Source organism: Pristiophorus japonicus, chromosome 2 (assembly GCF_044704955.1).
Source record: "Pristiophorus japonicus isolate sPriJap1 chromosome 2, sPriJap1.hap1, whole genome shotgun sequence".
Classification (NCBI taxonomy): domain Eukaryota; kingdom Metazoa; phylum Chordata; class Chondrichthyes; family Pristiophoridae; genus Pristiophorus; species Pristiophorus japonicus.
The window spans coordinates 54219004-54507361 of record NC_091978.1 but is presented as its reverse complement, the minus strand read 5'-3'; the positions used below and the strand labels follow the sequence as shown (position 1 = coordinate 54507361).

At 46.4% G+C, this 288358-nt stretch overlaps 3 protein-coding genes and 1 pseudogene across 5 annotated transcripts; 2 read left to right on the top strand and 2 right to left on the bottom strand.

Moving 5' to 3' along the window:
* The first annotated feature begins 13506 nt into the window (after positions 1 to 13506).
* On the top strand, positions 13507 to 14127 carry LOC139228720 (zinc finger protein 664-like). The gene is made up of 2 exons (XM_070860002.1): positions 13507 to 13851; positions 13933 to 14127. The coding sequence occupies exons 1-2, from the start codon at positions 13507 to 13509 to the stop codon at positions 14125 to 14127; spliced, it is 540 nt and encodes a 179-aa protein (XP_070716103.1).
* Positions 14128 to 163644: 149517 nt separating this feature from the next.
* On the bottom strand, positions 163645 to 240779 carry LOC139238301 (zinc finger protein 850-like; annotated as a pseudogene).
* Positions 164584 to 165186, bottom strand: LOC139228713 (zinc finger protein 239-like). Its single transcript, XM_070859989.1, has one exon. The coding sequence runs from the start codon at positions 165184 to 165186 to the stop codon at positions 164584 to 164586; it is 603 nt and encodes a 200-aa protein (XP_070716090.1).
* On the top strand, positions 240540 to 279429 carry LOC139238140 (zinc finger protein 239-like). Of its 3 annotated transcripts, XM_070867463.1 has the most exons (3): positions 240546 to 240627; positions 248690 to 249027; positions 257801 to 258955. In XM_070867463.1, exon 3 carries the CDS (start codon positions 258161 to 258163, stop codon positions 258833 to 258835), a length of 675 nt encoding a protein of 224 aa, XP_070723564.1. In that variant the 5' UTR covers positions 240546 to 240627; positions 248690 to 249027; positions 257801 to 258160; the 3' UTR covers positions 258836 to 258955. The 3 variants fall into 3 exon arrangements, 2 of the variants coding, with proteins under 2 accessions (XP_070723564.1, XP_070723563.1); XR_011588574.1 differs by lacking the exons at positions 248690 to 249027; positions 257801 to 258955 and adding an exon at positions 278211 to 279429 and having other exon boundaries at positions 240540 to 240627; XM_070867462.1 differs by lacking the exon at positions 248690 to 249027.
* Positions 279430 to 288358: the final 8929 nt, after the last annotated feature.

Here is a 288358-nt window from a genome sequence, read left to right as displayed (position 1 = left end):
CCACATGTACGCTGACCGCACCCAGCTCCATCTCTCCACCACTTCTCTCGACCCCTCCATGGTCTCTTAAATTGTCAGATTGCTTGTCCGCCGTCCAGTACTGGATGAGCAGAAATTTTCTCCAATTAAATATTGTGAAGACCGAAGCCATTATCTTTGGTCCCCGCCACAAGCTGCGTTCCCTAACCACTGACTCCATCCCTCTCCCTTGCATCTATCTGAGGCTAAACCAGACTGTTCGCAACCTAGGTGTCATATTTCGCCCTGAAATGAGCTTCTGGCCACTTATCCGCAACATAACTAAAACCAGCTGTTTCCATCTCCATAATATTGCCTGTCTCTGCCCCTGCCTCAGCTCTTCTGCTACTGAAACCCTCATCCATGCCTTTGTTACCTCTAGTCTTGACTACTCCAACGCACTCCTGGCTGGCCTCCTACATTCTACACTACCTAAACTTAAGATCATCTAAAACTCGGCAGCCCATGTCCTAACTCGCACCAAGACACGATCACCCATCACCCCTATGCTCGCTGACCTACATTGCCTCCCAGTTATGCAACGCCTCGATTTCAAAATTCTCATCCTTGTTTACAACTGCCTCCATGGCCTTGCCCCTTCCTATCTCTATAATCTATTTCAATCTCACAACCCCTCAAGATGTCTGCACTCTTCAAATTCTGCCCTATTGAACATTCCTGGTTATAACTCATCATAGGCAGTCCCTCAAAATTGAGGAAGACTTGCTTCCACTCTAAAAGTAACTGAACAGTCCAATATGGGAATGACAGTCTCTGTCACAGACAGTCATTGGAGAAAAGGGTGGCTGGGGAGTCTGGCTAGCCGCAAGCTCCTTCCGCTGCCTGCGCTTGTTTTCTGCATGCTCTCGGCGACGAAACTTGTGCTCAGCGCCCTCCCGGATGCTCTTCCTCCACTTAGGGCAGTCTTTGACCAGGGACTCCCAGGTGTCGGTGGGAATGTTGCACTTTATCAAGGAGGCTTTGAGGGTGTCCTTGGAACGTTTCCTCTGCCACCTGGGACTCCCTTGGCGTGTAAGAGTTCCGCGTAGAGTGCTTGCTTTGGGAGTCTTGTGTCGGGCATGTAGACAATGTGGCACGCCCAACGGAGCTGGTCGTGCGTGGTCAGTGCTTCGATGCTGGGGATGTTGGCCTGATCGAGGACGCTAACGTTGGTGCGTCTTTCCTCCCAAGGGATTGGCAGGATCTTGCAGAGAAATCGTTGATGCTATTTCTCCAGCAACTTGAGGTGTCTACTGTGCATGGTCCATGTCTCTGAGCCATACAGGAGGGCGGGTATTACTACAGCCCTGTAGACCATAAGCTTAGTGCCACATTTGAGGGCCTGATCTTCGAACACACTCTTCCTCAGGCGGCCGAAGGACCATCCATCGGGGGACGTGCCTTCAGCTACTTGGGCCCAAAGGTTAGGAACTCCTTTCCTAAACCTCTCCGCCTCTCTTTCCTCCTTTAAGATGCTCCTTAAAACCTACCGCTTTACCCAAGCTTTTGGTCATCTGCCGTAATTTCTTCTGTGTCAAATGTATCTATTTTGCCTTATAACACTACTGTGATGCGTCTTGGGACGTTTTACTACGTTAACGGCGCTATTTAAATAAAAGTTGTTGTGGTTTTATCTAAATCAAATTCTACTTGCTCTGTGATTGTTTGCTGGGACAGGGTAGAGAGAAATTACTCTGTATTTAATCCGTGCTATAGCTGACCTGTGATGATTTAATGAGACAATGTAGGGGGAACTTCACACTATATCTAACGTGTGCTGTACCTGCCCTGGGAGTGTTTGATAGGGCAGGGTAGAGGGAGATATGCTCTGCATCTAAACCGTGTTATACCTACCCTGGGAATGTTTGATGGGACAGTGTAGAGGCAGCTTTAATTTGTATCTAACCCGTGCTACACTGCGCTGGGAGTGTTTGAGGGGACAGAGTAGTGGGCGCTTTACTTTCTTTCTAACGTGTGCTGTATCAGCCCTCGGAGTGTTGATTGGGACAGGGTAGAGGCAGATTTACTCTGGATCTAACCCATGCTGTACTTGCCCTGGGACTGTTTGATGGGACAGTGTAGAGGGAGCTGCACTCTGTGTCTAACTTGTGCTATACCCGCCCTGGGGGTGTTTGAGGGGACAGGGTAGGGGAGATTTACTCTGTATCTAGCTTATGCTTCACGGTAGAAGACACTAAAAACATCCCAATAGTGGATAATCAAGGGGCTATAGGTAGGGAGGAATTTAATACAATGACTATCACTAATGATAGGTATCACTAGGTAAAATAATGGGACTAAAGGTGGACAAGTCCCCTGGACCCGTTGCTTTACATCCTAGGGTCTTAAGAGAAGTGGCTGCAGAGATATTGAATGCTGGCGGTCCCAGCAGATTGGAAAACTGCAAATGCAATGCCCCTATTTTAAAAAAAAAAGAGAGGCAGACAAAAAGCAGGAGGCTGTAGACCAGTTAGCCTAACATCTGTCGTTGGGAAAATGCTGGAGTCCATTATTAAGGAAGCAGTAGTGGGACATTTGGAAAAGCATAATTCAGTCAAGCAGAGTCAGCATGGATTTATGAAAGGGAAATAATGTTTGACAAATTTGCTGGAGTTCTTTGAGGATGTAATGAGCAGGGTGGATAAAGGGAAACCAGTGGAAGTGGTGTATTTGGATTTCCAGAAGGCATTCGATAAGGTGCCACATAGGTTACTGCACAAGATAAAAGCTCATGAGGTTGGGGGTGATGTATTAGCATGGATAGAGGATTGGCTAACTAACAGAAAACAGAGAGTCGGAATAAATGGGTCATTTTCTGTTTGGCAAACAGTTACTAGTGGGGTGCCGCAGAGATTGGTGCTGGGCCTTCAACTATTTACAATCTATATTAATGATTTGGATGAAGGGACCGAGTGTAACGTAGTCAAGTTTGATGATACAAAGATGGGTGGGAAAGCAAATTGTGAGGAGGACACAAAATCTGCAAAAGGATATAGACAGGCGAAGTGAGTTGGCAAAAATTTGGCAGATGGAGGATAATTTGGGAAAATGTGAGGTTATCCACTTTGGCAGAAATAATAGAAAAGCAAATTATAATTTTAAATGGCAGAAAATTGCAAAGTGCTGCAGTACAGAAGGACCTGGGGCTCCTTGTGCATGAAACACAAAAAGTCAGTATGCAGGTACAGCAAGTAATCAGGAAGGCAAATGGAATATTGGCCTTTATTGCAAAGGGGGATAGAGTATAAAAGCAGAGAAGTCCTGCTACAACTATACAGGGTATTGGTGAGGCCACACCTGGAGTACTGCGTACAGTTTTGGTGTCCTTATTTAAGGAAGAATATACTTGCATTGGAGGCTGTCCAGAGTCTGTTCGCTAGGTTGATTCTGGAGATGAGGGGTTGACTTACGAAGATAGGTTGGGCCTATACTCATTGGCGTTCAGAAGAATGAGAGGTGATCTTTTTGAAACATATAAGATAATGAGGGGGCTCAACAAGGTGGATGCAGAGAGGATATTTACACTCATTGGGGAAATTAAAACTAGGGGACATAGTCTCAGAATAAGGGGCCGCCCATTTAAAACTGATGAGGAGAAATTTCTTCTGAGGGTTGTAAATCTATGGAATTCTCTGCCCCAGAGCGCTGTGGAGGCTGGGTCATTGAATATATTTGAAGCGGAGATAAGATAGATTTTTGAGCGATAAGGGGTTATGTGGAGTGGGCAGGGAAGTGGAGCTGAATTCATGATCAGATCAGCCATAATCTTATTAAATGGCGGAGCAGGCTCGAGGGACCAGGTGGCCTTATCCTGTTCCTTTTTCTTATGTTCTTCTGTCAACCCAGGCTCCCCAACCCCCCCTTTCCTTTAACCACTGTCTGCCCCATCTGTGACAGAAACTGTAGGTCTCACATTGGACTCCTCAATCATCTGAGAACTCACTTTGAGTGGAAGCAAGTCTTCCTTCACTCCGAGGGAATGTCTATGATGATGATGATGGATTCTGGGAGTGGTTAGGTTGTTGAATTGACACTGGGCTCAATTTTCCCCAATGCCATTTTTTTTGGCCCCAACTACCCCAAAATAAGAACTTGCAAGTTTTCTTGTTCTAATTTTTGAAATTGGCGCCGCACTGCCTGTCCTTTAAGCTTCGGGGGTTGGAGCCTAATGTCTGTGCCGAGAAAACAAAGACACCCCTGCTGCGCATGCGCGGAAAAAAAATGATGTTTTTTTACGTGACTATTATGAGCGCGCATTCCCAGTACAGCTCCCAGTCGGCATTCGGCCATTTTTAAAGAACTAGTTGTGTGTGAGAACTTTAATTCTCATTGGAAAAATCGGAGCTGCAGTACAATATGCTATGTGGCTCAAGGACCAAGAATTTCTTACAGGATGAAGTGGAGGCACTGGTTACTGTAATTGAGGCCAGATGGCACAAGCTGGACACCAGCAGAGGTCACATAAAAGTTTCACCAAAAGAAATGAAGAAACGCTGGAAACAACTTTCAGAAGATTACTGTGCAATGGTGACTACCCCGAGGTTTGGAGGCCAGTGCAAAAAGAAGTGGCAGGACCTTGGTCAAGTAGTTAGTGTAAGTAATGTTTTAATTTTTCAATGGAATTGCAATTGGAAATGTGACCATCTGTAAATGTCCCACTCAGCAGAAAGATACCCACCCTAAAAAGTTATGTTTTCACTTTGTAGAGGAAGGTGGAACACAACAAAAGGAAAAGAACTCTGAACAGGAGGAGGCCCGGCAAATCTGCACCCACTGACACCCCATGAAAGACAGGGTCGCTGCTTTGATGGGTCCTGCTTGGACCATTGCACAAGCTGGGCCCACACTCGAGGGAGAGGGTAACGCGAAAGGATAATGTTGAAACATGCGGGGTCATGCACTTTGGCAGAAAAAAAATCAAAGAGCAAGTTATTATTTAAATGGAGAAAGATTGCAAAGTGCTGCAGTACAGCGGGACCTGGGGGTACTTGTGCATGAAACACAAAAGGATAGTATGCAGGTACAGCAAGTGATCAGGAAGGCCAATGGAATCATGTTGGCCTTTATTACAAAGGGAATGGAGTATAAAAGCAGGGAAGTCTTGCTACAGTTGTACAAGATATTGCATGCAGTTTTGGTTTCCATATTTACGAAAGGATATACTTGCTTTGGAGGCAGTTCAGAGAAGGTTAACAAGGTTGATTCCAGCGATGAGGGAGTTGACTTTTGAGGAAAGGTTGAGTAGGTTGGGCCTCTACTCATTGGAATTCAGAAGAATGAGAGGTGATCTTATCGAAATGTATAAGATTATGAGGGGGCTTGACAAGTTGGATGCAGAGAGGATGTTTCCACTGATAAGGGAGACTAGAACTAGAGGGCATAATCTTAGAATAAGGGGCCGCCCATTTAAAACTGAGATGAGGAGAAATTTCTTCTGTGAGGATTGTGAATTCGCTGCCTCGGAGAGCTGTGGAAGCTGGGACATTGAATAAATTTAAGACAGCAATAGACAGTTTCTTAAACAATAAGGGGTTATGGAGAGCAGGCAGAGAGGTGGACCTGAGTCCATGATTGGATCAGCAATGATCGTATAAATTGCGGAGCAGGCTCGAGGGGCCGTGTGGCCTTCTACTGCTCCTATTTCTTATGCTCTTATGTAAGTCGTGCAAATTCCAGTCTGGCTTTGCTAAATGTTAGCTACTGCGTGGGCTAGCCATGCTTCGGTTCATGGGGATGTTTCCGCCAGCTACGCTTTGGTTAATGCAATGTGCTATCATTCATCGTGGTCCTTCAAATGAGCCTGTTGCCTGCGCTGTGTGAGCCTACTCATGCCACCCTGCCCCTCCTCTGCTGCTAATCATTTGTCTGTTCTGTTATATTTTGCAGAACCTGAGGCCAACGCTGACTAGGCCGAAGCAGATGCAGAAGATTCAGATGTGGGCGAGCCTGAAGAGGAGAACATCTTCCAATCCCACCTTCCAGACCAAGAGCATGGGTGGGAGGGCAAGGATGGATGAAGCCCCCATTGTTGTACTCACTCTGGAGGCGGTGCAGGTGCCGCCCATTGAGGTGCCAGCCCCTTTCCTGAGTGGTATGAGTGTTGGGACATGGTATGAGTGTTGGGACATTCCATGGTTTCTCACAGTCCGAGGCTGGGGATTGCAGCGAGGCACGCCCAGGGCCCCACCGACCGAGGCTGCGGGTCCCAGTGGGATGTAGCGAGGCACACCCAGGGCCCCACTGTCCGAGGCTGCGGGTCCCAGTGGGATACAGCCCAGTGGGATGTAGCGAGGCACACCCAGGGCCCCACTGTCCGAGGCTGCGGGTCCCAGTGGGATACAGCCCAGTGGGATGTAGCGAGGCACACCCAGGGCCCCACTGTCCGAGGCTGCGGGTCCCAGTGGGATTCAGCCCAGTGGGATGTAGCGAGGCATACCCAGGGCCCCACCATCCGAGGCTGTGGGTCCCAGTGGGATATAGCCCAGTGGGATGCAGCGAAGCATAACCAGGGCCTCACCGTCCGATGCTGCGGGTCCCAGTAGGATGCAGTGAGGCACACCCAGGGCCTCACCGTCCGAGGCTGCAGGTCCCAGTGGGATGCAGCGAGCCACACCCAGGGTGAGGAGGGAAAGGAGAGCTCGACAGTGCTCTCCTGAGGTGCAGGATCTAACAGATGTGGTTCAGATGATGGCAATGATTGCGGAGAGCATTGACCTTACCCAATCACTCCTGGATGCCATCAGTGGGGTGGGTGATGAGGTATCGGGACTGTCGGGGGAAGTAATAACACTCATGAGAAATGGGAACACTGTCTGGGCACATGAAGGAGGGAGTGTTGCAGGTAGCTGATACACTGTCGGTGAACATGAGGGAGGGAATGTTGCAGGTAGTTGATAAACTGTCGATGAACATGAGGGAGGGAATGTTGCAGGTAGTTGATAAACTGTCGGTGAACATGAGGGAGGGAATGTTGCAGGTAGTTGATACACTGTCGGTGAACATGAGGGAGGGAATGTTGCAGGTAGCTGATACACTGTCGGTGAACATGAGGGAGGGAATGTTGCAGGTAGTTGATAAACTGTCGGTGGACATGAGGGAGGGAATGTTGCAGGTAGCTGATACACTATTGGCACACATGAGGGAGGGAATGTTGCAGGTAGTTGATAAACTGTCGGTGGACATGAGGGAGGGAATGTTGCAGGTAGCTGATACACTATTGGCACACATGAGGGAGGGAATGTTGGAATTAGTGGCTGCAATATGGGAACATGCTCAGACCCTGCGCCCATTGACAGAATCAACTGCCACTCCTACTCCAATCACCAGACCAGCCTCTGAAGAGGCCCAAGCCGGGCCTTCCACATTACCGCCTGTCCTTGTCCCCCCATCAAGAAGTGCACATTACCCGAGATGCTCGAAAGAATAAGCTTGGTACCAACCTGAGAAACGCTGCGCCACCGTCTTATGGACAGGCATTGAGTCACCAAGACCAAGCGCAGCGGACGGCCTTAGAATAAGGTGGAGGAGAGATGGGTGCATCTTTTCTTTGCTGCTGTTGTTATTATTGTTATGTTGTAACTGTTCTCAAATTAAAAGCTTTTTGTACGTTATGTAAATTTACAAGTTTAAAAGTTTGTAAGTGAAAACTTTAAAGTTTGATACAAGAATATTTTTATTTCAGTTAAGTACAAACAAATGTTTGTTAAACTTTTGAATAAAATATATTTAAAATTATAACTGAATCATTTCCATTATTAACACAACTTTTTGAACTAAAGAAGAATCATTTCCATTATTTGTTCCATTAACACAACACAACATTACGGAACAGGTCCAAACAGTAAACATGGTCCATTTGGAATAGTTGCCGCTGAGCCTTCAGGCAGCAAAGCGTTCACGGATGAGCTGCTGGTGCAAACGCTCGAGCAATCGTTAAAGGGGTACGACGGCCCGCCCTCCTCCGCTGTCGTGCTCCAGGTCCTTCACATCATCTGCACCTTCCTCCTTGTCATCAGCCACTCTCGCCTCAGGTGGGTCTTCTACGACTGCAACTGCTGCCTCATGATGGCTAAGTTATGTAGCATGCAGCACACAACAGTGAACTGACCGACAATCTCAGAGGACTATTGCAAATAGCCTCCGGAATGGTCCAGGCATCAGAAACGCGGTTTCAAGATGCCAATGGTCCTCTCTATTATGCTGTGCATCGCAATCGCAATGGATGACATGTTGTATTCCCGGTCAGCTTCCATCCGGGTTACGTGTAGGGGCGTCATGAGCCAGGTGGCGAGGTCGTACCCTTTGTCTCCCAGCAGCCAGCTCTGCCCTTCTGGCTGCTGCTGAAACATGGCAGATATAGCGCTCTCGCGTAGGATGAACGCAACATGCGTTCTCCCAGGAAATCTCGCATCAACTGACATGATATGATGCATGTCGCCACACACGAGTTGCACATTCACAGAGTGAAAGCCTTTTCTGTTCCTGTATATCTCTGAATCCTCCAAAGGTGCTCGCTAGATGATGTGGGGACAATCAATGCAGCCCTGTACCTTTGGGAAGCCAGCAATCCTGGAGAAGCCCACAGCCCTGTCACACATTGCCTGGGCGGCATGGGGAACTTTATGTAGTCATTCCTCCGGGCATATAGTGCAGCAGTCACCTGCCAAATGCAGATATGTGTTAGATGTTGAGAAATGGCACACACATTCCCAGTTGTGGCCTGAAATGATCCAGATGTATAAAATGAAAGTGTAGCTGTAACCTTCATTTCCTGATGCTTCTAGGTTGCAGGTCTGCTTTTACTAATTCTCAGATCTCGGTTACAACTTCTTTGCAGAAATGCAGCCTTCTGACACAGTCTGCATTACTCAGGTGCGGGTATGAATGCATGTTTCGATATACCCGATGTGGGTAAGGCCTCCTGCCCATCATCCTACGTGCTCGGAGGTTCCTCATGCGATGATGTCGAATCAATCGTCGTCTCCGCAGCACCATCATGCAGAAGGCTTGCAAGAGGTGTGGCATTGTCAATATTGCCCCCACAATTAAACTGTAGCTTTGCAAGAAGCTCAAAACAGCAGGGTAAAGGACTTAAAGCATCTTTCCTCTCTCTCTCTCCCCAAGGTCGATACCCTAATATGAACCACACCCTGGTCTGCGAGTCTGCAGTAGGCTTGCTTAGAACGGGAAGCTAGGAATTCAATGAAGAGATTTGGACCAATGAAGTCGAATGCAATTCTTTAATTTTTAATTTTTTTCAAAGTACCACTCCACAACCGACCGAACATCTCGTCACCGGGCTCGAGGGTCGGCCGGCAGAATCGCTCCCTCGCCCCAGACACAGGCTCGGTGTCCATCTCCTCCCCCGAGGCTTCTTTTGAAGCAGCTGTATAGTGTACGGGTTCTCATCCCTTCAGTTTGGCTTCCACCCCACCACACCCCCCGGGCTTCCTTTGAAGTTGCTGTATATATAAGGGTTCTCATCCCTTAAGTCTGCGGCAATTTTTTAATATGCGTTAGTTTTGCTTAATTGCCCAGCAGGTTTTTTGGGAGTGGTCACATGCGCCTTCCTAGGAAAACATAGAAACATAGAAAATAGGTGCAGGAGTAGGCCATTCAGCCCTTCTAGCCTGCACTGCCATTCAGTGAGTTCATGGCTGAACATGCAACTTCAGTACCCCATTCCTGCTTTCTCGCCATACCCCTTGATCCCCCGAGTAGTAAGGACTTCATCTAACTCCTTTTTGAATATATTTAGCGAATTGGCCTCAACAACTTTCTGTGGTAGAGAATTCCACAGGTTCACCACTCTGGGTGAAAAACGTTCTCCTCATCTCGGTCCTAAATGGTTTACCCCTTATCCTTAGACCGTAACCCCTGGTTCTGGACTTCCCCAACATTGGGAACATTCTTCCTGCATCTAACCTGTCTTAAACCCATCAGAATTTTAAACGTTTCTATGAGGTCCCCTCGCATTCTTCTGAACTCCAGTGAATACAAGCCCAGTTGATCCAGTCTTTCTTGATAGGTCAGTCCCGCCATCCCGGGAATCAGTCTGGTGAACCTTTGCTGCACTCCCTCAATAGCAAGAATGTCCTTCCTCAGGTTAGGAGACCAAAACTGTACACAATACTCCAGGTGTGGCCTCACCAAGGCCCTGTACAACTGTAGCAACACCTCACAGCCCCTGTACTCAAATCCCCTCGCTATGAAGGCCAACATGCCATTTGCTTTCTTAACCGCTTGCTGTACCTGCATGCCAACCTTCAATGACTGATGTACCATGACACCCAGGTCTCGTTGCACCTCCCCTTTTCCTAATCTGTCACCATTCAGATAATAGTCTGTCTCTCTGTTTTTACCACCAACGTGGATAACCTCACATTTATCCACATTATACTTCATCTGCCATGCATTTGCCCACTCACCTAACCTATCCAAGTCGCTCTGCAGCCTCATAGCATCCTCCTCGCAGCTCACACTGCCACCCAACTTAGTGTCATCCGCAAATTTGGAGATACTACATTTAATCCCCTCGTCTAAATCATTAATGGACAGTGTAAAGAGCTGGGGCCCCAGCACAGAACCTTGCAGTACCGCACTAGTCACTGCCTGCCATTCTGAAAAGTACCCATTTACTCCTACTCTTTGCTTCCTGTCTGACAACCAGTTCTCAATCCACGTCAGCCCACTACCTCCAATCCCATGTGCTTTAACTTTGCACATTAATCTCTTGTGTGGGACCTTGTCGAAAGCCTTCTGGAAGTCCAAATATACCACATCAACTGGTTCTCCCTTATCCACTCTACTGGAAACATCCTCAAAAAATCCAGAAGATTTGTCAAGCATGATTTCCCTTTCACAAATCCATGCTGACTTGGACCTATCATGTCACCTCTTTCCAAATGCGCTGCTATAACATCCTTAATAATTGATTCCATCATTTTACCCACTACCGATGTCAGGCTGACTGGTCTATAATTCCCTGTTTTCTCTCTCCCTCCTTTTTTAAAAAGTGGGGTTACATTGGCTACCCTCCACTCGATAGGAACTGATCCAGAGTCTATGGAATGTTGGAAAATGACTGTCAATGCATCCGTTATTTCCAAGGCTGCAGTCCATCAGGCCCTGGGGATTTATCGGCCTTCAATCCCATCAATTTCCCCAACACAATTTCCCGACTAATAAGGATTTCCCTCAGTTCCTCCTCCTTACTAGACCCTTTGACCCCTTTTATATCCGGAAGGTTGTTTGTGTCCTCCTCAGTGAATACCGAACCAAAGTACTTGTTCAATTGGTCTGCCATTTCTTTGTTCCCCGTTATGACTTCCCCTGATTCTGACTGCAGGGGACCTACGTTTGTCTTTACTAACCTTTTTCTCTTTTCATATCTATAGAAACTTTTGCAATCCGTCTTAATGTTCCCTACAAGCTTCTTCTCGTACTCCATTTTCCCTGCCCTAATCAAACCCTTTGTCCTCCTCTGCTGAGTTCTAAATTTCTCCCAGTCCCTGGGTTCGCTGCTATTTCTGGCCAATTTGTATGCCACTTCCTTGGCTTTAATACTATCCCTGATTTCCCTTGATAGCCACGGTTGAGCCACCTTCCCTTTTTTATTTTTACGCCAGACAGGAATGTACAATTGTTGTAGTTCATCCATGCGGTCTCTAAATGTCTGCCATTGCCCATCCACAGTCAACCCCTTAAGTATCATTCGCCAATCTACCCTAGCCAATTTATGCCTCATACCTTCAAAGTTACCCTTCTTTAAGTTCTGGACCATGGTCTCTAAATTAACTGTTTCATTCTCCATCTTAATGCAGAATTCCACCATATTATGGTCATTCTTCCCCAAGGGGCCTCGCACAACGAGATTGCTAATTAATCCTCTCTCATTACACAACATCCAGTCTAAGATGGCCTCCCCCCTAGTTGGTTCCTCGACATATTGGTCTAGAAAACCATCGCTTATGCACTCCAGGAAATCCTCCTCCACCGTATTGCTTCCAGTTTGGTTAGCCCAATCTATGTGCATATTAAAGTCACCCATTATAACTGCTGCACCCTTATTGCATGCACCCCTAATTTCCTGTTTGATGCCCTCCCCAACATCACTACTACTGTTTGGAGGTCTGTACACAACTCCCACTAATGTTTTTTGCCCTTTGGTGTTCTGCAGCTCTACCCATATAGATTCCACATCATCCAAGCTAATGTCCTTCCTAACTATTGCATTAATCTCCTCATTAACCAGCAATGCTACCCCACCTCCTTTTCGTTTTATTCTATCCTTCCTGAGTGTTGAATACCCCTGGATGTTGAGTTCCCAGCGCTGATCATCCTGGAGCCACGTCTCTGTAATCCCAATCACATCATATTTGTTAACATCTATTTGCACAGTTAATTCATCCACTTTATTACGGATACTCCTTGCATTAAGACACAAAGCCTTCAGGCTTGTTTTTTTAACACCCTTTGTCCTTTTAGAATTTTGCTGTACATTGGCCAAACTTGCTTAAGTGTGGAAAAACTGGCGCAGACATTAGGTTGCCTCTATGACTCAAAAAAATCCTAACCTAAAAAAATTGTAACCGAGTTATGCTGGCGCAGAAACTTTGGGGAAACCTGGACAATTTAATTTACGCTTAAAAAAAAGTGCTGCACGCCAAAAAAATGGCGCAGATAACTGGGGGAAATTGAGCCAACTGTCTATACAATGTAAAAGTGTATTGTTTTAGGAACAAGTATTTCTGTAGAGGCTTTTAATCCATTTGAAACATACAGATGTTTGTATTTCATTTTTGGAATGTTGGCATCGCTAGCAATGCCAACCTATATTCCAATTCCCAGCTTCCTGCTGAGAAGGTGATGGCGGGCCGCCTTCTTGAACCGCAGTTGTCTGTGTGGTGAAGGTACTCCCACAGTGCTGGTAGCTAAGGATTTTCACCCAGTGACAAAGTAGGAACAATGATCTATGTCCAAGTCAGGATAGTGTGAGACTTGGAGGGGAACTTAGAGGTGATGGTGTTCCTATACACCTGCTGTCTTTGTCCTTCAAGATGGTGGAGGCCATGGGTTTGTGAGGTGCTGTCAAAGTTCTGGTCGAGTTGCAGATGAATAAAGTCCTTCTCCATCACCATTCCCCCTCCCACTTCTATCTTTCACTCCTTCCACAGAGGCTAGAATCTTGAGTAGGCCCGGACCTGAAGGACATTAGTGAACAGTTGGGTTTTTATGACAATCCTGCTGCTTTCATGGTCACTTTTTTTTGCTGCCAACCCCACAAATTACCAGATTCACTAAGCTCAATTTCACAACCTACCTTTGTTTTTATGTGGCTTCTCTCACAATCCCCTTTTCCTGTTTTAAATTCATTTTGCAGGATATTAGAAGGGGAGGATTTGCAGTCGGGAAACTCAAACCAAACATCGCAACAAGATCTGACAGAGTCACTCATTTTTCGGACCTGAATATCATCGGCCTCTGAACATGGAAGCAAAAAGCACCATTCACAGCGGGGAGAAACAGTACATGTGTTCTGTGTGTGGACAAGGCTTCAGTCGATCAGCTGCCCTGTTGAGACACAAGCGCAGTCACACCCCGGAGAGGCCGTTAATGTGCGAGAAGGGTTTCGCTAATTCATCCCACGTACTGGCACACCAGCATGTTCACACTGATGAGTGTCCTTTTAAATGCTCTGACTGTGAGAAAAGATTTAAAAACAAAAAGAATTTGCTGAGACACCAGCGAGTTCACACTGGGGAGAAGCCGTTCATCTGCTGTAAATGTGGGCAGGGATTCACTAATTCATCCAACCTGCTGAGACACCGGCGAGTTCACACTGGGGAGAGGCCGTTCACCTGCTCCGTGTGTGGGAAGGGATTCGCTCAGTCATCCGATCTTCGGATACACCAGCGAGTACACAATGGGGAGAGGCCGTTCACCTGCTCCGTATGTGGGAAGGGATTTGCTCAGTCATCCGATCTTCGGATACACCAGCGAGTACACAATGGGGAGAGGCCGTTCACCTGCTCCGAATGTGGGAATGGATTCACTCGTTCAACCACCCTGCTGAATCATCAGCAAGTTCACACTGTTGAGAGACTTTAAATGCCTGGACTGTGTGAAGAGCTATACATGTTTTGGGGAGCTGACTTGCCATCAACGTGTTCACACCAACGAGGGACAGTTCAGGTGCTCTCACTGCGGGACTAGGTTCAGACGATCATCTGAACTCACTGTACACCAGCGCACTCACACTGGGGAGAGGCCGTTCACCTGCTCCGTGTGTGGGAAGAGATTCACCTGTTCATGTTACCTTCTGAGATATCAGCGAGTTCACAAGTGACTACAATTCTCTATCCATGCCAGTACATTACCCCCAATACCATGTGCCTTGATCTTGTACACCAATCTCTTATGTGGTACCTTGTCAAAGGACTTTTGAAAGTCTAAATACACCACATCCACTGGTTCTCCCTTGTCCACTCTACCAGTTACATCCTCAAAACATTCCAGAAGATTGGGGGTAATGTACTGGCGTGGATAGAGAATTGGTTGGCAGGCAGGAAGCAGAGTCGGGATAAACGCGTCCTTTTCGGAATGGGAGGCAGTAACTAGTGGAGTACTGCAGGGCTCAGTGCTGGGACCCCAGCTCTTCACAATATATATTAATGATTTGGATGAAGGAATTGAGGGTAATATCTCCAAGTTTGCAGATGACACTAAACTGGGTGGCGGTGTAAGCTGTGGGGAGGATGCTAAGAGGCTGCAGGGTGATTTGGACAGGTTAGGAGAGTGGGCAAATGCATGACAGATGCAGTATAATGTGGATAAATGTGAGGTTATCCACTTTGGTGGCAAAAACACGAAGGCAGAATATTATCTGAATGGCGGCAGATTAGGAAAAGGGGAGGTGCAACGAGACCTGGGTGTCATGGTTCATCAGTCATTGAAGGTTGGCATGCAGGTACAGCAGGCGGTGAAGAAGGCAAATGGCATGTTGGCCTTCATAATCCAGAAGATTGGTCAAGCATGATTTCCCTTTCATAAATCCATACTGACTTGGACCGATCCTGTCACTGCTTTCCAAAAGATCGTACGGCAGTAACAGAACTTCAGCCTGGATACAGACCTTCAGGGCCACACTGAGAGGGGCAAATGGCACTTTGGTCTTTCTCATGTCTGCACTGAAAGCAAAATCACCATGCGGATTAAGACGGTGACGGATTAGTGAAAGGGGAGGTGCGGCGAGACCTGGGTGTCATGGTACATCAGTCGTTGAAGGTAGGCATGCAGGTACAGCAGGCAGTAAAGAAAGCAAATGGCATGCTGGCCTTCATAGTGAGGGGATTTGGGTATAGGAGCAGGGAGGTCTTACTGCAGGGCCTTGGTGAATATTGTGTACAGTTTTGGTCTCCTAATCTGAGGAAGAACGTGTTTGCTATTGAGGGAGTGCAGCAAAGGTTCACCAGACTGATTTCAGGGATGGCAGGACTGACATATGAGGAAAGACTGGATTGGCTAGACTTATAGGGCCCAAGTTTCCACATGATTTGCGCCTGATTTTTAGGAGCAACTGGTGGAGAACGGACTATCTTAGAAATCGCAATTCTCCACATTTTTTTTTCTAGTCAGTTCTAGTCAGGTAGAACAGTTCCACTTTGGAACAGAATTTTCTCTTCAAAAGGGGGCGTGTCCGGCCACTGACGCCTGATTTGAAAGTTTCCACAGTGAAAACGTACTCCAAACTAACTTAGAATGGAGCAAGTGAAGATTTTTGTAGAACTGAAAAAACCTGTTCTACACATTAAAAAATCAGGCGCAGGTTACAAATTAGGCGTCCCAAACGAGGTGGGGGGGGGAAGGGAAGTCATTAAATTATATAATAAATCCTTATTTATACTTATACAAATATTATACAAATAAATCCAACCTGAATAAAAATTTATAAGCAAAGAAAAGATTAAATAAACCATCTTCCTACCTGTGTGAAAGTGCTTCAGCCAGGGAGAATGCTATGGGCGGGGGTGGGGGAAGGAGGCAGCCGTTCGTTCCTGCGGGGGGTGGGGTGGAGCAGCCATTCGTTCCCGCGGGGGGGGGGAGGAAGCCATTCGTTCCCACGGGGGGGGGGGAGGAGGAAGCCATTCGTTCCCGCGGAGGGGGGGGAGGAGGGAAACGGCTGCTTCAACTTTCTGAGGCTTCCTGCAGCCTTCTCACTGCTGCAAGAAGCCTCAGTGCTGATATGCTGATGGCAAGGTGCTTTTATTAAAAAATGTTCAAAAATTAAACAGCTACAAAGAACTACAAAAATGGCCGAGTGCCAATGTTTCCTTCACACTGCACGTGCGCGAACGCTCCAACGCGCACGCGCAGCGTTGCCGGCAGGAAAAAAACTAATTTAAATGGTACCCGCCCCCTCCCACTTACAAAATTGTCGCGAGTGTAGGCTCCGCCCCCCTGGGCGCCGCGCCAAGCAGATATGGAGCTGCAGGGTGCTCCAGAATCGCGAGTTTTTTTTCCGCCACCATTTTTGGCGCGAAAAACGGGCGCCCAGCTCGGAGGGGCGCCCGTTTTTTATCGTGTGGAAACTTGGGCCCATAGTCACTGGAATTTAGAAGAATGAGAGGGGATCTCATAGAAACATATAAAATTCTGATGGGACTGGACGGGTTAGATGTAGGAAGAATGTTCCCGATGTTGGGGAAGTCCAGAACCAGGGGACACAGTCTAAGGATAAGCGGTAAGCGATATAGGACCGAGATGAGGAGAAACTTTTTCACCCAGAGAGTTGTTAACCTGTGGAATTCTCTGCCACAGAAAGTTATTGAGTCCAGTTCACTGGACATATTCGAAAGGGAGTTAGATGTGGTCCTTACGGCCAAAGGGATCAGGGGGTATGGAGAGAAGGCTGGGGTGGGGTACTGAGGTTGAATGATCAGCCATGATCATATTGAATGGCTGTGCAGGCTTGAAGGGCCGAATGGCCTACTCCTGCACCTTGCACCTTGTTTCTATGTAAGCTTGAGGCATGTAAGAAATGTGTCCCAGCCACTCTCTTCCATGGTTCAGAGCTCTTAGGCATGGAACAGAAGACTCCTTCAGAAATGAACCCCAGGGGTTTGCTTGCTTTTTTAATGGCTGTATTAACCTGCGTCACCACTATTAGTGATTTGTGTATCTCTACCCCTAGATCCCTTTGCTCCTCTACCCCATTTAGACTCTTACTTTCCAAGCTGTGTATGGCCTCCTTATTCCACCTAACAAAACATACCACCGTATACCGATCTATCCTGGAATTCATTTGCCAGTTACATACCCATTCTGCAAATGGATTAATGTCTTCTTGCATTTTGTCACAGTTTTCTACCTCCCAATTTGGTGTCATCGACAAATTTAGAAATTTTACTTCCGATTCCTGAGTCCAAATTGTTTATGCAAATGGTGAACAACAGTGGTCCCAGCACCGATCCCTGTAGAACACCACTTCCCACCTTTTGCCAGTCTGAGTAGCTACTCTTATCCTTTACTCTCTGTTTCCTGTTTTATAACCAGCTTGCTTTCCTAACATTGTGTAAGATCTGCAAGATGACCAAGGTCAGGCCGTGTGGAGTGAAGGGCCAGGCAGCAGAATGGATGGAAAGATGGCTACAAAACCAAAATCAGAGGGTTGGAGTTAAGGGAAGTTTGTTGTCATCTTTCCATCCATTCTGCTATCTGACCCTTGACTCCACATGACCTGACCTTGGTCATCTTGTAGATCGTACAAACTGCAGCAGAGTGCACCAATGGTGGAGGGGGTTGATATTGAGACCTGTTGCAGGGGTGCTGATGAAGTGGATTTCTCTGACTCTGCATTTTGAAGCATTGCTAGTGGTGTTTTTCATCTCACCATTCATTCTCTTCCAGGAAGAAATGGCAGGACCTGACCGGGCGAGGTCAACCATGTCTGCAGGAGATCACTGACTAGAGGACGCAGTGCTGACCGTGATTGGGAGGGGAGTGGGAGAATTAATGGCCAGAGGCAAAGCAAGGGGTCCAGAGGTATATGGCCACTCCACCTTCCTTACAGATGCACAACTATTCCTGATCACTAATCATCCAACATTCCTTCGTGCCAAACCCCCCCCCGACAGCTTCTCTGATAGCCGGGACCATCCTCAGCTGCGGCCTTCTACCGCAGACTTTTCTATCTGGCTGCTGGGGGAGAAACGGAGTAATATAATTCTCGTAGGTCCTGCCATTAAATTCAGCACAACTTCTGCCTGCCCAGGTGTCCTGGTCACAAACACGTGCCATCCGCTCCGCCACCTCATAAATATCATCAGAGGCAGTCCCTCGAAATCTAGGAAGACTTGCTTCCACTCTAAAAGTGAGTTCTCAAGTGGCTGCATAGTCCAATACAGGAATTACAGTCTCTGTCACATGTGGGACAGACAGTGGTTGAAGGAAAGGGTGGGTGGGGAGCCTGGTTTGCCGCACGCTCCTTCTGTTGCCTGCGCTTGATTTCTGCATGCTCTCGGCAATGAGACTCGAGGTGCTCAGCGCCTTCCTCCACTTTGGACGGTCTTGGGCCAGGGACTCCCAGGTGTCGGTGGGGATGTTGCACTTTATCAAGGAGACTTTGAGAGTATCCTTGAAACGTTTCTTCTGCCCGGCTGAGGTCCGCTTGACGGGTAGGAGTTCAGAGTAGAGCGCTTGCTTAGGGAGTCTCGTGTCAGTCATACAAACAATATGGCCCGCCCAACGAAGCTGGTCGAATGTGGTCAGTGCTTCGATGCTGGGGATGTTGGCCTGAGCGAGAACACTGACGGTGCATCTATCCTCCCAGTGGATTTGCAGGATCTTGCGGAGGCAACGCTGGTGGTACTTCTCCAGCACTTTGAGGTATCTACCGTATATAGTCCACGTCTCTGAGCTATATACGAAGGCAGGTATCGCTATTGCCCTGTAGAGCATAAGCTTAGTGCCAGATTTGAGATCCTGGTCTTCAAACACTCTCTTCCTCAGGCGACCGAAGGCTGTGCTGGCACACTGGAGGCGGAGTTGGACCTCGTCATCGATGTCTGCTCTTGCTGACAGTAGGCTCCCGAGGTATGGAAAATGGTCCAGGTTGTCCAAGGCCACGCCGTGGACTTTAATGACCGGGGACAGTGCTGTGTGAAGGGGTCAGGTTGGTGGAGAATCTTTGTCTTATGGATGTTTAGGGTAGGTCCATGCTTTTGTACACCTCGGTGAAGATGTTGACGATGGCTTGGAGTTTGGCCTCTGAGTGTGCGCAGACGCAAGCGTCGTCCGCGTACTGTAGTTCGATGACAGAGGATGGGACGACCTTGGATCTAGCTTGGAGGCGAAGGTTGAACAGGTTCCCATTGGTTCTATTGTTTAGCTCCACTCCAGCGGGGAGCTTGTTGAGAGTGAGATGGAGCATTGCAGCAAGGAAGATCGAGAAGAGCGATGATGCAATGACTCGGCCCTGCTTGACACTGGTCCGGACGTGGATTGGGTCTGTGGTGAATCTGTTAGTCAGGATCACAGCTTGTATGTCATCGTGGAGCAGGCGGAGGATGGCAACAAACTTTTGGGGGGCAGCCGAAATGGAGGAGGACGCTCTATAGTCCCTCATGGTTGACAGTGTCAAAGGCCTTTGTGAGGTCAAAGAAGGCCATGTACAAGGTTAATACTGTTCCCTGCATTTCTCTTGTAGTTGTCGCACGGCGAAGATCATGTCCGTTGTACCCCTTAGTTCATGGAATCCGCATTGCAACTCTGGGAGGAGCTCTTCAGCCACAGGGAGAAGACAATTGAGAAGGATTCTTGCGATGACTTTCCCAGTGGCCGACAGCAGGAAGATTCCTCTGTAGTTACCGCAGTCGGACTTGACCCCTTCTTTGAAGATGGTCACAATCACGACATCTCTGAGATCTCCCGGCATGCTCTCCTCCTTCCAGATAAGAGAGATGAGGTCATGCATTCGTGCCAATAGTGCTTCTCCGCCATACTTCAGTGTTGCAGCGGGGATTCCATCTGCTCCTGATGCCATGTTGTTCTTGAGCTGATGGATGGCCTTTTCTACCTTGTGCAGGGCAGGGGTTTTGCTGAGATGGTGGTGGGTAGCATGTTGCGGGATGGAGTTGAGGACACTCGTGTCGAAGGCAGAGTCTCGGTTAAGGAGATCTTCGAAGTGCTCCTTCCAGCGGGCACTGACTGTCCTTAATGAGTGCCTCTCCACTCTTGGCCAGCAGTGGGGTGGAGCCTTGGGTGCTTGGCTATAAATATCAGGGCATCAATAACAAACTAAAAATCAGGACAGGGATAGGGCCACTGAGGGATGAACAAATATGGCAATAAATTAAATCATTATTTTGCCTTCGTATATACCAGGGATACTATATAACATATACCTTTTTCTGACTTCTGTCATTACCATTTCAAATCGGCCCATCATCCCTTTTGTGTGTCTCTAATCTCTCCTGCCTTCCATCCTATCACAGACCTTCCCTTTTGTTCTTTCTTCCCCTCCCCCTTTCAGTGCTTAAGAATGTGCTCTTTTCGAACATTTGGCAGTTCTGACAAAGGGTCATCGACCCATAGTGTTAACTCTGTTTTTCTCTCCATAGATGCTGCCTGACCTGCTTACATTTCCAGCATCCTCTGTTTTTATTTCAGATTCCAGCATCTGCAGTATTTTGCTTTTGTACTATATAACATGGTGGCCATGACATTAGAAGAGATCAAAAAAGATATAATGACATTTAAGATAGAAAGGGGGAGATAATTGATAAACTAATCAAACTTAGAGAAGATAAAACTTCTGGTTCAGATGGATTGCATCCACACATGTTAAGGAAGAGCTACCAAAGGCACTATATATAAAAATTAATTAGAATAGGGAATGGCACTAGAGGACTGGCAGACAGTGAATGTGATTCCTGTATATAAAAAGGGAAATAGAACAAGTCTGTGGAACTATAGACCAATTAGCTTAATGTCGGTGGCAGGAAAGATAATAGAATCTTTACTCAAAGATGTAATAGAAAATCATCTAGAAACCAAAAATATAATATAGTACAATTTCAAAATTAGCGGATGACACCAAATTGGGAGGCAGTTAATACTGAAGAAGATTGTGACAAAATACAAGAAGATGTTAATAAACTTGCAGAATGGGTGTTTAAATGGCAAATTAATTTCAATATAGATAAGTGTGAGGTGGTACATTTAGGGAGGAGGAATAAGGAGGCCACATACCAGAACTGAGAGGTTATCACGATCAGGAAAGACTGAACTAGTTGGGGCCCTTTTCTCTAGAAAGCTGGGTGGTGACCTGATCGAGGCCTTTAAAATTCTGAAGTTTGATAGGGTAGACGTAGGGACGTCCAAAACTAGAGGACACAAATATAAGATAGTCACTAATAAATGCAGTAGGGAATTCAGGAGAAACTTCTTCACCCAGAGAGTGGTGAGAATGTGGAACTCACTACCCTCGTGTCAAGACATTACATTTCTTGCGGCACTGTCGCCATGTCCTGGGGCCAGAGCTCCTGGCTGTGACCTCCTGGCCGATTTTGTCCCACATGCCATGCCTCAGGTGCCTCTGTAGCCCCCTGCGAGGAGAGGACATCCTCCTCCTTTCTACCTCCTCCACCAGGACCTCCAGTGCTGTGTCAGAGTAACTGGGCGCCCTCTCTCTAGCTCCACTTTCAGCTGTTGCACTCCATACTTTCAGTGGAAGTGGGTGAGTGCAGGCTACATAGATGTCTCCAGGAAAATGCCGCTTAATCAGCGCTTGTGTGCTAAACAGCAGTTGTCAGTTGCAGCGGCTGCAGACACGTTCAAATCATGATCATCGTCAATTAGCCCGAACATTGCGTGCTAAGTCCAGACTTTCAAACAGGTATTTCTTATTAGCACAACACCCATTTAGCACCTGTTTTCACCTTTTGGCTTAAATGACACCTACCTTGTGCTGGGGACGAGTAGGGGCTGTGCTTGTGGTCGAGAACTGCAAGTCCATTAAATTCTTTCATCTGGCTGCTGGTGGTAGATCAGCGTGTCAGCAGCCCATGAGACCAGTATGGTCAGAGTTAGAGTAAAGGTCTGACTAGCTTATCTGTAACACTACCAACTGAAACCATCACAGGCAATTTTGGTTCATTACCTGCTATTAATTCAAACACTGGTAAGGAAACTGATAGCAGAGCCTTAAATGAAGCTTCCCCTCCCGGCTATACCTTCTACCACTTGCCCCGCCCAGACCGCCATTGTGCCGGTGTGACTCTCATCACCAAATCACACCTTGGTCTGTCCCCCTACTCCTCTGCCACTACTCCTTTGAACATCTCACCTTATTCCACCCCTCTCATTTAAAATTCTCGTTCTCTGCTACCCACCCAAGTATGATAACATTTTTATCACTGAGATATCTTCGCTGTTGCCCTCCCTCAGCCTCTGCATCGAGCGACTTCCCATCCTCGGTGATTTCAACCTCCATCTCAATTCATCATGCTCTCTCTCCTCTGAGTTCACTACCCTCCTGTCCTCCCTTAATCTCTCCCACCATGTGAACTCCCCAACCCATAGTCACGGCCACCCCCTTTACCTTGCCATCTCTCGTGGTCTCGCTATTCCCACCGTATCAATTGCAGATAAGGCCATCTCTGACCACTTCCTTGTATCGCTCTCCACCCACATTACACTGCCCCCTATTTCCTTCTGTGTCCATCCCTGGAAAAAACTCAATCCAAACTCTCTTACAACTGCACTTATGAAATCCGAACTGTCCAGCCTTTAGCCCTCCTTTCACAATGACATTTCTGCAGCCACCGATCTGCTTAACCACACCCTCACCGCCACCTTCGATGCCCTAGTCCCTATGAAAACCATTACTCTCTCCCACCCTGGCCGTTCCCCTGGTACAGCTCTCATCTTCTCTCCCTCAAGTCCAAGGGCCGCAGACTTGAACGGATGTGGCGGACAACTAGTTTAGCCATTCACTGCTAGATCTGGCTGGACCACATAAAACACTATCGGTTCCTACTCTTGTCTACAAAAACTGCTCACTATTCCAGGATCATTCTGGAATGCAAAGTTAACACCTGGCTTATCTTTGCATTCCAGAATGATCCTGGAATGCAAAGAGAACGCCTGACTACTTTTCTCTACTGCTAACTGTCTTCTCAAACTCCTCACCCCTGTCTCCACCACACTCACCTCCAACAACAATTGTGAGGAGCTCATGAACTTCATTATCTCCAAGATTGAGACCATCTGATCAGCTGCCTCTGCCCCTTCCCTCGCACTAGCCCACCGGACCAAACTTCCTCTAAGGTTCCCCCTACCCTAACCCTGAACTTCCATCTTTCTCCAGTTTCTCTCCGATCTCCCCTCATGCCCTCTCCAAGCTCATCTTGTCCATGAGATCCACTTCCTGCTCCCTTGACCCTATTCCCACCAACTGCTGACCACCCAACTCCTTTTTCTGGCTCCCATGTTAGCTGACATTGTTAACGGTTCTCTCTCCTCAGGTACTGTCACCCTCTCCCTCAAATCTGCCGTCATCACCCCACTCCTCAAAAAACCAACTCTCGATCCCTCCGTCCTTGCAAACTACTGCCCCATCTCCAACCTCCCTTTCCTCTCCAAAGTCCTTGAACATGTTGTCACCTCCCAAATCCGTGCCCACCTTTCTCGCAACTCCATGTTTGAATCGCTCCAATCCGGTTTCCGCGCCTGCCACGGTACCGAAACGGCTCTCATCAAAGTCACAAATTACATCCTTTGTGACTGTGACAAAGGCAAACTATCCCTCCTCATCGTTCTTGACTTGTCTGCAGTCTTTGACATGGTTGACCACTCTATCCTTCTCTAACACCTCTCCACTGTCGTTCAGCTGGGTGGGACTGCACTCGCCTGGTTCCATTCTTATCTATCTAATCATAGCCAAAGAATCACCTGCAACGGCTTCTCTTCCTGCCCACCCATCGATACCTTTGGTATCCCCCAAGGATCTATCCTTGGCCCCCTCCTATTTCTCATCTACATGTCGCCCCTTAGCAACATCATTGGGAAACAAAGTGTCAGTTTACACATGTACGCTGATGACACCCAGCTCTACCTCACCACCATTTCTCTCGACCCCCTCCACGGTCTTTAAATTGTCAGACTGCTTGGGCTGGCTAGCTCTTTTTCGACCAGCATGGACACAATGGGCTGAATGGCCTCCTTCTGTGTCGTAATTTTTCTATGATTCTAAAAGTGCGAAGTAATATATTTTGGTAGGAACAAGGAAAGGCAATATAAACAAAAGGGTGCAATTCTATAGCGTGTGCCTGAACAGAGAGACCTGGGGTATATGTGCACAAATTGCTGAAGATAGCAGGGCAGGTTAAAATGCGGTTAATAAGGCATATGGAATCCTGGGCTTTATAAATAGAGGCATAGAGTATAACAGCAAGGCAGTTATGATGAATCTTTATAAAACACTGGTTCAGCCTCAAAAAAGAAAGAAAGACTTGGATTTATATCGTACCTTTCACGACCACAATTGTCTCAAAGCGCTTTATAGCCAATGAAGCACTATTGGAGTGTAGTCACTGTTATATTATGTCCAATTCTGGATGCCGCACTTTAGCAAGGATGTGAAGGCCTTAGAGAGGGTGCAGAAAAGATTTACCAGAATGGTTCCAGGGATGAGTGACTTCAGTAACATGGATAGACTGGAGAGCTGAAGTTGTTCCCCTTAGAACAGAGAAGGTTGAGCAGAGATTTGATAGGGGTGTTCAAAATCATGAGGCGCCCTAGACAGAGTAGATCGAGAAAAACTTCCCATTGAAAGAAGGCTCAAGAACCAGCGGATACAGGTTTAAGGTGATTGGCAAAAGAACCAAAGGCGACAATGAGGAAAAACCTTTTTACACAGTGAGTGGTTAGTATCTGGAATGCACTCCCTGAGAGGGAGGAGGCAGATTCAATTGTATCTTTCAAAAGGGAATTGGATAAGTGTTATGTCTCAAATAAAGCAATGTGACTGAGTACTGTAGACTTGAGTAAGTGTGACCTTAGTCTATTCTGACTCCAGCATGGGAGGCCTGCTTATATGCAGTGCTCCCAAGGGATGCTGGGATCCCTTGGGACTCCAACAGATGCGCCCTCTGGTGGCGGTAGAATGCTGGTTACAAGGTGTTGCATGCATAACAATAAGTACCTGAAGGAAAAAAATTTGCAGGGCTACGGTGAAAGGGCGGGGGATTGGGACTAGCTGAAATGCTGTTACAGAGAGCTGGCACCTGCTCGATGGGCCAAATGACCTCCTGTGCTGTAACTCACCAGCAGCAGCAGTAGTGAGAGCGGCCCTAGGAGGAGCCTGAGTGAGGACAGCGAGGAATATAAAGGAGTGGGAGAGCAAGCGAGGCCCAGACTCACCGGCAGCGGCAGCAGTGAGTGACATCACAGGATAGCTGGTAACTGATTGGTTGATAAAGGTCACATTGTTTTTCTTTGCTATTCAGATTCGAGGCCGGTGAGTATCACTTTTTTTGTCTTTTTTAGGGCTAGACTTTCCCGAGAGCCCCTCAATGCCCGATTGACCGACCAGAAAAACTGCTAACGTTTTGTAAGTAACGCTGGTGAAAATCTCCATTATTAAGTTAAAAATAATCGGCAGGTGAGAAAATGGATCTTGCACCATTTTTCTCGGCGGCTAAGTAAAATGGGCAGTTCTTAAAATATATTTTTAAATTTAGTCCGAGGCTGAAGTTGGACCTAGGGAGGGGGGGAAAACTTTTTAAAAAAAATTTCAGGAAAAGAAAAAGTTTAAAAACATTCCCAAGACACTTTTAAAGCTAATCACCATTTTACAATTAAAAAACAATAAATAAAGAACCTTTAACTTGCCTTTCTTTGCAGAGTACTCACCTACCGCCCTGTTTAAGCTGCTTTCACAGGGCGGTTCCTTTGGCGATCTGGACAGGCTTCCGTTGAGGCCAAACTTATACCCTGGCGATTTTCTCGGCGGTGCATGTCGGCGGTTTGGTCCTGGTGGGCATTTTGAGATTTGGGTGATACAATTGAAAAACTAAGGGGGACACTTTAGCCGAGCAGATTCTCTAGCAAAAACAACAGTACCACCGAGAAAATTGCCAAAAACCCGACGGAAATAAAAGGAAAGTTTAGCCCCAGTCTTTAACTCAGGCCAGAGTCGGAGTATAGCAGGAGAGGCGAGGTTGGGGCGAAGGAGCGGCGACTGATCATGGAGCGACGTGATCGGGGCCCAGGAGAGGCGTGAGTTCAGATCCCAGAAGAGTCGAGGGCCCAGGGGCAGCATGGGCCAGCTCACACTGCGATATGTCTGTGCACTAGGTCCATGCAGCAGAGCTGGACTCCAGTCAGCTTGGTTAATCCTTGCCACTGGACCAAGACCTAGCTCTGTCAAGCCCGTATGGTGGCTGGTGTGCAACGGCCACCACATGTTAAAAAAATCCACGCACAGGCATCTTCCACACTTCAACATGTAGTTCGGGACCTGGAATATTAGGTCCTTCATTGAAACACCTGTGAACTCATCCCCTTTTTGGCGTGGAAGCAAGATATCCTCGATACGAGGGACTGCCTATGATGATGATGATGATTTTCACCTCTTTCCAGCTTATTAAATTATGTATGCAAACCTCACCAATGGTAAGACTTGCCACCAGGGGGTACACCTGTGGGAGACCGAAGGGTCACCTGTGCACTCTCGGCAAGCAGGTATAAAAGGCAATCCACCATGCTGCTTCCTCACTTTGGAGTTACATTAAAGAGACCAAGGTCACAATGGTTTGAGCTTACAACATAGTCTTATGGAGTTATTCTGAACACAATAATTGGCGACAAGTTATAGATCACGAATTTTCATGGGGTAATGGCTGCCTTTGGTATTCTTGAGAGATTTGATGAAGGTGATGATTGGGAAGCCTTTGTTGAGTGTCTCAACCAGTACTTCGTGGCCAACGAGCTGGACACGGCTAAGAATGTGGTCAAGCACAAGGCGATTCTCTTCTCCGAATGTGGGTCTTCGATATATGGCCTCATCAAAAATCTGCTGGCACCGGTCAAACCAACGGACAAGACTTACACAGAGCTGTGTACGCTGGTTCGGGAACACCTCAAGCCAAAGGAGAGCATCCTAATGGCCAGGTATCGCTTTTATATGCACCATCACTCCGAGGACCAGAATGTGGCAAGCTTTGTCGCTGACCTAAGATGCCTTGCGGGACAGTGCGAATTTGGGGGAAATGTTGCGGAACTTTTTCATGCTTGGAATCGGCCACGAGGTCGTTCTTCGCAAACTGCTGTCTGCCAAATCCCTAAATCTGAACAAGGCCATCACAATAGCCCAGGCTTTCATATCCACGAGCGACAAAATGAAACATATCTTCACAGCATCGAAGCTCACCGGTCAAAGTACTGTGCATAAAATAATGCCTTCAGCAGGCAGAACTGTACATGATAGGGCTTACACGATTGCAGAGGCCAGGCCTAGGGTGACTCAGAGGCCACTGTGGGGTGTGAATGCGTATCCATTAACACCATGTTGGCGCTGCAGGGGCAGTCATAAAGCCCATCAATGTCGATTCAAGCACTGTGTGCAAGGGCTGTGGAACAATGGGGTACCTCCAGTGAATGTGCAAACGACCTCTGACTCACCACGTGGCAGAGTCAGCAGAGGACGACCGATCCAGCGCGGATCACGCTGAACGAGCAGGAGAGGCAACCCAAGCTGAGGATGAAGAGGAAGTGTATGGTGTACACACCTTCACCACCAAAAGCCCTCCAATAATGTTAAAAGTTTAACTTAATGGCATTCCAGTCTCCATAGAATTGGACACGGGTTGAGTCAATCAACCAAAGGAGCGAGAGAGAAAACAGGGAATTATAGACCGGTCAGCCTGACTTCAGTAGTGGGTAAAATGATGGAATCAATTATTAAGGATGTCATAGCAGTGCATTTGGAAAATGGTGACATGATAGGTCCAAGTCAGCATGGATTTGTGAAAGGGAAATCATGCTTGACAAATCTTCTGGAATTTTTTGAGGATGTTTCCAGTAAAGTGGACAAAGGAGAACCAGTTGATGTGGTATATTTGGACTTTCAGAAGGCTTTCGACAAGGTCCCACACAAGAGATTAATGTGCAAAGTTAAAGCACATGGGATTGGGGGTAGTGTGCTGACGTGGATTGAGAACTGGTTGTCAGACAGGAAGCAAAGAGTAGGAGTAAATGGGTACTTTTCAGAATGGCAGGTAGTGACTAGTGGGGTACCGCAAGGTTCTGTGCTGGGGCCCCAGCTGTTTACATTGTACATTAATGATTTAGACGAGGGGATTAAATGTAGTATCTCCAAATTTGCGGATGACACTAAGTTGGGTGGCAGTGTGAGTTGCGAGGAGGATGCTATGAGGCTGCAGAGTGACTTGGATAGGTTAGGTGAGTGGGCAAATGCATGGCAGATGAAGTATAATGTGAGGTTATCCACTTTGGTGGTAAAAACAGAGAGACAGACTATTATCTGAATGGTGACAGATTAGGAAAAGGGAAGGTGCAACGAGACCTGGGTGTCATGGTACATCAGTCATTGAAGGTTGGCATGCAGATACACAGGCGGTTAAGAAAGCAAATGGCATGTTGGCCTTCATAGCGAGGGGATTTGAGTACAGGGGCAGGGAGGTGTTGCTACAGTTGTACAGGGCCTTGGTGAGGCCACACCTGGAGTATTGTGTACAGTTTTGGTCTCCTAACTTGAGGAAGGACATTCTTGCTATTGAGGGAGTGCAGCGAAGGTTCACCAGACTGATTCCCGGGATAGTGGGACTGACCTATCAAGAAAGACTGGATCAACTGGGCTTGTATTCACTGGAGTTCAGAAGAATGAGAGGGGACCTCATAGAAACGTTTAAAATTCTGACGGGGTTAGACAGGTTAGATGCAGGAAGAATGTTCCCAATGTTGGGGAAGTCCAGAACCAGGGGTCACAATCTAAGGATAAGGGATAAGCCATTTAGGACCGAGATGAGGAGAAACTTCTTCACCCAGAGTGGTGAACCTATGGAATTCTCTACCACAGAAAGTAGTTGAGGCCAATTCACTAAATATATTCAAAAGGGAGTTAGATGAAGTCCTTACTACTCGGGGGATCAAGGGGTATGACGAGAAAGCAGGAAGGGGGTACTGAAGTTTCATGTTCAGCCATGAACTCATTGAATGGCGGTGCAGGCTAGAAGGGCTGAATGGCCTGCTCCTGCACCTATTTTCTATGTTTCTATCATGAGCCAGAAGGCTTTTGAGAAACTGGGACAACAAGGCACAGAGGCCAAAACTGAGCCCGATTCACACAACGCTATGCATTTACACCAAAGAACTCATACCTGTTATCTGCAGTGCGGCAGTGAAAGTATCATACAATGGAATGGTGCATGATTTACCACTATGGATTGTACCAGGCAATGGCCCAATGCTGTTCAGCAGAAGCTAGCTAGGAAAGATCCAATGGAACTGGGACAACATCAAAGCTCTGTCTTCGGTGGATAACGCTACGTGCGCCAGGTGCTAAACAAATTCCCGGCGTTATTTGAGTCAGGCATCGGCAACTTCACAGGCACCAAGGTGCAGATCCATCTTGTTCCTGGGGCATGGCCCGTTCATCACAAGGCCCGAGCACTCCCATATATGATGTGAGAGAAAGTCGAGATGGAGTTGGACAGACTTCAACGAGACAGAATCATATCGCCAGTCGAGTTCAACGAGTGGGCCAGTCCAATCGTGCCGGTGCTAAAGAGCGATTGGACAGTCAGAATCTGCGGGGGCTACAAGGTAACAATCAACTGAGTCTCATTACAGAATCAGTACCCACTACTTAAAGCGGAGGACCAATTCACAATGCTAGCAGGGGGAAAGTCATTCACCAAGCTAGATCTAACCTCTGCTTACATGACACAGGAGCTGGCTGAGCCGTCAAAGAAATTGACGTGCATCAACATGCACAAAGGGCTGCTCGTGTACCACAGATGCCCCTTTGGGATTTGCTCGGCGGTGGCCAGCTTCCAGAGGAACATGGAGAGTCTGCTGAAATCGGTTTCATGCATCGTGGTGTTCCAAGACAACATCTTGATCAATGGTCGCAACACCACTGAACACTTACACAACCTGGAAGAGGTTCTAAAGCGACTGAACAGAGTGGGACTCAGGCTGAAACACTCCAAGTGTGTTTTCCTATCACCAGAGATCGAATTTCTGGGGAGAAAGATTGCGACGGACGGCATCAGCCCCATGGACTCCAAGACGGAGGCCATCAAGAATGAAACCCAGACCACAGAATGTGATGGAGCTGCGTTCGTTCCTGGGACTCCTCAACTATTTTGGTACTTTCTACCGGGGTTAAGCACTTTGCTGGAACCTTTGCATTTATTGCTACTCAAGGGTGATGACTGGGTTTGGGTTAAATCACAAGAGGCAGCCTTTAAAAGGTCAGAAACCTGCTATGCTGTAACAAGTTACTTGTATTGTATGACCCATGTAAACGTTTAGTATTAGCTTGTGATGCTTTGTCGTACGGCGTCAGTTATGTGTTACAGCAAGCAGATGTGTCAGGCAGACTGCAACCGGTTGCATATGCATCCAGAAGTTTATCCAAGGCTGAAAGAGCCTATAGTATGGTTGAGAAAGAAGCGTTAGCTTGTGTATACAGGGTTAAGAAAATGCACCAATACCTATTTGGTCTCCGGTTCCAGCTCGAAACTGACCACAAACCACTCACATCACTGCTCTCAGAAAGCGAAGGTATCAACACCAATGTTTCGTCCCGCATCCATAGATGGGCACTAACATTGCCTGCGTATGACTATGTAATCCGCCACAGACCAGGCACTGAGAACTGCGCTGACGCCCTCAGTTGGCTGCCATTGCCCACCACCGGGGTGGAAATGGCGCAACCCGCAGACTCACTTCTGGTAATGGATGCTTTTGAGAGCGAGGGGTCACCCATCATGGCTCGCTAGATCAGGAACTGGACCAGCCAAGACCCCGTGCTATCACTAGTAAAAAGCTGCATCCTTAATGGCAGCTGGTCGGCGGTTCCCGGGGAAATGCAAGATGAAATTAAGCCATTTCATCGACGTAAGGATGAATTGTCCATCCAATTGGATTTTGCTCCTATGGGGGAATCGCGTGGTTTTGGCAAAAAAAGACAGGGAAATGTTTATACGCGACTTACACAGTACCCACCCAGGCATAGTCATGATGAAGGCTATCGCCAGGTCGCATGTTTGGTGGTCAGCATTAACTCCGAATTAGAGTCATGCATACACCAATGCAACACTTGCTCACAGTTGAGCAACGCACCCAGGGAGGCCCCACTGAGCCTGTGGTCATGGCCCTCCAAACTGTGGTCCAGGGTGCACGTAGATTTTGCTGGCCCTTTTCTAGAAAAGATGTTTCTAGTAGCAGTGGACGCTTACTCTAAATAGATTGAATGTATAATAATGTCATCATGTATGTCCACCGCCACCATTGAAAGCCTCAGGGCCATATTCGCCACCCATGGTTTGCCCGACGTCCTTGTTAGTGACAATGGACCATGTTTCACCAGCTTGGAATTCAACGAGTTCATGACCCGCAATGGCATTAAGCATGTCAGGTCTGCCCCATTTAAGCCCGCATCCAATGGTCAAGTGGAATGGGCAGAGCTTGAAAAGCATAACGGACGACTCCTTGCAGACTCTGTTATCTAGGGTCCTGCTCAGCTACCGGACGCGCCCCCACTCGCTCACCGGGGTTCCCCCTGCAGAATTGTTAATGAAGAGAGCACTCAAAACCAGGCTCTCCCTAGTCCACCCGGATCTCAATGATCACGTGGAAACCCGGCGGCACCGGCATAACGTGTAAAACAATCGCGCGACTGTATCGTGTGACATTGGGGTTAATGATCCTGTGTTTGTTCTCAACTACGGTCATAGTCCCAAATGGATTGCTGGCACTATTTTAGCCAAGGAGAGGAATAGAGTGTTTGTTGTTAAACTGTTGAATGGGCAAGCGTGCAGAAAGCACTTGGATCAGACCAAACTGTGATTCACTGACAACCAAGAACAATTTGAAGAAGATTTTACCATCTATGATCCACCAACACACACCCAACCAGCAATTAACCTCGCTGTCAACCACGAGGATGAACCCACCATGCCCGACAGTCCGATCAGACCAGCCACACCGCAGTGCAGCAATGATCCGACCAACTCACCCATGCCAGGACTTCAACTCAGGCAATCAACCCGGGAATGCAGGGCGCCAGATCGCCTCAACCTGTAAATAACTTGTACATAAGACTTTGACGGGGGAGTGATGTTATGTATGCAAACCTCACCAATGGTAAGACTTGCCACCAGGGGGCACACCTGTGGGAGACCTAAGGGTCACCTGTGCACCCTGGGCAAGCAAGTATAAAAAGCAATCCACCATGCTGCATTGTCACTCTGGAGTTACATTAAAGAGACGAAGGTCACAATGGTTTGAGCTTACAACATAGTCTTGTGGAGTTATTCTGAACACAATATAAAATAGAAAGCTTATTGCCAGCTTATTAAAACCATTAACAGCCTCTCCAGTGGGTCACACAAAAAAATGAGGCCTCATAAGTTTCTGTCAGAATGACAGGCCTGAACTTGAGGCCTGAGGTGTCAGTTATTGATGGAAAAGTGGCGGCCAGCGTACTTCGCACCATGGCTGAGGACCCAGGTTTCTATATAATTTACTGATTAATTTTGTTTATTGCCCAATCTCAAAGGTCTGAAGCATAATCTTGCCATCCAGCAGAGGCAGGAGTCCCCAATGGAGGCTCTACATGGGAATCCGTCCCTGCACCATTGGGGATCTGGGGTGGAGAGTGTTGCACAGAGCAGTCATGTGCAACAGTTTTTAAGTGCCTTTCTGGACTCCATGGCCAGGTGTAGTTTTTGTGGCCTTGAGGATTCCATGGGCCATGTATATATTCAGTGTGAGAGGTTGCATCACCTGTATAGTTTGCTGAACGGGCTGATCCTCAACTTTTGTTGACACTTTAGCCCCATGCTTCTAATCTTTGGCCGCCCAGTGCAGAGGGGGGTGCATAAGTTGGAGGATCTTCTCCTAGACCTGCTCATTGGCCTGGCTAAAACAGCAAGTTGTAGTTCCAGGATGGCTGGGTCCCATGGGGAGGGGGGTGGATGGGTCGCTCTGGGTATTTGCCTCTCTTCCGCAGTCTTGTCTGTGCCCGGGTGACCCTGGAGAGGGAGCATGCGGTGTCCACCGGTGCATTTGATAACGTCCGCAACCGGTGGGCATGGAAGGTATCAAGAGGCGTTAATTTCTCCTCACGATCACATCGTGATTTAATTATTAATTGTGTGTGTGTCACAAATAGATTGTTGCTCACACCTAAAGAGTGTTTATATCGTGTTGTAATTACATTTTTCTGTTGCCTGGTGTCAGAAATAGAAATAAAAGGGAGATGATGCCCCACTCTGTTAATGAATTCTTTGACACATTTCCATGTATCTCCTTTCTTCAAGATCACAAGACCATTAGTTAACAATGGATTGCCAGTCTGCCAGTTTTTAGTGAGGCTTAAAAGAATTCACTGTGAAGCTACACTTGTCCATCTGTCTGTGTGTCACTGTGTTTGGATTGTGTTAAACAACAGTCCTAATATCTCATTTACACTCATTACAATTATTGAGATGTTAGATTGTACTGGAAAAAGTTGAGTTTAAATCTGAACATTCTGAAATTAGGAGCTGTTAATGATTTTTGTTTTACACATAACTATATAGTCAAAGCAAATTAAAAGATGATGCCACTATTTACTTAATACAACTTAATAATTCTACAAGGGTGTTATTGCAGTCTTCCTCATTATTAACTACATTCCCAAGTCCAAATCATTCATGTAAATGGTGAACAGTGGTCCCAGCACCGATCCCTGTGGTACACCACCTCCCACCTTTCCGCCCATCTGAGTAAATACCTTTAACTCATCCCGTTACTTGACTGGACTTGTCTCCATTTCCGTGCCGAGGGAATTTCTGTACCAGACAATATTTGGGGACTCTCGATTCTCTACCAATTCCCATTCCCTACTTTCTGGTGGATAATGGAGATGCCTCTGTGTATAATGTGCAAGTCAGTGAGAAATGTCAGCGAGGATTAATCAGCACTTTCTCATTGGAGATGTTAATCAGTGGGACCTTTCAGACATTGAATTGTAGATTTTGTACCAAAGATCATTTCAGGATTGAAGTAAAAGTTCATAATTTTATTATAAAATAATTCAGGGACTCTCATCAGAAATTAAGGGGAAAGATCAGACAGCGGTTCTCTAATGAACAATGCAGCCCCGAGAACACAATCAGCTATATATCCAGAATATTAAACTCCAGACCAATTGTACATGTTAGTAACATCACAGAAACAAACCATAACTATCAGAATGAACATGGTTCAGTCTTGGATCTGATTAAGGGCAGAATCCAATCCCTGCAGTCACATGTGAACTCTCTGGTGTGTCAGCAGGGTGGTTGATCGATTAAATCCCCTCTCACACACGGAGCAGGTGAATGGCCTCTCTCCGGTGTGAACTTGTTGGTGTTTCAACAGGGTGGATGACCGAGTCAATCCCTTCTCACACAGGAGCAGATGAACGGCCTCTCTCCAGTGTGAACACTTTTTCAGAGCACAGAGTGATCTGCATAGAGAGGCCTTAAATGGAGTGGAGATAAACAGAGTGGTTTATTCGGGAATTTGGAAAGAGTGGGAATTTGGAGAAGAGGGGGAAGATTAAAATCATTTTTTTTTAAAGTAAAAATAGGTAATTGATATTTCACTACCTGCTGGGTTGGTCAGTTTTTCTCTCTTTTCTTGGGCATTGCTTTAAATTAGGAGCTGAGATTATAAACTAAATGTTCAAAACTTCAAATGTTAACTAATTGAATACATTAGAGATGGCAGGGCAGGTGGTGTGTTTCTGCTGTTGCATGTGGGAGCTGGTGGACACCATTGAGTCTGCAGTAAGTGTCTGCAGCTCGAGGAACTTCAGCTCCGCGTTAATGAGCTGGAATCCAAGCTGCAGACACTACGACACATCAGGGAGGGGGAGAGTTACCTGGACGTCGCGATCCAGGAGCTAGTCACACCAATTAGATTAATTAATTCAAATTCGATCCATGGTCAGGGACAGGATTGTTGTGACTATGAGTGAGGAGGGTATGGGAACTCAGGATGTAGTGATGGAGGAGCCTTGGCCCTTGCTCTTGTCCAACAGGTTCGAGGCCCTTACTCCCTGTGATGAGAGCAGGGACTACAGGGTTAGGGAGGATGAGCAAACTGACCACAGCACTATGGTGCAGGGGGCCAATCAAGTGGGGGGAGTAAAAAGAAACATTGTAGTGGTAGGGGTCAGGATCATTCGGGGGATAGATACTGTTCTCTGCAGCTGAGAGCATGAGTCCCGAAGGCTGTGTTGCCTACCCGGTGCCAGGGTTAAGGACGTCTCCTCTGGGCTGGAGAGGAACTTGGAGTGGGAGGGGGAAGATCCAGTTGTCGTGGTCTACCTGGGTACCAACGACATAGGTAGGACAAACAAAGAGGTTCTGCTGTGGGATTATGAGCAGCTAGGGGCCAAATTAAAAAGTAGAACCACAAAGGTAATAATCTCTGGATTACTACCTGAGCCACGAGCAAATTTACATAATGGAACTAAAGGTGGACAAGTGTCCTGGACCTGATGGCTTCATCCTCGGGTCTTAAAAGAAGTGGCTGCAGAGATAGTGGGTCCATTGGTTATAATCTACCAAAATTCCCTGGATTCTGTGTGGTCCCAGCGGATTTGAAATCCGCAAATGCCCCATTTAAAAAAAGGAGGCAGACGGAAAGCAGGAAACTATAGACCAGTTAGCCTAACATCTGTCACTGGGAAAATGTTGGAAGTCCATTATTAAAGAAGCAGTAGCAGGATATTTGGAAAAGCATGATACAATCAAGCATGGTTTTATGAAAGGGAAATCATGTTTGACAAATTTGCTGGAGTTGTTTGAGGATATAACGAGCAGGGTGGATAAGGGGGAACCAATGGATGTGGTATATTTGGATTTCCAGAAGGCATTCGATAAGGTGCCACATAAAAGGTTACTGCACATGATAAATGTTCACGGGGTTGGGGGTAATATGGATAGAGGATTGGCTAACTAACAAAACAGAGAGTCAGAATAAATGGGTCATTTTCCAGTTGGCAAACAGTAACTAGTGGGGTGCCGCAGGGATCGGTGCTGGGTCCTCAACTATTTACAATCTATACTAATGACTTTGATGAAGGGACCGTGTGTAATGTAGCCAAATTTGCTGATGATACAAAGATGGCTGGGAAAGTAAATTGTGAGGAGGCCACAAAAAATCTGCAAAGGGATATAGACAGGCTAAGTGAGTGGGCAAAAATTTGGCAGATGGAGTATAATGTGGGAAAATGTGAGGTTATCCACTTTGGTAGAAAAAATAGAAAAGCAAATTATAATTTAAATGGAAAAAAATTGCAAAGTGCCGCAGTACAGAGGGACCTGGGGGTCCCTGTGCATGAAACACAAAAAGTTAGTATGCCATACTAACATAGCAAGTAATCAGGAAGGCAAATGGAATGTTGGCCTTTATTGCAAGGCGGGATAGAGTATAAAAGCAGAGAAGTCCTGCTACAACTGTACAGGGTATTGGTAAGGCCACACCTAGAGTACTGCGTACAGTTTTGGTCTCCTTATTTAAGGAGGGATATACTTGCATTGGAGGCTGTTCAGAGAAGGTTCACTAGGTTGATTCCAGAGATGAAGGGGTTGACTTATGAAGATAGGTTGATTAGGTTGGGCCTATACTCATTGGAGTTCATTGGAGACTTCATATTCGCGGCGTAGGTGTAGTGGTGCGATGTTTGCAAGCACGGGAGCCAAGGTGTTGGTGTCGATAAAAGTGTACCGGTGATAATTCTCATGGTAGAATTCTGCTCACCAAGTGGATCCGACGTGTTTCTGGATCAAGTTGACCCTACTCTACAGTTTCATCCCAAGGTTGTGAAGATGTCTATATGACAGGGTTCAATCAAACGTGATTCCTAAATGGGAGGGGTTTTTGGTATGGTTTGCTTCTGCATCACAAAATGAGACTTTGAAAACTTGGTTTGCTTGATGGGTGTTGAGGTGGAATGTCGAGGTGACAATATTTTGTGGGTTTGGCCGGAGTTGTCATCAGTGGAAGTAGGCCTCCATCCTCTGTAAATCACTGGTCAGGATCTCTTTGGTGATGGACAGATTTGTGTTTTGCCTGGCCGAGGCAATGTCATCAGTACATACGAACTTGCGGGACTCTGTTTCAGGCAGATCATTGGTATAAATGTTGAATAACGGGTGCCAGGACAGAATCGTGTGAGAGTCCATTGTTCAATGTCCTATATCTGCTCTTCTGGGTGCTAGAGTATACACGGAAGTGTCGGTTGCTAATCATGGAGTTGAGAAGATGGATCGTTGTTCTGCAGGGTAAAATGGTGGAGAGCTTGAAGAGCAGTCCATGTTTCCATACTGTGCTTAACGCCAATGACAGGTCCACGAGTGCTACAGTGGTCTTGAGCTGGCGCTGGAAGCCTGATTCGATGTGCATTGTTCCAGCTACCATTTGGTCACAGCAGTTATGGCCTCTTCGGAAACCCGCTTTCTCTTTAGGGATGGTTGGCTTGATGATGGGGGCTAGTCTGCGGAGTAGTAGCCTCTCCAGCACTTTATAACAAGTGTAAAGTAAGGAGATCGGGCGGTTGCTGGTGGATTCACAAGAATTCTTCCCCTGCTTCAGGAGGGCAATTATTTTAGTCTCCCTCCAAATAGGTGGAATTTACCAGTTGCCAGTACCTCAGAGAAGGAGGTCAACCATCTCTTCACTTTGGGTCCCAGTGCTTTTAAGAATTCTGGGTAAACACCAGAGCAGTGTTTAATGGATGTTATTCAGACTGGAGGGATACAAACAGTGGTGTGCCCCAGGGTCAGTGTTTATCGTGCTGTTCTTAATGTCCTTTGCTGCTCCCACCTGCACCACTTTCTCTCCCTCCTAGTATAAAAACAGAAAAGGCTGGAAACACTCAGCAGGTCAGGCAGCATCTGTGGAGAGAGAGAAACAGAGTTAACGTTTCAGGTCGATGACCGTTCGTCAGAACTTTAAAAAGTTTGAGATGCAACAGATTTTGCAACCAGGTGCATAGACAGGGAAAGGGTTGGAGGAGGGGAGGAAAACACAAAAGGGACGGTCCGTGATAGGAGTGGTTAAATGCTCCAAATGGGGATGGCAGAATCATCAACAAGTGCCACCTGAAAAAATAGAGGTTGAGGTTATGATCTGAAATTGTTGAACTCGATGTGAAGTCCAGAGGGCTGTAAAGAGCCTCATCGAAAGATGAAGTGCTGTTCCTCGAGCTTGCATTCAGCTGCATTGGAACAGTGTAAGAGGCCAAGGACTGAGAGGTCAGAGTGGGATTGGAGCTGGAAATTAAAGTGACAGGCAACTGGAAACTCGGGGTCACCCTTACAGACAGGAGGCTGGTGGGGTGAAAGGTGAGGACAAGGGGAACCCTGTCGTGGTTCTGGGCGGGAGGGGAAGGGGTGAGAGCATAAGTACGGGAAATGGAACGGACACGGTTGAGAGTCATGTCAACCACGGTATATGGGAATCCTCGGTTGAAAAAAAGACATATCAGAGGCATTAGTATGGAAGGTGGCATCATCAGAACAGATGCGGCAGAAATGGAGAAATTAGGAGAATGGAATAGAGTCCTTACAGGAAGCAGGGTAGGAGGAAATCTAGTCCAGATAGCTGTGGGAGTCAGTGGACTTATAGTGGATGTTTGTCGATAGCCTATCCCCAGAAATGGAAACAAAGTCGAGGACGGGAAGGAAGGACTCAGAAATAGACCATGTGAAGGTGAGGGAAGGGTGGAAATTGGAAGCAAAGAGAATGAAATTGTCTAGTTCAGGGTGAGAGTAGGAAACAGCACCAATACAGTCATCAATGTGCTGGAAAAAAAAGGGAGGGAGGGTTCATGAGTAGGACTGGAACTGTCATGTATCTCACATTACTGTATATAACTGTATCTTACCATGCTATACATGACTGTAATTGGATATGACCTGTAACAATAAGCATACCTTACCACCAGGGGTGCACTTGCAGGAGACACTCCATACCTGTCCCACTGAGGTATATAAAGGGAGGTCTCAGGCAAGTGCAGCACTTGAGAGCTGGAATTAAAGGTGCAGGTCCTGAGTGACCTTGACTTCAGCATGTGTCTCATGTAAGTCAGTACATTAGAGTCAGGACTTAACAGGAACAAAGAATGTTCCACATATCTGACAAGAGGTGCTCTGACTGATAAATTGTTCCATTCCTCAGCACTGACATCCATCACCTCGATGAGCACAAAGATTCACCTAAAGAAGGTTAGATAAACCCATCAGCTTCTCCCCTGGACACAGATACTGAGGGACAGGGAGTATCAGGGGCAGTAACATTTCTCACCCAATAAGGTATAAATTGATCCTGTACATCTCCCCATTAATCCTGGGCTCCACACGGGTCGAATCCTGCTCCTGTTTCCCTTCCTATAACAGCATTGAGTTAAACCCAGCCCATAATGAGCAAGGCTCAGGGAGGTTGGTTGCTAGTCACTGCAGTGATGTCACAAAACAGGGCCATTCAACCCAGCTGGTCCTCTCCTTGTCCCTTTAAAGGTGGAGAGCTGGGACATCCTGTCTCAAAACACATCCCACCTGTTCATACTGAGAATCCCTGGGGAAGGCCCAAGGCCCAGAGTGTGGAAGATAACCAAGGGGGAAAAGAGGAGGAGAGATGGTGCACTGTGGGAATGAGGGAGGAGTCTGCTCATTCCCAGGGGCGGATCAGACAAAGTGCTTTGAGTGGTGGGTCCAGCAGTAAAACTGAAGCCAAACCAAAGGGAACAAATAAAGATCCAATCCAAGGGAACAAGAAATGGGACAATGGAGAAAAACTACACCCAGCCCAAAAGTGGGAACAATCTCTCCAAAAGGTCGGTCCGGACAGTTAGAAACTCCTCCTGGTGACAGTGTGCCTGCAGGACTCGGCTTCACTCCAGTGCCCAGAGCGCTGGCCTCATACCCAGGGGGCAATGTGTGGGAATTCCAGGGGCAGTGAGGACATACCAGGAAATACCCCGGAGCAGTGAAAACCCACTGGACCCCCGCACATCCTCATCATAAAAACCTGGGAAAAGTCAAATTGAAAACCAGATTTGCAGGCGTGATGCTCCATTCACACATCGAAGGTGAGAGAGATGCTGTGGGGCACATGCTAAGTCCTGTTGCTGAAAGTGATTAACAGACTGGGTTTTGTGTTTAGTGACCCCGGGCATGTTAATGATTCCTTCTCTGTATCCCAAGAATGGGAGAGGCACTCTGGAAAGTATGAGGAGTTGGGACTTGTCCACGAGAGTAACCAAAGGTATGTTGGTGTCTCAGCAGATGTGCTTTTAATGCTCTTCTCACAGTCAGAACATTTAAATGGCCTCTTATTAGAGTGAAAAGGTTGGTGTGAAGTGAGGCTGGAGGAGTGAATGAATCCCTTCCCACACACAGAGCAGGTGAAAGGCCTCTCCCCAATGTGACAGCGTCGATGAGTTTCCAGGTCAGGCGGGTAATTAAATCCGTTCCCACAATCCCCACATTTGCACAGTTTCTCCATGGTGCGGGTGTCCTTGTGTCTCTCCAGGTTGGATGATCAGTTGAAGCCTCGTCTACACACAGAACATGTGTACGGTTTCTCCCCACTGTGAACGGTGCGATGTTTTTCAGGCTGTGTAACTGGTTAAAGCTCTTTCCACAGTCAGTGCTCTGGAGCACTCTCACTCGGGTGTGTGTGTGTCTCGGTGCATTTACAGTCATACTGATGTTTGAAATCTTTTCCCACAGACAGAACAGAAAAACATTTCTCCTTCCACATTCAAAAGCGCATTAAAAAACATAGAAAAATAATCATGGGGGATTCCAACTACCCCGATATTAATTGGACAGAAGAGGGAGGTAAAGGGAATAAGGGAATGGAGTTCCTACAGTGTATATGTTATGTATGTATGTTGACCTTACCCAAATGTAAGACTTGCCACTAGGGGGCACATCTGTGGGAGACCCAAGGGTCACCTGTGCACCCTGGGACAAGCAGGTATAAAAGGTGATTCACCATGCTGCTTCCTCACTCTGGAGTCTGAATAAAGAGACCAAGGTCACAACAGTTTGAGCTTGCAATATAGTCCTGTGTTCTGAACATAACAGTATACAGGACTCCTTTCTAACTAATATGGCAGGGGGATGGGAACCAATGCAGGGAGACAGAGGGAAACAAAAAGGAGGCAAAAGCAAAAGACAGAAAGGAGATGAGGAAAAGTGGAGGGCAGAGAAATCCAAGGCAAAGAACAAAAAGGGCCATTGTACAGCAAAATTCTAAAAGGACAAAGGGTGTTAAAAAAACAAGCCTGAAGGCTTTGTGTCTTAATGCAAGGAGTATCCGCAATAAGGTGGATGAATTAACTGTGCAAATAGATGTTAACAAATATGATGTGATTGGGATTACGGAGACGTGGCTCCAGGATGATCAGGGCTGGGAACTCAACATTCAGGGGTATTCAACATTCAGGAAACATAGAATAAAAGGAAAAGGAGGTGGGGTAGCATTGCTGGTTAAGGAGGAAATTAAGGCAATAGTTCGGAAGGACATTAGCTTGGATGATGTGGAATCTATATGGGTAGAGCTGCAGAACACCAAAGGGCAAAAAACGTTAGTGGGAGTTGTGTACAGACCTCCAAACAGTAGTAGTGATGTTGGGGAGGGCATCAAACAGGAAATTAGGGGTGCGTGCAATAAAGGTGCAGCAGTTATAATGGGTGACTTTAATATGCACATAGATTGGGTTAACCAAACTGGAAGCAATACAGTGGGGGAGGATTTCCTGGAGTGCATAAGGGATGGTTTTTTAGACCAATATGTCGAGGAACCAACTAGCGGGGAGGCCATCTTAGGCTGGGTGTTGTGTAATGAGAGAGGATTAATTAGCAATCTCGTTGTGCGAGACCCCTTGGGGAAGAGTGACCATAATATGGTGGAATTCTGCATCAGGATGGAGAATGAAACAGTTAATTCAGAGACCATGGTCCAGAACTTAAAGAAGGGTAACTTTGAAGGTATGAGGCGTGAATTGGCTAGGATAGATTGGCGAATGATACTGAAGGGGTTGACTGTGGATGGGCAATGGCAGACATTTCGAGACCACATGGATGAACTACAACAATTGTACATTCCTGTCTGGCGTAAAAATAAAAAAGGGAAGGTGGCTCAACCGTGGCTATCAAGGGAAATCAGGGATAGTATTAAAGCCAAGGAAGTGGCATACAAATTGGCCAGAAATAGCAGCGAACCCGGGGACTGGGAGAAATTTAGAACTCAGCAGAGGAGGACAAAGGGTTTGATTAGGGCAGGGAAAATGGAGTACGAGAAGAAGCTTGCAGGGAACATTAAGACGGATTGCAAAAGTTTCTATAGATATATAAAGAGAAAAAGGTTAGTAAAGACAAACGTAGGTCCCCTGCAGTCAGAATCAGGGGAAGTCATAACGGGGAACAAAGAAATGGCGGACCAATTGAACAAGTACTTTGGTTCGGTATTCACTGAGGAGGACACAAACAACCTTCCGGATATAAAAGGGGCCGGAGGGTCTAGTAGGGAGGAGGAACTGAGGGAAATCCTTATTAGTCGGGAAATTGTGTTGGGGAAATTGATGGGATTGAAGGCCGATAAATCCCCAGGGCCTGATGGACTGCATCCCAGAGTACTTAAGGAGGTGGCCTTGGAAATAGTGGATGCATTGACAGTCATTTTCCAACATTCCATTGACTCTGGATCAGTTCCTATGGAGTGGAGGGTAGCCAATGTAACCCCACTTTTTAAAAAAGGAGGGAGAGAGATAACAGGGAATTATAGACCGGTCAGCCTGACATCGGTCGTGGGTAAAATGATGGAATCAATTATTAAGGATGTCATAGCAGTGCATTTGGAAAGAGGTGATATGATAGGTCCAAGTCAGCATGGATTTGTGAAAGGGAAATCATGCTTGACAAATCTTCTGGAATTTTTTGAGGATGTTTCCAGTAGAGTGGACAAGGGAGAACCAGTTGATGTGGTATATTTGGACTTTCAGAAGGCTTTTGACAAGGTCCCACACAAGAGATTAATGTGCAAAGTTAAAGCACATGGGATTGGGGGTAGTGTGCTGACATGGATTGAGAACTGGTTGTCAGACAGGAAGCAAAGAGTAGGAGTAAATGGGTACTTTTCAGAATGGCAGGCAGTGACTAGTGGGGTACCGCAAGGTTCTGTGCTGGGGCCCCAGCTGTTTACACTGTATATTAATGATTTAGATGAGGGGATTAAATGTAGTATCTCCAAATTTGCAGATGACACTAAGTTGGGTGACAGTGTGAGCTGCGAGGAGGATGCTGTGAGGCTGCAGAGCGACTTGGATAGGTTAGGTGAGTGGGCAAATGCATGGCAGATGAAGTATAATGTGGATAAATGTGAGGTTATCCACTTTGGTGGTAAAAACAGAGAGACAGACTATTATCTGAATGGTGACAGATTAGGAAAAGGGGAGGTGCAACGAGACCTGGGTGTCATGGTACATCAGTCATTGAAGGTTGGCATGCAGGTACAGCAGGCGGTTAAGAAAGCAAATGGCATATTGGCCTTCATAGCGAGGGGATTTGAGTACAGGGACAGGGAGGTGTTGCTACAGTTGTACAGGGCCTTGGTGAGGCCACACCTGGAGTATTGTGTACAGTTTTGGTCTCCTAACCTGAGGAAGGACATTCTTGCTATTGAGGGAGTGCAGCGAAGGTTCACCAGACTGATTCCCAGGATGGCGGGACTGACCTATCAAGAAAGACTGGATCAACTGGGCTTGTATTCACTGGAGTTCAGAAGAATGAGAGGGGACCTCATAGAAACGTTTAAAATTCTGACGGGGTTAGACAGGTTAGATGCAGGAAGAATGTTCCCAATGTTGGGGAAGTCCAGAACCAGGGGACACAGTCTAAGGATAAGGGGTAAGCCATTTAGGACCGAGATGAGGAGGAATTTCTTCACCCAGAGAGTGGTGAACCTGTGGAATTCTCTACCACAGAAAGTTGTTGAGGCCAATTCACTAAATATATTCAAAAAGGTGTTAGATGGAGTCCTTACTACTAGGAGAATCAAGGGGTATGGTGAGAAAGTAGGAATGGGGTACTGAAGTTGCATGTTCAGCCATGAACTCATTGAATGGCGGTGCAGGCTAGAAGGGCCGAATGGCCTACTCCTGCCCCTATTTTCGATGTTTCTATGTTTCTATGTTAACATATAAAAAGCCCAACACGGGAGGATTCGCTACTGGATCTCGTTATGGGGAATGAACCGGAGCAGATAAGAGAAGTAAATGTAGGGGTACATCTAATCAATAGTGACCATAATATATTATGCTTTTAATTGAGAAGGACAAAAACCAGGGTAATAGATTAAAGAGAAGCTGATTTTATGGGGCTGAGAATGGAACTTGGGAAAATAAAATGGGAAACAATATTGGCAAAAAATTATGTAGAACAGCAATGGGAAACATTTAAAATGGTGTTCAACCTGGAGTGCAGGAAAAATATATTCTGCTAAAAGGAAAGAACAAACTAAACATTAATGAGACTCCATGGATGAATAAATCCATAAGGGAACAATTGAGGGTAAGGAAAGAGGCACACATTAAGTACATAGCTAACAGGGGAGAGCATGATAAGGGAGAACATGAAAAGATTAGAGAAGTCAAAAAAAAGTTAGGAAGGCAAAGAGGAGCTATTAAATTATCATAGAGGAGGAGTTTGGGCAGTCGAGAGGCCTACAAAAGGCCCAGCGGATGCGTCGGAGGCGACGGCAGTCGAGGAGGAGTTCGGGCAGTCGAGAGATCTACCGGTGCAGCTGCAGCGGGGTGAGAAGGCAAAAAAGTAGAAAGAAATTGAAAGGTGATGTCACAGCCAAAGGGGTAAGTGATTGGCTGGTGATTGGTAAGTAGCTTTTCTTTTTTCTTTTCTTTGTCAGTAAGTAACATTTAGCATTGTTGTTGCCAAATTAAGATTATCTAAGGGTTAAGTCATGGCAGGACAGCTCGGACACATGTTATGCTCCTCCTGTACTATGTGGGAAGTCAGGGACGCTTCCGGTGTCCCTGACGACTACGTGTGCGGGAAGTGTATCCACCTCCAGCTCCTGACAGACCGCATTGTGGCACTGGAGCTGCAGGTGGATGAACTCTGGAGCATCCACGATGCTGAGAATGACGTGAATAGCACGTTTAGCGAGTTGGTGTTACCGCAGGAAAAGGGTACACAGTCAGATAGTAAATGGGTGACCAGCAGGAAGAGCAGTGCAAGGAAGGTAGTGCAGGGGTCCCCTGCAGTCATCCCCCTGCAAAACAGATACACCGCTTTGAGTACTGTTGGAGGGGATGACTCATCAGGGGGGAGAAGCAGCAGCCAACCTCATGGCACCATGGATGGCTCTGCTGCACAGGAGGGCAGGAAAAAGAATGGAAGAGCTATAGTGATAGGGGATTCGATTGTAAGGGGAATAGATAGGCGTTTCTGCAGCCGCAACCGAGACTCCAGGATGGTATGTTGCCTCTCTGGTGCAAGGGTCAAGGATGTCTCGGAGCGGATGCAGGACATTCTGAAAAGGGAGGGTGAACAGCCAGTTGTCGTGGTGCATATAGGTACCAACAATATAGGTAAAAAACAGGATGAGGTCCTACAAGACGAATTTAGGGAGCTAGGAGCTAAATTAAAAAGTAGGACCTCAAAAGTAGTAATCTCAGGATTGCAGTCAGAGTAGGAATCGCAGGATAGCTCAGATGAATACGTGGCTTGAGGAGTGGTGCAAAAGGGAGGGATTCAAATTCCTGGGACATTGGAACCGGTTCTGGGGGAGGTGGGACCAGTACAAACCCAACGGTCTGCACTTGGGCAGAACCAGAACCAATGTCCTAGGGGAGTGTTTGCTAGTGCTGTTGGGGAGCAGTTAAACTAACATGGCAGGGGGATGGGAACCTATGCAGGGAGACAGAGGGAAATAAAATGGAGGCAGAAGCAAAAGATAGAAAGGAGAATAGTAAAAGTGGAGGGCAGAGAAACTCAAGGCAAAAAACAAAAAAGGCCACATTACAGAAAAATTCTAAAGGAGCAAAGTGTGTTAAAAAGACAAGCCTGAAGGCTCTGTGCCTCAATGTGAGCAGTATTCGGAATAAGGCGGGCAAATTAACTGCGCAGATAGCAGTTAACGGATATGATGTAATTGGCATCACGGAGACATGGCTCCAGGATGATCAAGGCTGAGAACTCAACATCCAGGGGTATTCAACATTTAGGAAGGATAGGCAGAGAGAAAAGGAGGCGGGGTGGCATTGCTGGTTAAAGAGGAAATTAATGCAATAGTAAGGAGGGACATTAGCCTGGATGATGTGGAATCGGTATGGGTGGAGCTGCGGAATTCCAATGGGCAGAAAACGCTAGTGGGAGTTGTGTACAGACCACCAAACAGTAGTAGTGAGGTTGGAGACAGCATCAAACAAGAAATGAGGGATGTGTGCAATAAAGGTACAGCAGTTATCATGGTCGACTTCAATCTACATATTGACTGGGCTAACCAAACTGGTAGCAATGTGGTGGAGGAGAATTTCCTGGAGTGTATTAGGGATGGTTTTCTCGACCAATATGTCGAGGAACCAACTAGAGAGCTGGCCATCCTAGACTGGGTGATGTGTAATGAGAAGGGACTAATTAGCAATCTTGTTGTGCGAGGCCCCTTGGGGAAGAGTGACCATAATATGGTAGAATTCTTTATTAAGATGGAGAGTGACACAGTTAATTCGGAAACTAGGGTCCTGAACTTAAGGAAAGGTAACTTCGACGGTATGAGGCATGAATTGGCTAGAATGGACAAGCAAATGATACTTAAAGGGTTGACAGTGGATAGGCAATGGCAAACATTTAAAGGTCACATGGATGAACTTCAGCAATTGCACATCTCTGTCTGGAGTAAAGATAAAATGGGGAAGGTGGCTCAACCATGGTTAACAAGGGAAATTAAGGATACTTAAAGGGTTGATGGTAGATCGGCAATGGCAAACATTTAAAGATCACATGGATGAACTTCAGCAATTGCACATCTCTGTCTGGAGTAAAGATAAAACGGGGAAGGTGGCTCAACCATGGCTAACAAGGGAAATTAAGGATAGTGTTAAAGCCAAGGAAGAGGAAGAGGGGATCAAGGGTTATGGCGAGAAAGCAGGAAGGGGGTACTGAAGTTTCATGTTCAGCCATGAACTCATTGAATGGCGGTGCAGGCTAGAAGGGCTGAATGGCCTGCTCCTGCACCTATTTTCTATGTTTCTATGTTTCTATAATTTGGCTAGAAAAAGCAACAAACCTGAGGATTGGGAGAAATTTAGAATTCAACAGAGGAGGACTAAGGGTTTAATTAGGAGGGGGAAAATAGAGTATGAGAGGAAACTTGCAGGGAACATAAAAACTGACTGCAAAAGCTTCTATAAATATGTGAAGAGAAAGAAATTAGTGAAGACAAACGTAGGTCCCTTGCAGTCGGATTCAGGTGAATTTATAATGGGGAACAAAGAAATGGCAGACCAATTGAACAAATACTTTGGTTCTGTCTTCACGAAAAGACACAAATAGCCTTCCAAATGTACTTGGGGACAGTGGGTCGAGTGAGAAGGAGGAACTGAAGGATATCCTTATTAGGTGGGAAATTGTGTTAGGGAAATTGATGGGAATGAAGGCTGATAAATCCCCGGGGCCTGATAGTCTGCATCCCAGAATACTTAAGGAAGTGTCCCTACAAATAGTGTATGCATTGGTGATCATTTTCCAACAGTCTATCGACTTTGGATCAGTTCCTATGGACTGGAGGGTAGCTAATGTAACACCACTTTTTAAAAAAGGAGGGAGAGAGAAAACGGGTAATTATACACCGGTTAGCCTGACATCAGTAGTGGGGAAAATGTTGGAATCAATCATTAAGGATGAAATAGCAGCGCATTTGGAAAGCAGTGACAGAATTGGACCAAGTCAGCATGGATTTATGAAAGGGAAATCATGCTTGACGAATCTTCTGGAATTTTATGAGTGTTGTGTATCTGTAAAGCATGCACTCCCATGTTCCACCACCAGGGAGCTCATCCCCTGAAGTCCCAAGGGATCCCAGCATCCCTTGGGAGCACTATATAAGCCGTACCCTAAGGCCTGTTCCTCACTCTGGAGTGTCTTATTAAAGACTCAGGTCACTGTTACTTTAACCTCCCTGTGTGCAGCCTCATCTGTGTTAGGAACACAATAACTGGCGACGAGAATACGAATCCAACGCAAAGATGCAGCAAACTGTGGACATCCTGGAGAAGTTCTCAGAGGGTGAGGACTGGGAAGCTTATGTCGAACGGCTTGACCAGTACTTTGTAGCCAACGAGCTGGACGGAGTAGGAAACGCTGCAAAAAGGAGAGCGGTCCTCCTCACGGTCTGCGGGGCACTGACCTACTGCCTCATGAAGAATCTTCTGGCTCCGGTGAAACCCACAGATAAGTCGTTTGAGGAACTGTGTACACTGGTTCGGGAGCATCTTAACCCGAGGGAGAGCATGCTGATGGCGAGGTATTGGTTCTACATGTGCCAGCCATCTGAAGGTCAGGAAGTGGCGAGCTACATCGCCGAGTTAAGGCGACTTGCAGGACAATGTGACGATGGCTACCTGGAGCAAATGCTCAGAGACTTTTTTGTACGGGTGATTGGCCACGAGACCATCCTACGAAAACTTTTGACTGTAGAGACACCGACCCTCAGTAAGGCCATTGCGATAGCACAGGCGTTTATGTCCACCAGTGATAACACCAAACAAATCTCTCAGCACACATGTGCTAGCAATGTTCATAAATTAACTGGAACTGTGTTTGCGAGCAGAAATGTACAGGGCAGAACCCACGAGTCTGCAAAATGCCAGCAGGCCTCAGGTGACCCAGATGACTCAGAGTCCTGAACAAAGGATGAATGCAAGGCAATTCACACCTTGTTGGCATTGTGGAGTTCCATTCAGCCTATTCATGCCACTTCAAAGGGTATGTTGCAAAAGCTGTGGAACAATGGGGCACCTCCAACGAGCTTGCAAACGAGCTGCAAGCTCTGCAAAACCTGCTAACCACCACATGGCAGAGGAAGATCGGTCCATGGTGGATCAAAGCAATTTCGAGCCTCAGACAGAGGAGGCAGATGCTGAAGTATACGGGGTACACACATTTTCGACGAAATGTCCACCTATAATGCTAAACGTAAAATTGAATGGCTTACCCGTAGCCATGGAACTGGACACTGTCGCTAGCCAATCCATCATGAGTAAAAAGATGTTTGAGAGACTGTGGTACAACAAGGCTATTCAGACCAGCCCTGAGCCCCATCCACACGAAACTGAGAATGTACATCAAAGAGCTTATCACTGTCCTGGACAGCACCATGGTCAAGGTCACCTATGAGGGCACTTGTATGAACTGCCACTCTGGATTGTCCCAGTCGATGGCCCCACACTGCTTGGAAGGAGCTGGCTGGGCAAAATCCGCTATCACATGTCGATGAGGCCTCATGTACCCAGGTTCTTAACAAATTTCCGTCCCTTTTTGAGCCAGGCATTGGAAATTTTCCGGGGCGAAGGTGCGGATCGACTTGGTCCCAGAGGCACGACCCATTCACCACAAGGCGCGAGCGGTACCTCACATGAGGGAGAGAGTGGAAATCGAGCTGGATAGTCTGCAACGCGAGGGCATCATCATTTCTTCTCCCAGAGGGTTGTGAATCTGTGGAATTCTCTGCCCAAGGAAGCAGTTGAGGCTAGCTCATTGAATGTATTCAAATCACAGATTTTTAACCAATAAGGGAAGTAAGAGTTATGGGGAGTGGATGGGTAAGTGGAGCTGAGTCCACGGCCAGATCAGCCATGATCTTTTTGAATGGCGGAGCAGGCTCGAGGGGCTAGATGGCCTACTCCTGTTTCTAATTCTTATGTTCTTATGTTCTTATGAATTCAGCGAGTGGGCCAGCCCGATTGTTTCAGTACTCAAAAGTGATGGCACGGTCAGGATTCGCGACGATTATAAAGTAACTATTCATCGTTTCTCGCTACAGCACCAATACCCGCTACCTAAGGCAGACGACCTATTTGCGACGCTGGCAGGAGGCAAGACTTTCACCAAGCTCGACCTGACTTCGGCCTACATGACGCAGGAGCTGGAGGAGTCTTCGAAGGGGCTCACCTGCATCAACACGCACAAGGGACTGTTCATCTACAATAGATGCCCGTTTAGAATTCGGTCGGCTGCAGCGATCTTCCAGAGAAACATGGAGAGCCTACTCAAGTCGGTACCACATACGGTGGTCTTTCAGGATGACATGTTGGTCACGGGTCAGGGCACCACCGAGCACCTACAAAACCTGGAGGAGGTCCTCCAGCGACTGGATCATGTAGGGCTGCGGCTGAAGAGGTCGAAATGTGTCTTCCTGGCAACAGAAGTGGAGTTTTTGGGGAGAAAGATCACGGCGGATGGCATTCGGCCCACAGACGCCAAGACAGAGGCTATCAGGAATGCGCCCAGGACACAGAACGTCACGGAGCTGCGGTCGTTCCTGAGACTGCTCAACTATTTTGGTAACTTCCTACCGGGGTTAAGCATCCTTTTAGAGCCCCTACATGTGTTATTGCGCAAAGGTGAGAACTGGGTATGGGGAAAGAACCAAGTAATTGCTTTTGAGAAAGCCAGAAACATTTTATGCTCCAACAAGCTGCTTGTATTGTATATCCCGTGTAAAAGACTTGTGCTAGCATGTGACGTGTCGTCGTACGGAGTCGGGTGTGTATTACAGCAAGCTAACATTGCGGGGAGGTTGCAACCTGTCGCCTATGCTTCCAGGAGCTAGTTTAAGGCCGAGAGGGCCTACAGCATGATTAAGAAAGGGGCATTAGCGTGTGTGTTCGGGGTCAAGAAAATGCATCAGTACCTGTTTGGCCTCAAATTTGAGCTGGAAACCGATCACAAGCCCCTCACATCCCTGTTCGCTGAAAACAAGGGGATAAATACTAATGCCTCAGCCTGCATACAAAGGTGGGCACTCGCGCTACCAGCGTATAACTATACCATCCGCCACAGGCCAGGCACCGAGAACTGTGCGGATGCTCTCAGTCGACTACCATTGCCCACCACGGGGGTGGAAATGGCGCAGCCTGCAAACTTGTTGATGGTGGCGCAGCCCGCAGACTTGTTGATGGTCATGGAAGCATTTGAAAATGATAAATCACCTGTCACGGCCCGCCAGATTAGGACTTGGACCAGCCAAGATCCTCTGCTGTCCCGAGTAAAAAACTGTGTACTGCATGGGAGCTGGGCCAGCATCCCCATTCAAATGCAAAAGCCAATCAAGCCGTTCCAGCGACGAAAGGATGAGCTGTCCATTCAGGCAGACTGCCTATTGTGGGGTAACCACGTAGTGCTACCAAAAAAGGGCAGGGAGACATTCATCTCGGATCTCCACAGCACACACCTGGGTATAGTAATGATGAAAGCGATAGCCAGGTCCCACGTGTGATGGCCTGGTATCGACTCTGACTTAGAGTCCTGTGTATGGCAATGCAGCGTATGTGCTCAGTTGAGCAACGCGCCCAGAGAGGCACCACTAAGTTTGTGGTCCTGGCCCTCCAGACCATGGTCGAGGATCCATGTTGACTATGCGGGCCCGTTTGTCGATAAAATGTTCCTGGTGGTGGTGGATGCTTTTTCAAAATGGATTGAATGTGAAATAATGTCGGGAAGCACCGCCACCACCACCATTGAAAGCCTGAGGGCCATGTTTGCCATCCACGGCCTGCCTGAAATACTGGTCAGTGACAACGAGCCATGTTTCACCAGTGTCGACTTTAAAGAATTCATGACCTGCAATGGTATCAAACATGTCACTTTGGCCCCATTTAAACCAGCCTTCAATGGGCAGGCAGAATGGGTAGTACAAACCATCAAACAGAGCCTTAAACGAGTCACAGAAGGCTCACTCCAAACCCGCCTGTCCCGAGTACTGCTCAGCTACCGCACGGGACCCCACTCGCTCACAGGGGTGCCCCCGGCTGAGCTACTCATGAAAAGGACACTTAAAACCAGACTCTCGCTGGTTCACCCCAACCTGCATGATCAGGCAGAGAGCAGACAGCAGCAACAAAATGTAAACGATAGTCGCGCCACTGTGTCACGGGAAATTGATCTGAATGACCCTGTGTATGTGCTAAACTATGGACATGGTCCCAAGTGGATCGCGGGCACGGTGATAGCTAAAGAAGGGAATAGGGTGTTTGTAGTCAAACTAGACAATGGACAAATTTGCAGAAAGCACCTGGACCAAACGAGGCTGCGGTTCACAGACTGCCCTGAACAACCCACAGCAGACACCACCTTTTTCAAGCCCACAACACACACCCAAAGGATCAACGACACCACGCCGGACCAGGAAATCGAACCCATCATGCCCAATAGCCCAGCAAGGCAATGCTCACCTAGTAGCCCTGCAAGGCAACAACACTCCAGCCCAGCGAGGGCACAGCCAACACACCAGAACAGACATTTGTACCGAGGCAGTCCACCAGGGAAAGAAAGGCTCCCGACCGCCTCACCTTGTAAATAGTTTTCACTTTGACTTTGGGAGGGGCGTGATGTTGTGCATGCACTCCAATGTTCCACCACCAGGGAGCTCATCCCCTGAAGTCCCAAGGGATCCCAGCATCCCTTGGGAGCACTGTATATCAGCCGGCCCCGAAGGCCTGTTCCTCACTCTGGAGTGTCTTATTAAAGACTGAGGTCACTGTTACTTTAACCTCCCTGTGTGCAGTCTCATCTGTGTTAGGAACACAATATTGAGGATGTAACTAGTAGAGTGGACAAGGTAGAATCAGTGGATGTGGTGTATTTGGACTTTCAAAAGGCTTTTGACAAGATCCCACACAAGAGATTAGTGTGCAAAATCAAAGCGCATGGAATTGAGGGTAATGTACTGACGTAGATAGAGAACTGGTTAGCAGACAGGAAGCAGAGAGTCGGGATAAACGGGTCCTTTTCAGAATGGCAGGCAGTGACTAGTGGAGTGTCGCAGGGCTCAGTGCTGGGACCCCAGCTCTTTACAATATACGTTAACGATTTAGATGAAAAAATTGAGTGTAATATCTCCAAGTTTGCGGATGACACTAAACTGGGTGGCGGTGTGAGCTGTGAAGATGACGCTAAGAGGCTACAGGGTGACTTGGACAGGTTAGGTGAGTGGGCAAATGCATGGCAGATGCAGTATAATGTGGATAAATGCGAGGTTATCCATTTTGGGGGCAAAAACTCAAAGTCAGAATATTATCTCAATGGCGGCAGATTAGGAAAAGGGGAGGTGCAACGAGTCCTGGGTGTCATGGTTCATCAATCATTGAAAGTTGGCATGCAGGTATAGCAGGCGGTGAAGAAGGCAAATGGTATGTTGGCCTTCATAGTTAGGGGATTTGAGTATAGGAGCAGGGAGGTCTTGCTGCAATTGTATAGGGCTTTGGTGAGGCCCCACCTGGAATATTGTGTTCAGTTTTGGTCTCCTAATCTGAGGAAGGACATTCTTGCTATTGAGGGAGTGCAGCGGAGGTTCACAAGACTGATTCCAGGGATGGCTGGACTGACATATGAGGAGAGACTGGATCAACTGGGCCTTTATACACTGGAGTTTCGAAGAATGAGAGGGGATCTCACAGGAACGTAGAAGATTCTGACAGGACTGGACAGGTTAGATGCAGGAAGAACGTTCCCGATGTTGGGGACGTCCAGAACCAGGGGACATAGTCTTAGGATAAGGGGTAGGCCGTTTAGGACTGAGATGAGGAGAAACTTCTTCACTTAGAGAGTTGTTAACCTGTGGAATTCACTGCCGCAGAGAGTTGTTGATGCCAGTTCATTGGATATATTCAAGAAGGAGTTAGATATGGCCCTTACAGCTGAAGGGATCAAGGGGTATGGAGAGAAAGCAGGAAAGGCGAACTGAAGGAACGATCAGCCATGACACTGAATGGCCTACTCCTGCACCTATTTTCTATGTTTCTATGTTTCTATAGAAATTTACAGCACAGAAGGAGAGCATTTTGGCCCATCGTGTCCGTGCTGGCCAACAAAGTCTGTTGTTTTTAAGGTCATGGCACTTAAAGTGCACATCCAAGTACTTTTTAAAATTGGTGAGAGTTTCTGCCTCTACCACTCTTTCAAGCAGTGAGTTCCATACCCCCACCACCCTCTGAGTGAAAAAATTTCTCCTCAAATCCCCTCTAAACCTCCTACCAATTATTTTAAATCTGTGCCCCCGGTTGTTGACCCCACTGCTAAGGGAAATAGGTCCTTCCTATCCACTTTATCTAGGCCCCTCATAATTTTATTCACCTCAATACGGTCTCCCGTCAGCATCCTCTGTTTCAAAGGAGACAAACCCAGCATCTCCAATCTTTCCTCATAGCTAAAATTCATCAGTACAGGGAACATCCTCGTAAATCTCCTCTGTACCCTCTCTATTCAATTACATCTTTTCTGTAATGTGGTGACCAGAACTGCATGCAGTACTCTAGCTGTGGCCTAACTAGTGTTTTGTACAGTTCAATCAGTCCCTGCTCTTGTATTCTGTGCCTCAGCTTATAAAGGCAAGTTTTCCGTATGCCTTCTTAACCACCTTATCTACCTGGCTTGTTACCTTCAGGGATCTGTGGACATGCACTCCAAGGTCCCTTTGTTCCTCCACACATCTCAGTGTCCTATCGTTTAATGTGTATTCTTTTGCCTTGTTAGCCTTCCCCAAATGCCTTTCATTATCAATCACACGGCCAATTTTAGTATCATCTGCAAACTTCTTAATCATACCCTCTACATTTACGTCTAAATCATTGATTTCTACTGTAATGTATGTATGCCTGGGTTTATCTGTCACCAGGGGGAGCTACCGTCGGAGGTCATTGGACCACAGACACACATGTGCAGCCCTTGTATATAAAGAAAGCCTCCATGTTTAATCCTCACTTTGAGAGCTAATAAAGTAGAGTCAGGTTGCAACTGATTGAGTTCACGGTACTAAGCCTATTGAGTTATTGCATACGTAAAATTTGGCAATGAGGCACAATACGAACTTTCACATACAAAAAAAAAATGAGCACCATTGGAATCCTGGATGATTCGTGGAGGGAGAAGACTGGGAGGATTTTACAGATCGCCTCGACCAGTACTTCATGGCCAACAAGATGGATGAAGACGCTGACGCAGTTAGGCGCAGGGCGGTTTTCCTCATGGTTTGTGGTCCAAAAATCCTATACTCAAATCCCCTGGCTATGAAGGCCAACATACCATTTGCCTTCTTCACCGCCTGCTGAACCTGCATGCCAACTTTTAATGACACATGAACCATGACACCCAGATCTCGCTGCACCTCCCCTTTTCCTAATCTGCTGCCATTCAGATAACATTCTGCCTTCGTGTTTTTGCCACCAAAGTGTATAACCTCACATTTATCCACATTATACTGCATCTGCCACACGTTTGCCCACTCATCGAAGCTGTCCAAGTCACCCTGCAGCATTTCAATCCCCGACATGGACACTGCCACTCCCATTAGATCGGCTACCCAGCCTCAAGTGATGAATGACTCGGAGAGCTCACCCAGACCTGGAATTGAACTGAGGCGATCAACTAGGGAGCAGAAAGCCCCAGACTGTCTCAATTTGTAAATAGGACTGATACCAAGATCTTGGGGGTGAATGTATGCCTGGGTTTACTTGCTACCAGTGGGAGTAACCATCGAAGGTCATTGGGCCACAGATACACACGTGCAGCCTTTGTATATAAAGAAAGCCTCCATGTTTAATCCTCACTTTGAGAGCTAATAAAGTAGAGTCAGGTTGCAACTGATTGAGTTCACGGTACTAAGCCTATTGAGTTATTGCATACGTAAAATTTGGCAATGAGGCACAATACGAACTTTCACATACAAAAAAAAAATGAGCACCATTGGAATCCTGGATGATTCGTGGAGGGAGAAGACTGGGAGGATTTTACAGATCGCCTCGACCAGTACTTCATGGCCAACAAGATGGATGAAGACGCTGACGCAGTTAGGCGCAGGGCGGTTTTCCTCATGGTTTGTGGTCCAAAAATCCTATACTCAAATCCCCTGGCTATGAAGGCCAACATACCATTTGCCTTCTTCACCGCCTGCTGAACCTGCATGCCAACTTTTAATGACACATGAACCATGACACCCAGATCTCGCTGCACCTCCCCTTTTCCTAATCTGCTGCCATTCAGATAACATTCTGCCTTCGTGTTTTTGCCACCAAAGTGTATAACCTCACATTTATCCACATTATACTGCATCTGCCACACGTTTGCCCACTCATCGAAGCTGTCCAAGTCACCCTGCAGCATTTCAATCCCCGACATGGACACTGCCACTCCCATTAGATCGGCTACCCAGCCTCAAGTGATGAATGACTCGGAGAGCTCACCCAGACCTGGAATTGAACTGAGGCGATCAACTAGGGAGCAGAAAGCCCCAGACTGTCTCAATTTATAAATAGGACTGATACCAAGATCTTGGGGGTGAATGTATGCCTGGGTTTACTTGCCACCAGTGGGAGTAACCATCGAAGGTCATTGGGCCACAGATACACACGTGCAGCCTTTGTATATAAAGAAAGCCTCCATGTTTAATCCTCACTTTGAGAGCTAATAAAGTAGAGTCAGGTCGCACCTGATTGAGTTCACGGTACTAAGCCTACTGAGTTATTGTTTACCCAACATATACCACAAAAAACAAGGGACCTAGTACTGAGCCCTGCGGTACCCCATTGGAAACAAAAACACCCATCAACCATTACCCTTTGCTTCCTGCCTCTGAGCCAATTTTGGATCCAACTTGCCACTTTGCCTTGGATCCCATGGGTTTTTACTTTTGTGACATCAAAAGCCTTGCTAAAATCCATATACACTACATCAAATGCACTACCCTCATCGACCCTCCTTGTTACTGCCTCAGAAAATTCAATCAAGTTAGTCAGACATGACCTTCCCTTAACAAATCCATGCTGACTTTACCCGATTAATCCGTGTCTTTCTAAATGAAGATTTATCCTGTCCCTCAGAATTTTCTCCAATAATTTTCCCACCACCAAAGTTAGGCTGACTGGCTTATAATTACTTGGTCTATCCCTTTCTCCCTTTTTAAACAAAGGTACAATGTTTGAAGTCTTCTGGCACCACATCTGTAGCCAAAGAGGATTGGAAAATGATGGTCAGAGCCTCTGCTATTTCTTCTTTTGTTTCTCTTAACAGCCTGGGATACATTTAATCCGGGCCTGGGGATTTATCCTCTTTCAAAGCTGCTTAACCTCTTAATACTTCCCCTCTCACTATGTTTATTTCATCTAATATTTCACACTCCTCCTCCCTGATTGCAAAGTCTCCATCACTCCTCTCTTTTTTGAAAACAGACGTAAAATATTAATTAAGAACCATACCAACTTTTTCTGCCTCCACGCACAGATTATCAAGGAACATAAAACAAAATAGTAAAATCTTTTACAGGCACCTCAATCAAAAAGGAAGGATGGGATGGGAATAAGGCCATTAAGCGATAGGCTGGAGAATACACCAGGTAATGATAGAGAGATGGCAGAGATATTAAATCATTATTTTGCTTCAGTATTTACCAGGGAGATCAAACAGGTGGACATGACATTGGATGATGAGATAAGTGCATTTAAAATTTTTAAAGGGGCTATGTTAAATAAACGAATCAAACTCAAAGAGGCTAAAACCCCTGGTCCAGATAGATTGCATCCACGCATTTTAAAAGAATCTAGGGAAGAGATAGCAGAGGCATTACTACACATTTAATAATTTGTTGAAAAAGATGTAGTGCCAGAGGATTGGCGGAAAGCTAACATAATTCCTATATTTACGAAGGGGAATAGAACATGTCCAGGGAATTATAGACCAGTCAGCTTAATATCAGAGGAAAAATAATGGAATCCCTACTAAAGGAGAAAATATAATAATAATGAATAGTCAGCATGGATTTTAAAAGGGAGAGTCTTGTTTGACCAACTCATTGAATTTTTTGAAAAGGTAACAGAGAGAGTAGACAATAGTAATGCAATAGATGTAATTTATCTAGATTTTCAAAAGGCCTTCGATAGGATACCCCATAATAGACTGATGAACAAGGTCAGAGAATACGGAGTCAGGGAATGGATAGCTAGCTGGTCTCAAGACAGAAAGCACAGAGTAGGGTAAAGTGTAGCTATTCACATTGGCAGAAGGTGGGTTGTGGTGTTCCATAAGGATTAGTACTGGGACTACTGTTGTTCCCATTTTTATATTAATGATTTAGACTTTGGAATCAAAAACACAATTTCTCAATTTGTGGATGGTACCAAATTGTGTGTGTGGTGGGGGGGAGGGGGGGGAAATAGTCAATACTGAGGAGGACTACAACAAATTACAGGAGGATATTAATAAACTTGCAGAATGGGCATATAACTGGCAAATGAAATTCAACACAGATAAATGTGAGGTATTACATTTTGGTTGGAAGAATATTATTTGGAGGGTGCGAGTTTAGGTGGGGTAAAGGAACAAAGGAATCTCGGAGTACAAATACACAAATCACTAAAAGTTGCGACGCAGATTAGCAAGGCCAAAAAAATGCAAATGAAGCACCAGGGTTTATTTCTAGAGGGATAGAATTGAAAAGTAGGGACGTTATGTTAAACCTGAGTTTACAAAAGTCATCACGGTAAGTACATGACAGAAATTCAGAACAGACAATTCTAGTTTCTATGGAACATTTTTTCCTCTTTAGTTCCACACGTTCTCCCTCCTCTCTCTGCTGAAATCGAAACCAATTTCACTTACTCCAAACCTTTTCCCTCTATTCCCAGTTTTCTGAGTGCCACAACTTTGCAGTCAGTTCTATACTAATTGGTTCCCCACCCCCCTTTCCTGCCTGGAAGGTGATTATTCTGACTGGGTTCATTCCTGCATGAACTGGTTCCAATCCCTTCATTCAAGGTGCTGATTCTAGTCTGGGTTTAGTTCTACACTAACTGGTTCCTCTCCCTCCATTGAAGGTGCTGACTCTGGCTGCATTCAGTTCTACCATCGTTGGGTTCTCCACCAGAAGAGATGAGATCAGTGATGGCTTGAGAATTGATGGTGTGGTGTTCAGTAGTGGGGTCATGTTTGAAGGAAAGGGTTAATCCTATTAGCAACTATGTTTTGCAAACCGACTTGAGGTGAGCAGCTGAAGATATTAAAATAACACTGCTGTGTTTTATATTGTGGTTGTGTTGACTGTTAGTCTGTGTGTTAAATAGGTAAGAAGGAATTTTTACCGACGCTCCATGAACAGACTCCATTTCTCCTCATTTACAGACGCTCCTTGACCAGTCATCATTTCCCCCTCAATTACAGATGCTCTGTATCTAACCCGTGCTGTACCTGCCCTGGGAATGTCTGGTGGGACAGAGTAGAGGGATCCTTACTGTGGGATCAATTTTCCCCAATGCGTTTTTTTGGCGTACTTGAACAGTTACGCCCGTTTTTTGGGGGCCCAACTACGCCCCCCCCAAAAATCCAACGTTCCCCATTTGAATTGTTGATTTTGGCGCCGCATAGCCTGTCCTTTAGCTTTGGGGGTGGAGCCTAAGATCTGCACCAAAAAGATCGGGTTGCCAGGGTAACGAGGGATGCACTGAGGGCTGAGGCTGGAAAGTGAAACATTCAAGACATTCTGGCCAGCTCACAGCAACCTGCACAAGCACCTTGCACGTTGCAGCAGCTTACCAGCATGAAATTATTAAAGAGTTTATGCCAAATGTCTATCCCCTGCCCTCCTCCCGGTGCCGGGTGCCGCTCCTAATCCTGGCCAATAGGCCTCCCCCCCTCCCCCTCTCCCCTCTCTTCTCTCTCCCTCTCTGCTGTTGCTGTCCGGGCCGTGGAACTGGATCTTCTGCATTGATTCTCTTACCTGCGCCGATTTTGTAAACTATCCAGAAGGTTTTTCCAGAGCGGTCACATACGCTGCCCTAAGAAAAATTGGAGTGAATTGGAGCTGGCCAAATTTGCTTAAATGTTCAGAATTGGAGCGAGTGGCGGGGTACGCCCCAATCAGGTAAAAAAAAATGTAGCCTAAAAAAATCCTACCTAAGTGAATTATGCTAGTGCAGAAACTTGGGGGAACTTGCCGATTTTAATTTACTCCAAAAAAAATGGTGCACGCCAAAAAACGGTGTGGATAATTGGGGAAAATTCAGTCCTGTGTATTTAACCTGTGCTGTAGCTCTCCTGGGCATGTTTGACTGGACTGTTTGGAGAGAGGTTTACCCTGTAGCTCAATTATGCTGTACCTGCCCGAGGAGTGTTTGGTGGGACAAAGTAGAGGAGCTTTACTCCGTACCTAACCCATGCTGTACCTGCCCTGGGAGTGTTTGATGGGACAATGTAGAGCGAGCTTCACTCTGTACCTAACCCGTGCAGTACCTGCCCTGGATGTGTTTGATGGGACAATGTAGAGCGAGCTTCACTCTGTACCTAACCTGTGCAGTCCATGCCCTGGGAGTGTTTGTTGGGACAGTGGAGAGGGAACTTTACTCTGTATCTATCCCATGGTGTACCAACTCTGGGAGTGTTTGATCGGATAGTGTAGAGGGAGCTTTCATTTCTCTCTAACCTGTGCTGTACCTGCCCTGAGTGGGCACTAGAGGGAGCTTTATTCTGTATCTAACCCGTGCTGTACCTGCCCTGGGCATGTCCAGTGGGACAGTGTAAGGGGAGCTTTACTCTGTACGTAACCAATGCAGTATCTTCCCTGGGAGTGTTTGGGACAGGGTAGAGGAAGATATGTTCTTTGTCAAACTTGTTCTGTACCTGCCCTGGGCTTGTATGGTGGAACAGTGTAGAGCGATCATTAATGAGTATCTAATCTGTGCTGTACCTGTCCTGATGGTGTTTGACTGGGCTGTTTTTAAAAAGGTTTGCCCTGTATCTAAATTATGCTGTACTTGCCCTCGGAATGTTTGTTGGGACAGTGCAGAGGGAGATTTACTCTGTATCTACCCATGCTGTACCTGCCCTGGGAGTTTTTGATAGGACAGTGTAGTGGGAGATATATCCTGTATCTAACCAATGCAGTACCTGTCCTGGAAGTGTTTGGGACAGAGAAGAAGGAGCTTTACATTGTACCCAACCCGTGCTATACCTGTCCTATGAGTGTTTGATGGGACAATATAGAGGAAGATTTACCCTGTATTTAACCAATGCAGTACCTGGCCTGGGAATATCAGTGTAGAAGAGGGAGATATACTCCGTGCTTAAGCTGTGCTATATCTGCCCTGGGAGTGTTTGGGGCACTGTGAAGGGAGCTTTACTTTGTATCTAACCCATGCTGTACTGGCCCTGGGAGTTTTTGATGGGACAATATAGTGGGAGATATACCCTGTATCTAACCAATGCAGTACCTGCCCTTGGAGTGTTTGGGACAGGGTAGAGGGAGATTTAATCTGTATCAAACCTGTGTTATACCTGAGATATGAGTGTTTGATGGGACAGTGTAGAGGGAGATTTACCTTGTATCTAACCAATGCAGTATCTGGCCGGGGAATGTCCATTGGGACATTGTTGAGGGAGCATTATTCTGTATCTAGCCAATGCAGTATCTGCCCTGGGAGTGTTTAGTACAGCGTAGAGGGAGATACATTCTGTGTCTAACCTGTGCTGTACCTGACCTTTGAATGTCTGGTGGAATAATGTAGAGGGAACTTACTCTGAATCTAACCTGTGCTGTACCTGCCATGGCGGTCTTTGATGGGACAGTGTTGAGGGAGCTTTATTCTCTCGCTAACCCATGCTGTTTTACTTGCATTTATATAGCGCCTTTCACAACCATCAGAGGTATCAAAACGCTTTACAGCCAATGAAGTACTTTTTGGAGTGTAATCACTGTTGTAATGTGGGAAATGCGGCAGCCAATTTGTGCACAGCACGCTCCCACAAACAGCAATGTGATAATGACCAGATGATCTGTTTTTTTGTTATGTTGATTGAGGGATAAATATTGGCCAGGACGCCGAGGATAATTACTCCGCTGCTCCTTGAAATAATGTCATGGGATCCCCTGGTCAACCTGAAAGAGCAGACGGGGCCTTGGTTTAAAGTCTCATCCGAAAGATGGCTCATTGTGACATTCTATTACATTAAAGGCGCTATATAAAGACAAGTTGTTGTTGTTGTTGATCTTGCTGACAAGTAGTATATTATTAGGATTCACTACTTCACAGTAGTAACCATTTCCTGCAATCTGTAGACATGTTTTATGTTGACTTTTCAGTAGTAGGCTACGTCCCTGACATACCCTAAGTACTTTCCCTTTTCATCAGCTATCACTGAAAGCGCCATTGGTTTTTTTGATAAAATGCTGTACGATAACATGTAAAATGACAACATTACAAATAGGTGCAAGCCCTGAATGTAGAAACATTACATTTTCTGAAACTTGTTATTCCAATGAATTTTTATGTTGTATCAGTCAACTAAAGATTAAAGGTTTTATCCACAAACCGGTTGCTTTCTGAAAATACAATAGATTTCAGCTGTACAGCCTTCAAATCATGTTTTCTTCCCGTGTGAAAATAACTCATCAGTGTAATCTCTTGGAGCATATTTACACAATTCACTTAAAGTTCATTCATTGCAGCTGCTGTTATGTATTATTAACAGGTAACAATGCATGCTGTTGCTGGAATAAGCAGTGTCTCTACTGCTCCAGCTCATCAGTCAATTGGACTGAATGCCTCTCCTGCAAAATCGGTCTGACAGATCATTATTTTGATGTCACACCAGTATGGTATATTGGATCATAACATGCAAATTTTTGATTTCAATTGCTGTACCTGCACGAACATGTTGTGTAATTCTACAAAACATCTGAGTCACAATTTCTTTATTTCTGCTGCGCAGCTTATTACAGAAAACAATCGAGTGTTTCGCCGACCTGGTGCTAGGGTAAGAGACATCCCTAAACAACTGGAATGGAACCCGGAAAGGGAGAGTGAAGAACCAGGTGTCGTGGTTGTTATGTTCATAATAAAGCAATGTAACTGAGTACTGTAGACGTGAGTAAGTGTGACCTTATTCCTTTATTCTAACTCCAGAGTCCTCGTACAGCATGGGAGGCCTGCTTATATACAGTGCTCCCAAAGGATGCTGGGATCCCTTGGTACTCCAACAGGTACACCCTCTGGTATAATACTGGTTACATAGGGTTGCATACATAACATCACTCCCTCCCAAAGTCAATAGTACACTTATTTACAGGGTGAGACGATCTGGGGCCTTTCGTTCCCTAGTCGATCATCTCAGTACAAATGCAGGTGTAGGTGAGTTGGTTGGTTCTTCGCTGGGCTGCTGTGCAGCTGTGCAGCTGGCCTTACTGGGCTGCTGGGGATGGCGAGTTCAGCTTTGTGGTCAACGTGATGTCGGTTGCCACGTGTGTGTGTCGGAGGGTCGAAGTTGGTGGTGTCCTCTTCAGGTTGCTCGTGGCTGTTTGTGAATCGCAGTTTGGTTTAGTCCAAATGCTTTCTGCAAGTTAGTCCATTTGCGAGTTTGACCTGAAACACCCTACTCCCTTCTTTGGCTATGACAGTGCCAGCAAGCCATTTGGGACCAAGTCCATAGTTGAGTACAAATATAGAGTCATTGACTTTAATATCGCGTGACAAATTTGCGCAATCATGGTACATGCTTTGTTGATGCTGCCTGTCCTCGATATAATCATGGAGATCAGGGTGGACAAGAGAGAGCCTTGTTTTGAGCAGTTCAGCTGGGGGAACCCCAGTGAGCGAATGGGGTCTGGTGCGGTAGCTGAGCAGGACTCGGGACAGGCGAGTCTGCAGGGAGCTTTCCGACACGCGTTTCAAGCTTTGCTTGATGGTTTGGACTGTCCGTTCTGCCTGGCCGTTGGATGCGGGTTTGAACGGGGCTGATGTGACGTGCTTGATCCCATTGCGGGTCATGAATTCCTTGAATTCAGTGCTGGTGAAGCACGGCCCATTGACGCTGACAAGGACATCAGGCAGGTTGTGCGTGGCAAACATGGCTCGTAGGCTTTCGATGATGGCAGTGGATGTGCTTACAGACATTATTACACACTCAATCCATTTTGAATAAGCACCACAACCAAAAACATTTTGCCTAGAAACAGGCCCGCAAAGTCACCGTGGATCCTAGACCACGGTTTGGAGGGCCATGACCACAAACTTAGCGGTGCCTCCCTGGGTGCATTGCTCAGTTGAGAGCAAGTGTTCCATTGGCGCACGCAAGACTCCAAATCTGAGTCGATGCCTGGCCACCACACATGGGATCTGGCTATAGCTTTCATCATTACTATACGTGGGTGGGTACTGTGTAGGTTGCGTATGAACATTTCCCTGTCTTTCTTAGGCAAAATCATACGATTACCCCACAAAGACAGTCCGCCTGTATGGACATTTCGTCTTTGCGCCGCTGGAATGGCTTGATCTCTTCATGCATCTCCGCTGGGACGCTGGACCAGCTCCCATGGAGGACACAGTTTTTTACAAAGGACAGTAAAGGATCCTAGCTGGTCCAGGTCCTGATCTGGTGGGCCGTAACAGGTGACTTTTCGTTTTCAAATGCATGGTATCCGACTGAGAGCATCAGCACAGTTCTCTGTGCCTGGCCTGTGGCGAATTACATAGTTGTATGCAGACAGCGTGAGTGCCCATCTTTGGATGCGAGCAGAGGCATTGGTATTAATCCCTTTGCTTTCTGAGAATAGCGATATGAGCGGCTTGTGGTCAGTTTCTAACTCAAACTTAAGACCAAACAGATACTGGTGCATTTTTTTTACCCCGTAAACGCAGGCCAGAGCTGCTTTTACAATCATGCTGTAGGCCCTTTCGGCCTTGGACAAACTCCTGGACGCATAAACGACCGGTTGCAATGTTCCCGATTCGTTTGCTTGTTGTAACACACACCCGACCCCATACGAAGACGCATCGCAAGCTAGCACTAAACGTTTACATGGGTCATACAGAACAAGCAGTTTGTTGGAACATAACAAATTTCTGGCTTTCTCAAAAGCAGCCTCTTGTGATTTCCCTCATACCCAGTCATCTCCCTTGCATAGCAACACATGTAGAGGCTCTAGCAAGGTGCGTAACCCGGGTAGGGAATTACCAAAATAATTCAGGAGTTCCAGGAAGACCGCAGCTCCGTCACATCTGTGGTCTCGGCGCATTCTTGATGGCCTCCATCTTGGCGTCGGTGGGTCTGATGCTGTCTGCCGCGATTCTTCTCCCTAAGAACTCGACTTCTGGCGCTAGGAAAACACACTTCGAGCGTTTCAACCTGAGTCCCACACGATCTAACCGACTTAGAACCTCTTCCAGGTTCTTCAAGTGTTCGATGGTGTCCTGACCTGCGATCATTTTGTCGTCCTGGAAAACCGCGGTGCTGGAGACCGACTTTAGCAGGCTCTCCATGTTCCTTTGAAAAATAGCCGCGGCCGATCGAATCCCAAACGGGCATCTATTGTAGATGAACAGACCTTTGTGCATGTTGATGCAGGTGAGGCCTTTCGAAGATTCCTCCAGCTCCTGCGTCATGTAGGCCGATGTCAGATCCAACTTGGTGAATGTCTTCCCTCATGCCAGCATCGCAAATAGGTCGTCTGCCTTGGGTAGCGGGTACTGGTCCTGCAGCAAAAAACGGTTAATCGTTACTTTATAGTCCCCACAAATTCTGACCGTGCCATCACCCTTCAGGACCGGAACATTCGGACTGGCCCACTCGTTGAACTCCATCGGCGCAATGATGCCATCTCGTTGCAGCCTGTCCAGCTCGATCTACACTTTCTCTCACATCATATATGGCACCGCCCGTGCCTTGTGATGGATGGGTCATGTACTGGGAACAGGTGGATATGCACCTTCACCCCCGAGAAACTTCCGATGCCTGGCTCAATTAACGACGGAAACTTGCTCAGAACCTGGGCACATGAAGCATCGTCGACGGACGAGAGCGCTCGGATGTCATCCCAGTTCCAGCGGATTTTTCCCAGCCAGTTTCTGCCAAACAGTGTGGGGCCATCTCCTGGTATAATCCATAGTGGGAGTTCATGCACTGCTCCATCATAGGAGACTTTTACTGCTGCGGTGCCAATTACAGGGATCAGCTCTTTAGTGTAAGTTCTCAGCTTTGTTGAATAGGGCTCAGCTTGGGCCTGTGTGCCTTGTTGCACCACTGCCTGTTGAAGGCCTTTTTGCTGATGATAGACTGACTCGCACCTGTGTCCAGTTCCATGGATACTAGAATTCCATTCAGTTGGACTTTTAACATGATCGGTGGACATTTCATGGTGAAAGTATGTAGCCCATACACTTCTGCCTCCTTGGTTTGTGTTATATATGTAAACCTGTAAATACCTTGTTTAACCACCAGAGGACTCATCCCCTGGAGTCCCAAGGGATCCCACAATCCTTTGCGAGCACCTGTACATAAGGAGGCCTCACAGGCTGGAGAGGCACTCTGAGACCTGTAATAAAGGACTACGGTCACACATTACTTTGAGCTTACAGTATCTGGTCAGATTCTTTATTCGAGACATAACAGCTGGCGACGAGATAGAGACGATGAACTCCACCGCAACAATGCAGAGAACCGTGGGCATCCTAGAGAAATTTTCGGAGGGAGATGATTGGGAAACCTTCGTCGAGCGACTCGACCAATACTTCGTGGCCAACGAGCTGGATGGAGAAGCGAACGCTGCCAAACGAAGGGCGATCCTCCTCACCATTTGCAGGCACCAACATTTGGCCTCAAGAAAAATCTGCTCCCTCCAGCGAAACCCACAGAGAAGTCATACGATGATTTGTGCACACTGGTCCGGGAGCATCTAAACCCGAAGGAAAGTGTTCTGATGGCGAGATACCGGTTCGACACGTACAAGAGGTCTGAAGGCCAGGAAGTGGCGAGCTACGTCGCCGATCTAAGATGCCTTGTAGGACATTGCGAATTTGAAGGACACTTGGAGCACATGCTCAGGGTCTTCTTTGTACTTGGCTTTGGCCATGAAGTAATACTTCGCAAACTTTTGACTGTTGAGACCCCAACCTTGAGTAAAGCCATAATGATAGCCCGGGCGTTCATCACCACCAGTGCCAAACCAAACAAATCTCTCAGCACACGAGTGTTGCTGCAAGTACTGTGAACAAAGTAATGTTGTTTTCGAATCGTGACGTACAGGGCAGGACTCACATGCCTGTAGTTGCATGTCCGCAGATGTCTCAGAGTCTACCATCAAGGGTGGTGAATGCAAGATCATTAACACCTTGTTGGCACTGTGGAGGTGATCATCGTTTCCATTCATGCCGCTTCAAAGGATACGTTTGCAAGGGCTGTGGAACAATGGAACACCTCCAACGTATGTGCAGGCGAGCTGCAAATCCTGCCATTCCTGCAAATCACCATGTTGCAGAGGAGGACAGATCCACGGTGGATCACGACTAACCACAGCCTCAGACTGAGGAGGCAGAGGTATATGGGGTGCACACATTTACCACAAAGTGTTCCTGATAATGCTGTATGTTGAATTAAATGGACTCCCGGTGTCAATGGAGCTGGACACGGGCACGAGCTAGTCCATCATCAGCAAAAAGACTTTTGATAAATTGTGGTGCAGCAAGGCCTCAAGGCCAGTCCTGACTCCCATTCGTACTAAACTGAGAATGTATACAAAGGAACTGATTCCTGTAATCGACAGTGCTACCGTAAATGTCTCCTATGATGGAGCAATGCACAATTTATCACTCTGGGTGGTACCGGGCGATGGCCCCATGCTGTTCGGCAGGAACTGGCTGGGAAAGATACGCTGGAACTGGGACGACGTCCGAGCGCTCTCATCCATCAACGACATTTCATGTGCTCAGGTCCTAAACAAGTTCCCCTCGCTGTTCAAACCGGGAATCGGGAAGTTCCAAGGAGCAAAAGTGCAGATCCACTTGATTCCGGGGGCGCAACCCATCCATCACAAGGCGAGAGTGGTACCGTACATGATGAGAGAGAGGGTGGAGATTGAGCTGGACAGGCTGCAACGAGAGGGCATCATTTCGCCGATTGAATTCAACAAGTGGGCCAGTCCGATTGTTCCAGTCCTCAAGGGAGACGGCACCGTCAGAATCTGTGGTGATTACAAAGTAACTATCAATTGTTTCAATACCTGCTACCAAAGGCAGATTTGCGACACAGGCGGGAGGAAAAGCGTTCATGAAGCTGGATTTGACCTCGGCCTACATGATGCAGGAGCTAGAGGAATCATCGAAGGGCCTCAAATGCATCAACACGCACAAACGTTTCTTCATTTACAACAGATGCCCGTTTGGGATTCGATCAGCCGTGGCGATATTCCAGAGGAACATGGAAAGCTTGCTGAAGTCGGTCCCGCGCACCATGGTCTTCCAGGACAACATCTTGGTTACAGTTCGGGACACCGTCGAGCACCTGCAGAACCTGGAGGAGGTTCTTAGTCAGCTTAATCATGTGGGGCTCAGGTTAAAACGCTCGAAGTGCGTTTTCCTGGCGCCTGAAGTGGATTCCTGGGGAGAAGAATCGCGGCGGACGACATCAGGCCCACCGATTCGAAGACGGAGGCAATCAAGAACGCACCGAGACCACAGAACATGACGGAGCTGCGGTCATTTCTAGGAATCCTGAACTACTTTGGTAACTTATTACCGGGTCTCAGCACACTGTTAGAACCACTGCACTCTTTCCTGTGTAAAGGAGATGAATGGGTATGGGGTAAAAGCCAAGACAATGCCTTTGAGAAAGCTAGAAAACTGTTATGCTCAAACAAATTGCTTGTGTTGTATGATCCATGTAAGTGTTTGGTACTAGCATGTGATGCATCGTCAAACGGTGGCGGGTGTGTATTGCAACAAGCTAATGAATTTTGGAAATTGCAACCTGTTGCTTATGCATCCAGAAGTCTGTCTAAGGCTGAGAGAGCCTACTGCATGATTGAAAAAGAAGCATTAGCATGTGCTTATGGGGTAAAGAAAATGCATCAATATCTGTTCCGGCTCAAATTTGAATTGGAAACCGACCATAAGCCGCTTATATCCCTCTTTTCTGAAAGCAAGGGGATAAATACGAATGCATCGGCCCGCATCCAGAGATGGGCGCTCATGTTGTCCGCATACAGCTATGCCATCCGCCACAGGCCAGGCACAGAAAACGGTGCCGATGCTCTCAGTAGGCTACCATTGCCCACCACAGGGGTGGAGGTGGCACAGCCCGCAGATTTAGTTATGGTAATGGAAGCATTTGAAAGTGACCGATCACCTGTTACCACCCGACAGCTTAGAAGCTGGACGAGCCAGGACCTCTTACTGGTCCTTAGTAAAAAACTGTGTGCTTCACGGGAGCTGGTCCAGTGTCATAGAAACATAGAAACATAGAAAATAGGTGCAGGAGTAGGCCATTCGGCCCTTCTAGCCTGCACCGCCATTCAATGAGTTCATGGCTGAACATTCAACTTCAGTACCCCATTCCTGCTTTCTCGCCATACCCCTTGATCCCCCTAGTAGTAAGGACTTCATCTAACTCCTTTTTGAATATATTTAGTAAATTGGCCTCAACAACTTTCTGTGGTAGAGAATTCCACAGGTTCACCACTCTCTGGGTGAAGAAGTTCCTCCGCATCTCGGTCCTAAATGGCTTACCCCTTATCCTTAGACTGTGACCTCTGGTTCTGGACTTCCCCAACATTGGGAACATTCTTCCTGCATCTAACCTGTCTAACCCCGTCAGAATTTTAAATGTTTCTATGAGGTCCCCTCTCATTCTTCTGAACTCCAGTGAATACAAGCCCAGTTGATCCAGTCTTTCTTGATAGGTCAGTCCCGCCATCCCGGGAATCAGTCTGGTGAACCTTCGCTGCACTCCCTCAATAGCAAGAATGTCCTTCCTCAGGTTAGGAGACCAAAACTGTACACAATACTCCAGGTGTGGCCTCACCAAGGCCCTGTACAACTGTAGCAACACCTCCCTGCCCCTGTACTCAAATCCCCTTGCTATGAAGGCCAACATGCCATTTGCTTTCTTAACCGCCTGCTGCACCTGCATGTCAACCTTCAATGACTGATGTACCATGACACCCAGGTCTCTTTGCACCTCCCCTTTTCCTAATCTGTCACCATTCAGATAATAGTCTGTCTCTCTGTTTTTACCACCAAAGTGGATAACCTCACATTTATCCACATTATACTTCATCTGCCATGCATTTGCCCACTCACCTAACCTATCCAAGTCGCTCTGCAGCCTCACAGCATCCTCCTCGCAGCTCACACTGCCACCCAACTTAGTGTCATCCGCAAATTTGGAGATACTACATTTAATCCCCTCATCTAAATCATTAATGTACAGTGTAAACAGCTGGGGCCCCAGCACAGAACCTTGAGGTACCCCACTAGTCACTGCCTGCCATTCTGAAAAGTACCCATTTACTCCTACTCTTTGCTTCCTGTCTGACAACCAGTTCTCAATCCATGTCAGTACACTACCCCCAATCCCATGTGCTCTAACTTTGCACATCAATCTCTTGTGTGGGACCTTGTCGAACGCCTTCTGAAAGTCCAAATATACCACATCAACTGGTTCTCCCTTATCCACTCTACTGGAAACATCCTCAAAAAATTCCAGAAGATTTGTCAAGCATGATTTCCCTTTCACAAATCCATGCTGACTTGGACCTATCATGTCACCTCTTTCCAAATGCACTGCTATGACATCCTTAATAATTGATTCCATCATTTTACCCACTACCGATGTCAGGCTGACCGGTCTATAATTCCCTGTTTTCTCTCTCCCTCCTTTTTTAAAAAGTGGGGTTACATTGGCTACCCTCCACTCCATAGGAACTGATCCAGAGTCAATGGAATGTTGGAAAATGACTGTCAACGCATCCACTATTTCCAAGGCCACCTCCTTAAGTACTCTGGGATGCAGTCCATCAGGCCCTGGGGATTTATCGGCCTTCAATCCCATCAATTTCCCCAACACAATTTCCCGACTAATAAGGATTTCCCTCAGTTCCTCCTCCTTACTAGACCCTTTGACCCCTTTTATATCCGGAAGGTTGTTTGTGTCCTCCTCAGTGAATACCGAACCAAAGTACTTGTTCAATTGGTCTGCCATTTCTTTGTTCCCCGTTATGACTTCCCCTGATTCTGACTGCAGGGGACCTACGTTTGTCTTTACTAACCTTTTTCTCTTTACATATCTATAGAAACTTTTGCAATTCGTCTTAATGTTCCCTGCAAGCTTCTTCTCATACTCCATTTTCCCTGCCCTAATCAAACCCTTTGTCCTCCTCTGCTGAGTTCTAAATTTCTCCCAGTCCCCAGGTTCGCTGCTATTTCTGGCCAATTTGTATGCCACTTCCTTGGCTTTAATACTATCCCTGATTTCCCTTGATAGCCACGGTTGAGCCACCTTCCCTTTTTTATTTCTATGCCAGACAGGAATGTACAATTGTTGTAGTTTATCCATGCGGTCTCTAAATGTCTGCCATTGCCCATCCACAGTCAACCCCTTAAGTATCATTCGCCAATCCATCCCAGCCAATTCACGCCTCATACCTTCAAAGTTAGCCTTCTTTAAGTTCTGGACCATGGTCTCTGAATTAACTGTTTCATTCTCCATCCCAATGCAGAATTCCACCCAAGGGGCCTCGCACAACGAGATTGCTAATTAATCCTCTCTCATTACATAACACCCAGTCTAAGATGGCCTCCCCGCTAGTTGGTTCCTCGACATATTGGTCTAAAAAACCATCCCTTATGCACTCCAGAAAATCCTCCTCCACCGTATTGCTTCCAGTTTGGTTAGCCCAATCTATGTGCATATTAAAGTCACCCATTATAACTGCTGCACCTTTATTGCACGCACCCCTAATTTCATGTTTGATGCCCTCCCCAACATCACTACTACTGTTTGGAGGTCTGTACACAACTCCCACTAACATTTTTTGCCCTTTGGTGTTCTGCAGCTCTACCCATATAGATTCCACATCATCCAAGCTAATGTCCTTCCTAACTATTGCCTTAATCTCCTCCTTAACCAGCAATGCTACCCCACCTCCTTTTCCTTTTATTCTATCCTTCCTGAATGTTGAATACCCCTGGATGTTGAGTTCCCAGCCCTGCTCATCCTGGAGCCACGTCTCCGTAATCCCAATCACATCATATTTGTTAACACCTATTTGCACAGTTAATTCATCCACCTTATTGCGGATACTCCTTGCATTAAGACACAAAGCCTTTAGGCTTGTTTTTTTAACACCCTCTGTCCTTTTAGAATTTTGCTGTACAATGGCCCTTTTTGTTCTTTGCCTTGGGTTTCTCTGCCCTCCACTTTTCCTCATCTCCTTTCTGTCTTTTGTTTTTGCCTCCTTTTTGTTTCCCTCTATCTCCCTGCATTGGTTCCCATCCCCCTAGAGATGCAGGAAGAAATAAAGCCGTACCAGTGGCGCAGAGATGAAATGTCCATACAGGCAGACTGCCTCCTATGGGGTAATCAGGTAGTGGTGCCAAAAAAGGGCAGGGACACCTTCATTAGTGACCTCCACAGTATCCACCCAGACATTGTAATGATGAAAGCGATAGCCATATCCCACGTGTGGTGGCCCGGTATCGATGCAGAGTTTAGAGTTCTGCGTGCACAAATGTAACACATGTTCCCAGTTAAGCAATGCACCCAGGGAGGCGTCACTATGTTTATGGTCCTGGCCCTCCAAACCGTGGTCCAGGGTCCATGTCGACTATGCAGGCCCGTTCTTGGAAAAAATGTTCCTTGTGGTTGTGGATGCGTACTCCAAATGGATTGACTGTGAGATAATGTCAGCAAGCACGTCCGCTGCCTCCATTGAAAGGCTGCAGACCATGTTTGCCACGCACGGCCTTCCTGATGTCCTTGTGAGTAACAATAGGCCGTGCTTCACCAGTGCTGAGTTCAAAGAGTTCATGATCCGCAATGGGATCAAACATGTCACATCTGCCCCGTTTAAACCAGCGTCCAATGATCAGGCAGAGGAAGCAGTGCAAACCATCAAGCAGAGCTTGAAGAGGGTAACTTGACGGCTCACTGCAGACTCGCCTATCCTGAGTCCTGCTTAGTTACTGCACAAGACCCCACTCACTCACTGGGGTTCCCCCCGCTGAACTGCTTATGAAAAGGGCACGTGAGATAAAGCTCTCGTTAGTCCACCCTGATCTACACGAAAAGATAGAGAGTAGGGGCTGCAACAGAATACATATCATGATTGTGCAAATGTGTCATGCGGAATTGAGATTAATGATCCTGTATTTGTGTTGAATTATGGACAAGGTTCCAAGTGGCTTCCCGGCACTGTCGTGGCCAAAGAGGGGAGTAGGATGTTTCTGGTCAAACTTTCAAATGGACTCACCTGCAGAAAACACTTAGAAACATAGAAAATAGGTGTAGGAGTAGGCCATCTGGCCCTTGGGCCAAACCAAACTCAGATTCATGGACTATCCAGAACAACCCACAATAGACTCTACCTTTTTGACCATAACCCATCATCTGCAGCAGTCCAGCAAGGCCAGCTGTGCAGCAGCCCCACCAGGGCCGAACAAATGACTCACCAACACCAGCATTTGCACCGAGACGATCAACCATGGAAAGGAAGGTCCCAGATCGACTCACATTGTAAATAGTTACACTATTGACTTTGGCGGGAGGGGTGTTGTTATATATGTAAACCTGTAAATACCTTGTTTAACCACCAGAGGGCTCATCCCCTGGAGTCCCAAGGGATCCCACAATCCTTTGGGAGCACCTGTATATAAGGTGACCTCACAGGTGGGAGAGGCACTCTGGAGACTGTAATAAAGGACTATGGTTACACGTTACTTTGAGCTTACAGTATCTGGTCAGATTCTTTACTCGAGAGTTTGAGTCTCTAGTTCAGTTTGATCTGCTATGGATCGGTCTTCCTCTGCAACGTGGTGGTTTGCAACTTGTCTGCATACTCGCTGGAGGTGTCCCATTGTTCCACAGCCTTTGCACGCATAGTGTTTGGAGCAGCATTGATGGACTCGATGTTTGCCTCCACAGTGCCAACAAGGTGTCAATTGCTTCGCATTAACGCTTGATGATGGATGCTGGGTTATCTGAGGTCGTGCAGCTGCAGGCGTGCACGTTCTGCCATATGCATTCCTGCCTGAAAACAACGTACAGTACTTACCGAAACCTCTTTATGCTGCAAAATATGTTTGGTGTTATCGCTGGTGGACATAAATGCTGGGCTATCGTTATGGCTTTGCTCAGGTTCGGTGTTTCAACAGTCAATAGTTTGTGAAGGATAATCTCATGGCCAATGCCAAGCACGAAAAAGTCTCTTAGTATTTGCTCCAGGAATCTATCAAATTCGCAATGTCCTGCAAGGCGCCTTAGTTCGTCGATGTACCTCGCCACTTCCTGGCCTTCAGACGGTTGACATGTGTAAAATCGATACCTTGCCATCAGAACGCTCTCCTTCGGATTTAGGTGCTCCCGGACCAGCGTACACAGTTGTTCATATGATTTGGTTGTTGGTTTCACCGGAGCGAGAAGATTCTTCATGAGGCCATAGATTGTTACCTCGCAGACGGTGAGGAGGATCGCCCTTCATTTGGCTGCATTCTCGTCCTCTTCCAGCTCGTTGGCCACGAAGTATTGGTCGAGTCGCTCCACGAAGGCCTCCCAATCGTCCCCTTCTGAGAATTTCTCCAGCATACCAACAGTCCTTTGCATTTTCGTGTGATGATTCGTTATCTCGTCGCCAGTTGTTATGTTCATTCTAAAGTAATGTAACTGAGTACTGTAGACGTAAGTAAGTGTGACCTTAGTTCCTTTATTCTAACTCCAGAGTCCTTGTACAGCATGGGAGGCCTGCTTATATACAGTGCTCCCAAGAGATGCTGGGATCCCTTGGGACTCCAACAGGTACGCCCTCTGGTGGCAGTATAATACTGGTTACATAGGGTTGCATACATAACAGTGGTCTGTATTGGGACCAACAACATAGGAAAGATCATGGAATATGGAGGAGGTCCTGTTAAGAGAGTATTAGTAGACAAGACCTAAATTAAACTCAGGATCTCAAGAGTAGCAATCTCAGGATTATTGTACCATTTGTCATAGGGACAACCAGATGAGGACAGTGAATGCATGGCTGAATAACTGATGTGAAAAAGAGGGGTTCCATTCATGGGACTGAGCATCAGCAATGCGGCAAGAAGGATCTGTACAGTTGGTACAGACTGCAATTGAAGTGGGCTGTGACAAGGTCCGCGCTTAAAGGATAAAGAGGGCTGTAGAAAGGACTTAAACCGATAAGGAGGGGGGTACGGTTTGGCTACAAATTGTACAACTGATAATCAAAAGTTGAGAAAAAGGGATGAGAGCAATGGTATGAGTGCAAATATAAATCATTCAAGTTCAGATAATAGCATAAAAATTAGTAATATACCTGATATAAATAAAACAGGAAAGTTGCAAATTACATAAAAGTGTGATTTTTAAAAACTGAGAAAAACACCATCAGCACATATGGACATCCGAGTCTGTTAAATGTGCTCTCTACACAAATGTGCATAGCATAAGGAATGCAATAAGTGACTTAAAAATAAAAATTCAGCTCAAATCATATAACACAGTTGCCAATAGACCTGGTTACAAGCTGTCCTCATCATCATAGGCAGTCCCTCGAAGCGAGGATGACTTGCTTCCAGGCCAAAAAGGGATGAGTTCACAGGTGTTTCAATGTTTCAGATCCCGAACTAATATTCCAGATCCCAAACTACATCTTGAAGGGTGGAAGATGCCTGTGCGTGGATTTTTTTAACATGTGGTGGCCGTTGCACACCAGCCACCACACGGGCTTGACAGAACTAGGTCTTGGTCCAATGGCAAAGATTACCCAAGACGACTGGAGACCAGCTCTGCTGCACAGACCTAGTGCCCACTCATGACTGTACAAGACTGGACTTGCCCTGGTATTGGTTAGGACATTGTAGAGGCAGATTTACTCTGTATCTAACACGTGCTGTACATGCCCTGGGAGTATTTGACAGGATACTATAGGTGGAGCTTCACTTTGTATCTAACCCGAGCTATACCTGCCCTGGGAATGTCTAATGGGACAGTGTAGAGGGAGCTGTACACTGTATCTAACTCATGCTGTTCCTGCCCTGGGATTGTTTAGGACAACGTAGAGGGAGCTTTTCTCTGTATCTAACCCGTACAGTAGCTTCCTTGGGAGTGTTTGATGGGGCACTGTAGAGGGAGCTTTATTCTGTATCTAACCAATGCTGTACCTGCTCTGTTTGACGTGACAGCTTAGAAAGAGCTTTACTCTGTATCAAATCTGTGCTGCACCTGCCTTGGGAGTGTTTGATGGGTTAGTGTAGAGGGAGCTTTATTCTGTATCTAACTAATGCAGTACCTGCTTTGGGAGTGCTTGATGGGGCTGTGTAGAGGGAGATTTAATTTGCATTTAACCCATGCTGTGCCTGCTCTGGGAATGTCTGGTGGAACAGTGTAGAGGGATCCTTACTGTGTATCTAACCTGTGCTGTACCTATCCTGGGCATGTTTGACTAAGCTGTTTAGAGAGAGGTTTATCCTGTATTTAACCAATGCAGTGTCTTCCCTAGGAGTGTTTGGGACAGGGGAGAGGGAGATATACTCTGTGCCTAACCTGTGCTGTACTTGTCCTGGGAATATCCAGTGGGACAGTGTAGAGGCAGCCTTACTCTGTATATTACCCATGCTGTACCTGCCCTGGGAGTGTTTGATGGGACAGTGTAGAGGGAGCTTTATTCTGTATCTAACCCGTGCTGTACCTGCTCTGGGTGTGTTTGATGGGACAGTGTAGAGGGAGCTTTACACTGTATCTAATCCATTCTGTACCTGCCCTGGGACTGTTTAATCGGATAATGTATTGGGAGATGTACCCTGTATCTAACCAATGCAGTACCTGCCATGGGATTATTTGGGACAGGGTAGATCGCAAACCTGGCACCGAGCTAATGATCTACAGAGCAGTGTTGATACCTGCCCTCCTATATGGCTCAGAGACATGGACTATGTACAGTAGGCAGCTGAAAGCACTGGAGATGTAGCACCAATGCTACCTCCGTAAGATCCTACAAATCCATTGGCAGGATAGGCGCACCATCGTCAGTGTTCTTGCTCTGGCCAACATCGCCAGCATCGAAGCACTGACCACACTCAATCAGCTCCGATGGATGGGCCACATCGTCCGCATACCTGATACTGGACACCCAAAACAAGCACTCTACTCAGAGCTCCAACATGGCAAGCGAGCCCCAGGTGGGCAGAGGAAACGCTTCAAGGACACCCTCAAAGCTTCCTAGAAAAAGTGCAATCTCCACCGACACCTGGGAATCCCTGGCCCAAGACCACTCAGAGTGGAGGAGAAGCATCAGGAATGCGCTGAACACCTCGAGTCACTTCGCCGGGAGCAAGTGGAAGCCAAGCGCGACAGCAGAAGGAGCGCACGACAACCCAAGCACTTCACCCACCCGACTCTCCAAATACCGTCTGCCCGACCTGTGACAGAGACTCTAGGTCCCGCATTGCACTATCAGTCACCTGAGAACTCATATTGCTGTGGAAGGAAGTCATCCTCCAGTCCGAGGGACTGCCTAAGAAGAAGAGGGAGATTTAATCTGTATCTAACCTGTGCTGTAACTGCCCTGGGAATGTCCTGTGAGACAGTGTTAAGGGAGCATTATTCTGTATCTAACCAATGCAGTATCTGCCCTGGGAGTGTTTGGAACAATGTAGAGGGAGATGTACTCTGTGTTTAACCTGCCCTGGGAGTGTTTGATGTAACAGTGTAGAGAGAGCTTTACTCTGAATCTAACCCGTGCTGTTCCTGCACCAGGAATGTTTGATGGACTGGATAGAGGGAGATTTACCCTGTACTGAACCAATGCAGTACCTGCTGTTGGAGTGTTTTTGACCGGGTAGAGGGAGATTTAATCTACATTTAACCCCTGCTGTACCTGCCCTGGGAATTTCTGGTGGGACAGTATAGAGGGACGATTACTCTGTATCTAACCTGTGCTGTACCTGCCCTGGGAGTGTTTGATGGGATAGCATTGAGGGAGCTTTACTCTGTATCTAACCAATGCAGTACCTACCTTGAGAATGTTTGTTGCGACAGTGTCGAGGGAGCTTTACTTTGTATCTAACCCGTGCTGTGAAGAAGGCAGAAACTTGCATTTATATAGCGATTTTCCAGCCTTCAGTTCCTCTCAAAGTACTTTTGAACTGTAGTTACTATTGCAATGTAGAAAATGTGGTACACCTACCCTGGGTGTGTTTGATGGGATGAAGTACATAAGAACATAAGACATAGGAGCAGGAGTAGGCCATTTGGTCCCTCGAGCCTGCTCCGCCATTCAATAAGATCATGGCTGATCTGATCATGGACTCAGCTCCACTTCCCTGCCCGCTCCCTTTTACTCCCTTATCGCTGAAAAATCTGTCTATCTCCACCTTAAATATATTCAATGACCCAGCCTCCACAGCTCTCTGGGGCAGAGAATTCCTGAGAGAAGAAATTCCTCCTCATCTCAGTTTTAAATGGGCGGCCCCTTATTCTAAGACTATGGGCTAGATTTTCCATTTTTTTTGCATGCTTAACGCCTACTTAACGTCCATTTTACCGCTGAAATGACGTATAACGCCCATATATTGCCCATTTAGCCACAAAATGGAAACTGATGGGCATTTTTCAGAAACTTATCGGCGAGCGTTACTTTCCCCATGTGCGTAACGCCAGGAAAAAATAATACCGCCTGCCCAATTATTTTGGGCGGAATCATCAGAATGGGCGAAATCAATGCCCATAATACTGCCCAGCATTAGTTTCCGCATGGAATTAACGCCTAGATTCAATAATACACTTTTTTGTCGTAAAGATCACATTTGCCGAAACTAACGGCCATGAGATCGTCCAGCATCACTTTCACCACCTCGCACAAATATCGCCCACAATATCGCTCACCCAAAAAAACGTCTGAAAAAAGTGGAACTAACCGGAACTAATCACTGCATTATGGATGCCATGTTCTACATCACATGTCGCATCCTATAAAAGGCTGCTCTGCTTTAACCTCAGGGGAGTTTGGATGTACTCTGGAGGTCTTTGGAGGTGATGTGAACATCTGTACAAATATCTTTACCATACTGTGAACGATTGGAATTTAATAGGTGTCCTTGTCGGGACATTCATTCTATGTGACCAATCGGTGGAAAACAGAGAGCTATTGCAATGGGACATCTCCTTTCTCACCTTCTCTTGATGACCAATTACATGCTGCAGACTCGAGATGGCCGAAGGTGCACTCCATAGCATTATGTGCCCAATGTAAGACGTGCCAGACTGATGAGGAGGATCAGACGTTACACCTCCCGCAAGAATAGGGACAAGCGGTCTTACCTCGACTTGCCCGACACCACCTGCCTTCGGAGACTATGCTTCCACAAAGAGGTTATCACTGAGGTATGCCAGCTGATAAGGGGAGATCTGCAGCCTGCCAGCACCATCAGTACTGCACTGTCCATCGAGGTCAAAGTCACCGCGGCACTGTCATTCTACGCGTCGGGTTCTTTTCAGGCCTCAGCTGGCGACATTTGCTGTCTGTCTCAGCATGCCACACATTGCAGCATTAGACAGGTCACAGAAGCCCTGCACTCACGCAGGAGAGACTTAATCAGCTTCCCTATGACCAGGGAGGCACAGACTGAGATGGCTCTAGGATTCTCCAGAATTGCAAACTTCCCCAAGGTTCAGGGAGCAATAGACAGTATGTACATCGTGATGCGGGCACCTTTTCAGGATCCAGAGGTTTTCAGGAACCACAAAGGATTCCACTCCCTGAACGTCCAACTCGTTGTCGACCACCAGCAAATTATAATGGCAGTGAATGCTAAATTTCCGAGCAGCATCCATGATGCTCACATCCTGCGTGAGAGCACTGTATCTGACTTGTTTAACAATCAGCCACAAGGTCAATGCTGGATGCTTGGTGACAAAGGATATGGCCTCGCCATCTGGCTGATGACCCCCCCGCATGACACCCACACCGAAGCCGAGAGGCATGACTTGGACAGGTTAGGTGAGTGGGCAAATGCATGTTAGATGCAGTATAATGTGGATAAATGTGAGGTTATCCACTTTGGTGGCAAAAACACGAAGGCAGAATATTATCTGAATGGCATCAGATTAGGAAAAGGGAAAGTGCAACGAGACCTGGGTGTCATGGTACATCAGTCATTGGAAGTTGGCATGCAGGTACAGCAGGCGTTGAAGAAGGCAAATGGTATGTTGGCCTTCATAACTAGGAGATTTGAGTATAGGAGCAGGGAGGTCTTACTGCAGTTGTACAGGGCCTTGGTGAGACCTCACCTGGAATATTGTGTTCAGTTTTGGTCTCCTAATCTGAGGAAGGACATTCTTGCTATTGAGGGAGTGCAGCGAAGGTTCACCAGATTGATTCCTGGGATGGCAGGACTGACATATGAGGAGAGACTGGGTCAACTGGATCTGTATTCACTGGAGTTTAGAAGGATGAGAGGGGATCTCATAGAAACGTATAAAATTCTGATAGGACTGGATAGGTTAGATGCAGGAAGAATGTTCCCGATGTTGGGGAAGTCCAGACCAGGGGACGCAGTCTAAGGATAAGGGGTAAGCCATTTAGGACTGAGATGAGGAGAAACCTTTTCACTCAGAGAGTTGTTAACCTGTGGAATTTTCTACCGCAGAGAGTCGTTGATGCCAGTTCGTTGGATATATTCAAGAGGGAGTTAGATATGGCCCTTATGGCTAAAGGGATCAAGGGGTATGGAGAAAAAGCAGGAAAGGGATACTGAGGTGATGATCAGCCATGATCTTATTGAATGGTGGTGCAGGCTCGAAGGGCCGAATGGCCTACTCCTGCACCTATTTTCTACGTTCTTATTTTTATAAGATACAACGAGAGCCACAGAGCCACTTGCATTATCGTGGAGAAAACCATTTGAGTGCTTAAGCAGCGCTTTAGATGCCTGGACCACTCAGCAGCCGACCTCCAATACTACCCTGAGCAGGTAGCTCAATTCGTGGTGGTGTGCTGCATGCTGCACAACTTAGCTATCAGGAGGGGACAAGTATTGCCTGAAGAGTCTGACAGTTCACCTCACCAGAGAGAGGAAGAGCAGGACAAGGAGGCGGACGCTGACCGGCCAAGACAATCAGCTGACGCTGAAGCCATGCCCCCGCCTCCCTGTCGACTGCATGAAAGGGCCCAAGGTGGCATGATAGCTGGAAGAGCCTCGCCACCTCTACCCCTTCCCCTTCCCCTCATGACTCCAAGCTGCCTGGCTGAGGAACTCCTCAGGCGATGCTTCATTGGTGGGGTGGGGGGGCGGTGGGGATGATGGCTGAACCACTGCTCGGACGGATAAGGGAGAGGAGGTCCCGAGGTGGGAACGTGCTCCGAGCCATAAGCAAGATGTTGCTCCTGGCTCTCATGTGTGGTTGGCAATGATGGTGCGGCACCTTGGGGTACAGTGCCATGCTCCAGGACCACTGGGTGCCCTCTGCCACCAGTGTTGGTGGCTACCAGCTCCAGGGCCTCCACCATCCCTTCCATGTTATATCTTATTTGTTGTACAAAAACTCAGTGCCAACTATGTTCTTGGTGCTTAGTAGGCTTTTTGCTGCTGGTGAATCCCCCTCATGCCTCCCACAACAGCCAAACAAGCACACACAGCCACACACACCTTCAGTCCCTCTCAGCTCCCTTTCTCTTGGTCATGATGACCCTTGACCTCCTGAATCATGGGAATCGGACGTTACCATGAAGTTGCTAAGGACGGCGACACTTTACGGCAGAAGGTCAGAGAGATTTAACGCTAAAGCCCATTTCATAACGCTCGTGGTAACGCCCAATTTCAAAAATAGAGACTAGGTGCTTTGAGAATGGGCGAGAAGCTGGAGATCTGAAAACCCATTTTTACCGCTCATGCCAGAAATAACGCCCATTTTTGAGCGATCTGCACAAAAGTGTAAAATCTGGCTCTATGTCCCCTAGTTTCAGTTTCCCCTATGAGTGGAAATATCCTCTCTGCATACACCTTGTCGAGGCCCCTCATTATCTTACATGTTTCAATAAGATCACCTCTCATTCTTCTGAACTCCAATGTGTACAGGCCCAACCTACTCAACCTATCCTCATAAGTCAACCCCCTCATCTCCGGAATCAACCTCGTGAACCTTCTCTGAACAGCCTCCAATGCAAGTATTTCCTTCCTTAAATACGGAGACCAAAACTGTATGCAGTACTCCAGGTGTGGCCTCACCAATACCCTGTACAGTTGTAGCAAGACTTTTCTGCTTTTATACGCTATCCCCCTTGCAATAAAGGCCAACATTCCATTTGCCTTCCTGATTACTTGCTGTACCTGCGTACTAAACTTTTGTGTTTCATGCACAAGGACCCCCAGGTCCCTCTGTACTGCAGCACTTTGCAGTTTTTCTCCATTTAAATTATAATTTGCTTTTCTATTATTTCTGCCAAAGTGGATAATCTCACATTTTCCCACATTATACTCCATCTGCCAAATGTTTGCCCACTCACTTAGCCTGTCCATATCCCTTTGCAGATTTGTTGTGTCCTCCTCACAATTTGCTTTCCCACCCAGCTTTGTATCATCAGCAAACTTGGCTACATTCTACTCGGTCCCTTCAGCCAAGTCATTGATATAGATTGTAAATAGTTGAGGACCCAGCACCGATCCCTGTGGCACCCACTAGTCACTGTTTGCCAACTGGAAAATGACCCATTTATCCCGAATCTCTGTTTTCTGTTAGTTAACCAATCCTCTATTCATGCTAATATATTACCCCCAACCCGGTGAGCTGTTATCTTGTGCAGTAACCTCTTATGTGGCACCTCATCGAATGCCTTCTGAAAATCCAAATACACCACATCCACTAGTTCCCCCTTATCCACCCTGCTCGTTATATCCTCAAAGAACTCCAGCAAATTTGTCAAACATGATTTCCCTTTCATAAAACCATGCTGACTCTGCTTGTTTGTGTCATGTTTGTAACCACAATGTAACACCACTGTATTACTGTAGACACTCAATCTAGATGCACACCTTGACCACAAGGGGTGAACTTGTGGGAGACACTCCTTGCCTGATCACTCAGGTATATAAAGAGAGGTCCCACACAGGGTCATCACTTCTGGAGTCCTGAAATTCATGGAGTTAAAGTCATGGAGTGACCTTGTCCCCAGAATGTGTCTCGTGTGGTTTCATGCTGCAGAGTAAGGACTTTACATTGGCGACGAGAAACGGGAATTCACAACTCACGAGAATGGCCACTTGTAGCACAGAGGAACGGTACTGTGTTGGGGAAGACTGGGACGATTTTGTCGAGAGGCTTCAGCAAAGCTTCGTTACGAAAGACTGGCTGGGGGATGCAGCGGCCGACAAGCGAAGGGCTCATCTTTTGACCAGCTGCGGACCAAAGACTTACACGCTCATGAAGGACTTATCAGCACCCGAAAAGCCATTGGACAAAACCTTTGAAGAACTTAGCAAATTGATCGGGGAGCACCTCAAACCGGCAAGCAGCATACATATGGCCCGACACAGATTCTACACCCACCGACGTCGTGAAGGACAGAGCATACCGGACTTTGTAGCGGACCTCCGGCATTTGGCCAGCCTCTGTAAGTTCACAGACGCCTGCAGGGGAGAGATGCTAAGGGACTTCTTTATCGAGGGCATCGGTCATGCGGGAATCTTCCGCAAATTAATTGAGACCAAGGATTTGATCTTGGAAGTGGTGGCGTTGTTAGCTCAAACTTTCATGGCAGGGGAGGAAGAGACGAAAATAATATACGCGCGCAATTCTGCCTCCCACGCGGCGATGGATCAGGGAGTCAACATCATCAACGTGACTCAGAGCCCTGCAGGCAGGCAGGGGCAGTTCGACATTCCCCAGGCAGCAATAGACCCCAGAGCAGGGCCTCAACAGAGACAATGGCAGGCTGAACGGACATTCACGCCATCACAGTGGACAATGCGGCCCGGGATGGTGCCATTGACACCCACTAATAGGGTACTTAAGAGCAGTCAAAGGGACAGTCAGCGCGGAATGCCTGGCCATAGTCCCTTTGTCCCTAACAATGGAAACTTTAACTCATGCTGGAGGTGTGGGGGAAAACACTCAGCTTGATCTTGCAGATTCTAACAGTTTGTCTGCAGAAACTGCAATTTAGCTCGAATGTGCAGAAAGCCTGTAACCAGACCAATATATGAGGCGGATGGACCAGAAGAGGGTTCTTTGAGGCAGGATAACTTTTGGAGCAACCGATGGACGGCGAGGTTCAGCGGGTCCATGTGGCGAATATTCACAGCTCATACACCAAAACGCCACCAATGATGATGAGGGTCTTACTAAACGGTATCCCAGTACACATGGAGCTGGACACTGGGGTCAGCCAGTCACTCATGTATATTCAACAATTTGAGAAGCTATGGCCGATCAATGCCAGTTGACCCAAATTAGAACGTATTGAGACACAATTACGGACTTACACCAAAGATTTCATTCCAGTGCTAGGCAGTGCAATGTTGGCTGTCACACACAATGGGTTAGTGAATCGGCTGCCGCTCTGGATTGTCCCGGACAATGGTCCCGCACTGTTGGGGAGGAGCTGATTAGCCGAGATGAACTGGAAATGGGGGGATGTTCACGCAATGTCATCGGTGGAGCGAAGTTCATGCTCACGAGTTCTACAACAATTCGTCTCACTCTTCCAACCGGGCATCGGGACTTTCAAAGGCACTAAAGTAGTGATACACATCACCCCGGACGCCAGGCCAGTGCACCACAAAGCCAGAGCGGTGTCGTATGTGGTGCGGGAAAAGATCGAGAGCGAATTGGACCGGCTGTTGAGAGAGGGCATCATCTCGCCTGTTGAATTCAGGGACTGGGCGAGCCCCATCGTTCCCGTCCTAAAAGCGGATGGCTCTGTCAGGATCTGTGGCGACTACAAGGCCACCATCAATTGGGTGTCCCTACAAGACCAGTACCCGCTCCCAAGAGTGGAGGACCTCTTCGCCACGCTGGCAGGCGGCAAGCTGTTCACCAAGTTGGACCTCACTTCAGCCTACATGACCCAGGAACTGGCCGACGAATCCAAACTACTGACCACCATCACCACGCACAAGGGACTGTTCGTTTATAACAGGTGCCCGTTTGGCATTCGATCAGCGGCCGCAATTTTTCAACGTAACATGGAACGCCTGCTTAAATCCATTCCTGGAACGATCGTATTCCAGGACAACATCCTCATCATGGGTCGAGACACCGAGGAACACCTCCACAACCTGGAGGAGGTGCTACGCCGACTGGACCGGGTAGGGCTGCGACTCAAGAAGTCTAAATGTGTGTTCTTAGCTCCTGAGGTTGAGTTTCTGGGCAGGAGGTTTGCTGCAGATGGGATTCGGCCCACCGAATCCAAAACAGAGGCAATTCGACGAGCACCCAGGCCCTGCAACACATCAGAATTGCGTTCATTCCTGGGACTGTTGAACTATTTCGGAAACTTTCTGCCGAACTTGAGCACGTTGTTGGAGCCGCTACACGTGCTCCTGCGTAAGGGTTGCGATTGGTTTTGGGGGGACTGCCAGGAACGGGATTTTGATCGGGCGTGAAACCTACTGTGTTCAAACAAGTTGTTGACCCTGTACGACCCCTGTAAAAAATTGATGTGATGCATCGTCCTATGGGGTTGGGTGCGTGTTGTAGCAGGGCAATGCTGAGGGTCAACTACAACCTGTGGCTTTTGCCTCCAGGTCGCTCTCTCAAGCAGAACGGGGATATGGGATGGTCGAGAAGGAAGTGCTCGCATGTGTCTATGGTGTAAAAAAAATGCATCAGTACCTCTTTGGTAGGATGTTTGAATTAGAGACGGACCATAAGCCATTAACATCCCTGTTGTCAGACAGCAAAGCTGTCAATGCCAACGCATCAGCTCGAATACAGCGATGGGCCCTCATGCTGGCTGCTTATGATGACTCCATCCGGCACTGGCCCGGCACTGACTACTGCGCTGACACACTCAGCAAGCTCCCACTGGCCACCACTGAGGGTGCGGCTGAGCAAAGCGCTGAGATGGTCATGGCCATCGATGCCTTTGACACAGCAGGCTCCCCCATCACAGCCCGCCAGATCAAAATCTGGACAAACAGAGATCCCCTCCTATTCCTGATTAAGAAATGTGCCTTGACTGGGGATTGGGCGCCCGCACACGGAGCATGCCCTGAGGAGGTCAGAGCGTTCCACAGACAGATGGATGAGCTCTCCATCCCAGCCGACTGCCTACTATGGGGCAGCCGGGTAGTTATGTCCCAAAAGGGCAGGGAGGCATTCATCAGGGAACTCCACAGAGAGCACCCAGGCATTGTGCTGATGTAGGCTATTACCCGGTCACAGGTTTGGTGGCCTGGTACCGATTCAGACCTGGGAACACTGTGTTCACAGGTGCATGATGTGTAATGCCCCCAAGGAGGCTCCGCTCAGCCCGTGGCCCTGGCCCACCAAGCCGTGGTCACGCATTCAAGTTGACTACACGGGCCCGTTCATGGGAAAGATGTTCCTTATTGTGGTAGATGCATACTCGAAATGGATCGAGTGCATCATTCTGAATTCATGCACGACATCCACCACCGTGGAAAGCCTACGTGCGATCTTCGCAACCCATGGCTTGCCGGATATCCTGGTTAGTGATAATGGCCCATGTTTCACAAGCTATGAATCCTGGGAGTTCATGTTGGGCAATGGCATCAACCTCCAATGGCCAGGCAGAACGTGCGGTCCAAATCATTAAGCAAGGTATGCTCAGGATTCAGGGACCCTCCCTACAATGCCGCCTATCGCGCCTCCTGCTGGCCTATAGATCCCGCCCGCACTCGCTCACGGGGTCCCGCCGCAGAGTTACTAATGAAATGGACACTCAAAACTTGGTTGTCCCTCATTCACCCAGTCCTGACCGACATAGTTGAGGGCAAGCGCCAGTCACAAAACGAGTACCATGACCGTAATTCAAGGGGGAGATGTATAGAAATAAATGATTCTGTATTCGTCCTCAACCATGCCATGGGCCCAAATGGCTTGAGGGCACTGTAATTAACAAAGAGGGGAATAGGGTCATCGTGGTAAAACTCAACAATGGCCAGATATGCCGCAAGCATCTGGACCAAGTAAAACAAAGGTTCAGCATCGACACGGAGGAACCTGAAGAAGACCATGAGATGGAGCTCACAACACCGCCAGTGAACGAGCAACAAGAGCAATCAGAAGAATGCACAGTCCCTGAGGTCAGCCCGGGCAGAGCGGAATCACCACAGGTGACGGTCACTCACGTCAGTGTCCAACAACCAGAGCCCCAACTGCGGCGCTTCACAAGGGAGCGCAGACCACCTGAAAGATTAAACCTATGATCCTAATAAGACTTTGGGGGGGGGGAGGTGATATCATATTTGTAACCACAATGTAACACCACTGTATTACTGTTTACACTCAATGTAGATGCACACCTTGACCACAAGGGGTGAACTTGTGGGAGACACTCCTTACCTGATCACTCAGGTATATAAAGGGAGGTCCCACGCAGGGTCATCACTTCTGGAGTCCTGAAATAAAGAGTTAAGGTCATGGAGTGACCTTGTCCCCAGAATGTGCCTCGTGTGGTTTCATGCTGTAGAGTAAGGACTTTACAGTTTGAATCATGCTTTTCCAAATGTCCCACTACTGCTTCCTTAATAATGGACTCCAGCATTTTCCCAACCACAGGTGTTAGGCTAACTGGTCTATAGTTTCCTGCTTTTTGTCTGCCTCCTTTTTGAAATATGGGCGTTACATTTGCGGTTTTCCAATCTGCTGGGACTGCCCTAGAATCCAGGGAATTTTGGTAGATTACAACCAATGCATCCACTATCTCTGCAGCCACTTCTCTTAAGGCCCTATGATGTAAGCCATCAAGTCCAGGGGACTTGTCTGCCTTTAGTCCCATTATTTTACCTAGTACTACTTCATAGAGGGAGCTTTACTCTGTATCTAACCTGTGATGTATCTGCTCTGGGAGTACTTGTTCGGTACATGTTGAGGGAGCTTTACTCTGTAACTAACTCATGTGGTACCTGCCCTGGGGGTGTTTGGGACATCGTAGTTTGAGACTTACTCTGTATGTAACCCGTGCTATGCATGCCCAGGTAGTGATTGGGACAGGGCAGATTGAGATTTACTCTGTATTGAACTCGTGCTGTATGGGTAATCTTAGCCTCCTTGAAAAAATGTAACATTCCCACCGACTCTTGGGAATCCCTGGCCCAAGACCGCTCAAAATGGAGGAGAATCATCGGGATGGTGCCGAACACATCGAGTGTCTTTGTTGGGAGCATGCGGAAGCCAAGCATGCACAGCGGAAGGAGCATACGACAAACCAAGCACCCCACCCACCCATCCTTTCAACCACCACCTGCCTCACCTGTGACAGAGACCGTACATCCCGCATTGGTCTCATCAGTCACCTTCGAACTCATACTAGTGTGGAAGCAAGTCATCCTCGACTCCGGGGGACTGCCTGAAAAGAAGAGAAGTCGGGAAAATGCTAGAATCTATTATTAAGGATGTGGCAACGGAGCACTTAGGAAGTAATAATAGGATTGGGCAGAGACAACATGGATTTATGAAAGGGAAATCATATTTGACAAATCTGTTAGCGTTTTTTGAGGCTGTAACTAGCAGAATAGATAAAGGGGAACCAGTATTTAGATGTTCAGAAGGCATTCGATGAGGTGACACGCAAGAGGTTATTGAACAAAATAGGGCTCATGGGATTGAGGGTAATGTACTAGCATGGATTAAGGATTGGCTAACAGACAGGAAACAGAGTAGGAATAAATGGATCATTTTCGGGTTGGCAGGCTGTAACTAGTGGAGTACCACAAGGATCAGTGTTTGGGCCCCAGCTATTCACAATCTATATCAATGATTTGGATGATGGGACCAAATGTAATATATCCAAGTTTGCTGATGATACAAAGCTAGGTGGGAATGTAAGTTGTGAGGAAGATGCAAATAGGCTGCAAGGGGTATATAGACAGGCTAAACAAGTGCACAAGAACATGGCAAATGGAATATAATGTGGGAAAATGTGAAGTTATCCACTTTGGTAGGAAAAAATCAAAAAGCAGAACACTTTTTAAATGATGAGAGATTGGGAAATGCTGGTGTTCAGAGGGACCTGGGTGTCCTTGTACACAAATCACTGAAAGTTAATATGCAGGTACAGCAAGCAATTAGGAAAGCAAACGGTATATTAGCCTTTATTACAAAAAGGTTTGAGTATAAGAGTAATTACCTCTTACTGCAATTATATAGGGCCCTGGCGAGACTGCAACTGGATTATTGTTTACAGTTTTTGATATGCTCATACTAAAGGAAGAAACTGAGTACAATGAACAATGAACCCTTAGCTCCTTTAATAAGACTCCAGAGTGCAGTTACCTCGTGGGTGGCCTGCTTATATATCGTGCTCCCAAGGGGTGCTGGGATCCCTTGGGACTCCAACAGGTAGGCCCTCTAGTGGTAGTGTGATAAAGTTGCAAGGGGTTAAATACATAACATCACTCCCTCGTAAAGTTAATAGTACACTTATTTACAAGGTGAGACGATCTGGGACTTTTCGCTCCCTTGTCTATAATCTCGGTACAAATGTGGGTGTGGGTGAGTTGGTTAGTTCTTCACTGGGCTGCTGGGCAGCCGGCCTTGCTGGGCTGCTGGGGATGTTGAGTTCGGCTTTGTGGTCAACCATGATGTCGAATGCCACTTGTGTGTGTGTTGGAGGGTCAAAGTTGGTGGTGTCTTCTTCGGGTTGTTCGTAGCTGTTGGTGAACTGCAATTTGATTTGGTCCAAATGTTTACTGCACATTAATCCATTGGCCAATTTGACCTGAAACACCCTACCCCGCTTTTTGGCTATGACTGTGCCAGCGAGCCATTTGGGACCATGTCCATAATTGAGTACAAACACAGGGTCATTGACCTCAAAATTGCGTGACAAATTTGCGCGGTCATGGTACACACTTTGTTGATGCTGCCTGCCCTCCATGTGATCATGGGGATCAGGGTGGACCAGAGATAGCCTTGTTTTGAGCGTCCTTTCCCCGCAGCTCGGCTGGGGAAACCCCGGTGAGTGAATGGGGTCTGATGTGGTAGCTGAGCAGCACTCGGGACAGTCGGGTCTGCAGGAAGCCTTCCGACATGCATTTCAAGCTTTGCTTGATGCTCTGAACTGCCTGTTCTGCCTGGCCGTTGGATGCGGGCTTGAACGGGGCAGATGTGATGTGCTTGATCACATTGCGGGTCATGAATTCCTGAATTCAGCACTGGTGAAGCACGGTCCATTGTCGCTGGCTAGGACAACAGGCAGGCCGTGCGTGGCAAACATGGCTCGTAGGCTTTCAATGCTGGCCGTGGATGTGCTTACAGATGTTATTGCACATTCAATCCATTTTAAGTAAGCATCCACAACAACCAAGAATATTTTACCTAGAAATGGGCCCACATAGTCCATGTGGATCCTCGACCACGGTTTGGAGGGCCATGACCCACAAACTTAGCGGTGCTTCTCTGGGTGCATTGCTCAGCTGAGAGCAAGTGTTGCACTGGCGCACGCATGACTCTAAATCTGAGTCGATGCCGGGCCAGCACACATGGGATCTGGCTATGGCTTTCATCATTACAATGCCTGGGTGGGTACTGTGCAGTTCACAAATGAATGTATCTCTGCCTTTCTCGGGAAAGACCACACGATTACCCCACAACAGACAGTCCGCCTGCAGGGACATTTCGTCTTTGTGCCTGTGTGGATATCTGAACGGAATATATGGAATTAAGGACAGTAAAGTAAACGGGATATATGAAAATGTATAAGCCATGGAAGAATAGCTGGGAGAATGTCAGATTGCAAATAGTGCAACATCAGCATAGCTAACAGTCTGTCTCAAGGTTTCAAGTCACTAAATCCTGCCAATAATATCTAATTGTAACATGAAATAAATCTGCAGAATTGCAAGGTCTCAGCTAATAGTCACACCATTAGATTGAAACATTTAGAGGCAATGCTTGAGCTTTCAAGAAAAACATCTCATATAGATTGACTAATGAGTGGCTGAGTTAGACTGTCAATCCATTTGTATTTTGTTATCCGATTTCAAAACTGTATAACTGTTAACGCTTTACGATGTAACTTCACCTATCCGTGGGGAGTGTGTACGCTCTATCCAGAGAGTATATCTTCTGTCTGATAGGTCTTACTGGCCGGTAATAAAGACTGCTTTGTTCAAAGCACAAGAGGTATTCGACTCAGTAATTTTACTGAACCAGATTGAGGTAAAAGAATCCAGGAATTAACATTTGGTGTCAGAAGTGGGATCTCAACGGACGACTGCCGAAAACTTGCGAATTAAGAGCCAGACTAGCCTTGGACGAGACGAGGGGAAAGTGGCCACTGGAGTGAGTATGATTTCAATACTGCTCCAGTTTCCCCTGGTTTCAAAAGTCTGAGGAAAGTTTAGCCACTCGCTGGTTCTCAGGTAGTGTCTGAACGAGATCCAGGACAATCTGGTGAATACCTTTCAAACTTAGAATAGGGATAGAGATAGGGAAATTGCGCGATGATGCAAACCAAGCGGCGACTTGGATAGATAGGTTATAGTTAGAGCTAGATAGGGATAGATGATCAATCATGGATCCAAAAATTAATAGGAAAGAAAAGAGACTCTTGTGAATGTCTGTTTAAATGAGAAATGCTTCTGTGATTTTTACTGTAAAAAAAGCCGGGGAGTTGTGGTTTGTTTTATCTCAAACAGAATGAAAGTTTGTTTTAACCCTTCGTAGTGTTGTCCTGTATGTATAAAGTTTAAGAGTGTGAACCTTATTGAATTACGTATATTCGGATGATAAGTTACGGAGCCAGGAAATGCACAAAGGATAGGTTTGTTAAAAAAAAAGAAAAAATTACATTGTCCCGGTGGTTAAAAATAAAAGAAAAACTTGTTGAAAGGAAACATTTAGAGAAGGCACAGCAAAACAACTGAGATGGATTCAAAAGGATTTAAAAAAAAAAATTATATTAAATAACACGACCTTGAGGCTGGAACAATTGAGATAACGAAAAGCAGTCCACAGCCTACGTGCCAGACTTCTCTCTAGTCATGAAAAAAAAGTAACATACTAAATAGGTGCTGAAAGAAAAAAATGTTCTGAGATTTTAAATTATGAAAAAATTCCACTGCAGTAAAAAAAAAAAATCACTCCTGTCCAGTTGGCAGAAAAACTCCATTAAATTAGGGCTTTCATTGACTGATTGGATTTAAACTGCGCAGTAACGCAAAAGGATAGGGAAATTTGGAGACTAAAAGAAATTAATTAAGGCTCATAAGACTTTAGAAAATTAGAAAATTAGGCTCACAGGGAATAAAATGGGGATTTAAATAGAGGATAGGTGTTCAATTCAGGTACGACGTCGACCTTGTATATCACTTGGCCCGTCTAGGCTCTGATTGAATTTAAAAACCCGCAGCAACTCGGAAGGTAGGGCCGACGCGAACGCGCAGCAGCGCAGACGCACAAACGACGCGAATGCGCAGCGACACTAACGCGTAGTGACGCCGACGCGTAGTGACGCAGAGGCGCAGCAACGCGAATCGCGAAAGTCAGTGCTAATGTCAGTAAGTCTTTGTAAGTCTTAAGTGTTTAGAGTTTTAAGTATTTAAATCGCGCGGCGACGTGAACCGCGCGGCGACGCGGGTAAGTGTTAGAAGTCTTTGTCTATCTTGTATTGAAATCGCGCGGTGACGCGAACCACGCGGCGACGCGGGTAAGTGTTAGAAGTCCTTGTTTATCTTTTAAAGTTTTAAGTATCTTAAATCGCGCGGCGACGCGAGCCACGGGCGACGCGGATTGCGTGGCGACGTGAACTGCGAGGCAACGCGGATTGCGCGGCGACGTGAACTGCGGGACGACGTGGGAGTCTTAAGTATCCTAAATCGCGCGGCGACGCGGATCAGTGTTAGCATTAGTAAAGTTTGTTTATTTGGAGTTGGTTAAAAGTCAGTGTTAGTTTCTGTAAAGTCTGCGTCTATTTTTAAGTTTGTTTAAATTGCACGACGACACGAACGCATAACGACACAGTAATACGAGGGGCAGTGTGAAAATGGGTAATCAGTTAGATAAAACAACGGATGCGGATAGTCTGCTACAAAAGTTATGTGAGGAATTCCCTGAAAGAGCTGACGACTTTAGAAAATTATCAGGAGTCCTGAACAAATTATTAGGAGATGACCAGTGGCCTCTAGGTGGAGGTAGTAAAAAAAAAAAGCACAGATATTGTTAAAAAAAAATTAATCAAAAGATGCATCACTTCTGTCAAGTTGGCAAACAAATGCTATTAAATTAGGACTTGCATTGACAGAGGGAACATATGTTAAAACTGTAGACGTCTTAAAGAAAGAATGTGCACACGAGAAACTTGCTAAGAGATCCTCTGGGACCTCTGAGAAAGGTATTGATCAACTACGAGTTAAAATGGCTGGCATTGTGTTAACCGAGGCTGATGATGAAATTGATGAGTGGTCACTGACTCAGCGCCCAACGATGCCTCCCGCACCCCCTGGCCTCTTGCTCCAGTCCTCTTCCCAACACCCTCCACCTTACACTCCGGCGAGAGGAGTTAAAAATAACCCCATACCACCAAAGCAACAAACCTGAACTGACTCCTCATCCTCTGATAGCGATTCGGATCCCCAGTTTACAAGCAATATAGCCGAAAGGACCAGATATCACACTCGAAAGGGCAGAACTATATCTCGACATCACAAACAGTCCCGTAAATCTTCTAGTCAATCTACCAGTCCAAGTTGTGAAAGACATAGCAAACACCCCCGCCGATCGAGACGCAGAACTGTCAAGCAGTCAGACAGCTGTGAAACATCCTCCGGCCTAGAAATGATTTCCAAGATCCCAAAGTCCCGACACCAATTCCCTGTCAGACCAATGCCAAACCCTGATGCACAACAAGCTGCAGACCACCTCTCTATAGATGTCTGTGATCTTCAAACAACTATTTGATTGCTCACGCTATCCGGACAGATGGAAAGGGCAGTTAGATATTATTGGCAGGAAAAGAAAGGGGGGGGGGGGAGGTGCGCCCCCAACCCGGGTCAAGACTGAATACGTGACTAGAAAGGAAGAGCCATCTCGGGAGGAAGGATCAATAGAACCGTAGTGTTGCATACAGGATTGGATGGATAAGCAAGGATACGGTTATACTAAACAACCAAATGGCCCGAGCCCTGCTAATAAACCTCCCTATTGTCCCCGGCATGGTATGGGAAGAGGCCGGGACTGGGTAAGAGGAATTGACTGTTTTAATTGTGGGCAGGAAGGACATTGGAATAAAAATTGCCCCTACCGTCAGCATGGAAAAGGAAGAGGAGGAAGAGGAGGGGGGCAAGGGGGGAGAGGAGGATCTTACACTAACTTCTCCCAGAACAACCCCTTTGGTCAATTGTCCCCCGATTGACTACGCAGCTTGATTGTGCAGGGATCCTCCCCGGACGACGAACCCATTCTGAATGAGTGGCAACCCTTTTTGATAGATACGGGAGCCTTCATGTCTTCTGTACAATCAAAGCTTAAACTCCCTGCCTCTACTGAAACACAGGAACTTTCAGGATTCCTGGGACAAATCTCGACATTCCCAGTGTCAGAACCGGTTAAAATGGGTTACCAGGAAGAATCGGTGGAACATCGAGTTGTTATCACAACCAATCTGGACTGTAACTTGATGGCTAGAGACCTACTTTGCAAATTCCAGTTGCATTTGGAGTGTGGAGATGATGGGATTATTGTAAAACAGGAAACCCTTAAGCAGCAGTATTATACCACTAGAACCCCTCAGTGGTGGTCTCTGGACCTGCCGCAGGCACCCTATCACGTGACCCTAGCATACGATCCCAGTGGAAAGAATCAGGACCTGCAGAACTTTTATCAGGATCACGAAGGGGAAGTGGGGGGAATTCTGTTAAGGGCTGGAGTGACTGGACTGGAAAGAGAGGCAGATTTTGTGGAGGTGGATAGGAATCTGTGGAAACAGCCCCTGGCAATGGCACATCGTATTGCTCGTGGGGTATTGGCCCCTCACCATGCTAAAGATTTGGGAGTTATGGTGCGCAAGGCCATAGATGAGGCTGACCCTACCAGCCGGGATGTGCAAATCGTAAGGCGTGGCTGAGCAGTTCAATTTCATGGGGACCCCGAGAAGGTCTTAACGACTCTACAGCATCATACTGGCTCGGACATACCTGACTATGTGGATCCTCATGTGTGGGCAGAGGACCCCTCCCAAGTGGGTTATACTCCTATTAATTGAGATCCCAGTACAGGGCAATGTGGACTGACGGAACCCACTGAAATCACAGGCAATCCTAGACTGACCTTTCGGCACTGTGCTGCAATTAATCCGGTCTGTTTTCTTACTGAGCCACCCCAAGATGAGGAAGAACCCAGTCATGATTGCTTATCTTTAATTTAAGAGGCCACATCAGTCAGGGAAGATTTAGTTGATGTACCAATGGAAGATCCAGACTGTATTTTTACTGAGCCAACCCAAGATGAGGAAGAACCCAGTCATGATTGTTTGTGTATGTTGACGGAAGTACTTCTATTAATCCAGAAGATACACGAATCTCAGGATACGCCATAGTAAACCAGGAGAATCAGGTCTTGGAATCTGCCGCTTTGAAACCGCCTATTCTGCTCAACAAGCTGAACTATTCGCCCTCACCCAAGCCTGTATCTTGGCCAAAGATCTCAAAGTCGATATCTATACCGACTCTAGGTATGCCTTTGGGGTGGCGCATGATTTCGGACAATTATGGAAAAATAGGGGATTCCTAACCTCACAGGGGAATGAGATATCTCATAAACAGTTAGTATCTGATTTGTTGCAAGCCCTCATGTTCCCCAAACGCATTGCCATTGTCAAATGTACCGCCCATACTACTGGAAATTCTCTGGTTGATATAGGGAATCGTTGTCCTGACCAAGAGGCCAAACAGGCCTCTCGTGACCAACAGATGGTAGTGCCCAAAATTATGAGTCAGACTAAAAATCCTGCGAAGGATAAGTTAGCCTCGGAAAAACCAATGCCAACCATCCAAGATGTTATAAAAGCACAGGAGGACGCTCCTGAAAAAGATAAACTGTTGTGGAAATATTATGCATGTACTTATGACAATGTTTCTAAACTCTGGACCACTCCCGCGGAACAGACTTGCATGTCTGACGAGTTGGCCTCATGGGTTATAGAATGTCTGCATTTTGCTACTCATTGTGGAGCAAGGGCAACAAGTGATACGCTTTTGGCTACTTGGTGGCACCCTAGACTCCAGGCGCTCACCCAGAACATCAGTAGTCGTTGCCTGGTTGGCCAGCAACATAATCCAGGGAAGGGAGGCCCCTGTGATTGGAGTAAAACGCCCCTACCCGAAGGTCCCTTTGAGACATTTCAGTTGGACTACATTGAGTTGCAAAAAGTTCAGTGTTACAAATATGTGTTAGTAATAGTAGATGTGTTTAGCAGATGGATTGAAGCCTACCCTAACCTGGACAATAAGACTCAGACTGTTGTTAAGGTGTTAATGAGGGAAATTGTTCCTAGATATGAGATCTCAGCTCGACTGATGACCACCTATGTTCTTTCTCTGACTCAGGCTCTGCGACTAGTTCACAACCAGGTTCAAGATGCTCACCTCGACCTCCCAGTTTTACCCGAATTGTCCCTCGTGGCACCAGGGAAGTATGGATTCGGAAGGGATTAGAGCCACAATAGGTGTCACTCACTACCCCCACTGCAGCCAAGGTTGAGGGGAAAAGTGCCTTGGTTCACCTGCACCACTGCAAGCTCATCACCATTTAAACAAATTTTGCTGGTTAGTCTAATTCCTGTTTCTGTTCCAGATCTCCTCTTCCCCATAGCTGAACAAGGCAGTTGAAGGAGGATCAGTTTGAACTTTTACCCGTAAGACAGCCAAATACACTGACGGAGACCTGAAGAAGGGAAACGGGAAAACAGAACTCTTTTTATCAGCTAAATAATTGGACTATTTATAAGATGAGACTGTGTCTGTATGCCACTGTCTGCATAATAGTGTTGATATGACAGTTTTGGCGCACGGGAAGGAAGACAAAGGCGAGAGCTCCATGTAAACACCTTTTTGTATATGTCTTACGTTTATGCGGAAAAAGGGCACTTCACTAGATGCTGGGTGTGTTCACATTCCCTATACATTCCAAAGGGGGAATTCCTTTGCGCACCGTTCCCCTGACCCTAACTGAGACTGTTAGATGGATTCAAAGAAACGATATTGGAACAGGTAGCTAACTGCACTGCTGAGGCTCTGGAGGGCATCACAGCTGAAATGGTAGCGATAAGGACCATAGCATTACAAAACCGAATGGCCCTCGATTACCTGTTAGCTGAGAAAGGGGGAACGTGTGCCCTGATAGATCTGAATGTTGCACTTACATTCCTGATAGTTCAGAAAACATAACCCACCTTGCCGATCACATAAGGAGGGAGGTGAAGAAGTTATCCACACCAGCAAAAGAACTTAGCAGGTTTGATTGGTTTCTGGGTGGATCTTGGAGATCCTATCTAATACATGGGGCAATTGTTCTCATCGTAATTACCTGCTGTTTGATTGTTGGTTGCCTTAACCTCTGCTGTAAAGTAATGATGACAAGGTTAGCAGACCCTCTTGTGGTCAAGGGTTCCCGGGTTATGATCCAACAAACTAGAGAACTACTCAACAATGCAATACTCCTAGAATGATCCTAAATGTTATCATAGAATGATAAAAGGAGGGATGTGGATATCTGACAGAATATATGGAATTAAGGACAGTAAAGTAAATGGGATATATGAAAATGTATAAGCCATGGAAGAATAGCTGGGAGAATGTCAGATTGCAAATAGTGCAACATCAGCATAGCTAACAGTCTGTCTCAAGGTTTCAAGTCACTAAATCCTGCCAATAATATCTAATTGTAACATGAAATAAATCTGCAGAATTGCAAGGTCTCAGCTAATAGTCACATCACTAGATTGGAACATTTAGAGGCAATGCTTGAGCTTTCAAGAAAAACATCTCATATAGATTGACTAATGAGTGGCTGAGTTAGACTGTCAATCCATTTGTATTTTGTTATCTGATTTCAAAACTGTATAACTGTTAACGCTTTACGATGTAACTTCACCTATCCGTAGGGAGTGTGTACGCTCTATCCAGAGAGTATATCTTCTGTCTGATAGGTCTTACTGGCCGGTAAAAATAAAGACTGCTTTGTTCAAAGCACAAGAGGTATTCGACTCAGTAATTTTACTGAACCAGATTGAGGTAAAAGAATCCAGGAATTAACACCTGTGGAACGGCTTAATCGCCTCCTGCATCTCCGCTGGGACGCTGGACCAGCTCCCATGGAGGACACAGTTTTTTTTACCAAGGACAGTAAACGATCCTGGCTGGTCCTGATCTGGTGGGCCGTAACGGGTGATTTTTCGTTTTCGAATGCATCCATTACCATGAGCAAGTCCGCAGGCTGTGCCATTTCCACCCCGGTGGTGGGCAATGGTAGCCAACTGAGAGCATCAACGCAGTTCTCTGTGCCTGGTCTGTGTTGGATTACATAGTTGTATGCCAACAGTGTGAGCGCCCATCTTTGGATGCGGGCAGAGGCATTGGTGTTAAACCCTTTGCTCTCAGAGAACAGCGATATGAGTGGCTTGTGGTCAATTTCAAGCTCAAACTTGAGGCCAAACAAGTACTGGTGCATTTTTATTACCCCATAAACGTACGCCAGAGCCTCTTTTTTAATCATGCTGTAGGCCCTTTCGGCCTTGGGCAAACTCCTGGTCGCATAATCCCCGATTCGTTAGCCTGTTGTAACATGCATCCGACCCCGTATGATGACGCATCGCAAGCTAGCACTAATCGTTTACAAGGGTTATACAAGGCAGTTTGCTTGAACACAACAAATTTCTGGCTTTCTCAAAGACAGCCTCTTGTGAATTCCACAATACCCAGTCATCTCCCTTGCACAGTAACACATGTAGGGGTTCTAGCAGGGTGCTTAACCCAGGTAGGAAATTACCAAAATAGTTAAGGAGTCCCAGGAACGACCGCAGCTCCGTCACGTTCTGTGGTCTCAGCGTGTTCTTGATGGCCTCCGTCTTAGTTTTGGTGGGTCTGATGCCGTCTGCTGCGATTCTTCTTTCCAAGAACCCGACCTCCGACACCACGAAAACACACTTCGAGCGTTTCAACTGAGTCCCACGCAATCCAACCGACTAAGATTCTTCAAGTGCTCGATGGTGTCCCGACCTGTAGCCAGTATGTCGTCCTAGAAAACCACGGTGTGAGGAATCGACTTTAGCAAGCTCTCCATGATCCGTTGGAAGATTGCCACAGCAGACCGAATCCCGAACGGGCATCTGTTATAAATGAACAGACCTTTGTGCGTGTTGATGCAGGTGAGGCCTTTCGAAGACTCCTCCAGCTCCTGCGTCATGTAGGCCGAGGTCAGGTCCAGCTTGGTGAACATCTTCTCTCCAGCCAGGGTCGCAAATAGGTCGTCTGCCTTGGGTAGCAGGTACTGATCCTGCAGTGAGAAATGGTTAATGGTTACTTTATAGTCCCCATAAATTCTGACTGTGCCGTCCTCTTTAAGTACCGGGACAATCGGATTGGCTCACTCGTTGAATTCCACCGGCGCGATGATGCCTTCTCGCTGCAGCCTGTCTAACTCAATTTCCACTTTCTCACACATCATATACGGTACCGCCCATGCCTTGTGGTGGATGGGTCGTGTACCGGGAACCAAAGGGATCTGCACTTTGGTCCCCGAGAAGCTTCCAGTGCCTGGCTTGAACAACGATGGAAATCTGCTCAGAACCTGGGCACATGAGGCATTGTCGACGGACAAAAGCACTGGGATGAAACTCGTCCCAGTTCCAGCGGATTTTTCCCAGCCAGCATCTGCCGAACAGTGTGGGGCCATCCCCTGGCACGATCCACAGCGGGAGTTTGTGTACTGCTCCATCATAGGAGACTTTGACTTCTGCACTGCCAATTACAGGGATTAGTTCCTTGGTGTAAGTCCTTAGTTTGGTGTGAATGGGGCTGAGCTTAGGCGTGTGCCTTATTGCACCAAAGCCTGTCGAAGGCATTTTTACTCATTACGGACTGACTCGCACCTGTGTCCAGTTCCATAGATACTGGAATTCCGTTCAGTTCAACTTTCAACATTATTGGTGGACATTTCGTGGTGAATGTGTGTACCCTGTATATTTCTGCCTCCTTGATACGAGTCTCCAATTCAGCCTGATCCACAGTGGATCGATCGTCCTCTGCAACGGGTGGTTTGCAGTGTTTGCAGGATTTGCAGCTCGCCTGCACATTCGCTGGAGGTATCCCATTGTTCTGCGGTCGTTGCACTCATAGTGCTTGAAGCGGCATTGATTGGCCCGATGATCACCTCCACAACGCCAACAAGGTGTTAACTGCCTCACATTAACGATTGATGGGGGACTCTGGGTCATCTGAGGTCGTGCAGCAGCAGCCGGTGTGTACGTTCTGCCCTGTATATTCCTGCTCAAAAACAAAGTTATTTTGTGCACAGTATTGGCTGAAACCTCTTTACTCTGCGAAATCTGTTTGGTGTTGTCGCTGGTGGACATAAATGCCTGGGCTATCGTTATGGCTTTGCTTAGGTTCGGAGTTTCAACAGTCAACAGTTTGCGAAGGATTACCTCAAGGCCAATGCCCAATACAAAAAAGTCTCTTAAGCATTTGTTCTAGGAATCCCTCACATTCGCAATGTCCTGCGAGGCGCCTTAGTTCGGCGAAATAGCTCGCCACTTCCTGGCCCTCCGACCGTTGACACGTGTAGAACCGATATCTCGCCATCAAAATGCTTTCCCTAGGATTTAGGTGCTCCCGGACCAGCGTACACAATTCTTCATAGGATTCAGTTGTTGGTTTTACCGGAACTAGAAGATTCTTCATGAGGCCATAAGTAGTTGCCCCACAGACAATAAGGAGGATCGCCCTTCGTTTGGCAGCATTCTCGTCCCCTTCCAGCTCGTTAACCACAAAGTATTGGTCAAGTCTCTCCACGAAGGCCTCCCAATTGTCCCCTTCTGAGAACTTCTCCAGGATACCAACTGTTCTTTGCATTTTCGCGTGGTTGTTCGTTACTTCATCGCCATTTGATACGCTCATAATAAAGGATGAAACTGAATACTGTGAACACTGAGAAAGTGTGACCTTAATTCCTTTAATAAGACTCCAGAGTGCAGGTACCTCATGGGTGGCCTGCTTATATACAGTGCTCCCAAGGGATGCCACAGGGATCGGTGCTGGGACCACAACTGTTTACAATATATATAGATGACCTGGAAGAGGGGACAGAGTGTAGTGTAACAAAATTTGCAGATGACACAAAGATTAGTGGGAAAGCGGGTTGTGTAGAGGACACAAAGAGGCTGCAAAGAGATTTAGATAGGTTAAGCGAATGGGCTAAGGTTTGGCAGATGGAATACAATGTCGGAAAATGTGAGGTCATCCACCTTGGAAAAAAAAAGGGAATACTATTTGAATGGGGAGAAATTACAACATGCTGCGGTGCAGAGGGACCTGGGGGTCCTTGTGCATGAATCCCAAAAAGTTAGTTTGCAGGTGCAGCAGGTAATCAGGAAGGCGAATGGAATGTTGGCCTTCATTGCGAGAGGGATGGAGTACAAAAGCAGGGAGGTCCTGTTGCAACTGTACAGGGTATTGGTGAGGCCACACCTGGAGTACTGCGTGCAGTTTTGGTCACCTTACTTAAGGAAGGATATACTAGCTTTGGAGGGGGTACAGAGACGATTCACTAGGCTGATTCCGGAGATGAGGGGATTACCTTATGATGATAGATTGAGTAGACTGGGTCTTTACTTGTTGGAGTTCAGAAGGATGAGGGGTGATCTTATAGAAACATTTGAAATAATGAAAGGGATAGACAAGATAGAGGCAGAGACGTTGTTTCCACTGGTCAGGGAGACTAGAACTAGGAGGCACAGCCTCAAAATACGGGGGAGCCAATTTAAAACCGAGTTGAGAAGGAATTTCTTCTCCCAGAGGGTTGTGAATCTGTAGAATTCTCTGCCCAAGGAAGCAGTTGAGGCTAGCTCATTGAATATATTCAAATCATAGATAGATAGATTTTTAACCAATAATGGAATTAAGGGTTATGGGGAGCGGGCGGGTAAGTGGAGCTGAGTCCACGGCCAGATCAGCCGTGATCTTGTTGAATGGCGGAGCAGGCTCGAGGGGCTAGATGGCCTACTCCTGTTCCTAATTCTTATGTTCTTATGCTGGGATCCCTTGGGAGTCCAACAGGTAGGCCCTCTGGTGGGTATGATACAGGTTGCAAAGGGTTAAATACATAACAGTTTTGGTCCCCTTACTTAAGGAAAGATAAACTTGCCACAGAGGGAGTGCAACAAAGGTTCACCAGACTGATTCCTGAGATAGGGGATTATCCTATGAGGAGAGATTGAGTAGACTAGGCCTATATTCTCCAGAGTTTAGAAGAATGAGAGATGAGAAGTGACGTCCACATGTCACGGATGAATAAAAGAAAAGAGATGTGTCCAGGGGAGAAGCTGATGGGTTTATCAGATCATTTTTGAGTTAAATGTTGTGCTCATCGAGCTGAGTACTTCGTGCCAACATCAAACACTCTCCAGTTGGGCACAGCACGGGTTAGATACAGAGTGAACCCATCAGCCGCTCCCAACACAGATACTGAGGGACAGAGAGTGTCCAGGACAATTACATTTTTCACCCAATAAGGTATAAATTGATCCTGTACCTCTCCCCATTAATCCTGGGCTCCACACGGGCCGAATCCTGCTCCTGTTTCCCTTCCTGTAACAGCACTGAGCTAAACCCAGCCCATAATGAGCAGGGCTCAGGGAGGTTGGTTGCTAAGCACTGCAGTGATGTCACAAAGCAGGGCCATTCAGCCCAGCTGGTCCTCTCCTTGCCCCTTTAAAGGTGGAAAGCTGGGACATCCTGTCTCAAAACACATCCCCCTGTTCATACTGAGAATTTCCAGGGAAGGGCCAAGGCCCAGAGTGTGGAACACAACCAAGGGAGAAAAGAGGAGGAGAGAAGGGGAGGTAAATCAAGGAGTCGGGACTGAGGGACACCAAGCTTCAGTTTTATAACCTGTAGCCTTCAGGAGGCAAAGACTGAGTCAGTAGTTTCAGGATCCAGGGAGAGAACAAGGAGCTGATGGGGAGAGTGGTGGGGATTCCAGCACAGTGAGGATGTAGGGGGAGGGAGATTGTGTAAGGCCGTGTATTCGGGGTGTAGGAGGGACAAGAGAGGAAAGGTCAGAGGAGCAATTACTGCAGCAGTGTCCATAAATAGTGAGTGAGAGAGAGAGAGAAGGTGAGGGTTAGAGTGGACCATGGACAGGCTGTTAAATTGTCTGTTTGCTGTGACCAGCTTTCCTTCTGTTAAAAATAGCCTCCTGTAGCCCAGTGACACAAACAACCCATTAAGCTCCACCAATGTCCTTTGGTCTGGTGAGGTCTCCCTTTATGAAACATCGGCTGTTGTTAAAGCTTCTCATTCTGACACACTCACAGTGAGAAATGAATTGCAGAACTGCTTTAAGGAGACGTTTCCCTTTGGAGATCGATTGCCCATTGAGTTTGATTAAATTGATGTTAAACTAACAATGCTGCTTTGCCCCATGACAATAACAGATTATCAGAATATTTCCCATAGGTTATAATCCAATATTACAAGGAAGTGGACCCTGTGATGTAATATAATTTTCTGTCCTGTCAGACTTGGACATCTTATAGATCCAGCTTTTAAAAAGTTGTGGGAACTCAGTTCTCAGATGGATTCCACACAGCCTGTAACAAGTGCTCAATCAGTTCATCTTATGGTCGAGACATCAAAAACTCGACACACTGTGTGTGTGTGAAACAAACCTGATTTATTGGGCATTGACAAAGATTATATTGAAAACAAAGGCATACAATGTGGCCAAGATTAATGGGAGGCCAGAGGATTGGGAACATTTTAAAAGCCAGCAAAGAATGACTAAAAAAATAATTAAGAGAGGGAAGATAGATTATGAGAGTAAACTAGCACAAAATATAAAAACAGATAGTAAGAGTTTCTACAGGTACATAAAAAGGAAAAGAGTGGCTAAAGTAAATGTTGGTCCCCTGGAGAATGAGACTGGGGAATTAATAATGGAGAACAGGGAAATGGCAGAGACATTGAACAGGTCTTCACGGTAGAAGACACAAAAAACATCCCAATAGTGGCTAATCAAGGGGCTATAGGTAGGAATACAATCACTATCACTAATGAAATAGTAATAGATAAAATAATGGGACTAAAGGCGGACAAGTACCCTGGACTTGATGGTCTACATCCTAGGGTCTTAAGAGAAGTGGCTGCAGAGATAGTGGATGTATTGGTTGTATTCTACCAAAATTCCCTGGATTCTGGGGCGGTCCCAGCAGATTGGAAAACCGCAAATGTAACGCCCATATTTAAAAAAGGAGGCAGACAAAAATCAGGAAACTATAGACCAGTTAGCGTAACATCTGTCATTGGGAAAATGTTGGAGCCCATTATTAAGGAAGCAGTAGCGGGACATTCGGAAAAGCATGATTCAATCAAGCAGAGTCAGCATAGTTTTATGAAAGGGAAATCATGTTTGACAAATTTCCTGGAGTTGTTTGAGGATGTAACAAGCAGGGTGGATAAGGGGGAACCAGTGGATGTGGTGTATTTGGATTTCTAGAAGGCATTCGATAAAGTGCCACATAAAAGGTTACTGAACAAGATAACAGTTCACGGGGTTGGGGGTAATATATTAGCATGGATGGAGGATTGGTTAACTAACAGAATACAGAGTCATAGAAACATAGAAAATAGGTGCAGGAGTAGGCCATTCGGCCCTTCAAGCCTGCACCGCCATTCAATGAGTTCATGGCTGAACATGGAACTTCAGTACCCCATTCCTGCTTTCTCACCATACCCCTTGATCCCCCTGGTAGTAAGGACTACATCTAACTCCTTTTTGAATATATTGAGTGAATTGGCCTCAACAACTTTCTGTGGTAGAGAATTCCACAGGTTCACCACTCTCTGGGTGAAGAAGTTTCTCCTCATCTCGGTCCTAAATGGCTTACCCCTTATCATTAGACTGTGGCTCCTGGTTCTGGACTTCCCCAACATTGGGAACATTCTTCCTGCATCTAACCTGTCTAAACCCGTCAGAATTTTAAACGTTTCTATGAGATCCCCTCTCATTCTTCTGAACTCCAGTGAATACAAGCCCAGTTGATCCAGTCTTTCTTGATATGTCAGTCCCGCCATCCCGGGAATCAGTCTGGTGAACCTTCGCTGCACTCCTTCAATAGCAAGAATGTCCTTCCTCAAGTTAGGAGACCAAAACTGTACACAATACTCCAGCTGTGGTGTTACCAAGGCCCTGTACAACTGTAGTAACACCTCCCTGCTCCTGTACTCAAATCCCCTCGCTATGAAGGCCAACATGCCATTTGCTTTCATAACCGCCTGCTGTACCTGCATGCCAACCTTCAATGAGTCGGGATAAATGAGTCATTTTCCGGTTGAGAAACAGTGACTAGCAGGGATCGGTGCTGAGTCCTCAACTATTTACAATCTACATTAATGAGTTGGATGAAGGGACGGAGTGTAATGTAGCCAAGTTTGTTGATGCTACAAAGATGGGTGGGAAGCAATTTGCGAGGAGGACACAAAAAATCTGCAAAGGGATATGGACAGGCTAAGTGAGTGGGCAAACATTTGGCAGATGGAGTATAATGTGGGAAAATGTGAGTTTATCCACTTTGGCTGAAATAGTAGAAAAGCAAATTATAATTTAAACGGAGAAAAATTGCAAAGTGCTGTGTACAGAGAGACCTGGGGATCCTTGTGCATGAAACACAAAAAGTTAGTATGCAGCAAGTAATCAGAAAGGCAAATAGAATGTTGGCCTTTATTGCAAGGGGGATAGAGTATAAAAGCAGAGAAGTCCTGCTACAACTGTATATGGTATTGGTGAGGCCACACCTAGAGTACTGCGTCTCTGTATTTAAGGAAGGATATACTTGCACTGAGGGCTATTCAGAGAAGGTTCACTAGGTTGATTCCGGAAGGTTGACTTATGAGGATAGCTTGTGTAGGTTGGGCCTATACACATTGGAGTTCAGAAGAATGAGAGGTGATCTTACTGAAACATATAAGATAATGAGGGGGCTTGACAAGGTGGATGCAGAGAGGATATTTCCACTCATAGGAGAAACTAAAACAAAGGACATAGTTTCAGAATAAGGGGTCGCCCATTTAAAACTGAGATGAGGAGGAATTTATTCTCTCAGAGGGTTGTAAATCTGGGGAATTATCTGCCCCAGAGAACTGTGGAGGCTGGGTCATTGAATATATTTAAGGCGGAGATAGATTTTTGAGCGATAAGGGAGTAAAGGGTTTTGGGAGAGCGGGCAGGGAAATGGAGCTGAGTCTATGAGCAGATCAGCCATGATCTTGTTGAATGGCGGACCAGACTTGAGGGGCCAAATGGCCTAAGCCTGCTTCTATTTCTTATGTTCTTATGAGACAGCTGTGAGCGGTGGAAATAAATGTCGGAGATGGTGTGATGGCTGTGATGGATTTCAGCACAGGGAGGAGGGAATGTGGAACAGGGAAGGAAAGAATTTTCCATAGAAACTAGAATTGTCTGTTCTGAATTTCTATCTTGTACTTGCAGTGATGTGTTTTGTAAACAACTTATTACAGCGGGTGGGAAGGGGAGAATTTTCAGACGGGAAACTCAAACCAAATATCTCCAACCTGGATAGACACAAGGACATCCACATCTCGGAGCAACCATGGAAATGTGGGAACTGTGGGTACTCGTCTGATCTAGAAACACATCAACGCAGTCACACCGGGGAAAGGCCGTTCACCTGCTCCGTGTGTGGGAAGGGACTCACTCAGTCATCCAATCTTCTGACACACCAACTTGTTCACACTGATAAGAGACCATTTAAATGTTTTGACTGTGAGAGGAACTTTAAAAGCAGAAACGATCTGCTGAGACACCAACTTGTTCACAGAGAGACCGTTCACCTGCTCTGTGTGTGGGAAGCGATTCTCTCAGTCATCCACTCTGCTGAGACACCAGGAGTTCACATTTGGAAGAGGCCGTTCACCTGCTCTGAGTGTGGGAAGGGATTCACTCAGTCATCCACCCTTCTGACACACCAGCAAGTTCACAAGTGACTGCAGCGCTTGGGTTCTGCTGTTATTGCTGCTGTTAATCACATCTAGGACTGAACCACGTTCACTCTAAGAGTTGGGGTTTGTTTCTGCTGATGTTAATTGTTATGTATGAATAAAGAGTCTGACTGAATACTGTGAGCTCAAAGTGAAGTGTGACCGTAGTCTTTTATTGCAGGTCTCCAGCGTGTCTCTCCAGCCTGTGAGGCCTCCTGAAGTACCTGTGCTCCCAAGGGATTGTGGGATCCCTTGGGACTCCAGGGGATGAGCCCTCTGGTGGTTACACAAGGTATATACAGGGTTACATATATAACAACATTCCTCTCCAAAGTCAACAGTGTAACTAGTTACAAGGTGAAGCGATCTGGGGCCTTTCTTTCCCTGGTCATCTCGGTGCAAATGCTGGTTTTGATGAGTCATTTGTTGGGCCCTCGCTGGGCTGCTGTGCAGCTGGCTTTGCTGGGCTGCTGCGGGTGATGGGTTCTGCTTCGTGGCCAACCGCGGTATCGGTTGCCACTGTTGTGTATGTTGGGTGGTCAAAGAAGGTAGGGTCCAAAATGGGTTGCTCAGGATAGTCCGTGAATCAGAGTTTGATTTGGTCCAAGTGTTTCCGGTGAATTAGTCCATTTGAAAGTTTGACCTGAAACACCCTGCACCCCTCTTTGGCCACAATAGTGCCGGGAGGCCACTTGGGACCTTGTCCATAGTTCAACACAACTACAGGATCATTAATTTCAATTTTGCGTGACACATTTTAGCTATCATGATATGTGCTTTGTTGAAGCCGCCTGCTCTCTATCTGTTCATGTAGATCAGGGTGAACTAATGAGAGCCTTGTCTTAAGTGCCCTTTTCATGAGCAGTTCAGCAGGTGGAATCCCAGTGAGTGAGTGGGGTCTCGTGCAGTAGCTAATCAGGACTCGGGATAGGCGAGTCTGCAGTAAGGCTTCAGTTACCCTTTTCAAGCCCTGCTTGATTGTTTGAACTGCTCGTTCTGGCTGACCATTGGACGCTGACTTATAAGAATTAGGAACAGGAGTAGGCCATCTAGCCCCTCGAGCCTGCTCCGCCATTCAATAAGATCACGGCTGATCTGGCCGTGGACTCAGCTCCACTTACCTGCCCGCTCCCCGTAACCATTAATTCCCTTATTGGTTAAAAATCTATCTATCTGTGATTTGAATACATTCAATGAGCTAGCCTCAACTGCTTCCTTGGGCAGAGAATTCCACAGATTCACAACCCTCTGGGAGAAGAAATTCCTTCTCAACTCGGTTTTAAATTGGCTCCTCCGTATTTTGAGGCTGTGCCCCCTAGTTCTAGTCTCCCCGACCAGTGGAAACAACCTCTCCGCCTCTATCTTGTCTATCTCTTTCATGATTTTAAATGTTTCTATAAGATCACCCCTCATCCTTCTGAACTCCAATGAGTAAAGACCCAGTCTACTCAATCTATCATCATAAGGTAACCCCCTCATCTCCAGAATCAGCCAAGTGAATCGTCTCTGTACCCCCTCCAAAGCTAGTATATCCTTCCTTAAGTAAGGTGACCAAAAATGCACGCAGTACTCCAGTTGCGGCCTTACCAATACCCTATACAGTTGCAGCAGGACCTCCCTGCTTTTGTACTCTATCCCTCTCGCAATGAAGGCCAACATTCCATTCGCCTTCCTGATTACCTGCTGCACCTGCAAACTAACTTTTTGGGATTCATGCACAAGGACCCCCAGGTCCCTCTGCACCTCAGCATGCTGCAATTTCTCCCCATTCAAATAATATTCCCTTTTACTGTTTTTTTTCCCAAGGTGGATGACCTCACACTTTCCGACATTGTATTCCATCTGCCAAACCTTAGCCCATTCGCTTAACCTATCTAAATCTCTTTGCAGCCTCTTTGTGTCCTCTACACAACCCGCTTTCCCACTAATCTTTGTGTCATCTGCAAATTTTGTTACACTACACTCTGTCCCCTCTTCCAGGTCATCTATGTATATTGTAAACAGTTGTGGTCCCAGCACCAATCCCTGTGGCACACCACTAACCACCGATTTCCAACCCGAAAAGGACCCAGTTATCCCGACTCTCTGCTTTCTGTTCGCCAGCCAATTCTCTATCCATGCTAATACATTTCCTCTGACTCCGCATACCTCTATCTTCTGCAGTAACCTTTTGTGTGGCACCTTATCGAATGCCTTTTGGAAATCTAAATACACCACATCCATCGGTACACCTCTATCCACCATGCTCATTATATCCTCAAAGAATTCTAGTAAATTAGTTAAACATGATTTCCCCTTCATGAATCCATGCTGCGTCTGCTTGATTGCACTATTCCTATCTAGATGTCCCGCTATTTCTTCCTTAATGATAGTTTCAAGAATTTTCCCCACTACAGATGTTAAACTAACCAGCCTATAGTTACCTGCCTTTTGTCTGCCCCCTTTTTTAAACAGAGGCGTTACATTAGCTGTTTTCCAATCCACTGGTACCTCCCCAGAGTCCAGAGAATTTTGGTAGATTATAACGAATGCATCTGCTATAACTTCCACCATCTCTTTTAATATCCTGGGATGCATTTCATCAGGACCAGGGGACTTGTCTACCTTGAGTCCCATTAGCCTGTCCAGCACTACCCCCCTAGTGATAGTGATTGTCTCAAGGTCCTCCCTTCCCACATTCCTATGACCAGCAATTTTTGGCATGGTTTTTGTATCTTCCACTGTGAAGACCGAAGCAAAATAATTGTTTAAAGTCTCAGCCATTTCCACATTTCCCATTATTAAATCCCCCTTCTCATCTTCTAAGGGACCAACATTTACTTTCGTCACTCTCTTCCGTTTTATATATCTGTAAAAGCTTTTACTATCTGTTTTTATGTTTTGGGCAAGGTTACTTTCGTAATCTATCTTTCCTTTCAGTATTGCTTTTTTAGTCATTCTTTGCTGTCGTTTAAAATTTTCCCAAACTTCTAGTTTCCCACTAACCTTGGCCACCTTATACGCATTGGTCTTTGATTTGATACTCTCCTTTATTTCCTTGGTTATCCACGGCTGGTTATCCCTTCTCTTACCACCCTTCTTTTTCACTGGAATATATTTTTGTTGCGCACTATGAAAGAGCTCCTTAAACTGTTCCTCAATTGTGCCACCGTTTAGTCTGTGTTTCCAGTCTACTTTAGCCAACTCTGCCCTCATCCCACTGTAGTCCCCTTTGTTTAAGCATAGTACGACTTAGTACGACTTAAACGGGGCAGGTGTAACATGCTTGATCCCATCACAGGTTATGAACTCTTTGAACTCGGCACTGGTGAAACATGGCCCGTTGTTGCTCACAAGGACATCAGGCAGTCCGTGCGTGGCAAACATGGCCAGCAGGCTTTCAGTGGTGGCAGCGGATGGGCTTGCCGACATTATCTCACATTCAATCCATTTAGAGTACGCATCTACAACCACAAGGAACATTTTATCCAAAAACGGGCCTGCATAGTCGGCGTGAACCCTGGACCATGGTTTGGAAGCCCACGACCATAAACTTAGTGGCACCTCCCTGGGTGCATTGCTTAACTGCAAGCATGTGTTACATTTGTGCATGCAGGACTCTAAGTCCGCATCGATACCGGGCCACCACACGTGGGATCTGGCTATCGCTTTCATCATTACGATGCCTGGGTGAGTACTGTGGAGGTCACTGATGAAAGTGTCCCTTCCCTTCTTGGGGACCACAACCCGATTACCTCACAGAAGGCAGTCTGCCTTCATAGACATTTCATCTTTGCGCCACTGGTACAGCTTTATCTCTTCCTGCATTTCCACTGGGACACTGGACCAGCTCCCGTGAAGCACACAATTTTTTACTCGGGACAGGAAGGGCTGGCTCTTCCAGGTTCTAATCTGTTGAGCTGTGACGGGTGATTGCTCACTCTCGAATGCTTCCATTACCATGACTAAATCTGCGGGCTGCGCCATTTCCACCCCCGTGGTGAGCAATGGCAGCCTACTGAGAGCATCGGCACAGTTTTCTGTGCCTGGCTTGTGGCGGATGGTGTAGTTGTATGCGGATAACGTGAGCGCCCATCTCTGGATGCGAGCCGATGCATTTGTATTTATTCCCTTACTTTCAGAAAAAAGGGATATCAGTGGTTTATGGTCAGTTTCCAATTCCACTTGGAGCCCAGACACATATTGATGCATTTTCTTTACCCCATAAACACATGCTAATGCTTCTTTTTCAATCATGCTGTAGGTTCTCTCAGCCTTAGACTTCTGGATGCATAAGCAACCAGTTGCAATTTCCCAGAATCATTAGCTTGTTGCAATACACACCCGACACCGTATGACGACGCATCACATGCTAGTACCAAACTCTTACATGGATCATACAACACAAGCAATTTGTTTGAGCATAACAATTTTCTAGCTTTTACAAAGGCATTTTTCTTGGCTTTTGCCCCATACACATTCGCCTCCTTTACACAGTAAGGCGTGCAGTGGTTCTAACAGTGTGCTGAGACACGGTAATAAGTTACAAAAATAGTTCAGGGGTCCTAGAAACGACCGCAGCTCCGTCACATTCTATGGCCTTGGTGCGTTTTCGATTGCCTCCGTCTTCGAATCGGTGGGCCTGCTGCCGTCCGCCGCGATTCTTCTCCCCAGGAACTCCACTTCAGGCGCCAGGAAAACGCACTTTGAGCATTTTAACCTGAGCCCCACGTGGTTGAGTCAACTCAGAACCTCCTCCAGGTCTGCAGATGCTCGACTGTGTCCCGATCTGTAACCAAGATGTCGTCCTGGAAGACCATCGTGCACGGGACTGGCTTCAGTAAGCTTTCCATGCTTCTCTGGAATATTGCCGTGGCTGATCGAATTCCAAATGGGCATCTGTTGTAGATGAAGAGACCTTTGTGCGTGTTGATGCAGGTGAGGCCCTTCGATGATTCCTCCGGTTCCTGCGTCATGTAGGCCGAGGTCAAATCCAGCTTCGTGAATGTCTTTTTCCCCCCACCAGCGTAGAAAAAAGGTCGTCAGCCTTTGGTAATGGGTATTGATCCTGCAGGGAGAAACGATTGATAGTTACTTTGTAATCACCACTGATTCCGACGATGCCATCTCCCTTGAGGACTGGGACAATCGGACTGGCCCACTCATTGAATTCGATTGGCGAAATTATGCCCTCTCGTTGCAGCCAGTCTAGCTCGTTCTCTACCCTTTCTCTCATCATGTACGGTACTGCTCTCGCCTTGTGATGGATGGTTCGTGCTCCTGGAATGAGGTAGATCTGCACTTTTGCTCCTTGGAACTTCCCGATGCCTGGTTCGAACAGTGAAGGGAACTTGTTTAAGATTTGGGCACACGAAGTGTCGTCAGCGGACGCGAGCGCTTGGATGTCGTTCCAGTTCCAGCGTATCTTTCCCAGCCAGCTCCTGCCGAGCAGTGTGGGACCATCGCCCGGTACCACCCAGAGTGGTAGCTTGTGCACCGCTCCATCGTAGGAGACCTTTACAGTAGCACTGCCAATTACGTTAATCAATTCCTTTGTGTAAGTTCTCAGTTTTGTGTGAATGGGAGTCAAGACTTGCCTTGAGACCTTGCTGCACCACAATTTATCGAAAGTCTTTTTGCTCATAATGGACTGGCTCGCGCCCGTGTCCAACTCCACTGACACCGGGAGTCCATTCAATTCAACCTTCAGCATTATCGGGGGACACATTGTGGTAAATGTGTGCACCCCATATACCTCTGCCTCCTCAGTCTGAGGCTCTGGTTCATCATGATCCGCCGTGGATTTCTCCTCTGCAACATGTTGGTTTGCAAGATTAACAGGGTTTGCAGCTCGCCTGCACATACGTTGACAGTGTCCCATTGTTCCACAGCCCTTGTAACCGTACCCTTTGAAGCGGCATGAATGGAAATGATGATCACCCCCGCAGCGCCATCAAAGTGTTAGTGGCCTTGCATTCATCACCCTTGATGGTGGACTCTGAGACATCTGCGGACGTGCAGCTGCAGGCATGTGGGGCCTGCCCTGTATGTTGCGATTTGAAAACAACATCACTTTGTTCACAGTACTTGTAGCAGCACTTGTGTGCTGAGAAATTTGCTTAGTATTGTCACTGGTGGCAATGAACGCCTAGGCTATTGCTATGGCTTTACTCAAGGTTGGGGTCTTTACAGTCAACAGTTTGCGAAGTATGGTTTCATGGCCAATGCCAAGTACAAAAAGTCTCTGAGCATGTGCTCAAAATGTCCTTCAAATTCACAATGTCCTGCAAGGCGTCTTAGCTCGGTGCCATAATTTGCTACTTCCTGGCCTTCAGACCTTTTGTAGGTGTAGAACTGGTACCTCGCCATCAGAACACTTTCCTTCGGGTTCAGATGCTCCCGGATCAGTGTATACAAATCATCGTATGATTTCTCTGTGGGTTTCGCTGGAGCAAGCAGGTTTTTCATGAGGCCATACGTTGGTGCCCCGCAGACGGTGAGGAGAATCGCCCTTCTTTTGGCAGCATTCGCTTCTCCTCCCAGCTCGTTGGCCACGAAGTATTGGGCGAGTCGCTTCACGAAGGTTTCCCAATCATCTCCCTCCAAATATTTCTCTAGGATGCCGACTGTTCTCTGCATTGTTGGGTTCATCATCTCTATCTCGTCTCCAGTTGTTATGTATGAATAAAGAGTCTGACTGGGTACTGTGAGCTCAAAGTGAAGTGTGACCTTAGTCTTTTATTGCAGGTCTCCAGAGTGCCTCTCCAGCCTGTGAGGCCTCCTTAAGTACCTGTGCTCCCAAGGGATTGTGGGACCCCTTGGGACTCCAGGTGTGAGCCCTCTGGTGGCTACACAAGGTATATACAGGTTTACATATATAACATTAATAACCCCTGTAACTGGGCTTGAGATTAATATTCTGCATAAATATTGAATAAGTCAGCTTTGTTTCAAACATGTGGTGTGTAGAATATTTTATTTCTCCATGGTAAGAGACTAATTGATGTTCTGTTACCGACTGTTCTGTTTTTGGGCTTTTTCTTAATCTAGATTATTTCAGTTCTCATCTAGTTCGCCTTCTACCATATCAAATCCCAAGTTTGTTCCGTTTGTGTACATGGCTTGTGGGTGTTATAGACTGAACTGTAGTGTCCCACTTTAAACTCATCGGATATTCCTTTTAACCACCCTTTATAGAACTATCTAGCATAGGATTTGAAATCTATTTATTTTCTGCACCAATTAACCCTTTCTGGATCTGTGTTTTGAAAAGAGAGCTGCTCCATGTGACAGCCTTTGAAATATTCTGATCTTTGTAATTGTCATTACTGATTTTGATGGTCTCGTTGATTCAATCTCTTGTTCCTAATATACCTTGCACTCTTTCTTTAATCGAGGTAATTGTTTCAAATACTTCCTTTAACAAGTCTTTAGCTCCTCCACTGACCCCTGTCAATAATACTTGGTTCGGGTGAAGATTTAGGGGGTTAGTGTTTGGGGCTAGTGGTTGGGGTTAGTGGTTATTGGTTCGGATTGGGGCTAGTGGTTGGGATGGATGATAGGATGTTAGGCTTTGGAGATAGTGATTAGGGTTAGAAACTACTATTGACGACGCCAGTGTCACGCGTCCTTTTCATTTCATGTTTTTTTAACCTCACACAGACGAGTCACAAAACACTCATTAATTGTGCAGTGGGAACCTTCTTTCTGGCCCAAACCTGATTCCTCCCTTGTTTCACATCTCAACATGTCCCACAGAAATAGACATCAGGGACATTAGACATTGGGATTTGGGGACAGGGACAGGTGGATGCAGTTGTTGCGCTGGTTACATCCAATCATAGGCCTGCCTGAAAAGGGCTTCTGACGAGGCCCCACCAGGCTCAGGGATTAAATCTCGGCGGGTTTGTGTTTCAACAGCACTTTTCACTGAGATTGAGGGAAAACCCACAGCCCAGCAATGTGTTGAGCACAGAATGATCCCACACAAATCTATTCCCCATTTACAGTGTCCACATTCATTCACCAGAAACAGCCCAGTGCCCATGAGTAACTGCAGCCCTGTGTCTGACTTCAGTTAAACACACAATTCCAAACATAGTAAAGAGAAAATAAACCCCATTATAGTTCAACAGTCTATTCATGAGCAGTAAACCCCCTCACCCCAATTCCTCTTTCACCCCAATCATCCAACTGGAAAGACAATTGGAACCTGTCAGAATTTGAAAGATATTTACAAACGATTCTAGAGATTCATTGAGTTGGGTACTTTCTTTATTCTGCCCACTCAAGGAGTTAGATAACAGACTTTCTCCTGTGACTATAGAGTTGGAGTATTGGGTCGTGATGTGTTTACTTGTTCATCTTGTTGTCTCTAAATATTGAATCTTGTGGTTTCAGACACCAGATGATCAAGCTCACAACAGATTGTCTTTCACTGATTTTATTAACAGCACTGCAAAAATACAGACAGCGTATAGTTACCTGATCCAGAGAACAGAGATAATATAATGGATTCAGAGCTCCCTTCTCCCCAGGTCTGTTCTAACAAGCTGGCGATATTTATATTTAACTTGTTTACTACATTTGTGACCCTGTTCAAACCATAATCACAAGGTTATCTGTGCATTGTTCTGACTGTGACCACAAAGCTGTGTCGTTTCTTAGGACAGCGTATGTGGCCTCTGTGGAAAAACCTTCTGATGAGTTAAAAAAAAATCGGCGCAGTTAAGTAAATCAGCGAAGCAGATGCCCGGACAGCAGCAGCAGAGAAGTGAGAGAGAGGGGAGAGAAGCCTTTTGGGCATTGTTAGGTGTGGGTACCAGGAGGGAGGAGGCCTTTTGGCCTGGGATAGGAGTGGGGATTGAGACCGGCATTGGGAGGGGGTTTGGGGGAGAGATAGACTTTTGTTATTACACTTTAATAATTTAATGGAGGCAAGTTGCTGCAATGTGTAATGTGCTTGTGCAGGTTGCTGTGAGCTGACTGTATCTTTCACTTTCCAGCCTCAGCCTGCATTGTGTCCCTGGTTGCTGTGGCAACCCGATCTTTTTGGCGCAGATCTAGTGCTCCACCCCCAAAACTAAAGGACAGGCTAGGTGGCGCCAAAATGAAGAATTCAAACAGGGAAACTTGGATGATATTTTTTTTGGTGTACTTGGACCCCCAAAAAATGGGCGTAACTCTTCAAGTACGCCAAAAAACAGCTTTGGGGAAAATTGAGCCCATCGAGCTGGAGAATTGGACCGTGATCTGTTTACTTGTACATCTTTTGTTCAATACATTTGCTGAACGGATTTAAATTTGAAACCAGGTTTGCAGACGTGATGCTCTATTCACACATCAAAGGTGAGAGAGATGCTGTGGGGCACACACTAAGTCCAGTCGCTGAAAGTGATTAACAGACTGGATTTTGTGTTTAGTGATCCCGGGCATGTTACCAACACCTTCCCTGGATACCAAAGTTAGGAGAGGCACTCTGGAAGGTATGGGGAGCTGGGACTTATCCATGAGAATAACCGAAGGTATGAGAGCTGAAATAATCTAGAGTTAGAAAGGAGAAAAGGCCTTTTATCTTGGAGACATCAAATACTTGACACACTGTGTATTTGAAACAAAGCTGATTTATTTGGCATTGATCCAGAATATTAATCTCCAGCCAGTTATAGGGGTCATTAACATCAAGCGAAACAATGCCCAACAGACAGAATGAACATGGTTCAGTCATGGATGTAATTATCAGCAGCAATAACAGCAGAATCTAATTTCGGTCGAAATGTGTGAACTCGCTGGTGTCTCAGCAGGTGGGATGATGCAGCAAATCCCTTCTGACACACAGAGCAGATGAACGGCCTCTCCCCAGTGTGAGTGCGTTGGTGTGTCAGCAGACTATTATTTCTTTTAAAGGTCTTCTCACAGTCAGGACATTTAAAAGGTCTCTTATCAGAGTAAACTTGCTGGTGTCCAAGCAGGGTTGATGACTGAGTGAATCTCTTCCCACACACAGAGCAGGTGAATGACCTCTCCCCTGTATGAACTCGCTGGTGTGTCAAAGGTGAACTGAACGAGTGAATACCTTATCACACTCAGAGCAGCAGAACCGACTATCTCTGATGTGAATACCCTCGTGTGTCAAAAGGTTGGTTAAGTGACTGAATCCCTGCCCACACACGAAACAGTTGAATGGTCTCTTCTTAGTGTGAACTCGCTGGTGTTCAGCGAGTTGTAATGACTGGGTGAATTTTTCCCCACAGTGAAAGCAACTGAATGGACTCTCATGAGTGTGAAGGAGCTGGTGTTCAGCCAGACGGAATGACTGCCGGAACCTCTTCCCGCAGTGAGAGCAACAGAACGGTCTCTCGTCAGTGTGAACTCGCTGGTGTTTAATCCTCAGAGGTTTTAAAGCTGTTCCCAGAGTCAGGGCATTTAAAAGGTGTCTCATCAGTGTGATCAGGTTGGTGTGCAGTGAGTTGGGATGAATCCCTTCCACACATGGAGCAGGTGAATGGCCTCTCCCTATTGTGAGCTCGCTGGCGTGTCAGCATGCTGGAAAATTGAGTGAATCCCTTCCAACAGAAAGAGCAGATGAACAGCCTCTCCCCAGTCTCCAGCTAGGATAGTTAATTGAATCCCTTTCCACAATCCCCACATTTCCACAGTTTCTCCGTGATGCAGGTGTCCTTGTGTCGCTCCAGGTTGGATGATCAGTTGAAGCCTCGTCCACACACAGAACACGTGTCCGGTTTCTCCCCGCTATGAATGGTGCGATGTACTTTCAGGCTGTGTAACTGGTTTATGCTCTTTCCACAGTCAGTGCACTGGAACACTCTCACTCGGGTGTGTGTGTCTCGTTGCTTTCCCAGTCACACTGATGTTTGAAATCGTTTCCCACAGACAGAACAGACAAACATTTCTCCTTCCACATTCAAAGGATGATATTCAGGTCCTGATGAATCAAGTGACTGTCAGATCTTGATGTGATGTTTGGTTTGAGTTTCCCATTTACATATTTCCTCCTTCTAATACCCTGTAAAAGGAGTTTCCAAAAGTCATCACTGTAAGTACAGGATAGAAATTCAGAACATTCAATTCTAGTTTGTATAAGAACATAAGAATTAGGAGCAGGCATAGGCCATATGGCCCTTCGAGTCTGCTCCGATATTGAGGATCATTGCTGATCCTCAACTTCAACTCCATTTTCTATGGAACATTCTTTCCTCTCTTGTTCCCCCCAAGTAGTAATTCACCATCCCACACACTTTCCCTCCTCCCTGTGCTGATACTCAAACCCATTGCACCATAGAATCATGGAAGTTTACAGCACGGAAGGAAGCCATTTCGGCCCAGTGTGAGCGCGCCGGTCAACAAAGAGCTATCCAGCCTAATCCCACTTTCCAGTTCTTGGTCTGTAGTCTTGTAGGTTACAGCACTTCAAGTGCACAACCAGGCTCTTTTTAAATGTGGTGAGGGTTTCTGCCTCTACCACCCTTTCAGACAATGAGTTCCAGACACCCGCCACCCTCTGGGTGAAATGATTTCCCCTCAAATCCCCTTTAAACCTCTTACATAAGAACATAAGAACATAAGAATTAGGAACAGGAGTAGGCCATCTAGCCCCTCGAGCCTGCTCCGCCATTCAATAAGATCATGGCTGATCTGGTCGTGGACTCAGCTCCACTTACCCGCCCTCTCCCCGTAACCCTTAATTCCCTTATTGGTTAAACATCTATCTATCTTTGACTTGAAAACATTCAATGAGCTAGCCTCAACTGCTTCCTTGGTGTGGAAGAAAGAATCTATGAATCTATGGCTTATGGAAGAGGGAAGGGTTAAATTCTGTTTCTGCTGTGCTTAAAGAAATAATAGGACTAGAAAAATAGCCACGCTTTTTAGCCTTGAAACTTAGAGATGCAATTAAATGACCATTTGGTATTAAAAGGGAGTCTCCTTTTGATTCTGCTTATCAGACTGTGAACAGAGAAAAACTATGCAAGGACAGATAGAGTGTGTACCTCCCGAGACGGCCTTTGTACTCGTGGAACTAATGAATAAGATTCCTTTTCTATTTCTGTATTCAATTTCTGTATAAAGATAAGTGCAATTTGCTTGTACGACAGAGTTTTGCCTTGGTACGGTCCAAGCAGGCTCTCCGAGATATATCTCGCTTTTTAAAATAAATTCTCTCGAAGTGCACCTCTGAAAGTCTCCGCCTGAGTTAATTTAAGCTAAATATTTCCTCGACAGATTCTGGCGTAGTCGGCAGGATCTCTGATAACGAGATCCAAAAGAACTAAATTTAACTTTTAAAGAGAAAAGAGGAATTTTAAAGGACCTTCCTAACTGAAAGGAGGAAGGTGCCTAGGCCGTCCTAGCAAAAGGGGGACGGGCCGCCGAGATCCCCTAGGGGGTGAGGCATAAGGTAGCTACCGCTAAGAAGCTAAAATAACAAAAAGGCAAAAGGAGACCCCGAGCTGAGTGGAAAAGAGAACACCGGTGAGCGCTTTGTAAATTATTATATATTTTGTAGGATTGTCCTAACTCTCATTTCAGAAAAGATCGCGAGACGTTGCACCCGGAAGAATGGGAAACGGCTCTAGTCGAGCAGGGCGCTCGCGCCCAGCTCCTAGAAAAGGAAAGAAGGAAGACCTCTCAACTGAAAGAATTAAAGTACATCCTAAGACTGAGAAAAGAATCCGTAAGGCAGTAAAGCAACGAGATAAGGTAGGAGATCCCATTGTGCCGCCCGGCTCGCCGGCGGACACTGTAATTAAAGAAACAGGAGACGACAGATACGCGGTAACATTTAGTAGCGATTTGTACGGTTGGTCTGATGGGGATTGGCCATATGGAGGAAGTTTTAAATTGTCCTTAATTGAGGAATGGAGACAGACCACCAAAAATGGGACAGGGGACCCCACTTGGGATAAAGATTATATGGAGAATTGTTTTAAAACAAAATATCAGCCGCCCCTAATCCTGTTAAGAAGCCAGTAGCCTTTCACAACTGGCTTGAGAAAACCTGTACCATTTATAACCCCCTCCCCGGAGATGTGAAATTATTACTGCAGGCAGCATATGGGTCCTCTTGGCAAGGGGTAAAAGATATGTTCCCTATATCCGCCGGCGAAAATGGAGATTGGCGGGAAAATAATGACATAGAAGGAAATGAGTCCCGGGAACATTGGTTACAGCACCGGGGCAAGGATGCCATATTAAAGGGAGCTAAAAAGCATGGAGATATAGGGGAAGTCACCCGCTGCTTGCAGAAAACAGAAGAATCGATGATAGATTTTGCAGGCAGATGGAAAAATAGTTGGGATGAGCATGCAGGAATACCAATGGATCAAGATGAACCTTTGGCAGTGCAAACCTTGTTAAATTGTATGTTGCCACAATAAGCAAGAACATACAAAATAAAGGTTTTGGACTGGCAAGGAAAAAGTTGGAAAGAGACAGTTACAGTACTGGCTAACATGGATAGAGAGGGACTATTTACCTATAAGGAAAATATGGCTAAAACAGCAGGTCAGTAAATCAGCAAAAGGGACGAGGACAGGCACAGAATAATCAGCATAGGGATGCCCCGGAGGCTTAGTGGTACAGGCGGCAGCCCTCCGCTTATCGGCAGACATAGAAGAAAACCCTCTGGCAGTAGTAAAAGTAGGAGATGTTCCTGGTGGATACCGGTGCTACTATGTCTTCTGTACCATCCTCTGTGGGATTACCTGTAAGCAACACCACCGTCTTAAGTATGGGTGTGGCCGGTATCCCCATGAAAGAATTTTTATCTGAACCTACCAAATTGATAATTGAAGGACAATCAGTTAATGATGAGACTTTGATAGTCTCTAAAACGACACCTCTCCCTTTATTGGGAAGACAGACTTTGTGCAAACTAGGAGCCACAATTTATTGCACAAAGGAAGGAATGTACATGGAGCTCCCTCCAAATAATATTCATCAGTTCTTTAATGGGAGTAAAGAAGAGAAAAGGGAGGATAACAAAGAAAAGGCTGCCCTCTAGTGTTGGCAATTGATTGGCAACTTCTATTCCCCCTTGATACATGAAGTTATACAAAACTTAAAAGCTAAATTTGACTCTAATACTGAAGAATTGATGTTGATAATTTTGACAAGTACAGCCTGGTACACTCGACAAAAAGCTGAAACTTACCAGTGTTTGGTACAATCCTTTTTAAATAGTAGAAGCTACGCCCCGCATTTATTTTGGACCAGAAGGATTGGGGGTAGCCATCGATTTGACACCCTTACAGCAACAGCGGTTTAGAGAAGCGAACTCGACACCCCATCTGACATTGGCTGTAAAACCGCCAGCGAAACCTAAAGATATGGGTCCGATGATTGTAGGAATGGAGATTTGTGCAAGATCTGAGAGCTATAAATAAGATAGTAGTCCCTATCACCCCTGTGGTACCGGACACCAACATTATACTATCTGCTATACCACCAACGGCAACTGTCTTTACTGTGGTAGATCTGTGTTCAGCTTTTTTCTCTATCCCGTTAAATCAAGAAAGTCAGTATCTGTTTGCTTTCACCCACAAGAAGCAGCAGTACACATGGACCAGGTTGCCCCAAGGATACACCGAAAGCCCCGCAGTATATGCAGCAGCAGTAAAAAGAGACCTCGAGGACTGTTCATTATCAGACCAGTCTGTACTGCTGCAGTATGCGGACGATTTGCTTGTGGCTTCTAGCCACGGATACAGGTGCATGCAAGATTCCTTGAAACTGTTACAGCACCTATGTGAAAGAGGGCACCGAGTGTCGTTACAAAAGTTACAATTTTGTCAGACTCAAGTCCAGTACCTGGGTTTTCACATATCTCAAGGGCAGAGGCAGCTAGGACCAGAAAGAATCGAGAATGGGATGCGGTCCTAAGATCAGCTGCCCTAAATGATGCCCCACCCAAGGTGGAGTGGACCCCAGAGAGAGAGGAGGCATTTAAACAGTTAAAGAAAGCCATTACTAATGCTCCGGCGTTGGGACCTCCGAATTATGGTAAACCTTTTCAGATTACTTTTGAATTCAGTTGCCACACAACACTTTACAGCGTCTCGAAGAACAGGTTATGAAGTATTACTGCTGTCACACCCTAACTATACCTTTCGACGTGCACCGGTAGTGAACCCAGCCACCTTTCTTCCTACTAAAGAAGTAGAGGATCCAGACCAGCATGATTGTCTGTTAACGGTGGAAGTAGCCACCTTACCAAGACCAGATTTGCTCACAGAGCCCATGGACAATCCTGATCTTATTCTCTATACGGATGGATCATCACATAGGCCGTCGGATGATTTGTTTTTGGCAGGCTATGCTATTGTAAATCCCCACGAAACTGTTGAAGCATTCGCCCTTTCTCCCGGAACCTCGGCTCAGGCTGCTGAATTGTTTGCCCTCACTAGAGCTTGTATAATAGCTAAAGACCATACTGCTAATATCTATACTGATTCTAGATATGCATTCGGTGTGGTCCATGATTTTGGACAACTGTGGAAAAACAGAGGCTTTATCACCTCTGGAGGAAAGCATATTAAGCACTCTCAACTGGTGCTTAATCTATTAGACGCCATTCAGTTGCCAAGTAAGGTAGCCGTTATCAAATGTGCAGCTCACACAACCGGTGAGGATGAAGTATCGGTAGGAAATAGGAGGGCTGATGAAGCAGCCAAACAGGCCGCTTCAGCACAGGCAGACTGCCTTCAAGCAGTCTCAGTCTCCCCTCCACAGATACTTGACATCCAACAACTTAAAACAGCCCAACAACAAGTTACCATGCAGGAAGGAAGAACTTGGGAAAACCAGGGTTGTTTTCTAAAAAACGACATTTGGTATCACCCTGATGGGCGAACTGTTTGCCCTAGATCTCTATTTTTGCCCCTGTCTCGCCTAGCACATGGTCAGGCTCACATGGGCAAAGAAGGGATGATACATGCTATTAATGCACAGTGGTATGCACCAGGAATAACAGTAGTAATTGAGAAAGTTGCTAGGACATGCCAAATTTGTCAGCAAAATAACAGAGGTAAAACACCTGCTGGATGTGATCATCTACCCCAACCAAGTATGCCCTTTGAAAATTTGCAAATTGACTTTGTCCACATGCCTCCAGTATCAGGTCTCAAGTATCTATTAGTCATAGTAGATATGTTCACAAGGTGGGTAGAAGCGTACGCCACTAGGAAAGACGATGCCCGAACAGTAGTAAAAATTCTATAGTACCAAGATATGGGATACCTATGGGAATCAACAGTGACAGGGGAACCCACTTCACAGGAAAAATAGTGCAAAACCTTGCAGAAGCGTTATGGTATATGTAACTTCCACTGGAACCCTATCAGCCACAATCCTCGGGAATGGTAGAAAGAGTAAATGGGATAATAAAATCTACCCTTACCAAGGTATGTCAGGAGACTGGACTGAAGTGGCCAGAAGCCTTACCATTAGTATTGTATACAATGAGAAACCAAAAAAACCGAAACACTGATTTGACACCACATGAAGCCTTATTGGGAAGACCAATGCCTACTGGCGTAAAACCACCACTGACAGATGAAAAAATAGCATTAATTTGGAAGATATAAAAATCAGAAATGCCTGGGATGAAGGATTACAGCAATTACAGATATCAGGTTACGTCATAAATGAAATGACCTGGCAACAGAATGAAGGGATAGAGAAGGAAATAGAGAACTAATGAAAGAACAACAGGGAGTAAACAAGTACACCCATTGCCTGTTTAAAGAAATGACCAGACAGCTATTAAGAGCCGAGTTAGAAAGGAAAATATTATCCTTCCATGCTAACACATGGGAAAGGTTGCTGGAAATTAACAAAAGAGATAAGCTTCTTAATTTAACCATTAGCCCTCAAAAAAGATATACCAGTTGTAATTCAAAAGGATGTAACGTTACTGGAGAGATAGTAAGTATGACACGAAAAGAAATTTGGTGTCAGTTCCAAGTAATGCCCCAGCTGTTTGGACAGAACTTCTGGTACCCAGAATTTAAAGGAGATTGGGTCGATGAGAAGAATATGACACATCACCAGAGGGGATGTGCTAGGTGGCCATTCGGAATGGTATGTCCCTATCAGACCGCCATACACGAACCATGCTCACTGCAGCACTCCATTGGAGTATGTAAATGGGAATTAAAGCCAACAAATGACACTGAAATAACGGAAATAGGACAGAATGAGATCTGTGTGACAGGAAATAAACCTGTCTATCTGGATGGAATTTTGTATAAACCCCCCATTAATAAATGCGTGAGAAGAGTCTACACCCTGTATGACCCTGAAGTAAAAAGAACTTATACCTTTGGGCAGTGGCAAAATGTAGAAAAGTATCTGTCTATGCACAAGATTGAACCCTTACCCCCTGTAATTAATTTGACCAGACTGCACAATTTGATACGGAATGACAAGAAAATTGAGGAAGCTCTGTCAAAGCAAGGCAGAGACATCCACCAATTTAGAGTCGAAATGAGTTACAAGAAGGGGCAGCTAGTGAGAATCGCAGATGAAGTCACCTCTTTGACAGTACACCACTGGTGGGATGTGTTTACCGGATGGTCCCCAAAAGCTACAGCAGTACTGAAGCTTGCTATACACCCCATAGTAATCGTAGGTGTGGTTATGCTTGTATTATTAATAATCCTTTGCGGAATGTGGATAAAATTAAAAAATGTAATTAGTCAAGTAATAGGCCTGCTCTCCGAAATAGAAAGAAAAGGTGTATGCATGAAAGGGAGGTTAAGTCGCTTAGAGGAAAAGGTTGATGAAGACGATTATCTCAAAATGCGACCCTATCCTGAAGGGTATACACCCCCTTTTGCTCAAGAAGAGAATATAGGAAATTGTGTTGATCTAAAAAATAAAAAGATCAACAAGGAGGGAATTGTGGAAGAAAGAATCTATGAATCTATGGCTTATGGAAGAGAGAAGGGTTAAATTCTGTTTCTGCTGTGCTTAAAGAAATAATAGGACTAGAAAAATAGCTACGCTTTTTAGCCTTGAAACTTAGAGATGCAATTAAATGACCATCTGGTATTAAAAGGGAGTCTCCTTTTGATTCTGCTTATCAGACTGTGAACAGAGAAAAACTATGCAAGGACAGATAGAGTGTGTACCTCCCGAGACGGCCTTTGTACTCGTGGAACTAATGAATAAGATTCCTTTTCTATTTCTGTATTCAATTTCTGTATAAAGATAAGTGCAATTTGCTTGTACGACAGAGTTTTGCCTTGGTACGGTCCAAGCAGGCTCTCCGAGATATATCTCGCTTTTTAAAATAAATTCTCTCGAAGTGCACCTCTGAAAGTCTCCGCCTGAGTTAATTTAAGCTAAATATTTCCTCGACACTTGGGCAGAGAATTCCACAGATTCACAACCCTCTGGGAGAAGAAATTCTTTCTCAACTCGGTTTTAAATTGGCTCCTCCGTATTTTGAGGCTGTGCCCCATAGTTCTAGTCTCCCCTACTAATGGAAACAACCTCTCTGCCTCTATCTTGTCTATCCCTTTCATGACTTTAAATGTTTCTATAAGATCACCCCTCATCCTTCTGAACTCCAAGGAGTAAAGACCCAGTCTACTCAATCTATCATCATAAGGTAACCCCCTCATTTCTGGAATCAGCCTAGTGAATCGTCTCTGTACCCCTTCCAAAGCTAGTATATCCTTCCTTAAGTAAGGTGACCAAAACTGCACGCAGTACTACCAGTCACTTTAAATCTACGCCCCCTGATTGTTGACCCCTCTGCTAAGGAAAATAGGTCCTTATTATCCACTTTATCTAGGCCCCTCATAATTTTATACACTTCAATTAAATCTCCCCACAACCTCCTCTGTTCCAAAGAAAATAAAACCAGCTTATCCAATCTTTCCTCCTAGCTATAATTCTCCAGTCCAGGCAACATCTTTTTAAATCTGCTCTGTACCCTCTCCAGTGCAATCACATCTTTCCTGTCATGTGGTGACCAGAACTGCATGCAGTACTCCAGCTGTGGCCTAACTAGTGTTTTATACAGTTCAAGCATAACCTCCCTGCTCTTGTATTCTATGCCTCAGCTAATAAAGACAAGTATTCCATATGCCTTCTTAATCACCATATCCACCTGGCATGCTACCTTCAGGGATATCATCTCCAACATTTTCTCCTCCGCTCCCAGGTTTCTCCCTCCCTCTACTCTGGATGGGTTCAGTTCTACACCCTGTGTGTGCAGAGTGAGAATAAAACCAATGACTTGATGATTTTCTCTCCTGGTCACTGGGCTTTTTCTGGTGGACCAATAGGGTGATCTTGGGTTGCCCCAAGGTCACCTAACAAAAATCAGCACAACAAGGCTCCCTTTCAGTGGCCACTAATATGGGAAGAAACATGTGGTCCAATCCAACTGACCGAGACCCTGAAGCCCCACCCACTCTTTGTTCCTGCACACAGCATGTGCCATGAACCCCCGCCTTGTCAAAGATGGAGGCCAGTGAGCCCGCTCACCCGGGTGGTCATTGACCAAGCTTGTAGCTGGGTGGGCAAACACAGGGTCTATGGGCTCTTATTCCGGTCCTCAAGCCTACATCAAGTGTTTATAAAGCTTTCAAACCCACCCACAGCTCCAATCCATCCCCAGCTCCCACAATTTCCTCCTTCCTCCTGGCTTCTGATCCGCCTCAATCCACTGCCACCATTCTCATTGCGCATACTCCGAGCACACTCAGTTACTGCACCGGCACACTGGGCTCCTGTAGTCATTGATAGGACATTTTCTGCCACACAGGGGATTCTGGGTTAATGCACCACCATCGAAAGCCCCAATTGGTGAACAGATATTTTGTCATCCCAATGAAGTTGGGACTGGAGGCGGCAATAAACACAATCAATAAATAAAGCATTTTAAAAAATCAGAGCCCGGACCCACAGTTTGTACAGTCTACAAGAGGACCAAAATCAGGATGTTTGGATTCAAGCAGCAGTGAACCGAATGAATGAAAATTCCGCTACCAAAAATAAACCAGTGGGTAGGAGTCACAGGAAGTCTCTCTGAGTGGCAGAAAGTAAGAAGTGGTGTCCTGCAGGGATCCTTGCTGGGACCACTGTTCACCATCATCAGGGGTGGGCACCAAGATGAAATATTAGAGAAGTGAAACAAAGTGCACAGGGGACTGGGAGAGACAAATAGTGATAGAATAAAGAATCATTCAGAAATAGGAGGGATCAGACAGGGCCAAATGTGAGGCAGTCTAAGATGGGTTTGCAGTGCTTGTGCGTAAATGCACGGACCGTGAAAAATAACATCGGTGAACTGCAGACACAAGTAGCCACATGTGACTATGATATAGTGGCAATAACAGAAGCCTGGCTCAAACAAGGGGAGGATTGGGAACTCGATATTCCTGGCTACAAGGTATTCAGGAAAGATAGGGAAGGAAAAAAGGAGGGGGGCATTATTGATCAAATAAACTATTATATCACCGGAGAGGGATGATGCACATGAGAAGCCAAAAACAGAATGTATTTAGTTTAAATTAGGGAACAATAGAGGAGCTCTTACGCTACTGGGTGTATACTCTACTAGGTGTATTCTATAGGCCACCAAATAGTGGAGAGATATGGAGGAGCAAATTTGCAGAGAAATTACAGAGAGGTGCAAGAACTATAGAGTAGTGATAATGGGGGTCTTCAACTATCCTAATATAGACTGGGATCGTAATAGTGTAAAGGGCAGAGAGGGGAAATAATTTCTGAAGTGTGTTCAGGTGCCCTTTTTGATCAATATGTTTCCGGCCCGACGAGGGATGAGGCATTGCTGGATCCGGTTCTGGGGAATGAGGTAGGTCAAGTGGAGCAAGTAACAATAGGTGAATATTTAGGGAACAGCGATCATAGTATCATAACTTTTAGATTGGCTATGGAAAAGGACAGGGAGCAACCTAAAGTAAAAATGTTTAACTGGGGGAAAGCCAATTTCAATGGGATGAGAATGGATTTAGCCCGGGTAAACTGGAATCAAAGATTGGCAGGCAAAACTGCAGTGGAACAATGGGCTGCCTTTAAAGAGAAAATAGTTTGGGTACAGTTGAGGTACGTTCCCATGAGGGCAACTAAAGTCAGAGGTCCCTGGATGACGAAACAGATAGAGAATATAATGAAGCAGAAAAAGAGTGTGTATGACAGCTGTCAGGTTGCAAATACATCTGAGAATCAGGCTATATACAGAAAGGTCAGAAGAGATGTGAAAAAGAAAATAAGAGGGGCAAAGAGAGAGTATGAGAATAGAACCGCAGCTAACATAAAAGGTAATCCAAAGGTCTTCTATAGGCATATAAATAGTAAAAGGGTACTAAGAGGAGGGGTGGGGCCAATTAGGGACCAAAAAGGAGGCCTATGCATGGAGGCAGAGGGTATGGCTGAGTTACTAAATGAGTATTTTGCATCTGTCTTCAGCATGGAAGAGGTCCCTGGATGATGAAACAGATAGAGAATATAATGAAGGAAGAGATAGTGGAGACACTTGATAGGATAAAAATTGATAAAGAGGTATTAGAAAGGCTGGCTGTACTGAAAGTAGAAAAATCAACAGGAGCGGATATGATGCATCCTGGGATGCTGAGGAAATTGAGGGCTGGAATCACAGAGGTACTGGCCATAATATTCCAATCCTCCATAGATATGGGTGTGGTGCCAGAGGACTGGAGAATTGCAAATGTTACGCCATTATTCAAAAAAGGGTGCAAAGATAAACCCAGCAACTACAGGCCAGTCAGTTTAACCTTTGTAGTGGGGAAGCTTTTAGAAACAGTAATGAGGGAAAAAATTAACAGTCACTTGGATAGGGGTGGATTAATTAAGGAAAGCCAGCACAGATTTGTTAAAGGCAAATCGTGTTTAACCAACTTGATCAAGTTTTTTGATGAGGTAACAGAGAGGGTTGATGAATGTAATGTGGTTGGCGTAGTGTACGTAGATTTCCAAAAGGCGTTCGACAAAGTGCCACATAATAGGCTTGTCAGCAAAGTTAAGCCCATGGAATGAAGTCTGGATTGGGGTCAAACAGGGCTGCGTCATTGCCCCAAGCCTCTTCTCAATCTTCCTCGCTGCCATGCTCCACCTCACAGTCAACAAGCTCCCCGCCGGAGTGGAACTAAGCTACAGAACCAGTGGGAACCTGTTCAACCTTCGTCATCTCCAGGCCAGGTCCAAGACCACCCCAACCTCTGTCGTCGAGCTACAGTACGCGGACGATGCCTGCGTCTGCACACATACAGAGGCTGAACTCCAAGTCATAGTCAACGTATTTACTGAGGCATACAAAAGCATGGGCCTTACGCTAAACATCCGTAAGACAAAGATCCTCCACCAACCTGTCCCCACCGCACAGCACTGCCCCCCAGTCATCAAGATCCATGGTGCGGCCCTGGACAACGTGGACCATTTTCCATAGCTCGGGAGCCTCTTATCAACAAGAGCAGACATTGACGACGAGATTCAGCACAGCCTCCAATGTGCCAGTGTAGCCTTCGGCCACATGAGGAAAAGAGTGTTCAAAGACCAAGCCCTCAAATCTGCCACCAAGCTCATGGTCTACAGGGCTGTAGTAATACCCGCCCTCCTGTATAGCTCAGAGACATGTACCATGTACAGTAGACACCTCAAGTCGCTGGAGAAATACTACCAACGATGTCGCCGCAAGATCCTGCAAATCCACTGGGAGGACAGACGCACCAACGTTAGTGTCCTCGACCAGGCCAACATCCCCAGCACTGAAGCACTGACCACACTTGATCAGCTCCGCTGGGCAGGCCACATTTTTCGCATGCCAGAAACGAAACTCCCAAAGCAAGCGTTCTACTCGGAACTCCCTCATGTCAAATGAGCCAAAGGTGGGCAGAGGAAACGTTACAAGGACACCCTCAAAGCCTCGCTGATAAAGTGCAACATCCCCACTGACACCTGGAAGTCCCTGGCCAAAGGCCGCCCTAAGTGGAGGAAGTGCATCCGGGCGGGTGCTGAGCATCTCGAGTCTCGTCGCCGAGAGCATGCAGAAATCAAGCGCAGGCAGCGGAAAGAGCGTGCGACAAACCAGTCCCACCCTCCCTTTTGACTATCTGTCCCACCAGTGACAGGGACTGTGGTTCTCGTATTGGACTGTTCAGTCACCTAGTGACTCATTTTTCGAGTGGAAGCAAGTCTTCCTCGATTCCGAGGGACTGCCTATGATGATGACATAATAGGCTTGTCAGCAAAGTTGAGGCCCATGGAATGAAAGGGACAGTGGCAGCCTGGATACGAAATTGGCTGAGTGACAAGAAGCAGAGAGTAGTGGTGAATAGTTGTTTTTCGGACTGGAGGAAGGTACACAGTGGTGTTCCCCAGGGGTCGGTTCTAGGACCACTGTTTTTCTTGATTATACATTCGTGTCTTGGACATGGGTGTACTGGGGATAATTTCAAAATTTTCAGATGACTGAAAAGTGAGGAGGAGAGTGATAGACTTCAGGAAATCATAGACAGGCTGGTGATATGGGCAGACATGTGGCAGATGAAATTTGACGCAGAAAAATGCGAAGTGATGCATTTTGGTAGAAAGAATGAGGAGACTATGTATAAACTAAATGATACAGTCCTAAAGGGGGTGCACGAACAGAGACATCTGCGGGTATATGTGCATAAATAGTTGAAGGTGGCAAGGCAGGTTGGGAAAGCAGTTAAAAAGGCTTATGGGATCCTGATCCTGGTCCCCAACTGAAGTACTGTGTCCAATTCTGGGCTCCGCAATTTAGGAAGGATGTGATGGCCTTAGTGAAAGTGCAGAAAAGATTTACGAGAATGATTGCAGGAATGAGGGACTTCAGTTACATTGATAGACTGGAGAAGCTGGAGTTGTTCTTCTTGGAGCAGAGAAAATAGGAGCAGTAGTAGGCCAGCGGCGAGCAGTGTTCGTCGAGGAGGCCAGCCGGTGCAGCTGCAGCAGGGTGAGAAGGCAAAAAAGTAGAAAGAAATCGAAAGGTGGCATCACAGCCAAGATGGTTAGTGATTGGGAAGTAGTTTTTCTTTTTCTTTTCTTTATCAGTAAGTAACCTTTTAGCATTGTTGTTGCCAAATTAAGTTTATCTAAGGGTTAAGTCATGGCAGGAGAGCTCTGACACGTGTTATGCTCCTCCTGTACTATGTGGGAAGTCAGGGACGCTTCCGGTGTCCCTGACAACTACGTGTGCAGGAAGTGCACCCGCCTGCAGCACCTGACAGACCGCATTGCGGCACTGGAGCTGCAGGTGGATTTACTCTGGAGCATCCACGATGCTGAGAATGACGTGAATAGCACGTTTAGTGAGTTGGTCACACCGCAGATAAAGGGTACACAGCCAGAAAGGGAATGGGTACACAGCCAGAAAGGAAGGTAGTGCAGGGGTCCCCTGCGGTCATCCCCCTGCAAAACAGATACAACGCTTTGGGTACTGTTGGGGGCGATAACTCATCAGGGGAGGGCAGCAGCAGCCAAGTTCATGGCACCGTGGGTGGCTCTGCTGCAAAGGAGGGCAGGAAAAAGAGTGGGAGAGCTATATTGATAGGGGATTCAATTATAAGGGGAATCGATAGACATTTCTGCGGCTGCAATCGAGACTCCAAGATGGCATGTTGTCTCCCGAGTGCAAAGGTCAAGGATGTCTCGGAGTGGGTGCAGGGCATTCTGAAAAGGGAGGGTGAACAGCCAGTTGTTGTGGTGCATATAGGTACCAACGATATAGGTAAAAAACGGGATGAGGTCCTACGAGACGAATTTAGGGAGCTAGGAGCTAAATTAAAAAGTAGGACCTCAAAAGTAGTAATCTCAGGATTGCTACCAGTGCCACGTGCTAGTCAGAGTAGGAATCGCAGGATAGCTCAGATGAATACGTGGCTTGAAGAGTGGTGCAGAAGGGAGATTTTCAAATTCCTGGGACATTGGAACCGGTTCTGGGGGAGGTGGGACCAGTACAAACCGGACGGTCTGCACCTGGGCAGGACCGGAACCAATGTCCTAGGGGGAGTGTTTGCTAGTGCTGTTGGGGAGGGGTTAAACGAATAAGGCAGGGGGATGGGAACCAATGCAGGGAGACAGAGGGAAGTAGAATGGGGCAGAAGCAAAAGATAGAAAGGAGAAAAGTAAAAGTGGAGGGCAGAGAAACCTAAGGCAAAAAGCAAAAAGGTCCACATTACAGCAAAATTCTAAAGGGGCAAAGTGTGTTAGAAAGACAAGTCTGAAAGCTCTGTGCCTCAATGCGAGAAGTATTCAGAATAAGGTGGATGAATTAACTGCACAGATAGCAGTTAACGGGTATGATATAATTGGCATCATGGAGACATGGCTCAAGGGTGACCAAGGCTGGGAACTCAACATCCAGGGGTATTCTACATTTAGGAAGGATAGACAGAAAGGAAAAGGAGGCAGGGTGGCATTGCTGGTTAAAGAGGAAATTAATGCAAAAGTAAGAAAGGACATTAGCTTGAATGATGTGGAATCGGTATGGGTGAAGCTACGGAATACCAAGGCGCAGAAAATGCTAGTCGGAGTTGTGGACAGACCACCAAACAGTAGTAGTAAGGTTGGGGACAGCATCAAACAAGAAATTAGGGATGCATGCAATAAGGGTACAGCAGTTGTCATGGGTGACTTTAATCTACATATTGATTGGGCTAATCAAACTGGTAGGAATGCGGCAGAGGAGGATTTCCCAGAGTGTATTAGGGATGGTTTTCGAGACCAATATGTCGAGGAACCAACTAGGGAGCTGGCCATCCTAGACTGGATGATGTGTATTGAGAAAGAACTAATTAGCAATCTTGTTGTGCGAGGCCCCTCGGGGAAGAGTGACTATAACATGGTAGAATTCTTTATTAAGATGGAGAGTGACACAGTTAATTCAGAAACTAGGGTCCTGAACTTAAGGAAAGGTAACTTCGATGGTTTGAGGCGTGAATTGGCTAGAATAGACTGGCAAATGATAGTTAAAGGGTTGACGGTGGATAGGCAATGGTAAACATTTAAAGATCACATGGATGAACTTCAGCAATTGTACATCCCTGTCTGGAGTAAAAATAAAATGGGGAAGGTGGCTCAACCGTGGCTAACAAGGGAAATTAAGGATAGTGTTAAATTCAAGGAAGAGGCATATAAATTGGCCAGAAAAAGCAGCAAACCTGAGAACTGGGGGAAATTTAGAATTCAGCAGAGGAGGACAAAGGGTTTCCTTAAGAGGGAGAAAATAGAGTACGAGGAGAAGCTTGCCGGGAACATAATAACTGACTGCAAAAGCTTCTAGATATGTGAAGAGAAAAAGATTAGTGAAGACCAACGTAGGTCCCTTGCAGTCAGATTCAGGTGAATTTATAATGGGGAACAAAGAAATGGCAGACCAGTTGAACAAATACTTTGGTTCTGTCTTCACGAAGGAAGACACAAATAACCTTCCGGAAGTACTAGGGGACCGAGGGTCTAGTGAGAAGGAGGAACTGAAGGATATCCTTATTAGGCGGGAAATTGTGTTATGGAAATTGATGGGATTGAAGGCCGATAAATCACCGGGGCCTGATAGTCTGCATCCAAGAATACTTAAGGAAGTGGCCCTAGAAATAGTGGATGCATTGGTGATCATTTTCCAACAGTCTATCGACTCTGGATCAGTTCCTACGGACTGGAGGGTAGCTAATACAACACCACTTTTCAAAAAGGGAGGGAGAGAGAAAGCGGTTAATTATAGACCAGTTAGCCTGACATCAGTAGTGGGGAAAATGTTGGAATCAATTATTAAGGATGAAATAGCAGCGCATTGGGAAAGCAGTGACAGGATCGGTCCAAGTCAGCATGGATTTATGAATGGGAAATCATGCTTGAAAAATCTTCTGGAATCTTTTGAGGATGTAACTATTAGAGTGGACAAGCAAAAACCAGTGGATGTGGTGTATTTGGACTTGCAAAAGGCCTTTGACAAGGTCCCGCACAAGAGATTGGTGTCCAAAATCAAAGCACATGGTATTGGGGGTAACATACTGACGTGGATAGAGAACTGGTTGGCAGACAGGAAGCAGAGAGTTGGGATAAATGGGTCCTTTTCAGAATGGCAGGCAGTGACTAGTGGAGTGCCGCAGGGCTCAGTGTTGGGACCGCAGCTCTTTACAATATACATCAATGATTTAGATGAAAGAATTGAGTGTAATATCTCCAAGTTTGCAGATAATACTAATCTGGGTGGCGGTGTGAGCTGTGAGGGGGACGCTAGGAGGCTGCAGGGTGACTTGGAATATTGTGTTCAGTTTTGGTCTAATCTGAGGAAGGACGTTCTTGCTATTGAGGGAGTGCAGCGAAGGTTCACCAGACTGATTCCCGGGATGGCTGGACTGACATATGAGGAGAGACTGGGTCAACTGGGCCTTTACACATTGGAGTTTTTAGAAGGATGAGAGGGGATCTCATAGAAACATATAAGATTCTGACCGGATGGGACAGGTTAGATGCAGGTAGAATGTTCCCGATATTGGGGAAATCCAGAACCAGGGGACACAGTCTTCGGATAAGGGGTAGGCCATTTAGCACTGAGATGAGGAGAAACTTCTTCACTCAGAGAGTTCTTAACCTGTGGAATTCCCTGCCGCAGAGAGTTGTGAATGCCAGTTGATTTGATATATTCAAGAGAGAGTTAGATATGGCCCTTGCGGCTAAGTGGATCAAGGGGTATGGAGAGAAAGCAGGAAAGGGGTACTGAGGGAATGATCAACCATGATCTTATTAAATGGTGGTGCAGGCTCGAAGGGCCAAATGGCCCTCTCATCCTTCTAAACTCCAATGTATAAAGACCCAGTTGATCCAGTCTCTCCTCATATGTCAGTCCTGCCATCCCGGGAATCAGTCTGGTGAACCTTCGCTGCACTCCCTCAATAGCAAGAACATCCTTCCTCAGATTAGGAGACCAAAACTGAACACAATTTTCCAGGTGAAGCCTTACCAAGGGTCTGTACAACTGCAGTAAGGCCTCCTTGCTCCTATACTCAAATCCCCTAGCTATGAAGGCCAACATACGATTTGCCTTCTTCACCGCCTGCTGTACGTGTATGCCAACTTACAATGACTGATGAACCATGACACACAGGTCTTGTTGCACCTCCCCTTTTCCTAATCTGCCGCCATTCAGATAATATTCTGTCTTCGCGTTTTTGCCCCCAAAGTGGATAACCTCACATTTATCCACATTATACTGCATTAGGCATGCATTTGCCCACTCACCTAACCTGTCCAAGTCACCCTGCAGCCTCCTAGCATCCCCTCACAGCTCACACCGCCACCCAGTTTAGTGTGGTCTCACCAACTATAACTATAGTAAGATATCCTTGCTCCTGTTCGCAAATCCTCTTGCAATGAAGGCCAACATACCATTTGCCTTCCTAACTGCTTGCTGCATCTGCATGTTTGCTTTCAATGACTGGTGTACAAGGACACCCAGGTCCTTCTGTACATCGACACTTCCCAAGCCATCACCATTCAAATAATATTTTGTCCTTATGTCCGTATCGACTATTACCCTTTGCTTCCTGCCTCGGAGCCAATTTTGGATCCACTTGCCACTTTGCCTTGGATCCCATGGGCTTTTGCTTTTGTGACCAGTCTGCCATGTGGGACTTTATCAAAAGCCTCGCTAAAATGCATATACATTACATCATACGCTTTGCCTTCATCGACTCTCCTTGCTACCTCCTCAAAAAATTCAATCAACTTCGTCAGACACGACTTCTCTTACCAAAGCCATGCTGACTGTCCTTGATTAATCAGTGACTTGCGAAATGATGATTTATCTTGTCCCTCAGAATTTTTTCCAATAATTTTCCCACCACCGAGGTTAGGCTGACTGGCCTGTAATTACTCGGTCTATCCCTTTCTCCCTTTTTGAACAATGGTACAATGTTAGCAGTCCTCTGGCACCACACCTGTAGCCAGAGACTCATGGGCTAGACTTTTGAAGTTTTTTGCATACTTAACACCCACTTAATGTCCATTTTACTACTGAAATAACATATCGCCCATTTAGCCACAAAATGGAAACTGACGGGCATTTTTCGGAAACTTATCGCTGAATGTTACTTTCCCCATGTGCTTAACGCCGGGAAAAAATAATACCGCCCGCCCACTTTTTTTGGGCGGAATCATCAGAGTGGGCGAAATCAACGGCCATAATATCGCCCAGCATTATGTTCCACACGGAATTAACGCCGAGATTCAATAATACCGCCCGCCCATTTTTTTTTTGTCGTAGAGGCCACATTTGGCAAAACTAACGCCCAGGAGATGGCCCACCGTCACTTTCATCTCCTCGCACACATATCGCCCACAATATCGCTCACCCAAAAAACGCCCAGAGAAAGTGGAACTGTTCTGAACTAAAGCCAGCGGTGTAGCTGCCATTTTTAAAATCGCAGGTCACTTCATTCAAAAGGCTGCTTCAACTTCGGAGGAGATTGCATTGACTCTTGAGTTCTTCACAGGTGAAGTGACCATCTCAACAGATATATTTTCTGACTCTGGACTATTGGGGGTTTACTCTAGGTGTATTTTAGTGAGGAAATTATTGCTTCTGATCAATTGCTATTATACTTTCATTGCAATGGGGCCAGCCATTGCTCAGCCTGCATCAATTAATACGCAGATGCTGCAGAGTGCAGATGGCTCAATATGTGATGCACATCATTATGTCCCCAATTTAAGACGTGCAAGAATGAGGAGGAGGGCCAGACCATACACACACTGCACGTACAGGGAAAAGAGGTCTTACCTCCGACCACACCTGCCTTCAGAGACTGCTCTTCCACAAGGTGGTAATCAATGAAATATATAAGCTCATCAGGTCACATATGCAGCCTTCCATCAGGACATCAGTGTCGGTTGAGGTCAAGGTCACCGCGGCACTGTCTTTCTACGCGTCCGGTTTCTTTCGGGCCTCCGTGGTCGAGATTTGTCCTCTGTCTCACCATGCAACCCATCGCTACATTAGACAGGTCACGGAGGCCCTGTATGCGAGAAGGATGGACTTTATCAGCTTCCCCATGACCAGGGAGGCTCAGACTGACAGGGCTGGAGCATTCTACCGCATTGTTAATTTCCCCAGGGTGCAGGGAACAATACAGTGCATTCACAGCACCATGCGGGTACCTTCTCAGGACCCGGAGCGTTTTCGTAACTAGTTGGCGACCACAACCAGATAATAATGGCAGTGAATGTCAAATGTTCGGGCACCTTCGATGAGGCTCACATCCTGCATCAGAGCACTGTCTCTGACATCTTTAAGAGTCAGCCACAAGGACAATGCTGGATGCTTGGTGATAACCGATATGGCCTAGCCACCTGGCTGATGACCCACCTGCGTGACACCCACACCAAGGCCATGAAATGATACAACCGGAGCCACAGAGACACATGCAATGTGGTCCAGAAAACAATAACTGTGCTTAAGCAGTGCTTCAGATGTCTAGACCACTCAGGAGCAAGTAGGTAAATTCGTGGTCGTGTGCTCCATGCTGCACAATCTGGCTATCAGGAAGGGCCAAGAATTGCCAGAAGGCACTGATGCTCCACCTCAGGAGAGGGAGAGGACGACGAGGGGCTGGACGTTGACCTAGGGCCAGACAATCAGGCTGGCTATGCAACCATACCCATGACCCCCTCCAGACCACAGGAAAGGGCCCGTGGTGGCTACATAGCTGCAAGACTCTTGCGTGAGGAGCTGATATCTGAACGATTTGCCTGAAAGAACGTTACTGTGAGTGACAACGCTGACACACGGCTTTGTGTGTGCAGCTCAGACATCAATGGTGCCCATCACCTTGGTGCCAGTTAAAGTTTACGTTGATTGAGGTTAAGTTTTATTTAACCCTTTCATGTTAAGGAATCACCAATATGTAACAGTCCAGCTATCGGAGACAATGCACAACAAGGTTATGTTCAATAAAATAATTTTTATACCAACATTGTTCTGAAATCATAAGTATCACAAGGCAGTAACACCCAACCCTCGCCCACACCCCACTTTTTCCACCATTGACATCAATCAAATGTTCAACATGTCCAGCAACACAGAATACAAATGCAAAGCAGGAGGGTGATCCCCTTCCCCCATACAACAAATTGCATACACCCAGATGGAGATATAGCACAGCCATCACCTGCGGACATGCACCTCACTTTTCTTCCCCACTCCCTTCTTCTCCCCACCTCTACCCCTTCCCCTCCTCGCTCCACAGCGCCTGACTGAGGAGCTCCTCAGGTGGTGCCTCATTGTGGGGGGGGGGGGATGAAGGCAGAGGCGGTGGTTGCACGGGTACGGGAGTGGGGGGTGCCGAGGGAGCAACATTCTCTGATGCAGAAGCAGGATCTTGATCCTTGCTCTCATCTGTCGTTCGCAGTGGTGGTGCGGAACCTAGGGGTGGAGTGCCGCACTCGGGGACCACTGGGAGGCCTGTGCCAGCAGTGTTCCTGGCTATTGCATCCAGGGCCTCTGCCATCCGCGAAATGTACCCAGTCATGGTGGCCATCGGGATATGCCCCCCAATGCTTCGATGAGCTGGTCACCAATGTCTACAGTACCATCTCTCCGCTCTCATGTGGCGCTCATGGACCAGACCTGCCGCGTCCACAAGTCTTCTGCAGGGTCGTTGCCGTCCTGGGGACAAATGGGGTGCCCTGTGGTGAGGTGTTTGGGACCGGTATCTCCAAAGTGGAGGCGGGAATGACCGGAGGAACACTAGATGGCCTTGGGGTGGAATGACTTCTGGAGCATGGCAATGCAGGTTCCTCGAAGTCGGCGTTCTCATCCATGGAGAACAGACCCAGCGGATTGGCGGGCGAGAATCGGAGCTCCTCAGCAGATGTAAGATCGTCCGGAGAGTCGGGCCCCACGCCCCCATCTTCTGGCCTCTGTGGTCTTGCCTGGGCCCGCACTGCTGGCTGAGCTGCAAAACACAAATGAGGTTATTAGAGGAGAAGTGGGTGCTTGGGTCACAAGATGAGTCCAGTGCTACAAACAGCATATGCATGACAAAAGCACCAGAGCTCTCAAAATCATCACACACATCACATTTTATGACCATCAACACATTTGCATTGCAATGATTATCATTAAACCAGGATTATTTCTGAAAATTTTAGAAATCATCTGTCATATATGAGTGTTCGGATATGAATGGGTGTGGCATCAATTGACTTTACATCATGCAACGGTGTAAGCTTTACTCACGTGGCATCACTGGTCTGCAGATGCGTCTGTGGCTGTCCGGGGGTGATTCCCCACAAGTGCGAGCACTCGCTCCTCCATGTCAGAGATGTTGCTGGGGACTGGTGGCCCCCCACCATTTCGCCTCTGCATGGACCTCATCGTCGATAGCTTCTTCTGTAAAAGGTGACAGGACGACATAGTATGAGATTATTGCGTGATATCATTGCTAGGTACTGTCACAGAGACTGATACAACACATAACCGACAGATGTAATCATGATTATTATGATCATTATCATTCTTTGCCTAAAGACGTGCACCGTGACCGCAGGCTTTGAGTAAAACATTCCCGATAAAAATGACTGTTACAAATCAAATGATATAAATACATAAGTACATGGAAATAAATGTAATACTTACTCTTGCAGATCCCACAAGGTCATTCCATCGTTTGCGGCATTGGTTGCCCTCACGCACCTCGTTGGTCGCCGATGAGACCACCTCTGCTATCTCGGTCCATATCTTCTGGTATGGGCTTCCCACGCCCTCCCTATGTCAAATCACCCCAGCGTAACTCGACCTCCTGCAAGAGGGAGGCATTTGTTCTTTTGCGCCCTCCAATGTGCTCCTCTCCCACCTCACTGCTCTCTCCAACGTCAGTCTCCACAGCGTGCTGTGATGCCTCCTCCTCTCCCTCCATTGTAGGCCAAGTTTGGGCAAATATGTGGCTGGTAACAGCTCATTTTTGTTTCCCTATTTGCTGTGAAGCTCTAAAGTTTCCCTCCTTCCTCCCAAAGCAGCCACACCACACGCAGACACGCCTTCATCCCTCTTAGCTCCCTCTCTCTCTGTCTCCTTTTCTGCGCATGTCATGATGACCCTTGTCCTCCTGAATCACGGGAATCGAGCGTTGCCATGCCGTTGCTAAGGACGGTGACACTTTACGGCAGAAGGTCAGCGAGATTTAACTCTACCGCCCATTTCATATTGCTTGCGGTAACACCCAATTAAAAAAATGGAGACTATGTGCTTTGAGAATGGGCGCGAAGCCGGCGATCTGAAAACATATTTTTACCGTCCACGCCAGAAATAATGCCCATTTTTGGGTGATAAGCACAAAAGTGTAAAATCTAGCCCTATCCTCCAGGGTTTCTGCAATATTGAGCCCTCGGTATTTGTCATAAGCCTCTCTTTTTTCCTTTATCCTACCCTGTATGCCCCTTGACATCCAGGGGGCTCTAGATTTGTTAGTCCCACCTTTTTCTTTAAGGTAACATACTTACTCTGAACCCTCAGGGTCTCTTCCTTGAATGCCTCCCACAGCTCTGACACTGATTTACCTTCAAGTCGTTGTTTCCAGTCCACTTCTGCTAAATCACATCTCAGTTTAGTAAAATTAGCTTTTCCCCAATTGACAACTTTTATTCCTAGTTTATATTTGTCCTTTTTTTAAAAACTACCCTAAATCCAACTAAATTACTATCACTACCACAAAAATGCTCTCCCACTGATATCCCTTCCACCTGCCCAGCTTAATTTATTAAAACTAAGTCCAGAGCCACCCACTTTCTTGCACTAGCTAAAAAAGTTCTCCTGAATGCATTTCAAGAATTCTGCTCCCTCTATACCTTTCTCATTAATTCTATTCCAGTTAATATTAGGGTAGTTGAACTATTACTGCCCTATAGTTTTTGCACTTCTCAGAAATTTGCCTACATATTTGCTCTTCTATCTCCCTCTGACTGTTTGGGGGTCTATAGTACACTCCCAGCAGTGTGATCGGCCCTTTTTTGTTCTTCAGTTCAACTCATATGGCCTCATTTAATGATCCTTCTAACATATCATCCCTCCTCACAGCTGTAATTGTTTCTTTAATTAATATTGCGACAACCCCCTCCTTTTGCATCCCTCTCTCTATCCCGTCTGAAAACCCTGTAAGCAGGGATGTTGAGCTGCGATTCCTGTCCTTCTTTCAACCATGTCTTAGTAATATCATACTACCAAGTGTCTATCTGTGCTCTCAGCTCATCTACCTTATTTCCTAGACTCCTTGCATTGAAGTGTATACCATTTAGCACTGCCGAACTCATTTGTTAAGTATCTTCTAGCTTTTGTTTCCTCTGCCTTCCAAACTCGCTTACTAATTGTCTGCCTCCCATTCCTGTTTTTCTTCTCTCCCTTCTGAATCTCTCAGGTTCCCATCCTCCTGTTTAAACCCTAGTTTAAACCCTCTAGCACCATGAGGATATTGGTCCTGGCCCTGCTGAGGTGCAACCTGTCCGGCTTGTACCTCTCCCAGAAATGGTCCCAATGACTCAGGAATCTAAAGCCCTCCCTCCTGCACCGTCTCCTCAGCCGCGCATTCATCTGCTCTATCCTCCTATTTCTGTACCCACGAGCATGTGACACCGGGAGTAATCGGAGATTACTACCTTTGAGGTCCTGTTTTTTAATCTCTTTCCTAGCTCCCTAAAATCTGCCTGCAGGCCCTCATCCCTCTTTCTAGAAACATAGAAAATATGTGCAGGAGTAGGCCATTTGGCCCTTCGAGCCTGCACCGTCATTCAATAAGATCATGGCTTATCATTCCCTTAGTACCCCTTTCCTGCTTTCTCTCCATATCCCTTGATCCCCTTAGCCGTAAGGGCCATATCTAATTCCCTCTTGAATATATCCAATGAACTGGCATCAACAACTCTCTGCGGCAGGGAATTCCACAGGTTAACAACTCTCCGAGTGAAGAAGTTTCTCCTCATCTCAGTCCTAAATGTCCTACCCCTTATCCTAAGATTATGTCCCCTGGTTCTGGACATCCCCAACATCGGGAATGTTCTTCCCGCATCTAAACTGTCCAGTCCTGTCAGAATCTTATACGTTCCTGTGAGATCTCCTCTCATCCTTCTAAACTCCAGTGAATAAAGGCCTAGTTGATCCAGTCTCTCCTCATATGACAGTCCAGCCATTCCAGGAATCAGTCTGGTGAACCTTCGCTGCACTCCCTCAATAGCAAGGACGTCCTTCCTCAGATTAGGAGACCAAAACTGAACACAATATTCCAGGTGAGGCCTCACTAAGGCCATGTACAACTGCAGTAAGATCTCTTTGCTCCGATACTCAAATCCCCTAGCTATGAAGGCCAACATACCATTTGCCTTCTTCACCGCCTGCTGTACCTGCATGCCAACTTTCAATGACTGATGAACCATGGCACCCAGGTCTCGTTGCACCTCCCCTTTTCCTAATCTGCCGCCATTCAGATAATATTCTGCCTTTGTGTTTTTGCCCCCAAAATGGATAACCTCACATTTATCCACATTATACTGCATCTGCCATGCATTTGCCCACTCACCTAACCTATCCAAGTCACCCTGGAGCCTCTTAGCGTCCTCCTCACAGCTCACACCGCCACCCAGTTTAGTGTCGTCTGCAAACTTGGAGATATTACATTCAATTCCTTCATCTAAATCGTTAATGTATATTGTAAAGAGCTGGAGTCCCAGCACTGAGCCCTGCGGCACTCCACTAGTCACTGCCTGCCATTCTGAAAAGGACCCGTTTATCCCGACTCTCTGCTTCCTGTCTGCCAACCAGTTCTCTATCCACATCAGTACATTATCCCCAATACATTGCGCTTTGATTTTGCACACCAATCTCTTGTGCGGGACCTTGTCAAAAGCCTTTTGAAAGTCCAAATACACATCCACTGGTTCTTCCTTGTCCACTCTACTGGTTACATTCTCAAAAAATTCCAGAAGATTCATCAAGCATGATTTCCCTTTCATAAATCCATGCTGACTTGGAACGATCCTGCCACTGCTTTGCAAATGCGATGTTATTTCATCCTTAATGATTGATTCCAACATTTTCCCCACAACTGATGTCAGGCTAACCAGTCTATAATTACCTGTTTTCTCTCTCCCTCCTTTTTTAAAAAGTGGTGTTACATTAGCTACCCTCCAGTCCATAGGAACTGATCCAGAGTCGATAGACTGTTGGAAAATGATCACCAATGCATCCACTATTTCTAGGGCCACTTCCTTAAGTACTCTGGGATGCAGACTATCAGGCCCCGGGGATTTATCGGCCTTCAATCCCATCAATTTCCCCAACACAATTTCCCACCTAATAAGGATATCCTTCAGTTCCTCCTTCTCACTAGACCCACTGTCCCCGAGTACATTCAGAACGTTATTTGTGTCTTCCTTCGTTAAGACAGAACCGAAGTATTTGTTCAATTGGTCTGCCATTTCTTTGTTCCCTATTATAAATTCACCTGAATCCCACTGCAAGGAATCTACGTTTGTCTTTACTAATCTTTTTCTCTTCACATATTAACAGAAGCTTTTGCAGTCAGTTTTTATGTTCCCTGCAAGCTTCCTCTCGTACTCTATTTTCCCCCTCTTAATTAAACCCTTAGTCCTCCTCTGTTGAATTCTAAATTTCTCCCAATCCTCAGGTTTGTTGCTTTTTCTGGCCAATTTATATGCCTCTTCCTTGGTTTTAACATTATCCTTAATTTCCCTTGTTAGCCACGGTTGAGCCACCTTCCCCATTTTATTTTTACTCCAGACGGGGATATACAATTGCTGAAGTTCATCCACGTGATCTTTAAATGTTTGCCATTGTTTATCCACCATCAACCCTTTAAGTATCCTTTGCCAGTCTATTCTAGCCAATTCACCTCTCATACCGTCGAAGTTACCTTTCCTTAAGTTCAGGACCCTAGTTTCCGAATTAACTGTGTCACTCTCCATCTTAATTAAAAATTATACCATATTATGGTCACTCTTCCCCAAGGGACCTTGCACAACAAGATTGCTAATTAGTCCCTTCTCATTACACATCACCCAGTCTAGGATGGCCAGCTCTCTAGTTGGTTCCTCGACATATTGGTCTAGAAAACCATCCCCAATACACTCCAGGAAATCCTCCTCCACCGCATTGCTACCAGTTCGGTTAGCCCAATCAATATGTAAATTAAAGTCACCCATGATAATGGCTGTACCTTTATTGCACACATCCCTTATTTCTTGTTTGATGCTGTCCCCAACCTCACTGCTACTGTTTGGTGGTCTGTACACAACCCCCATTAGCGTTTTCTGCCTTTGGTATTCCGCAGCTCCACCCATACCGATTTCATATCATCCAGGCTAATGTCCCTCCTTACTATTGCATTAATTTCCTCTTTAACCAGCAACGCCACCCCGCCTCCTTTTCCTCTCTGTCTATCCTTCCTAAATGTTGAATACCCCTGGATGTTGAGTTTCCAGCCTTGGTCACCCTGGAGCCATGTCTCCGTGATACCAATTACATCATATCCGTTAACTGCTGTCTGCGCAGTTAATTCGTCCACCTTATTCTGAAGGCACAGAGCCTTCAGGCTTATCTTTTTAACATACTTTGCCCCTTTAGAATTTTGCTGTAATGTGGCCCTTTTTGTTTTTGCCTTGGGTTTCTCTGCCCTCCATTTTTACTATTCTCCTTTCTATCATTTGCTTCTGCCTCCATTTTATTTCCCTCTGTCTCCCTGCAGAGGTTCCCATCCCCCTGCTATGTTAGTTTAACTCCTCCCCAACAGCACTAGCAAACACTCCCCCTCGGACATTGGTTTCAGTCTTGCCCAAGTACAGACCGTCCGGTTTGTACTGGTCCCACCTCCCCCAGAACCGGTTCCAATGTCCCAGGAATTTGAATCCCTCCCTTTTGCACCACTCCTCAAGCCACGTATTCATCTGAGCTATCCTGCGATTCCTACTCTGACTAGCACATGGCACTGGTAGCAATCCTGAGATTACTACTTTTGAGGTCCTACTTTTTAAATTTAGCACCCAGCTCCCTAAATTCGTCTTGTAGGACTTCTACCTATGTCATCGGCACGGATATGGACCACGATCTCTGGCAGTTCACCACACCCCCCGCCCCCCCCATAGAATGTTTTGCACCCTTTCAGTGACATCCTTAACCCTGGCACCAGGGAGGCAACATACCATCCTGGAGTCATGACTGCAGCCGCAGAAACGCCTAACTATCGAATTCCCTACCACTATTGCTCTTCCATTCTTCTTCCTCCCCCCCGTGCAGCTGAGCCACCCCTGGTGCCATGAAATTGGCTCTGGCTGCACTCCCCAGAGGAACCATCGCCCTCTCCAGTATCCAGAACTGAAAAATGGTTAGCGAGCGAGATGTTCTCAGGGGACTCCTGCCCTACCTGCCTAGTCCTTCTTGTCTGCCTGGTGGTTACCCATTCCTTCTCTGCCTGCACACACTTAAGCTGCGAGGTGACCACCTCCTGAAACGTGCTCATGGATGCACCGCAGTGATGCCAGCTGCTGCTCAAGCTCCAAAACCAAGAGCTCGAGGTGCTCTAGCTGGCGACACTTTCTGCACATGTGGTCGTCCATGCCACGAGAAGTCTCCAGGATTTCCCATATGGCGTAGGATGTGCATTCCATGGGACGGAGCTGCCCTGCCATGCTAGAAATTCTGAACAGACAGTTCTAGTTTCTCTGGAACATTCTTTCCTCTCTTGGCCCTCCCAAGTTGTAGAATTAGTCTCACTCTCCTGCCCTTGCATCATAATGCTGCCAATTTTTTCAACTCAAATATTTATCTCTTTTGAAAAGTTACAAGTGAATCTGCTTCCACCACCCTTTCAGGCAGTGCGTTCCACGTCATAACAACTTGCTGCTTCATTTTTTTCCCTCATGTAGTATCTGGTTCATTTGCCAATCACCTTAAATCGGCGTCCTCTGGTGATCGATTCTTCTGACACTGAAAGTTATTTCTCCTTATTAAGAGTGTTGGTGGGCTGGAGGAGGTTACAGAGATAGGGAGGGGCGAGGCCTTGGAGGGATTTGAAGAAGAGGATGGGATTTTTAAAGGATAAAGCCACCAGCTGTCTCCCCCAATGCTGAATGTGACTAACAGGAAGAATGTTACTTTAACTATGAAAGATGCATAATGAGGGAAATCAATCTCTGTACCTTTAACTAACAGCGACATGGAAAGAGGGAATTGAATAACCTTTAAACACCTGGTCCACTTGGCACTGAAGTGTTTGAAACTTAGAATAGGAACTCCAGGAAAACGAAATACTGACAAATGTTAAACTGTTTGGTTGACAAAAGAAATCTCAATTTAAATATTGAAAGATAAATTGTTTAACAGGGGTTCACACTGATTCGCCTGACAAGCCGACTCAGGATCCACCCCTCAAGCATCGCGATTGGTTGCTGAATACGATGCTCCCTTGGCCCTCCGGCCTCTGAGCTCTCTTCCTGTTGGTTCCCAGGCAATCAGTCACCACTCGCCAACATTACGCTGCCAGATGAAGTTGAGGGGCTCAGAGGAAGAAGTAAAATGAGACCGTGAATCTGAGTTAAGAAATAAAATTAGAGAAGCATAATTAAATTTATAAACAAAACTATTTAAAGTCAAATCAAATGAATTGTTGCAATATAATCTTTTTGGGCCAAGTGGGAAACAAGTGATGTCTGGGCTATGCAGGAGTGTTTGTGCCCGGTTACATAGTGTGTCCCTGGCTCTCTGTTCCAAATGCACTTGTTTAGGTTCACATCCAACTGACTGGATAAACCTCACCCTTCTAAACCCCATCACAGAAATATCAGCATTTGATCTTTAGTCATGCTAAACTGTTATAAAACATTAGTTAGGCCTCAGCTGGCGCATTTTCAATTGTGGGCACCACACTTTCAGAAGGATGTCTTCGCCTGAGAGGGAGCAGAAGAGATTTACTAGAATGGTGCCAAGGATGAAGGACTTCAGTGGAGAAGCTGGGGTTATTCTTCTTGGAGCAGAAAAGTGGAAGAGGAAATTTCAGAGATGTTCAAAATCATGAACGGTTTTAATACACTAAATAAGGAGAAACTCTTTCCAGTGGCAGAATGGTAGAGGAGCAAAGGGACCTTGGAGTGTATGTTCTCAGATCCCTGAAGGTAGCAAGCCAGGTAGATAAGGTGGTTAAGAAGGCATTCGGGATACTTGCCTTTATTAGTCAAGACAGAGAATATAAGAACAGGGAGGTTATGCTTGAACTGTATAAAACACTAGTTAGGCCACAGCTAGAGTACTGCATGCAGTTCTGATCAACACATTACAGGAAAGATATGATTGCACTATAGAGTGTACAGAGAAGATTTATGAGGATGTTGCCTGGATTGTAAAATTTTAGCTATGAGGAAAGATTGCATAGGATGGGGTTGTTTTCTTTGTAACAGGGAAGGCTGAGGGGAGACCTATGAGGTGTATAAAATTATGAGGGGTCTAGATAGAGTGGATAGGAAGGACCTATTTCCCTTTAGGAGGGGTCAGCTATGGCTCAGTGGGTAGCACACTCGCATATGAGTCAGAAGGTTGTGGATTCATAATCCCATTCCAGGGACTTGAGCACAAAGATCTAGGCTGACACTCCAGTGCAGTGGCGAGGGAGCGCTGCACTGTGGGAAGTGCCGTCTTTCGGATGAGACGTTAAATTGAGGTCCTGTCTGCTCTTTCAAGTGGACATGAAAGATCCCATGGCACTATTTTGAAGAAAAGCAGGGGAGTTATCCCCAGTGTCCTGGCCAATATATACCCCTTAATCAACATAACAAAAACAGATTAGCTGGTCATTATCATAGTGCTGTTTGTGGGAGCTTGCTGTGCGCAAACTGGCTGCCGCGTTTTCCACATTACAACAGTGACTACACTCCAAAAGTACTTAATTCTCTGTAAAGAACTTTAAGACATCTGGTGGTCACGAAAGGCGCGATATGAAATGCAAGTCTTTCTTTCTTTTGAAGTGCTGTAACCTACAAGGCTACAGACCAAGAGCTCTAAAGCCTTCTTCTTAAGCAGTCCCCCGCAGTCGAGGATGACTTGCTTCCTCACCAATATGAGTTTGAAGGTGACTGAAGAGACCAATGTAGGACCTACAGTCTCTGTCACTGGTGGGGCAGATGGTGGTTGAAGGGACAGGTGGGTGGGAAGCTTGATTTATCGTGCGCTCCTTCCGCTGTCTGTGCTTGACTTTCCCATGCTCCCGACGAAGAGACTCGGAGTGTTTGGCACATTCTCGGATGCTTCTTCTTCATTTTGAGCGGTCTTGGGCCTGGGATTCCCAAGTCAGTGGGGATGTTACATTTTTTCAAGGAGGCATTGAGTGTCCTTGAAGCATTTTCTCTGCCCTCCCGGGACTTGCTTGTCGAAGAGATCTTGTTTCAGGAGTCTCGTATTGGGAATGCAGACAATGTGGCCCGTCCAACGGAACTGATCGAGCGTGGTCAATGCTTCGATGCTGAGAGAACACTTAGACAATGGTGTGCCTATCCTGCCAATGAATTTGCAGGATTTTGCGGAGGCAGCATTGGTAGTACTTCTCCACTGCTTTGAGGTGCCTACTGTACATAGTCCATGTCTCTGAAGCATATAGGAGGGCGGGTATCACTACTGCTCTATAGACCATGAGCTTGGTGCCACGTTTGAGATCGTGGTCTTCGGACACTCTTTTCCTCAGGCGACCAAAAGGCTGCACTGGCACAATGAAGGCAGTGTTGGACTTGCTGACAATAGGCTCCCGAGGTATGGAAAATGGTCCACGTTGTCCAAGGTCTCATCATGGATCTTGATAATTCAGGGAGGTGGGGGAAGCAGTGCTGTGTGGCAGGGGCAGTTTGGTAGAGAACCTTTGTCTTACGGATGTTTAATGTAAGGCCCAGACTGTCGTACGCTTTGCTGAAGGTATCAACGATGGTTTGGAGTTCTACAAACGGAAGCGACGTCTGCATACTATAATTTAATGACGAGGTTGGAGCAACCTTGGATCTGGACTGGAGGCGTCGAAGGTTGAACAATTTCCTGCTTGTCCTGTAGATTAGCTCCACTCCAGCAGGGAGCTTGTTAAAGGTGAGATGAAGCATTGCAGCGAGGAAGATTGAGAAGAGCATTGGTGCGATGACACAGCCTTACTGGATAGCTCTTTGTTGGCTGGCCCGGACATGATAGGCCGAATGGCCTCCTTCTGTGCTGTAAATTTCTGTGATTCTATGACTTTACAAGTCTCACCAGCAGCCGAGAGTACGCACATGTGGAAACGCGTCCGGCACAGTAACCCCTCTTGGTCGCCATCGGTAATAACCGCGCATAAGAACATAAGAAATTGGAGCAGGAGTAGGCCAGCCGGCCCCTCGAGCCTGCTCTGCCATTTAATACGATCTTGGCTGATCCAATCATGGATTTAGGTCCAGTTCCCTGCCCATTTCCCATAATCCTTCATCCGTTAAGAAACTGTCTAGCTCTGTCTTAAATTTATTCAATGACCCAGTTTCCACAGCTCTCTGAGGCAGCGAATTCCACAGATTTACAACCTTCAGAGAAGAAATTCCTCCTCATCTCAGTTTTAAATGGGCGGCCCCTTATTCTAAGATTATGCCCCTTAGTTCTAGTCTCCCCCATCAGTGGAAACATCCTCTCTGCATCCACCTTGTCAAGCCCCCTAATAATCTTATACATTTCGATAAGATCACCTCTCATTCTTCTGAATTCCAATGAGTAGAGGCCCAACCTACTCAACCTTTTCTCATAAGTCAACCCCTCATCTCCAGAATCAACCTAGTGAACCTTCTCTGAACTGCCTCCAAAGCAAGTATATCCTTTCTTAAATATGGAAACCAAAACTGTACGCAGTATTCCAGGTGTGGCCTCACCAATACCCTGTATAACTGTAGCAAGACTTCCCTGCTTTTATACTCCATCCCCTTGCAATAAAGGCCAAGCTTCCATTTACACAACCATTTACCTTTATGCTCGGTATGACTCCAGCCACTGGAGTTTTCCCCGATTCCCATTGACTTCAGTATTACTAGGCTCCTTGATGCCACACTCGGTCAAGGACAAAATTAATTCTCACTTGGAGAAGCATGTGTTAATAAGGGGCAGCCAATATGGATTTGTTGAAAGCAAATTGTGTCTGACTAACCTGATTGAGTTTGTTGATGAAGTAACAGAGGGTTAAGGGGAGACCTGATTGAGGTGTATAAAATGATGAGGGGCCTGGATAGAGTGGATAGGAAGGACAGGCAGAGAGGGGGAAAGCCAACTACAAAGGCACACTCCTCCTGATGAAATGCTTACAGCACGGTTTCGTCATAACCAATACTCTGTTCTGTCAGAAGGACAAATATAAAGCTGCATGGCAACACCCTCGCTTCAAGCACTGGCATCTGGTAGACTACATCATCGTCCGAGCGAGGAACTGCAAAGACGTGCGCATCACCCACGCCATGACAGGAGCTGATAACTGCTGGACAGATTACCACCTAATTCGCTCTGTCATCACCATTGTCCCAAAACAGCGGTGGCAACAGAAACAATGCCGCAGGAAAATCAATGCCGGAGCACTCAAAGATCCTGCTAAGAAAGCCCTATTCAGCCAGCGCCTCGCTACCAACCTGGCGCAGTGTCCACAGTGCCTGGTCTGCCCTCAAGGCTTCCATAATTAATACCTGCGAAGAGACGCTCAGTCACTTGACCAGGAAACACCAAGACTGGTTCGATGAGAACGACCAGGAGCTAATATGCCGCAAGTGCAAGGCATTCTTGGACTGGAAGCAGCAACACAACTCGAGGGCAAGAAGGCAGCTCTACAGACGTCTGAAGGCCAAGGTCCAACGGGAAACCCATGACCTAAAGAAGATGGTGGGTGCAGAAAGCACAAGAAATCCAGCAGCTGGCCGACAATCACGACGTGCAAGGATTCTTCATAGAAACATAGAAAATAGGTGCAGGAGCAGGCCATTCGAGCCTGCACCACCATTCAATAAGATTATGGCTGACCTTCAGCGCAGTCAAGACGACCTACGGCCCAAGCATCCAAGGCCCTATCCCACTGCTGGCCAAGAACGGAGAGGTACTCATCGAGGACAGAGAGGCAGTCAGTGCCCGCTAGAAGGAGCACTTCGAGGATCTTCTTAACCGAGACAGTCTTCGACGTGAGTGTCCTCGACTCCATTTCACAGCATGCCATCAGCTACCATCTTAGCACAACCCCCAGCCCTGCACGAGGTTGAAAAGGCCATCCGACAACTGAAGAACAAGGCATCAGGAGCTGATGGAATTCCCCCAAAGCACTAAAACATGGCAGAGAAGCACTACTGGCACGGACTCATGACCTCATGACCTGAGGGAAATCCTTATTAGTCAGGAAATGGTGTTAGGGAAATTGATGGGATGAAAGCCAATAAATCCCCAGGGCCTGATAGTCTGCATCCCAGAGTACTTAAGGAAGTGGCCCTAGAAATAGTGGATGCATTGGTGGTCATTTTCCAACATTCTATAGACTCTGGATCAGTTCCTATGGATTGGCGGGTAGCCAATGTAACCCCATAAAAGGAGGGAGAGAAAACAGGCAATTATAGACCGGTTAGCCTGACATCGGTAGTGGGGAAAATGCTGGAATCAATCATTAAGGATGAAATAGCAGCGCATTTGAAAAGCAGTGATAGGATCAGTCCAAGTCAGCATGGATTTATGAAAGGTAATTAATACTTGACAAATCTTCTAGAACTTTTTGAGGATGTAACTATTCGAATGGATAAGAGAGAACCAGTGGATGTGGTGTATTTGGACTTTCAAAAGGCTTTTGACAAGTTCCCACACAAGAGATTAGTGTACAAAATTAAGGCACATGGTATTGGGGATAATGTATTGATGTGGATAGAGAACTGGTTGGCAGACAGGAAGCAAAGAGTAGGAATAAACGGGTCCTTTTCAGAATGGTAGGCAGTGACTAGTGGGGTACCGCAAGGTTCAGTGCTGGGACCCCAGCTATTTACAATATATATTCATGATTTAGACAAAGGAATTGAATGTAATATCTCCAAGTTTGCAGATGACACTAAGCTGGGTGGCAGTTTGAGCTGTGAGGAGGATGCTAAGAGGCTGCAGGGTGACTTGGACAGGTTAGATGAGTGGGTAAATGCATGGCAGATGCAGTATAATGTGAATAAGTGTGAGATTATCCATTTTGGTGACAAAAACAGGAAGACAGATTATTAACTGAATGGTGAAAGATTAGTAAAAGGGGAGGTGCAACGAGACCTGGGTGTCATGGTACATCAGTCATTGAAAGTAGGCATGCAGGTACAGCAGGCAGTAAAGAAAGCAAACGGCATGTTGGCCTTCATAGCGAAACGATTTGAGTGTATGAGCAGGGAGGTCTTGCTGCAGTTGTACAGGGCCTCGATGAGACCACACCTTGAGTATTGTGTGCAGTTTTGGTCTCCTAATCTGAGGAAGGACATTCTTGCTATTGAGAGAGTGCAGCAAAGGTTCACCAGATTGATTCCCGGGATGGCAGGAATGACATATGAAGAAAGACTGGATCAACTAGGCTTATATTCACTGGAATTTAAAAGAATGAGAGGGGATCTCATAGAAGCATATAAAATTCTGATGGGATTGCACAGGTTAGATGCAGGAAGAATGTTCTCGATGTTGGGTAAGTCCAGAACCAGGGGTCACAGTCTAAGGATAAGGGGTAAGCCATCTAGGACCGAGATGAGGAGAAACCTTTTCACCCAGAGAGTGGTGAACCTGTGGAATTCTCTATCACAGAAAGTTGTTGAGGCCAGTTCTTTGAATATATTCAAAAGGGAGTTAGATGTGGCCCTTACGCCTAAAGGGATTGGGGCTATGGAGAGAAGGCAGGAATTGGGTACCGAAGTTGCATGTTCAGCGATGATCATATTGAATGGTGGTGCAGGCTCGACGGGCCGAATAGCCTGCTCCTGCACCTATTTTCTATGTTTCTATCTCTCTTCTCTGGAAGGAGGAGAGCATGCCGGAAGTTCTCAGAGACATGGTAGCTACAGAGGAATCTCCCTGCTGTCGACCATCGGGAAAGTAATCGCAAGAATCCTCCTCAATTGCTTTCTCTCTGTGGCTGAAGAGCTCCTCCCAGAGTAGCAATGCTGATTCCGCCCACTAAGGGGCACAATGGACATGATCTTCACTGTGTGACAGATATAAGATAAATGCAGAGAATAGCACCAACCCTTGTACATGGCTTTCTTTGACCTCACAAAAGCCTTCGATATTGTCAACTGTGAGGGATTATGGAGCTTCCTCCTCAGATTCGGCTGCCCTCAAAAGTTTGTCACCATCCTCTACCTGTTCCACGATGACATGCAAGCCGTGATCCTGACCAACGGATCCATCACAGACCCATTCCACATTTGGACCGGGGTCAAGCAAGGCTGTGTCATCGCACCAATGCTCTTCTCGATCTTCCTTGCAGCAATGCTCCATCTCACCCTCAGCAAGCTCCCCGCTGAAGTGGAGCTAAATTACAGGACAAACAGGAATCTGTTCAACCTCCGCCCCCTCCAGGCCAGATCCAAGATCGTCCCATCCTCCGTCATCAAATTACAGTACGCAGACGATGCCTGCATCTGCGCACACTCAGAGGCCGAACTCCAAGCCATCATCAACACCTTCACCGAGGCATACGCAAGCATGAACCTCACACTAAACATCCCTAAGACAAAGGTCCTCTACCAACCTGCCACACAGCATTGCCCCCCAGTTATCAAGATCCACGACGAGGATTTGGACAACGAAGACCATTTTCCATACCTCGGGAGCCTACTGTCAAAAAGGGCAGACATCGACAACGAGGGCCAACACTGCCTTCAGTGTGCCAGTGCAGCCTTCGGTTGCCTGAGGAAGAAAGTGTTTGAAGACCAGGACCTTAAACCCAGTACCAAGCTCATGGTCTAGAGAGCAGTGGTGATTACCCGTCCTCCTATATGGCTCAGAGACATGGACTATGTATAGCAGGCACCTCAAAACATGGGCAGGATAGGCGCAACAACATCACTGTTCTCGCTCAGGCCAACATCCCCAGCATTGAAGCATTGATCACGCTCAATCAGCTCCGCTGGACGGGCCACAGCATCGGCATGCCTGACACGAGACTCCCAAAACAAGTGCGCTATTTGGAGCTCCGACACTGCAAGTGAGCCCCAGGTGGGCAGAGGAAATGCTTCAAGGACCCCCTCAAAACCTCCTTGAAAAACTGTAACATCCCCACCGACACCTGGGAATCCCTGGCCCAAGACCGCCCAAAGCATCCGGGAAGGCGCTGAACATCTCGAGTGTCTTCGACGAGAGCAAGCTGAAGCCAAGCGTCGACAGCGGAAGGTGCGCGCGGCAACCCAGGCACCCCACCCACCCGTTCCTTCAACCACAGCTTGCCCCACCTGTGACAGAGACTGTAGGTCCCGCATTGGACTCTTCAGTCACCCAACTCATTTTTAGTGTGGAAGCATGTCATCCTCGACTCCGATGGACTGCATATGATGATGTTTCCCTTGGCAGAGGGGTCAACAACCAGGGGGCATAGATTTAAAGTAATTGGGGGGAGGATTAGAGGATATGAGAAGTTTCTTCACCGGAGGGTGCTAGAGGTCTGGAACTCACTGCCTAAAAGGGTGGTAGAGGCAGAAACCCTCACCATATTTAAAAAGTAATTGGATATGCACTTGAAGTGCCGTAACCTACAGGGCTACGGACCAAGAGCTGGAAAGTGGAAATTGGCTGGATAGCTCTTAGTTGGCCGGCGCGGACATAATGGGCCGAAATGGCCTCCTTCCTTGCTGTAAATTTCTATGATTCTATGGTTGATGAATGCTGTAGATGTTGTGTATATTGACTTTCAAAAGGCATTTAATAAAGTACCACATAAGTGAGTTAATCGGAAAATAGCACATGGAATTAATGGAATGATGGTAATTTGAGTATATAATTGGTATATAAAGGGATAGGAGGCAGAGAGTAGTGCTGAGGGATGTTTTTTTGATTGAAGTGAAGAATGCAGTGGGGTCCCCCAGGGGTCGGTATTAGCACCATCACTTTTCTTATTGTATATAAATAACCTGGACTTGGGCACAATTTCAAAGTTTGCGGATGATACAAAACTTGGCAACATTGTAAATAGTGAGCATGATAGTAGCAGACCTCAGAAGGACATAGACAGACTGGTGAAATGGTCAGACACATGGCAGATGCAATAAAATGAGGATGTGTGAAGTGATGCATTTTTAGAGAAGCAACATGGAGAGGCAGTATAATCTAAGTGCCAATATTTTGAGGGGTGCAAGAGCAGAGGGACCTGGGGTGCATATTCACAAATTCTTGAAAGTGCAACTGCAAGTTGGTAAGGCGGTTCAGAAAGCGTATGGGACACTTGGCTTTGCAAATAGGGCCATTGAATACAAAAGCAACTAAGTTACACTAAACCTTTACACATCACTAGTTAGGAACATAGGACAGGAGTAGGCCATTATTCAGCCCCTCGAGCCTGTTCTGCCATTCAATGAGATCATGGCTGATCTGCGACCTAACTCTACACAACCGCCTTTGGTCTGTGAATGTTTAAAATGTATAGAGACATTGAAGTTGAGAACGTGGGAATTGTATAGGGACAGTATAAGCTAACAAAGAATTCATGGAGGAATAGCCATGACATCTCGAACTCGAGACTGCGAAATGTTACAACACTAACACATATTGGAACAAAACCCACAGCTTGCAGAAAAACCTCAAGATCTTATTAAATCATGTTATTAACCTGAAACATTAACAGAAGGTCTTTGTTTAAAATCAGACCATACTTAGGCCGGCTTATGAGTGGACAAAGGGAAAGAGGGACCAAAAGAGATAGGTTGAACTAGGATGTCACTCTAGCCCTATCTTGTTATCTTTTGCCGAGAATGTATAACTGTTGTCGCTTTACGATGTAACTTCACTTATCCGTAGGGAGTGTGTACGCTCGATCGAGAATGTATATCCTCTGTCTGATAAGTCTTGCCGGCCGGTAAAATAAAGACTGCTTTGTTCAAAGCACAAGAGGTATTCGACTCAGTAATTTTACTGAACCAGATTGAGAGAAAAGAATCTATGTTTACATTTGGTGTCAGAAGTGGGATCTCAACGGACGACTGCCGAAAACTTGTGAATTAAGAGCCAGACTAGCCTTGGACGAGACGAGGGGAAAGTGGCCACTGGAGTGAGTATGATTTCAATACTGCTCCAGTTTCCCCTGGTTTCAAAAGTCTGAGGAAAGTTTAGCCACTCGCTGGTTCTCAGGTAGTGTCTGAACGAGATCCAGGACAATCTGGTGAATACCTTTCAAACTTAGAATAGGGATAGAGATAGGGAAATTGCGCGATGACGCAAACCAAGCGGCGACTTGGAAAGATAGGTTATAGTTAGAGCTAGATAGGGATAGATGATCAATCATGGATCCAAAAATTAATAGGAAAGAAAAGAGACTCTTGTGAATGTCTGTTTCAATGAGAAATGCTTCTGTGATTTTTACTGTAAAAAAAAAAGCCGGGGAGTTGTGGTTTGTTTTATCTCAAACAGAATGAAAGTTTGTTTTAACCCTTCGTAGTGTTGTCCTGTATGTGGGAAGTTTAAGAGTATGAACCTTATTGAATTACGTATATTCGGATGATAAGTTACGGAGCCAGGAAATGCACAAAGGATAGGTTTGTTAAAAAAAAAAGAAAAAATTACATGGTCCCGGTGGTTAAAAAAAAAAGGATTTAACATGCTCACAAACTTGTTGAAAGGAAACATTCAGAGAAGGCACAGCAAAACAACTGAGATGGATTCAAAAGGATTAAAAAAAAAAAAATTATATTAAATAACACGACCTTGAGGCTGGAACAATTGAGATAACGAAAAGCAGTCCACAGCCTACGTGCCAGACTTCTCTCTAGTTATGGAAAAGAAAAAAAGTAACGTACTAAATAGGTGCTGAAAACAAAATGTTCTGAGATTTTAAATTATGAGAAAAATTCCACTGCAGTCTAAAAGAAAAAAATCACTCCTGTCCAGTAGGCAGAAAAACTCCATTAAATTAGGGCTTTCATTGACTGATTGGATTTAAACTGCGCAGTGACGCGAAAGGATAGGGAAATTTGGAGACTAAAAGAAATTAAAGAAGGCTCATAAGAAATCAAATTTAGAAAATTAGGCTCACAGGAGTAAGTAAGGCTTATGGGGAATTAAATAGAGGATAGGTGTTCAATTCAGGTATGACGTCGACCTTGTATATCACTTGGCCCGTCTAGGCACTGATTGAATTTAAATCACGCAGCAACTCGGAAGGTAGGGCCGACGTGAACGCGCAGCGGCGCTGACGCGCAACGACGCGAGATGCGCAGCGGCGCGAGCGTGCGGCCGAGAGGAGGAGGGCCGACGCGAACGCGCAGCGGCGCTGACGCGCAACGGTGCGAGTGTGCGGCCGAGAGGAGGAGGGCTGACGCAGACGCGCAGCGGCGCTGACGCGCAACGACACAAGACGGCAGCGGCGCGAGCGTGCGGCCGAGTGGAGGAAGGCAGACGCAGACGCACGGCAACGTAAACGCGTGGTGATGCGAGACGTGCAGCGGCGCGAGCGCGCGAGTAAATGTGGGCCGACGAGAACGCGCAGCAACGCGAACCGCGAAAGTCAGTGCTGATTTCAGTAAGTCCGTTTATTGTTGAGTTTGTTAAGCTTGTTTAGGTGGAATCGCGTGGTGACGCGAGCCGCGGGGCGACGCGACTTTGTGTTAGATTAGTAAGTTTGTTAAGTCTGTTTTTCAGTAAAGTCTGTTCGTTTTAAGTTTGTTTAAATCGCACGACTACGTGAACGCGTAACGACACGATAATGGGTAATCAGTTGGATAAAACAACGGATGCGGGTAGTCCGCTACAAAAGTTATGGGAAGAATTCCCTGAAAGAGCTGAAGACTTTAGAAAATTATCAGGAGCCCTGAACAAATTATTGGGAGATGATCAATGGCCTCTAGGTGGCACTAGAAGCATAGAGGTAGTAAAAAAAAAAAGCACAGGGATTGTCAAAAAAAAAATTAAAAGATACATCACTTCTGTCAAGTTGGCAAACAAATGCTATTAAATTAGGACTTTCATTGACAGAGGGAACACGTTAAAACTGTAGACGTCTTAAAAAAAAAAGAATGTGCGCACGAGAAACTTACTAAGAGCTCCTCTGGGACCTCTGAGAACGGTATTGACCGACTACGTAGTAAAATGGCTGGCTTTGTGTTAACCGAGGCTGATGATGAAATTGATGAGTGGTCACTGACTCAGCGCCCAACGGCGCCTCCCGAACCCCCTGGCCCCTTGCTCCAGTCCTCTTCCCAACACCCTCCACCTTACACTCCGGCGAGAGGAGTTAAAAATAACCCCATACCACCAAAGCAACAAACCCAAACTGACTCCTCATCCTCTGATAGCGATTCGGATCCCCAGTTCACAAGCAATATAGCCGAAAGGACCAGATCTCACACTCGAAAGGGAAGAACTATATCTCACTCACAGACAGTCCCGTAAATCTTCTAGTCAATCTACCAGTCCAAGTTGTGAAAGACATAGCAAACACCCCCGCCGATCGAGACGCAGAACTGTCAAGCAGTCAGACAGCTCCGAAATATCCTCCGACCTAGAAATGATTTCCAAGATCCCAAAGTCCCGACACCAATTCCCTGTCAGACCAATGCCAAACCCTGATGCACAACAAGCTGCAGACCACCCCACTATAGATGTCTATGTGATCTTCGAACAACTATTTGATTGCTCACGCTATCCGGACAAATGGAAAGGGCAGTTAGATATTATTGGCAGGAAAAGAAAGGGGAGGGGGGAGGTGCGCCCCCAACCCGGGTCAAGACTGAATACGTGACTAGAAAGGAAGAGCCATCTCGGGAGGAAGGATCAATAGAACCGCAGTGTTGCATACAGGATTGGATGGATAAGCAAGGATACGGTTATACTAAACAACCAAACGGCCCGAGCCCTGCTAATAAACCTCCCTATTGTCCCCGGCATGGTATGGGAAGAGGCCGGGACTGGGTAAGAGGAATTGACTGTTTTAATTGTGGGCAGGAAGGACATTGGAATAAAAATTGCCCCTACCGTCAGCATGGAAAAGGAAGAGGAGGGGGGCAAGGAGGAACTTACACTAACTTCTCCCAGAACAACCCCTTTAGTCAATTGTCCCCCGATTGACTACACAGCTTGATTGTGCAGGGATCCTCCCCGGACGACGAACCCATTCTGAATGAGTGGCAACCCTTTTTGATAGATACGGGAGCCTTCACGTCTTCTGTACAATCAAAGCTTAAACTCCCCGCCTCTACTGAAACACAGGAACTTTCAGGATTCCTGGGACAAATCTCGACATTCCCAGTGTCAGAACCGGTTAAAATGGGTTACCAGGAAGAATCGGTGGAACATCGAGTTGTTATCACAACCAATCTGGACTGTAACTTGATGGCTAGAGACCTCCTCTGCAAATTCCAGTTGCATTTGGAGTGTGGAGATGATGGGATTATTGTAAAACAGGAAACCCTTAAGCGGCAGTATTATACCACTAGAACCCCTCAGTGGTGGTCTCTGGACCTGCCGCAGGCACCCTATCACGTGACCCTAGCATACAATCCCAGTGGAAAGAATCAGGACCTGCAGAACTTTTATCAGGGTCACGAAGGGGAAGTGAAGGGAATTCTATTAAGGGCTAGAGTGACTGGACTGGAAAGAGAGGCAGATTTTGTGGAAGTGGATAAGAATCTGTGGAAACAGCCCCTAACAATGGCACCGCATATTGCTCATGAAGTATTAGCCCCTCACCATGCTAAAGATTTGGGAGTTATGGTACGCAAGGCCATAGATGAGGCTGACCCTACCAGCCGGGATGTGCAAATCGTAAAACATGGCCGAATAGTCCAATTTCATGGGGACCCCGAGAAGGTCTTAACGACTCTACAGCATCATACTGGCTCGGACATACCTGACTATGTGGATCCTCATGTGTGGGCAGAGGACCCCTCCCAAGTGGGTTATACTCCCATTGATCCGATTGAGATCCCAGTGCAGGGCAATGTGGACTGGCCCTCTATCCGACAGAACCCACTGAAATCACAGGCAATCCTAAACTGACCTTTCGGCACTGTACTGCAATTAATCCGGCCTGTTTTCTTACTGAGCCACCCCAAGATGAGGAAGAACCCAGTATCTTTAATTTAAGAGGCCACATCAGTCAGGGAAGATTTTGTTGATGTACCAATTGAAGATCCAGACTGTATTATGTATGTTGACGGAATTAATCCAGAAGGTACACGAATCGCAGGATACGCCATAGTAAACCAGGAGAATCAGATCGTGGAATCTGCCGCCTTTGAGACCGCCTATTCCGCCCAACAAGCTGAACTATTTGCCCTTACCAGAGCCTGTATCTTGGCTGAAGACCTCAAGGTTAATATCTATACCGACTCTGGGTATGCCTTTGGAGTAGCCCATGATTTCGGACAATTATGGAAAAATAGGGGATTCCTAACCTCACAGGGGAATGAGATATCTCAAACAGCTAGTATCTGATTTGTTGCAAGCCCTCATGTTCCCCAAACGCATTGCCATTGTCAAATGTACCGCCCACACTACCGGAAATTCTCTGGTTGATATAGGGAATCGTTGTCCTGACAAAGAGGCTAAACAGGCCTCTCGTGACCAACAGATGGTAGTGCCCAAAATTATGAGTCAGACTAAAAATCCTGCGAAGGATAAGTTAGCCTCGGAAAAACCAATGCCAACCATCCAAGATGTTATAAAAGCACAGGAGGACGCTCCTGAAAAAGATAAACTGTTGTGGAAATATTATGCATGTACTTATGACAATGTTTCTAAACTCTGGACCACTCCCGCGGAACAGACTTGCATATCTGACAAGTTGGCTCTATGGGTTATTGAATGTATGCATTTTGCTACTCATTGTGGAGCAAGGACCACGAGTGACACACTTTTGGCTACTTGGTGGCACCCTAGACTCCAGGCGCTCACCCAGAACATCAGTAGTCGTTGCCTGGTTTGCCAGCAACATAATCCAGGGAAAGGAGTCCCCTGTGATTGGGGTAAAACGCCCCTACCCGAAGGTCCCTTTGAGACATTTCAGTTGGACTACATTGAGTTGCAAAAAGTTCAGTGTTACAAATATGTGTTAGTAATAGTAGATGTGTTTAGCAGATGGATTGAAGCCTACCCTAACCTGGACAATAAGGCTCAAACTGTTGTTAAGGTGTTAATGAGGGAAATTGTTCCTAGATACGAGATCTCAGCTCGACTGATGACCACCTATGTTCTTTCTCTGACTCAGGCTCTGCGACTAGTTCAAAACCAGGTTCAAGATGCTCACCTCGACCTCCCAGTTTTACCCGAATTGTCCCTCGTGGCACCAGGGAAGTATGGATTCGGAAGGGATTAGAGCCACAATGGGAGGGGCCTTTTCAGGTGTTACTCACTACCCCCACTGCAGCCAAGGTTGAGGGGTAAAGTGCCTGGGTTCACCTGCACCACTGCAAGCTCACCACCCTCTAACGAACCTATTTTACTGGTTATTCTAACTCCTGTTTCTGTTCCAGACTTCTTCTTCTCCATAGCTGAACAAGGCCGTTGGCATCCTAATTGGAATGTGGACCAGTTTGAACTTTTACCCGTAGTGATAGACAGCCAGCTACACCGACGGTGACCTGAGAAGAGAGACGGGAAAACTGAACTCTTTTAATCAGCAAAATAATTGGACTATTTATCTGAATCCTGAGCCATAAGATGAAACTGTCTGTATGCCACAGTCTGTATAATAGTGTTGATAGATGACAGTTTCGGCGCATGGGAGGGGAGACAGTGATGAGAGCTACATGTCTTATGTTTATGCACAAAATGGGAACTTTTCTGGACATTAGGTGTGTTCCCATTCCCTATACATTTTACTCCTACAATGATCCTAAGTGTTATCATGGAATGATAAAAGGGGGGAATGTGAATGTTTAAAATGTATAGAGACATTGAAGTTGAGAACGTGGGAATTGTATAGGGACAGTATAAGCTAACAAAGAATTCATGGAGGAATAGCCATGACATCTCGGACTCGAGACTGCGAAATGTTACAACACTAACACATATTGGAACAAAACCCACAGCTTGCAGAAAAACCTCAAGGTCTTATTAAATCATGTTATTAACCTGAAACATTAACAGAAGGTCTTTGTTTAAAATCAGACCATACTTAGGTCGGTTTATGAGTGGACAAAGGGAAAGAGGGACCAAAAGAGATAGGTTGAACTAGGATGTCACTCTAGCCCTATCTTGTTATCTTTTGCCGAGAATGTATAACTGTTGTCGCTTTACGATGTAACTTCACTTATCCGTAGGGAGTGTGTACGCTCGATTGAGAATGTATATCCTCTGTCTGATAAGTCTTGCCGGCCGGTAAAATAAAGACTGCTTTGTTCAAAGCACAAGAGGTATTCGACTCAGTAATTTTACTGAACCAGATTGAGAGAAAAGAATCTACGTTTACAGGTCCATATCCCTTAACGCCTTTGGTTAAAAAAAAAGCGATCAATCTCAGATTTAAAATTAAAAATTGATCTAGCATCAGTTGCCATTTGTAGAAGACAGTTTCAAACTTCTACCACCCTTTGTGTATAGAAGGATTTCCTAATTTCACTCCTGAAAGGTCTGGCTCTAATTTTTAGAATATGCCCCTAGTCCTAGAATACCCAACCAGCGGAAATAGTTTATCTCTATCTACCCTGTCTGTTCCCCTTAATATCTTGAAAAGTTCGATTAAATCACCCCTTAATCTTCTAGATTCTAGGGAATACAACCCTAATTTGTGCAATCTCTCCTTGTAACTTAATGCTTGAAGTCCGGCAGAACTGCTCACTACTCCAGGTGTGGTCTAACCAGGGTTTTGTATAGCTGCAAGGTTTTAGCCTCAGCTGGAATCTTGTGTCAAGTTCTGGGCACCACACTTTAGGAAGGATGACAAGGCCTTGGCGAGGGTACAGAGGAGGTTTACCAGGATGTTACCAGGGATGGGGGACTTCAGTTATGTGAAGAGATTGGAGAAGCTGGGATTGTTCCCTTTAGAGCAGAGAGGGTTAAGGGGAGACCTAATAGAGGTTTTCAAAATTACGAGGGATTGTGGAACATGTACGGAGAAACTGTTTCCTCTGGCAAAAGGGTCGGTAACCAAAGGTCACAGATTTAAAATAATTACCACAAGAACTAGAGAAGAAATGAGGAGAATTGCTTTCACACAGAGGGTTGTTAAGGTCGGGAATGCACCATCTGAAAGGATGGTGGAATCAGGTTCCATAGGAACTTCCAAACAGCAATTGGACGTGTACTTGAAGAGGACTAGTTTTGCAGGGTTATGGGGATAAAGCTGGGGTGTGGGACTAAATTGGACAGCTCTCTCAAAGAGCCGGCACAGACACCATGTACCGGAGCTCCTCCTTCTGTGCTGTTAGATTCTATGATCAGTGTGAACACGCTGGTGACTCTTAAGGCTCTTAGAGCTTTTAAAGCTGTTCCCACAGTCAGAACATTTAAAGGGTCTCTCATCAGTGTGAACAAGCTGGTGTGACAGGAGGATGGATGACTCAGTGAATCCCTTCCCACATTCGGAGCAGATGAATGGCCTCTCACCAGTGTGGAGGTGCTGGTATGTCAACAGGTGGGATGATTGACTGAATCCCTTCCCACACACGGAGCAGGTGAACGGCCTCTCTCCGGTTTGAACTCGCTGGTGCACCTTCAGCTCCCCGGGGCTTTTAAAGCTCTTCCCACAGTCAGAACATGTAAATGGTCTCTCATCAGTGTGAACAAGCTGGTGTGTTGGCAGATGGGATGAACAAACAAATCCTTTCCCATACACTGAGCAGGTGAACGGACAGGTCCCTGGTGTGATTGCGCCGATGAACTTCCAATGCAGATGGGGAACTGAATCCCTTTCCGCGTCCCCACCTTTACCCAGTTTCTCCCCGGTGTGACGGTGCACGTGTATCACCAGGTTGGGCGATCGGATGAATCCGGGTCCACACACGGAACACGTGTGTGGTTTGTCCATGCTGCGATCGCTGCTCTCTCCTTCCATGTGTAAAGGCCGATTCAGGTCCTGATGAATCGAGTGATTATCAGATCTTGACGTGATGTTTGGTCTGAGCTTCTTGTCTTTACATTAGAACTCTGTAAAATGAGTTTAGAAATGGATCAGAGACAAAATGTTGTTTGATTTTCCCCTTTCCCAGCCCAAGGGCAGTGAAGCTGATTTGAAGGCCCTAGCTGCTGCACAGGTTGGTTGATCAATAATGGCAGCCGCAATACCCACAATCCCGCGTGCCCCAGAAAGCACTCTGTTGACGCCGAGTCCCGCGCATGCGCCTCATGGCCCCGCCCTCTCCCTCCTGCTTCACAAGCGCCCGTCCCAATTGGTTCACAACGCGCATGCCCTGCGCACAAACCCCCGCGGTTGGAACATCGAGTGCACGGCCGCAACGACTGGTCTGCGTGTGCGGCTGAGGTGGGGGCGAGTCGGTGTTTCGCCTCTGTTGCCAGTGAGGTGCACATGGGCAGCACAACCCAAAATTCTGAAATCAAAACAGAAAATGCTGGAGACACTCAGCAAGTCTGGCAGCATCTGTGGAGAGCGACAGAGTTCATGTTTCAGGTTGATAACCCTTCGTCAAAACAGGTCTCACCAGCAGCCATGTCTGCCTGATGGTTGATTGACAGCAGAGAGTCTGCGTATGCTCACCCGGAACCGCGGTTTGCACAGAGTCCAACACAGCGACCCCTCTCGGTAGCCAAGGGTAATAACCGCGCATACCCAGAGGACACAAACCGCCCCTCCACCCCACATTTGGAGCTGCAACGGTAAAGGGGTTGGTGCAAGGGCCTCCCTTTGCGCCTCGGGAGTCTGGGTAGCTGCAAAACATAATTGAAGTTATTAGAAGAGAAGGGTAGACATGAGAATGCTTACGCTGCGAGGAGCAACACTACTGCAATAAATGTGAACGAGAGATGTTACAGATGATTAACCTGAGAGTACAGAAGCTGCATGCATAACATTACATCATTGATATATTATAATGAAATGCCATTAAATTACTTTAAATTACCACTGGTTTACACATTACTTAGGTGGCGCAACAACGGGATCTGCACCACCACAAGTGGCAGAACAACTGTGGCTGCCCATTAGTGCTGCGGCACATTCTTCCATGTCCGTGAGCGGGTGGAGCTCAGCAGGACCTCCTCCGGTCCACCTCTGCTCTACATGATTCTTAGATATCTTCCTCTGCAAACGTGACAAGAGCATGGCATCAGCTAATTGACTAGGTACTATTATGGAAACACAACAGATATTGTAATCCACAATTAGTCACCCCACATTCTATTCATCCATAATTTTAATGTTATATGCTAATAGAGTTTGCATCCATAATGGATGCATGGTGATAACATCTACGTACAGAGAAAATATTTAATAAGATAGTGTTTAGGAACTAATGCTCGACACCAAACATCTCGCGTACAATCTCCAGGAAAGACCCTATCCACAGGCCGTGCCATTCGGCGCCTGAGGGGAGGTAGGCAATTTATTTGAATCGATGGAGGTCCCCCGGGGGGAGGGAGGGGGGAATCAGGACCGCTGGTGAGCTCGGCAATGACAGGAGTGTAATGGGAAGGGGCACAGTGTCCATGCGATGTGCTCGGAGACCTCCTTGTGGCTGGAGCTAATGTCCCAAAGTGTCCCAGGTCAGCTCTCCCCCAGTCCAGGCTGGGTCACTGTGTGATTGACAGCAGCCGGAGAGACTCACACCGTCTGGGTAAAGGTCCCCGGACCCCTCAGTGCTCAGTCGTGCCCCATCCACCAACCCAACCAAAAAGGAGATGGTGCCCAAGTTAAAGACTTGCTCACAGCACACAAGAATTCTCCTTCTAAACTAACGTGGTAGAAATGTCGAATGTTTGCGGTCTGTCTGTTTCCAGTCATTCCTTTAAATTGTAATAATTAACTGTTGATTAAATGTAAGGCATCCGAGCAAAATTAGACTTAAAGAGTGGTGGCTCCGACCCCAGTACAAATCTTAGCAGGGAAGCTACCCAAGATTACACGGCTTAATCAGATTTACATTCGAATTAATTCAGTGGATCATTACAATTTAAGATGTAATAATTCAATATTTACTCTCGCCGAAGCAACCAGGCTGTTCCACCTCTTGCGGCACTGATTTGCCTCATGCCTATCGTGGGCCTCTGAAGGAACAATGGCGGCGATATCGCCTCATATTTTTTAATAGGTCCGGGATGGGCGGGGGGGTGGGGAGGTTTCCCACCTATCCCACCCCACCTATTCTCCTCCTTCTCCTTAACAGCTCTTCCTGCTGCCTACTTGTATCACTAGACATCGTTCAGTACCATGAATATACAGACTTCCAAGATTAAGAAGACTATATAAAGTTTATGAAAAATGGAGACACTACTCAAATTACAACTAAATCCTACAAAAGGCTTTACAATGAAAATGATCAACTCAAATGGAATGCTAAAGGTATCAGACTGTTTGATCTCTCTCCCCCTCTCTCTCTTCTGAGCATGCGCAGATGACCCCTGAACTCCCAAATCTTGGGAAAACTTCTTCGCTACAAAAAAACCGTGCAAGCGCAGAACGGCCGTTGCTAAGGATGCCAGCCTTGCACGACTGAATACATCGCTAAGGCCCATTTCACATCACTAAGGCTATCACCCAAAATAAAAAGGCAAAACTAGCACTTTTTAAAGTGGGCGATATTCCAGCGATCATGAAAAATAAAAAAACACTAAGGCCGGAAATATCGCCCATTTTTGGGCGATAGCGATCATAGTGGAAAGTCTAGCCCTATGTAATTCTATGTAGCTCTATGTAATTATGTCTTCTAACTCCTGATGTAGCTGGAAAAGCTTCTACTATTATTACCACAATTGTGCACCATCTTCATTTCCAAAGATCTCTGAGCTTCTCTAATGGCTGCTTTTGACTCCCTCAATTCTGGGTGATATTTCTTCCTATTCTTTTATAAACTGAACTCATCTTGCTCCAAACTGGGTTCAATTTATGACAGTTTAGGGAGTCAGGAATTATTCACCCCTAGGCCAACACTGGCAGGTAAAACCCAAGAAGGTTCATTAGTAAGGATTCCTCTGGTTCCTCAGCATTTATTTGTCAGTATACTCCTGCAGGCCCCACTCCCTGAGCCTACAACCTTCAGCAGGGTCAGTGATGGAGTTCCGCAGCAGGAGTGATCCAGAGTAACTGTCGGGATCACATCCCGTGGATGTTCCGGTTCGTGTATTTTTAGTTATCCTGGTGTCTAACACACACACATCAATAAAACAGGGAATTCCTGGAAACACGCTGCAGGTCCTTCTTCATCTGGAGATCAAATATCTGTTGTGTAATTGTACCAGCAGTTAACGGGCTCCTGTGAACTCCTCCGCCTGCTATTTTAGTGCAGATTGTAACCCATTTATTTTAAACGGGTTTATGTTAAATGACTTAACACCTGCCTTAAAATAGTAGACTCAGAACTGTACCACAATCACGCTAAATCTGCGTGGAATAATTACCAGAGTAATTTTTAGACTGGAAACTTAAACCTGTCATTTCACTTTCAGTCAGGAACAGATCGCAGTTTTACACCAATCTCTGATTTGACAACACGTTTCCAGCATTCACCGTTGTTCTTCCTGACTCTAAACACAGTTGTCAAGGAGCCTTCTGTTCCGTGCCTAGGAGCTCTGAACCATGGAAGAGAGCGGCTGGGACACATTTCTTACATGCCTCACAGTTAACCCACACGGTGACTTTGCTGTCAGTGAAGAGAGACGAGAAAGACCAAAGTGCCGGTTGCCCCTCTGGGTGTGGCCCTGAAGGACTGTGTCCAGGCTGAAGTTCTGTTCCTGCCATACGATCCTCCCCCAGATTGTCCTTTCTGTGCTCCAGCCAGGTGATGTTAAACACTCAGGTGGGAAAGACAAAAATCTACAACGTGTTTAAAACAATACTGATTTACTTGACATGTATCCAGAATATTAAACTCTAGCCCAGTTATCGGGGTTATTAACATCAGCAGAAACAAACCCCAAGTGTCAGAATGAACATGGTTCAGTCCTGGATGTAAGTAAAAGCAGCAATAACCGTAGAATCCAACATTTTCAGTCATTTATATACTCGCTGATATCTCAGAAGGTAGGTATTTCTTCCCACACATGAAGCAGGTGAACGGTCTCTCCCCAGTGTGAGTACGTTGGTGTTTCAGCAGATTGGATGAATCAGTGAATCTTCCCACACTTGGAGCAGGTGAATGTTCTCTCCCCAGTGTGAACTCGCTGGTGTCTCAGAAGGTCGGATGACTGAGTGAATCCATTCCCACACTCAGAGCAGGTGAACGGTCTCTCTCCAGTGTGAACACGTTGGTGTCTCAGCAGGGTGGATGAACGAGAGAATCCCTTCCCACATTCAGAGCAGGTGAATGGCCTCTCCACAGTGTGATTATGCTGGTGTGTCAACAGATCATTTCTACTTTTAAAGCTCTTCTCACAGTCAGAACATTTAAAAGGTCGCTTATCAGAGTGAACAAGTTGGTGCGTCAGTAGGTGGGATGACTGAGTGAATCCCTTCCCACACACGGAGCAGATGAACGGCCTCTCCCCAGTGTGAGTGCGCTGGTGTACAGTGAGTTCAGATGATCGCCTGAACCCAGTCTCGCAGTGAGCGCACCAGAACAGTCTCTCTCCAGTGTGAACACGTTGATGGCGTCTCAGCTCCCCGGAACTTTTATAGCACTTCTCACAGTCCGGGCATTTAAAAGGTCTCTCGTCAGTGTGAACTCGCCCATGCTTTAGCAGATTGGATGAACTAGTAAATCCCTTCCCACACTCGGAGCAGGTGAACGGCCTCTCCCCAGTGTGAACTTGCTGGTGTCGGAGCAGACCTTTTTTACTTTTAAAGCTCTTCTCACAGTCAGAACATGGAAAAGGTCTCGTATCAGTGTGAACGCGCTGGTGTGTCAGCAGGTTGGATAACTGAGTGAATCCCTTCCCACACACAGAGCAGGTACATGGCCTCTCCCCAGTATGAACTCGCTGGTGCGTGAGCAGGTTGGGTAACTGAGTGAAACCCTTCCCACACATAGAGCAGGTGAACGGTCTCTCCCCAGTGTGAACTCGCTGGTGTGTCAGCAGGTGGGATAATCTCCTGAACCTCTTCTCGCAGTGAGAGCAGCTAAACGGTGTGTAACCGGTGTGAATGTGTTGGCGCTCCATCAGTGCCTCAGGGTGTTTAAAGATCTTCTCGCAATCGGAGCATTTAATCTCTCTCGTCGTTGTGAACTCACTGGTGCTTCAGCAAGGCAAACGACTTGAGTAAATACCTTCCCACACACGGAGCAGTTGAACTGCCTCTCCCTGGTGTGAATTCGCATATGAATTTTCAGCTCAGACAGGTAACTGAACGGTGCTATTTGCTTCCAAGTTCAAAGGCCAATGATATTCAGGTCCAGTGAATCAAGTGACTCTGTCAGCGCTTGATAAGATGTTTGGTTTGAGCTTCCCGTCTGCTAATCCTCCTCTTCTAATAACCTGTAAAATGAATTTAAAATAAGAAAGGGAGCATGAGAGAGAACTTGAGCTTAATGAATTTGGTAATTTGTGCAGCCGGCACTCTTATGAAAGCTGTCAGTTTTTGTAAAAACCTAACTGGTTCACTAATGTCCTTCAGGGAAGGCAATCAGCCACCCTGTCTGGGTCTACATAAGATTCTACCCACTATGGGAGGAGAGAAAGAGAGAGAGAGGGGTGTGGGGGTGAGGGCAAAGGAGGATTTTATACATATGCAACTCAACAAGAAGTTCGACAGAATCTCCCAAATCAGCAACCTCCACCAACTAAATGGACCAGGGGAGCAGGTGAATGGGAAAACCATCACCTGCAAGTTCCCCTCCAAGTCACACACCATTGAACTTGGAAATATATTGTTTTTCCTTCATCAACATTGGGTGAAAATCCTAGAACTCCTTAGCTAACAGCACTGTGGGAGTACCTTCATCACACGTGACTGCAGCGGTTCAAATAGGCGGCTCACCACCACCTTCTCGAGTGTAATTAGAGACGGGCAATAAATGCTGGCCTTGCCAGTGACACCCACATCCCGGAACAAATTAAAAAATCTGTATATGTAAAATGGATTAATAGTCTCGACAGAAATACTTATTCCTGATCTTTTACATTGTGCGGCCAGTGTCTGTTTAACAATCTAATCTCACCCAGAATCCACCTCCCTGGACAGTCCCACATGGGAAATTGTTGGTTTGACTGGGCTCAGAAGTACTGGGGGTTAAACCAGTCTGATGCTGACACTCAGTGCTCCCATCTCCTCTTATCCCTTCATTGTTCAAATCAAAAGAGCCGCAGTTTGTCTAATCTCTCTCCGCATAACTAAAGCCTCTTGTCCCTGGTATCATCTCAGTGAATCTCTTCTGTACCCGGCTCAATGGTCTTGACATCTGTCCCAGAGTAAAATGCCCCAAAACTTGACACAATATTCTAAATGCTGCCTAATCAACGATTTGTACTCGACCCCCCATTTATAAAACCGAGGATAACAATTTTAAACAAATTGATCAACTTGTTCTCCCACTAGAAATCAAATAGGGAATTCAGAAGAATCAACTTTATCCAAAGAGTGAATGTGTAACTCGCTAGCACAGAGATTGGTTAAAGTGAGTAGTATAGATGCATTCAAAGGGAGGCTGGATAACCATATGGGAGAGAAGGGAATAGATGGTTATGCTGATAGAGTTAGATGAGAAAAGACAGGAGGAGGTTCGAATGGAACATAAACGCTGGCATGGATTGGTTGGGCTGAATGGCCTGTTTCTGTGCCGTATATCCTATGTAAAACTTCTAAAGATTTGTGTAAATGAACTCATTGTAGGTTTTAGAAACATAGAAAAATAGAAAATAGGTGCAGGAGTAGGCCATTCGGCCCTTCGAGCCTGCACCACCATTCAATAAGATCATGGCTGATCATTCACCTCAGTACCCCTTTCCTGCTTTCTCTCCATACCCCTTGGTCCCCTTAGCCGTAAGGGCCATATCTAACTCCCTCTTGAATATATCCAATGAACTGGCATCAACAACTCTCTGCGGTAGGGAATTCCACAGGTTAACAATTCTGAGTGAAGAAGTTTCTCCTCATCTCAGTCCTAAATGGCTTACCCCTTATCCTTAGACTGTGTCCCCTGGTTCTGGACTTCCCCAACATCGGGAACATTCTTCCTGCATCTAACCTGTCCAATCCCGCCAGAAGCAGGAGTAGGCAATTTGGTCCCTCGAGCCTGCCCCGCCATTTAATAAGATCGTGGCTGCTCTGATCATGGACTCAGCTCCACTTCCCTGCCTGCTCCCCATAACCCTTTATTCCCTTATCACTCAAAAATCTGTTTATCTCTGCCTTAAATATATTCAATGACCCAGCCTCCACAGTTCTCTGGGGCAGAGAATTCCCCAGATTTACAGCCCTCTGAGAGAAGAAATTCCTCCTCAGCTCAGTTTTAAATGGGCGGACCCTTATTCTGAGACTAGTTTTAGTTTCCCCTATGAGTGGAAATATTCTCTCTGCATCCACTTTGTCGAGCCCCCTCATTTACTTATATGTTTTGATAAGATCATCTCTCATTCTTCTGAACTCCAATGAGTATAGGCCCAACCTACCTTCATAAGTCAACCCACTCATTTCCAGAATCAACCTAGTGAACCTTCCCTGAACAGCCTTCAAAGCAAGTATATCCTTTCTTAAATATGGAGACCAAAGCTATGCGCAGTACTCGAGGTGTGGTCTCACCAATACCCTGTACTGTTGTAGCAGGACTTCTCTGCTTTTATACTCCATCCCCCTTGCAATAAAGGCCAACGTTCCATTTGCCTTCCTGATTACTTACTGTACCTGCATACTAACCTTTTGTGTCTCATGCACAAGGACCCCCAGGTCCCTCTGTACTGCAGCATTTTGCAATTTTTCTCCATTTAAATTATAATTTGCTTTTCTATTTTTTCTGCCAAGGTGAATAACCTCACATTTTCACCCATCTGCCAAATTTTTGCCCACTCACTTAGCCTGTCTATATCCCTTTGCAGATTTTGTGTGTCCTCCTCACAATTTGCTTTCCTACCCATCTTTGTCTCATCAGCAAACTTGGCTACATTACACTCGGTCCCTTCATCCAAGTCATTAATATAGTTTGTAAATAGTTGAGGCCCCAGCACCGATCCCTGTGGCACCCCACTAGTCACTGTTTGCCAACCGGAAAATGACTCATTTATTCCGATTTTCTGTTTTCTGTTAGTTAGCCAATCCTTTATCCATGCTAATATATTACCCCCAACCCGGTGAACATTTCATCTTGTGCAGTGACCTTCTATGTGGCACCTTATCGAATGCCTTCTGGAAATCCAAATACAACACATCCACTAGTTTCCCCTTATCCACCCTGCTCATTATATCCTTAAAGAACTCCAGCAAATTTGTCAAACATGATTTCCCTTTCATAAAACCATGCTGACTCTGCTTGATTGAATTATGCTTTTCCAAATGTCTCACTACTGCTTCCTTAATAATGGACTCCAGCATTTTCCCAACAACAGATGTTAGGCTAACTGGTCTATAGTTTCCTGCTTTTTGTCTGCATCCTTTTTTAAATAGGAGCGTTACATTTGCGGTTGTCCAATCCGCTGAGACCTCCCCAGAATCCAGGGAATTTTGGTAGATTACAACCAATGCATCCACTGTCTATGCAGCCACTTTTTTTAAGACCCTAGGATGTAAGCCATCAGGTCCAGGGGACTTGTCTGCCTTTAGTCCCATTATTTTACTGAGTACTACTTCTTTAGTGATAGCGATTGTATTAAGTTCCTCCCTCCCTAGAGACCCTTGATATTGGGATGTTTTTAATGTCTTCTACCGTGAAGACCAATACAAAATATTTGTTCAACATCTCTGCCAATTCCCTGTTCTCCATTATTAATACCCTAATCTCATCCTCTAGGGGACCAACATTTATTTTAGTCATTCTTTTCCTTTTTATGTATCTGTAGAAGCTCTTACTATCTGTTTTTATATTTCGTGCTAGTTTACTTTCATTATCTATCTTTCCTCTCCATAATTTTTTTAGTCGTTCTTTGCTGGCTTTTAAAAGTTTCCCAATCCTCTGGCCTCCCACTAGTCTTGGCCCTATTGTATGTCCTGGTTTTCAATTTGACACCATCCCTTATTTCCTTAGTTAGCCACGGATGGTTATCCCTTCTCTTACAGTCTTTGCTTCTCATTGGGATATATTTTTGTTGCGAGTTATGAAATATCTCCTTAAATGTCTGCCATTGCTCATCTACTGTCCCACACTTTAATCTATTTTCCAAGTCCACTTTAGCCAACTCTGCCCTCTTCCTTTGTAGTCTCCTTTATTTAGGATTTGGACACTGGTTTGAGAACCAACTTTCTCACCCTCCAACTGAATTTGAAATTCAACCATGTTGTGGTCACTCATTCCTAGAGGATCCTTTACTAGGAGATCATTTATTTATCCTGTCTCATTACACAGTACCAGATCTAAGATAGCCTGCTCCCTAGTTGGTTCCACAATGTACTGTTCCAAGGAAACACTATGAACTCTTCCTTAAGGCTGCCCTGGCCAATTTGCTTTGATCAGCCCATTATTATTAGGCTGATGGAGGACTTGTTACAAACTGTGTGGAATCCATCGGAGAACTGATTTCCCACAACTTTTTAAAAGATGTATGTGCAAGATGTCCAAGTCTGACAGGACAGAAATTGCTATTATATCATAGGGTCCACTTCAACCATCCCGGGCAGTGAGTCCCTGTAATATTGGATTATAACCTATGGGAAATATTCTGATAATCTGTTATTGTCATGGGGCAAAGCAGCATTGTTAGTTTAACATCAATTTAATCAAACTCAATGGGCAATCGATCTCCAAAGGGAAACGTCTCCGTAAAGCTGACGGTGTCGGCAGTTCTGCAGCTCATTTCTCACTGTGTGCGTATCTGAATGAGCAGCTTTAACAACAGCCGATGTTTCACAAAGGGAGACCTCACCAGACCATAGAACATTGGTGGAATTTAATGGGCTGTATGTGTAACTGGGCTACAGGAGGCTATTTTTAAAAGAAGGAAAGCTGATCACAACAGATAGTTTAACAGCCTGTCCATGGTCCACTCTAACCCCCATCTTCTCTCTCGCTCTCATTATTTATGGACACTGTTGCAGTAATTGCTCCTCTGACCTTTCCTCTCTTGTCTCAAAACATCTCCCTCCCCCTACATTCTCACTGTGCTGGAATTCACACCAGTCTCCCCACCTGCTCCTTGTTCTCTCCTTGAATCCTGGAATTACTGAACTCAGTCTTCCCCTCCTGAAGTCTACAGGCTCTAAAACTGAAGCTTGGTGTCCCTCAGTCCCTATTCCTTGATTCAGGGGCCCTGGACAATGTGGACCACTTCCCTTATCTCGGGAGCCTCCTTTCAACAAGAGCAGGCATTGATGACGAGATCCAACACCGCCTCCAGTGCGCCAGCGCAGCCTTCGGCCGCCTGAGGAAAAGAGTGTTTGAAGACCAGGCCCTCAAATCTGACACCAAGCTCATGGTCTACAGGGCTGTAGTAATACCCACCCTCCTGTATTGTTCAGAAACATGGACCATGTACAGTAGACACCTCAAGTCGCTGGAGAAATACCACGAACGATGTCTCCGCAAGATCTTACAAATCCCCTGGGAGGACAGACGAACCATCGTTAGCATCCTCGACCAGGGCAATATCCCCAGCATTGAAGCACTGACCACACTTGATCAGCTCCGTTGGGCAGGCCACACAGTTCACATGCCAGACACGAGACTCCCAAAGCAAGCGCTCTACTCGGAACTCCTTCACAGCAAACGAGCCAAAAGGTGGGCAGCGGAAATGTTATAAGGACACCCTCAAAGCCTCCCTGAAAAAGTGCAACATCCTCACTGACACCTGGGAGTCCCTGGCCAAAGACTGCCCTAAGTGGAGGAAGTGCATTCGGGAGTGCGCTGAGCACCTCAAGTTTCGTCGCCGAGAGCATGCAGAAATCAAGCGCAGGCAGCGGAAAGAGTGAGCAGCAAACCAATCCCACCCACCTCTTCCCTCAACGACTACCTGTCCCACCAGTGACAGAGACTGTGGTTCTTGTATTGGATCGTTCAGCCATCTAAGAGTGGAAGCAAGTCTTCCTCGATTCCAAGGGACTGCCTATGACGACTCCTTGATTTACCTCCCGTTCTCTCCTCCCCTTTTCCCCCGTTGGTTGTGTTCCACACTCTGGTCCTTGACCCTTCCCCGGGGATTCTCAGTATGAACAGGTGGGATGTGTTTTGAGACGGGATGTCCCAGCTCTCCACCTTTAAAAGGACAAGGAGAGGACCAGCTGGGCTGAATGGCCCTGCTTTATGACATCACTGCAGTGCCTAGCAACCAACCTGCCTGAGCTCTGCTCATTATGGGCTGGGTTTAGCTCAGTGCTGTTACAGGAAGGGAAACAGGAGCAGGATTTGACCCGTGTGGGGCCCAGGATTAATGGGGAGAGGTACAGGATCAATTTATACCTTATTGGGTGAGAAATGTTATTGTCCCGGACACTCCCTGTCCTCAGTATCTGTGTCGGGGCGCGGCTGATGGGTTCACTCTGTATCTAACCCGTGCTGTGCCCGACTGGAGAGAGTTTGATGCTCAGCTTGATGAGCACAACATTTAACCCAATGATGATCTGATAAACCCATCAGCTTCTCCCCTGGACACAGGTCCTGAAGGACAGGGAGAGTCTCTTAATATTTTGGTCGGTGTCCTTGATCAACTTTAAATACCTCGCTCAGATCTCCTCTTTTTTTTAAATTAATTCCTGGGATGTGGGAGTCACCTCTCTTCCTTCGATATTCATAGGCCTAGTCTACTTAATCTCTCCTCATAGAACAATTCTTCCATTCCAGAAATCAGTCTGGTGAACCTTCATTGCACTCCCTCTATGGCAAGTTTATCTTTCCTTAGGTAAGGAGACCAAAGTACTTAAGGAGGTGGCCTTGGAAATAGCGGATGCATTGACAGTCATTTTCCAACATTCCATTGACTCTGGATCATAAGAACATAAGAATTAGGAACAGGAGTAGGCCATCTAGCCCCTCGAGCCTGCTCCGCCATTCAATAAGATCATGGCTGATCTGGTCGTGGACTCAGCTCCACTTAACCGCCCTCTCCCCGTAACCCTTAATTCCCTTATTGCTTAAAAATCTATCTATCTTTGACTTGAAAACATTCAATGAGCCAGCCTCAACTGCTTCCTTGGGCAGAGAATTCCACAGATTCACAACCCTCTGGGAGAAGAAATTCTTTCTCAACTCGGTTTTAAATTGGCTCCTCCGTATTTTGAGGCTGTGCCCCTTAGTTCTAGTCTCCCCCACCAATAGAAACAACCTCTCTGCCTCTATCTTGTCTATCCCTTTCATGATTTTAAATGTTTCTATAAGATCACCCCTCATCCTTCTGAACTCCAAGGAGTAAAGACCCAGTCTACTCAATCTATCATCATAAGGTAACCCCCTCATTCTGGAATCAGCCTAGTGAATTGTCTCTGTACTCCTTCCAAAGCTAGTATATCCTTCCTTAAGTAAGGTGACCAAAACTGCAAGCAGTACTCCAGGTGCGGCCTTATCAATACCTTATACAGTTGCAGCAACACCTCCCTGCTTTTGTACTCCATCCCTTTCGCAATGAAGGCTAACATTCCATTTGCCTTCCTGATTACCTGCTGCACCTGCAAACTAACCTTTTGGGATTCATGCACAAGGACCCCCAGGTCCCTCTGCACCACAGCATGTTGTAATTTCTCCCCATTCAAATAATATTCCCTTTTACTATTTTTTTTCCCCCAAGGTGGATGACCTCACACTTTCCGACATTGTATTCCATCTGCCAAACCTTAGCCCATTCGCTTAACCTATCCAAATCTCCTTGAAGCCTCTCTGAGTCCTCGACACAACCCGCTTTCCCACTAATCTTAGTGTCATCTGCAAATTTTGTTGCACTACACTCTGTCCCCTCTTCTAGGTCATCTATGTATATTGTAAACAGTTGTGGTCCCAGCACTGATCCCTGTGGCACACCACTAATCACTGATTTCCAACCGGAAAAGGACTCATTTATCCCGACTCTCTGCTTTCTGTTCGCCAGCCAATTCTCTAGCCATGCTAATACATTTCCTCTGACTCCGCGTGCCTTTATCTTCTGCAGTAACCTTTTGTGTGGCACCTTATCGAATGCCTTTTGGAAATCTAAATACACCACATCCATCGGTACACCTCTATCCACCATGCTCGTTATATCCTCAAAGAATTCCAGTAAGTTAGTTAAACATGATTTCCCTTTCATGAATCCATGCTGCGTCTGCTTGATTGCACTATTCCTATCTAGATGTCCCGCTATTTCTTCCTTAATGATAGTTTCAAGCATTTTCCCCACTACAGATGTTAAACTAACTGGCCTATAGTTACCTGCCTTTTGCCTGCCCCCTTTTTTTAAACAGAGGCGTTACATTAGCTGCTTTCCAATCCGCTGGTACCTCCCCAGAGTCCAGAGAATCAGTTCCTATCGAGTGGAGTGTAGCCAATGTAACCCCACTTTTTAAAAAAAGGAGGGAGAGAGAAAACAGAGAATTATAGACCGGTCAGCCTGACATCGGCAGTGGGTAAGATGATGGAATCAATTATTAAGGATGTCATAGCAGCGCATTTGGAAAGAGGTGACATGATAGGTCCAAGTCAGCATGGATTTGTGAAAGGGAAATCATGCTTGACAAATCGTCTGGAATTTTTTGAGGATGTTTCCAGTAGAGTGGACAAGGGAGAACCATTTGATGTGGTATATTTGGACTTACAGAAGGCTTTCGACAAGGTTCCACACAAGAGATTAATGTGCAAAGTTAAAGCACATGGGATTGGGGGTAGTGTGCCGACATGGATTGAGAACTGGTTATCAGACAGGAAGCAAAGAGTAGGAGTAATTGGGTACTTTTCAGAATGGCAGGCGGTGAGTAGTGGGGTACCGCAAGGTTCTGTGCTGGGGCCCCAGCTGTTTACACTGTATATTAATGATTTAGACGAGGGGATTAAATGTAGTATCTCCAAATTTGCGGATGACACTAAGTTAGGTGGCAGTGTGAGCTGCGAGGAGGATGCTATGAGGCTGCAGAGCGACTTGGATAGGTTAGGTGAGTGGGCAAATGCATGGCAGATGAAGTATAATGTGGATAAATGTGAGGTTGTCCACTTTGGTGGTAAAAACAGAGAGACAGACTATTATCTGAATGGTGACAGATTAGGAAAAGGGGAGGTGCAACGAGACCTGGGTGTCATGGTACATCAGGCATTGAAGGTTGGCATGCAGGTACAGCAGGCGGTTAAGAAAGCAAATGGCATGTTGTCCTTCATAGCAAGGGGATTTGAGTACAGGGGCAGGGAGGTGTTACTACAGTTGTACAGGGCCTTGGTGAGGCCACACCTGGAGTATTGTGTACAGTTTTGGTCTCCTAACCTGAGGAAGGACATTCTTGTTATTGAGGGAGTGCAGCGAAGGTTTACCAGACTGATTCCCGGGATGGTGGGACTGACCCATCAAGAAAGACTAAATCAACTGGGCTTGTATTCACTGGAGTTCAGAAGAATGAGAGGGGACCTTATAGAAACGTTTAAAATTCTGATGGATTTAGACAGGTTAGATGCAGGAAGAATGTTCCCAATGTTGGGGAAGTCCAGAACCAGGGGTCACAGTCTAAGGATAAGGGGTAAGCCATTTAGGACCGAGATGAGGAGAAACTTCTTCACCCAGAGAGTGGTGAACCTGTGGAATTCTCTACCACAGAAAGTTGTTGAGGCCAATTCACTAAATGTATTCAAAAAGGAGTTAGATGTAGTCCTTACTACTATGGGGATCAAGGGGTATGGCAAGAAAGCAGGAATGGGGTACTGAAGTTGCATGTTCAGCCATGAACTCATTGAATGGCGGTGTAGGCTAGAAGGGCTGAATGGCCTACTCGTGCACCTATTTTCTATGTTTCTATGTTTCAAAACACTAAACAATAGTCCAGGTGTGGTCTCACCAGGGCCCTGTATAATTGCAGTAAGACGTCCGCACACTTATACTCAAATCCTCTTGTAATAACGGGCAACATGTCATTTGCTTTCTTAATTGCTTGCTGTACCTGCATGTTAACTTTCAGTGATTTGTGTACAAGGACACCCAGGTCCCTCTGAACACCAACATTTCCCAATCCCTGCTTTTCTATTTTTCCTACCAAAGTGGATAACTTTGAGTGATAAGGGAGTCAAGTGTTATGGGGAGCGGGCAGGGAAGTGGAGCTGAGTCCATGATCAGCTCAGCCATGATCTTATTGAATGGCAGAGCAGGCTCGAGGGACCAAATGACCTTCTCCTGCTGCTATTTATGTTCTTATAACTTCACATTTTTCCACATTATATTTCAATTGCAATGTTCTTGCCCACTTGCTTAGCCTGTCTATGGGCCTCAAGTTTCCCTAATAAAAAATAATGGCCAGTTTTTATTTGGCACCTCAGTGCTGAAAATAAAAACCCGAAATTCTGTCCCACCATGCACACCGGTGCTACCCGAGCTGAACTCACAGGGCATGGCTTCCAGTGTGCGCCGGAACTACACAGCACACGCGCTCCAGGAAAAAAAAACGGGCAAGTAATTGCGGATGCGTTGTGCATGCGCAAAGAAAAATAAATAAATGTTTTTTTAAAAACCTGCGCATCGGCCTGGGATAGTAGCGGGGCTGCGTGGGTGGAGGACCTTCAGCCGGGGACTAGTAGCGGCCGCAGTCGTCGAGGAGAAAAGGCAGAAGGCTGCCCTTGTTGTTCACAGAAGGAAACTTCATTTTTCCAGCTCCTTTGCAAAACCTGGTGGATGTCTCAGAAGGTGGAGCCTGGTGGATTATCTTTGAAGATTTTGGATGATTTTGGGACCCAGAAACATCGATGGAAAAAGTTTACATTTATTTTTATTTTCGGGCCTGAATGCAGTTTAACATCGCAGGAGCAGCATTATTGGTAAGTTTTCATTCAACATTTTTATTTTTATACTTACTTACAGGTAATGTAGTATTTTTAATTGTGCTAAAAGTTGAAGTATTAGTGAGGGAGTCCATTCCGCCGGGGATAGGAGCGGACCAGCATGGGTTTCGCCAACTGACGGGTAAGGCTTTTCCCGACGGTGATTATAGGGTCTGTGCGCCGGGTTAAAATTTTTCGCAGGGTGGAAACTTGGCCTTAAGCCCAGAAATGGCACAGGAACCTTTACAGGTACACCAGCGCCAGAATGTATGGCGCCAAACATTCTGCCGCTGGTAGTAGACGCCGGCGCCCCAACACTGGGGAATCTTTGAACTGGACTTTGGTGGCAAAAAATTCACTGGGCGCTGAATAAACGCGCCCAGTGCTGGGTAAAATTTGGGTCTATATTCTCTTGTAAACTATTTGCATCCTCCTCACAACTTACATTCCCACCTAGCTTTGTATCATCAGCAAACTTGGATATGTTACATTTGGTCCCCTCATCCAAATCATTGATATAGATTGTGAATAGCTGTGGGGCCCAAGCACCGATCCTTGCGGCACCCACTAGTTACAGCCTGCCAACATGAAAATGACCCGTTTATTCCTACTCTCTGCTTTCTATCCATTAACCAATCCTTAATCCATGCTAGTATATTACCTCCAATCCCATGAGCCCTAATTTTGTTCAATAACCTCTTGAGTGGCACCTCATTGAATGCCTTCTGAACAAATAAACCATCCACTGGTTCCCCCTTATCTATCCTGCTAGTTACCACCTCAAAAAACATGAACAGATTTGTCAAATACGATTTCCCTTTCATGAATCCATATTGACTCCACCCAATCCTATTATTACTTCCCAAGTGCACTGTTATCATGTCCGTAATAATAGATTCTAGCATTTTCCATACTATTGATGTCAGCACTACCCATACAGCACGAGTTAGATACAGAGTAAATCTCAAACTACCCTGTCCCAAACAGACCCAGTGCAGGTACAGCATGTGCCAGATAGAGTAAAGATTGACTAACAGAAAACAGAGAGTTGGGATAAATGGGTCATTTTTAGGTTGGCAAACTGTAACTAGTGGGGTGCCGCAGGGATCGGTGCTGGGACCTCAACTATTTACAATCTATATTATTGACTTGGATGAAGAGACCAAGTGTAATGTAGCCAAATTTGCTGATGATACAAAAATAAGTGAGAAAGCAATTTGTGAGGAGGATGTAATGAATCTACAAAGGGATATAGATAGACTAAGATAGATAGAGTGGGCAAAAATTTGGCAGATGGAGTATAATGTGGGAAAATGTGAGGTTATCCACTTTGGCAGGAAAAATAAATCTGCAAATTATTATTTCGATGAGGAGAGATTACAAAATGCTGCAGTACAGAGGGACCTGGGGGTCCTTGTACATGAAACACAAAAAGTTAGCATGCAGGTACAGCAAGTAATTAGGAAGGCAAATGGAATATTGGCCTTTATTGCAAGGGCGATGGAGTATAAAAGTAGGGAAGTCCTGCTACAACTGTACAGGGCGTTGGCAAGCCCATACCTGGAGTACTGCATACAGTTTTAGTCTCCTTATTTAAGGAGGGATATACAGGTACTTGCATTGGAGGCAGTTCAAAGAAGGTTCACAAGGTTGATTCCTGAGATGAAGAAAGGTTGAGCAGGTTGGGCCTATACTCATTGGAGCTTAGAAGAATGAGAGGTGATCTTATTGAAACGGATAAGATTCTGAAGGGGGCTTGACAGGGTAGATGCAGAGAGGATGTTTCCCCTCATGGGGGAATATAGAACTAGGGGGCATAGTTTCAGAATAAGGAGCCGCCCATTTAAAACGAAAATGAGGAGGAATTTCTTCTCTCAGAAGGTTATGAATCTTTGGAATTTGCTACCCCAGAAAGCTGTGGTGGCTGGGTTATTGAATATATTTAAGGTAGAGATAGACAGATTTTGGAACAATACGGGAGTCGAGGGTTATGGGGAGCCGTGATCTTATTGAATGGCGGAGCAGGCTCGAGGGGCCAAATGACCTACTCCTATTTCTTATGTTCTTAAGCTCCCTCTATCCTGTTCCAAACACTTCCAGAGCAGGTACAGCATTAGTTAGATTCAGGGCTAAACTCCCTCTACACTGTCCCATTAAACAATCCCAGGGCACGTGCAGCAGTGATTAGATTCAGAGTAAAGCTCCCTCTACACTGTTCCTTCAAACACACTTGATGCAGGTACACAACAGGTTAAATTCAGATTAATGCTCCCTCTATACTGCCTCTTCAAACATGCCTGGGGCAGGTACAACACAGATTACATACAACAAAAAACTCCCTCTACACAGACCCATCAAACACTCCCAGGCCAGGGCAGGTACGGTACGGTACGGGTTAGATTCCACGTAAAGCTCCCTCCCCATTAGCTGAATTGTATTCCATCACAATCTGTAACCTCATGACCCAGTATATCCCTCACTCTACCATTAGCATCAAGCCAGGGGACCAACCCTGGTTCAATGAAGACTGCCGAAGAGCTAGCCAGGAGCAGCACCAGGCGTACCTAAAAAGAGGTGCCAACCTGGGGAAGCTGCACCCAGGACTACATGCATGCTAAAAAGCAGAAGGAGCATGCTACAGACAAGGCTAAGCGATCCCTCAACCAACACATCAGATTAAAGCTCGCCAAGGCTTCTTCGGCAGCACCTCCAAAACCCGTGACTTCTACCACCTAGAAGGACAAGGGAAGCAGGCACATGGGAACACCACCACCTCCACATTCCCCTCCAAGTCACACACCATCCTGACTTGGAAATATATCGCTGTTCCTTCATCGTTGCTGGGTCAAAATCCTGGAACTCTCTCCCCAACAGCACTGTGGTGTACCTTCACCACACGAATTGCAATGGTTCAAGAAGGGGGCTCACCACCATCTTCTCAAGGGCAATTAGGGATTGGCAATAAATGCTTGCCTTGCCAGTGACGCCCACCTCCCATGAACGAATAAAAAAAAAGATATAGAATAAAGCTCCCTCTATACTTTCTTCAAACACGCCTGGGGTAGGTACATCATGGGTAAAGTACAGAATAAAGCTCCCTCTGCACTGTTTCATCAAACACTCCCAGGGCAGGTACAGCACTGATTAGATGCAGAATAAAGCTCCCTTTACACTGTCCCGTCAAACACTCACTAGAGCAGGTACGTTATAATATACAGCACTATCCTTAATTTCCCTTGTTAGCCACGGTTGAGCCACCTTTCCCGTTTTATTTTTACTCCAGACAGGGATGTACAATTGTTGAAGTTCATCCATGTGATCTTTAAATGTTTGCCATTGCCTATCGGTCCTCGAATCGTCTGGCACACTAGCGAGTTCACACTGATGAGAAACCTTTCAGTGTTCTGAAAGAGCTTCAAAATCTACAAGTACCCAAAGAGACACCAGGGAGTTCACATTGGGGAGAGCCCGTTCACCTGCCCCGTGTGAGAGAAGGAACTCACTCAGTCATCCGCTCCGATGAGGCACCAGCAAATTCACACTATGGAGAGACCTTTAGCCAGCTCCACGGGCCCAAGTTTCGGCTTGAGTTGCTCCTATTTTTTTGGAGCAACTAATTTGGTATGGAGTGTCTTAGAAATCGCAATTCTCGGCATTTAGTTTGCTCCAGTTCTAATTTGCTATAATAGTTTTGTTTTAGTACAGTTTTTTTTCCAAAAGGGGGCGTTATAAGCCACTTACGCCTATTTTGCAAGTTTAGGCAGCGAAAAGTTACTCCAAACTAACTTAGAATGGAGTAAGTGGCGATTTGTGTACGCTCAGAAAAGCCTTGCCTACACTTTATAAATTAGATGCAGGTAGCGAGGCGGGGGGGCGCGAGGGAAGGAAAATTAAAAGGAAGTTAGGGGATTTTACAAAGCTTTAAACACTTCACTTTTACCAATAAAGAGCCTTCAATAATAAATGATAAATAAATCAATAAATCAGCCAATCAAAAAAATTAAAAATTAAAAGTCTCTACTCATCTACTGCAGCACCGGGAGCTCTCCAACAGCGTGCTGAAGAGCTGGTCGGGCAGGACCCGCCACCGAAGAGCTACTGGTCAGGTGGGCCCCGCCGCTGGGGAGGAGTTCGGGTGGGGCCCGTCACCGAAGACTGCAGTTCGGGCAGGACCCACCACAGGGGAGGAGTTCGGGTGGGCCCCACTGCCGAAGAGGTGCTGGTCGGGCAGGGCCTGCCACTGGGGAGGAGTTCGGGCAGGGCCCGCCACCGAAGAAATAAGGGCAGTGGTAACGAGGGACGGTGAGGCAGGCAGGCCACGTAGCCCGGGATAGGGGCAACGTCCCTTCGGCCAGGGATAGGGTCACTCGGAGACAGGACGCGGTAGCAGGGCCAGGAGCTCCTGCACATGTGCGCAGCTGCCGGCACTCTTTTTGGCGCAGGGCTGTACCTCTGCCCCCAGCTGCTTGTGTTGCGCTGCGTTGACTGTGAAACAGGCCTGCTGGACTCAGAGAATTGTGAGGTAATGCTTTTTTTAATCTAAAAAAATAGGCTATCTCCACCTTAAATATATTCAATGACCCAGCCTCCCCAGCTCGCTGGGGCAAAGAATTCCACAGATTTACAACCCTCAGAGAAGAAATTTCTCCTCATCTCAGTTTTAAATGGGCGGCCCCTTATTCTGAGACTATGTCCCCTAGATTTAGTTTCCCCTATGAGTGAAAATATCCTCTCTACATCTACCTTGTTTATAAAAGACTTTTGGGTTCCCTTTTATGTTAGCAACTAATCTATTCTCATTATTTCTCTTTGCCCCTCATTTCATTTTTTAGATCTGCTCTGTACTTTCTATATTCAGCTTGATTTCCCCACTGTATTGTAAACCTTACATTTGTCATAAACCGACTTTTCCCGTCTCATTTTAACCTCTATGTCTTTAGCCATTCAGCAAGCACCATCTTTGGTTGCACTTCCCTTTCCCCTCACAGGAATGTGTCGATTCTGTACACGAACCATCTCCTCTTTGAACAATCCCAGGGGCAGGTACAGCATGGGTCAGATACAGAGTAAAACCCCCTCTACACTGTCCAATCAAACATTCCCAGGGCAGGCATGGCACGGGTTAGAAACAGAATAAAGCTCACTCTACACTATCCCATGAAATACTCCTAGAGTCAGGTACGTCACAGTTATTATACAGAATTATATTCCCAGTACACTGTCCCAATCACATGCAGGGTCGGTACAGTATGGGTAACATACTGAGTAAAGCTCCCCTTACACTGTCTCATCAAACATTGCCAGGACAGGTACAGCACAGGTCAGATACAGAGTAAACCTCCCTCAACACTGCCCCATCAAACTCTCCCAGGTCAGGTACATCACGGGTATCACACAGAATAAAAATTCCTCCACACAGTCCCAAACACTCCCAGGGCAGGTACTGCATGGATTAGATATAGAGTAAAGCTCCCTGTACACTGATCCATCAAACAATCCCAGGGCAGGTACAGCACGGTTTAGACAGAAATTAAAGCTCCCACTACATTGTCCCACCAAATACTTCCAGGATCAGGTACAGCATGCGTTACATACTGAGTAAAGCTCCCTCTACACTGTCCCATCAAACACTCCCAGAGCAGGTACAGCATGGATTAGATACAGAGTGAAGCTCCATCGACACTGTCCCATTAAACAGTTCAAGGGCAGGTGCTGTATGAGTTAGATACAGAGGTGGGGGGGGGCGGGGCGAAGGAGCGGCGAGGTGGTGGGGGGGGGGGTGAAGGAGCGGCGAGGTGGGGGGCGAAGGAGCGGCGAGGTAGGGGGGGGGGGAAGGAGCGGCGAGGTGGGGGGGGGGGGGCGAAGGAGCGGCGAGATGGGGGGGGGGTGAAGGAGCGGCGAGGGGGGGGGGAGCAAAGGAGCGGCGAGGGGGGGGGGAGCAAAGGAGCGGCAAGATGGGGGGGGGAAAAAGAGCGGCATGGTGGGGGGGGCTAAGGAGCGGCGAGGTGGGGGGGGGAAGGAGCGGCGAGGTGGGGGGGGGAAGGAGCGGCGAGGTGGGGGGGGGAAGGAGCGGCGAGGTGGGGGGGGAAGGAGCGGCGAGGTGGGGGGGGGAAGGAGCGGCGAGGTGGGGGGGGGAAGGAGCGGCGAGGTGGGGGGGCGAAGGAGCGGCGAGGTGTGAGGGGGAGGCGAAGGAGTGGCGAGGTGGGGGGGGGGAGCGAAGGAGTGGTGGTGGGGGGGGGGGAGAGCGAAGGAGTGGCGAGGTGGGGGGGGGAAGCGAAGGAGTGGCGAGGTGGGGGGGGAGCGAAGGAGTGGCGAGGTGGGGGGGGGAGCGAAGGAGTGGCGAGGTGGGGGGGGGGGAGGAGCGAAGGAGTGGCGAGGTGGGGGGGGGGGGAGGAGCGAAGGAGTGGCGAGGTGTGAGGGGGGGAGCGAAGGAGTGGCGAGGTGTGAGGGGGGAGCGAAGGAGTAGCGAGGTGTGAGGGGGGGAGCGAAGGAGTGGCGAGGTGGTGGGGGAGCGAAGGAGTGGCGAGGTGGGAGGGGGTTGAGAAGGAGCGGTGAGAGATTGTAGAGCGACGTGATTGGGGGCCCAGGAGAAACGTGAGTTACGGGGCCCAGAAAAGACTGCAATATGGTGTGCGCACTAGGTCCGTGCAGCAAAGCTGGTCTCCGGTCGTCTTGGTTAATCCCTGGCTCTGGACCAAGACCTAGCTCTGTCAAGCCCATGTGGTGGCTGGTGTGCAACGTCCAAGAAATGTTAAAAAAATCCACGCACAGGCATCTTCCACCATTCAAGATGTAGTTCGAGATCCAGAATATTAGGTCCTTCACTGAGACACCTGTGAAGTCATCCCTTTTTGGCATGGAAGCAAGTCATCCTTGATTCGAGGGACTACCTATGATGATGATGATGATGATGATGGATACAGAGTAAAGCTCCCTCTACACTGTCCCATTAAACACTCCCAGGGCAGATTCAGCATGGGTCAGATACAGAATGAAGCACCTTTTCTTCAAGTTTATTAATGTCTTCCTGTAATCTGTTGCAATCCTCCTCAGTATTGACGATTCTCCAACCACCCCTCATCATCAATTTGGCATCAGCTGCTAATTTAGAAATTGTGTTGTTGATTCCAAAGTCTAAATCATTAATATAAATTGTGAACAGTGGCCCTAGCACTGATCCTTGTGGAACACCACAACCCACCTTCTGCCACTCCCTTTCCCCCTGCTCTCTGCTATGCAGCCAGCTTGCTATCCCCATCATCATTGGCGATCCCTTGAACGAGGATGACTTGCTTCCACAAGAGTTCACAGATGTTTCAATGAAGGACCCAATGTTCCAGTCCTCAACTCCAGTTGAGGGGGTGGAAGATGCCTGAGCGTGGATTTTTTTTAACGCATGATGTGCAATGGTCACCAGTCACCACACGGACTTGACAAAGCTAGGCCTTTATTCAGTGGCAAGGGTTGAACCAGGATGACTGGAGACCTGCTGTGCTGCACAGACCTAGTGCGCACACATATCGCGGTGTGGGCTGGCCCTGGGCTCTTCTGGGCCCCGTATCCTCATTCGCCACACCTTCGCCCACGATGCTCCAGGGCCTGGCGCTCCAGCCCCATCCATAGCCCCGACCTGCGGTGGGGCTGGCTAGCCATTCTTCTACTTGTTCCCTGACCTTATTATGTGGCACCTTATCGAAGGCCTTTTGAAAATCTAGTTAAATTACATCTACTCCATGGGACAGGTCGGGAAAGTGAAGATGAGCTGTAAGTTGAGCGATGATCTTACTGAATGACCTACTCCTGCTCTTATTTCTTATGCTCTCAATCACAGGAACACAGAGACAATGCCGCTTTAAGCACAGAGGGAGCACGCTGAGCGCCGCGCATGCTCAAGGCTCAAACCTCGCCAACAATCCGGCCTCTGCTGCGCCTGCGCGCTGGGCCCGGGTCGCCACGGAAACCGCGCAGGGCCTCCTGGGTAAACTGCACAGCCGGCCGTTGAGGCCGAATCACCGACGGAAAGTGAGTTTTCGGAACCGATTTAACTCGAGATGGGGGCGGAGAAAGAGAATAAAGTAAAATCTAAACCTGAGAGTCGGTCGGGAGCTCTCCGGACACCAAATGAAGCGGATTCAGCCGCGCCCGTCACCTGGTGTGTGAGGGGGTGGAGCACGTGACCCAAGGCCCGGCCTGACTGACGGGAGCCCGGACCAATAGGAAGAGCCGGGCGGATGTGGGCGGAGCGAGCTGGCAGCGGGTTCTCCAATCGATGGCGGCGCAGCAAGGGGGCGGGGCCTGGTGCCCAGCTCAGGTGCGCTGGGGCCGATTGTGACGTGCTCTCCCCAGGTGAGAGCAGCTGTGTGAGCACAGAGATTGGGCTGCAATCTGGGAGAGGAGCCACATTGAGCGGCCTTTCAAAGAGTCAGAGGAACAGCAGCTTCACCACACAATGCACATGTCCTGCAGCTTCAGAGACAGTCACTATAAAAACTCTGAAATGTTTAATAATGATATAAGGGAGTCAAAAATATAAGAACATAGAAATAGGAGCAGGAGTAGGCCATTTGGCCCTTTGAGCCTGCTCCACCATTTAATATGATCACGGCTGATCCGATCATGGACTCAGCTCCACTACCCTGCCCACTCCCTATAATCTCTTATTCCATTATCCACCAGCCTGACCTCGCCACACAGCACTGCCCCCCAGACATCAAGATCCACGGCACGGCCCTGGACACTGTGGACCACTTCCCTTATCTCGGGAGCCTCCTATCAACAAGAGCAGGCATTGACGACGAGATCCAACACCGCCACCGCCAACACCGCCTTCGGCCACCTGAGGAAAAGTGTTTGAAGACCAGGCCCTCAAAACTGGCACCAAACTCATGGTCTACAGGGCTGTAGTAATACCCGCCCTCCTGTATGGCTCAGAGACATGGACCATGTACAGTAGACACCTCAAGTCACTGGAGAAATACCACCAACGATGTCTCCGCAAGATCCTGCAAATCCCCTGGGAGGACAGATGCACCAACGTTAGCGTCCTCGACCAGGCCAACATCCCCAGCATTGAAGCACTGACCACATTGTCCGCATGCCAGACACGAGACTCCCAAAGCAAGCGCTCTACTCGGAACTTGTCCATGGCAAACGAGCCAAAGGTGGGCAGCGGAAACGTTACAAGGACACCCTCAAAACCTCCCTGATAAAGTGCGACATCCCCACTGACACCTGGGAGTCCCTGGTCAAAGACCGCCCTAAGTGGAGGAAGTGCATCCAGGAGTGCACTGAGCTCCTCGAGTCTCGTCGCCGAGAGCATGCAGAAATCAAGCGCACGCAGCGGAAAGAAAGTGTGGCAAACCAGGCACCCCACCCACCCTTTCCCTTCAACCACAGTCTGTTCCACCTGTTACAGAGACCGTGGTTCTCGTATTGGACTGTACAGTCACCTAAGAACTCATGCTAAGAGTGGAAGCAAGTCTTCCTCAATTCCGAGGGACTGCCTATGATATCAGTTAAGAAACTGTCTATTTCTGTCTTAAATATATTCAATTTCTCCTCATCTCAGTTTTAAATGGGCGGCCCCTTATTCTAAGACTATGTCGCCTTGTTTTAGTTTCCCCTATGAGTGGAAATATTCTCTCTGAATCCATCTTGTCGAGCCCCCTCATTATCTTATAAGTTTCAATAAGATCACTTCTCATTCTTCTGAACTCCAATGTGTATAGGCCCAACTTACTCAACCTATCCTCATAAGTCAACCTCCTCATCTCCAGAATCAACCTAGTGATCCTTCTCTGAACAGCCTCCAATGCAATAATATGCTTCCTTAAATACAGAGATCAAAACTGTATGCAGTACTCTAGGTGTGGCTCACCAATAACCTGTACAGTTGTAGCAGGACTTCTCTGCTTTTATACTCTATTCCCCTTGCAATAAAGGCCAACATTCCATTTGCCTTCCTGATTACTTGCTGTACCTGCATACTAACCTTTTGTGTTTCATGCACAAGGACCCACAGGTCCCTCTGTACTGCAGCACTTTGCAATTTTTCTCCATTTAAATTATAATTTGCTTTTCTATTATTTCTGCCAAAGTGGATACCCTCACATTTTCCCACATTATACTCTATCTGCCAATTTTTTGCCCACTCACTTAGCCTGTCCATGTCCCTTTGCAGATTTTTTGTGTCCTCCTCACAATTTGCTTTCCCACATAACTTTGTATCATCAGCAAACTTGGCTACATTACATTCGGTCCCTTCATCCAAGTCATTAATATAGATTGTAAATAGTTGAGGACCCAGCACCGATCCCTGCGGCACCCCACTGGTCACTGTTTGCCAACCTGAAAATGAGCCATTTATCCTGACTCTCTGTTTTCTGTTAGTTAGCCAATCCTCTATCCATGCTAATATATTACCTCCAACCCCGTGAACTATCAGGTGAGGCAGTTTAAAAAGACAGTCCCTGACCCGAGATTGCTGGATGCCGACACTCGTTGCTCACAAAGATAGAATGTTCCATTCCCCGGGCACGGACATCCAGCACCTCGATCACAGCAAAAATTCACAAAACAATGGCAATGTAACTTGTAGAGCAAACTTTACTCTCTATCTAACGTGTGCTGTACCTGACCTGGGATTATTTGATGGGTTTATGTTGAAAAAGCTTTACTTTGCATACAACCTGTGCTGTCCTTGCCCGAGGAGTGTTTGATGGCACTTGGAAGAAGGAGGGGTGATCTCATTGAAACATTATGAGGGGGATTGACAGTTAGATGCTGAGAGGTTGTTTCCCCTGGCTGGAGAGTCTAGAACGAGGGAAAGTCTCAGGAAAAGGGGTCGACCATTTAAGACTGAGTTGAGGCGGAATTTCTTCACTCATAGAGGGTTGTGAATCTTTGCCCCAAAGGGCTGTGGATGCTCAGTCACTGAGCATATTCAAAGCTGATATAGATTTTTGGACTCTAGGATCAGACGGGAAAGTGGAGTTGCGCTCAAAGATCAGCGATGATTTTATTGAACGGCGGAACAAGCTCGAGTGGCCATATGACCGACTCCTGCTGCTAATTGTTAAGGTGACCACTGTTCCTTTTTATTCATTCACAGGATGTGGGCATCATCAGCATTTATTGCCCATCCCTAATTGCCATTGAAGGTGGTGGTGAGTCGCCTTCTTGAATACAACTGAGTGACTTGCTAGGCCATTTAAGAGGGCAGTTAAGAGTCAACCACATTGCTGTGGGTCTGGAGTCACATATAGGCCAGACTGGGAAAGGACGGCAGATTTCCTTCCCTAAAGGACATTAGTGAACCAGAGGGTTTTACGACAATCTGTTAGTTTAATGGTCACCATTACTGACACTAGTTTTTCATTCCAGATTTATTTAATCTTGTACTCTGTCTGTTTCTGGTGAATGAAACTTTTTTTTAAAATTGGGACAGTCAGTTGTGAAACAAAGGGCTCAATTTTGGCCAGGAGTTCCGTTTTTTTTGGAGTAACTTGATTTTTCTGGCGTATCTTAAAAATCACCATTTTGCACATTCAATTTGCGCCAGTATAAGTGAGTTAGTTACGATTTATTTAGTTTAGTTTTTCTCAAAAGGGGGCGTTACCAGCTACCTACGCCAGTTTTGGCCATTTAGGCTACTTTGGCCAGCTAATAGTTACTCCAAATCTACTTAGGCCAGCGTATGTGGCCACTTCAGAAAACTCTTGCGAAGAGTTAAGAAATCAGCGCAGGTAGGTACATGGAGGCCACTCGGCCAGGCTGGGGCGGGAGTAATTGAACTGCCGACATCGGAGCATGCACAGTGGCTGCAGGAAGCAAACTCACTGGACAGGCTGCAGCAAGCAAACGGCAAAACACAAGCAGCTACAATTCCTTTTAAAAATGGCCAATTGCCAAATTTCGGCACTACCGCGCATGCGCGGACATCGCGGCCCGATTCCAATGCGCATGTGCAGACGTCCCGGCACTGTTTTCAGCGCAGGACGCTGGCTCCGCCCCCCGACTCGACTGGCCACGCTGCGCGACGACCAGGAAGAGGCCGGACAGTGGCCAAAGTGGGGAGGAATTTTTTCGGTGCACTTTTGAACGGAGAAAAGCGGCACAACTCCGGTAAGTGCCCTGAAAAAAGAGGTGGGCCAAAATTGAGCCCAACGAGCCTTGTCTCCAATCAAGGGAAAAATGACCCACAGCCTCCCCTGGCCCCAGGCCCTGAACAAGGTACCATAGAAAGTCGCTGCCCTATGGGTCACCGCCCCTCAGGCTCCCCGATTGGTTGAAGGACCTGCCGCTGGCTCGCTCCCTATTGGTTGGAAGCTCCTGTCAATCAGGCCATGACCCCGGATCTCGTGTTCCTCGTGTGCGATCTGCCAAACTAAAGAAGCTCCATTCAGATCCATAGAACCATAGAAATTTACAGCACAGAATGAGGCCCATTGGATATATTCAAGAGGGAGTTAGATATGGCCTTTATGGCTCAGGGGATCAAGCGGTATGGAGAAAAAGCAGGAAAGGGGTACTGAGGGAATGATCAGCCATGATCTTATTGAATGGTGGTGCAGGCTCGAAGGACTGAATGGCCTATTCTTGCACCTATTTTTTATGTTTCTATGTGTCTGTGTAGGCTGACAAAAAGCTATCCAGCCTAATCCCACTTTCCAGTATTTGGTCCGTCGCCTTATCGATTACGGCATTTCAAGTGCATATCAGGGTTTCTGCCTCTACCACCCTTTCAGGCAGTGAGTTCCAGACACCCACCACCCTCTGGGTGCAAAAATTTCTCCTCAAATCCCTTCTAAACCTCCAACGAATTACTTTAAATCTATGCCCCCTAATTATTGACCCCTCTGCTAAGGGAAATAGGTCCTTCCTAACCATTCCCATCTAGGCATCTCAACATTTTATACACCTCAATTACATCTCTCAGCCTCCTCTGTTGCAAAGAAAACAACCCTAGCATATCCAATCTTTCCTCATAGCTAAAATTCTACAGTCCAGCAACATCCACGTAAATCTCCGCTGTACCCTCTCTCGTGCAATCACATCTTTCCTGTAATGTGGTGACCAGAACTATACGCAGTGGTCTAGCTGTGGCATAACTAGTGTTTAATACTGTTCAAGCATAATCTCCCTGCTCTTGTATTCTATGCCTCGGCTAACAAAGGCAAGTGTCCCGTATGCCTTCTTACCACCTAACCTACCTGTCCTGCTACCTCCAGGGATCTGTGGACATGCACTCCAAGGTCCCTCCATTCCTCTACACGTCTCATGTTCTACCAATTGTGTATTCCCTTGCCTTGTTAGCCCTTCCCAAATGCATTACCTCACACTTCTCCAGATTGAATTCCATTTGCTACCTGACCAGTCCATTGATATCTTCCTGCAGTCCGCAGCTTTCTTCTTCATTGTCAACCACACGGCTAATTTTTGTATTATCTGCAAACTTCTTAATCATACCACCTACATTCAAGTCTAAATCATTGATATATACCACAAAAAGCAAGGGACCTAGTACTGAGCCCTGCAGAAACCCACTGGAAATGGCCTTCCAGTCAGAAAAACAGCCATCGATCGTTACCCTTTGCTTCCTGCTTCTGAGCCAATTTTGGATCCAACTTGCCATTTTGTCTTGGATCCCATGGGCTTTTACTTTTGTGACCAGTCTGCCATGCTAAGCTAGTTTAAACCCTCCCCAATAGCACCAGCAACCCTCCCCGTGAGTACATTCGTTCCGGCCCAGTTGAAGCGCAACCCGTCCGGCTTGTACAGGTCCCACTTCCCCCGGTGATAGGGACCTGGATGTCCTTATACACCAGTCATTGAAAGCAAACATGCAAATGCAGCAAGCAGTTAGCAAGGCAAATGTCATATTGGCCTTCATTGCAAGACGATTTGAGTTCAGGAGAAAGGATGTCTTACTACAGTTATACAGGGCCTTGGTGAGACCGCACCTGGAGTATTGTATGCAGTTACCTAAGAAAGGATATACTCCCGTAGAGGGAGTGCAGCGAAGGTTCACCAGACTGATTCCTGGGATGGCAGGGCTGTCGTATGAGGAGAGATTGGGTCGATGAGGCCTGTATTCACTAGAGTTTAGAAGAATGAGAGGGGATCTCATTGAAACATATAACATTCTGACGGGGTTGGACAGACTGGATGTGGGGGAGGGTGTTTACCCTGACTGAAAAGTCTAGAACAAGAGGTCACAGTCTTAGGATACGGGGTAGGAAATTTAGGACTGAGATGAGGAGAAATGTTTTCACTCAGAGGGTGGTGAACCTGTGGAATTCACTACCACAGAAGGCTGTGGAGGCCAAGTCGCTGAATATATTTAAGAGGGAGATAGATAGATTTCTAGAAACAAAAGGCATCAAGGGGTATGGGGAACAAGCGGGAATATGGTGTTGAGATAGAGGATCAGCCATGATCATATTGAATGGCGGTGCAGGCTCGAAGGGTTGAATGGCCTACTACTGCTCCTATTTTCCATGTTTCTATGGAACCGCTCTGGAATGTCGAGCCCTCATTCCTGCACCTGTCCCTCCAGCCACTCATTTATCTGCTCTCTCCTCCTATGTACTCCGAGGGTGTGGCTCGCTCCCAGCCCAAGTGGATTGCTGCTCCCGCATCTGCCCTGCGCAGACTGTATTGAGTCTCCGCTGGCTGTTGCTGCCGAGCCTCAACATGGTCTCTTCGCACAGGCGAGCGGGCAGTCTGACAGACACGCTGCTGACCACACAGTGCCGTGGAGACACCGACGTCAAAACAACTGCGTGGCTGTTGTTTACAGCAGGTTGCATCCGAGCTTCTGGTCTTTAGGGAGGGACGCAAAGGGGTGGGTACAGCCTGGGAGGTGGGGGGGTCTATATTCTCTACAGTTTAGAAGAGTGAGAGGCGATCTCATTGGATCATACAAAATTCTTACAGGGCTAGACAGGGTAGATGCTGGGGAAGTCCAGAACCAGGGGACACAGTCTAAGGATAAGGGGTAAGCCATTTAGGACTGAGATGAGGAGAAACTTCTTCACTCAGAGAATTGTGAACCTGTGGAATTCTCTGCCACAGAAAGCTGTTAAGGCCACTTCGTTAGATATATTCAAAAGGGAGTTACATGTGGCCCTTGCGGCTAAAATGATCAAGGGGTATGGAGAGAAAGCAGAAATGGGGTACTGAAGTTGCATGATCAGCCATGATCTTATTGAATGGCGGTGCAGGCTCGAAGGGCTGAATGGCCTGCTCCTGCACCTATTTTCTATGTTTCTATGTGGGACCTTATCAAAAAATCCGTATCATCATCATAGACGGTCCCTCGAACGAGGATGACTTGCTTCCACACCAAAAGGGACAAGTTCACAGATGTTTCAATGAAGGACCAGATATTGCAGTCCTGAACTCCAATCGAAGGGGTGGAAGATGCCTGTGCATGAATTTTATTAACGTGGTGACCGTTGCACATCAGCCACCACACGGGCTTGACAGAGCTTGGTCTTTATCCAGTGGCAAGGGTTAGCCAGGACTGCTCTGCTGCACAGAACGAGTCCACACACATATCGCAATATAGGCTATCCCCGGCTGCCCCTGGGCCCCGTACCCTCATTTTCCGCACCTCCGCCACAATCTCCCATCACACCTCCGCACATATTCGCCGAACCTCCGCCACGATCACCCACCGAATCTCAGCCACGATCCCTCATCGCTCCTCCGCCTCTTTCACTCGCCGCACTTCCGCCACAACCTTCCCACTCCTCTGCTGTACCTGGGCCCCGCCATTACTCCTGCCCACGCTCCAAATGGCGACCTGGGTCCTGATGATGTCACCCAGTTGCCCACCTCAAAATCTTCGCACACTTGGAGAAGCTCATGCTGGAAGTTCTGGTGGTATGCCGCTCCAGCCATTTTATGGCCTGACTTGCAGAGGTGTTCTCTCTCAGGTCGGGGGCCACTACTAACCCGAGGAGTGAATTCCGCACCTTGCAACTCTGCATGAAGAAGTTTACCCCTCCATGTTCTAACTCTCTTACATTTAATCTTGTATCTATGTCCCTTCAACAACAAGAAACAGTCTGTCTCAATCTAAGCTGTCCCAATCTTCCAGAATTTTAAATACCATCATCTTCCCCAATCGGCATAATTACATGATACCAAATGCACTACCGTCATGGACCCTCCTTGTTATCTCCTCAAAAAATTTAATCAAATTATTCAGACATGACCTTCCCTTAACAAATCCGTGCTGACTGTCCTTGATTCATCTGTTTCTTTCTAAATTAAAATTTATCATATCCCTCAGAATGTTTTCAAATATTTTCCCACCACCGAGATTAGGCTGACCAGCTTATAATTTCAGTCTATTTCTTTTTAAACAACGGTACAACTTTAGCAGTCCGCCAATCCTTCAGCACCATACCTGTAGCCAGAGAGGTTTAGAAAATGAGGGTCAGAGCCTCTGCTATTTCATAGAAACATAGAAAATAGGTGCAGGAGTAGGCCATTCGGCCCTTCTAGCCTGCACCGCCATTCAATGAGTTCATGGCTGAACATGAAACTTCAGTACCCCATCCCTGCTTTCTCACCATACCCCTTGATTCCCCTAGTAGTAAGGACTTCATCTAACTCCTTTTTGAATATATTTAGTGAATTGGCCTCAACAACTTTCTGTGGTAGAGAATTCCACAGGTTCACCACTCTCTGGGTGAAGAAGTTCCTCCTCATCTCGGTCCTAAATGGCTTCCCCCTTATCCTTAGACTGTGTCCCCTGGTTCTGGACTTCCCCAACATTGGGAACATTCTTCCTGCATCTAACCTGTCTAACCCCGTCAGAATTTTAAACGTTTCTATGAGGTCCCCTCTCATTCTTCTGAACTCCAGTGAATACAAGCCCAGTTGATCCAGTCTTTCTTGATAGGTCAGTCCCGCCATCCCGGGAATCAGTCTGGTGAACCTTCGCTGCACTCCCTCAATAGCAAGAATGTCCTTCCTCAGGTTAGGAGACCAAAACTGAACACAATACTCCAGGTGTGGCCTCACAATTGTAGCAACACCTCCCTGCCCTTGTACTCAAATCCCCTCGCTATGAAGGCCAACATGCCATTTGCTTTCTTAACCGCCTGCTGTACCTGCATGCCAACCTTCAATGACTGATGTACCATGACACCCAGGTCTCTTTGCACCTCCCCTTTTCCTAATCTGTCACCATTCAGATAATAGTCTGTCTCTCTGTTTTTACCACCAAAGTGGATAACCTCACATTTATCCACATTATACTTCATCTGCCATGCATTTGCCCACTCACCTAACCTATCCAAGTCGCTCTGCAGCCTCATAGAATCCTCCTTTCCCCACTACCGATGTCAGGCTAACCGGTCTATAATTACCCGCTTTCTCTCTCCCTTCTTTCTTAAAAAGTGGTGTTACATTAGCTACCCTTCAGTCCATAGTAACTGATCCAGAGTCGAGAGACTGTTGGAAAATGATCACCAATGCATCCACTATTTCTAGGGCCACTTCCTTAAGCACTCTGGGATGTAGACTATCAGGCCCCGGGGATTTATCGGCCTTTAATCCCATCAATTTCCCTAACACAATTTCCCGCCTAATAAGGATATCCTTCACTCCTTATATCCTCCTTCTCACTAGACCCACTGTCCCCGAGTACATTCGGTAGGTTATTTGTGTCTTCCTTCGTGAAGACAGAACCAAAGTATTTGTTCAACTGGTCTGCCATTTCTTTGTTCCCCATTATAAATTCACCTGAATCTGACTGCATGGGACCCAAGTTTGTCTTCACTAATCTTTTTCTCTTCGCATATCTATAGAAGCTTTTGCAGTAAGTTTTTATGTTCCCAGCAAGCTTCCTCTCATACTCTAATTTCCCCCTCCTAATTAAACCCTTTTTCCTCCTCTGCTGAATTCTAAATTTCTCCCAGTCCTCAGGTTTGCTGCTTTTTCTGGCCAATTTATATGCCTCTTCCTTCGATTTAACACTATCCTTAATTTCCCTTGTTAGCCACAATTGAGCCACTTTCCCCATTTTATTTTTACTCCAGACAGGGATGCACAATTGTTGAAATTCATCCTTGTGATCTTTAAATGTTTGCCATTGCATATCCATCGTCAACCCTTTAAGTATCATTTGCCAGTCTATGGAGTCTCGTGTCTGGCATGCAAACGATGTGGCCTACCCAGCGGAGCTGATCAAGTGTGGTCAGTGCTTCAATGCTGGGGATGTTTGCTAGATCAAGGGGTGATCAAATTGAGGGTTTTCAGATGATTAAAGGAGTTGATGGGGTAGATAGAGAGAAGCTATTTCCTTTGGTGAAGGGACAGAATATAAAGAAAATTAAAGCTAGACCGTTCAGGGGTAATGTCACGAAGCACTTCCTCACACAAATGCTGAGAGGTTGTTTCCCCTGGCTGGAGAGTCTAGAACTCGGGAGCATAGTCTCAGGCTAAGGGGTCGGCCATTTAGGTCTGAGATCAGAAATTTCTTCACTGAGGGTTGTGAATCTTTGGAATTCGCTCCCCCAGAGGGCTGTGGATACTCCGTTTTTGAGTATATTCAGGCCTGAGATAGATGTTTGGACATTTAAGGAATCAAGGGATATGGAGATAGAGCGGGAAAATAGAGTTGAAGCACAAAATCAACCTTGATCTAATGGAATGGCCGAATAGGCTCAAGGGGCTGAATGTCCTACTCCTATTCCTATGTTCCTACTTACAGTGATGACTTTTGTAAACTCCTTTTACAGGGGATTGGAAGGGGAGATTAAGCCTGGGCCCATCCTGTTCCTATGATTCAGCCACACTGGTCGTGCCTTTACCCACTGAGCTATTGGGAAGAGGGTCCAGTGACCCTGCTGGAAAATGCACATATGAGACCTCAGGTGAGGACAGTGGAATAGCCTGTCAACACTCACTGTTGAGGATCACACATGGAGATTGAGCCCATGGATCACATATTGAAGAAAAACTGGTGCGTATAGTGAACCCAGCCAGAGTCAGCACCTTCAGGGGTGAAGAGGGAGGGGAACCAGTGAGTGTAGAACTGAACCAAGCCAGAGTCAGCATCTTCAGAGGAGAGAATGGAGCTAGTGAGTGTAGAACTGAACCCAGCCAGAGTCAGCTCCTTCAGGGCAGGAGAGGGCGAGGAATCAGTGAGTGTAGAACAGAGCCCAGCGACTGTCTACACCTTCAGGGGGAGGAGAGGAGAGAAAGGTAAAATAGTAGTAATTTGTGCAATGTGCCTGGCGCCTTGCTCTCTCCCTTGCATTCTAAAATTATGGAATTCACTCTTCCCCTCCTGAAGTCTACAGGCTCTAAAACTTCAGCTCAGTGTTCCTCCGGTCCTACTCCTTATTTATCTCCCCTTTTCTCCTCCTCTTTTCCAGCTTGGTTGTGTTGCACACTCTGGGCCCTGGCCATTCCTTCGGGATTCTCAGTATGAACAGGTAGGATGTGTTTTGAGACAGGGCTCTCCATCTTTAAAGGGACAAGGAGAGGACCAGCTGGGCTGAATGGCCCTGCTTTATGACATCACTGCTGTTATGTATGTAACTATGTAATACTTGCCACCAAAGGACGCGACTGTTGGAGTCCTAATGGTCACCTGCACACATGTGCAAGGCCAGTATAAAAGGTTGGTGCCATGTTGTTTAGACACTCTGGAATTGTAATAAAGAAGACTAAGGTCACACTAAGTTTAGCTCACAGTACTCAGCCTCGTGGAGTTCTTCTATACAAAACAATTGGCGACGAGTAACAGAATACGAACCATCACGCAACCATGGCTGCCTTTGGAATATTAGAGAGATTCACGGAGGATGATGATTGGGAAGCCTTTGTCGAGAGTCTCGACCAGTACTTCGTGGCCAACGAGCTGGAAGGAGACACTAACGCGGCCAAGTACAGGGCGGTTCTCCTCACCGTCTGTGGGCCTAAAATATACGGCCTCATCAAGAATCTGCTTGCATTGACAAAACCAACGGAGAAGGAATATACAGAGTTGTGCACGCTGGTTCGGGACCACCTCAAGCTGAAGGAGAGCATCCTCATGGCCAGATATTGTTTTTATACGCACCATCGCTCCGGAGGCCAGGATGTGGTGGATTATGTCGCCGACCTAAGATGCCTCGCGGGGCCTTGCGATTTTGGAGCTGCGTTGGGGCAAATGCTGCGGGACTTTTTCATGCTGGGCATCAGCCATGAGGTCATTCTTCGAAAGCTGCTAGCTGCCGAAACCCTAGACCCGAGCAGGGCCATCGCGATCGCCCAGGCATGCATGGCCATGGACGATAACACCAAACAGATATCTTCTCAACATCGAAGCTCACCAGCAAGTACTGTGCATAAAATGACATCGCTGGCAGACCGAGCGGCATATGGCAGGGCCTATACATCTGCGGCTGCAAGACCTGTGATGACTCAGAGTCCGCCATCAGGGGTGAATGTGAATCCATTCGCACCGTGTTGGCGCTGCGGGGGTAATCATCGGGCCCATCAATGTCAATTCAAGCACTACGTGTGCAAAGGCTGCGCAATGATGGGGCACCTCTAGCTAATGTGCAAACGTGCTGCGACACACCACGTGGCAGAGGATGATTGATCCAGCGCGGATCATGCAGCACAGGCAACTCAACCCAAGGAAGAAGTGTATGGGGTACATACCTTCATCACCAAGAGCCCTCCTATAATGCTGAAAGTCAAATTAAATGGAATTCCAGTATCAATGGAGTTGGACACGGGTGCGAGTCAGTCAGTAATGAGCCAGAAGGCTTTCGAGAAACTGGGACAATAAAGCACAAAGGCCCAAAATGAGCCCGAATAATGCAAAGCTGCAAACCTACACCAAATAGCTCATACCAGTCATTGGAAGTGCGGCAGTGAAGGTATCGTATGATGGAGCTGTGCATGACCTATCATTGTGGATTGTTCTAGGCAATGGACCAATGCTGTTCGGCAGAAGCTAGCTAGAAAAGATAGATGGAATTGGAACGACATCAAAGCACTATCTTCAGTGGATGACACCTTGTGTGCTCAAGTGCTGAGCAAGTTTCCCTCGCTATTCGAACCAGGCATCGGCAACTTCACAGGCACCAAGGTACAGATCCATCTAGCCCCAATGCACGGCCCGTCCATCTCAAGGCTCGGACGGTTCCATAAATGATGAGGGAGAAAGTCGAGATCGAACTGGACAGACTCCAATGCGAAGGAATCATATCGCCAGTCGAGTTCAACGAGTGGGCCAGTCCAATTGTTCCAGTGTTGAAAAGCAATGACACGGTCAGAATCTGCGGAGACTACAAGGTAATGAGTCTCACTACAGGACCAGTACCCGCTGCCCAAGGCGGATGACCTGTTTGCTACGTCAGTGGGGGGAAATCGTTCACCAAGTTGGGCCTAACCTCTGCCTACATGACACAGGAGCTGGCTGAATCTTTGAAAAGTCTGACGTGCATCAACACACACAAAGGGCTGTTGAAATATCACACATGCCCTTTCGGGATTTGTTCGGCTGCAGCCATTTTCCAGAGAAAAATGAAGAGTTTGCTGAAATCTGTTCCATGCACCATTATGTTTCAAGACGACATCCTGATCACTGGTCGTGGCACCATCAAACATCTACCTGGAAGAGGTTCTAAGTCACCTAGCCAGAGTGGGACACATGCTGAAACGCTCGACAAGTGTGTTTTCCTGGTGCCAGAAGTCGAATTTTTGGGGAGAAAGATTAGAAACAGAAATTAGATGCAGGACTAGGCCGTTCGGCTCTTCGAGCCTGCACCACCATTCAATAAGATCATGGCTGATCATTCAACCTCAATACCCTTTTCCTCCTTTCTCTCCATATCCCTTGATCCCTTTAGCCGTAAGGGCCATATCTAACTCCCTTTTGAATATATCTAACGAACTGGCCTCAACAACTTTCTGCGGTAGAGAATTCCACAGGTTAACAACTTTCTGAGTGAAGAAGTTTCTCCTCATCTCGGTCCTAAATGGCTTACCCCTTATCCTTATACTGTGACCCCTGGTTCTGGACATCCCCAGCATCGGGAACATTCTTCCTGCCTGTAACCTGTCCAATCCCGTCAGAATTTTATATGTTTCTATGAGTTCCCCTTTCATTCTTTTAAACTCCAGTGAATACAAGCCCAGTCGATCCAATCTCTCCTCATATGTCAGTCCTGCCATCCCGGGAATCAGTCTGGTGAACCGTCGCTGCACTCCCTCAATAGCAAGAACGTCCTTCCTCAGATTAGGAGACAAAAATTGAACACAATATTCCAGGTGTGGCCTCGGCAAGGCCCTGTACAATTGCAGTAAGACCTCCCTGCTCCTATACTCAAATCCTCTCGCTATGAAGGCCAACGTGCCATTTGCTGCCTTCACCACCTGCTGTACCAGCTTGCCAACTTTCAATGACTGATGTACCATGACATCCAGGTTTCGTTGTACCTCCCCTTTTCCTAATCTGCCACCATTCAGATAATATTCTGCCTTCCTGTTTTTGCCACCCCAAAGTGGATAACCTCACATTTATCTACATTGGCAGGGGGGTGGGAATCTAAGCAGGGAGACAGAGGGAAGTAAAATGGGAGCAGAAGCAAAAGGTAGAAAGGAGATAAGGAAAAGTGGAGGGCAGAGATATCAAAGGCAAAAATCAAAAAGGGCCACATTATAACATAATTCTAAAAGGACAAAGAGTGTGAAAAAAAACAACCTGAAGGCTCTGTGCCTCAATGTGAGGAGCATTCGTAATAAGATGGATGAATTAACTGCACAGATAGCTGTTAACAGATATGATGTAATTGGGATTATGGAGACATGGCTCCAGGGTGACCAAGGCTGGGAACTCAACATCCAGGTGTATTCAATATTCAGGAAGGATAGACAGAAAGGAAAAGGAGGTGAGGTAGCGTTGCTGGTTATAGAGGAGATTAACGCAATAGTAAGGAAGGACATTAGTTTGGATGATGTGGAATCTGTATGGGTACAGCTGCGGAATACCATTGGGCAGAAAACGCTAGTGGGCGTTGTGTACAAACCACCAAACAGTAGTAGTGATGTTGGGGATGGCATCAAACAGGAAATTGGGGATCCGTGCAATAAAAGGACAGCAGTTATCATGGGTGACTTTAATCTGCATATAGATTGGGCTAACCAAACTGGTAGCAATACGGTGGAGGAGGATTTCCTGGAGTGTATAAGGGATGGTTTTCTAGACCAATATGTCGAGATACCAACTAGAGAGCTGACCATCCTAGACTGGATGTTGTGTAATGAGAGAGGATTAATTAACAATCTTAATTGTGCGAGGCCCCTTGGGGAAGAGTGACCATAATATGGTAGAATTCTTCATTCAGATGGAGAGTGACACAGTTAATTCAGAGACTAGGGTCCTGAACTTAAAGAAAGGTAACTTCGATGGTATGAGACGTGAATTGGCTAGGATAGACTGGCGAATGATACTTAAAGGGTTGACGGTGGATAGGCAATGGCAAACGTTTAAAAATCACATGGATGAACTTCAACAATTATACATCCCTGTCTGGTGCAAAAATATAACGGGGAACCGTGGCTAACAAGGAAGAGGTATATAAATTGGCCAGAAAAAGCAGCAAACCTGAGGACTGGGAGACATTTAGAATTCAGCAGAGGAGGACAAAGGGTTTAATTAGGAGGTGGAAAATAGAGTATGAGGGTAAGCTTGCAGGGAACATAAAAACTGACTGCAAAAGCTTCTATAGATATGTGAAGAGAAAAAGATTAGTGAAGACAAATGTAGTCCCTTGCAGTCAGAATCAGGTGAATTTATAATGGAGAACAAAGAAATGGCAGACCAATTGAACAAATACTTTGGTTCTGTCTTCACTAAGGAAGACACAAATAACCTTCCGGAAATACAAAGGGACCGAAGGTCTAGTGAGAAGGAGGACCTGAAGGAAATCTTATTAGTCAGGAAATTGTGTTAGGGATATTGATGGGATTGAAGGCCGATAAATCGCCAGCACCTGATAGTCTGCATCCCAGAGTACTTAATGAAGTGGCCCTAGAAATAGTGGATGCATTGGTGGTCATTTTCCAACATTCTATAAACTCTGGATCAGTTCCTATGGATTGGAGGGTAGCTAATGTAACCCCACTTTTTAAAAAAGGAGGGAGAGAGAAAACATGGAATTATAGACCGGTTAGCCTGACATCGGTACTGGGGAAAATGTTGGAATCAATTATTAAAGATGTAATAGCAGTGCATTTGGAAAGCAGTGACAGGATCAGTCCAAGTCAGCATGGATTTATGAAAAGGAAATGATGCTTGACAAATCTTCTGGAATTTTTTGAGTATGTAAATAGTAGAGTGGACAAGGGACAACCAGCGGATGTGGTGTATTTGGACTTTCAAAAGGCTTTTGACAATGTCCCACACAAGAGATTAGTGTGCAAAATTAAAGCACATAGTATTGGGAGTAATGCATTGACGTGGAAAGAGAACTGGTTGGCAGACAGGAAGCAAAGAGTAGGAATAAATGGGTCTTTTTCAGAATGGCAGGCAGTGACTAGTGGGGTACCGCAAGGTTCAGTGCTGGTACCCCAGCTATTTACAATATACATTCATGATTTAGACAAAGGAATTGAATGTAATATCTCCAAGTTTGCAGATGACACTAAGCTGGGTGGCAGTGTGAGCAGTGAGGAGGATGCTAAGAGGCTGCAGGGTGACTTGGACAGGTTAGGTGAGTGGGCAAATGCATGGCAGATGCAGGATAATGTCGATAATGATGCAGTATAATGTGGCAAAAACAGGAAGGCAGAATATTATCTGAATGGCGACAGATTAGGAAAAGGGGAGGTGCAACGAGACCTGGGTGTCATGGTACATCAGTCATTGAAAGTTGGCATGCAGGTACAGCAGGCGGTGAAGAAAGGAAATGGCATGTTGGCCTTCATAGCGAGAGGATTGGAGTATCGGAACAGGGAGGGCTTACTGCAGTTGTACAGGGCCTTGGTAAGGCCACACCTTGAATATTGTGTACAGTTTTGGTCTCCTAATCTGAGGAAGGACATTCTTGCTATTGAGGGAGTGCAGCGAAGGTTCACCAGACTGATTCCCGGGATGGCAGGACTGACATATGAAGAAAGACTGGAATGACTCGGCTTATATTCACTGGAATTTAGAAGAATGAGAGGGGATCTCATAAAAACATATAAAGTTCTGAAGGGATTGGACTGGTTAGATGCAGGAAGAATGTTCCCGATGTTGGGGAAGTCCAGAACCAGGGGTCACAATCTAAGGATAACGGGTAAGCCATTTAGCACCGAGATGAGGAGAAACTTCTTCACTCAGAGAATTGTGAACCTGTGGAATTCTCTACCAGAGAAAGTTGTTGAAGCCAGTTCGTTAGATATATTCAAAAGGGAGTTAGATGTGGCCCTTACGGCTAAAGGGATCAAGGGGTATGGAGAGAAAGTATGAATGGGATAATGAAGTTGCATGATCAGCCATGATCATATTGAATGGTGGTGCAGGCTCGAAGAGCCAAATGGCCTACTCCTGCATCTATTTTCTATGTTTCTATGATGTTATGTATGTAACTATGTAATACTTGCCACCAGAGGGCGTGACTGTTGGAGTCGTAATGGTCACCTGTACACACGTGCAGGGCCAGTATAAAAGGTTTGCTGCCATGTTGTTTAGGCACTCTGGAATTGTAATAAAGAAGAATAAGGTCACTCCAAGTTTAGCTCACAGTACTCAGCCTCGTGGAGTTCTTCTATACACAACAACTGCAGTGCCTAGCAACCAACCTGCCTGAGCCCTGCTCATTATGGGCTGGTTTAGCATGTGGGACAGTGAAGAGGGAGATTTACTCCGTATCTAATCCGTGCTGTACCTGCCCTGGGAGTGTTTGACGGGACTGTGTAGAGGGAGCTTTCGTCTGTCGTTAACCCGTGCTGTATCTGACTGGAGGTTGTTTATGGCAGACACTAGATGCTCAGATTACCCCATTCCCCGGCGCTGACATCCATCACCTCGATGAGAATAACTTTTACCCCAAAGATAAGCTTCCTTTTTCTTCATCCCAAAATCTGTCACAGTACATTTCTCTGCATGAAATTTCATTTCACATCTACCTGACCCAATTACTAACCTGTGTATTCACACTGAAGTCTTTTTCATAGTTGGCCATGGTCCCCTTTTGGCAGTAAGTGGACATTTTGATCTTGTGCTCCATATACCCAAACCCAGATCATTTCTCTATATTGAGAAGAGTAATGGTCCCAACACTGAAACTGGGGGACACCACTGTTTACATCCCTCCAGTCTGAGGAACATCCATTAACCGCTACTCTCTGTCTTCTGCCCTTTACGCAACTTCCTATCCACACTGCCCCGCTCCCTTTAATACCATGAGCCTTAATTTGATCAACAAGTCTCCTGTCCGGCGCCTTATCAAATATCTTTTGACAATCCATATACACAACATCCACTGCATTTCCTTTCTCACTACACTGTTATTTCCTCAATTAATCCATTTCACCAACAAATGTTGCAATGTTTGCTCCACACCACAGGGTTTCATTTGTTTAAAGCCACAACAGAAAGATCCAGTTTTCTCCTGGAGTTTGAGAGAAATCAGCTTTAAAAATAATGCAGAGTTTCAGCCAATGAGGGAGATCCGGGCTCAGCCCCGCCCCTCAGACACTGCGATTGGTTGGAGGACCATCGCTCAGTCGGTCCTCCAACCCTGCCCCGCTTTTCCTATTGGTCCGGAGCTACCGTCTGTGAGCTGAGCATGTGCAGGTGGCGGGGTGACTGTGGGCGAGGCAGCGACTGAGAGATGGGCGGATAGAACAAGTTAATAAACCCTGAGGGCCGTGGGTTTCACACACACCGAGTGCGGGCCCAGGCCCGAGAGAAAACACTCCACATTATCCGCCTCCCCACAACTACCCGCCAGTTTATGACACGAACGCCGGGACAATCAGGAAGTTCTAGGAAATCCCCAGCGAGTCAGGGAACGTCTGCAAATGGAGGAGAAATGGTTATTGGTCAGGGAGCGTCTGTAAATGAAGCAGAAATTACTCTGTATTTTGGGGTTTGGTTTGTGTGAACAAATATATCAGTGATTTTAATGAGACTCTTTCCATATCCCAGCTCCTGTAAATACTGTCTGGAAAGGGGCCAGATTCTCAAGGGGCTCCACACGTCTGGCTGCTTGAATGTCAGTGATCTCCCATCAGATTAACGTGCTTCTGCTGTGTGTGTGTTTAATAAAGTGTCTGAAACACTTCATAAAAAGTGACGAACCAGTGAGTACAGAACTGAAATAAAAACAAAAAACACTGTAAATCTCAGCGGGTCAGGCAGCTTCTGTGGAGAGAGAAACAGAGTTAACGTTTCAGGTCGATGACCCTTCATCAGAACTGGCGAATGTTCGAAATGACACCGAGCCCGGCGCGCAGGCGCAGGAGAGGCCGGACTGTGGGACTTCTGAGCATGTGCAGCGCCAAAGGGTTATTGACCTGAAATATTAACTCTGTTTCTCTGAACCGAGCCGGAATCGGCAGCTTCTGGGTTGGAGAGAAAGGGAAATCTTCACCCATTTCCACCAAGTCCGACTGGGGACAAAGGACAGAGCCCAGGCGCTCCCAGAATAGCCCGTGGGCCTGGGAAGCATGCGCACTCTCAGCGGGGGAAGATCAGCGCGTTGGATAAAGCGCTTTCTGGAGCTCAGAGGATTGTGGGTCCTGTGGCCACCATTAGTCATCGTCAGGCAGTGTTTTATTGCACGTTGACGAAGGTCAGTGCCCTGAAATGTTAACTCTGATTCTCTCTCCAAGATGTTGCCTGACCTGCTGAGTATTTCCAGCATCATCTTTATTTCAGATTTCGAGCATCTGCAGTATTTTGCGTTTGTTTTATTGCCCGCGTTGCTCACAGAACCAAATCTGGAAACACAGAGCGAGCAATTCCGGGCCGCTGTATACCGGGGTGGGTGCTGGATGCGGAAGCCGGTCCCTAGCCTCCTGTGTAGGTCTGTTTGTTGCAACCCAAGTCAGACCAATAATTTCCCATGTGGGACTGTCAAGGGAGATGGATTCTGAGGAGATTAGATTGTTAAACAGACACTGTCTGCACAATGTAAAAGAGTATTGTTTTAGGAACAAGTATTTCTGTAGAGGCTTTTAATCCATTTTACATATACAGATTTTAAAAATGTAATCTTAGAATGTGGGCATCGTGAGCAAGGCCACAACATATTAACAATTCCCAGCTGCCCTTGAGAAGTTGATGGTTGGCCTCCTTCTTGAACCGCTGCAGTCCGTGTGTTGAAGGTGCTCGCACAATGCTGTTAGGTAGGGAGGTAGAGGATTTTTACCCAGCGATGATGTAGGATTGGCGATATACGTCCATGTCTTGGAGGGATGGTGTTCCCATGTATCTGCTGTCTTTGTCCTTCCAGATGGTGGAGATCGGGGGTTTGGGAGGTTCTGTTAAAGTTCTGGTTGAGTTGCAAATGTATAAAGTCCCTCATCTTCGTCCACTCCCACCTCTCTCTTCTCCCATAGAGGCCAGAGTCTTGTTTAGGCAGGTTCGTTTCTGATACGTCCTTACTACACAGTATAAATGCACACGAGGCCCATGCTTGAGAGAAGGTCAGTCTGTGACCTGTCCTTTATTCCTTAGCACTCAAGTGATGAAGGTGGGTGGAGCTTCCCCTTTTATACCTGAAGGTCCAGGTTAGGAGTGTCTCCCACCTAGTGGTCAGTATTCTCACGGTGTACAACTTAGGTCAGTTTATACATGGGTTACAATGCTGGTTGAATACATGACATCACCTCCCCCTCCCAAAGTCTTATTGGGATCACAGGTTGAGTCTCTCTAGTGGTTTACGCTCCCTTGTGGAGCGCCCGAGTTGGGGCTCCGGTTGTTGGGCGCTGGCCTGAGTGTCTGCTGTTTGCAGTGCCTCAGGCCTGTCCGGACTGTCCACAGTGACTGGGCTCTCCTCCCTTTGGTTCCGGTGTTCGGTCACCTGTGGTGGAGTGAACTCGACATCGTGTTCTTCCTCTGCTTCTTCTATGGGGTTGCTAAACCTCCTTTTTGTTTGATCCACATGTTTGCGGCAGATTTGTCCATTGGTAAGTTTAACTACCAGAATCCTATTTCCCTCTTTGGCAACCACAGTGCCTGCGAGCCATTTGGGCCCTGCAGCGTAGTTGAGGACAAAAACTGGATCATTTACATCAATACATCGCGCCCTTGCATTCCTGTCATGGTAGTGATATTGTGACTGGCGCCTGCTCTCGACAATTTCTTTCATGGTGGGGTGTATAAGGGATATTTGGGTTTTGAGCGTCCTTTTCATTAGTAGCTCTGCAGGTGGAACCCCTGTGAGCGAATGTGGTCGGGATCTATAGGCCAACAGGAGGCGTGATAAGCGGGTTTGTAGGGAACCCCCTTGGAATCTGAGCATCCCCTGTTTGATTATCTGCACTGCTCGTTCTGCCTGGCCGTTTGAGGCCGGCTTGAACGGTGCCGTTCTAACATGGTTAATTCCATTGCCTGCCATGAAGTCCTGGAATTCAGTGCTTGTGAAGCACGGGCCATTTGTCGCTGACCAAGATGTCCGGTAGACCGTGGGCGGCGAACATTGCCCGTAGACTTTCTACCGTGGCAGAGGATGTGCTTAAATTTAAAATGTCACACTCGATCCATTTGGAGTAGGCGTCTACTACAACCAAAAACATTTTCCCCATGAAAGGACCTGCGTAGTCCACATGGATGCGTAACCAAGGCTTGGCGGGCCATGGCCAGGGGCTAAGGGGGGCTTCCCTGGGCGCATGGCCCAGCTGGGCACACGTGTTGCACCTGTGAACACAAAGTTCCAGATCTGCGTCTATCCTTGGCCACCAAACGTGTGACCTGGCAATTGCCTTCATCGTGACAATGACCGGGTGCCCATTGTGGAGTTCTCTGAATGAACACCTCTCTGCCCATCTGGGGCATGACTACGCGGTTTCCCCACAATAGGCAATCGGCCTGAATCGAGAGTTCATCCTTGCGCCTGTGAAATGGTTTAAATTTCTCAGGGCATGCCCTGTACGTGGCTGCCCAGTCCCCATTCAGGACACATTTCTTGACTAGAGACAATAGCGGGTCTCTATTTGTCCAGACTTTAATCTGACGGGCTGTCACGGGTGAGCCTTCGCTTCCGAAAGCTTCAACAGCCATGACCATCTCAGCAGCATGCTCGGTAGCCCCCTCAGTGGTGGCTAGTGGGAGCCTGCTGAGTGCATCGGCGCAGTTTTCGGTGCCCGGTCTGTGCCGAATTGTGTAGTCATAGGCAGCTAACGTGAGTGCCCACCTCTGTATGCGGGCCGATGCGTTTGCATTTATGGCCTTGTTGTCGGCCAAAAGGGACGTTAGGGGTTTGTGATCTGTCTCCAGCTCAAATTTCCTGCCAAACAGGTACTGGTGCATTTTCTTTACCGCATATACACATACGAGCGCCTCCTTTTCTACCATCCCGTAGACTCTTTCTGCCTGGGACAGACTTCTGGAGGCGTAAGCTACCGGCTGTAACTGACCCTTGGCATTGACATGCTGCAACACACACCCGACACCATAGGACGACGCATCGCACGTTAACACAAGTTTCTTACATGGGTCATATAGCGTTAACAGATTGTTGGAACATAACAAATTACGTGCTCTATTAAAAGCCCTTTCCTGGCTGTCCCCCCAGACCCATTCGCGACCTTTGCGTAGGAGCACATGTAGCGGCTCTAGCAGCGTGCTCAATTTTGGAAGAAAGTTACCAAAATAGTTCAGGAGCCCCAGGAACGAACGCAGCTCCGTCGTGTTACGGGGTCTGGGTGCTCTCTGGATCGCTTCCGTCTTGGATGCAGTAGGGCTGATCCCATCTGCTGCTACCCTCATCCCCAGGAATTCTACCTCTGGAGCTAGGAAGACGCACTTCGCCTTTTTCAGTCGCAGACCTACCCGATCCAGTCTGCGTAGCACCTCCTCCAGGTTGTGGAGGTGTTCTTCAGTATCGTAACCCGTAATGAGGATGTCGTCCTGAAAAACCACCGTCCATGGAATCGACTTGAGGAGGTTTTCCATATTTCGTTGGAAGATCGCGGTGGCCGAGCGAATCCCGAACGGACATCTGTTGTACTCAAACAACCCCTTGTGTGTCGTGATGGTGGTCAGCTTCTTCGACTCACTCGCCAGCTCCTGGGTCATGTAAGCTGAGGTCAGGTCCAATTTTGAAAAAGGTTTGCCACCGGATAGCGTCGCAAAGAGGTCCTCCGCTCTCGGTAGCGGGTACTGGTCTTGGAGTGACACCCGATTGATGGTGGCCTTGTAATCGCCACATATCCTGACCGACCCATCCGCCTTGAGCACCGGCACAATCGGGCTTGCCCAGTCACTGAATTCGACTGGCGAGATGATGCCTTCCCTCAACAGACGGTCCAATTCGCCTTCTATCTTTTCCCGCATCACGTACGGCACCGCTCTGGCCTTGTGGTGTACTGGTCTGGCGTCCAGGTTTATGTGAATCACTACCTTGGCCCCCATGAAAGTGCCAATGCTGGGTTGAAATAATGAGTCAAATTTGTCCAGGACCTGTAAGCATGATACTCGCTCCACAGAGGAAATTGCATTGACATCACCCCATTTCCAGTTCATGACAGCAAGCCAACTCCTCCCCAGTAGTGCGGGACCATCCCCTGGGACAATCCAGAGTGGCAACCTAATCTCCGAATCTTTGTGGGTCACGACTACCGTGGCGCTGCCTAGCACCGGAATGATCTGCTTTGTGTAAGTCCATAGCTGTGCGTCAATCGGCGATAATTTTGGCCTCCTGGCCTTGGATGCCCACAACTTTTTGAACTGTTTGATACCCATCAGGGACTGGCTGGCACCCGTGTCTAACTCCATTGATACTGGGATGCCATTGAGGAGCACTTTCATCATTATCGGTGGCATCCTGGTGTATGAATTGTATACGTGCTCCAAATGAACTCGCTGAACTTCAGCTTCCAGCGATTTCCCCCAGTGTCCATTTCTGCAATTTCTGCAGGTATTTTGCTCATCTCTGCAAACTCCGGCTGAATGTATGCCTCCAAGCCTCCAGCATGAGTTGCGGTTTGAAACAAAAGGTCCCTTGCCAGTCGATCGTCCCTGACTGCCCCTGTTATTGTCCTTGAGTGCACCATTAACAGGTGTTGATGGCCCCATTACTGGCCGTATTGTCCCTTGCAATGGCGTGAATCGCTGTTCAGCTTGCCATTGTCTCTGTCGAACTCCCCCTCTGGGTTCGACTACATGTTGGGGCATGCCTGACTGCCCTTGTCTGCGTGGAGAACTGTGTGCTGCTTTAACAATGTTGAATCTCTGTCCCAACCATTCCTTAACACAGTACCTCTTGTCTGTTCTGCTAGTGGCCATGCTCGCCTGGTTTAAATCCCAGTTTCTTGTCGCCATTGATACGTCCTTACTACACAGTATAAATGCACACGAGGCCCATGCTTGAGAGAAGGTCAGTCTGTGACCTGTCCTTTATTCCTTAGCACTCAAGTGATGAAGGTGGGTGGAGCTTCCCCTTTTATACCTGAAGATCCAGGTTAGGAGTGTCTCCCACCTAGTGGTCAGTGTTCTCACGGTGTACAACTTAGGTCAGTTTATACATGGGTTACAATGCTGGTTGAATACATGACAGTTTCCCTGACGGACATTAATGAACAGATGGATTTTGCGACAATCCAGCAGCTTTCATGGCCACTTTTTTTCTGCTGCCGGCCCCAGAAATGACCAGATTCATTAAGTTGAATTTCACAACCTGCCTTTATGTTTTTGTGGGTTCTCTCTCACGCTCCATTTTTCCTGTTTTAAATTCATTTTACAGGATATTAGAAGGGGAGGAAGGAGATGGGAAGCTCAAACCAAACAACACATCAAGATCTGATGGAGTCACTCGATTCAGCAGAACCTGAATATCATCGGCCTCTGAACATGGAAGCAAAAAGCACCATTCACAGCGGGAAGAAAGGGTACATGTGTTGTGTGTGCGGACAAGGCTTCAGCCAATCATCTGGCCTGTCGAGACACAAGTGTTACACCAGGGAGAAAGTGTGTAAATGTGGGGACTATGGTCAGGGATTAAATTCCCCATCTGAGCTGGAAACTTATTTGTGCATTCATACCGAGTAGAAGCCATTCACCTGTTCCGTGTGTGGGGAGAGATGCACTCATTTCTCTGCCCTGCTGAATCACCAGCGAATTCACACCCTCTGATTGCGAGAAGATCTTTAAACACCATGAGGCACTGATGGAACACCAGCAAATTCACACCGGTTACACACCGTTCAGCTGCTCTCACTGCGAGAAGAGGTTCAGGAGATCATCCCACCTGCTGACGCACCAGCGAGTTCACACTGGGGAGAGACCGTTTACCTGCTCTGTGTGTGGGAAGGGATTCAATCATTTCTCTTCCCTGCTGACACACCAACGAGTTCACACTGGAGAGAGGTCATTCATCTGCTCTGTGTGTGGGAAGGGATTCACTCAGTCATCCAACTGATTGTCACACCAGCAAGTTCACAAGGGGTTGGATTCTGCTGTTATTGCTGCTGCTAATCACATCCAGGGCTGAACCATGTTCATTCTGACAGTTGGGGGGTTTGTTTCTGCTGATGTTAATAACCCCTTTAACTGGACTGGAGTTTAATATTCTGGAACGATGTCAAATAAATCAGCTTTGCTTTAAACACATTGTTGTAGATTTTCGCCTTTCCCACTTGAGTGGTTAGCATCATCTGGCTGGAGCTCAGAGAGGACAATCTTGGGGGAGAATCGTACGACAGGAACAGAACTTCAGCCTGGACATAGGCCCTGAATTTGGTGGACTTCTGGGCAGTCTCCCCTCTGTGCGAGTTTGGTGGCGGCCTGCCGCCGGTGGGAAGGGAAGACCACTGGGAACTGTCTGCTGACATCTGCTGGCGCGCAACTCGCGTAAGTGTCCTCCCATTCGTCGAGCTGCCAGTTTGGTCTGGGCAGGGGTCCGCTGCAGCAGGGGGAAGGACAACTGCGTGGAGGCAGGTCTATCCTCAACGGTAAGTAGGAAGACCTGCAGAAAAAGGTTAGTACTTTATTTTTTTTCCCACGATTCAGGAGGATGGGGTACCCTGAAGGCTTTCCACTGTTTTTTTTTATTTTTGGGGAATTTTTAATTTTATGTGCTCCCGCCTCCCTGGGCCCAATTCAATCTTCGGCGGTACTTTGGCGAGGATTGCATTTGCCGCCGAGGTTGGGAGCTCCCAGATTCAGGACGTAAGTCACTTTTTTGCCGCTGGGCGGTCTTTCCAGGACTTTTCCATGAAATTCCCGCCCAAAGTACCGTCAGGTATCTCAGCGGTCCTTTGGGTGGCATTTGGGCGGAACTTAACCTCCACCAAGTTCGGGGCCAAAGTCCTTCAGGGCCACACTGAGAGGGGAAAACGGCACTTTGGTCTTCTTCGTCTCTCTTCACTGACAGCAAAGTCACTGTGCGAGTTAACTGCGAGGCATGTAAGAAATGTGTCCCAACCGCTCTCTTCCATGGTTCAGAGCTCCAAGGCACGGAACAGAAGACTCCTTTACAAACGTGTTTCGAGTCAGGAAGAACAACAGTGAATGCTGAAAACGTGCTGTCAAATCAGAGATTGGTGTAAAACTGCGATCTGTTCCTGACTGAAAGTGAAACGGAAGGTTTAAGTTTCCAGTCTAAAAATGACTGGTAATTATTCCACGGAGATTTATTGTGTGACAATCCTGAGTCTACCATTTTAAGGCAGGCGTTAACTCATTTAAAATGAATCCGTTCAAAATAAATTGGTTAAAATTTGCACTAAAATAGCAAACAGAGGAGTTCACAGGAGCCTGTTAACTGCTGGTACAATTACACAACAGACATTTGATCTCCAGATAAAGAAGGACCTGCAGCATGTTTCCAGGAATTCCCTGTTTTATTGATGTGTGCTAGACACCAGGATAACTAAAAACACACGACCCGGAACATCCAAGGGGTGCGATCCCGACAGTTACTCTGGGATCATTCCCGCTGCGGATCTCCACCACTGACCCTGCTGAAGGTTGTATGCTCAGGGAGTGGGGCCTCCAGGAGTGGGTTTCAGTATCCTGAAAATACATGGCGAGGAACCAGAGGAATCCTTACTATGGAACCTTCTGGAATTTTACCTGCCAGCGTAGATCTAGGGGTGATTCCTCACTCCCCGAACTGTTTTACATTGAACCCAGTTTGGAACAAGATGAATGCAGTTTATAAAAGAATAGGAACAAATATCACCAGAATTGAGGGAGTCAAAAACAGCCATTAGAGAAGCTCAGAGATATTTGGAAATGAAGATAGTGCACAATTGTGGTAATAATAACAAAAGCTTTTCCAGCTATGTCAGGAGTTAGAAAACATAGTTACATAGAGTTACACAGAATTACATATAGAGTGTGCCACACAGGAACAGGCCATTCGGCCCAACTGGTCTGTGCCGGAGGTTCAGCTCCACATGAGCCTCCTCCCAGCACTCTTCATTGAACCTATTAGCATAACCTTTTATTCCATTCTCCCTCATGTGCTTATCTAGCTTCTCCTTAAATGCATCTACGCTATTCGTCTCAACTACTCCTTGTGATAGCGCATTCTTACCTCTCCTTGAGGAAAAAAGTTTCTCCTGAATTCCCTATTGGATTTATTAGTGATTATCTGATATTTATAATCTGCAGTTTTGGATTCCCCACAAGTGGAAACATTTTCTCCATGTCCACCTTGTATAACGTTTTCATAATCTTAAAGACCTCGATTAGGTCACCCATCGGCTTCTCTTTACTCTAGAGAATAGAACTCAGCCTGTTCAGCCTTTCCTGATAAGTATATCCTCAGTTCTGAGATAATCCTTGCAAATCTTTTTTCCACCTTCTCCAGTGCCTCTATATCGTTTTTATAATATGATGATCAGAACTGTGCACAGTACGCCAAGTGTTGTCAAACCAAGGTCCTATACAAGTTTAACATAACGTTTCTGCTTTTCCATTCTATCCCTCTAGAAATGCACCCCAGTGCTTGGTTTGCTTCTGTTATGGCCTTAATAATGTGTAACAGACAGGATTAATAAACGATCTCCTCGTAAAGGATCCTCTTGGAATGAGTGACCATAACATGGCTGAATTTCAAACTCAGTTGGAGAGTGAGAAAGTTGGATCTCTAACCAGTGTGCTAAGCTTAAATAAAGGAGACTACAAAGGTATGAAGGCAGAGTTAGCTGAAGTGGACTGGGAAAATAGATAAAAGAGCGGGATGGTTGATGAGCAGTGGCAGACATTGAAGGAGATATTTCATAACTCTCAACAAAAATATATCTCAATGAGAAGGAAAGGCTGTAAGAGAAGGGATAATCCATGGCTAACTAAGGAAATAAGAGATAGTATCATATTGAAAACAAAGGCATACAATGTGGTCAAGACTAGTGGGAGGCCAGAGGATTGGGAAACTTTTAAAAGCCAGCAAAGAATGACGAAAAAAATAATAAAGAAAGGAAAGATAAATTATGAAAGGAAACTAGCATGAAATAGAAAAACAGATAATAAGAGTTTCTACAGGTACATAAAAGGAAAAGAGTGACTAAAGTAAACGTTGGTCCCCTAGAGGATGAGACTGGGGAATTAATAATGGAAAACAGCAGAGACTTTGAACAAATATTTTGTAATGGTCTTCACAGTAGAAGATACTAAAAACATCCCAATAGTGGATAATCAAGCAGCTATAGGGAGCGAGGAACTTAATACAATCACTATCACTAAAGAAGTAGTACTCGGTAAAATAATGGGACTAAAGGCGGACAATTCCCCAGGATCTGATGCCTTACATCCTGGGGTCTTAAAAGAAGTGGCTGCAGAGATAGTGGATGTATTGATTGTAATCTACCAAAATCCCCTGGATTCTGGGGAGGTCCCTGCGGATTAGAAAATCGCAAATGTAACACTCCTATTTAAAAAAGGAGGCAGACAGAAAGCAGAAAACAAAAAATCTGCAAAAGGACATGGTCAGGCTAAGTGAGTGGGAAAAAATTGGCAGATGGAGTACAATGTAGGAAAATGCAAGGTTATCCACTTTGGCAGAAATAACAGAAAAGCAAATTATAATTTAAATGAAGAAAAATTGTAAAGTGCTTCAGTACAGAGGGATCTGGGTGGCCCTTGTGCATGAAACACAAAAAGTTAGTATGCAGGTACAAGTAATCTGGAAGGCACATGGAATGTTGGCCTTTATTGCAAGGGGGATAGAGTATAAAAGCAGAGAAGTCCTGCTACAACTGTACAGGGTATTGGTGAGGCCACACCTGGAGTACTGCGTGCAGTTTTGGTTTCGGTATTTAAGGAAGGATATACTTGCATTGGAGGCTGTTCAGAGAAGGTTCACTAGGTTGATTCCGATAGGGTTGACTTATAGGTTTAGTAGGTTGGGACTATACACATTGGAGTTCAGAAGAATGAGAGGTGATCTTATCGAAATGTATAAGATAATTAGAGGGCTTGACAAGTTGGACGCATAGAGGATATTTCCACTCATCGGGGAAACTAAAACTAGGGGACACAGTCCCAGAATAAGGGGCCACCCATTTAAAACTGAGATGAGGAGGAATTTCTTCTCTGAGTGTTGTAAATCTGTGGAATTCTCTGCCCCAGAGAGCTGTGGAAGCTGGGTCATTGAATATATTTAAGACGGAGATAGATTTTTGAGCGATTAGGGAATAAAGGGTTATGGGGAGCAGGAAGGGAAGTGGAGCTGAGTCCATGATCAGATTAACCATGATCTTATTGAATGGCGGAGCAGGTTCGAGGGGTCAAATGGCCTACTCCTGCTCCTATTTCTTGTGTTCTTGTATAACCTGTGTCGCTACTTTTAGTGTATCTGTACCCCTAGATCCCTTTGTTCCTCTACCCCCATTTAGACTCTTATTTTCCCAGTAGTGTGTGGCCTTCTTATTCTTCCAACCAAAATGTGCCACTTATCTTAAAATTCATTTTCTAATTCATTCTGCAAGCTTATTAATGTCGTCTTTCATTTTGTCAGTCTTCCTCAGTATTAACTCAACCTCCAAATTTGGTGCCTTCGACAAATTTTGAAATTGTACTTCCGATTCCTGAGTCCAAACTGTTTATGTGAATGGTGAACGACAGTGGTCCCAGCACCGATCCCTGTGGAACACCACTTCCTACCTTTTGCCAGTCTGAGTAGCTACTCTGAACCCCTACTCCCTGTTTCCTGTTTTGTAACCAGATTGCTATCATAACAGTATGTAAGATCTACAAGATGACCAAGATCAGGCCGTGTGGAGTGAAGGGCCAGGTAGCAGAATGGAAGGAAAGATGCCTACAAAATAGAAATCAGAGGTTTAAATTTAAGGGAAGTTTGTAGCGACCTTTCCATTCATTCTGTTACCTGGCCCTTGACTCCACACGGCCTGACCTTGGTCATCTTGACCTGCAGACTGCAGACACAGTGCACCAATGGTGGAGGGGGTGGATATTGAATCCTGTGACAGGGCGCTGATGAAGTGGATTTCTCTTTCCACAAGTTTTGAGACAATTTAGCAATTAAACCAGACTAAGGTGCGAGTTGGTAACGAAAAATTGGCAGCCAGCGGATTTCGCACCGTGACTGAGGACCCAGGTACTCAGGTTTCTGTATCATTTATTGATTAATTTAGTTTCTTGCCCAATGTCAATCAGACCGGCGGGTCATCTTGCTGTCCGGCGGAGGCAGGGGTTCAAAATGGAGGGCTCTCTACGTTGGTGTCCTTCCCTGCTCCATTGGGGATCTGCAGTGGAGAGTGTTGCATGGAACAGTCTTGTGCAACAGTTTTTGAGCTCCTTTCCAAACACCAAGGTCAGGAGTTTTGCTGCCTTGAGGAGTCCACAAGCCATGTATATATTCAGTGTGAGAGGTTGCAGCACCTGAAGGGGGTCTTCCAACACTTTAGCCCCATGCACCTAATCTTTGGCCGCCTGGTGTGGAGGGTGTGGGTAAGTCGATGGATCTTCTCCTGGACCTGCTCTTGGGTCTGGCTAAAACAGCAATTTGTAGGTCCAGGGCCCAGGGTGGATGGTGGCTCTGGCTGCCTGCCTCTCTTCCACGGTCTTGTCTATGCCCGGGTGGCCCTGCAGAGGCAGCATGCGGTGTCCACCAGTACATAAAAACATAACAATTAGGAGCAGGAGTAGGTCATTTGGCCCTTCGAGCCTGCTCCACTATTCAACAAGATCATGGCTAAATTCCACCTTCCTGCATTATCCCCTTATCCCTTAATTCCAAAATATTTATCGGCCTCTGTCTTGATATACTCAATGACTGAGCATCCACAGCTCTCTGAGGTAGGGAATTCCAAAGATTCACAACCCTTTGAGTGAAGAAATTTCTCATCTCAGTCCTTTATTCTGGGACTGTGACCCAGTGTTCTAGATTCCCCAGCAAGGGGAAACATTTTCATAGAATCATAGAAATTTACAGCACGGAAGGAGGCCACTCGACCCATCGTGTCCCCGCTGGCTAACAAAGAGCTATCTAGCCTGATCCCACTTTCCAGCTCTTGGTCCGTATCCTTGTAGGTTATGGCACTTCAAGTGCATATCTAAGTACATTTTTAAATGTGGTGAGGGTTTCTGCCTCTTCCACCCTTTCAGGCAGTGAGTTCCAGACACCCCACAACCTTCTAGGTGAAAAAAAATCCTCCTCAAATCCTCTCTAAACCTCCTACTAATTGCTTTAAATCTATGCCCCCTGGTTGTTGACCCCTCTGCTAGGGGAAATAGGTCCATCCTATTCACTCTATCTAGGCCCTTCATAATTTTATGCACCTCAGTTAAGTCTCCCCTCAGCCTCCTCTGTTCCAAAGAAAACAACCCCAGCCTATCCAATCTTTCCTCATATCCAGGCAACATCCTCATAAATCTCCTCTGTGCCCTGTGCAATCACATCTTCCCTGTAATGTTCCTCTACACTTCTCAGGTGTCCTACCATTTATTTCCTTGCCTTGTTAGCCCTCCTCAAATGCATTACCTCACACTTCTCCAGATTGAATTCCATTTGCCACTGTTCTGCCCACCTGACCAGTCCATTGATATCTTCCTGCAGTCTACAGCTTTCATCTTCACTATCAACCACATGCCCAATTTTTGTATCATCTGCAAACTGTTTAATCATACCCCCTACATTCAAGTCTAAATCATTGATATATACCACAAAAAGCAAGGAACCTAGGGCTATAATTTTGCCGCCCTAACGTGCGTTTATACGTGATTTTTTTCATGGTAAAACGTTTTTGTCCTAAAAATAAATTGCTTAAAATTCTACAAATCTTAAGGATGGCATTGTCAAAATATCACCATTTTCAGTAACGCATTACCTAAAAAAACGTACTGCCTAAGTTTGGCCATTTGGCAGAGCCATACTTGCTTCGCAAGGCATCATTTGGAAAAACCTTGTGTATTGCAGCTTCAAGAATGTCGATAAGTAAGAAGACCTACAAAAAAGGTAAGTTGAATTTTTTTCAGCGATTCTGTTGTTAATGTTTTTGTGAATGTTTTCTCAATTTTTATTTTTTTATTTTTGAAAAGATGTTTGGGTGTTTTCCCGCTGTATTTTGCGCGATATTGGCCTCACGGTAAAGTTGGAGAGGATGCCGTTTTCCAACACGATTCCTCCAGCAACGCCGTTTTTCAACAATGGGGGTATTTTTTGGCTAAACTTACCTCATTAAAAAATGGCAAAATTTTTCATTATTTTTTCACAAAAATGGCATTATTTGTCAAATAACGACAGCTTGGTGAAATTCTAGCCCCTAGCACTGAGCCCTGCAGAACCTCACTGGAACAGCCTTCCAGTCACTAAAACACCCATCGACTAGCTGATGCTTCCTGCCTCTGAGCCAATTTTGGATTCAACTTGCCAGTTTGCCTTGTATCCGATGGGCTTTTACTTATGTGACCAGACTGCCATGCAGGACCTTATCAAAAACCTAGTTAAAATCCATATACACTACAACAAACTCACTACACTCATTGACCTTCCTTGTTACCTCCTCAAAAAGTCCATCCAATTAGTCAGACATGATCTTCCCTTAACAAATCCATATTGAATTTTTCAGCATTAACTCTGTCAAGCCCCTTGAGAATTTTATATGTTCCAATTAGATCACCTAGTCTACTCAATCTCTCCTCATAAGGCAATCCCCTCATCCCAGGAACCAGTCTAGTGAACCTTCGTTGCACTCCCTTGAAGGCAAGTATGTATTTCCTTAGGTAAGGAGACCAGAACTGTACACAGTACTCCAGGTGTGGCCTCACCAATGCCCTGTATAATTATAGCAAGACTTCTTTACTCATACTCTAATCCCTTTGTAAAACAAGCTAACCTACCTTTTGTTTTCCCAATTGCTTGCTGTACCTACTTTCTGTGTACAAGGACACTCAGGTCCCTCTGAATACAAACATTTCCCAGTCTCTCACCATTCAACAAATATTCTGCTTTTTTGTTTTTCCTACCAAAGTGGATAACTTCCCCATGTTGTATTCCATTTGTCATGTTCTCGCCCACTCAGTCAAACTGTCTATATCTCACTGCAGCCTCTTTGCGGCCTCTTCACAGCTTACCTAAATTTTTATCATCAGCAAACTTGGATACGTCAGATGAAGGGATTGAGTTTAAGTAATGAATATGGGTTGTAAATAGCTGTGGCCCAAGCACTGATCCTTGCAGTATCCCGCTAGTTACAGCCTGCCAACCCGAAAAAATCCTGTTTATTCTGACTCTCTGTTTTCTGTCTATTAACCAATCCCCAATCCATGCTAATATATTACCCCAATTTTGAGTCCTAATTTTGTGTAATAACCTCTTGTGTGGCACCTTATCGAATGCGTTTTGAAAATTCAAATACACTACATCCACTGATTCCCCCTTATCCATCCTACTAATTACATCTTCAAAAGGTCCTAACAGATTTGACAAACATGATTTCCCTTTCATAAAACCATGTTGACTCTGCCTAATCATACACTTGATATCTTCCCTGACCGGTGGGAATGGAAGGTATCAAGAGGTGACAATTGATTCTCACAATCACATTATGATTTAATTATTAATTGTGTGCATGTCACAAATAGATTTTTTCTAGCTTGCATAGAAATACAAATGCTGTATTAGACACGTTACATTACTATAATGAAAACAGAAAATGCTGGAAATCTCAGCGGATCAGGCAGCATTTGTGGAGAGAGAATCAGAGTTAATGTTTCAGGTTGATGACCTTTCATCAGAACTGGCAATAGTTCGAAATGTAACAGATTCATAAGCAAGTGCTGGGGCCCTGAAAGGGGAGAGAGGTGTGGAAAGAACATAATGGGTGGTATGTGATAGAGTGGAAGGCAGAAGAGATTTGAGACACAAAGGGGATGATGGCCAAATTGAGATGGTAATATCACAAGTTAGGAAACAAAAGATGAGCCTAGATAGGGTGTGAATGGCAGAATAATTGCCAGCTGCCATGGGAAAGAGAGAGAAACAAGACGAAAATAAAAAACGGGGAGTTTTTGTAAAAAAAAAAGGCAAGGAAAGGGAACAAAATGTGGGCAGAGGTTATGGTCTGAAATTGTTGAACTCAATGTTAAGTCCAGAAGGCTGTTTATAAAGTGCCTAAACGAAAGATGTGGTACTGTTACTCGAGCTTGGAACAGTGTAGGAGGCCAAGGATGGAGTTATCAGAGTGAGATTGGGAGAATTAAAGTGACAGGCAACAGGAAGCTCGGGATCACACTTACGGACTAAATGGAGTTGTTGCGAAAGCAGTCACTGAATCTATGTTTGGTCTCCTCAATGTAGGAGGAGACCACATCGTGAGCAGTGAATACAGTGTACTAAATTGAAAGAAGTACAAGTAAATTGCTGCTTCACCTGGAAGGATGTTTGGGGCCCTGGACAGTGGAAAGGAAGGAGGCATTTCCTGTGCTTGCATGGGAAGGTGCCGTGGGAAGGTGAGGGGGTGCTAGGGCTGACTGCAGAATGGACCAGGGTGTCACGGAGGATGCAGTCCGTTCAGAATACTGAGAGGGGAGGGGAAGATGTGATTGGTGGTGGGAGGTGGCGGAATAGCGGAGGATGATCTATTGAACGTGTAGGCTGGTGGGGTAGTTTTTATTCCTTCACGGGATGTGGGCTTCGCTGTCAAGGCCAGTATTTATTGCCCATCCCTAATTGCCCTTGAGAAGATGGCAGTGAGCCACCTTCTTGAATCGCTGTAGCCCGTGTGGTGACGGTACTCCCACAGCGCTGTTAGGGAGGGAGTTTCAGGATTTTGACCCAGCGACGATGAAGGAACAGCAATGTGCTTCCAAGTCAGGATGGTTGTGACTTGGAGGGGAACATGGAGGTGCTGGTGTTCCCATATGCTTGCTGCCCTTGTCCTTCTAGGTGGTAGAGGTCGTGGGTTTGGGGGCTGCTGTTGAAGAAGCCTTGGCGAGTTGCTGCAGTGCATCTTGTAGATGGTACACACTGCAGCCATGGTATGCTGGTGGTGGAGGGAGTGGATGTTTAAGGTGGTGCATGGGGTGCCAATCTAGCAGGCTGATTTGTCCTGGATGGTGTCGAGCTTGTTGAGTGTTGTGGGAGGTGCACTCATCCATGCAAATGGAGAGTATTCCATCACACTCCTGACTTGTGCCTTGTAGATGGTGGAAAGGCTTTGGGGAGTCGGGAGGTGAGACACTCGCCGCAGAATACCCAGCCTCTGACCTGCTCTTGTTGCCACAGTATTTATGTGGCTGATCCAGTTAAGTTTCTGGTCAATGGTAACCCCAAGGATGTTGATGGTAGGGAATTCGGTGATGGTAATGCCATTGAATAGAAACATAGAATATTACCTGAATGGACTGAGAGGAGGAGAAACTTCTTCACTCAGAGTTAACCTGTGGAATTCCCTGCCGCAGCGAGTTGTTGATGCCAGTTCATTAGATATATTCAAGAGGGAGTTAGATATGACCCTTACGGTTAAGGGGTATGGAGAGAAAGCAGGAAAGGGGTACTGAGGAAATGATCAGCCATGATCTTATTGAATGGCGGTGCAGGCTCAAAGGGCCGAATGGCCTACTCCTGCACCTATTTTCTATGTTTCTATGTGACAGATTAGTAAAAGGGGAGGTGCAATGAGACCTGGGTGTCATGGTACATCAGTCATTGAAAGTTTGCATGCAGATACAGCAGACGGTGAAGAAGGCAAATGGCATGTTGGCCTTCATAGCGAGAGAAATTGCGTACAGGAGCAGGGAAGTCTTACTACAGTTGTACAGGGCCTTGGTGAGGCCACACCTTGAATATTGTGTCCAGTTCTGGTCTCCTAATCTGAGGAAGGACATTCTTGCTATTGAGGGAGTGCAGCGAAGGTTCACTGGACTGATTCCCGGGATGGCAGGACTGACATATAAAGAAAGACTGGATCGACTAGGCTTATATTCACTGGAATTTAGAAGAATGAGAGGGGATCTCACAGAAGCATATAAAATTCTGATGGGATTGGACAGGTTAGATGCAGGAAGCATGTTCCCGATGTTGGGGAAGTCCAGAACCAGGGGTCACAGTCTAAGGATAAGGGGTAAGCCATTTAGGACCGAGATGAGGAGAAACTTCTTCACTCAGAGAATTGTGAACCTGTGGAATTCTCTACCGCAGAAAGTTGTTGAGGCCAGTTCGTTAGATATATTCAAAAGGGAGTTAGATATGGCCCTTACGGCTAAAGGGATCCAGGGGTATGAAAAGAAAGCAGGAATGGGGTACTGAAGTTGCATGATCAGCCATGATCATATTGAATGGCAGTGCATGATCGAAGGGCCGAATGGCCTACTCCTGCACCTATTTTCTATGTTTCTCCCCACTGTGAATGGTATGATGTTTTTTCAGGCTGTGTAACTGGTTAATGCTCTTTCCACAGTTAGTGCACTGGAATACTCTCACTCGGGTGTGTGTTTCGGTGCTTTTCCAGTCACACTGATGTTTTAAATCTTTTCCCACAGACAGAACAGACAAACTTTTCTCCTTCCACATTCAAAGGCCGATGATATTCAGGTCCTGATGAATGGACTGATTGTCAGATCTTGATATGATTTTGGTTGGAGTTTGCGGTCTGTAAATGCTGCCCTTCTCACAGTCTGTAACAGGAGTTTACAAAAGCCATCACTGAGAGTCCAGGATAGAAATTCACGACATACTCTCCTCCTGGTTCCTGCCCAAGGGGGCCGCGCATGCGCCCTGCTGCACCCTGAGCCTCACAAGATGGCGGCCATTAACCCGGGCCTGTCACTGGGAGAAAGCCCTGCAGCTGCCGCCCTGCTCGGGGCAAACGGCAGACCCACAGGTTCTTGTTTGGGGCCTGAGGCCCACACCGGGTGCGTGTAAAGCAGATAATGCGGATGTTTTCTCTCGGTCTGGGCCCGTACTCGGTGTGTGTGAAGCCCGCATGCCCCCGGGGTTTATTAACCTGCTCCCTGCGTCCATCTTTCACCCGCTGCCTCACCCACAGTCGCCACCGCCGCCCACGCATGCTAAGCTCACACTACCTGGGTGATTGACAGTAGTTCCATACCAATAGGAAGAGCGGGGTGGAGTTGGAGGACCGAGCAAGCGGATGGTCCTCCAACCAATCGCAGTGTGTGAGAGCTTGCGGCACCCCCCGGTCAGGGCGAAGCCCGGATCTTTCTAATTGGCTGAAACTCTGCATTATTTTTAAAGCTGAATTCTCTCAAACTCACGGAGAAAACTAGACCTTTCTGTTGTGGCTTTAAACAGATGAAACCCTGTGGTGTGGAGCAAACATTGCAACATTTGGTAGTGAAATGGTTTCATTCAGAATAGGCAGCAGGGATTATTTGAGGAAATAACAGAGTGTAGTGCGAAAGGAAATGCAGTAGCTGGATTGTCAAAAGGTGTTTGATAAGGTTCCAGACAGGAGGCTTGTTGATCAAATTAAGGCTCACGGTATTAAAGGGAGTGGGGCAGTGTGGATATGAAGTTGGGTAAAGGGCAGAAAACAAAAAGTAGAGGTTAATGGATGTTCTTCAGACTGGAGAGATGTAAACAGTGGTATTCCCCACGATTAGTGTTAGAACCGTTGCTCTTCTCAATATAGAGAAATTATCTGGGCTTTGGATATGGGGCACAAGATCAAAATCTCCAGATGACGCCAAAAAAGGGACCATGGCCAACTGTGGGACTGCAAGTGACTTTAGTGTGAATACACAGGTTAGGAAATGGGGCAGGTAGACAGGGTATAAAAGTGAGGGGATACTGATGTAAGGGGGCAGTCGGGACTGGAGACACCGGAGATCAAGCTCAGGGCGCCCGAGGTTCCATCCAGCGGGCTGACCTCGTGTAAGTTACTGTGGACATGCAGGACTTGCATCATTACTCTGATTGATGGATCAATGCAAGATATGGTAGAGGACAGAGAATCTGCTCATCTTCTATTTCTTAATAAGGTATTAAAGTTGCTGACACAAGACTCTAAACCTGCTAATTAATTAGACATGGCATTAGCTAGAATATTACACTGTCTGCTCCTCCACTCCTTTTAACTTTAACATTTAATGTACATTTATTCCCTTTTTCCTCCTCCCTAAATCTGTCATATCACATTTCTCTGCATTAAATTGGGAATATTACACCAGGAAGGATGTCAAGGCCATGGAGAGGGTGCAGAGAGATTCACTGAGATGATACCAGGGAAGAGAGGCTTTAGATATCAGAGGAGATTCTAAGGTTATGTCCCCTCATCCTAGACTCCCCACCAGCTGAGTAAGATTCTCCCTATCTACCATAGCAATCACTTTCTTTTTTTAATTGAATTCCTGGGATGTGGGTGTCACAGGCAAGGCCCGCAGTTATTGCCCAATCCTAATTACCCTCGAGTGTCATCCATGGCTCAGTGGGTCGCACTCTCATGTCTGCGTCAGACAATCCTGGAACTTGAACACATAAAGATTTAAGCTGACACTCCAGTGCAGTGCTGAGGGAGTGCTGCACTCTCAGGTGCCGTCTTTCAGATGAGACGTTAAACTGAGGCTCCATCTGCCCTCTGAGGTGGATGTAAAAGATCCTGTGGCACTATTTTGAAGAAGAGCAGGAGAGTTATCCCCGGTATCCTGGTCAATATTTATCCCTCAATCAACATAACAAAACAGATTATCTGGTCATTATCACATTGCTGTTTGTGGGAGCTTGCTGTACACAAGTTGGTTGCCGCGTTTCCCACATTATAACAGTGACTACACTCCAAAAGTACTTAATTGGCTGTAAAGCACTTTGAGATGTCCGGTGGTTGTGAAAGGCGCTATTTAAATGCAAGTCTTTTCTTTTGAGAAGGTGGTGGTGAACTGCCTTTTTGAAACGCTGCAGCCTGTGTGGTAAAGGTACCCTGTACTCCCACAGTGCCATTAGTTAGGGAGTTCCACGATTTTGGCCCAGTGACAATGAATGAACGGCAATATATTTTCAAGTCAGGAGGTTCTGTGACTTGAGCTTTCAGGTGGTGGTGTTCCAATGTGCCTGCTCCCGCTATCCGTTAAGTGGTAGAGGTCCACTAGTTTTGGAGGTGCTGCCGGAGAAGCCTTGACGAGTTGCTGCAGTGCATCTTGTGGATGGTTCACACTGCAGCCACGGTGTGCCAGTGGTGGTTAAAATCCTAACCACCTCAATCAAATCACCGTTTAACCTACTATATTCAAAGGAATTCAAGGTTAATTTATGTAATCACGCCTCAATAGTTAAACACTTGAGCTCTGGTAATATTTTGGTGAATCTGCATCACACTGCTTCCAAGGCCAATATATTCTTTCTAAGGTACGATGCCTAGAACTGTACACAGCACACCAGATGTGGTCTAACCAGGGCTTTCTAAATCCGTAGCAGGACTTTCTCCCCTTTATGTTATAGCACTCTATGCATAAAGGTTAACGTTTCATTAGCCATTTTGTTTATTTTAATTTTAAACACTCTCACAGCAGGGCAGGTACAGTAAGTGTTAGATACAGAGTAAAGCGCTCTCAATACAGTCCCATCAAACACTTCCTGGACAGGTACAGTATGGGTTAGATATGGAGTAAAGCTCACTCTACACTCCCATCAAATACTCCCAGAGCAGGTACAGCACGGACTAGATACAGAGTAACGCTCCCCTTACACTGTCCCATCAAACACTCCCAGGGCAGGTACAGAACGGGTTAGATACAGAGTAAAGCTCCCTCTACATTCTGATTAAACATACCCAGGGCAAGTACATGGACAAATAATTGATACATTCCCTAGATACCAAGGCTAAGAGAGACATTCTGGAATTATGGGAAGCTGGGATTTGTCTATGGGAGTAACTGAAGGTACGAGAACTGAAATGATCTAGAGTAATGATCGGGTGTTAGTTGTGACTCAGTGTTAGCAGTTTTGTCTCTGAGTTTGTGGGTTGTTTGTTGAACATAAGTAATAGGAGCAGGAGCAGGAGTAGACCATCTGGCCTCTCGAGCCTACTCTGCCATTCAGTAAGATCATAGCTGATCTGATCTTGGCCTCAGTTCCACTTCCCTGCCCGCACCCTTGACTCCCTTATCATTGAAAAATCTGTGTATCTCTACCTTAAATATAGTCAATGATCCAGCTGCCACAGCTTTCTGGGGTAGAGAATTCCAAAGATTCATGACCCACAGAGAAGAAATTCTTCCTCATTTCTGTTTTAAATAGGCGACCCCTTATTCTGAAACTATGCCTCCTAGTTCTAGATTTCCCCACGAGGGGAAACATTCTCTCTGCATCTACCCTGTCAAGCTCACTTGGAATCTTAGACGTTTCAATAAGATCACCTCTCAGTCTTCTAAACTCCAAAGACAACCCTTCATCTCAGGAATCAACTTTGTGAACCTTCTCTGAAAGTATATCCCCTTAAATAAGGAGACCAAAACTGTACGCTTTTCCTAATTACTTGCTGTACCTGCATGCTAACTTTTTGTGTTTCATGTACAAGGACCCACAGATCCCTCTGTACCGCAGTATTTAGTAATCTCTCCCCATTTAAATAATAATTTGCTTATTTATTTTTTCTACCAAAGTGGATAACTTCACATTTTCCCACATTATACTCCATCTACCAAATTTTTGCCCACACTTAGCCTATTTATATCCCTTTGCAGATTCTTTGCGTCCTCCTCACAACCTGCTTTCCTATCTATCTTTGTATCAACAACAAATTTGGCTACATTACACTCGGTCCCTTCATCCAAGTCATTAATATAGATTGTAAATTGTTGAGGACCGAGCACTGATCCCTGTGGAATCACACTACTTAATTTACCAATCTGAAAATGACCCATTTAACCTGACCCTCTGTTTTCTGTAAGTTACCCAATCATCTATCCATGCTAATATATTACCCCCAACCCCGTGAGCTCTTATCTTGTGCAGTAATCTTTTATGTAGCACCTTATTGAATGTCTGCTGGAAATCCAAATACACAACTTCTATTGGTTCCTCTTTATCCACCCTGCTCGTTACATCCTCAAAGAATTCCAGCAAATTTGTCAAACATGATTTCCTTTCATAAAACCATGCTGACTCTGCTTGACTGCATTATGATATTCTAAATGTCATAAGAACATAAGAAATAGGAACAGGAGTAGGCCATATGGCCCTTGAGCCTGCTCCGCCATTCAATAAGATCATGGCTGATCTGATCATGGACTCAGCTCCACTTCTCCACCTGCTTCCCATAACCCTTTATCATTTAAGAAACTGTCTATTTCTGTCTTAAATTTATTTAATGTCCCAGCTTCCACAGCTCTCTGAGGCAGCAAATTCCACAGGTTTGCAACCCTCTGAAGAAATTTCTCCTCATCTCTGTTTTAAATGGGCGGCCCCTTATTCTAAGATCATGCCCTCTAGTTCTGGACCCCCATCAGTGGAAACATCTTCTCTGCATCCACCTTGTCAAGCCGCCTCATAATCTTATACGTTTCGATAAGATCAATTCTCATTCATCTGAATTCCAATGAGTAGGAGCCCAACCTACTCAACCTTTCCTTATCAGTCAACCCCCACATCCCCGGCCTGCTGCTGCTACTTTAATAATGTACTCCAGCATTTTCCCATTGACAGATGTTAGGCTAACTGGTCTATAGTTTTCTGCTTTCTGCCATCTAGCATTGAGTGTGTTTGTGATGTCGTAGAGAATATACCACAAGCGCGTTACATTTGCGGTTTTCCAATCCGCTGGGACCTCTCCAGAATCCAGGGAATTTTGGTACATTACAACGAATGCATCCACTATCACTCAGCCACTTCTTTTAAGACTCTAGGATGGAGGTCCAGGGACTTGTCCAACTTTAGTCCCATTAGTTTGCCAAGTACTTTTTCTCTAGCGATAGTGATTGTTTTAAGTCTTCCTTTACCCCCCCCCCACCCACCTGCCAAATAGCCTCTTGATTATCAATTTTTGGGATGCCTTTAGTGTCTTCTACCATGAAGACCGACACAAAATATTTGTTCAAAGCCTCTGCCATTTCCCTGTTTCCCATTATTAAATCCCCAGTCTCTTCCGCTAAGGAACCAACATCTATTTTAGCTACTCTCTCGGTATCATTCTGGTAAACCTACACTGCACTCCCTTGAAGGCCAATATATCCTTCCTAAAGTGTGGTGCCCAGAACTGTTCACAGTACTCCAGGTGTGGTCTAACCAGGACTTTGTACAGCTGCAGGGTTTTAGCTTCAGCTGGAATCATGTGTACAGTTCTGGGCTCAAACATTAGGAAGGATGACAAGGCCTTGGCGAGGGTACAGAGGAGGTTTACCAGGATGTTACCAGGAATGAGGGACTTCAGTTATGTGAAGAGATTGGAGAAGCTGGGATTGTTCCCCTTAGAGCAGAGAGGGTTAAGAGCAGATCTAATAGAGGTATTCAAAATTGAGAGGTTTGATCAAGCAAGTAGAGAGAAACTATTTCTCTGGAAAAAGGATCGGTAACCAAAGGTCACAGATTTAAAATAATCGCCACAAGAACTAGAGGGGAAATGAGGAGAATTGCTTTCACACAGAGGGTTGTTAAGGTCTGGGATGTACCATCTGAAAGGATGGTAGAATTAGGCTCCATAGGAACTTCCAAATGACAATTGGACTTGAAGAGGACTAGTTTGCAGGATTATGGAGATAAAACTGGGGTGTAGGACTAAATTAGACAACTCTTTCAAAGAGCCGGCACACATGATGGACTGAAATATTTCCTTCTGTGCTGTTAGATGCAATGATCAGTGTGAATACGTAGGTGTCTCTTAAGGCTCTTAGAGCTTTTAAAGCTGTTCCCACAGTCAGAACATTTAAAGGGTCTCTCGTCAGTGTGAACAAGCTGGTGTGACAGGAGGGTGGATGACTCAGTAAAGCCCTTCCCACACACGGAGCAGGTGAACGGCCTCTCACCAGTGTGGAGGAGCTGGTGTCTCTTCAGCTCCCCGGAGCTTTTAAAGCTCTTCCCACAGTCAGAACATTTAAAGGGGTTCTCTCCAGTGTGAACTCGCTGATGTGCCAACAGGTTGGAGGAACGAGCAAATCCCTTCCCACACACGGAGCAGGTGAACGGCCTCTCCCCAGTGTGGAGGTGTTGGTGTCGCTTCAGCTCCTGGGAGCTTTTAAAGCTCTTCCCACAGTCAGAACATTTAAAGGGTCTCTCATCAGTGTGAACAAGCTGGTGTGCCTTCAGGGTGGATGACTCAGTGAATCCTTTCCCACACTCGGAGCAGGTGAACGGTCTCTCCCCAGTGTGGAGTCGCTGATGTCTCAGCAGGTTGGATGACTGAGTGAATCCCTTCCTACACACGATGCAGGTGAACGGCCTCTCTCCAGTGTGAACTCGCTGGTGTCGCTTCAGTTCCCGGGGGATTTTAAAGCCCTTCCCACAATCAGAACATGTAAACAGTCTCTCATCAATGTGAACTCGCTGGTGTCCCTTCAGTTCCCCGGGGCTTTTAAAGCTCTTCCCGCAATTAGAACATTTAAATGGTCTCTCATCAGTGTGAACAAGCTGGTGTGTCAGCAGGGTGGAGGACTGTAAGAATCCCTTCCCACACATGGAGCAGGTGAACGGCCTCTCCGCGGTGTGCACAAGCTGGTGTCCCTTCAGATCCCCGGAGCTTTTAAAGCTCTTGCCACAGTCAGAACAGTTAAACGGCCTCTCATCAGTGTGAGCTCGCTGGTGTCCCTTCAGATTGCCGAAGCTTTTAAAACTCTTCCCACAGTCAGAACATATAAACAACCTCTCATCAGTGTGAGCTCGCTGGTGTCGCACCAGATCGCCAGAGCTTTTAAAGCTCTTCCCACAGTCAGAACATGTAAACGGTCTCTCATCAGTGTGAACAAGCTGGTGTCGCTTAACCTCCTGAGGGCTTTTAAAACTTTTCCCACAGTCAGAACAGTGAAATGGTTTCTCGTCAGTGTGAACTCGCTGGTGTGTTTGCAGATGGGATGAACAAACAAATCCCTTGTCACACACGGTGCAGGTGAATGGACTGTTCCTGGTGCGACTTTGCCGATGAACTTCCATTGCAGACAAAGAATGGATTCCCTTCCTGCCGTCTCCACCGTTAACCGGTTTCTCCCCGGTATGATGGTGCACGTGTCTCGCCAGGTGACGTGATGTTTGGTCTGAGCTTCTTATCTGTAACCAACTCTGTAAAACGAGTTTAGAAATGGATCAGAGACAAAATGTTGTTTGATTTTCCCCTTTCCCAGCCCAGGGGCAGTGAAGCTGAATTTAAGGCCCCAGCTGCTGCACAGGTTGGTTGATCAGTAATGGTGGCCGCAATACCCAGAAGCCCCCGTACTCCAGCAAGCGCTCTGTTGACACCGAGTCTCGCGCATGTGCCTCATGACCCCACCCAATCCCTCCTGCTCCACAGGCACCCGTCCCGATCGGGTCACAACGCGCATCCTCTGTGCACAAATTCCCCCACCCCGAGATTGGAACATCGGGTATACAGCCGCAACAACTGGTATGCGTGCACAGCTGAGGTGGAGGCGAGTCGGTGTTTCGCTTCTGCCCGCCAGCGAAGTATGCATGGGCAGGACGATGTGGGAGCGCAAGCCCGCATTTCTGAAACGCTTTGCTTCGGCGCGGTCTGGAGATATCGAAAGGGTTAAAAGTTGAAGATTGAAGTTTGGATTAAAACAGAATGTTTGGATCGAAACAGGCTGCTAGACGATATGGAGCCATTTAGCCATTGAAATGTGTCTATCTGATCACCTGTGTGATAGTCGACGTATTTACTGAGGCGTACGAAAGCATGGGCCTGACGCTAAACATCCGTAACACAAAGGGCCTCCACCAGCCTGTCCTCACCGCAAAGCACTGCCCCCCAGTCATTAAGATCCACGGCACAGCCCATTTCCCATACCTCGGGAGCCTTTTATCAACAAAAGCAGAAATTGATGAGGAGATTCAACACCGCCTCCAGTGCAAAACCTGAGGAAAAGAGGGTTTGAAGACCAGGCCCTCAAGTCTACCACCAGGCTCATGGTCTACAGAGCTGTAGTAATACCCACCCTCCTGTATGGCTCAGAGACATGGACCATATACAGTAGACACCTCAAGTCGCTGGAGAAATACCACCAATGATGCCTCCGCAAGATCCTACAAATCCCCTGGGAGGACAGACGCACCAACATTCGTGTCCTCGACCAGGCCAACATCCCCAGCATTGAAGCACTGACCACACTTGATCAGCTCCGCTGGACAGGCCACATTGTCCACATGCCAGACACGAGACTCCCAAAGCAAGCATTCTATTCGGAGCTCCTTCATGGCACACGAGCCAAAGGTGGACAAATGAAACGTTACTAGGAAACCCTCAAAACCTCCCTGATAAAGTGCAACATCCCCACCAACACCTGGGAGTCCCTGGCCAAAGACCGCCCTAAATGGAGGAAGTGTATCCGGGAGGGCGCTGAGCGCCTCGAGTCTCATCGCCAAGTGGATGCAGAAATTAAGCACAGACAGTGGAAGGAACATGCGACAAACCTGTCCCACCCACCCCTTTCCTCAACGACTATCTGTCCTTTCCTCAACGACTATCTGTCCCACCTGTGGTATTGAACTGTTCAGCCACCTAAGTACTCATTCTAAGAGTGGAAGCAAGTCTTCCTCGATTCCAAGGGACTGCCTATGATGAGGTGTTTACAGTACTTCATGGTGGGAGTCGATTTATGGCAATGAGACTTGACTACAGGATCATGAGTAGCTGGTCATTTATCTGTATGTTAATTATTTATATGTATCATCGATACTATCTATGCATGGAATCAAAGAAACTCCTCTGCTGATCACCTGGTTTGTGTACAGTAATTCGTGACATCGTCTGTATGTTAAGTATTTGAATGTACCATTTGTTACTGTGCGAGGAAACGATCTGATTTGTTTATAGTAATTCAGAAAGCAGTTAGGCGTGATTTCAGGACAATGCCATTTGAGTCTACATCGTCTGCATTTTAATTGTTTATATACTATGCAAGAAAACAAGAGTTCAAAGGCTTTTTAGGTATAAGGGATGGAACTGTTTTTTTGTTAGACACACTGGACACTAGACACTAGACATTCGGAAGGTGCGTGCCTCACAAGCAGCCACTGGAAATCAGAGCAAACAGAAAGTTGGCTTGTGAAGTGTTTGTGTCTTAATAGCTTTCATACTTGATTTGTATAGTATGAATGTCTAAATAAAAGACCCGATCCTGCCATTTACTGCAACTGAGTGTGTGTGTAATTCGACGTTTAAAGCAACGAAGCGAAAAGAGCAAGAAAGCTGTACAACATATTGGTTACCCCGATGTGATTTTCAAAAGTCCGTTGGCTGAGTTGTTTGAAGACGCCGATGTGATTTTCAAAAGTTCATTGCCTTAGTTTTTCGAAGAAGTGTTTCCCACACATCAATTCGAGGGGTGAGTATTCTCTTAGTTGTCGTGACTTAAAGGGATCTCCAGTTAGTAATGGGAGGATCAGGGAATATTCCAGATGAGGTCCGGTCATTTCTTAATGAGTGGATTGAGTCGAAAGGGGGACCTTAGGGGATAAGGCAGGAAACGATGACAGGAGGATGGAGAGACACACGGCAGTCCTTAGTGGAGAGTGTCCAGTTAAAAAAAATTAAAGTGTTAGGGTTAAAAAGTGATAAAAAGAGAAAAGCGTTAGTATTGGTGTCTAATGCTGGGGATTCAAAAGTTAGGAGAAGTGGCTGAGGCTAGAGATAGGGAAGTCTCAGAACTCAGAGCAGCTAACAGAATAGAGAATTGGCGATTTCAGGCATTCAGGTCAGCCCGGACTGTCCTGACGCTGGATCAGCATCTTGCTGATGAACAGAACCGTAATCAAGATCTAGAGAAAGGAATATCTAAGCTGCAGCAGATGGTGGTATTAGGTTGCCCAGCGGAGAAAGCAATTGATAAAACCGGGTAGTATTCGGTGGATTCCCCAGGTCTGAGAATTGAAAGGGGGATTAAGGGACCGGGAGAATGCTCACCGTTCCCTTCCACAACTCCTTTGTCGTCTCTGACTTCGGAGCCTCGAACCCATGTGGTTCGCGTGGCAACATTAGGCACGGAGGCGGGGTAGTTAGATGCATCTTCAGTTCCTCGGACGCTTCACACTCCACAACATTACACATGACCTTCTGGTAATGCAGAGTGGGGAAATCACATTCGGGCAGACAAGGCGAGTGCACAATCATGATTCCTCTACTCCCTATGGAACTTGTGAAGGGAACACTAGCTTAAGAGGTTTTGTGGATTCCTGGTATGAGCGAGGAGGGGTAAAGTTACAGGACATGAGAGCTATCCTTAGTGAAGTGGGATCTTAATAAGTTTGCCCAATGATGGTGTAATATTCTGGGATGGTGGCAGTCAGAGGAACATATCAGAGAAACAGAGGGTTCACATGATTCTGCAAGCTTTAGGGAATCACCGAACAGGTTTTGAAACAACTTCCAGGTCCCTGCTTGATAGAATAATAGCTGCAATCTTTGGTGCTCACTCAGGGCCACAGTTAATAAAGCGGCTTGCATTATTACCAGGGGAAGGACCCAGGGAAGCGGGGGAATTTATATTCCAGTTGTGTAAAAGTTTGGGAAGTAATTGGATTAATATCAGTCATTACGGGGATGGTACACATAGAGAGATCATTTTGACTCTTCTTCGCCCTTCAGCAGTTCTGGAAGTACTGAAGACGGGGACGATAGTTTTGATAAATGATTGGCAAGGGTTAGAAAGCTTGTATCAGAGAGCTGCAGGAATTTCAGTCATGGAAGTAAGACAGGGGTTATAGCAATGGAAGGCAGAAGGGCCCAAGTGGATGAATCTCGTGAGAAGTCGCATAAAAGGAGCAGGACTAGGTGGTGCCTGGATCCCGACCCATCAGTTGATAGAGGACAGGGATAGACTGACTGAAGAATTGGAAAAGTTAAAAGAAAAACTGAAGAATCAGGAAAGAGAAGCTAGAGTTACAGATGATACCTCGGTTCAGTTGGTGAGGTTGGGGGCAGATTCCGCAGGTGAGGGGGAATTGCTATCGGGATGTCGCGCCTCAACCACACATGTCGTTTCTTTAGGACCCTTACTTCAGGATAGGGGTGGCCATCCCCTTAGCGAGACATGTATGGAAGGGCTGCAGGTAATTGACACAGGGTCCACCGGACAAACGAAGGTTGAGGTGCTCCTGGAGGAAGAGGATTCCCCTCTTCAGAGACAGTACCCCATCACCCCAGATGCATGAGGAGCAGTTACGGAACAGTCAGTGGGAGAAGCTTGTTCAGAAACATTTAAAGTTTCTGTAGGAATAGGCTGTCTCAGAACTGATGTTCAGTGAAAAGCTCAAAAGTGGGAGTTATAAACATGATTTTAAAGGATGCGAAATAGAAGTTGAAGCGTTGCAAATGTCGAAAGAGGAAATTACAGCAGTTCTGAAGGGTGAACTGAGAGAAGGACTGGGTCTCTCGACTGACTATTCAGCAATTCCGTCATCCTTTAATCTATGTTGTTACATTTCTCCCATAAAGCAGAGGAAATTTAAAAACTGTGCAGAGGGCAACAGACTTGGTCGAGTTTACATTTCTGAATGTAAACAGCATGGAATTCAGTAGAAAACATCAAAAATTGAAAGTTAACTTAAGTGAAAATGGATATGGTAATCGTGCTGCTATTTGGAAGAAGGAAATGCGGAAATGGGGTTCAAGATTTCAACAGCTACAGAGTTTGAATCAAGCAATTGTTGTGGACATTAACCATCTCACTGCGGAAATTGAGACGTTCGCACAGCTTTGGATCAGATGGACATGTAAGCTAGTGGGAGTCATTGTTCGGATGGAGCCCAACGGCACCCAGTTCTTATGCTGGTGCTGTTTCAATTAATTGTGCTTGTCATTTTTATTTACTATGGATGGCGTGTTCGAAAACAAGGACAACTGGAAAATGCCGTTGAACGAGCTCAAATGGCCATACAAACGTTACCCAGGTAAGGCCTGGCAGAGGCAAAGATAAGTGGGGGAATGTGAGAGCACAAGCCCGCATTTCTGAAACGCTTTGCTTTGGCGCGATCTGGAGATATCGAAAGGGTTAAAAGTTGAAGATTGAAGCTTGGGTTAAAACAGGATGTTTGGATCGAAACAGGCTGCTAGACGACATGGAGCCATTTCGCCATTGAAATGTGTCTATCTGATCATCTGTGTGTTTACAATACATCATGGGACTGTGGTTCTCATATTGGACTGTTCAGCCACCTAAGGACTCATTTTTAGAGTGGAAGCAAGTCTTCCTTGATTCCGAGGGACTGCCTATGATGATGATCATGGTGGGAGTCGATTTATGGCAGTGAGATTTGACTTCAGGATCATGAGTAGCTGGTAATTTATCTGTATGTTAATTATTTATATGCATCATCAATACTATCTATGCATGGAATCAAAGAAACTCCTCTGCTGATCACCTGGTTTGTGTACCGTAATTCGTGACATCGTCTGTATGCTAAGTATTTGAATGTACCATTTGTTACTATGTGAGGAAACGATCTGGTTTGTGTATAGTAATTCAGAAAACAGTTAGCCGTGATTTCAGGACAATGCCATGAGTCTACATCGTCTGCATATTAATTGTCTGTACGTACTATGCAAGGAAACAAGAGTTCAAAGGTTTTTTTTTAGGTATAAGAGATGGAACTGGTTTTTGTTAGACACACACACATTGGACATTTGGAAGGTGTGTGCCTCACAAACAGCCACTGCAAATCGGAACAAGCAGAAAGTTGGCTTGTGAAGTGTTTTGTGTCTCAGTAGCTTTCATACTTGTGTCTAAATAAAAGACCCGATCCTGCCATTTACTGCAACTGAGTGGGTGTGTAATTCGACTTTAAAGCAACAAATTAAAAAGGGCATGAAAGCTGTCCAACAGACGACACAAAATTCTGAAATAAAAACAGAAAATGCTGGAGATACTCAGCAGGTCAGGCGGCATCTGTGGAGAAAGGAATAATCAGGCAGATGACCCTGCGTCAGAACTGGAAAAAGTTAAGAGATGTAACAGGATTTTAAGCAAGTGTACAGGCAGAGAAAGGGGAGAACAGAACAAAAGGGAAGATCTGTGATCGGGTGTCAAACACGAGAAGAGAAAGCAATGAAGATGAACAAGGTGAAAGAGACAAATCCCGTCTGAGGGAGGGGCAGAACTTCTTCAAGGTGACCATTCCTAGAAGAGAAGTGGCAGTAAACTAAACACTAATACTCAGTATTTTGCTTTTGTATGTTGCAATCTGAAATAAAAACAGAAAATGCTGAAAATACTCAGCAGGTCAGGCAACATCTGTGGAGAAACAGAGTTAATGTTTCAGATCGATGACCTTTCGTCAGAGCTGTTTGTTCTTTACCGGTCTCACCAGCAGCTGCGTCTGCCTAATGGTTGATTGACAGTTGAGAGTCGGCGCATGTGCACCCGGAACCGCGGTTTGCACCGAATCCGGCACAGCGACCCCTCTCGGTCGCCAAGGGTAATTATTGCGCATGCCCAGAGGACATCAACCGCCCCTCCACCCCACACTCGGAGTTGCGCCTGCGTGTTCAGGTCCTGTGGTTATGGAGTCGGCGCGGGGCCTTCCGGGGAAAGGCGTTTGTGTCTGTTGAAGAGTCGCAATCAGTGACGCAAAGTGAGTTTTCTCCGCTCCGATTGGGTAGAGAATCGCGGGGGTAGATTGGGTAGAGAATCGCGGTGGGTGGATGGGGAGAGAATAAAGGGAAACCCAAACCTGAGAGTCCGCCGATCCAGGCCGCGGAGCTTCCACAGTTTGGCGGAGCGCGTTCGGTGGGCACGTGACCTGGGCACAAGGCCTGATTGACGGAGACTTCCGACCAATGGGGGGCGGGGAGCGTGCCGGCGGCAGGTCATCCAACCAATCGGGGAGCCAGAGGGGCGGGACTTGCGCTGGTGATTGTGTGACCCTTATTGGGACAAGGCTCTTTGTCTCACAACCCATTGGCTCAGTTTTTAAGTGCCAGCTGTGGCTCAGTGGGTAGCACACTCGCCCCTGAATCAGAAGGTTGTGGATTAAAGTCCCACTCCAGGGACTTGAGTATAAAAATTTAGGCTGACACTCCAATGCAGTGCTGCAATGTTGGAGGTGCCGTCTTTCGGATGAGACGTTAAACCGAGGCCCTGTCTGCTCTCTCAGGTAGACACAAATCATAGAAATTTGTGGCACGGAAGGAGGCCATTTTGGCCCACCGTGTCCATGCCAGCCGACAAACAGCTATCCAGCCTAATCGCACTTTCCAGCTCTTGGTCCGTAGCCGTGCAGGTTACAGCACTTCAAGTGCCTATCCAAGCACCCCTTCAATATGGTGAGGGTTTCTGTCTCTATCACCCTTTCAGGCAATGAGTTCCAGGCACCCACCACCCTCTTGCTGAAGAAATTTCCCCATATATCTCCTCTAAATCTCTTGCCAATTACTTTAAATCGATGTCCCCTGGTTCTTGAACATGCCAAGGGACATGGGTCCTTCCTATCCAATCTATCTAGGCCCCCCATAATTTTATACACCTCAATAAGGTCAAAGCTCAGCCTCCTCTCTTCCAAAGAAAAAAACCCCAGACTATTCTATCTTTCCTCATAGCTAAAATTTTCCTGACCAACATTTTCGTAAATCTCCTCTGTACCCTCTCCAGTGCAATCACATTTTTCTTGTAATGAGGTGACCAGAACTGCACACAGTACGCTAGCTGTGGCCTTACTAGTGTTTTATACAGTTCAAGCATAACCTCCCTGCTCTTGTATTCTATGCCTTGACTTGGTAGTATTTGATGCTACAATGTAGAGGGAGCTTTACACTGTATCTAACTTGAGACACCTCAAATCGCTGGAGAAATACCACCAACGATGCCTCTGCAAGATCCTACAAATCCCCTGGGAGGACAGATGCACCAACATTAGCGTCCTCGACCAGGCCAACATCCCCAGAGTTGAAGCACTGACCACACTTGATCACCTCCGCTGGGCAGGCCACATTGTTTGCATGCCAGACACGAGACTCCCAAAGCAAGCGCTCTACTCAGAACTCCTTCACGGCAAACAAGCCAAAAGTGGGCAGTGGAAACGTTACAGGGATACCCTGAAATCCTCCCTGAAAAAGTGCAAAATCCCCACTGACACCTGGAAGTCCCTGGCCAAAGACCGCCCTAAGTGGAGCAAGTGCATTTGGGAGGGCGTCGAGCACCTCGAGTCTTATCGCCGAGAGCATGCAGAAATCAAGCGCAGGCAGCGGAAAGAGCAAGCGGCAAACCTGTCCCACCCACCCTTTCCGTCAATGACTATCTGTCCCATCTGTGACTGTGGTTCTCGTATTGGACTGTTCAGCCATCTCAGGACTCATTTTTAAGAGTGGAAGCAAGTTCTCCTCGATTCCGAGGGATTGCCTATGATGATGATGTATCTAACCCGTGCTGTACCTGCCCTAGGAGTGTTTGATGTGACAGTGTAGAGGGAGCTTTATTCTGTATCTAACTTTATCCGCCCCCACCCGCCGGTTCCCAGTTGCTCCCGTTTTGCTCCGGCTCAAAGCTCAATGAAGCAGCCCCACGGCAAACTCCGGGACAGAAACCAAGTCAGGGAACATCTGTAAATGAAGGAGAAATGGTGACTGGTCAGGGAGAGTCTGTAAATGAAGGGGAATTGGTGACTGGTCAAGGAGAGCCTCTCACCAAAATTACAGAGGGAAAGATTACAGGGAAGGACAGAGTATTGGAAAGAGGGATAGAGCCAGATTCAATACCTTCAGGGGAGGAGATGGAGGGGAACCAGTGAGTGTAGAACTGAACCCAGCCAGAGTCAGCACCTTCAGGGGCAGAGAAAGCTTAGCCGGAAGAATAAAATAAGTCGGAAATGTTGCAGTGAGTTTGGATTTCAGCATAGAGGGAGGTAGCGCGAGTAAGATGAGGATTTACTTCTTTGAGGAAGAAGTTCTGAATTTCTATCCTGTACTTACAGTGATGACTTTTGTAAGCTCTTTTTACAGGTCTAGATCTTATAGAGATATTTAAAATTATGATAGCCTTTGATAGGGTGAACACCCAGATGGTTCCACTTGTGGGGAGTCCAGAAACATAAGATAGTCACCAATAAATCCAATGTGGAATTCTTTACCCAGAGAGTGGTTAGAATGTGGAACTCACTACCACATAGAGTGGTTGAGGCAAATAGCACAGATGCATTTCAGGGGAAGATAGCTAATTACATAAGGGAGAAAGGAATAGAAGGATATGCTGATAGGTTTGGATGAGGAGGAGTGGAAGGAGGCTCGTGTGGAGCATAAATGCCAACACAGACCAGTTGGGCCGAATGGCCTGTTTCTGTGCTGCAGTCTCTATGTAACACTATGAATTCCTCATCCCTGTGGGAGCCGATATTAGTCAAAACTTGCTTCTTGGACATTTCTGACCATCCCATATTAGCGGAGACTGAATCCATCACACAGCTCTGTGTCAGATTTAATTATTCCTCTCTCCAGCCTGTAATTGATGAAACTTGTATCACTGAGGCTGAAATTCCACTTTCATGCTCTGGAGGTGCAGGCAGTGCTGGGCACAGAGGGAGCAGCAAACCGGATACAGAGGTTTTCCCCTGAGCATGTGCGGGGGCCCAGTGGGCTTTCACTGTTCTGGGGCATTTCTGAGTGTGTCATAGGAACATTAGGAATGGGAGCAGGCCTTTCAGTCCCTCGAGCCTGCTCCACCATTCAATTAGATCAAGACTGATCTGTACCTTAACTCCATTTACCCGCCTTTATTCCACATTGCTTACCGAACAAAAATCTATCATCTCGGTCTTGAAAGCTCCAATTGGACAAGGGAGAACCAGTTGATGTGGTGTATTTGGACTTTCAGAAGGTTTTCGACAAGGTCCCACACAAGAGATTAATGTGCAAAGTTAAAGCACATGGGATTGGGGATAGTGTGCTGACGTGGATGGAGAACTGGTTGGCAGACAGGAAGCAAAGAGTAGGAGTAAATGGGTACTTTTCAGAATGGCAGGCAGTGACTAGTGGGGTACAGCAAGGTTCTGTGCTGGGGGCCCCAGCTGTTTACATTGTACATTAATGATTTAGACGAGGGGATTAAATGTAGTATTTCCAAATTTGCGGATGACACTCAGTTGGGTGGCAGTGTGAGCTGCGAGGAGGATGCTGTGAGGCTGCAGAGTGACTTGGGATAGGTTAGATGAGTGGGCAAATGCATGGCAGATGAAGTACAATGTGGATAAATGTGAGGTTATCCACTTTGGTGGTAAAAACAGAGAGACAGACTATTATCTGAATGGCGACAGATTAGGAAAAGGGGAGGTGCAACGAGACCTGGGTGCCATGGTACATCAGTTATTGAAGGTTGGCATGCAGGTACAGCAGGCAGTTAAGAAAGCAAATGGCATGTTGGCCTTCATAGCGAGGAGATTTGAGTACAGGGGCAGGGAAGTGTTACTACAGTTGTACAGGGCCTTGGTGAGGCCATACCTGGAGTATTGTGTGCAGTTTTGGTCTCCTAACTTGAGAAAGGACATTCTTGCTATTGAGGGAGTGCAGCGAAGGTTCACTAGACTGATTCCCGGGATGGCGGGACTGACATATCAAGAAAGACCGGAACAACTGGGCTTGTATTCACTGGAGTTCAGAAGAATGAGAGGGGTTCTCATAGAAACGTTTAAAATTCTGACGGGATTAGACAGGTTAGATGCAGGAAGAATGTTCCCAATGTTGGGGAAGTCCAGAACCAGTGGTCACAGTCTAAGAATAAGGGGTAAGATGAGGAGAAACTTCTTCACCCAGAGAGTGGTGAACCTGTGGAATTCTCTACCACGAAAAGTTGTTGAGGCCACTTCACTAAATATATTCAAAAAGGAATTGGATGTAGTCCTTACTACTAGGGGGATCAAGGGGTATGGCGAGAAAGCAGGAATGGGGTACTGAAGTTGCATGTTCGGCCATGAACTCATTAAATGGCGGTGCAGGCTCGAAGGGCCAAATGGCCTACTCCTGCACCTATTTTCTATGTTTCTATGTCTATGTTTCCAACATTAGCTGCAGCCCGAATGCAGAGATGGGCTTTGATTTTGTCAGCATATATGACATTGAGTACAGACGATCAGCTGATCTCAATAATGCCGATGCTATGTCTAGATTGCCTTCCCCAACATAAGTTACACCCAATAGGGAAGAAGTGTTCTATTTTTCATACATTGATGAACTGCCAGTCACAGATGAAGAGAATGGTAGAGGAACCAAACGTGACCCAGTTATGTCAAAGGTGTATGATTACATCGCGAATGGCTGGCAAAACCAGGTAACAGACAAAGATATTCATCCATTCTTCGTTCGTAGGAATTAATTATCAGTCGATAAAAATTGTATCATGTGGGGTGCAAGAATGGTTATACCAAATAAATTCAGGTCCAAGTTATTAGGCGATCTTCATGACCAGCACCTGGGAATGTGCTTAACCAAGACTTTTGTACGCAGTTACTTATGGTGGCCAGGTCTAGATAAAGATATAGAGTGCATTGTGAGTCAGTGTACGACATGTCAATCGATAAGCAAGAAACCACAGTCAGTACCATTACAACCATGGAAATGGCCTCCCAGGATGTGGCAAAGATTACCAATCAATTTTGCTGAGCTAGACAGAAAGCAATTGTCCATTGTGATTGATAGCCATTCGAAGTGGGTAGAGCTGTTTCCAATGCAGAAAATAACAAGTAAAACATTAGACATTTTGCGAAGATTTTCTTCATAGGACCTCCCAGAAGAAAATGTGTCTGATAATGGAGAACAATTTTGTTCAGAAGAATTTGCAAAGTTCACAAGCAAAAATGGTGTGAAACATACCAAGGTTCCACCGTAACACCCTGCTTCAAATGGTGCAGCAGAGTGCACAGTACAACTTGTTAAATGTGCCCTCATCAAACATATGTTGGATCCAAATCCAAAGAAACGATGTTGTCATTGGACCACAAATTGGCTAATTTTTAAATTACTTATCGCAATACTCCTCATAAAACTACTGGTAGAACACCGCAGAGTTGTTTCTCAAACGACAGCCACACACCAGGTTCTCGTTGTTAAAACCAAACTTGGCACAGTCTGTAGAAGAGAAACATAGAAAAATAGGTGCAGGAGTAGGCCATTCGGGCCCTTCGAGCCTGCACCACCATTCAATAAGATCATGGCTGATCATTCACCTCAGTACCCCTTTCCAGCTTTCTCTGCATACCCCTTGATCCCTTTAGTCATAAGGGCCATATCCAATTCCCTCTTGAATATATCTAACGAACTGGCATCAACAACTCTCTGCGGAAGAGAATGCCACTAGTTAACAACTCTTTGAGGAAAAGGGGAGGTGCAACGAGACCTGGGTGTCATGGTACATCAGTCATTGAAGGTTGGCATGCAGGTGGAGCAGGCTGTGAAGAAGGCAAATGACATGTTGGCCTTCATAGCGTGAGGAATTGCATATAGGAGCAGGGAGGTCTTGCTGCAGCTGTATAGGGCCTTGGTGAGGCCTCACCTGGAATATTGTGTTCAGTTTTGGTCTCATAATCTGAGGAAGGATATTCTTGCTATTGAGGGAGTGCAGCGAAGGTTCACCAGACTGATTCCCGGGATGGCAGGACTGACATATGAGGAGAGACTGGATTGACTGGGCCTATATTCACTGGAATTTAGAAGAGAGGGGTCTCATAGAAACTTATAAAATTCTGACGGGACTGGACAGTTTGGTGCAGGAAGAATGTTCCCGATGTTGGGGGAGTCCAGAACCAGGGATCACAGTCTAAGGATAAGGGGTAAGCCATTTAGGACTGAGATGAGGGGAAACTTTTTCACTCAAAGAGTTGTTAACCTGTGGCATTCTCTTCCGCAGAGAGTTATTGATGCCAGTTCATTAGATATATTCAAGAGGGAATTGTTATGGCCCTTATGATTAAAGGGATCAAGAGGTATGCAGAGAAAGCAGGAAAGGGGTACTGAGGTGAATGATCAGCCACCATTCAGATAATATTCTGCCTTTGTGTTTTTGCCATCAAAGTGGATAACCTCACATTTATCCACATTATACTGCATCTGCCATGCATTTGCCCACTCACCTAACCTGTCTAAGTCACCCTGCAGCCTCTTAGCATCCTCCTCACAGCTCACACCGCCAACCAGCTTAGTGTCATCTTACTCTCAATTCCTTCATCTAAATCATTGATGTATATTGTAAATAGCTGTGGTTCCAGCACTGAACCCTGCGGCACCCCACTAGTCACTGCCTGCCATTCTGAAAAGGACCTGTTTAATCCCGACTCTCTGCTTCCTGTCTGCCAACCAGTTCTCTATCCACGTCATTACATTACCCCCAATACCATGTGTTTTAATTTTGCACACTAATCTCTTGTGTGGGACCTTGTCAAAAGCCTTTTGAAACAAATACACCACATCCACTGGTTCTCCCCTGTCCACTCTACTAGTTGCATCCTCAAAAAATTCCAGAAAATTTGTCAAGCATGATTTCCCTTTCATAAATCCATGCTGACTTGGACCGATCCTGTCACTGCTTTCCAAATACGCTGCTATTTCATCTTTAATAATTGATTCCAACATTTTCCCCACTACCGATGTCAGGCTAACCAGTCTATAATTCCCCGTTTTCACTCTCCCTCCTTTTTTAAAAAGTGGCGTTACATTAGCTACCCTCCAGTCCATAGGAACTGATCCAGAGTCGATAGACTATTGGAAAATTAAGACAGGAAAAGAATCATGATAGAGGTAGAGTAAGAGAGAGAAGTGTGAAATTAAATCAGAAGGTGAGAGTGAAAAATCATCACCATAAATGGTTAAAGTGGTTACAAGGAAGAGTGGTGAAGATATGTGATCCTCGTATATATTTGGTCAAGATGTTTGATCATGGACAGGTTAGGTTTGTTCACATTGATCACATTTTACCGACAGATGTGGAAGGAGTTGAAAGTTGGAATGATTCGATTATTTCTGACTCATCATATAGTTTTGTCACAAGTACAGTACCAGTAGCATATCCTACATCAAATGTACTAGAAACATGTCCAAGAGAAAGTCAGAATTTAAGTCCGAGTCAGGCAAACAAACAGTCTGATGGTGTAGAGTTCAAATGTAAAGCAAGGGCATCCCTTGGAGGAAAACTTTCCTCAGGATCAGCTTAGAATGAGTCTTAAGTTCAACATCATGTTTGTGAAGTTCTGTTCGAGAGCGAAGGTATCCTCTTCAAAACAGAAAACCAATGGTTAAGTTTGATTTGTAAATATGACAAAATAAGTCCATATCTTTTATTATGTATAACCATGCAAGTTATGTATGATGATTGTTTGTTGTAATTCTTCATTAAGGAGGAAGAAGTGTAATATTGTTCCACCTTAAGGACTACTGCTCCACCCAGTGGACTACTGTGGTAATGCAGCTATTGCTGTATATAATAAAGAGGACAGGTCATCTGACAAGTTCATGAGTTAACAGACATCGTTGGAGGCTGTGTGTGTAGTGAGCTTGTGAGGAGGATATCACAATAAGTACCTGAAGGAAAAAAAAATTGCAGGGCTGTGAGGAAAAGGCGGAGAGATGGGACTAGCTTAAGTGCTCTTGTAGAGTGCTGTCTTGGACTGGACAGGCCAAATGACGTCCTTCTGTGCTGTAACCATTCTATGATTCTTTTAGGTCACCCTTCAGCCTTTTAGGGATATTGAGAAAATGGCTGAAGAAAAGTAAGTGCTGGAAACCAGGGAAAGTGGCCTTGTAAATCACAGATTAGAGAAGCTCCAGCTGTCTTTTCCTCACATCCTGCCAAAACCCCGCAGAGAAGACAAAGAAGAGTCCGGTGCCAGAGATGGATCACTGCAGGGTATAAAAGTGAGGGGATACTGATGTAAGGGGGCTGGAGACACCAGAGATCAAGCTCAGGGCGCCCGAGGTTTCATCCAGCGGGCTGACCTTGTGTCAGTTACTGTGGACACGCGGAACTTGGATGTTTACTCTAATTGATGGGTCAGTATAAGGTATGGCAGAGGACAAAGAATCTGCTCGTCTTGTATTTCTTAATATAGTATTAAAGTTTCTGACACCAGACTTTCGAACCTGCTAATTAATAAGTTAGAATCATACAACCATAAATCTCTCTATTTTTAAAGTTTTACCATTTAATGTATATTTCCTCCCCAAATCTATCACCTCACATTTCTCTGCATTAAATTTCATCTGACATCTACCTGCCCCATTTATTAACCTGTGTATTCACACCGAAGTCACTTACAGTCTTCACAGTTGACCATAATCCCTATTTTGGTGTTATCTGGAAAGTTTAATCTTGTGCCCCATATACCCAAGCCCAGTTCATTTCTCTATATTGAGAAGAGCAGTGGTCCCAACACTGACCCTGGGGGACACCACTGTGTCCATCCCTCCAGTCTGAAGAACATCCATTAACCACTACTCTCTCTTTTCTGCCCTTTACCCAACTTCATATCCACACTGCCTCACTCCTTTTAATACCGTGAGCCTTAATTTGATCCTGGCTGGCACCTTATCAAACACCTTTTGACAATCCACTTACACAACATCCACTGCATTTCCTTTCTCACTACACTGTGTTATTTCCTGAAATCCTGCTGTCTGTCCTGAATGAATCCATTTCACAAACAAATGTTGCATTGTTTGCTGCACACCACAGCATTTCATCTGTTTAAAGCCACAGCAGAAAGGTCCCGTTTTCTCCCCGAGTTTGAGATAAATCAGCTTTAAAAATGATGCAGAGTTTCAGCCAATGAGGGAGATCCGGGTTCAGCCCCACCCCTCACACTCCGATTGGTTAGAGGACCATCCAACTACTAGCTACTCCAGCCCCGCCCCACTCTTCCTAACCCCGGGGGGACGCGGGCTTCACAAACACTGAGTGCGCGCCCAGGCCCGAGAGAACACACTCCACATTATCCACCTCCTCACAACTACCCGCCAGTTTAAGGCACAAACTCCGGGACAACCAGGAAGTGCTGGGAAATCCCCAGCAAGTCAGGGAGCGTCTGCAAATGAAGGGGAAACGGTGACTGATTAGAGAGCATCTGTAAATGGAAAAGAAGTGGTGACTGGTCAGGGACTGTCTGTAAATGAAGGAGAAATGGTGACCTGTCAGGGAGCTTCTGTAAATGGAGAAAAAATGGGGACCAGTCAGCGTGCATCTGTCATCATCATAGGCAGTCCCTCGGAATCGAGAAACATAGAAACATAGAAAATAGGTGCAGGAGCAGGCCATTCAGCCCTTCTAGCCTGCACCGCCATTCAATGAGTTCATGGCTGAACATGAAACTTCAGTACCCCCTTCCTGCTTTCTCGCCATAACCCTTGATCCCCCTAGTAGTAAGGACTTCATCTAACTCCCTTTTGAATATATTTAGTGAATTGGCCTCAACTACTTTCTGTGGTAGAGAATTCCACAGTTCACCACTCTCTGGGTGAAGAAGTTTCTCCTCATCTCGGTCCTAAATGGCTTACCCCTTATCCTCAGACTGTGACCCCTGGTTCTGGACTTCCCCAACATTGGGAACATTCTTCCTGCATCTAACCTGTCTAAACCCGTCAGAATTTTAAACGTTTCCATAAGGTCCCCTTTCATTCTTCTGAACTCCAGTGAATACAAGCCCAGTTGATCAAGTCTTTCTTGATAGGTCAGTCCCACCATCCCAGGAATCAGTCTGGTGAATCTTCGCTGCACTCCCTCAATAGCAAGAATGTCCTTCCTCAAGTTAGGAGACCAAAACTGTACACAATACTCCAGGTGTGGCCTCACCAAGGCCCTGTACAACTGTAGCAACACCTCCCTGCCCCTGTACTCAAATCCCCTCGCTATGAAGGCCAACATGCCATTTGCTTTCTTAACCGCCTGCTGTACCTGCATGCCAACCTTCAATGACTGATGTACCATGACACCCAGGTCTCGTTGCACCTTCCCTTTTCCTAATCTGTCACCATTCAGATAATAGTCTGTCTCTCTGTTTTTACCACCAAAGTGGATAACCTCACACTTATCCACATTATACTTCATCTGCCATGCATTTGCCCACTCATCTAACCTATCCAAGTCACTCTGCAGCCTAATAGCATCCTCCTCGCAGCTCACACTGCCACCCAACTTAGTGTCATCCGCAAATTTGGAGATACTGCATTTAATTCCTTCGTCTAAATCATTAATGTACAATGTAAACAGCTGGGGCCCCAGCACAGAACCTTGCAGCACCCCACTAGTCACTGCCTGCCATTCTGAAAAGTACCCGTTTACTCCTACTCTTTGCTTCCTGTCTGACAACCAGTTCTCAATCGACGTCAGCACACTAGCCCCAATCCCATGTGCTTTAACTTTGCACATTAATCTCTTGTGTGGGACCTTGTCGAAAGCCTTCTGAAAGTCCAAATATACCACATCAACTGGTTCTCCTTTGTCCACTTTACTGGAAACATCCTCAAAAAATCCAGAAGATTTGTCAAGCATGATTTCCCTTTCACAAATCCATGCTGACTTGGACCTATCATGTCACCATTTTCCAAATGCGCTGCTATGACATCCTTAATAATTGATTCCATCATTTTACCCACTACTGAGGTCAGGCTGACCGGTCTATAATTCCCTGTTTTCTCTCTCCCTCCTTTTTTAAAAAGTGGGGTTACATTGGCTACCCTCCACTCGATAGGAACTGATCCAGAGTCAATGGAATGTTGGAAAATGACTGTCAATGCATCCGCTATTTCCAAGGCCACCTCCTTAAGTACTCTGGGATGCAGTCCATCAGGCCCTGGGAATTTATCGGCCTTCAATCCCATCAATTTCCCCAACACAATTTCCCGACTAATAAAGATTTCCCTCAGTTCCCCCTCCTTACTAGACCCTCTGACCCCTTTTATATCTGGAAGGTTGTTTGTGTCCTCCTTAGTGAATACCGAACCAAAGTACTTGTTCAATTGGTCTGCCATTTCTTTGTTCCCCGTTATGACTTCCCCTGATTCTGACTGCAGGGGACCTACGTTTGTCTTTACTAACCTTTTTCTCTTTACATACCTATAGAAACTTTTGCAATCCGCCTTAATGTTCCCTGCAAGCTTCTTCTCGTACTCCATTTTCCCTGCCCTAATCAAACCCTTTGTCCTCCTCTGCTGAGTTCTAAATTTCTCCCAGTCCCCGGGTTCGCTGCTATTTCTGGCCAATTTGTATGCCACTTCCTTGGCTTTAATACTATCCCTGATTTCCCTTGATAGCCACGGTTGAGCCACCTTCCCTTTTTTATTTTTACGCCAGACAGGGATGTACAATTGTTGTCATTCATCCATGCGGTCTCTAAATGTCTGCCATTGCCCATCCACAGTCAACCCCCTAAGTATCATTCGCCAATCTATCCTAGCCAATTCACGCCTCATACCTTCAAAGTTACCCTTCTTTAAGTTCTGGACCATGGTCTCTGAATTAACTGTTTCATTCTCCATCCTAATGCAGAATTCCACTATATTATGGTCAAGGGGCCTCGCACAATGAGATTGCTAATTAATCCTCTCTCATTACACAACACCCAGTCTAAGATGGCCTCCCCCCTAGTTGGTTCCTCGACATATTGGTCTAGAAAACCATCCCTTATGCACTCCAGGAAATCCTCCTCCACCGTATTGCTTCCAGTTTGGTTAGCCCAATCTATGTGCATATTAAAGTCACCCATTATAACTGCTACACCTTTATTGCATGCACCCCTAATTTCCTGTTTGATGCCCTCCCCAACATCCCTACTACTGTTTGGAGGTCTGTACACAACTCCTACTAAAGTTTTTTGCCCTTTGGTGTTCTGCAGCTCTACCCATATAGATTCCACATCATCCAAGCTAATGTCTTTCCTAACTATTGCATTAATCTCCTCTTTAACCAGCAATGCTACCCCACCTCCTTTTCCTTTTATTCTATCCTTCCTGAATGTTGAATACCCCTGGATGTTGAGTTCCCAGCCCTGATCATCCTGGAGCCACGTCTCCGTAATCGCAATCACATCATATTTGTTAACATCTATTTGCACAGTTAATTCATCCACCTTATTGCGGATACTCATGCATTAAGACACAAAGCCTTGCTTCCACTCTAAAAATGAGTCCTTAGGTGGCTGAACAGTCCAATATGAGAACCACAGTCCCTGTCACGTGGGATAGATAGTCGTTGAGGGAAAGGGTGGGTGGGACTGGTTTGCCGCATGCTCTTTCCGCTGCCTGCGCTTGATTTCTGCATGCTCTCGGCGATGAGAGTCGAGGTGCTCAGCGCCCTCCTAGATGCACTTCCTCCACTTAGGGCGATCTTTGGCTAGGGACTCCCAGGTGTCAGTGGGGATGTTGCACTTTATCAGGGAGGCCTTGAGGGTGTCCTTGTAACATTTCCTCTGCCCACCTTTGGTTTGTTTGCCATGAAGGAGTTCCGATTAGAGCGCTTGCTTTGGGAGTCTCGTGTCTGGCATGCGGACAATGTGGCCTGCCCAGCGGTACTGATCAAGTGTGGTCAGTGCTTCAATGCTGGGGATGTGGGCCTGGTCGAGGACGCTAACGTTGGTGCATCTGTCCTCCCAGGGGATTTGCAGGATCTTGCGGAGACATCGTTGGTGGTATTTCTCCAGTGACTTGAGGTGTCTACTATACATGGTTCAGTCAAGGCCATCTATGGTCCAAACTCCCAAGGCCCCACCCCACTCCTGGCCAAGAACGGGGAAACACTCATCAAGAACACCGAGGCAGTCAGGGCTCGCTGGAAGGAGTACTTCGAAGATCTCCTCAATCGAGACTCTGCCTTTGACTCGAGTGTTCTCGACTCCATCCCACAGCATGCGACCTGCCACCACCTCAGTGAAACCCCAACGTTGCACAAGGTAGGAAAAGCCATAAGCAGCTCAAGAACAACAAGGCTACGGGAGCGGATGAAATCCCTGCTGAGGCGCTAAAGTATGGCGGAGGGGCACTGTTGGCGCGGATACATGACCTCATCTCTCTCATCTGGAGGGAAGAGAGCATGCCAGGAGATCTCAGAGATGCAGTGATCGTGACCATCTTTAAAAAAGGGAACAAGTCCGACTGCGGCAATTACAGGGGAATCTCCCTGCTATCAGCCACTGGGAAAGCTTTCACTAGACAGCTCCTCAATCGTCTTCTCCCGGAGTCACAATGCGGATTTCGTCTCCTACGGGGCACAACGGACATAATCTTTGCAGCGCGACAGCTGCAGGAAAAATGCAGGGAGCAGTGCCAGCCCTTATACGTTGCCTTTTTCGACCTTAGAAAGGCCTTTGACACTGTCAATCGCGAGGGTCTATGGAGCGTCCTCCTCCGTTTCGGATGCCCCCAAAAGTTTGTCAACATCCTTCGTCTGCTCCACGATGACATGCAGGCCGTGATCCTTACCAACGGATCCATTACAGACCCAATCCACATCCGGACCGGGGTCAAACAGGGCTGCGATATTCGCTCCAACCCTCTTCTCAATCTTCCTCGCTGTCATGCTCCACCTCACAGTCAACAAGATCCCCGCTGGAGTGAAACTAGACTCATCATCATCATCATCATCATCATCATCATAGGCGGTCCCTCGTACTACAGAATCAGTGGGAAGCTGTTTAACCTTCTCCTCCTCCAGGCCAGGTCCAAGATCACTCCAACCTCTGTCATTGGGCTACAGTACGTGGACGACGCCTGCATCTGCGCACATTCTGAGGCTGAACTCCAGGATATAGTCGACATATTTACTGCAACATACGAAAGCATGGGCTTTACGCTAAACATCTGTAAGACAAACGTCCTCCACCAGCCTGTCCTCGCCGCACAGAACTGCCCCCCAGTCATCAAGATCCATGGCGCAGCCCTTGACAATGTGGACCATTTCCCATACTTCGGGAGCCTCTTATCAACAAAAGCAGACATCGATGAGGAGATTCAACATCGCCTCCAGTGCACCAGTGCAACCTTCAGCCGCCTGAGGAAAAGAGTGTTTGAAGACCAGGCCCTTAAATCTACCACCAAGCTCATGGTCTACAGGGCTGTAGTAACACCCACCCTCCTGTATGGCTCAGAGGCATGGACCATGTACAGTAGACGCCTCAAGTCGCTGGAGATATATCACCAACGATGTCTCCGCGAGATCTTACAAATCCCCTGGGAGGACAGGCGCACCAACATCAGCGTCCTCGTCCAGGCTAACATCCCCAGCATTGAAGCGCTGACCACACTTGATCAGCCCCTCCTGGGCAGACCGCATAGTTCGCATGTCAGACACAAGACTCCCAAAGCAAGTGCTCTATGCGGAGCTCCTTCACAGCAAACGAGCCAAAGATGGGCAGCAGAAACGTTACAAGGACACCCTCAAAGCCTCCCTGATAAAGTGCGACATCCTCACTGACACTTGGGAATCCCTGGCCAAAGTTGCCCTAAGTGGAGAATGTGCATCCGGGAGGGCGCTGAACACCTTGAGTCTCATCGCCGAGAGCATGCCGAAATCAAGCGCAGGCAGTGGAAAGAGCGTGCAGAGTCTGTGGCTCTCGTATTGGACTGTTCAGCCACCAAAGAACTCACTTTAGGAGTGAAAGCAGGTCTTCCTCGATTCCGAGGGACTGCCTATGATGATGATGATGGTGATGTCTCGAGCTGTACAGGAGGGCGGGTATTACTACAGCCCTGTAGACTATAAGCTTGGTGCCCCTCCCAGAGCACCTGTAAATGAAGGAGAAATGGTGACAGTGAAGGAGTGTTTGTAAATGAAGGCGAAATGAGTATTTTTAGTTCACAAATGTATCACTGATTTTAATGGGACTCTTTCCATGTCCCAGCTCCTGTAAATACTAGCTATAAAGGGGCTGGACTCATCGCTGGCTGCTCGTGTGTCAGTGATGTCCCATCAGATTAATGTGCTTCTGCTGTTTATAGAAACATAGAAAATAGGTGCAGGAGTAGACCATTCGGCCCTTCGAGCCTGCACCACCCTTCAATATGATCATGGCTGATCATGCAACTTCAGTACCCCATTCCTGCTTTCTCTCCATACCCCTTGATCCCTTTAGCCATAAGGACCACATCTAACTCCCTTTTGAATATATCTAATGGACTGGCCTCAACAGCTTTCTGTGGTAGAGAATTCCACAGGTTCACAATTTTCAGAGCGAAGAAGTTTCTCCTCATCTCGGTCCTAAATGGCTTAATCCTTATCCTTAGACTGTGACCCCTGGTTCTGGACTTCCCCAACATTGGGAACATTCTTCCTGCATTTAATCCCTGTCCAATCCCGTCAGAATTGTATATGTTCCTATGAGATCCTCTCTCATTCTTCTAAATTCCAGTGAATATAAGCCTAGTCGATCCAGTCTTCACATGTCAGCCCTGCCATCCTGGGAATCAGTTTGGTGAACCTTCGCTGCACTCCCTCAATAGCAAGAATGTCCTTCCTCAGATTAGGAGACGAAAACTGTACACAATATTCAAGGTGTGGCCTCACCAAGGCCCTGTACAACTGCAGTAAGACCTCCCTGCTCCGATACTCAAATCCTCTTGCTATGAAGGCCAACATGTCATTTGCCTTCTTCACTGCCTGCTGTACCTGCATGCCTACTTTCAATAACTGATGTACTATGACACCCAGGTCGCGTTTCACCTCCCCTTTTCCTAATCTGTCACCATTCAGGTAATATTTCGCCATCCTGGTTTTGCCACCAAAGTGGATAACTTCACATTTATCTACATTATACTGCATCTGCCATGCATTTGCCCACTCACCTAACCTGTCCAAGTCACTCTGCAGCCTCTTAGCATCCTCCTCACAGCTCACACTGCCACCCAGCTTAGTGTCATCTGCAAACTTGGAGATATTACATTCAATTCCTTCGTCTAAATCATTAATGTATATTGTAAACAGCTGGGGTCCCAGCACTGAACCTTGCGGTACCCCACTAGTCACAGCCTGCCATTCTGAAAAGGACCCGTTTATTCCTACTCTTTGCTTCCTGTCTGCCAAACAGTTCTCTACCCACATCAATACATTACCCCCAATACCATGTGCTTTAATTTTGCACACTAATCTCTTGTGTGGGACCTTGTCAAAAGCCTTTTGAAAGTCCAAATACACCACATCCACTGCGTCTCCCTTGTCCACTCTACTGGTTACATCCTCAAAAAACTCAAGAAGATTTGTCAAGCATGATTTCCCTTTCATAAATCCATGCTGACTTGGACTGATCCTGTCACTGCTTTCCAAATGCGCTGCTATTACAACTTTAATAATTGATTCCAACATTTTCCTCACTACCGATGTCAGGCCAACCGGTCTATAATTTCCCATTTTCTTTCTCCCTCCTGTTTTAAAAAGTGGTGTTACATTAGCTACCCTCCAGTCCATAGGAACTGATCCAGTCTCTATAGAGTGTTGGAAAATGACCACCAATGCATCCACTATTTCTAGGGCCACTTCCTTAAGTACTCCTTAAGTATGTGTTTAATAAAGTGCCCAAAACATTTCACAAAAGTTGGGGAACCAGTGAGTGTACAACTGAACTCAGCCAGAGTCAGCACCTTTAGGGGAGAGAGGGAAGTCGAGCGAAAGGGAAACGTTGGAGATGGTGCAATGGGTTTGGACTTCAGCACAGGGAGGAGGGAGATTGTGTGGGACGGGGATTTACAGCTTTGGAGGAACAATAGATGAAAGAATGTTCCATTTAAACTAGAATTGTCTCATTTGAATTTCTATCCTGTACTTACAGTGATGACTTTTGTAAACTCCTTTTACAGGGTATTAGAAGGGGAGGATTTGCAGACAGGAAACCTAAACCCAACATCACATCAAGATCTGACAGAATCACTTGCTTCATCAGCACCTGAATATCATCGGCCTTTGAATGTGGAAGGAGAAATGTTTGTCTGTTCTGTCTGTGGGAAAAGATTTCAAATGTCAATGTGACTGGAAAAGCACTGAGACACACACCCGAGTGAGAGTGTTCCTGTGCACTCACACGGAAAGAGCTTTAACCAGTTACACAGCCTGAAAAACATCGCACCATTCACAGCGGGGAGAAACCATACACGTGTTCTGTGTGTGGACGAGGCTTCAACTGATCATCCAACCTGGAGAGACGCAATGATATCAGCACCATGGAGAAACCGTGGAAATGTGGGGACTGTGGGAAAGGATTCAGTTACCCGTCTGAGCTGGAAACTCATCGTTACAGTCACACCGGGGAAAGGCCATTCACCTGCTCCGTGTGTGGGAAGGGATTCACTAATTCATCACACCTTCTGAGACACCAGCAGGTTCACACTGATGAGAGACCTTTTAAATGCTCCGACTGTGCGAACTGCTTTAAAAGCTCTGCGGATCTGATTCAACACCAGCGAGTACACACTGACGAGAAACTGTTCAGTTGCCCTCACTGTGGGAAGAGGTTCAGGCAGTCATTCAACCTCGTTGCACACCAACGCACTCACACTGGGGAGAGGCCATTTACCTGCTCCGTCTGTGGGAAGGGATTTGCTTACTCATCCACACTGCTGACACACCAGCGAGTTCACACTGGAGAGAGGCCGTTCATCTGCTCTGTGTGTGGAAATCGATTTGCTTACTCATCCACACTGCGGACGCATCAGCGAGTTCACACTGGGGAGAAGCCATTCACTTGCTCCATGTGTGGGAAGGGATTTACTCAGTCATCCGCCCTGCAGACTCACCAGCGAGTTCACACTGGGGAGAAGCCGTTCATTTGCTCAGTGTGTGGGAAGGGATTTATTCAATCATCCAACCTGCTGACACACCAGCGAGTTCACAAGTGACTGCAGAGGTTGGATTCTGCTCTTACTGCTGCTGTTAATCACATCCAGGACTGAGCCATATTTATTCTGACAGTTTGGATTTGTTTCCACGAATGTGAATAACTCAAAAACTGGGCTGGACTTTGTTTCTGTTTTTATATCCAGAATATTATAGAAAATAGGTGCAGGAGTAGGCCATTCGGCCCTTCGAGCCTGCACCACCATTCAATAAGATCATGGCTGATCATTCACCTCAGTACCCCTTTCCTGCTTTCTCTCCATACCCCTTGATCCCTTTAGCCGTAAGGACCATATCTAACTCCCTCTTGAATATATCCAACGAACAGGCATCAACAACTCTCTCTGGTAGAGAATTCCACAGGTTAACAACTCTCTTGAGTGAAGAAATTTCTCCTCATCTCGGTCCTAAATGGCTTACCCCATATAGAAACATAGAAACATAGAAAATAGGTGCAGGAGTAGGCCATTCGGCCCTTCTAGCCTGCAACGCCATTCAATGAGTTCATGGCTGAACATGCAACTTCAGTACCCCATTCCTGCTTTCTCACCATACCCCTTGATCCCCCTAGTAGTAAGGATGTCATCAAACTCCTTTTTGAATATATTTAGTGAATTGGCCTCAACAACTTTCTGTGGTAGAGAATTCCACAGGTTCACCACTCTCTGGGTGAAGAAATTCCTCCTCATCTCGGTCCTAAATGGCTTACCCCTTATCCTTAGACTGTGTCCCCTGGTTCTGGACTTCCCCAACATTGGGAACATTCTTCCTGCATCTAACCTGTCTAATCCCGTCAGAATTTTAAATGTTTCTATGAGGTCCCCTCTCATTCTTCTGAACTCCAGTGAATACAAGCCCAGTTGATCCAGTCTTTCTTGATAGGTCAGTTCCACCATCCCGGGAATCAGTCTGGTGAACCTTCGCTGCACTCCCTCAATAGCAAGAATGTCCTTCCTCAGGTTAGGAGACCAAAACTGAACACAATATTCCAGGTAAGGCCTCACCAAGGCCCTGTACAACTGTAGCAACACCTCCCTGCCTCTGTACTCAAATCCCCTCGCTATGAAGGCCAACATGCCATTTGCTTTCTCAACCGCCTGCTGTACCTGCATGCCAACCTTCAATGACTGATGTACCATGACACCCAGGTCTCTTTGCACCTCCCCTTTTCCTAATCTGTCACCATTCAGATAATAGTCTGTCTCTCTGTTTTTACCACCAAAGTGGATAACCTCACATTTATCCACATTATACTTCATCTGCCATGCATTTGCCCACTCACCTAACCTATCCAAGTCGCTCTGCAGCCTCATAGCATCCTCCTTGCAGCTCACACTGCCACCCAACTTAGTGTCATCCGCAAATTTGGAGATACTACATTTAATCCCCTCGTCTAAATCATTAATGTACAGTGTAAACAGCTGGGGCCCCAGCACAGAACCTTGCGGTACCCCACTAGTCACTGCCTGCCATTCTGAAAAGTCCCCATTTACTCCTACTCTTTGCTTCCTGTCTGACAACCAGTTCTCAATCCATGTCAGCACACTACCCCCAATCCCATGTGCTTTAAATTTGCACATTAATCTCTTGTGTGGGACCTTGTCGAAAGCCTTCTGAAAGTCCAAATATACCACATCAACTGGTTCTCCCTTGTCCACTTTACTGGAAACATCCTCAAAAAATTCCAGAAGATTTGTCAAGCATGATTTCCCTTTCACAAATCCATGCTGACTTGGACCTATCATATCACCTCTTTCCAAATGCACTGCTATGACATCCTTAATAATTGATTCCATCATTTTATCCACTACCGATGTCAGGCTGACCGGTCTATAATTCCCTGTTATCTCTCTCCCTCCTTTTTTAAAAAGTGGGGTTACATTGGCTACCCTCCACTCCATAGGAACTGATCCAGAGTCAATGGAATGTTGGAAAATGACTGTCAATGCATCCACTATTTCCAAGGCCACCTCCTTAAGTACTCTGGGATGCAGTCCATCAGGCCCTGGGGATTTATCGACCTTCAATCCCATCAATTTCCCCAACACAATTTCCCGACTAATAAGGATTTCCCTCAGTTCCTCCTCCTTACGAGACCCTCCGACCCCTTTTATATCCGGAAGGTTGTTTGTGTCCTCCTCAGTGAATACCGAACCAAAGTACTTGTTCAATTGGTCCGCCATTTCTTTGTTCCCCGTTATGACTTGACCTGATTCTGACTGCAGGGGCCCTATGTTTGTCTTTACTAACCTTTTTCTCTTTACATACCTATAGAAACTTTTGCAATCCGTCTTAATGTTCCCTGCAAGCTTCTTCTCGCACTCCATTTTCCCTGCCCTAATCAAACCCTTTGTCCTCCTCTGCTGAGTTCTAAATTTCTCCCAGTCCCCTGGTTCGCTGCTATTTCTGGCCAATTTGTATGCCACTTCCTTGGCTTTAATACTATCCCTGATTTCCCTTGATAGCCACGGTTGAGCCACCTTCCCTTTTTTATTTTTACGCCAGACAGGAATGTACAATTGTTGTAGTTCATCCATGCGGTCTCTAAATGTCTGCCATTGCCCATCCACAGTCAACCCCTTCAGTATCATTCGCCAATCTATCCTAGCCAATTCACGCCTCATACCTTCAAAGTTACCCTTTTTTAAGTTCTGGACCATGGTCTCTGAATTAACTGTTTCATTCTCCATCCTAATGCAGAATTCCACCATATTATGGTCACACTTCCCCAAGGGGCCTCGCACAACGAGATTGCTAATTAATCCTCTCTCATTACACAACACCCAGTCTAAGATGGCCTCCCCCCTAGTTGGTTCCTCGACATATTGGTCTAAAAAACCATCCCTTATGCACTCCAGGAAATCCTCCTCCACCGTATTGCTTCCAGTTTGGTTAACCCAATCTATGTGCATATTAAAGTCACCCATTATAACTGCTGCACCTTTATTGCACGCACCCCTAATTTCATGTTTGATGCCCTCCCCAACATCACTTCTACTGTTTGGAGGTCTGTACACAACTCCCACTAACATTTTTTGCCCTTTGGTGTTCTGCAGCTCTACCCATATAGATTCCACATCATCTAAGCTAATGTCCTTCCGAACTATTGCCTTAATTTCCTCCTTAACCAGCAATGCTACCCCACCTCCTTTTCCTTTTATTCTATGTTTCCTGAATGTTGAATACCCCTGGATGTTGAGTTCCCAGCCCTGATCATCCTGGAGCCACGCCTCCGTAATCCTAATCACATCATATTTGTTAACATCTATTTGCACAGTTAATTCATCCACCTTATTGCGGATACTCCTTGCATTAAGACACAAAGCCTTCAGGCTTGTTTTTTTAACACCCTTTGTCCTTTTATAATTTTGCTGTACAATGGCCCTTTTTGTTCTTTGCCTTGGGTTTCTCTGCCCTCCACTTTTCCTCATCTCCTTTCTGTCTTTTGCTTTTGCCTCCTTTTTGTTTCCCTCTGTCTCCCTGCATTGGTTCCCATCCCCCTGCCATTTTCGTTTAACTCCTCCCCAACAGCACTAGCAAACACTCCCCCTAGGACATTGGTTCCGGTCCTGCCCAGGTGCAGACCGTCCGGTTTGTACTGGTCCCACCTCCCCCAGAACCGGTTCCAATGCCCCAGGAATTTGAATCCCTCCCTGCTGCACCACTGCTCAAGCCACGTATTCATCTGCGCTATCCTGCGATTCCTACTCTGACTATCACGTGGCACTGGTAGCAATCCCGAGATTACTACTTTTGAGGTCCTACTTTTTAATTTAGCTCCTAGCTCATTAAATTCGTTTTGTAGGACCTCATCCCTTTTTTTACCTATGTCGTTGGTACCAATGTGCACCACGACAACTGGCTGATCTCCCTCCCTTTTTAGAATGTCCTGCACCCGCTTCGAGATATCCTTGACCCTTGCACCAGGGAGGCAACATACCATCCTGGAGTCTCGGTTGCGGCCGCAGAAACGCCTATCTATTCCCCTCACAATTGAATCCCCTATCACTATCGCTCTCCCACTCTTTTTCCTGCCCTCCCATCTGGTACAGAAATCCCCTCGCCACGGGAATGGAGACAAGTCCAGTCAAAGTAATGGGATGAATTAAAATGTATTTATTCAGACGGGTGGGAGTTGGGAAGTGGTGTTCCATAGGGATCACTGCTGGGACCATTTTTGTTCACCATTTACATGAATGATTTGGACTTGGGAATCAGAAGTACACTTTCAAAATTTGAAGATGGAACAAACCTGGGGGGTGTAGTTAATACTGAGGAAGACTGTGATAGCATCCTTGTAGAATTATTCAGTTGTGTGAAGTAAATAGCAGGGTCATCTTTTAATTTGCTTTGACTGATCACATCACTGTATAGATATGTGAAAAACAAAAGTCATTCACAGCTCTCAATTTCAGAATTGTGAGATTCAAACTCAACTTTCTCCAAGTACAATCTAACACTTCAAAAATTGTAATGGATGTCATCACCATAGGCGGTCCCTCGAACGAGGATGACTTGCTTCCACAAGAATTCACAGATGTTTCAATGAAGGACCCGATGTTCCAGTCCTGAACTCCAATTGAGGGCGTGAAAGATACCTGCGCGTGGATTTTTTTAATGTGTGGTGACGGTTGCACATCAGTCACCACATGGGCTTGACAGAGCAAGGCCTTTATTCAGTGGCAAGGTTTGAACCAGGACAACTGGAGACCTGCTCTGCTGCACGGACCTAGTGCACACACATATCGCAGTGTGGGCAGGCCCGTGCTGCCCCTGGGCCCTCGGCTCTTCTGGGCCCCGTATCCTCATTCGCCGCACCTTCGCCCACGATGCTCCAGGGCCCGGCGCTCTAGCCCCATCCATAGCCCCGACCTGCGGTGGAGCTGGCTATCCATTCTGCTACTTGTCCCCTGACTCCGCGTTCCCTGACCTTGTTATTATGTGGCACCTTATCGAAGGCCTTCTGAAAATCTAGGTAAATTATATCTACTCCATGGGGATAGGACGAGAAAGTGGAGTTGAGTTGTAAGTTCAGCGATGATCCCATTGAATGGCGGAGCAGGCTCCAGGGGCTGCACGACCCACTCCTGCTCCTATTCCTCATGCTCTGAATCACAGGAACACAGAGATAATGTCACTTTAAACACAGAAGGAACGCGCTGGGCGCTGCGCATGCTCAAAGGCTCAAACCTCGCCAACAATCTGGCCTCTGCTGCACCTGCAAGCTGGGTCCGGGTCGCCACGGAATCCGCGCAAGGCCTCTTGGGTAAGCTGGACGGGTGGCCGTTGAGGCCGAATCACCGACGGAAAGTGAGTTTTCGGAACCAATTTAACTCAAGATGGGGGCGGATAAAGAGAATAAAGTAAAATCCAAACCTGAGAGTTGGCTGGGAGCTCCCCGGACACCAAATGGAGCGGATTCAGCCGCGCCGATCACCTGGATGTAGGCGAGATATTAGGACTGTTGTCTAATAATCCAAACACAGTGACACAGACAGATGGGCAAGTGTAACTTCACAGAAAATCCTTTCAAGCCTCACTTAAAAACTGGCAGACTGGCAATCCATTGGTCACAAATGGAGTTGTGATCTTTGTAAATTAAGGAAGGAAATGCATGAAAATGTGTTACAAGAATTCATTAACAGAGTAGGGTCATTATCTCGCTTTAATTTATATTTCTGACACCAGTCAACACAAAAAGGTAATTACCAACATGACATAAACAGACATCACACTTCAGAACAACATGTCTGCCAGCTCTTGCCTCAGTACAGTCAGCCTTTTAGTAGCTGCAGCCCTGATTTAAGCATCTAGTAGTTTAATATATGCAGTACAGAATTTGTATTTCTATGCCAAATAGAAAAAATCTATTTGTGACACACACACAACTAATAATTAAATCATAATGTGACTGCGAATCGATTATCACCTATGATATCTTCCATGCCCACCCATCGTGGAAGGTATTAAACGTATGATTAGGCAGAGTCAACATGGTTTTATGAAAGGGAAATCGTGTTTGACAAATCTTATGAAGAGTTTTTTGAAGATGTGTTGAAGGTGTAACTAGTAAGATGTATAAAGGGGAACCAGTGGATGTGGTGTATTTGGATTTTCAAAAAGCATTCAATAAGGTGCCACGCAAGAGGTTATTACACACAATTAGGATTCATGCCTTAGAGGGTGTGCAACAAAGGTTCACTAGACTGGTTCCTGGGATGTGGGGATTGCCCTATGAGGACGATTGAGTCGACTAAGCCTATATGCCCTAGAGTTTAGAAGAATGAGAGGTGATCTAATTGAAACATGTAAAATTCTTAAGGTGCTTGACAGGGTTAATGCTGAGAAAATGTTTTCCCGGGCTGAGGAATCCAGAACATGAGATCAGAGTGTCAGAATAAGGGGTTGGCCATTTAGGACTGAGATCAGGAGAAATTTCTTCACTCATAGTATGATAAATCTTTGGAATTCTCTACTCCCGAGAGCTGTGGGTGCTCAGTCATTGAAACATAGAAACATAGAAAATAGGTGCAGGAGTAGGCCATTCAGCCCTTCGAACCTGCATCGCCATTCAATAAGATCATGGCTGATCAGTCCCTCAGAACCCCTTTCCTGCTTTCTCTCCATACCCCTTGATCCCCTTAGCCGTAAGGGCCATATCTAATGCCCTCTTGAATATATCCAATGAACTGGCATCAACAACTCTTTGCGGCAGGGAATTCCACAGGTTAACAACTCTTTGAGTGAAGAAGTTTCTCCTCATCTCAGTCCTAAATGTCCTACCCCTTATCCTAAGACTATGTCCCCTGGTTCTGGACCTCCCCAACATCGGGAACATTCTTCCCACATCTAACCTTTCCAGTCCCGTCAGAATCTTATACGTTTCTGTGCGATCCCCTCTCATCCTTCCAAACTGCAGTGAATAAAGGCCCAGTTGATCCAGTCTCTCCTCATATGACAGTCCAGCCATCCCTGGAATTAGTCTGGTGAACCTTCGCTGCACTCCCTCAATAGCAAGAACATCCTTCCTCAGATTAGGAGACCAAAACTGAACACAATATTCCAGGTGAGGCCTCACTAAGGCCCTGTACAACTGCAGTAACATAGAAACATAGACATAGAAAATAGATACAGGAGGAGGCCATCCGGCCCTTCGAGCTTGCACCACCATTCAATAAGATCATGGCTGATTATTCCTTCAGTACCCCTTTCTTGCTTTCCCTCCATAACCCTTGATCCCTTTAGCCGCAAGGGCCATATCTAACTCCCTCTTGAATATATCCAATGAACTGGCATCAACAACTCTCTGTGGCAGGGGGCAGGGAATTCCACAGGTTAACAATTCTCTGAGTGAAGAAGTTTCTCCTCATCTCAGTCCTAAATAGCGTGCTCCTTATCCTAAGACTGTCCCCTGGTCCTGGACTTCCCCAACATCGGAAACATTTTTCCCGCATCTAACCTGTCCAGTCCAGTCAGCATCTTATATGTTTCTATGAGATCCCCTCTCATCCTCCTAAACTCCAGTGTATAAAGGCTCAGTTGATCCAGTCTCTCCTCATATGTCAGTCCAGCCAAACCTGGAATCAGTCTGGTGAACCTTCGCTGCACTCTCTCAATAGCAATAACGTCCTTCAGATTAGGAGACCAAAACTGAACATAATATTCCAGATGGGGCCTCACCAAGGCCCTGTACAACTGCAATAAGACTTCCCTGCTCCTATACTCAAATCCCCATGCTATGAAGGCCAACATACCATTTGCTGCCTTCACCGCCTGCTGTACCTGCATGCCAACCTTCAATGACTGATGCATCATGACACGCAGGTCTCGCTGCACCTCCCCTTTTCCTAATCTGCCGCCATTCAGATAATATTCTGCCTTCGTGTTTTTGTTCCCAAAGTGGATAACCTCACACTTATCCACATTATACTGCATCTGCCATGTATTTGCCCACTCACCTAACCTGTCCAAATCACCCTGCAGCCTCTTAGCATCCTCCTCACAGCTCACACCGCCACCCAGTTTAGTGTCATCTGCAAATTTGGAGATATTACACTCAATTCCATCATCTAAATCATTAATATATATTGTAAAGAGCTGGGGTCCCAGCACTGAGCCCTGCAGCACTCCGCGAGTCACTGCCTGTCTTTCTGAAAAGGACCCATTTATCCCGACTCTCTGCTTCCTGTCTGCCAACCAGTTCTCTCTCCACATCAGTACATTACCCCCAATACCATGCCCTTTGACTTTGCACACCAATCTCTTGTATGGGACCTCATCAAAAGCCTTTTGAAAGTCCAAATACATCACATCCACTGGTTCCCTCTTGTCCACTCTGCTAGTTACATCCTCAACAAATTCCAGAAGATTCGTCAAGCATGATTTCCCTTTCATAAATCCATGCTGACTTGGACCGATCCTGTCACTGCTTTCCAAATGCACTGCTATTTCATCCTTAATGACTGATTCCAACATTTTCCCCACTACTGATGTCAGGCTAACTGGTCTATAATTACCCGTTTTCTCTCTTGCTCCTTTTTTAAAAAGTGGTGTTACATTAGCTACCCTCCAGTCCATAGGAACTGATCCAAGTCGATAGATGGTTGGAAAATGATCACCAATGCATCCACTATTTCTGGGGCCATTTCCTTAAGTACTCTGGGATGCAGGCCCCGGGGATTTATCAGCCTTCAATCCCATCAATTTCCCGAACACAATTTCCTGCCTAATAAGGATATCCCTCAGTTCCTCCTTCTCACTAGACCCACTGTCTCCTAGTACATTCGGAAGGTTATTCGTGTCTTCCTTCGTGAAGACAGAACCGAAGTATTTGTTCATTTGGTCTACCATTTCTTTGTTCCCCATTATAAATTCACCCGAATCTGACTGCAAGGGACCTATATTTGTCTTCACTAATCTTTTTATCTTCACATATTTATAGAAGCTTTTGCAGTCAGTTTTTATGTTCCCTGCAAGCTTCCTCTCGTACTCTATTTTCCCCCTCTTAATTAAACCCTTAGTCCTCCTCTGTTGAATTCTAAATTTCTCCCAGTCCTCAGGTTTGTTACTTTTTCTAGTCAATTTATATGCCTCTTCCTTGGTTTTCACACTATCCTTAATTTCTCTTGTTAGTCACGGTTGAGCCACCTTCCCCGTTTTATTTTTACTCCAGACAGGGATGTACAATTGCTGAAGTTCATCTATGTGATCTTTAAATGTTTGCCATTGCTTATCCACCGTCAACCCTTTAAGTATCCTTTGCCAGTCTATTCTAGCCAATTCACGCCTCATACCGTGGAAGTTACCTTACCTTAAGTTCAGGACCCTAGTTTCCGAATTAACTTTGTCACTCTCCATCTTAATAAAGAATTCTACCATATTATGTTCACTCTTCCCCAAGGGGCCTCGCATAACAAGATTCCTAATTAGTCCCTTCTCATTACACATCACCCAGTCTAGGATGGCCAGCTCTCTCGTTGGTTCCTCGACATATTGGTCGAGAATACCATCCCTAATACACTCCAGGAAATCCTCCTCCACCGCATTGCTACCAGTTTGGTTAGCCCAGTCAATATGTAGATTAAAGTCGCCCATGAAAACTGCTGTACCTTTATTGCACGCATCCCTTATTTCTTGTTTGATGCTGTCCCCAACCTCACTACTACTGTTTGGTGGTCTGTACACAACTCCCACTAGCGTTTTCTGCCCTTTGGTATTCCGCAGCTCCACCCATACCGATTCCACATCATCCAGGCTAATGTCCCTCCTTGCTATTGCATTAATTTCCTCTTTAACCAGCAATGTCACGACGCCTCCTTTTCCTCTCTGCCTATCCTTCCTAAATGTTGAATACCCCTGGATGTTGAGTTCCCAGCCTTGGTCACCCTGGAGCCATGTCTCCGTGATGCCAATTATATCATATCCGTTAACTGCTGTCTGCGCAGTTAATTCGTCCACCTTATTCCGAATATTCCTCGCATTGAGGCACAGAGCCTTCAGGCTTGTCTTTTTAACACACTTTGCCCCTTTAGAATTCTGCTGTAAAGTGGCCCTTTTTGTTTTTTGCCTTGGGTTTCTCTGCCCTCCACTTTTACTGTTCTCCTTTCTATCTTTTGCTTCTGACTCCATTTTATTTCCCTCTGTCTCCCTGCATAGGTTCCCATCCCCCTGCCATTTTCGTTTAACTCCTCCCCAACAGCACTAGCAAACACTCCCCCTAGGACATTGATTCCAGTCCTGCCCAGGTGCAGACCGTCCAGTTTGTACTGGTCCCACCTCCCCAAGAACTGTTTCCAATGTCCCAGGAATTTGAATCCCTCCCTTTTGCACCACTCCTCAAGCCACGTATTCATCTGAGCTATCCTGCGATTCCTACTCTGACTAGCACATGGCACTGGCAGCAATCCTGAGATTACTACTTTTGAGGTCCTACTTTTTAATTTAGCTCCTAGCTCCCTAAATTCGTCACGTAGGACCTCATCCTGTTTTTTACCTATATCGTTGGTACCTATATGCACCACGACAACTGGCTGTTCACCTTCCCTTTTCAGAATGCCCTGCACCCGCTCCGAGACATCCTTGACCCTTGCACCAGGGAGGCAACATACCATCCTGGAGTCTCGGTTGCGGTCGCAGTAACGCCTATCTATTCCCCTTACAATTGAATCCCCTATCACTATAGCTCTCCCACTCTTTTTCCTGCCCTCTTGTGCAACAGAGCCACCCACGGTGCCATGAACTTGGCTGCTGCTGCCCTCCCCTGATGAGTCATCCCCCTCAACAGTACCCAAAGCGTTGTATCTGTTTTGCAGGGGGATGACTGCAGGGGACCCCTGCACTACCTTCCACTGCTCTTCCTGTTGGTTACCCATTTACTATCTGACTGTGTACCCTTTACCTGCGGTGAGACCAACTCGCTTAAAGGTGCTATTCACGTCATTCTCAGCATCGAGCATGCTCCAGAGTGAATCCACCCGGAGCTCCAGTGCCGCAATGCGGTCCGTCAGGAGCTGGAGGTGGATACACTTCCTGCACACGTAGTCGTCAGGGACACCGGAAGCATCCCTGACTTCCCACATGGTACAAGAGGAGCATAACACATGTCCGAGCTCTACTGCCATGTCTTAACCCTTAGATTAACTTAATTTGGCAACAACAATGCTAAAGGTTACTTACTGATAAAGAAAAGAAAAAGAAAAGCTACTTACCAATCACCAGCCAATCACTTACCTCCTTGGTTGTGATGTCACTTTCGATTTCTTTCTACTTTTTTGCTGCCGCTGCTCCCTGCAACTGCTGGGCCTGTTGTAGGCCATATTATGATCACTCTTCCCCAAGGGGCCTCGCACGACAAGATTGCTAATTAATTCTCTCTCATTACACAAGACCCAGCCTGAGATGGCCTGCTCTTTAGTTGGTTCCTCGGCATATAGGTCTAGAAAACGATTCCTTATACATTCCAGGAAATCCTCTTCCACAATATTGACACCAGTTTGGTTAGTCCAATCTATATGTAGATTAAAGTCACCCGAGATAACTGCTGTACCTTTATTGCACGCATCCATAATTTCCTGTTTGATACCATCCCCAACCTCAATACTAGTGTTTGGTGGTCTGTACACAGCTCCCACTAATGTTTTCTGCCCTTTGGTGATTTCGCAGCTCTACCCATATAGATTCCACATCATCCAAGCTAATGTCCTTCCTTACTATTGCTTTAATCTCCTCTTTAACCAGTAACACTACCCCTTTTCCTTTTTGTCTATCCTTCCTGAATATTGAATATCCATGGATATTGAGTTCCTAGCCTTGTTCACCCTGGAGCCATGTCTCCGTAATCCCAATTACATCATATCCGTTGACAGCTATCTGCGCAGTTAATTAATCCACCTTATTGCGAATGCTCCTCGCATTGAGATTCAGAGTCTTCAGGCTTGTTTTTTTGAACACACTTTGTCCTTTTAGAATTATGTTGTAATGTGGCCCTTTTTAATTTTTGCCCTTGATTTCTCTGACCTCCACTCTTACTTTTCTCCTTCCTACCTTTTGCTTCTGCCTCCCTGCATAGATTCCCATCTCCCTGCCATATTAGTTTAAACCCTCCCCAACAGCACTAGCAAACACTCTGCCTAGGACATCGGTTCCAGTCCTGCCCAGGTGCAGACCATCTGGTTTGTACTCGTCCCACCTCCCCAGAACCAGTTCCAATGTCCCAGGAATTTGAATCCCTCCCCTTTGCGCCATTCCTCAAGCCACATATTCATCTGACCTATCCTGCGATTCCTATTCTGACTAGCACGTGGCACTGGTAGCAATCCTGACATTACTACCTTTGAGGTCCTACTTTTTAATTTACTCCTAGCTCCCTAAATTCAGCTTGTAGGACCCCATCCCATTTTTTACCTATATCGTTCATACCTATATGCACCACGACAGCTGGTTGTTCACCCTCCAGAATGGCCTGCAGCCGCTCCGAGACATCCTTAACCCTTGTACCAAGGAGGCAACATAATATCCTGGAGTCTCGTTTGCGACCGCAGAATCGCCTATCTATTCCCCTTACAATAGAATCCGCTATTACTATAGCTCTCCCACTCTTTTTCCTGCCCTCCTGTGCAGCAGAACCACCCCTGGTGCATGAACTTGGCTGCTGCTGCCTTCCCCTGATGAGCCACCTCCCTTAACAGTATTCAAAATGGTATATCTGTTTTGGAGGGAGGTGACCGCAGGGAATCCCTGCACTACCTTCCCCTGCTCTTCCTGATGATCACCCATTCCCTGTCTGCCTGAGTAATCTTTACCTGCAGTGTGACCAACTCACTAAACATGCTATCCACGACATCCTCAGCATCGCGGATGCTCCAGAGTGAATCCATGCGCAGCTCCAGTGCCGCAATGCGGTCTGACAGGAGCTGCAGCTGGACACACTTCCTGCACACATTGTAGCCAGTGTCCCTGACTTCCCACATATAAATAATGATTTATAAGAAGGTATACTTTACTTCCCGCTGACAAAGCACAAGCACATGGCATTCGTCCTTGTTTCTGCTGTGGAAGGTGGAGTTGAGGTAGAAGATCAGCCATGATCTGGATGAATGGCGGAGCAGGCTCGAAGGGCCAAACAGCCTACTCCTGCTCCTCTTTGTTTTGTTCTTATGAACCGGTGGACACCGTATGCTCCCTCTCCAGGGCTACCCAGGCACGGACAAGACCGCGGAAGAGAGGCAGGCAACCAGAGCGACCCCACCCCCCCCCCCCCCCCCCCGCCCATCACCACCCTGGGCCCTGCCCATCCTGGACCTGCAAATTGCTGTTTTAGCCAGGCCCAAGAACAGGTCCAGGAGACAATCCTCCATCTTACCCACCTCCCTCCACACCGGGTGGCCAATGATTAGGAACATGGGGCTAAAGTGCAACCAAAAATTGAGGAACAGCCCCTTCAGGTAACTACTGAATATATACATGGGCCGGGGACTCCTCTAACTGCAAAAAGCACATCTGGCCTTGGAGTCTGGAAGGCGCTTAAAAACTGTTGCACTCAACTGCTTCGTGCAACACTCTCCACCCCAGATCCCCAATACTGCAGGGAAGGACCCCCATGTAGAGAGAGAGCCCTCCATTGGAGACCCTCGCCTCCGCCAGACAGCAAAATGATCCGCCCGTCCGATTGAGATTGGGCAATAAACAAAATTCATCAATAAATTACACAGAAACCTGAGTACCCGGGTCCTCAGCTCTGGTGCGAAGTACGCTGGTCACCAATCTAACTCGCACCTCAGGCCCCGCCCAGTCCGGTTTAATTGCTAAATGTTTTCTAACTCGGGCTCAGGTCTGTCATTCTGAGGGAAACTTACTCATTTATTGGTGTATCCTACCCGAGAAATTGTTAAAGGCTTTAATAAACTGGCAGCATGGGGTTTTTTTCAGATGTGAAAAGTGGTGAAAAATGCCTCGAGCGATGCCTCAAAACTCACAGACAGAGAAATCCATTTAATCAGCGCCCCTGTCACAGGACTCAATATCCACCCCCTCCACCTCTGGTGCACTGTGTTTGCAGTATATATGGTCCTCAAGATGACCAAGGTTAAGCCATGTGGAGTCATGAGTCAGGTAATAGAATGGATGGAAAGGTTGCTACAAACTTCCCTTAACTCCAACCCTCTAATTTCTGTTTTGTAGCCATCTTTTCATCCATTCTGCTGCCTGACCCTTCACTCCATACGGCCTGACCTTGGTCATCTTGTAGATCTTATATACTGTTATGGACAGCAAGCTGGTTATAAAACAGGAAACAGGGAGTAGGCATTAAGAGTAACTATTCAGACTGGAAAGTGGTATTCCATAGGGATCGGTGCTGGGACCACTGTTGTTCACTATTTACATAAATGATTTGGACTCAGGAATCGGAATACAATTTCAAAATTTGTCGATGACATCAAATCGGGAGGTAGAGTTAATACTGAGACAGTCTGTGACAAAATATAAGACACCATTAATAAATTTGCAGATTGGAAGGGTAATTAGTAAATGAATTTGAAGATAGTTGGTGCATTTTGGTAGGAAGAATAAGAAGGCCACACACTACTTGGAAAATAAGAGTCTAAATGGGGTAGAGGAACAATGGGATCTAGGGGTAGAGATACACAAATCACTAAAAGTAGCAACGTGGGTTAATAAGGCCTTAAAAAAAGCAAACCAAGCATTGGGGTTGATTTCTAGAGGGATAGAATTGAAAAACAGTGAAGTTTTGTTAAACTAGTATAGACCACACTTGGCGTACTGTGACCAGTTCTGGTCGCCATATTATAAAAAGGATAGAGAGACACTGGAGAAGATGAAAAAAAGATTTGCAAGGATGATCCAAGAACTGAGAGGATATATTTATCAGGAAAGGCTTATCATGCTGGGGGCGCTTTTCTTTAGATTAAAGCAAAGGCCAATGAGTGACCTAATCAAGATCTTTAAGATTATGAAAAGGTTATACAAGGTGAACATGGAGAAAATTGTTTCCACTTGTGGGGGAGTCCAAAACTACAGGTCATAAATATCAGATAGTCACTAATAAATCCAATAGGAAATTCAGGAGAAATTTTTTCCCCAAAGAGAGGAAAAAATCTGGTACACGCTACCACAAGGAGTAGTTGAGGCAAAAAGCATAAATGCAGTTAAGGAGAAGCTAGATAACCACATGAGAGAGAAAGAAATAGAAGGATCTGCTGATAGAGTTCAATGAAGAACCCCTATATTAAGTTGCTGGAAAAGCTATTGTTATTAATACCTGTACCACAATTGTGCACCATCTTCATTTCCAAAGATCTCTGAGCTTCTCTAATAGCTGCCTTTGACTCCCTCAATTCTGGGTGATATTTGTCCCTAATTCATCTTGTTCCAAACTGGGTTCAATGTAAAACAGTTTGGGAGTCAGGAATCATTCACCCTGAGACCTATGCTGGCAGGTAAAACCCCAAAGGTTCCACAGTAAGGTCCCACTCCCTGAGCCTACAACCTTCAGCAGGGTCAGTGGTGGAGCTCCCCAGTGGGAGTGATCCCAGAGTAACTGTCGGGATCGCCCCCCATGGATGTTCCAGGTCGTGTATTTTTAGTTATCCTGGTATCTAACATGCAACACATCAATAAAACAGTGAATTCCTGGAAATACGCTGCAGGTCCTTCTTTATCTGGAGATCAAATATCTGTTGTATAATTGTACCGGCAGTTAACGGGCTCCTGTGAATTCCTCCATCTGCTATTTTAATGCGGATTTTAACCAATTTAATTTAAATGGGTTTATTTTAAACGAGTTAACACCTGCCTTAAAATGGTAGACACAGGACTGTCACACAAACACCTTAAATATGCGTGGAGTAATTACCAGTCATTTTTAGACAGGAAATTTAAACCTTTTCACTTTCAGTCAGGAACAGATCGCAGTTTTACACCAATCTCTGAGTTGACAGCACATTTACAGCGTTCACCATTGATCTTCCTGACTCTAAACACAGTTATAAAGGAGCCTTCTGTTCCGTGTTGAGGCGCTCTGAACCATGGAAGAGAGCGGCTGGGACACATTTCTTACACGCCTCAAGATTAACCTGCACGGCGACTTTGCTGTCAGTGAAGAGAGACGAGAAGGACCTAAGTGAAGTTTGCCCCTCTCAGTGTGGCCCTGAATGACTGTGTCGAGGCTGAAGTCCTGTTCCCGTCGTACATCCTCCCCCCAATTGTCCTTTCTGAGCTCCAGCTGGGTAACCCTAAAGATGGGAAAGACGGAAATTTACAACAATATGTTTAAAACAAAGCTGAGAGGTTTAGGGAGGGAGTTACAGAGCTTAGGGCCCAAACAGCTGAAGGCACGGCCACTGATATGTTGAGCAGTTATAATGAGGGCTGTTCATGCTACTACAATTTGAGGAGCATAGACATCTTGTGGGGTTGTGAGGCTGAAAAAGATTACAGAGATAAGGAGGGGCAAGGTCTTGGAGTGATTTGTAAACAAGGATGAGAATTTTGAAATTGAGGCATTGTTTAACCGGGAGCCCATGTAAGTCAGAGAACACAGGGGTGATGAGTGATTGTGACTTGTTACGAGTTAGGACATGTGCTTCTGAGTTTTGCATGACCTCAAGTTTACATAATGTAGAATGTGGGAGGTCAGCCAGGAGTGAGTTGGAGTAGTCAAGTCTAGAGGTAACAAAGGCATGGATGAGAGTTTCAGCAGCAGAAGAGCTGAGGCAGGGGCAGAGGCCAATGTTACAGAGGTGGAAAAAGGCGGTTTTAGTTATGCTGCGAATATGTGGCTGGAAGCTTATTTCAGAGTCAAATATGACACCTAGGTTGCAAACAGTCTGGTTTAGCCTCAGATAGATTCTAGGGAGAGGAATGGAGTCAGTGGCTAAGAAATGCAGTTTGTGGCCGGGACCAAAGACAATGGCTTCAGTCATCCCAATATTTAATTGGAGAAAATTTATGATCATCCAGTACTTGATGTCAGACAAGCAGTCTGACAATTTAGAGACTGTGGAGGGGTCGAGAGAAGTGGTGGTAAGGTAGAGCTGGGTGTCGTCAGCGTTCATGTGGAAACTGACTCTGTGTTTTCAGATGATATCACCAAGTGACATCATATAGATAAAAAATAGGAGGGGACCAAGGATAGATCCTGGGGGACACCAGAGGTAACGATGCAGGAGTGGGAATAGAAGTCAATGCAGGAGATTTTCTGGCTTTGATTAGACTGATAAGAATGGAACCAGGCGCGTACAGCTCCACCTAGTTGGACGTTGGTGGAGAGGCATTGGAGGCGGATGGAGTGGTCAACTGTGTCAAAGGCTGCAGATAGGTCCAGAAAGATGAGGAGGGATAGCTTACCTTTGTCACAGTCACAAAGGATGTCATTTGCGACTTTGATGAGAGCCATTTCAGTATTGTGGCAAAGGCGGAAATCAGATTGAAGGGATTCAAAGGTGGAGTTCTTGGTAAGACGGTCACAGATTTGGGAGGTGACAACACGTTCAAGGACTTTGGAGAGGAAAGGAAGTTGGAGATGAGGTGATAACTAGCAAGCTCATTGGGTCAAGGGTTGTTTTTTTGAGGAGAGGGGTGATGACTGCAGATTTGAAGGAGAGGGGCCAGTACCTGAGGAGAGAGAACTGTTAACAATGTCGGCAGCATGGGAGCCAAAAAAGGAAATTGGGTGATAGAAGTTTAGTGGGAATTGGATCAAGGGAGCTGGAAGTGGGTCTCATGGACAAGATGAGCGTGGAGAGATTGAGAGAGGATGTCAGACAGAAACTAAAGAGAGATGCGAGTTTAGGGCTGGGGTCTCAGAGGAAGTTTGGACCTGTGGGTGAGGGGAAGGATGGGAACTCACAGAGGCAGCTGATCGGATGGTCTGAGACAAAGAAGTCCATGAGCTCCTCGAAGCTACTGTTGGAGGTGAGTGTGGTGGAGAGAGTGGAGAGGGGTTTAAGAAGACAGTTAGCAGTAGAACAGTAGGTGGTGGGATCACACTGGAGGTGACAGAAATGGCGGAGGATAATCTAAATGTGGAGGCTGGTGGGGTGAAAGGTGAGGACAAGAGGAACCCTAGCATTGTTCTGGGAGGGAGGGGAAGGGGTGAGAGCAGAAGTGGGGCAATAGAACAGACACGGTCGAGGGCCATATTCACCACGGTAGAGGGGAATCCTTGGTTGAGGAAAAACGAAGACTTGTCAGAAGAACTGATTTTGAAGGTGGCATTGACAGAAAGATGCAACGGAGATGGAGAAACTGGGAGAATGGAATGGAGTCCTTACAGGAAGAGCGGTGGGAGGAAGTGTAGTCCAAGTAGCTGTGGGAGTCAGTGGGCATATAGTCAATGTTTGTCAATAGCCTATCCCCAGAAATGGAGACAGAGAAGACAAGGATGGGAAGGGAAGAGTCGGAGATGGACCATGTGAAGGTGAAGAAAATGTGGAAATTTCCAGTATTTTCTGTTTTTATTTCAGATTCCAGCATCCGCAGTATTTTGCTTTTGTACTTTTCAGTTACTAACTCATGCCTCAGGTTTAATTACTAAATGTTACGAGCATAAGAACATAAGAATTTGGAGCAGGAGTCGGCCACAGTGTCCCAGGGTTAGATTCCCCAAGTACAGTTCCACAATTAGAATTCCCATGTACAGTCTCAGGGTTAGAATTGCCATGTAAAGTCCCAGGGTTAGAATCCCCATGTACAGTCCCAGGGTTGGAATCCCCATGTACAGTCCCAGGGTTAGATTCCCCATGTACAGTCCCAGGGTTGGAATCCCCATGTACAGTCCCAGGGTTCAAGTCCCCATGTACAGTCCCAGAGTTAAAATCTGCATGTACAGTGCCAGGGGTAGAATCCTCATATACAGTCCCAGGATTAGAATCCCCATGTACAGTCCCAGCGTTAGAATCCCTATGTACCGTCCCAGGTTTGGAATCCCCGTGTAAAGTCCCAGGCTTAGAATCCCCATGTACAGTCCTGGGTTGGAACCTGGCATGTGGAAATGGAAGTTCAGCCTCAGTTACAATTTATTTTGCCCATTCGAGGAGTTTGAGAACCGACTTCCTCCTTTAAATATAGAGCTGCATTATTAGGCCATGATCTGTTTCTTGTTCATCTTCTGTTAAATACATTTGCTGAGTGAATTTAAATTTAAACCAGGTTTTCAGGCATGATGCTCTGTTCACACATCGAAGGTGGGGGAGATGCTGTGGGGCACATGCTAAGTCCCTAATTGAAAGTAATTAACAGACTGGATTTTGGGTTAAATGATCGTGGGCGTGTGAAGGAACAGTGTATAGAAACTAGAATTACCTGTTCAGAATTTCTATCCTGTACTTACAGTGATGACTTTGTAAACTCCTTTTACAGGGTACTAGAAGGTGAGGATTTATAGACTGAAAACTCAAACCAAACATCAAGTCAAGATCTGAGAGAGTCACTCCATCCATCGGGACTTGAATATCATCGACCTTTGACTGTGGAAGGAGAAATGTTTATCTGTTCTGTCTGTGGGAAAGGATTTCAAACATCAGTGTGACTGGAAAAGCACCGAGACATACACACCTGAATGAGAGTGTTCCAGTGCATTGACTGTGGAAAGAGCTTTAACCAGTTACACAGCCTGAAAAATCATCACACCATTCACAGCGGGGAGAAACTGTACACGTGTTCTGTGTGTGGACAAGGCTTCGACTGATTGTCCAACCTGGAGGGACACAAGGACAAACATCATGGGGACTCTATGTAAACTGGTGAGTGGGAAAGGATTCATTTCCCCATCACAGCTGGAGATTCATCGGCGCAGTTACACCAAGGAGAGGCCGTTCATTTGCTCCGTGTATGGGAAGGGATTCACTGATTCATTCAATCTTCTGAAACACCAGCGAATTCACACCAGGGAGAGGCCGTTCACCTGCACCGTGTGTGGGAAAGGATTCATTCAGTCACAACACCTCCAGACAAACCAGTGAGTTCACACCGGGGAGAGGCCATTCAGCTGCACAGTGTGTGGGAAGGGTTTCACTGAGTCAGCTACTCTTGTGAAACACCAGCAAGTTCACACTCGGGAGAAGCTGTTCACCTGCTCTGTCTGTCGGAAGAGATTCACTCTGTTAGCCAGTCTCCAGAAACACCAGTGAGTTCACGATGGGGAGAAGCCATTCTCCTGCTCTATGTGTGGAAAGGGATTCACTGTGTCATCCAACCTACTGGCACACAACATGCATGTTCACACTGAGGAGAGACCGTTCACTTGTTCCGAATGTAGGAAGGGATTCACTCAATCATCCAGCCTCCTGAAACACCAGCGAGTTCACACTGTGGAGAGGCCGTTCAGCTGCTTTGTCAGTGGGAAGAGATTCACTGTTAAGCTGTCTCCATAAACATCAGCAAGTCCACATTGGAGAGAGACCATTCAGCTGCTCTGTGTGTGGGAAGGGATTCGCTGTGTCATCCAACCTGTTGGTACACCAGCGAATTCACAATTGACTGCAGGAGTTGGATTCTACTGTTAATCATATCCGGGACTGAACCATATTCATTCTGGCAGTTGGGGGTTGTTTCTGACAATGTTACTAACAATATAATTGGGCTATAGTTTGATATTCTGTATAAATGTCAAATAAACCAGCTTTCTTTTAAACACCGTGTGCCCAGTTCTTGATATCTCAATGAAAAGATGATCTGACTGAGGACTTATTATGAACTGAGTGGAATCTATCTTAGAACGGAGTTCCCACAACTTTTTAAAAGATGGATTAACAAGATGACCAAGTCTGACATTCAGTTTCAAACTATGGGAAATATTCTGAGAATCTGATATTATCATGGGGCAAAGCAGCACTGTTACTTTAACATCAGTTTAATCAAACTCAATGGGCAATCTGAACTTCAAAGTGAAAAGTTTCCTTAAAGATGATGGTGTACACAGTTCTGCAACTCACTTCTCACTGTGTTCATTCTTTATTTATTCATTCATTCTCGGGATGTGGATGAACCAGGCTACATTAACTCCCATCCTTAATTGCCCCTTTAGAAGGTGGCGATGAGCTGCTACCTTCTTGAACCGTGCTGCAGTGTATGTGGTGAAGGTGCTCCCACAGTGCTGAGGTCAGGATGCTGCGTGACTTGGAGGGGAACTTGGAGGTGCCGGTGTTCCCATGCACCTGCTGTCCTTGTCCTTCTACATGGTGGAGGTTGTGGGTTTGGAAGGTGCTGTCGGAGAAGTCTTGGTGACTTGTTGCTGTAGATGGTGCACACTACAGACACAGTGGTCCTCATGTTTTTATCCAAGACGGGCCTCAGCCCAGTCATTTGTTCCCAATGTTGATGCAGTGGTTCAAGAGGTGCTAGGTATCAGGAGCAGTATGCAGAGGTGCCAGGTATCAGGAGCAGTATCCAGATGTGCCAGGTGTCATGAGCAGTATCCAGAGGTGCCTGGTATCGGGAGCAATATCGAGATGTGCCAGGTATTCAGAGCAGTATCAGGAGGTGCCAGGTATCGGGAGCGGTATCGAGAGGTACCAGGGGCAGTATTGAAAGGTGCCAGGTATCAGGAACAGTATCGAGAGACGGCAGATATCGGGAGCAGTATCGAGAGGTGCCAGGTATCAGGAGCAATTGTAGCAGTGAATAAAATCTAACATTAAGTAAGTACCGACATAGTTTATCTTCATCTATTTCTATTTCAATAACTTTTGCTGAATGTGGGCCACGCCAAGTGCCAGGATATCGGATCAGGCCCACCATAGAAAGTGAGTTTGACATCCCTCGTGTTGAGGGAACTTTACTTAACCCATGCTGTACCTGCCCAGTGATCGTCCAAAATTCCCTAGATTCTCAAACGGTCCCAGCGGATGGGAAAGTAGAAAATATAACCTCGCTATTCAAGAAAGGAGGGAGAACGAAAACAGGGAACTACAGTCCAGTTAGCCTGACATCAGTCGGCGAGAAAATACTGGAATTCGTTAATAAGGAAGTAGTAACAGGGCACTTAGAAAATCATGATTTAATTGGGCAGAGTCAACAGGGTTTTTGAAAGGGAAATCATGTTTAACACATTTTTAGTCTTTTGAGGATGTAACTATCAGGGTAGATAAAAGGGAACCAGTAGATGTTGTATATTTGGATTTCCAAAAGGCATTCAATAGGTGCCACATAAAAGGTTGCTATGCAAGATAAGGGCTCATTGGGTTGAGGGTAATATATTAGTATAGATTGATGACAGGTTAACAAATAGAAAACAGAGAGTAAGGATAAATCAGTAATTTTCTGGTTAGTAGGCTTTAACTAGTAGAATGCTCCAAAGATCAGTGCTTGGGGTCCCAGCTATTTATGATTGATATTAATGACTTAGATGAAGGGATCGAGAGTAAAGTTTACAAGTTTGCTGACGATACAAAGCTAGGTAGGAAAGTAAGCTGTGAGGAGGACACTAAGAACCTGAAAAGGGATATAGAAAAGGGATAAGAAAGTGGGCAATAAGGTGGCAGATGGAGCATAATGTGGGGAACTGTGAGATTATTCACCTTAGTAGGAAGGATTGAAAAACAGAATATTTTTAAATTGTGAGAAAATGTTAAACGTTGGTGTTCAGAGAGGCTTGGGGGTGCTTATACAGGAAACAAACAAATTTAGCATGCAGGTATAGCAAGCAATTAGGAAGGTGAGTGGCATGTTGACCTTTATTGCAAGGTGGTTGGAGTACAAGAGTAAGGAAGTCTTACTACAATTGCACAGGGCTTTGGTGAGACCACACCTGGAGTATTGTGCACAGTTTTGGTCTCAGTATCTGAGAAAGGACGTACATGCCTGAGAGGCGGTGCAACAAAGGATCACTAGATTGATCTCTGGGATGAGAGAGTTGTTCTATGAAGAGAGATTGAGTAGATTGGCCCTATACTCTTTGGAGTTTAGAAGAATGAGAGGAGATCTCATTGAGAAAAATAAGATTCTGAGGGGGATTGACAGGGTAGATGCTGAGAGGTTGCTTCCCCTGGCTGGAGAGTCTAGAACTAGGGGGCATAGTCTCAGGATAAGGGGTGAGCCATTTCAGACCGAGATGAGGAGGAATTTCCTCATTCAGAGGGCTGTGAATCTTTGTAATTCTCTACCCAAAAGAACTGTGGATGCTGAGTCTTTAAGTATATTCAGGGCTAAGATAGATAGATTTTTGGACTCTTGGGAATCACGGGATATGGGGAACAGGCAGGAAAGTGGAGCTGAGGTCAAAGATGAGCCATGATCTTATCGAGTGGCGGAGCAGGCTTGAAGTGCTGTATACCCTACTCCTGCTCCTAATTCTATGCTCTTATGTTCTTAATTTTTTTTCAGAGGCTGAAGAGTCTGTAACCAGAATACACAGAGTTAACTAGCAAAAGAATCAGAGGCAAAATAAGGAAAAAATACACAATGAGGTTTTATGATTTGGAATACACTGCCTGAATGGGTGCCGGAAGCAAACTCAGTCGTAAATTTCAAAAGGAAATTGGGTAAATACTTAAATTGGAAAAAAATGCAGAGATATTGGGAAAGTGCAGGGGAAGTGGGACTAATTGGTTAGATCTTTCAAATGAGTGTCGGCACAGGCACCAGTGGGCTCAATGTAGACGTTCTGTGCTGTAACATTCTTCGATTCTGTGATTCTCTGTTTATATCACATGAGGACCTGTCCCTGTTTATATTACACTAGGCTCTGTCCCAGTTTATATTACACTAGACACTGTCTCTGTTTATATTACATGAGGACCTGTCTCTGTTTATATTACACTGGGCCCTGTCCCAGTTTATATTACACTAGACCCTGTATCAGTTATTACTACCCTAGATCATGTCTGAAATATGTTACACTATAACCTGCCCCTGTTCATATCGCACTAGACCTTGTCTCAGTTATTACTGCACTGGACCCTGCCTCTATATATATTACGCAAGGCCTTGACTCAGTTACATTTCCTGAGACCATGTCTCGGTTTACATTCCACTAAACCCTTTCTGTTTATAATGCATGAGAACCCTCCTCAGTTATCACTGCACTAGAACATGCCTCTGTTTATATTACACTAGGCCCTGTCTCTGTTATGATGCACAAAACCCTGGGGTAGAAATTAAAGTCCGCCCGACACGGGGTGCATCTACCGCCTTTTGGCAGCCATTACCACTGCAATAGTTGCAATGGCCATTAGATCGAAATTCAGCACTTTTAGGAAAAAAATGGCGGCCAGCGGTATTGTCTGGCGAGAATCGACATTTTGCACTGGGTGGGGAACGGCGTTAGGATTGCAAAATTCACCTACTGCTGATTTGCTGCTAATGAGCAGAAGCTCCCTGGCCTACTTAAAGGCCAGGGATTACAGCTAGGCCCTGAGCAGGGAAGGCCTTTCAGTGAAGGCCATGGCTGCTGCACCAGTAGGAAGGAGGGCGACCCAATTTTCTGATGCAGGCTGTGGAGGAAAGGAGGCGTGTCCTATACCCCGATGCAGGCAGACCGACTCAGGAAGTTTTTACTAACGCCTGGAGGGAGATAGCTGTGGAGGTCTCAGGGACCTCCATTCATGATCACACCTCACCCAATGCAGAAAAAAGATGAACGACATCATTCATCTGATGAAAATGAGTACCTGTTCCACCAACTGCTGACCTTCCCTCTGCGAGCCTCTCCTTCATCCTTCTCTTATTTCCCACCTTCACTATATTGTCACTGAAGCAGCATTTCATTGTTGAGGCCTAATATATATATATGCAATGGAGGCTCCCTTTCATGTCAGTTACAGTTGCATGTCAGGAACACACTCTTGTGCACTCATTTCTGATGTCTCATGACACTGATACTGAGCAAGCATTCCTTGTCTTGCAAGCCAAGGTTGTGCATAACCACATGGAGTAAAGGAGGACTGGTGGAGGCGAGGCTGAGATACAGCTCCTCACACCTTTGGAGGAGAGGGTCCAGGCACTAGTGGGTAGACATGCTTCCTTCCCTGTGGCCTCCAGTACTGCCGATCCCGCTGTGGGCAGCATGGGTAAGTGAAGGCCCTCCTTTAATGCTATCTATCCCTGACAACTAGAGACAGGCACAGCTCGATAAGCCTAATTGCCTACAGCAAAATATTGGCCACAAGCTCGACGCCGGGTAGCACCATTGATGGTAGATGGCCCGAGGCTAGGTTGGGGGACAGGCATTAGGAAGGTGACTTCCAAAGTTATTTTAAAAGATTAAAAGTGATAAAGGTTCCCAATTCATTTCAAACGTTTCTAAGAGTTGTTAAAACTTTTTAAGAAGTTTCTAAGAGTTGTTAAAAATCTAAGATGTAAATCAATAATAGATTATAAAAGTTTCCCTAGTTTAAAAAGTTTCTAGAAGTTGTTAAAAGTCAAAGATGTAAGATAATAATAAATGTTTAAAAGTATTTCAGTTGAGAGTCTAAAATGTAAGTTTTAAAAGTTCTCCCAAATTGTTTAATAAGTTTAAAAGTTGGCTAAAAGTTTAAAAAATTAATTAAAAGTTGGTTGGGAGTATGAGACGATGCCACGCCTCGGTCCCTTCAGCCGGTTCAGCGCGGCCTCGGAGTCCCTTTGGCGTTTTGAATGCCGACCTTGGAGTCCCCTCAGCCGGCCTCACGTCCTCGAGTTCTTTTGGCAGGTCATCCCGGAGTCCCCTCGGTCGGCCAGATGCCCTCCGAATTCAGTGCAGAGACCCTTTGGTCCAGGGCGGCGCAGAGTCCCCTTGGTCGGGGACAGAAGCGGCAATGCAAGGTGTTGTTGTCCTTATGTGAGGGCGGCTCTCGCTGCCCCCGGGCGGGCGGGTGGGCGGGCAGGGTTTCCTGGTGCCGGGCCCAGCCGCTCTGACTCGGGGCCTGAAAGCCACACTCGGTGTTGCTGAGGCCGCGCTTACTCCACTCAGTGTCCGGGAGCCGCACCGCGCATGCTCCGGTCTCCGGTCCCCCTTGCCACTGGACCAAGACCTTGCTCAGCTAAGCCCGTGTGGTTGCCGATGTGCAGCGGCAACCCCAAGTTAAAAGAACTCACGCACAGGCATCTTCCACTCCGCCAATATGAAGTTCGGGACCTGGAACGTCAGGACCCTCATGGACAATCCCAACAGCAATAGGCCGGAACGCCGCACCACCATAGTTGCCCGGGAACTCAGATGTTTCAACATTGACATCGCTGTCCTAAGCGAGACCCGGCCGGCAGGGGAAGGTCAGTTGAAGGAACATGGTGGAGGTTACACCTTCTTCTGGAAAAGGAAACCAGAGGCAGAACGCCGCCTTCATGGAGTTGGCTTTGCTGTCAAGAATGAGCTGGTCGACCGCCTCAAAGACTTCCCCTGTGGGGTCAACGAACGCCTCATGACTCTCCGCATCACCCTATCTCGGAACCAATGTGCCACAGTCATCAGTGCGTATGCCCCTACACTCAATGCAACGGATGAGGCTAAAGAGGGTTTTTATTCCAACCGCAAGGCATCCTTGTCCTGCGTCCCCACGGGCGACAAATTGATCCTCCTGGGTGATTTTAATGCCAGGGTTGGCAAAGACACAGCCCTCTGGGGAGGCGTGATTGGCAGAGAGGGGGTAGGGAAAGCCAACTCCAGCGGTACCCTCCTCCTGACAAAATGTCTAGAACATGAACTCCTCATTACCAACACCCTGTTCCGCCAGAAAGATAAATACAAGGCATAGTGGCAACACCCTTGCTCCAAACACTGGCACCTGCTTGACTATGTCATCATCCGAGCCAGGGATCGCAAGGATGTGCGCATCACCCGTGCTATGACAGGAGCTGATGACTGCTGGACGGACCACCGCCTAATCCAATGTATCATCAACATTAACATTGCCCCAAAGCAGAAGGGACAACAGAAGCAGTTCCGCACAAAAGTTAGTGCCGGGGCAGTTAGAGACCCAGCTAAGAGAGCCCTATACAGCCAGCGCCTCACAGCCAATCTAACGTGCCTTGATGACCCTGAAATGCTGAATCCCCATAGTGCTAGGTCTGCCCTCCAGGCCTCTATAACCAGTGCCTGTGAAGAGACACTTGATCACTCAACCAGAAAACATCAGGACTGGTTTGATGAAAATGATCAGGAGATCGACGAACTAATAGATTGCAAGCGCAAAGCATTTCTGAGCCTCAAGCAACAGCCCAACTCGGGAGCAGCAAAACAACATTACAGACCGCTCAAGGCTCAGGTCCAACAAAAAACCTGGGGCCTAACGAACAGGTGGTGGATGGAGAAAGCACAGGAGATACAACAACTGGCCGACAGCCACGATATGCGAGGATTCTTCGCTGCAGTCAAGGCCACCTATGGACCAAACGTAGGTTCTTTGCAGACAGAATCAGGTGAATTTATAATGAGGAACAAAGAAATGGCAGACCAATTGAACAAATACTTTGGATCTGTCTTCACTAAGGAAGACACAAATAACCTTCCGGAAATGCTAGGGGGTCGAGGGTCTCGCGAAAAGAAGGAACTGAAGAAAATCCTTATTAGTCAGGAAATTGTGTTAGGGAAAATTGATGAGATTGAAGGCCGATAAATCCCCAGGGCCTGATAGGCTGCATCCCAGAGTACTTAAGGAAGTGGCCCTAGAAATAGCGGATGCATTGGTGATCATTTTCCAACATTCTATTGACTCTGAATCAGTTCCTATGGACTGGAGGGTAGCTAATGTAACACCACTTTTTAAAAAAGGAGGGAGAAAGAAAACAGGGAATTATAGACCGGTTAGCCTGACATTGGTGGTGGGGAAAATGTTGGAATCAATTATTAAAGATGAAATAGCAGCTCATTTGGAAAGCGGTGACAGGATTGGTCCAAGTCAGCATGGATTTATGAAAGGGAAATCATGCTTGACAAATCTTCTAGAATTTTTTGAGGATGTAACAAGTAGAGTGGACAAGGGAGAACCAGTGGATGTGGTGTATTTGGACTTTCAAAAGGCTTTTGACAAGGTCCCACACAAGAGATTAGTGCACAAAGTTAAAGTACATAGTATTGGGGGTAATGTATTGATGTGGATAGAGAACTGGTTGGCAGACAGGAAGCAAAGAGTCAGATTAAATGGATCCTTTTCAGAATGGCAGGCAGTGACTAGTGGGGTGCTGCAGGGTTCAGTGCTGGGACCCCCAGCTATTTACAATATACATCAATGATTTAGATGAAGGAATTGAATGTAATTTCTCCAAGTTTGCAGATGACACTAAGCTGGGTGGCAGTATGAGCTGTGAGGAGGATGCTAAGAGACTGCAGGGTGACTTGGACAGGTTAGTTGAGTAGACAAATGCATGGCAGATGCAGTATAATGTGGATAAATGTGAGGTTATCCACTTTGGTGGCAAAAACAGGAAGACAGAATATTATCTGAATGGTGACAGATTAGGAAATGGGGAGGTGCAACGAGACCTGGGTGTCATGGTACATCAGTCATTGAAGTTTGGCATGCAGGTACAGCAGGCGGTGAAGACAGCAAATGGCATGTTGGCCTTCATAGCGAGAGGATTTGAGTATAGGAGCAGGGAGGTCTTACTGCAGTTGTACAGAGCCTTGGTGAGGCCACACCTGGAATATTGTGTTCAGTTTTGGTCCCCTAATCTGAGGAAGGACGTTCTTGCTATTGAGGGAGTACAGTGAAGGTTCACCAGATTGATTCCTGGGATGGCAGGACTGACATATGAGGAGAGACTGGATCAACTGGGCTTGTATCCACTGAAGTTTAGAAGAATGAGAGGGGATCTCATAGAAACATATAACATTCTGACGGGATTGGACAGGTTAGAGGCAGGAAGAATGTTCCCGTTGTTGGGGAGTTCTAGAACCAGGGGTCACAGTCTAAGAATAAGGGGTAAGCCATTTAGGATCGAGATGAGGAGAAACTTCTTCACTCAGGGAGTGTTAACCTGTAGAATTCTCTACCGCGGTAAGTTGTTGAGGCCAGTTCATTAGATATATTCAAAAGGGAGTTAGATATGGCCCTTACGGCCAAAGGGATCAAGGTGTATGGGGAGAAAGCAGGAAAGGGATACTGAGGTTGAATGATCAGCCCTGATCTTATTGAATGGCAGTGCAGGCTCGAAGCGCCGAATGGCCTGCTCCTGCACCTAATTTCTATGTTTCTATGTTTCTAAACTCCCAAGGCCCCACCCCACTCCTGGCCAAGAACAGGGAAACACTCATCAAGGACACCGATGCTGTCAGGGCCCAATAGAAGGAGCACTTTGAAGATCTCCTCAATCAAGACTCTGCCTTTGACTCGAGTGTTCTCGATTCCATCCCGCAGCATGCCACCTGCCACCAACTCAGTGAAATTCCAACGTTGCACGAGGTTGGCAAAGCCATAAAACAGCTTAAGAATAACAAGGCTATGGGAGTGGATGGAATCCCTGCTGAGGCACTAAAATATGGCGGAGAAGCGCTGTTAGCGCGGATACATGACCGCATCTCTCTCATCTGGAGGGAGGAGAGCATGCCGGGAGATCTCAGAGATGCAGTGATTGTGACCATTTTTAAAAAGGGG

Excerpts from the sequence above, each read along its gene's own strand:
- LOC139228720 (XM_070860002.1), top strand. The coding sequence starts at position 13,507 with ATGGAAGCAAAAAGCACCATTCACAGCGGGGAGAAACAGTACATGTGT. Across the intron at positions 13,852-13,932 it reads ACCTGCTGAGACACCGGCGA|CGAGTACACAATGGGGAGAG; the intron begins GTTCACACTGGG and ends CGGATACACCAG.
- LOC139228713 (XM_070859989.1), bottom strand. The coding sequence starts at position 165,186 with ATGGACAAACCACACACGTGTTCCGTGTGTGGACCCGGATTCATCCGA.
- LOC139238140 (XM_070867462.1), top strand. The coding sequence starts at position 258,161 with ATGGAGAAACCGTGGAAATGTGGGGACTGTGGGAAAGGATTCAGTTAC.